The 280,194-nt window shown below is 41.2% G+C and overlaps 16 protein-coding genes across 31 annotated transcripts; 6 read left to right on the forward strand and 10 right to left on the reverse strand.

Annotated features, from left to right (window-relative positions):
• Positions 1 to 234: 234 nt before the first annotated feature.
• LOC129127461 (putative short-chain dehydrogenase/reductase family 42E member 2) lies at positions 235 to 15,324 on the reverse strand. Of its 2 annotated transcripts, none has more exons than XM_054644085.2 (13): positions 13,746 to 15,324; positions 12,426 to 12,600; positions 10,092 to 10,321; positions 7,958 to 8,053; positions 7,127 to 7,187; positions 5,255 to 5,373; positions 4,825 to 4,900; positions 4,336 to 4,418; positions 3,680 to 3,817; positions 2,551 to 2,616; positions 1,703 to 1,766; positions 1,308 to 1,381; positions 235 to 1,105 (listed from the first exon to the last, which is right to left on the reverse strand). In XM_054644085.2, the coding sequence occupies exons 3-13, from the start codon at positions 10,314 to 10,316 to the stop codon at positions 902 to 904; spliced, it is 1,206 nt and encodes a 401-aa protein (XP_054500060.2). In that variant the 5' UTR covers positions 10,317 to 10,321; positions 12,426 to 12,600; positions 13,746 to 15,324; the 3' UTR covers positions 235 to 901. The 2 variants fall into 2 exon arrangements, with proteins under 2 accessions (XP_054500060.2, XP_077043067.1); XM_077186952.1 differs by having other exon boundaries at positions 12,426 to 12,648.
• Positions 13,746 to 44,406, reverse strand: VWA3A (von Willebrand factor A domain containing 3A). Of its 9 annotated transcripts, XR_013184487.1 has the most exons (35): positions 43,832 to 44,404; positions 43,484 to 43,601; positions 42,762 to 42,863; positions 42,586 to 42,668; positions 41,633 to 41,687; positions 40,816 to 40,914; positions 39,659 to 39,765; positions 39,265 to 39,390; positions 37,892 to 38,000; positions 37,437 to 37,502; positions 36,849 to 36,974; positions 35,969 to 36,107; positions 35,776 to 35,879; positions 35,458 to 35,538; positions 34,345 to 34,439; positions 33,249 to 33,368; positions 32,312 to 32,386; positions 31,504 to 31,648; positions 30,337 to 30,535; positions 29,829 to 29,899; positions 28,700 to 28,840; positions 27,212 to 27,311; positions 26,113 to 26,223; positions 25,664 to 25,761; positions 25,363 to 25,515; positions 24,753 to 24,861; positions 23,934 to 24,078; positions 23,310 to 23,454; positions 22,137 to 22,288; positions 21,749 to 21,875; positions 21,078 to 21,175; positions 20,657 to 20,721; positions 16,778 to 17,073; positions 15,388 to 15,447; positions 13,746 to 13,798 (listed from the first exon to the last, which is right to left on the reverse strand). XR_013184487.1 is itself a non-coding variant. In XM_077186948.1 (33 exons), the coding sequence occupies exons 1-33, from the start codon at positions 43,894 to 43,896 to the stop codon at positions 17,045 to 17,047; spliced, it is 3,558 nt and encodes a 1,185-aa protein (XP_077043063.1). In that variant the 5' UTR covers positions 43,897 to 44,404; the 3' UTR covers positions 15,454 to 17,044. The 9 variants fall into 9 exon arrangements, 6 of the variants coding, with proteins under 6 accessions (XP_077043063.1, XP_054500057.2, XP_077043064.1 ...); XM_077186948.1 differs by lacking the exons at positions 13,746 to 13,798; positions 15,388 to 15,447 and having other exon boundaries at positions 15,454 to 17,073; XM_054644082.2 differs by lacking the exons at positions 13,746 to 13,798; positions 15,388 to 15,447; positions 16,778 to 17,073 and adding an exon at positions 18,369 to 18,841.
• Positions 44,407 to 45,022: 616 nt separating this feature from the next.
• MOSMO (modulator of smoothened) lies at positions 45,023 to 76,992 on the reverse strand. 2 transcript variants are annotated; one of them, XM_077186953.1, is made up of 5 exons: positions 76,651 to 76,992; positions 71,337 to 71,456; positions 69,020 to 69,089; positions 56,090 to 56,302; positions 45,023 to 49,352 (listed from the first exon to the last, which is right to left on the reverse strand). In XM_077186953.1, exons 2-5 carry the CDS (start codon positions 71,355 to 71,357, stop codon positions 49,168 to 49,170), a joined length of 489 nt encoding a protein of 162 aa, XP_077043068.1. In that variant the 5' UTR covers positions 71,358 to 71,456; positions 76,651 to 76,992; the 3' UTR covers positions 45,023 to 49,167. The 2 variants fall into 2 exon arrangements, with proteins under 2 accessions (XP_077043068.1, XP_054499693.1); XM_054643718.2 differs by lacking the exons at positions 69,020 to 69,089; positions 71,337 to 71,456 and having other exon boundaries at positions 76,651 to 76,986.
• Positions 76,993 to 82,472: 5,480 nt separating this feature from the next.
• Positions 82,473 to 94,054, reverse strand: UQCRC2 (ubiquinol-cytochrome c reductase core protein 2). Of its 2 annotated transcripts, none has more exons than XM_077187155.1 (14): positions 93,695 to 94,054; positions 91,833 to 91,925; positions 91,554 to 91,703; positions 91,018 to 91,082; positions 89,999 to 90,055; positions 89,531 to 89,655; positions 88,089 to 88,186; positions 87,616 to 87,673; positions 87,367 to 87,462; positions 86,256 to 86,455; positions 85,890 to 85,970; positions 85,244 to 85,320; positions 83,566 to 83,719; positions 82,473 to 82,722 (listed from the first exon to the last, which is right to left on the reverse strand). In XM_077187155.1, the coding sequence occupies exons 1-14, from the start codon at positions 93,797 to 93,799 to the stop codon at positions 82,639 to 82,641; spliced, it is 1,443 nt and encodes a 480-aa protein (XP_077043270.1). In that variant the 5' UTR covers positions 93,800 to 94,054; the 3' UTR covers positions 82,473 to 82,638. The 2 variants fall into 2 exon arrangements, with proteins under 2 accessions (XP_077043270.1, XP_054499537.2); XM_054643562.2 differs by lacking the exon at positions 93,695 to 94,054 and adding an exon at positions 93,474 to 93,630.
• Positions 94,055 to 94,132: 78 nt separating this feature from the next.
• CRYM (crystallin mu) lies at positions 94,133 to 104,885 on the forward strand. Its single transcript, XM_054643564.2, has 8 exons — positions 94,133 to 94,486; positions 94,675 to 94,825; positions 95,825 to 95,887; positions 97,939 to 98,040; positions 98,884 to 99,067; positions 100,956 to 101,077; positions 101,940 to 102,024; positions 102,696 to 104,885. Exons 1-8 carry the CDS (start codon positions 94,314 to 94,316, stop codon positions 102,758 to 102,760), a joined length of 945 nt encoding a protein of 314 aa, XP_054499539.1. The 5' UTR covers positions 94,133 to 94,313; the 3' UTR covers positions 102,761 to 104,885.
• A 1,215-nt stretch (positions 104,886 to 106,100) lies between these two features.
• ANKS4B (ankyrin repeat and sterile alpha motif domain containing 4B) lies at positions 106,101 to 111,784 on the reverse strand. The gene is made up of 2 exons (XM_054643986.2): positions 111,493 to 111,784; positions 106,101 to 107,782 (listed from the first exon to the last, which is right to left on the reverse strand). The coding sequence occupies exons 1-2, from the start codon at positions 111,654 to 111,656 to the stop codon at positions 106,708 to 106,710; spliced, it is 1,239 nt and encodes a 412-aa protein (XP_054499961.1). The 5' UTR covers positions 111,657 to 111,784; the 3' UTR covers positions 106,101 to 106,707.
• Positions 111,785 to 114,534: 2,750 nt separating this feature from the next.
• On the forward strand, positions 114,535 to 121,437 carry ZP2 (zona pellucida glycoprotein 2). The gene is made up of 17 exons (XM_077187042.1): positions 114,535 to 114,562; positions 115,800 to 115,883; positions 115,959 to 116,053; positions 116,846 to 117,004; positions 117,331 to 117,375; positions 117,615 to 117,779; positions 118,213 to 118,309; positions 118,392 to 118,573; positions 118,984 to 119,113; positions 119,251 to 119,432; positions 119,512 to 119,603; positions 119,687 to 119,811; positions 120,062 to 120,251; positions 120,488 to 120,623; positions 120,710 to 120,806; positions 120,893 to 120,979; positions 121,421 to 121,437. Exons 1-17 carry the CDS (start codon positions 114,535 to 114,537, stop codon positions 121,435 to 121,437), a joined length of 1,911 nt encoding a protein of 636 aa, XP_077043157.1.
• A 3,517-nt stretch (positions 121,438 to 124,954) lies between these two features.
• Positions 124,955 to 129,905, reverse strand: LDAF1 (lipid droplet assembly factor 1). 4 transcript variants are annotated; one of them, XM_077186888.1, is made up of 5 exons: positions 129,378 to 129,905; positions 128,006 to 128,135; positions 127,463 to 127,631; positions 126,930 to 127,068; positions 124,955 to 125,786 (listed from the first exon to the last, which is right to left on the reverse strand). In XM_077186888.1, exons 2-5 carry the CDS (start codon positions 128,075 to 128,077, stop codon positions 125,696 to 125,698), a joined length of 471 nt encoding a protein of 156 aa, XP_077043003.1. In that variant the 5' UTR covers positions 128,078 to 128,135; positions 129,378 to 129,905; the 3' UTR covers positions 124,955 to 125,695. The 4 variants fall into 4 exon arrangements, with proteins under 4 accessions (XP_077043003.1, XP_054499659.1, XP_054499661.1 ...); XM_054643684.2 differs by having other exon boundaries at positions 128,006 to 128,140; XM_054643686.2 differs by lacking the exon at positions 129,378 to 129,905 and adding an exon at positions 129,112 to 129,269 and having other exon boundaries at positions 128,006 to 128,140.
• A 1,851-nt stretch (positions 129,906 to 131,756) lies between these two features.
• On the forward strand, positions 131,757 to 186,967 carry DNAH3 (dynein axonemal heavy chain 3). Its single transcript, XM_054643469.2, has 62 exons — positions 131,757 to 131,835; positions 132,288 to 132,399; positions 133,923 to 134,036; positions 134,814 to 135,018; positions 135,279 to 135,312; positions 135,815 to 135,995; positions 136,494 to 136,683; positions 137,173 to 137,368; positions 138,278 to 138,403; positions 139,129 to 139,324; positions 140,585 to 140,764; positions 141,143 to 141,279; positions 141,440 to 141,545; positions 141,697 to 141,875; positions 142,165 to 142,349; positions 143,622 to 143,745; positions 144,200 to 144,356; positions 146,144 to 146,288; positions 146,562 to 146,773; positions 147,034 to 147,125; positions 147,552 to 147,666; positions 148,163 to 148,279; positions 148,464 to 148,643; positions 149,742 to 149,878; positions 150,519 to 150,720; positions 151,285 to 151,377; positions 151,684 to 151,794; positions 153,438 to 153,552; positions 153,935 to 154,133; positions 155,136 to 155,244; positions 155,588 to 155,701; positions 156,783 to 156,959; positions 157,994 to 158,085; positions 158,504 to 158,723; positions 159,518 to 159,652; positions 160,520 to 160,631; positions 161,171 to 161,412; positions 162,016 to 162,116; positions 162,195 to 162,300; positions 163,341 to 163,470; positions 163,954 to 164,190; positions 164,578 to 164,681; positions 165,734 to 166,028; positions 166,487 to 166,666; positions 167,702 to 167,825; positions 167,905 to 168,061; positions 168,505 to 168,648; positions 169,188 to 169,854; positions 169,960 to 170,125; positions 170,458 to 170,674; positions 171,206 to 171,388; positions 172,292 to 172,490; positions 173,425 to 175,566; positions 176,538 to 176,763; positions 177,132 to 177,376; positions 178,749 to 178,865; positions 179,657 to 179,811; positions 180,553 to 180,720; positions 181,521 to 181,663; positions 182,214 to 182,418; positions 183,653 to 183,790; positions 183,964 to 186,967. Exons 3-62 carry the CDS (start codon positions 133,938 to 133,940, stop codon positions 184,315 to 184,317), a joined length of 12,117 nt encoding a protein of 4,038 aa, XP_054499444.2. The 5' UTR covers positions 131,757 to 131,835; positions 132,288 to 132,399; positions 133,923 to 133,937; the 3' UTR covers positions 184,318 to 186,967.
• Positions 186,968 to 191,011: 4,044 nt separating this feature from the next.
• On the reverse strand, positions 191,012 to 201,359 carry LYRM1 (LYR motif containing 1). Its single transcript, XM_054644013.2, has 4 exons — positions 201,221 to 201,359; positions 194,039 to 194,197; positions 192,954 to 193,046; positions 191,012 to 191,345 (listed from the first exon to the last, which is right to left on the reverse strand). The coding sequence occupies exons 2-4, from the start codon at positions 194,195 to 194,197 to the stop codon at positions 191,229 to 191,231; spliced, it is 369 nt and encodes a 122-aa protein (XP_054499988.1). The 5' UTR covers positions 201,221 to 201,359; the 3' UTR covers positions 191,012 to 191,228.
• On the forward strand, positions 201,340 to 226,956 carry DCUN1D3 (defective in cullin neddylation 1 domain containing 3). Of its 2 annotated transcripts, none has more exons than XM_054644009.2 (4): positions 201,340 to 201,451; positions 211,859 to 211,934; positions 216,635 to 217,167; positions 219,120 to 226,956. In XM_054644009.2, exons 3-4 carry the CDS (start codon positions 216,737 to 216,739, stop codon positions 219,601 to 219,603), a joined length of 915 nt encoding a protein of 304 aa, XP_054499984.1. In that variant the 5' UTR covers positions 201,340 to 201,451; positions 211,859 to 211,934; positions 216,635 to 216,736; the 3' UTR covers positions 219,604 to 226,956. The 2 variants fall into 2 exon arrangements, with proteins under 2 accessions (XP_054499984.1, XP_054499985.1); XM_054644010.2 differs by lacking the exon at positions 201,340 to 201,451 and adding an exon at positions 211,055 to 211,078.
• Positions 226,957 to 228,356: 1,400 nt separating this feature from the next.
• On the reverse strand, positions 228,357 to 243,200 carry REXO5 (RNA exonuclease 5). The gene is made up of 19 exons (XM_054643987.2): positions 242,967 to 243,200; positions 241,194 to 241,315; positions 240,143 to 240,269; positions 239,193 to 239,277; positions 238,601 to 238,750; positions 238,372 to 238,460; positions 237,438 to 237,553; positions 236,541 to 236,679; positions 235,875 to 235,969; positions 234,448 to 234,550; positions 233,727 to 233,863; positions 233,304 to 233,412; positions 232,857 to 232,967; positions 232,594 to 232,731; positions 232,006 to 232,098; positions 231,288 to 231,507; positions 230,577 to 230,770; positions 229,990 to 230,099; positions 228,357 to 228,575 (listed from the first exon to the last, which is right to left on the reverse strand). Exons 1-19 carry the CDS (start codon positions 243,129 to 243,131, stop codon positions 228,506 to 228,508), a joined length of 2,373 nt encoding a protein of 790 aa, XP_054499962.2. The 5' UTR covers positions 243,132 to 243,200; the 3' UTR covers positions 228,357 to 228,505.
• Positions 243,201 to 244,275: 1,075 nt separating this feature from the next.
• Positions 244,276 to 249,120, forward strand: ERI2 (ERI1 exoribonuclease family member 2). The gene is made up of 6 exons (XM_054644024.2): positions 244,276 to 244,435; positions 244,576 to 244,732; positions 245,254 to 245,354; positions 246,213 to 246,294; positions 246,947 to 247,035; positions 247,246 to 249,120. Exons 1-6 carry the CDS (start codon positions 244,367 to 244,369, stop codon positions 248,587 to 248,589), a joined length of 1,842 nt encoding a protein of 613 aa, XP_054499999.2. The 5' UTR covers positions 244,276 to 244,366; the 3' UTR covers positions 248,590 to 249,120.
• A 917-nt stretch (positions 249,121 to 250,037) lies between these two features.
• On the forward strand, positions 250,038 to 253,698 carry THUMPD1 (THUMP domain 1 NAT10 acetyltransferase adaptor). Its single transcript, XM_054643517.2, has 4 exons — positions 250,038 to 250,301; positions 250,679 to 250,859; positions 251,195 to 251,443; positions 252,003 to 253,698. Exons 1-4 carry the CDS (start codon positions 250,086 to 250,088, stop codon positions 252,341 to 252,343), a joined length of 987 nt encoding a protein of 328 aa, XP_054499492.2. The 5' UTR covers positions 250,038 to 250,085; the 3' UTR covers positions 252,344 to 253,698.
• Positions 253,699 to 259,639: 5,941 nt separating this feature from the next.
• LOC129127187 (acyl-coenzyme A synthetase ACSM4, mitochondrial-like) lies at positions 259,640 to 267,684 on the reverse strand. The gene is made up of 13 exons (XM_054643647.2): positions 267,422 to 267,684; positions 266,757 to 266,967; positions 266,171 to 266,378; positions 265,912 to 266,055; positions 265,513 to 265,669; positions 264,824 to 264,903; positions 263,947 to 264,070; positions 263,353 to 263,433; positions 263,140 to 263,241; positions 262,657 to 262,784; positions 261,871 to 261,970; positions 260,914 to 261,033; positions 259,640 to 260,097 (listed from the first exon to the last, which is right to left on the reverse strand). Exons 1-13 carry the CDS (start codon positions 267,620 to 267,622, stop codon positions 260,011 to 260,013), a joined length of 1,743 nt encoding a protein of 580 aa, XP_054499622.2. The 5' UTR covers positions 267,623 to 267,684; the 3' UTR covers positions 259,640 to 260,010.
• A 2,764-nt stretch (positions 267,685 to 270,448) lies between these two features.
• Positions 270,449 to 277,614, reverse strand: LOC129127190 (acyl-coenzyme A synthetase ACSM3, mitochondrial-like). Its single transcript, XM_054643653.2, has 10 exons — positions 276,441 to 277,614; positions 275,449 to 275,659; positions 274,798 to 275,005; positions 274,248 to 274,391; positions 273,683 to 273,839; positions 273,147 to 273,226; positions 272,338 to 272,461; positions 271,536 to 271,616; positions 271,309 to 271,410; positions 270,449 to 270,460 (listed from the first exon to the last, which is right to left on the reverse strand). The coding sequence occupies exons 1-10, from the start codon at positions 276,639 to 276,641 to the stop codon at positions 270,449 to 270,451; spliced, it is 1,320 nt and encodes a 439-aa protein (XP_054499628.2). The 5' UTR covers positions 276,642 to 277,614.
• Between the last annotated feature and the right edge of the window lie 2,580 nt (positions 277,615 to 280,194).

The following is a 280,194-nucleotide window of genomic DNA, read 5'->3' on the forward strand; positions in this document are numbered from 1 at the left end:
TCCCCCAAGAAGCAACTGATGTGAGACTTAAGAAAGGGGAAAAGAGAGAGGTTGGAGTCTCACTCCTGCCTTGGTGCTTGGCTTCTCTGCTCACCCCAAAATGCAATTCCCTGAACACACAGTGTGTGCCAGCAGTGCTACAGGGTTGTGGAGAATGTGACTCCAGAGAGCAGTAACAGCTGGCTGAATTCCACCTTCCCACAAGCTCCTTAAAAATAGGAGGTTCAGTTATTTCGTTCAGTTATTATTTATTATTGCATTGAAAGGATATTATTTGATGTACAAACACACATAATGATATTTATTACATTTTTACAAAGCTTTAGAACAATACAACTATTTTACATAAATGTGATTTTTCACTCCTCTAATCACCTATTATTTATAAATATTTACTTTCCATATTTTTCCACTGTTTCCCAGGTATCTGTAATTCTTCAGGCTAACTGACAGTAGCTGTAGCTTCATCAGAAGAGTTGTTTAGTCACACTTTTCTTCACTGGAGCTACGGCATTTGTTACAGCACTGGTGTCCTGTTGTCCAGTTCCTCTTCTTCCACCTTCTCACCCTCCTGAATTATCATTTTTAGAAAATGCTTCCCAGCATGAAACATCACTTAATGAAGGTCCATTAAAACTATTCCTGCACCCATTTGTGGTGACCTCCTTTGCTGTAACACTGTGTTGCTCTTGGGGAACATTTCCTGATACATCCTATGTTTTCACTTTTCTAGTTGTTTTTTCTTTGGGTTTTTTTTTTCTTTTTTAATGAGGCCAGAGAAGTGTCATCATAGTAATATGAATAACAAAGTCCAGAGTGGCTGAGGAATGTACCATGGCCAGATAATTAATACTCAGAAACAAAATGAAGTTTTCTGGAACAGGTGAGTAGTCATTTGATTTTAGAAGAAAGAAAGAATGACAAAACTTAACAAAATGCCAAAAACAAACACCATTTTAAGGAATGTGTGATCTTCTTGGCAGGTAGGTCTTGTTTTTAGGTAATGATCCACAGAATCAGCGAATGAGAATTTCTTTGGTTTGTAACCGAGCTGATTTCGTGCCTTGTCTATTCGGAAAGTGTGAGTTACAGTGACATTCCACACCTAAAAGCCAAAAGGACATTTATGGCAGTGACTTTAATATCCAGTTTTCTAGAACTTGGGTGAAAATATGTCAACAATGATATTACTATGGGAACAGAACAGAAAACAGAGCTGCAATGCAGACAATCCAAGGGGTGTATCATGTCCTTAATGAGAATTGGAGTCAGAAATATAAAAACATGATCTTTTTTTATATATTTACCTCATTCCTCGTCAAGAAAGGTGTAAAGCTAAAAACTGGCTTTAGTATCAGGTGCAAATATTCCATCACAGTGGCTGTGAAACAGAAATTACTTAATGAGACATCTGGTTAACAATAAACTGAGACAATGCTGATTTTATATATCCTGTAATTCCTACTGCCAGAAGGCACTGTTTAATTTATAAAGTACATTTTGAGTTTATGAATAGCCTTTAAACTTTATCTGCTATAAATAGTACCACATGGCACAAGTGACTATTCTCAATTAAAATAATGTTAATTTAAATAATTCCTGCAATTTGGGCCTCTGTGTTTTATAAAACCACTATGTATCTTCATAGGAATAAAAAAAATCAAACGACCCACAATAATTAAGAATATATTTTATTTTTTACCTGCTATATGAGCCAGGAGAACAGGAATATGTATCCAGGGTTTCCTGTAGCCTAATTTTTCAAACTAAAAAGGGTATAAAAACAAATTACAGAGAACTTATACCAAAGTGAGGGTGTCAATGAGGCATGAAAAAAAAATAAAAGAATGTTGACAAAACTTGTATCTAAACTTTTTTTTCCAGCTAGTGTTCATGTCAATACAGGTAGTAAGAAATGTAATTGAAGCCCACTACTCATTCTTTGGTGCCCACCTTCCACCCTTCATCTGCAATTGGACAGTAAAGGAGAGTAAAAGGCCATTTCCAAGGGGGAAGTGACCCAGACTGGAATACTGAACTACAGTTAAATACAGGCCCAAGTTTCTGCTGCAGTCATTTTCTGTGCTGGCATTGCAGGATCAAAACTTTGGCATGCTCCTAGAATCCCAGCCTGATAGTTCTGAAAATACAGTGTTGTACCTTTTTTAGCTTCTAAGATAAGATTCTGAATGGGCTTCCCCTCTGTGCCACAGCTGATGCCAGGACAAAGGGATAAGCAATGGCTGTAGGAGTCCTGCCAGATGCCAGTGGCAGACCTTGGGTTGGCTTCATGAAATGCTGTCCTGCAGCAGGTTCTGGACCTCCCAGCTAAATCCTCTCAAAGCAATAAGGCCAAACTCCACAGTTACAGGTATCCCAAACTTCCCTTAACACCAGTGGAACTTTGGGATATGCAGGGAAAACATGACTGAGTTTAATGTTAAGTAATTCAGTAATTTCTGTGCACTGAATTCATTTAGTTGGTCTGGTGTGTCAGTCAGTGACAGGACTTGTGCCCATGTGGGAGCTGCAGGGCTCTGCAGTACTTACCAAAGGCACAATCCACTCAGAGAAGATGACATTTTCACCATCATGGATGTAATAAGCCTGGCCACTCTGGTAAAGGAGCAGAGAAAAACCAGTGACAAAACTGTTTAATTTTGATGGCATTTTCTGTCTGTCTCATACCTACCTACCTGTCATGATTTTGTGAGCAGCACATCAGCATGCATAAGGTGAATGTACAGAGATGAAGCTGCCTTCACTGGGCTTCACTGAGGTACCCCCAGTGGTGGTAGGGCTCCTGGTGATTAACCATTGTCTAGTGTAGACCAGAGCTCATTTTCCCCATGTAGTTGGAGCATTGTGTTCTTCATGCTGTGCCGGGCACAGAATGACCTTTGTGAGTCCAGTGGAAGGGGCAGCACTGATGGCATTTAACAAACCCAGCTCTGAGGCTGAGTTCCAGCTGTGCTCTGGGTGAGGAGTCTGCCCAGCTCTGAGCACCTGAGCACCCAGGCAAACCTGGGACTCTGGGCATGGCATCAATCCAAAACAGCTGTGTGGCTTCCAAGTGCTGAACTGATTGAGAACACATGGAGAGGTGTTCACCTGTGTCAGTGCCTGTTCCTACCAATCTAAATGAATCTGGGACCTTCAGGAACTGGGAATGAAGCAGCTGCTGCAATGATGTCAGTCCTGTAATGCTTCATGGTCCTCAGACTGGTGTTGCAATTGTGACCAGTAGAACAAAAAGAAAAACCTTTAAAAATTGTCCATTAATTTTGTACATCTGTTTTTGGAATTTTCAGCTCTGAAAATTCAACTGGAATGCCTCAGGATGGTTGCTCTAAATTTTATGCATCTAGATCAGAACCTATTTTCAAGAGAGTAACAGGATATATAGATTTGTGTAATGGTGAATGAATGGTATATTAAGCTAGTTAAAAATACAGTTTTCCCCAGTAACCCAGGAAATGATGTCTTTTCAAACCAAACAAAAACATCATCAAAATATGAGCAAAATGTATTTGCATTTGCACGGTCTATGTGCTTGTGGAGCTACACACCATTTTAGAGATTTTAGCATATGACTTTTTGGACACTCTTTGATCTCAAAACATCAAAACTTAAACCTGTTTGAGAACTCAGGCTAGTGGTGTATATATTGTTTACTTACAGCTACATAGCCCTTCTCAGAGGTGAGAGCCTCAGCAGCCAGTAAATGAGCTTGCACCAGATTTCCTATGTGAACCCAGTTCATCTGAACCTCGTGATTCCCAAACTTGAAGTTAAAAAGTCTCCGCTGGATGTTTATCTGTAGAAACAGAAAACATGAGATAACTACATTATTCCTTTATTATGCACTATAGTATGATTTTGTCTCAACCCAAATACTTGGAATTTGCTGTATTTGTGTACAATTACAGCACAAGAAACCTGTCACAAGAAAAAACCCAGCTAGTGGGTGGTTCTGGAAATCAAAGATGGTTGCACTGATAGGCAGTGGCAAAATATAGTGACATTATATTTTTTGGCAGAAACTAAAGTGCATATTTAAAAGACAATTTCCATTATATGATAGGGATGCAAACCTAGTTCTTTTACCATGGCATTTCAGCCCTCCACTTTTCCTTTTCACTGAGAAGCCCAGCTTGGTCCTGGCCTGCAGTGTTGGTTTCCTGCTATTTGTTACCCTGCACCACATCACCTTTCCCCAAGCTTTCACCACGTTCCTGCAGGAATGGTTAGGAACTGCAATCAAGGTACTACCACTTGTGTTATGGCCTTACAACTACTTGTGGTGTCCTCCAGAGTTGAGTACAAGACACATACGGCTACTCGAGGCAGGTGCCGCTGCTCTTCTGGTCCGTAGATGCCCGGCGGGCGAAGCACACACGTGTGGAGCTTGTCCCCTCCTTGGAGAGAGAGCACAGGTGACTGTCAGACAGCTGTGGGAGCAGCAAAGGGCTCACACATACTGGCTGAATTTTACACTGGCAAAATTAAGGCTCATTTTGACCATTCTGAGCGGTTCGGCTTCCCAGGAACTTGATTTCATTTCTGTGTGAAATTGAATTCAGTAGCTGTGACAGACCTGAGCTTAGCAGCTGGAAAACCTTCTTGGGATTCCAAGAAGAACCCATTGGACAGTGCTTACAAATTGGTATTATCAGAACAGCTAATTATCCACTGAAGAAAGGAATAGAAACAAATAAATCCTTATTTCAGTTAAAGTTTATTATTGATAAGTGAACAACCAAAGAAAGGAATGCCCATTAACACTCCTAAATGATAGAAAAGCCCCAAATGCTTTATATGTACCTTTGAGTAAAGTTCCATTAGCAGCAAGAACCATCTGGTCTGCAATTGCCTTGGTTCTGGAATAATGATTAAATTGCTATAAGGAAGCAGAGTAAGATAATTACTGAATCTGTAAAGGCAAACTTATTGTTTATGACTGACAACATTTCAATCTAGCCAGCTCACAGATATCAGCTGGGCAAAACAAAACTAGAAATAGTAAGATTTAGTAAATATATAGTTTGTTTATGACAATAAAAAGACTGACACTTTAGTGGCAAAAGTTTAGCTTCAGAGTGAATTTAAGTCCATTCGTATTTACTTAACTCACTTTTTGTGCTGAATGTACTGAGAACATCCACAGTGAAACAGCTTCTGCTATGAGAACAGCCTTTACACAATCTACCCTTTGGAGCACAGGAAATGCCACACCATCCCATGGACCAAATACCTTTTCCAGTGGAAAATATGGTACAGTTTCTTCATCTCCTTCTTCAATAGGATTCCCTCCAAACACCACATTCACTGTACTGGTATATATCAGTCTAGGGATATTTCTTTGTTTGCAGACTACAGTGATACACAAAATAAATTATTTTAAAACAAAAATAAAGAGTGAGAAATAGCTGAACTGGCAGATTTTATTTTTGAAAACAAACATTACAATTATAGAAAAAAAGGAAATGCTTTAATTTTAATGTTACCTTATCATTTAATATAATATTATCTTCTATTCAGCTGGAATTTTTCATTGAATATGTGAATATTACACATTGTAGTCACCAAATGTTTCATGATGAGGTACCTGTAACTATCACATTGCAGTCACTGGGTAGAGGAATTATCTTGGTGGAGGAAAAATTCCTCCTTGAGAAACCTCTCTTAAAATATATTCATTTTCCAAACTGAATACAAAGGAGATGAGTAAGAGCATTTTTGTTGTGGTCCAGCCCTTGGGGCAGCGTGGGGAGCAGCCACCCCAAGGCCGCTGGGTTACCCCTGTTCCATGAACTGCCTCTTGCACCCCACTTTGATGGAACATGAACTCACACAGGAGCACAGCCAGCTCTGCCCACAAGCCACAAAACTGCCTTTGTCTCAGTCTGTTCATCAGTGACAAATGGTGTGTTAACAGGAAAAAACACTCTGCTAGTGTATAATCAGTCCTGCCCTAAGTACAAAGGAAATTAATGTTATTTGCAAAACAAAGACTTAATTATGGATTCCAGTCCTGTGTAGCCAAGATATTGTAGCTAAATTCTGCTGCATATCTGTCAGTGCAAACTTGAATAATGTAAATTTCCTTTTCATATAACAATATTCCTAAAATTGAAGAGAATTAAAGTGCAAACTCAGGAGTTTTTAGGATCTACAGAGCAGTCTGTCCTGCTGGTTCATTGGCTCATTTTGAAAATAATGTATGTTGATTATTGTTGTAAATATTTGGGAAAAAATACAATAATAAGGTGTATTATTAAAATGTAGATGAGCAGATTCATGCTCCTCCCAGTGCCTTGGTTTGCTGGGAGCCTATGGAAATTTGACATGATGTGGGTTTGGAGCTTGGGCAAGGAAGAAGGCAACATGTGGCAACTCTTCCTTCTAACTTGTTTAGAGTTTTACTTGCCTGCTATTCAATTTCTGCATTTTTTCAGTAATAACAGACAGGCAGCATGAAAATGAGTCTGGATAAAAACTGATTTTGCCATTTTGCAGCCTTTTTTCCCCCCCACTTAGTTTTTGAGGGAAAAACAAAGAGAAGGCAACTTTGGTATTTGCAGTACACTTGGAAAATGTTCTTCTGGAATAGAATATACTGAAAGAGATCTACTGGCATCTTCCAGAGACAGTAGTTAAGAATCTGTGTGTAATAAAAAGGGATCACAGTAAGCAGAAAGAATGGAAGGTTTTCTGTATTAATGTGATGAAATAATAGCTAAATATACTTACACATCTGTGGTGCCTGTTACCAAATGTTTATGACACAACAAACAGTACAACAGCTCTCATGTTATTTCTATGAGGAAAGAGGATAACACTTCTCCATTACATAAAGGCAAAAATAACCAGTACATGGAGGAGAGCTTTAGTTGGCCTGCCAGGGAATGAAGTCCAGGTTGAAAACCTATCCCCAGTTCAAACCAGTGGCAAATCTATCTGCCAGCTTCAATGGGACCTGCACACTCAGGTTTACATCATACTCTGACAGGAGGCAGAGAAAAACCTCATTTTACTGCCTGATCTCCACAGGAAACATCCAGTTAGAAAGTTTGTAAATTCATGATTTGGATGAGATGCAGAGAAAGAAAATCTAGGTACGTACCATCAATTATTATTTTTGTGCCTCCAACATTTATGGATTCAATCTGATCTTTCTTTTGAAGCTAGAAATAGAATTTGCACAAGATTGAATTAATCAAACAAGTCACATTTACAATATGATGGTTACAACAGCCAGATCTAGAATAGCTGAGGGCTTTTTGTGATACATGGTACAGTTCTGTCTGACACACAGTGATTTCTGACAGTTCTCATTTTTGTTGTCTTGTTCAGTGTATGAGCAAAGAAAGCTGAAAAATGAAAGATAAAATGCATCTAAAAGGAAATAATAATACTTCAATATTTTGTCACACTCCAGACAATCCATGATATAGAAACAAGAATTACGGGCAGGGGTGATGCTCCCTGAAAGCTTTCACAAGTTCTTGTTCCATGGCAATCTGTCCTGTTCCTAGAAATAAATTAGTAGGTTCATGATTTTTTTGATAACACCTTCTGTGACTATCACTGTAATTCAGCATAACATATTGATTGTGGTCTGTTTCCTCATGACTGAGTTCACAAGAAGAAAATGCATCAGTTTTGGTTTTAGAGCAAGGCTGTCACTCTTCTTCAGATCAGAGAAAAAAGCTACACCTTCTTATCCAAGACCTTAAAACTATGATCTCCTTTTTCTAGAATATTTTGTAGTACATTACTTTCACACTTTGACTTTATTATTTAAGGAATACCTCCCTTATTTCCTGTATGGATGACTCAGTCTTTATAACAACTTCTGATGTAAATATTGTACAATGACATTCTTTGTTATGTGCAGACAGTGTTTTTCTTTCTCAAAAATAACCAAAGAAAACTTAAGGAAAATGGTACTTGCTTGTTCCAATCCTGACATCCCACATGCAGCTACATGGAAAACACAGTCAACCCCTTCACATGCTTTGAACACTGCTTCATAATCCCTCACATCACCCTGTAAAACAAGAAAAGAATGGATTTTTACAGGTAGAGATCCCTACATTCTCTATAGAACTCTATTAACCATGGCTAGTATGGAACATCTAAAAGTATTCTGGTCTGTTTTTCACAGACAAATAAAATATTATGAACAGGCAGAAAAAGCAATGACTAAGAATTTTGCCAGTATTTTGTTGCAAAACAAAGATGACTCTTGTTGGCTTCAATTATAATGCATATTTTCACACTTAGTCCTGCAGCCTCCAGGCTGGCCAAACTTGTTTGACTTGAATAGGAGCAGCAAGTGCTCGAGGGCTGGAGAATCCAGCCCCAGGGACAATAAATCACAGCAGGAAGGGCTCAGCTGTTTGCCTTGGAATCACCAAATATTTCAAAATATTAGGTATTATATTATTTCCTGCAATTAAATTGATAGAATAATGTAGAATAATTGATAGAATAATATTAAGAGCTAATCTAACCAGTCTTTAACTCTCAACTTTTTTCTCCTAAGGTTGCCAAAGTATTTCACAAATACAGCTGACTTACCCCTCCCACCCTCAATGCAATGTACAGGAGCTAACCAGTGTAAACAATATTAGCCATCTCCAAATCACTGCTCAAGGCTCAAACTCTGAAGTCACTTATTAATTCATTTTCTGGGACTCCATAGTTCCATTTTCCAGGTAACTCTCCTACACTTTGTAATATTTATCTTTCTAAATTGATTTATTTAAAAAACTCTGTTCTAGAAGATAATTTGTGAGATTTTGAGTCCCCTTTAGAAGATGTAAATTGCCATCAGTCCACAAACTTAAATCAAATTATGTAGACTTATAGCATTAACAGATCAAGCTTATGGTGTTTGAATGGTTCCTCAATAATACTTTATCACTCTTCCATATTCTGTAGAAGTTGTTTATGAAATTGAACATAAAAACATCCTGGGTCAGACAAGACCTGTGTGGCCTGGTATTCTGCTCTCCCCAGAATCATCCATGCCCCTCTGCCTCCCCTCCACCTGCCCCAGAGGGTGATGTGGCCCAGAGGAGGGAACCTGGCATCACAACATCAGCCTGCAGGACCAAGGTCCTGTCATCCCTTCCAGCTTTGCCATCAACTTCCCAGCAGCTCTAGCAGGGCTGGCAAATGCTCTTACAGTAAATGCTCAGGAAAGATCAGCTGAGCGATACCCTGGGTTTAGCCAGAATTTGTGTGACATGACAGGAGCACTCAGAAAGTGCCCCGAGAGCCCAAAGCTGAGCACCTGGAGCAGCTGTGAGGGGAACTGGGGAATGTGTCCTCCACACACAGCAGTGAGCTGTCAGGTCCTGGAGACCTCTTGTGTTCCCCCTTTTCTCAGACACAGTAATGCCTTGAATTGTTCAAAACCAAAAAAGAATCAGTGCTCATAAATGGGTGCTGCAGGAAGAGCGTGAACAGGGCAAGCAAATGTGGGGCTTTCCCCTGAGTGCTCTTGTACTCTTGAAGCATTTTCATTCAGAAAATTTCTTGAGCCTAATTTAATTTATCTATTCAGCAGTTTCCAATGGAGGTAAATTTTTCTTGAGGCTTTGTACATGCCTTGTACCCACTGATGGCCTTTCCTTCTTGTACTGGGACAGTGGATGATGCCACTCACAGCCTGTAGAGCTCTCCCACTCCTAAGTCACCTCTTTCCCAGCCTGGAAATCCCAGAAATCCCACCTTCCTCAATCATTCTCTGCATGGCAGTCGTTTGGCATTTGTGATCCCTGTTATTGCCCTGTCTTGGCTCTCACCTCTTTACTTGAAATGATTCCCCTGAGCAGGAACCTTTGTCCCTTCATTGTTCAGTTTCCCTGGTGCTGAATGGCACCTCCCAGCAGAGCATCACTGGTGACACTGGAGACACTGGGACCCTGTTTGCCATCCCTTAATCAGGTACTTATGCATGCAAGGACCTTTTAACACAGCTTCTTCTTGTCCTGAAAGGCTTTTCCATAAATGTTTTAATCAAAGGTCCTTAAGAGGAAGCCTTGGTAATGAGCATTAGACATGGAACTCCAACACACCTTGAAGAAATCCGCTCCGCGTGGGATTTCCCATTTGGGTTTGCGAAGATCAAAGAGCACAACAGCAATTCCTGAGCTGACAAGGGCACATCCCAGATTGTATCCCAGGTAGCCTCCACCTCCTGTCACCATTGTCCTGCCTCTCCTGGGAGCCAGCAGCCCAGCAGGCTCCGTCCCTTGGCTCTCACAGGCTGCGCTGAGCTCTTCCGTGGATCCCTCTGGCATCACGACTGCAACAGAGAAGGTCTCTTGAAAATTCCTGCATAATGCTTTGAGGTCTGGGTAATTTCAATGACTTTCACATTACAATGCTTCCATACTGGTTTTATTATCTTAGTATGTTTAAAATGTATAAATTCATCATTTTGGTGATGGGTTTTCTGTGCATAATGTTTAATGAGTCTGAATACTTTCATATTCCAAGACTGAGTCTTTTCCTCATATCTCTAAATTTCATTTATATAGAAATGAAATTACAGGATTTTAGAGCCATTATAATTACCTAACCTTTACAGCTATGATGGCATTTTTTAATACTTGGTTTAATCAAACATTTTATCCTTGAAAGCTCATTAACTTCTGATATATTAATATCAAATTTATGTTATCCTACTAGTCAGGAAAATAAACCAAGACTTTAGATGAGGAATATGAGAAAGGATTCATTCTAGTTTTAAAATCAACTTTATTTCACATTTGGGTCTTTAGCAATGATAAAAATTTGTTACTGTTTTAAGCTTTTCTGGTTATGCATTAAATATATTTAGTTTTCTGTCCAGTTCTCACTAACTTTTGACCATATTGTTCTCAGTAGGGCATTCATAGACAGCTAAACCAACAAGGGGCAGAAGAGATAAACCATCTGCCCTGTGGGTTCATCTAGCTGGGAAAACTGATTAGAATATCATTCTAGGATAACAACTGCATGGGAGTTACCCAGCTGTACACCTTGTTCTGTATTGCAAATTAGTTTATTCAACATTGATCACTTGTCCACAAAATTTAATTTTCCCACACAGAGAGCCCCTGTTGTCCTGATTCCATGCTTGGCCTTTGCCCACTGGGATCTAGACTCTTACAGCCCCAAACAAAAACCCAGAAGAAATCTGCAATCATTCATGTCACCATAAAGTGGGAGCCCAGCTGGGTGCCTGCAGCCTAGTACAGGAATAGGGACCCAATCTCTGCAGATGATTTTGGTTTTCTCATAGTTGGACAGCTCCTCAATGAGAGGAGCCTCACACTTGAGTACAGTTTGCTCTCAGCCATTTACACCAGGCTTCAGCAGAGCCCAGGCAGAAATGGGGCAGGGCTGGGAGCTGGAAGCTCTGTCACCCCAGGGTGACAAAAAAATTCTAGAAAAGTAACACAAAATTCAGCCACAGCACACAAAATTATGGATTATTTTAGCCATTGCTTACTCAGTATTTTATAATTTTGTTTGTGATATTCTCCTTATTTTATATGTTGGGTTTTAGATTTCAGACACAGAAAAGGACCATATTCTCCATGCTGTTACATGGTTTTAACACCAATGTCAGCTCACTCAATTCAGTAAACTGAGTGGCATAACAGTGCAAAACACAAGCTCCTTATGTTGAAAAACATCCTAACAATTCAAAAATGAAAAATAATCCATGTTTCCAAACAAAATTTAAATTACAACTAATGTAATAGAACTAAAACAAGTATGTTGTCCTGTTCAAGCAAGGAAATACAAATTTGTATCTCTAGAGTATGCTCTGCAGGAGTCTTAAGCAACATAAAATTCTTTTGCCTTCTCTTCCGAGAAAGAAACATCTTTTTATACACTGTGAGGAGAGGTAAAGTCAAGCTTATCACATATATTACAAAAAGACATTTGAGAAATGGTATATATTTGAGTACTTGTCATTAATGTGTATATATATATAAATATCAAGAGATATCTTAAGGATATCACCTTAAGGTTTTAGTAAGCTGGAGGTTGCATAAAAAAGTTTAAAGTTTTCTAGAAATCTCTTTCTTAAAAAGCACTAATAGCATTAGAATATTAATCTGCTTCATGGATTTAGAAAATTGCTTTCAAATTTTGAACATAAGCAATTTTGTTTTTGAAAATGCATCTTTTCAGAATCAGTAACTTTCTTTTTTCTTTAAATTTATAGGAGCTATTCTTATTTATTAATGTATTCTGCATGATGAGCATCGTCAATCTCATGCAGCACATGCAGTGTGAGTTGCTCTTAGCTCCCCTCCTGTCATTTCAAATATCAGAAATGTTCTAATTACTTCCCATAAAAAGTTAAAGTCAAACCCATCAGGTTTTAAAACAGCTGAAGAAGCAGTCAGTACCCTTGGTAGAATCCTGCTGTCAGTGTCTCCCAGGCCTTCCTGTCCAGGTAGGAGGGTGAGATGTCTGTGCTGGACAATTCGTGACTCAAGGGCATCAGGTGCTCTCAGGCTCTCAGAGCAGTTCAGGTGTGCTCAGGCCTTTTGCTGTTCCTGCTCCTTTGTAGCTGCTGCTTGGCTGGGAGCCAGAGAAGGGCAGGGCTTAATTGGTACATAATTTACGTTCCTTTTCAGGAAGAAAAATTAAAAATTCTCCACATCAGACCCTTCTTAACAGGATGGTAGCTCTCACTTACCTGGTAAAAGCACAAGACACTACACAACACAGATAAACCACTGGCACCATCATTCTGTAGATAAACTACTGGAGAAGGGACAAAAATCCTCTTTGGCAGTGCTACTCAGCACTTTCATCCTGACTTTTATATCTCCATCCCCAACCCAATTCTGTATTTGCAGAGAGGCTTAACTGTAGGCACATGGGTTGTTCTCTGGCTTCCAGGATGAATATGAAGGTAATAAACTACCTTGTGCATAACAGAACAGGAAAAGATGATGTATTGTTAAATAATGCATTTTAAATGAATGATGAATTAATGAAATTATTAATAATTATATATGTCCTCTGTCCTAAGATTTTTAAGCACTTTAAAAAGATTTGCTTTTGCGAGTTAAACAATGAGAAATCAAAGCCAACATTTTTAAATGGGTGTGTCTAAAATTAGATCTCAAAACAGTAGTTAAGATGCTAAAGAAACACTCCCACATCTAAATATAAATTACTACAATTTTCAATGTTTGCATGTTAGAAATTTCTCAAGTTCACAGGTAACCAGTTGCAATTTAAATGTAATTTAATTTAATGTTCATGTGCTGACAAGAACTCAAACTGACACAAAGGCAAATGTATTTTGACATACTGTGTATGCTCTGAAGTCCCTATTGTTGGCATTAGAACCAGAATATGGAACCTGTCAAATGAATCTGCACTTCTTGGATTGCTGAGTGAGTGACAAGCTCAGCTCACAGGAGAATCCCCAAGAACACCAAACTGTCTGTTTTGAGCTGTCCACAGTCCCAGCTTTGACCATTTAATGCAAGGAATAAAGTGTCCATTCTACCCCTGAACTATCCCAGAACTCCTTCACAAGTCAAAGCAGCTTGTCAGCTTATCCAAAGGATATCAATCCCTCACTCTTCAGTGAAATTTAACAAAGAACATTTTAACTTGGCCTTGGTTTCCATCTTGGCAAGAAGGGGACACCTCAGAGGAGTTCTCAGAACTGGTATTTTGTACCTGTCCTGTTATGTTTATTTTCTTACCTTCAGTAAAGAAGAATGGTCATATTTTATTCAATGCATCCTGCTAAGTATTTCTGCAAGAAACAGAAGCTAAAGTTACAAGGAGAAAAGCTGCTGCATTGAGATTGGAGCTTGCTTTTGGTCTTGAATCACAACTCTATCCTGCCTTTTTCTACTTTTTCTCCTATGATCATTCATAGTTCATGTAAGCACATAGAAGCAAACAAAGCATCCAGCACTTATAGCAGATGACTGTAAAATACAACAGGAAGGTGTCAGGGAGTTTGTCCATTTATTTACATGGAGGAGGTCCACATTTCTGAAATGTTGTTTGGTTATCAAAATGTTACTCACATCCAGACTGTAAAGTGATGTTGAAATGTAATTGCAGTGTTTCATAGAGGAACCCAGGGTGCTTACACAAGTTCATTTCAAGTCACATGCTGCCAGAGCCAAGGCTGAATTGAGTAAGGAGCATTTGGCATAAGACAGACAAGACAATCTCTGTCCCCAGCATGCAAAGCTGGTCCCTGTGCTGGCTCTGAGCACTGCTGGGTACTGGACCCCAGAAGGGTTCAAACCATGGCCCAGAATGCAGATTGTGAGACCAGGTCTGTGTCCTGGGCACTGTGAATTCACAGCTTTGCACTCCCAGCCCACAGAACAGGAGCTGTGCTCCAGCTGTGGGGTAAACTGAAGAATGGTTTTCAAGTGTGGAGGATCCTGTGCAGAAAGGAGCCTTTAACAGAGTAACCAGAGCATGAGGAGCTCAGCAGAGGCATGAGTGAAGATGACAGTGGATATTTGGTGTGAGTCACAGGCAGGATGGGATGTCCTGGAGTGCCCAAGGGCAGAGGAATAGCAGACAATCAGAAGAGACTAAGCTCTCTCTTAAACCTGCACAAGGACAGGGTTTTGCTGAAATCCCTGCCATACAAAAGATGCCCTCTCTTCAGCTGACTTACTAAAAATTTCTGCATCTGAGCCCTAAATGAGTAGAATTGTCCAAGCTTGCTGTGTTTGAGCTCCTGCTGGTGCAGTTGCTGACATGCAGATGCCCCTCAGAGGTGCTGCCCCAGCCTGTGACCTCAGAGTGCTGGGACTCGTCTGGACAGTGCTGAGTCCCTCTGAGCCCCAGAGAAGTCTGGGCAGAGCTCCTGAGGGTGTGAGTACTTTTGACTAAGGGAACTTATCTCTTTGTGACTACAAAAACAACCACCCTCATAACAAGGATGTCTAAAACAGCAGAGAGCTGAGAGAAGGGAAGTGACAACAGTAAGATCTTCACCCTTTATGTGAGAGAGAACAGAAAATGTTGAAAAGCATTTAAATCAGGTCTTGCAATGTTAATGGAAGAGAAAAAGACTAGAGCTCTCCTCTAATTATGTCTAGCTGTGCTTAGAATTTTTAGTCAAAAAGATTAATCATGGGATCTGAATTTGGGAAAGGAAACTTCAGAATATTTTTCATATAACCAAATGCTAAACATTGGTACATATCAAACATTTCTAAGGCATGAAGTCATCCTTAAGAAAGTTTACCAACACAATATTGGTACAACAACAACAAATGCAATCTAAGACCCAAACTGTTATGGTAACACAACATTCTTCACATTCCTTGCTTAGTTAGAGGAGTAAGACACAGAGGCAAAGCAACTCACCCATGCCATGCTCCAAGTCCAGGCCAGAAGGGAAAGGAAGATGCAGATCCTTATTCCTTGCTGCAAAGAGATCAGGTTCTTCTTAAATCCCTCCATTCTTCATTAACATACATAAATATTCTCACTCTATCCTTCCTTTTTCCTGTTTCTTTGTGTATTTGTGTTACAGTTCTGCATATTTCACTGTTTCCTCATGGAAGGAATAAAGCACACATAAATACAGCCTTGGAATGTGCCCCATAAAATGCTTTTCAAATGACTTTGCTCTCATTTCCTTTGCATTCGTGGTTACTTTGCATGTTACACAGATTGATTTACAGGTCAAATGAAATGATAACTCTGAGCCTGCATTGCCAAGGCAGGATGGAATTACAGGAAGAAACAAAGCAACATCTCACAGCAGCAACCAACATCCCTGCATCAGCCTTTGGGTCTTGGTAAAGAAGAGGACAGTTTATGCAGTATTTGAAGGGAAGGAATACAAATGCATCATAAATAAAAATACTGCACTATATTGTACTGAATAAAGGCACATTTCTATACAATTAGCTTGGCTTGCTACACATGGGAATCACAGAGACAACAAAAGTGTCACACAAACTATACAAATGCATGTTTGAAAGAAATTCTAACACCAATTCCAACAGGTTTGCTAGTTTTTACTCCATTTAGAAAAGCCTTGGTACCATATTAGGAGTGGCCACTGTGACAGAGCAGCCCATGTCACTGAAAGGAGATAAACTTGTGGCTTACAAGGTCTGCCTAAGCTACTTATCAAATTCTGGGTAGAATTTAAGATTCTAACTGATGAACTCTCACATGATATGAGTCAGAGATTATCAGACTCTTTATAAATTACTTCTGCCAGCACATTCACTATCTCAAACCTAAATTATCATTATTGTAATAGAGACAGGGAAGAAAAAGGTTATTTTCTGATGCTGGCAAATTTCTGGAATTGCATTTTCCCCTCTTCCTCTCTCTTCCTATTACTTATTTATTTATTTAATCAGCAAGCAAATATCTCCTAAGCATCTGTCTGAGATGGTTTCACAAAGGACCAAAGTTCAATGGAATGAAATATACATCTGATATACATCTGATTTAGATGCATTAAAGTGATTCCATGAAAATTCCAGTAACTTAGTTACATTAACACATTTGGGTGCCTAAGTTCTTGGAAGTTTGTAGTTACAAATCTAGATGAATGCTGACAGTAGCAACATGCTTATAAGGCACAGAGAAATTCTTACTGAACAGAATTCTGAAGGACACAACACACAGAGCCATTTCCTTCCTTTGAAGCATCATGAACTGCTGGGGGTGACTCAAATTCAGGCATATTTGGATGGAGGCATTTGTCACTGTGCCAGGCTGTCCCACTCCTCACCTGAAGCAGCTGTGGCTGAACCATGCACAAAGGAGTTCCTGAACTGCCAGTCCTTGCTCAGGGTTATGAGCATCTGCACCAGTCAGACCTGGCTCAGCAGCTGGAAACTGGAAATGTGGCAGCCCACGAGCTGCTCCACCCAGAAGTTCCCAACTCCTGCTGTGAAAGCAGCACTCTCCTGAAGGGGGCTGCACACACACTGGAGGTAGCAGCTGGTTCAGCCATTTGTCTTGAATTCATTGCTCACAAATCAGCATGTTCAGTGACTCACAGCAATGACATGACCTGCAAACTAGCTGGCAGGAAAATATGCATTTGGTCAATTATAAAAGTCCTCTTTTATTATGTCTTGAATACATCAGGCTGCATTCCAGCAAGCACAGAGCAGGAAAGCAAATGACACAGAGCTGACAGAGCCACACTGCGGTCACTGACTGTTACTCAGGTCAGCCCCAGTGAGGAATCTCCTGAAAATGCCCTCCTGGCTGAGCAGGCAGGATGGGAGTTTCCAGGCAGGTAGCAAGGAGATGGAATCTGTGTTTTAAAGGAAGGAGCTGCTCTGAGGAGGTAGCAGGGCTTGACCAGCCTGTGAGCCCACAAGGCTTTGGCTGCACAGGCTGAACACACAAAAGAAGAGGACTTGGATGGGGTGTGATGGCTCAGTTCTGTCATCCCTGGCTATTTTACAGCTTCTTTGCTTACACAGATTCTAACAACAACATTTGCTCCTTACTTTTCATTGCATTTTCTTGAACAGGAGGCTTAGAAGCCCTTGGCTCCCAGCCCCAGCAAGGAGAAGCTCCTGAGTTCCCAGCACGTGCTTGGAGTGTGAGCTCATGCTCAGCAGAAGCAGAGAAAGGAGCTGTGCTCTGCCCAGAACAAACAACCAGCCCAGCCAAGCCAAACAGCTCAGTGATGAGTATTAAAGGAGAATGCCCCAAACTGGGGTTACAGATCCACTGACAATCTGCCAGTGGAGACACAGTGTAAATGCAATTATTTGAGAGTAAAACCTCTCAACACCAAATATTGTATGGGGGGAAGGCTCTAAAGGAGAGCTTTGACAATTGCAGTCCAACACAACAGACAAATATTCTGATGCTTATCCACATTTGCAAAATCCAACATGTTCTTACTTTGCAAAGAGCCTCTGATACCATTTAGCACATCTGCAGAAGTGTGTTTCCTTTTAAGTTTTTTAAAGTACTTTTATAGGAATATAAGACTATGCTACAGAACTGTGACATTTCTTAAATCCTCCAAGAAACAAATAAGAAACCCTTTTTGGCAATAAAGAAAGCTCATCCTTTCTACCTGGATTTACTGTTTTAACATCTCTGTTAGTAGAAATCCTCATTTTATCAGTGATCATCATCTATACCCCAGACAGAAATGTAACCAATCCTATAATTTACAATTTACATTTTTCACATCAAATCATCTCAGCAGTTACACACATCCACAAATAAAATCACAGAAAGTGATGCACAGCACAAAGCATCAGTTGAACTGCAGCATTCTAGGAAAGGCTGGCACTAACATGGAAGGCAGGAGTCACCTGGTTCAGAGCATAAAACACTAAATAGATACATTTATGAGAGAAGAAACTTTTAATTCTTTATAGAGACAAAAGAGATAAAGGGACAGAAAAGACACAATCTCCCATATCACAGCATATCCAGTGACACACAAGAAAAGCAAATGACTCCTGAATAAATGCAGATCAAGTATCTTAATTCTGAAGTATGACTCCATTTTTATTATATTGCATATATGAAACAGCTGAGATGAATTTCTAACCCTCTGAAAGACAACATTGAACATCTACAAAATACTAGTGAGCTGTCACTACAGAAATCAGTAAAAAACAAGTATATTTCACAAATCAGCTGATACTGGCAAACATATTTTTAGTCTTTCTAGACAGGAAATAGATAAGAACAGAATTGCTCAAAAGATAGGCAGTGTCTGGTTAGGAAAACACAACCAGGCTACATCAGCAACAGGGAATGACTTTCTTCATGTCTCATCATTTCTGAATCATCAGCTCTAAATTCTTCTTTACTGCCAACACAAAAAGCAAAGAGTCAAAATAATTATTAGCAAAACTTCTCTGTGTAAAAACATGAATTACAAGTTTTGTTTTCTGCACTAAGGTTATTTCTTGGATTTTCTATGCAAAACTGGCATAAAGAATTCTCTTCCTGACATCACAGCCATCTGTCCCATCTGTTAGGGATAATAAGCACCAGAAAAAGAATTCTGAAACCAGCAGACAAAAAAGGCAATTTAGACATACCAGCAACTAATTGAAGAAATTATTGATACAACCCAGTAAAAGAGAACCAACAGTAGTGATCCTGTATCACTACTGATACATACACTTTAAAAATTTCTATTAGCTATATTGAAAACTATCCTCTACTTATATTTAAACTCAAGTTCAGGGCTTGATTTATTTTGAATCCTGCAAAATCTGCAGGAAGTGGAGTGAGTGCAGCTCTTATCTGCAACTTCTTGTCTTGCTGGCAGTTGTGACAACAAATTAAAAAAATCATCTTTCTTTGTGCTTGAAGCTGAAAGGTGTGAACACACTTTGAAAAGAAGCAGGTGAATGGTATCATTCCAAACCTCTTCAGGATCTTCTCTTCATCTAAAATTTAATCCTACAAGTGAAGCACATGAATACTTTTAAAAATACAACTCAAAATATATAAAATGCATGGGCTCCAGCTCACCATTGACAAAACAGTAATGGAAAACCAACACAACTGAAACTAAAAGTAATAAAGTTTCCTTACTTACAAGTTTTAGGGGGCTACAGTGCTATGCCCTTTCTGGGGAATTTTAAAAGCAACACCTTCCTACACACTTCACCAGCAATGCAGTTTTCCTCAGAATGCTGAGATACAGAGACAGTTGTGGAACACCAGCCTTATCTCTGTGTGCCTCTAACACCTTCCTTGCTGCTGCAGGATGGTTTTATATCTGCTCCCTCTCTCAGCATCTCTGGGGAGTGACCAGCCCTTAAATGCTGAGTTCTGCAGACCCTGACACACTCACAGACACCCACTCTTGCACACCAGGCTCCAGGTTCCACTCTCCATGAACCAGGCATTCTTAGCCAGCAGGTCAGACTGGATTTTTTTTATTCCTATTTGAATGACTGGGCAATGTTTTTGAACCAAAATACAAACTACAGGCATAGAAACAAAGATTTTAAAAAACCCCAGTCCTGCTCTGTATCTGCCTTACCCAAGCCCTTGATGAATATCTTGGCAGGCCAACATTCCCTGGTGCAACTCTGCAGTTGTCTGTGCTCATTGTTTTCCCTCAAACAGCTCTGTGACAAATGCTTCTGTCTTGTTTAATCCTGAAAAGTACTTCCAGCCACAATTTCTCTTTTCCTGTGGTTTTCACTTTGCCAGTTGAAAGCAGCAGGTTGGCTCTGGGAGAGGTTCAGTGTGCCCAGCTGCCTCCCTAGTGACAGTCCCACGTGTGCTGGGGATGTCTCTGTGTTAGTGGGGACCTTTTCCAGTCAGGCTTGTTCATTGAACAGATAAATCATGCAGCAATTGTTACTACAGCCACTACACCTGGCTCAGCTCTCTGATGTGCTTCACTGCTTGCTAGGCCATGAATAACTACAAATACACACCTGCCTTGCTCTTTTCACCCCCAACAGTTCTCTTTGAGCTCTTCTTTGGTTATATGGGGTTTTACTGTGGACTGGCTCAGCTAAGAACTAAAATCAATACAAATGTTTCCAATTTTGAAAAAAGTCACCGCTAGAAATGAATAAATTTAATAAAATATTACCCTCCTACTGAAATACACAAACTATACATAAACTATGATGTAAATGTGGTGTCTGTTTACCTGAACACTTTTTTTGGAAGCCAGAGTTGTCTTTTTGGTTTGTGTTCCATTTTTCAAGCAATAATCTGTTTGAAAGAAAAACAAACCCTAAAGAATGACAGCAGTTTGTCACAGAGGCATAGAACACCTTGGAGTCTCTGCCAGGCCCTGTCCTTGGGTGACTTTTCAGCTATAATGCATTTTAAACTTCTTTGCAGGAACTTTTGCCTACTATTCCCATTGAACTGGTGCTGTCTGGTTCTGGGTTGGCAATTAGGAAAGGTAACAATGAAGAAACATAAATCTTCAATTTAATTGTCCTTCACTCCTTTTCTAGAAAATTCTCCAGGTCTATTTTTTTATAAAACAGACATTGGGAGTCAGATATTCTTGTCTTCATCCCATGAAATAATAAATACAAAGGTTATTTATAAATACTCACCTCCAAGATTTTGCCTGCTTTAAGAAACTTCTAGCTTTTGCTACTTCTTGAGTAAGGTTCTTTAGATCATCTCCTTCAAAGTAAGGGAAAACTGGATTCTGAAAACACAGTTAAAATGTTTTATTTGCACCTGTTTATTATCTTCTGTTTCCACACCTGAATTAACTGATCCCAAGCTCTAAATTTCCCTACTTGCAGAGAAGCTCTCGGTACCACAAGGGGAGAGCAGAGCCAGCCTAGATTGAACCTGGCTCTGTTCAGGAACATTTTTCTGCTGTGGCAATGCCTGAGGTCTCAAGCTGGAGAATTAATGTGCTAAGCACTGCATAAGGATTTTACAGTTAAATGAAACACAAGATGGGAAGGATAAGAAGACAGTAAAAGCTGAAGTTAGCTTAAAAACCACATGCAGACACACAATGTATTTTGTACTTCTCTTTCAAAACCTGCATTGCACTCTGCATTCCTTTCATGGGCTTGGGGACCTCACCAAGGCTGTTAGCAGAAAGGTAAAAACAGACACTAAGATTTCTCCTTTTGGTTTTAATATGATATATCTTAGAAGTTTTGTATTATTTTTTCCTCACTGTTTTTCTTTTATAAATGAAGTTTCTCTACTGCTGAAGAACTAAGTTGCAAAGAAACAAACCAAACTGATTTATTTAACATACATCTTCATCATCCAGGCCCTCTGTCAATATTCTGTGTGCTGCTAATTGTCCATCTTCACCTCCAGAGCTGCAGTGGAAGCGCCCTCCTGTTTGGGAAGCAAGCTTCCTCAGGAATTCAACAGCCCCTCTGTCAGCACAAAGTAGAAAGCTACTTATGAAAATTGTTTTCTGAAAGCAACAGCAAAAGAATTTCTAAGAACTCCTCAAAAATATGACACCAAAACAAATAGACTGGAGGACATAATTATAAATTCCTGTATGAAATGCAGGCCATGGGGCAGAACCTGTGTCAGAACAATCTTCCCCATTACTATCTTGGTAGCACAGACAATAAATAAAGCAGTCATTTTAAGAGATTTTTGTTTTGTTCTTGCAAAGTATCATATACCTGTCTGCACAGCTAAAACAAATGGTGTGGATTTTAATATCTTGTTTCTTTATCAATCTTTCAATTTCTTTCAAAATCAGACTGCAACTGGTGTCTGGTTTTCCATCAGTCAATAGATACAGTGCCTCTACACCTTGGAAACTGAGAGCCTTCTGAAAAGGAGAAAATAAGCTTAAATAATTGGTACATTTATATGAAATGTTATACTTCAGAACAAAACCACCATTCCAGTAATTTAGATAATTTATATTTGCCAATATATTTATATTTGATCATTAATCAACTTAGTTTTGTCTTTTCATTTTTGCTTGTTCAGGAAGGAGATCAAGGATATAAATTTGAAAATTTAAGTAGATCATTTGTTGCATAAGACAACGTTTTTATAAGCAGGGCATTGCCAAAAATTGACTCATTGAAATAAGAAAGTTAACTGATTTTGGACAACTAAAGACAGAAGATGTTTATATCATATTTTATGGGAGTTAAAGTTGTTTAATGTCTGCAAATCAGGCCCACTAGGACTTAAATGATTATTATGAAAATTTGCTACAGTAATTGACTCAGTGAACATCTCTGTAATATACACATCTTGCAGCTCTACTGGACTTCATTCATGATGAATGCCATAACATTTATTTAGAGATTGTGCAAGGCTGTCTGGAAGAAGAATCGCTCATTAAAGGCAACATTTCTTTTTTGATTCCATTTTAAAATCTCATAAAATTGCAAGTTTTATTATTACTAGTTGATTTCTGCACTAAGTTTCTTCACCTGTTACTGAAGTTCAAGAATTGTACTCAAAACCCATGAGATTCCAACAAGTATTGCTTATTTAAAACCCTCTTTGGGTCAGAACAACATAGCACAGCCACAGTTGTACATAAACATCAGTTTGAGCAACTGGCTATTTCCCCTCTCCAGTATTCTTTGAACATAAATATTAAAAATACTATTGATATTTGACTTCTTTTTAAAACTTAGTATGAGCAATTACTTTGAGTATCTATCAGCCCTTGGGCCAGAACCAGTGACTTGATTTCTAAACTGTTCAGTGATTTGCATCTAAAGCTGTTGCACACTTTGACACCATCATTTCCCCAGGATGTCAGCAGTGAGGTGGAAGTGTTTCACCCCCACAGGCAGGCTGTGCTCCCCAGGCTGTGCCACACCAACCTGTAAAGCTGCAAGGATGCAGGAGCTCCCATGAGCATGGCATGAGGAAGCCCACTGCACAGCATCATGGCAGCTTTCATCAGTTGCCTCTACAAGATGCTCTCTCCAACTCTCTGTATTTTCTGCAAATCTCAGCAGGTTAAACCTGAGGAGAAAGGTGACCCACAACATTTAACCCTAACCAATGCAATGAGTCACTTTGGATAAGACAGTTTTGAAATAAGTAAATACATTAAATTAAAGAAATAAACAAACAAGCCCAAACCCAAGAGTAAAAAAACATGAAACCCAACTAAACCCCCTAACAAAGAGCCTAGTGTTGGTCTTCAGCCTTGCAAAAGTCAAAAAGCATATCTTACTTTGCATGACCAGCAAATCTATGGGAATGCTGAGCCTAAAAGGGTGAACAGCATCAGCCTACAGCACAGGCTCAGATCTTAGAGAGTTTACAACTTAAAACTGGCAAAAGCAACAGAAAAAGCAGTTCTTGTCACATGCACATGATGCTCTAACATACCATAATTACATGAATTGTGTTTCAGTGCTGTATCACTGTAATTATTAAGCAATCTGATTACATAATAATGAGTGCAGATTTCAGTCTTTATCAGTAATTCACCATACCTGACTTCATTTTTTCTCAGCTGTTCCCAGATAAGGGAGGTAAGTTCTTTTGTGACAGGTGGCAGATGTGGGCCCATGGAACCAGATGTATCAATCAAAACACAGACATTTGCTTCTAAAATGGTACCAAACCATCTTCGGCTTCCTGGGGCAGAGCATTCAAACTAATTAAGAGTTATTACATAGGCTTGTTTTATTGAGCAGAATGTAAATCTTCAGGCTTTAGGGGTAATTCTGGGCACATTTTTACATAATTAAGTCTAATCTATGAGGTAATTACATAGTTAAAAGGTTAACAATTGAAAAGTCTTTGGCCATTTCAGAACTAGCACTATCAAGCATTAATTACCAGCTAATTGTAGCAACTTGCATTAAATAATTTGTCCTTTACAATCCAGCAAAAAATTAAACTATTTCCCAAGAAAGATCTTTATGAGCAACAGAGAGATCAAAACAGTCTTCACCAGTAGTGATGCTGAATTTCTAAGCAGGGCACATTCTAAGCAAAACATGCAGAAAAGCTAATTTTGCCTGTATATGTTACTGTATATATTCTGTTGATAGAAAGCTTCTACTCTGTACTCACAAACACCAAAACCTAATTATTTGTCAGCAAGCAAGTTGTTTATCAGCTGCACAGATGCTGAATTTTCTTGTATTCACAAAAATAAGTTTTAAACTTTCAATGAAATGCAAACCAGAGAATCTCTATTCACTTTGGAGGTTCAGAGTTACATTCAGATCCATGCTAGCAGCACCAGCAGACAAGAAGGGTTTGTAGATATTTGTGCTTTCCAGGAAGCCAGGGGCACACTGTACCTGAGAGCAGCCACTGCACCCTCTGGATATAACGCTGCAGCACCTTCTCCAGCTGCTCTCTGTAGGTTTCCAGTTCTCTAGGCTGAAACTGCAGATGTTTCACAACCCCCTGGAAGAATTCAGTTTGTACAAGAGCAGCTTACTTCAGGAAATCTGAGCTGAGCTGCTATGTATGCAGGGCTGGCATTGGACATCAGGGAGATGTTTGTCTTTTTAGCAAATATGGTAAAAATTCTGTGACTGTTGCTAGCACTTAGCTTTCTATGCTTCTCTCCAGTCATTACACAAACTGAAACAATCAAGATCCAACATTTTCCCAGTTTCAACTCAAACATGATTTTGATAAGTTTGACTTAAATTTTAAAAATTATTTTTCATACTGTATGAACAGAAGAGATGCTATACATTCTAAAGAACAGGCAGTTTGGACTTCTAACATGCTCAGTGGTTTTTTGCAGTGAATAAAAGACCCTCTCTGGCTTGCTAGTGGAAGTATGATTTAGAAAGATCAGAGAAGAGTGGAGAGAAAAGTCAGGGACATCAATCAACACTCACTAAACAAATACAAAGCCTTTCAATCATGAGGTACCTGACATCTGCAAAAACCTACATTGATTTCTGCACTGGGGAAGATAGAACAGTATTTTGCTGATACTTTCTTGTGCAGAGACTCCACAGTTGTCTTCTGGTGGGTACAGCTTGGGCCAAACATCAGTCTGGGCAATTCCAGGTTAAGCTTTTTAATACTGTACTTGGTCAGCCACTTGTAAGACAAACAAATAGAGCAATTGGTTGTTGGAAATATCAGAACAGTTTAAGTAATAACACATTGTACAGAATCACAGTTAACATTTACATTAATTCAGATGGGTAGTTCCAAAATGGCAATTTATTAGTAAGGAGAAAAATACCTCTTTGCTTGAACAGATTTCCTCTTCCTCTGGCAATTTGACAGAGCAAACAGATTTTTTTACACACACTGCCTTGGGATACCTCTGATATATTGTACCTATTTCAGAAATGAACAAAGTACCTAAAAAATCACTTATTTTAAAAAAATTGTCACCTTCAAAAAGTTCCAAACCAAATCAACTAAACCACGTTCATAGGGCTTTTCCTTGGAGCACCTTCAACCAAAAGATCCCAAGGGACTTGACAAAAGAAACCCCCCCAAACCAGGAAAAAAGTGCCACCCACCTGCATCTAAAGTAAAAATCCTTAGCACTGTTTGGAAAGTGAAACTCTCTCCCACTCACTGTTCAAGGCACCCTGGTTATCAGGGACTTGCCATCCTGCCAGTTTTATAACAGAAGTGCTGATAAGAAAAGGGCTTCACCCATCCCATCCTGATAACACATACCCACATTTCTTCCTTCTTCAGTGTAAAATGCAGACACAGAAAGCTCTGGCTGCTTCCTGGGTTTGGTCTTTCCTTTATTCTCAGTCTGAGGCCATTCTTTTACTGTTTGTGCTACAAGTAAATAATAGATAAAAACCCCATTAATTTAGCTCAGCTGGATAAAACTCTTACATGGGCAGAACCCAACCCTGTTCTTCTCTTCATATATTCCTATTACCACAATTATAAATGCTTCATTTTCTTTGATACTGATTAAGAAAAACCATATTACAGCACTACTGCAGCAGCTTTCATAGAAATGAAACTTTTACAAATATGAAACTACCATCAGGAAGAATGTCACAGGAGTTAATTTGAAAAAAATTAGAGGTTTGGACAAACAAAATATTTATTGGAGAAACCAGTTAACTTTGTACAGAGAACCTCAGATGCAAATATGAATCTATATTTGTAAACACTGCTACATATCAACATCAGGAGATCTGAAGGCTCAAATTTAATGTAAAGAAAAATAAACTGCAAATGTTAGTGATGATACAAAGAAAAAACTCAGGGGAAAAAAAAAAGAAATGGAGGAAAAATGAATTGGCCTTTAAAGGACCAGCAATAACTGGAATCAGTTTAAGAGCTTTCATACCAGGAGCAGTTGGGAGAGTTAGCACTTCACACAACCTGACATTGCTGTTGTACCATTCCTTCATTACTAGATCATAAATAAATGAAGTGGAACAGCATAGTAATTAAAATGGGATCTAACAGATTTAGTTGCAATGTATACATTAAAGTAATAACATCATAAATGTCTGAAGTGCTGAGCCTTATGGCATTTCCTGATAAAGGTCAGGTATTCAATGCTAGGAGCTGGAAATCATTGCACAGCTGTGCAGAGTTCCTTCCTTGCACAGTGTAGAAGCAAATGAGGTAAATTACAGCTAAAACTCATCCCAAAGGAATTCCAAAACAAGGTTCCTATAAATCTGATTAAAAATTACAATTCCAGGTGTTTATAAAATCTTAATTTAAATCTCTAACTTAAATACTGTCTTTTAAGCAAAACCCAAAAGAAACTGAAGAGAAAAAGCCCCTAATCCATTCAGACCTGGTGGAATTCCTGCTTTGGCACTAGGAGGACGCCATGCCAGTGCTCTTACAGGAGTATTTCTCTCTGCACCATGGGTGTCTTTAACATCCTTAAGCACCTTTAATAACAACAACAACAAAAAAGTAAAAAGTGCTTCAGATAGATCATAACTGCATTATTCTAACCTGGAACTAAGCTTCTTTATTATTTAATTCCTGCTTTACTCTGGCCTTTACAAATCCACAGAGTGCCATGACAACACACTAATTTGCAGTTTCTTGCTGGGTTAAGTAACTCTAATGGCTCTGTTTTAATTTTCTTGCCAATATCATCTGCTACCATAAACCTGAAGACTAACTCCTACAGGGAGAGGAGTTTGGACCCTTTTTGCCACCTGAAGGAGCAGTCTAGTGAGGTAATGGCCTTGCTTTATAGAATACAGTATTTAGTATCTTCCTCAGCATTTTAGTGACTATTGAAAATCTACTGCTGACACCAGTAATTTCCCTTGGGTTTGGCTAATCCCTCTAGGGGTTGAGCAGCCTGCTAAACAGCACAAGCACTTGTTTAACCCTACTGTAGGATAAGACTTGCTGTGACACTGAGCCTTCAAGCAACTGCCATCTAATTTAACATACAGCTCTACTATAAATATCACAAACATCTGTGGACAACCCCGGACACGTTTTCTACAAGTTTAATCCCCACAAAACTATGCTCTCTTAACATCTCTGAGTAATTAGTTTCTCCTGCATTTGTGAAGAGGTGTTGAGAATATGTCACTTTTGATAAAACAGCCTGGAAGACCTACAAAGCCTTTGCAACATTCCCACACCTACATTCCCATTTCCTGCATTCCCACACCTACAATGCCATTCCCATTGCAAAGATAAGAACTGAAAGTTCCAGCAGACACTGGCCCTTTATGCATATTACAGATGTGCACACCTACTCAAAACACAGTCAAAATTAACAAACACTAGCAAAATCCCAGGGGATTCAGTAGTGCAGCTCCACAGAAATAAGCACAGCAGGCAGGAAACAAATCCTGAATCCTGTTCTTGTTTTATGCTGGCTCTCTCTGAGGTCACACACATGCTACTGAGCTGCAGCTGTCTCATCTGCAAATGAGCAGACCATCATAATATTCAGTACCCTCTAGAAGGACTTGCAAAATAGATGTAATTTGGTATAGCACATTTCTGCTTTGCCTTTATTTCCATTATAATTATTTTTAAGGTCAGAGGAAGGATTAGTTAGAGACCTTTTGACACTACAGTGTGGTTCCATTATAATTAATTACTTAGCATGATGCACTTTTTGTATATGGAGCATTTTGAATGCAAACAAAATCAAAGTACTATCTCAGTGCTGCTCTAATTTCTTCAAATTTTCAGCTGAGCCCTTCTCTCACGAAGAGGAACATCCAATAGCTGGGTAGGATCTTTAATTAACACACAGCATATTAAAAATGGGACCCCTTCAAACCATTCCAGGCAGACTCACAGCTGTGGGTTTAGGAGATGGCACCTTCTGTGGGTTTTTTTTCCCATTCCTCATAAGCACATTTGAGTCTCCTTCTGCTGTGAGGGGTTTCACAGACTGATTTCCTGAGCGCTGCTTTAAGGACTCCACCAGGAATGCACACTGAAATGGAAATCCACATTGCTTAGTAATTCAGATACAAAGAATTTAAGGAAATGACATTTCAAAGACAGGTATTTTGTATTTACTGCTATAATAATAATAAATAATATTCCTATCTGACAATGCTTAACACCTCTAACTGAACAGAAACCCCTTTGGCTGTGCTTGCTCAAACACACTGTGTGGAAACCCTTCCTGCTCTGGGCAAACAGACTAAACCAAAAGGCAGCAGTGTACACAAACCAAACTGGAACAAAGTGGAAGATGGTGAACCAAATAAATGCAACTGTAACATGATAACAAAGTATTTTTAGGTGTCATTGAATAGCCAGCAGCTCTTCTTTTAAAAAAATCCAACTTTTGTGACTCAGACTTGCATCCAACAGGGTTCTCAGCCCTCTGGGCAAGGTTCTTACTGCAGATCTCTTTCTACTCACACTTTTATAAGAAGAAGGTACCACACTGCCAGGCTGGCTATACTGCTGCAGTTATTCTGTTGGGTATCTTTGGAAAAAAGTCATGAACATGGAGTATGGTGAGATGCAGTCTGGTTCTGCACCCTCAGTACACCTGAGAAAACAACTGGTTTAGAACTGACAAAGCCATTGTGCTAAGGACAAGCCCTTCCTACAGTGGGACTTACAAGAATGTAGCGTTATTTATTTGCATATAACATTTATAACTTTATTATAATGAAGAATTAATTTATTTGAAAAGAATTCATCACAGGATTGGCAACACAAAGGAGAATCACTTGAACTGTAAACTTGTATTTGGTATGGAATCCTGGCTACTCCAACACCAGTCACTGCAGTGCTATGGTGAAACTGCTCTCTAGTCCATAGTTTATGGTCACTATTCTCACACTCTAGAACATTCCTGCTCATCATAAGGGTTTTGTCCAATCTCCTGAATTATCAGCTGAACAAGCACTGTTGATTTTTTTAAGGAAGAAATATGTAATTAAAAACTTCTATGTAATTCATACCTTTTGGGAGTAGTTCTTTGCCTTTTCCATTTCAGATATAATACTGGTAATATCATCACTTTCAAAAATACCTGATAATCAAATAGATGCTAATTATCATGGGTTTCTTAAAGTGTACAAAGTAAATATTTTTAAAAATGTACAACAATTTACACCACATGCTAAATACCAATGCAGAGAATCAAAAAACCTTTGTTTCCTGCAAGCCTGATCATCTGGACTTATCATATTAATAACCATATTTTAAAGCATCCTTAAAAAGGTGAACAGAAAATGGCGAATTCAAACAGAAAAAAAAAAACCCAAACAAATTCCTTCATTAAGGCTGCATTATAATATTCTGCAAAGTGGTTGAAAGTCTCAATAAAACTATAACCTGTGTTTATATCTCAGTGCTCTCAGCATATCTTAAAAAAGTAAACTACTTGATTTGGGGGTTAAAAAAGCATTAATGAATATTATTTCATTAATGAAAAAGAAGCCTGTGCTGACTTTCCTTTGCTCATACCTGCTTCTCCAAACCAGTGAAATCTCCCACTGGCTGCCTGTACAATTTCTTTAAAAGCACTGGCAGTTTCCCTGGGGGTGGCATAGCGGGCTGGAATAACCCCACTGGAGCCAGTGGCCTCTGTTACACTGAACAGACAGACATGGAGCTGGAAATCCAAACCTCCACAAGCCTCAGCCACATAAGCACTGATTGTGTGCTGCAAGACAGAGAGAAAGAAACATCAGGGGGGAGCCTCTACCTCAGACAAGCTCCATCTACTCCACTGGTTCCTGAGTGATGTACAGGGGCTCCCAGCTGGAGCAGCCCAGAACAGGAACGTGCCCTGAGTAGGGCAGTGCAGTCACAGAATTGTCACTATCGCTGCTTGCAGGGACAACAGCTCTGCTGTAGGCAAGGGGTGAGCTGGGGTGCACTTGGGAACCAAAGACTGAGATTGTGGACATCAGTGTAGCTGGGCACTGCAGCAAAGCAGGATGAAACTGTCCATTTGTCCCTCCTTTTCTTGGCAACCATATGGCTTTAATGATTTCTTAGGTCTGCCCAGAATCTCCAGAGGTTTGGTAACAAAAGGAGGAGACACCTTACTGCAAACATGTAGAAACTTGAGGCTGTGCACACAGCTTAATGGCCATGGAGCACAGTCAGTGCAAACATGGATCCAGGCAAGGGATTACTGGGATAAAAACAGCAGCTGTCTCTACAGAGTGTGCTATGGAGCTCCACTGGAAAATTATTTTTGAATAATTTTGTATTATTTGGATTGTATTGTATTTTTGAATAACTCTGTACATGAATTGTACAGAAATGGTAAATTACAAAAAATCAGATTGCCCCAACTTAGAAATTTGAAGCAAAATGATGCCCAGAGCTCAAATGGGAACGGAAACCTAAAAGCATGTCTTGAATTTTCTATAAATAATTAATAATTGCTTCCTCCATGACTAACAATTGCCTAACTAATATGACTAACATTGACTAACTAATAGAAATGGAAGTTTTGAGATCCTGACAGTTGTGCTGCCTTAGGTATGTAAAGGAGGAATATTCTGCCAATGAACTGTGATTGGCTATAAGGGCAAAAAGGCATGGTGAAAAAAGAGAAAAATAAAGTTGATATTAGTTTTGATAGGAACTTAGAGAAAAGTTGCCTATGATGACACTCACTGTTTCCTGATCAGGTATTCCAGTAGTCAGCAGGTAGAGTCCCTGTGATTTGTGTTTATCTTTGTCTTTGAAGTCAACTTCCACAGCTCTTCTGAGTGCACTCATGACATTTCTACTGCCCTTGCACTCCAAGCTCAACACCCACCTAAACCAAGATGTTTACAGTTCAAAGAATGAAGACAAAAGCTCTTGTTTCTGCTCAAAGCAATGAAGAGAAGTGTCTTAAATAACATTGCTTTGGAGTCTACAATTTTTGAAAATGACAGAGAGCAAAACCAGATTATGCAACAAATTATTTGCCCTGGTTGCCAGCATGGAAAATTAGTTTTTAAAGTAAGATACAAAGCATAAAGAGGAAAGAATTCTCTCCTAATTTTACATGGAAAAATATTAATGTAGTAGAACTTAGAGAAACAGAAATGAAACCAGAGGTATAATGAGAACACAGGAGATGTGACTCCACAAACAGAAACCTGGGATTGTTTTCCTAAGTCTGTGGGAAAAACCCCATTGTTTGGCTCTCACATCCCAACTGAACTTGAAGCAGTTTTCAATTCTTCATGTAACCTCTTCATTCCTTATACAGACACTTCTGTATCTGTGTACACATATATTATATATACATATGAAACAAAGTCACCCCAAGCTTATTAACTTTTACAATGCTATTTTCACTTGAAACCACTATAACAATCACTGTAGAATTTGGCAGCCTATTCTTGGAACATGATAAACTTATACAATTTTTAAGTTGTTTGCAATTTTTCTCTGTGAAATTCACATACATGGGATAATTATGTGATCCTACCTCCAAGCCTTTTCTAAGTTTTCTGGTTGGGAAGGACACAGTTCCTGCTGCCAAGGCACAATGTCACTCCCAAATCTTTCACAGAAAGATAAGAGCAATTAATTTTTATATTATAGTTTAGAACAAAGAAAAAGATAAAATAAATTCACAGACGAAGAAAAATCTCATTTAGGGTATTACAGATATAAAACTGCCTGATGCCAACTATTTTCTATTTCAAACCATTCAATTATCCACATTTATCCATCACCCCAGGTTTATTTGATTTTCTTTCCTGAATAGGATCCTGCATGAGCTGGAAAAGCTCAGAGGAAGGACTATGCAAGAGGAACTCCAACCCTCAGCTGCTGCCTGTACCTCTCTTGTGGGATAAGGGCTCTGTTCTCACACCATGTCCTATTGGAATATGATGGAACTGGGACAGCTGAACAGGATATTGCACACACTGCAACATTGTCAGGAACTCCATGAGCTGCTGGCCCTTACTTTTACCTGCCCAGCAGTTGTGCCTTCTGCCTGCCAGTGCTGAGTTCAGAATTTTACCACTATAATATATTAAACAGTATTGGAGTTACTGTAAAATTTAAAGGGTGCTCTCAGTTATGGTACCTGAGACATCAAAGTGCTCTTCTGGTGTCTTTCTGACAGGTGAATTAATACTGTTATGAACAATATAGCAGGATGAGTATTTGTTACAGGTATGATGCTATCAGTTCCAGTGACCCTCAGCCAAAAAAGTGATTTTTAATTACTAATCTGGTCTCCACACATCTGATTCATGCACTTGCCCAATAAGGACCAATCAGTGCTAGTCTTGCAAACACTTCACTAAAAACATTAAATACTAAAATATGCCTATTAGTAACTAATCTCTCAGCATACTTCTTTCATTGCAATGCATTACAGTTGTTTTAAAAGACTCCTAAAAATGACTTACGCTATAATATTGAAGCAATCCTTATTTGACATTTGTTCCTCAAGTAAAAGTCGCAAACAATGTTGGATATGAGAGATGTAGGTGGAGTTTGTCACTGATACATCAACAAGTACAACCACCCTGTAGAAGAAAAATGCTATTGATTAAAAAAAGAAAAAAGTATTATTTAATTATGTATTCTTATCTTTAGTGCACTGTAACTTGTCAGGGAAAGTATCTTCTACCTATGTATCAAAATGTATAAAGACTGAATTGGTATTTGGTAATTGGTATTGGTATCTTCTACCTATGTATCAAAATGTATAAAGACTGAATTGGTATTTTTAAAAAAATCTGCAAACAAAAAAATGTCACATTAGGTGACATTTAAAAAATAAAAATAGGAACAGTAATGGAAATTTCTGTCTTTCTTAAACTATGGAATAATCAGGGTACTTGTTAAGGAGCCATTAATGGCTCCTGAACCCCAAAATGCTTCTCCCCTTCTCTTCCTCCTGGAATGTGTGGATGTTTACCACATGGAGAGTTATTGGATACTTGACTCTCCTTTCCCAGCCAGCATTTCAGGAGCATGAATGGAACAGTAATATGAACAGTAATATGGAATATGACTCCAAAATGGTGAAGGTTTCTCTCAGCTCATCAGTGCCAGAGTGGCTGCTCAGGTTTGGACTGACTGATGCTATGAGCACATTCCTGTTTACAGGGAAGGGTTAATGAGGAGCTGCTCAGCACGGTCAGGTTTAAGTCCTGCTTGCAGAGACAATGCAAGATGGTCACAGTTAAGGGACACAGGATAATTTGGGAGCAGTAGTTTTGGAAAGACCCACAGGTGAGATGGACAGTCAGTGGTTCCCAGCACAACAGAGTGGCCAGATGGGCTAATTCAGTCTTTAATCAATGAGTAAGAAAATCTCTAGTGACAGGGGCCTCAGCTACCCTCCTTCTGTCTGAAACTCCATATTCAAGGCTTGCAAACAGGAAAAAGAGCAAATGTGCAACTGAGGTTGGGTAAGGCCTCAGACAAGATGTAAATAAACACCTTCCTCAAACACATTAAGACTCACAAAAAAACCTCCAAAATCAAATACAATACCTTCTTTCACAAACACTTCCCCATATTCTTCTGCTAGCAATAGATAGCCAGTCAATTCGTTTCTCATAGATTTTTACCATTTTAGCAAGGACCCTCTATGCATGAATAAAGAAAATTTATGTTAGAAATAGAAAGTTCAAGTCTTTTATTGCCAAATGCTTAGGAGAGAAATAACATAACAGCATAGTAATGAAAAAAAAATAAAATTCATTCATTTAGATAGCAACATTTCATTCTAAGTACAGATAAGAGAACACAGTCCATGAAAAAAACATACAGTGATAAAAAAGCAACAAAGAATTTAAAGGTCTGTATCTCCACTTCACTCTTCCACTTGCCACCATATTCCAAAACAGTGTTCAGGCATACCAAGAAAAGAAAAAAGGAGCTTTAACAATACAGTTTTTGCAAGCTTACCCCTTCTTCAATAGCATTTTAGGCAGTGTTCATAGCAAAACACATCATTTAACATAAACACAATATTCTCAAACACATGTAATTCTTTAACAGTATCCATTTGATATTAAGGTAATTTGTTCAACATGACCTTTCCAAGTCTATGTAGATGTTACATGAGGGCATATCAAGCTAGAAAAGGGCACTGAACTCACAAACAGAACTATAATTTAGCATGCACAAAACACAAGCATCTCCCAGTGAGCAAGAAGCCACAGAAGCTGCTTTTCATTTCAGCCACTTCACACCCTCCTTTTGGACTGGCTGTAGAGTTCCACAGACTTCACATCACTCCCACTTTAATGGATTATTTGCCCTGCCTGGAAACATTCCCATAGCCCTTTGTCAGGACTGCCAGTGAAGTGGGAAAGAAAAAGGACTAAGAAAAAGACCAATATATAGCAAACCCTGGTAGCAAACATGCCCAGACAGCTTCTCTTTCATTAAACTTGCCCCAGTCTCTGATGATCTGCATTCTGATCTAGGAGGAAATCCTCAGCAATCCCCCCTGCCTGTCAGAGATCCAGTGGCTGCAGACTGACATGGGCAGCTGTCTGCACACAAATCCCTGCAGTACTTAGCTAACAAGACAATTAATGAGGAATAATTAGATGGCAGTCTAGCCCTGACAAGGCCACATCATGTTAGACAACTCACCTGATAGTTGTACAATACTGGCAGGTCAACATGGATATTTTTGACAGTTCCATCATACCACTCAAACTGCATCATCACTTTCTAGAAGGACAGGGAGAGTTAACTGTTTACAGAACCCAACATAAGACAGACTAACATGGAATTTCTTCCTGGGTCATTCTTAAGAATGACATGAAGTATTTGAGTTGAATCTATGACTCAAATGTCAGCCTGTAGAATTTCAGCTAACTTATAAAGTACTGATTTAAATTAGAAAGATGTAGCAATAGAAAGAAAAAAACCCCACAAACCCAGGGAAAAAAGTTCCTCCTCACTTGCCTCATGTAGAGTTGATGATACTGTTTTTTTAAGAATAGGTACAAAATCTTCCACAGGAGAGAAAGCATTGGGAGCCAGAACTTGATAAAGGTCTAACTTTTTAGCTATAGGAAGAAAAAAATACATTAAATAAATCACACAGTCTGTCTTTTATTTATTTTTCATACCTGTTAAGCTTTTCTTTCTGTGCTACCTTTCAATCCATATGTCTTTAACCAGTCTGCTGAGCTTTTGGCCAGGATGCCTGGTGTTTGAATAACTAATGGTGCTTTGTGCTTTGGAGGCTTTGGGAAGAAGCTAGAAGCTGCTGGTTTTGCAAATGCTGTGGAAACCTAAAAGAGATTTCAAGAAAAGCTCTTGCAAGTTTTAACATAATTTATTTTTACCCTCAATTCAAAATATCCAGAATGGAATCCTGGTGAACATAATTAAAGTGCTGGGATTCCAACAAGCAAAACACTTTAAAAGTAGCTGTCAGGGGTCCTCCTAAAAATGGGCTTTTACTGGGGATACAGAACCTTCTAAGTCATTCCAGAGTGACTTCTGCTCCACAGGTAGTCTACACAGTCCTTAGTAACTATGAGGTTGGAAGAAAGAAAAAAATAATATGTACAGCATAGGAAGGATGAGGGGAAATATAATTAGAAATTTTATTCACAAAAAAATTCCTCCCAGGCTTGTATAACAGTGCTACCAAGACAAGCCCTTCTAAGTTTGCAATGGATTCAAATGTCCAACTAAATCACACAGGAGTAAATATCATTTCACCAATTGAAATGAGTGTTGGAACTTCATTTATATGGCTGTGCAGAGAGTTAGGCTAATGCTCCTGAGATCCCCATTCCAATCACAGGACAATGCTCTTTTCATGCATTGTGGAGAATACTGAGCAAAATGTCTCCTTTACTGATTTTGTTCTTAATTTGCTCTTAACAATGAATTTTCAATAGAGAATACTCAAAGTTCACATATCAAAATACCTGATCAATCATACAATTTTTTTCATATTGTGGACAGTTAAAATTTCTAACCCTAATTATTCAAAGTACACGTGAAAATAAAAATATGCATACATCTGCTCTTTTACTACCAAGCAAGCCACCAACTCTTCTTTGAAAACTCTGTTTGATGCTCTTGAGTAGGTCCTTAGCCTTCTGGGTTTCCTGAAGTAGCAGATGAAAATCACTGCTATCAAAATTCTGCAATTATCAAAACAAATTGGGAAAAATAAGTTAACTGTTGTTCAAACAGCAGCTGAAAGCAGCTTTCTTACTTTACTGTGCAAACATCAATACAAGACTGCCTGGCATGGCAAAATTGAGTGCAAATGTATCTAATGCTCTGCATATAAATTAGTAATAATTTATAAACAAGATATTACTTTATTGCTTTGAATCACTCTACAGTAAGCCACTGCTTTTAGCAGCCATAAGTCAGCAAACAAAACCTGCAGAATTTATTGCACTTTTAGGGAATGTTTTCAGTTGCAGAAAGAACTAACCACAGGTTTATTGAGCACATCCTCAGCATTTCTATGACAGAAACTTTCAGCACCAATTCTTACTATCAATTTCTACTCAGGTGATAATTATTTTACCTTCTCAAAGTGAAGAATCATCAGCAAGAAATAAAAATGCTTTGCCTCTGTCCCTGTCACCTACCTCTCCCTGGGAAGAGTAGCAATGATAACGGCCTCTTACAGCTTCTGCAAGGTTCTTTAGAAGTGCCTACATATAAAAATAGGAAGGGAAACAGTTACTTTGACTTGATATCAAAAGTTAGTCAAATCAAAGATAATGTGGCTTGTTGTTATTTAGTTCTCAGTAGAGACAGAAAAAGAATATTTGAGATACATGTAGTGAGAAAGCCAAAATAATTATGTTTCCATCATTTGCTTACCAGTCTTATTTTAATATGGCTGAAAAAGTAACTGAGTAAAGCAAGTTACAAGATGATGCTCCAAACCATTTTTTTTCATGTGTCCAAATATGCTCTGAAAAGGACACTAATTCAAGAACTCTGGCTTACCTTCCCCACAAGTTTATGGGAGAAGGCATTACAACTGAATAGGAAAACAATGCACTTCAGGAAGTTAAGTATTACCACAATGACTTACAAGGGAAGCAGGGTTGCTGCAATCATATGTAACAGTGTGAATCTGCACTTTTCTCCCCAGTGTACACTGCTGTGCATAATCACATAATATTTCAAAAGACTGATCAGGGCTGATTAAAAAAGAAAAGGAAAAATATATTAACAATGGCAGTAATCAAATGGGAAAAAAAAGGCCATACTGAAGAAGATATAGAAAAGAAAACTGGGAAAGAAATAATAAACCATGGGAATTATTTAGGTATTTAGCATTATCATGCTTTTGGAGGGATTTTCCCTCCCTCTTTCAACCATTACTGAGATGTCACTACTGGAGCTTGGTTCTGTCCTGAAAATCTGGATGATAACAAACCCACTAGGATTCTATTCCCATTCAGAACAGCTTGTGAATGAAATGTTCTCAAGTATTCCCTGCTAGCCCTGAAAGCTAAAGATCAGGAGTTGTGGCTTTGGCCACTGTGACAGAAAACCTTTCAGCTCTGGTATGCAAGGATATCCTGGTTCCAAAGGCACCCAAGAAAGTAAAACTTTGTTTTATGTTTAGAACTTAGTGTCCCACACAGCTATCACTTCCTGAGCTCTGATGGTTAGTAAAAACTTTTCCTTGCAGCTACACTTCTGCCAGGGACAGAAATTAAGGGATTTTTCACCCAGTATCAACTTCTGGTTTCTGTTCAGAGCAGATCTAAGCAAAACTTGGAACCTTGTAATCAACAGTGTGTGTTCAGTAAGTCATCTGAAATTTAAGTTCAATTACCCAAAGTATCAATCTTGCCAAGCTTACACCATCCCTTTTTGCACATTTAAAATAAAATACAATTAGTAAACTAGGAGAAAGGTAACACTCCTAGAATCCTTATTGTAGTCTTTTCCTTGTAAGCCCAACTCCAATATTGGAATTTTCAAATTATGACAGCAGAATTGCAGAATTTAAGTCCATAATTTATATAATCCCACCTGGTTTCATTTATTTAATCAGACATTTTAAGTTCTCCATCAGCACCACTAAGATCACAGAGAGAAGAATCTTTGAGTACCTAATGCTATTTTATAGCACAATCTATCTTATCCTTCCCAGAGGTGTGGACTCTCAGTGACACCTTTAATGACACTTAGTTGGTGTAAAACTAGAGCTAGCAGGCTCTCAATAGATTACTGTGATAAGTGATCTGCAAAGGAAACACACAGCTTCATAACAGAAATGAAAAGATTCATAAATAGTAAAAAGGGAAGAAATAAAGGAATTCAAAGGTATAAACTAAAAATACGTAATACACAGACCTTGAATTTTCTATTTGTTTTTGTATCAAGTTCAGTTTCTTGTACCAATCCTGTATCCAGGTTAAATGTGGTTGTTCAGACAGGAAATGAACTTACCAGTTTCCTACAATGAGAACCAAGGAATTCAGTTCTCTCATTGGAAGGACATGCCTCAAAGCCTTCAGCAAATTGCAGCCTTGACCAGGCTCCAGCTCCTGCACCCACTGTCTCACCTCATGGAGCCTGGGAGAGGGAACAGGAAAAAGAATATTTAGGTGCTAAATAAGATAGATCACAAAGATTACTGCAAACCACAGGAGCAGCTAAGATATTTTATGTGTGAAAACCACCTTGAAACCAATGATCACGTGTCAAATTCATTGCTTTTCTCCCCTCTTAAAATCACTGCAGGCACAAGATGAAAACCACTATTACCTACATGAGATTGCTCAAATTAAATGGAGACCTTGTCTGAAACAACTTGATTTTTCAGAGCAATTAACTTACTTACACATGAACATTGATGGTTTTTGGACTCTCCCACAGTGGTGAAATTTCTGTACTGAATGAGAGGCAGTACAATTCCTTCTTATAACAAAGCTGCTCATCTATTAAGCACTAATAAATAAAAAATTATGAATGCATTACTATCCATGCTGCTTCTGGCAGGGTTATTATGTAAAAGACTAAAAATAGTAATTTCCTATTTCCTAATAGTAATTTCCTAAAAAAAGTTACAGCAATATTTTCAGCTACCACTAAAAAAGCTTCCAAAAAAAACTCATAGAAATTCAAATATTCGGTAAGGATAGAGACAAAAATGCAAACTTAAGTAATTTCAAATTATTAGTTAATGGGGCACAAGGCAGGGATATTTGTTGTACTGGTACCAGTTTGTCTCTTCAGCTGATGACCACATGAAACAGCAGTGATCTAGAATGCACAGAGTCACACACCATCCAATTTCTAAAAAATGGTTACCTCATAATCATGGATAGGGCTAAACAATAGTTCACATATTCAAGCTAATAAACCAGACTGTGGAAACTGAGTTTTCTTGAAGGAGTTTTATTTGAAACACACAAATGAAAAATACAAATAATATAAATTGATGGTAAATAATTCCTGAATGTGGGAAATTGAATTGTACCAAGCATCAAATATAGACATTATCTCCTCCTTCCTTACTGCAAAAGTTTTCTAAAAACAAAGAGCACAATAAAGGACAAGTTTCTTCTGAGAAGACAGAAAATTATTAATTCACCAAGGTTCTGACAAAAGTTGTGAAGTGGGCTTTACTTTCTTAAAGGAAACTATATTTACTATAAATATCTCCATGTACAATTTGGGTTTATCTCTTACAGCTGCTTTTGTTAAGCAAGTTAATTCCACAGAGAATGTTGATAGAATTGAGAAACTTTAATAACACTTTCCTTAATAATATTTTGAAGTATACTGGATTTGTTTTGATTTGGATTTGTTTTGGACATTAACAAATACTACACTTCCAGAGACATTTGGAGCACACTTTTCTACAAAAGAAAATTTCTATTCTATTGTATATTAGGAATTTAAGCAGATTGTTTTCTATTTGGTTCCTGGCTTCTAGTTCCACAAAAGCTTGATTAGTATGTTAAAACAGGCAAGATTTGCTTTACTATTACTTACCAAAAGGTTCTTCTGAAAATCCAATAGTCTAGGTCCATAACTCAAATGAGACACATCAACCAAAAGTCCAACTTTAGTTCCTTTTATAACACCGAACACCTTAGAAAAGTCACTGTAAATATTAGCTCATCTACAGTTTAATAATTTTACTGTTTATTCTGTACAACACCATTTTTAGATCAAGCATTAGGTATTTATTTTAGTTTTAAACTTTTTAGCATAAAGATGACAAAGTCAAGGTGGAAAAGAAGAAGAAAAAAAGAGAGTCATGCTGGCTCCCAGTTAATCCTTACCAGGAATCATGTTACCTTCTTCCCAAGACAACTTATTCATTACTTGAGAGGATAAATAAAAAACAACTTTGTCCCCTTCAGGCTAAATCAAGCAACTTTGTGGAAACCAGATTTTGGAATGCTGCATCTTTCCCTATTCCCTTCAAGAGGGAGTCACATCTGAGCACGAGCACTGGCAGGCACAGTGTGATGGAGCAGCTGTGCAAGGGTGGCCACAATCAACTACAAGAAGCAGAGGTTAAGCTCAGCATTGTCTGCTCCCATTTAAATTGTGCTGAGAGGAGCTGATGACTAAGACTGCTAAGAGAAAGGAAAAGAGTAAATCTAGAAAGCAGAAAACTGCATACCACCAATGAAAGGTCAGGAAAAATAATCCACTGTCAACATCACTGCATATGACGTGGAACTTGTAGCAAATAAGGAAAATACAAGTATTTCCTATTTCACTAGTATTCAAAAGTCAATTTAGTCTTTAATGACACATAGAGTTTCATTCTAAAAATATACTGCAAAGCTCAAGTTACCTTTCTGCTGTCCTGCAACAGCCACTGAATTCGGTGCTGATAGAGTTCAATCACTCTGACAAAAGGCAGAGCACACATTTAGCTACAGTATTCCCTCACACTGGGTTTCAATGTAACAATCAACCACCTCTCTTCATCACATCCCTTTCTCACAGATGCAAAATCTGTGGCAACAGGTGTTTTAAAATATGTTAAATATGCCCTTATACAACTGGTGGTTGCAGGGCTCACCACTTAAATACTTCTTTCCCTAAAGCAGAACAACTTCCAACAGTCTAATATTAAAATAGTTATAACCTGGGGTAAAACAAAATGCTTCCTGCCCTCTAAAATTGTCTTACTTTAACCAATGGATTTTTAATTCCATGCACATAGTAGCTACAAGTTGGCAAACAGAAAGTTCAAGCCAACATTTTAAAGGGGCAAATCCATTTTCCTTTTTCAAAGCAGAAAAGCTGCTTCTGTTTTATAAAAGCCTGACACAATGAGGTATGCTGAAATGGCAGCACTCTTATCAGTTCGGTGAACTGATAAGTGAAGATTATTCTACAGATAATTGAATCTATAAATTAAATGACTTAAGTTTCTTGATTTTATACATTTAAAATTCACTTGGAATACTTTCAACTTCCACATCAAACTGCATCCATGGCTTGAAGCTAATCCAAGTTTCCCTGAGTATAGCCCCCAGCTACACAGTGTTACACATGGAAACCTGAGCAGGCACTGGCTGCCTTTCCAAAATGAGCAAACTGCTTCACATCAACACCTGGCTGATAAACATCTTCCTTAAAAAACCCCAGACCTCAGCTGCAGTGACACACAATTATCCCTTAATCTCAGCAGAAAGGATTTAATGCTGAGACAACAAATTAGGATTCAAGGTAGTGTCTACAGTAATGAAGATCCAGAATCAGTTACACATCAAAACAGTAAAGAAGAAGGATACTTACTCAGAAAGTCTGGATTCAAAATCAGAAACAGTTTCCTCTGTAAACTCCATCACTTCACCATCATTTCCTGAATTCCTGGAGCACTATGCATGGTTAACATCAGAGATGCACACAAGTTAAGACTAACTAGAGAAAAGGCAGTGTTGAACTTACAAAATAATATTGCCTTCATTTACCAGATACTCTAATGTTAACTGCAAAGATTCCAAACTGTAGTTTCTTATCCATTCTTCTGTTGTTTGCACCTTTTGAGACTGTGTTTTCTTCATTTGTTCTCTCTACAGATCAAGTGAGAAAAAATTACATGCAGTATGAGAAATTAAATGTTCTGTTTAAATGTGACAAAAATCTAAGTCCTCGGGAGAGCTGCTGCTAGGCAGTGCATGTCCAAGAACATAATTTTATGTACTGGAATACTCTTCTGAATGTGGGACACAAAGGAAAAGAAACTTTCACAACACCCCCAGACTGTGAGCTAAAGGAAGGGAAAAGACAGCTTAGTTTAGAGCAGACAGGAATGAAGACAAGAAATAGGAGAGCTCAAGAAAAGCATTAAAATAAATACCCCAGTGATTTACCAGAGAGGAATAAAAATAAGCATCTCCCAAACATGACACAGAGTTTGAACTTGGCTTCTGCCTTTTGGAGGAAAAATGCAGTATCAACAGCTGATCTCATTTATTGTTTTGCCCAATTTGTTGTCAGATTAATCTCTGCAGAGAAAGTACATGCAGTTTCTTGACATGAGTGATCACACCATCAAACTGTCTGTGTATATATGCAAATGTATGTAAGGAAGCATATTAGTTGTCTATCAGTTTATTTATTCCCCACTGTGAATTTATAATGGGTATGCATTACTGTACCAGCTGCTCCATTTTGTAGGAAACTCGCCTACCAGCACATCTTGTGTCTCGCTGCAATGTGTTCCCAGGAATGCATTATCTGGTCCTAGAGGAGGCACAGCAAAATCTTGCCCTGGTGGATGATCACCCTGTAGATGGAATTTTGTCAACCTACGAGATAATAATTTTATGAGAGCAATTCATTACCCATAATATTCCTGTATTGTCATGAAGTCATTTCAAGCTTTTTCTGTAGGAACTGTTCTATACTTTAACGGTTGTTTATGCATTAAGTTAAAACATGATGTTTTGAAGGAATATAGTATATACTCTACATGAATTATAATTTATTTTCTATCTACATATGAAGTCTCAACTAGATTTTGTAATGGTTTCCTCACCCAATTTTTTCCAAATATTGATCATTGTCCAACAAGCACGCCATTTTCCTGATGTGTGTATCCATTATATGAATAAACTTAGCCTTGTTAAAAATAAAAAGAAAGCATTAGAGCAAAAAAGTTAAAATTCTCAGGAATAAACACTATTAGTAATGTATTAATATTGTCAGCAACTTAAATGATAATTTATATTGTATGTGGGACAACAGCAAACTAAAAAATAAAGAGAAGTTACAATTATTCATTTATAGAAAACACATTTAGGAACTATTTTGCAGAGCTGCTTGTTAATGGATTTTATGCAGTTAATTATATGCGTGCACAGCTGCTGGGAAACCGGTTACAGAGCTCAACCAGAAAAAGAGATTAACCACAGCAAAGCCCAGCGCGGCAGCGGGAGCTGAGCCAGCCGGGCTGGCAGCGGGTGGGCGAGCTGCCCTCGGCTTTGGGCGCGGTACGAGTCAAGCAAAATCCATTAAATCCCGGTTTTCCCTTGGCTGGGCTCCACCGCCTCCCCCCGGCCCAGGCCACCCGCGCCCTGCGGCTCACAGCGGGTGTCAGCACAGCCCCTGCCGTCCCCGAGACCCCGCTCACCCCACGGGGGAAGAGCCCCGGGTCCCCGCGGTGTCCCGTGCCCGAGAGTCACCTCACCCCACCGGGGAGAGACCCCTCGGCCCCTCCAACCCCGCACCGCCCGGTCCCGTCCGCTGAGACTCACCTGACAGGGGAAAGGCTCTCCCGTGCCCTCCCTCCCTCCCTGGCACCGCGCCAGCGACACCCCGAACCCCTCAGCACCTCCCGGCACTGCCCCGACCCTTCCCTCGTGCGGCACCGGGAGCGGAGGGGCCCAGCCCGGCCCCCGCCCGCTGTTGCGGCGTTGCCGGTGGAGACGGAGCCGGCCCCGGTGCGCCGCTTCCCGCCGCCTGAGGGCGCCGGTGGGCGGGAGGCGAGAGGCCCCGCCGGGCGTGAGGGGACACACCTGAGGGGACACACACACCTGAGAGGGGACACAACTGAGGGGAGACACCTGAGAGGGGACACATCTGAGGGAGGACACCTGAGGGGACACACCTGAGGGGACACACCTGAGGGAGGACATCTGAGGGGAGACACCTGAGAGGGGACACACCTGAGAGTGGACACACCTGTGTGCGGGGCAGGGTTGGTTCCAGTCAGTGCAGCCGGAGCCAGTCGCTTTAGTAGACAATTTATTTTGATAAACTTGCTCAATAACAAAAATACAAGTGAAGAAAATTATGTTCATTTTATACAGTTTGTATTAACATTTGTTCGGAAATCATTAATTGAAAAAATGCTCTAACCAATAGAAAACAACGCTCAGTAAAGGCCGGGGGTGCAGGCGGCGGGCCCGGCCTCGAGCCCAGGCAGGACAGCCCGCCTGCAGACACCATTTCCTTCATTATGTTCATCCTTCACAAAGGTTTTAAAGGACAGCTTCCATTTTCCTGTGTGTGTGTGTGTGTGTGTGTCGGGGCAAACAGGAACCTACAGGTGTGTTCTGCAGTGGTTAAACAGGGTCTCGGGAACACAGGGACGGCAGGAGGGCCCGGCTCAGGCAGAGGCCGGGGCTCGGAGTGTGGCACCGCCCGTGCTTTTGGGGCACCGGCACGGCTCTGCAGCGGGGCTCGGAGTGTGGCAGAGCGGGGCTCGGAGTGTGGCACACCGCCCGTGCAGAGCGGGGCTCGGAGTGTGGCACCGCCCGTGCAGAGCGGGGCTCGGAGTGTGGCACCGCCCGTGCAGAGCGGGGCTCGGAGCGTGGCACTGCCCGTGCAGAGCGGGGCTCGGAGTGTGGCACTGCCCGTGCAGAGCGGGGCTCGGAGTGTGGCACCGCCCGTGCAGAGCGGGGCTCGGAGCGTGGCACTGCCCGTGCAGAGCGGGGCTCGGAGTGTGGCACTGCCCGTGCAGAGCGGGGCTCGGAGTGTGGCAGAGCGGGGTTCGGAGTGTGGCACTGCCCGTGCAGAGCGGGGTTCGGAGTGTGGCACTGCCCGTGCAGAACGGGGCTCGGAGCGCGGCACTGCCCGTGCAGAGCGGGGCTCGGAGCGTGGCACAGCGCCCGTCCCTTCGGAGACCGGCACCGCTCTGCAGCTGTACCAACAGCGCACAAACCCGTTAAATGATGAGGCTGGTGTGTTCTGGGAAGCACACCCTCCCCAAGTCTCAGCCAAACAGCTTTCCACGTGATTATTTCAGCTGAGCTCAATGATAATATTTATGCAAATTTACTCCTTTTTCCTTCTGATAGTATTTTCAGTTTCCAATCTTACATTTTGTTAGCCAAATAAATGACAAAGTGTGCACAAATTACATTATGATGGGTTGTCAAACCTTTGGGAGGATTTAGAAACAAAAGAATAAATGGAATTCTCTAGTGATGTATAAAATGAGCTGTCCTTCAAAAAGTTAAAAAATAATGGCTGGCAGAATCAGAAAAGTTTATGTAAACACTCAACACAAATATGGGATTACCTTTGGAGAAGATTCACATGGAAACATTTGCTTTTCATGAACTGAAAAAGTCTACAGATGTTTAGGCATGTTCAATACGAACTTCCTGTAGTTCAAAACAAAACCTTGTGCAAATAAAACCTATAAATAGTCTTCAGCAGATTTTACAGTGATGCTCTTAGGTATGAAAAGAATGCACACAACTTTAAAACAAAAGTAACAGACATAAGTTTGACAAATGATTGCACCATAAAACAGTGTTTTATATACAGTTTACAAGATATGATTTTCTGCTATAAATTAATACTGTACTATATAGTACTTAGTGACCTTATTAAAAGCAACTGTTGACAGCTGTCTCTTCAATTACTGGTTTGGATTTTCTAAAATGCATTTGGCTGCATCTATTTCTGGATTTGAAATGCTCAAATATTTAATAAATCTATTTACTAAACCTTTGCTAACATTTAATAATTCATAGCAATAGCACTGGCAGATCAGATCAATTTCCAGTCAGCCAGCCACAGTCTGGGTATGCTCCAAGATAAGTGTTTTTGTTTGGTTTTTAAAAAATTATTATTGTGATCCATTTAATCAAAGCCTAAATCCACATGATGTTACAATAACTGAAATAAGTAAGTTGGAGGGGTGGGAAGGGAAAGAAATTTTAGCAGCTTAGAAACTCTCCCCACCCCCCAGCTCTGTTCCAGTCACAAAAATCTCAAACTATTTACAAGTGTAACATTTCTGAAAACTTAATTTATAATCCAAGTTTTAGTGAATACTTTATCTTAGTAGTGATAACACCAACATTTTGAAAGATATCAAGCAGCTGAACCCTGCCTTTACCTCCACCACTATCACTAGAAGCCTCAGACTGCCCATGCAGATGAAGGCTTAAATTAGGAACCAAATTATGATTATTAAACCATGACTTCCAAGTAAGTGCTTGGCTGTATTTACAGATTAGTACACTTTGGAAAAATTTAGTGATCCATAAACACTCCATTCTGCCTGTGAATGAACTGACTGGAAAAAAGAATTACTTAGAAACCATTCCAGTGGCAAGTTTGGTCAAAAATTTCAAAAGAAAATATACATAAACAAATTACATTTTTGTACTAAAATACCTCGGGTGGGGAAGAGGGAAGAAATGGAGAAAGGCAGGGACCCACTATGGTCTGAATGGCACAGAGTTTAAAATAATTGTGCAAACTGTGTTATTTTTAAACACTCCAGCTTATCTGGTAAGTGATTGTTTTGGAAACTGCTGATTTTATTTTAACATAAATCTCATCCTAAAATGTCTGTTCATTAATGCAGTTCCTCCAGTAAGTTCTATGAAACAGTGCTCAAAACAGATTTTTTTTTTATGTTTTCAGAATGAATCTCAGGCAAACTGTGTATTAACAGGAAAACAAATACTGATAGTGCAGGCAGCTTCCCTGGAACGCCAACCTAGTAGGGAATTAAGATGTCTGTGGATTCAATGGTTTGTCCTTGAGTTGAAAAATAAAACTACTTTAGTGCAGAATATTTATTCCAAATTTTGGTGGCCATTAAATCTACATTTAAAATAACAACTTTAGTAAACAAGGCATACATTTTTAACAATTATATTGCTCATTTTTTTGGCAAAGATGAATTAATATTCAGCTGAAAATAAGTTCATCCATCTTTGCAGTGGGATAGTGTTTGCATTACTTTAAACATTGCATTTTATATGTGCTAAAAGGAATGCTTACCTATGGTAAAATGCTGTGCTTGAACATGTATGAATGCTAATGTAACAATGAAGTAGAAAAAAGAGATTTTTCTGTACAACAGTTGCTAATAATTTAAATAGTGTCAGTTTCCCAAAATTAGGATTTTAAGGTATGACATGATCTCACCTTCTACCCTCATATACAAATAAATTACCATAAAAAGAATTTTAGCTTAACTTAAAATTGCACCTAGAAAGGCATGGGATCGTTTGTACCTATTACAAAAAACTGTTAAAATCAAGGGCTGCTACAAAGAATGAGGTAAACTGAAGACTCTCAGCTATGTGGCCTTCAGAAAAATGGCTTTTTTCTATTGAGTTCTAGTTTTGCACACCACAGTGTTTTGCTAGCAAAGCATTCTGAGTTCTTTTCCAGGAATCATTTGTGTGTATATACATATATATATATATACATATGTGTATATACACACACACACATACACACACACACTGTATACTGCATCAGCAAAATATATATATATTTATATATATATATTTATATAAATATAAGGACGAAATCCCCCTCTACAACGTTCCTTAGTGTTTCCTAGAGCTTATGGGGGAGCAGGGGATGTATGTCTTTTTGCTGTTCCATACATTGAGAGAACATGTTTTGATCTATTGGCTTCTTGGTGCAGTAATGCGAGATTGATCCACAATGGTGCCAAAGGCTTTGCTCATCAGAAGGAAGATGTAAAACACTAATCTCCTAAACAGTGAGGCCAGCCTCACTTGAGTTCCTCCACAACCCTCTGGTCCACCACAAAGTTCATAAATACTTTGACTTCCAAATTGTTAGACGTTAAAAACAGGAGCAGTCCAGTAAGGTGGGGCGTTATGCTTGTCAGTGGAAAGCATTCTTCACCAGTTCCTATCACAGTGCAGACCTGACTGCATTGAAGTATGCTCAGGAGATTCATCAATGTGGGCTGTATTTGGTTATGGGAAAGGCTCTCCTTTTTTCATCCAAAGTGCATAGTGAGAACAAGTCAAAGCATTCCTCTTTTCAGTCAGTGTTTGATAGTCTGATTTAGGCATCCTCCTAAAAATGCAATTCTGATGTCTTGCTCTTTTCCAAAATAAAGTCCTGCAGTCCAGACATTCATCAGCCAGGTAAACAAACTTTGCCAGCAAATAGAAGTCCCACTATTGTAAAGAAAATGGATAAGACAAACAGTACATACGAAGACCCAACCACTGTGTTATTGGGTAATTTATAGGGCTGACCTCCAACTTCATTGATGTAAAATCCTATTGGAAATATTAGGGCTGCCATACAGAATAGAATCACTGCAAAGAAAAGAGAAAAGAAAAAAAACAGTCACTGCTGTGTTAAAGTGAAAATATTTACCTGTTCACAGAGCGCTCCAGAAAAACAAGTAAAATATCCTGACTGAACTGAAGAGCTGAGATCAGAGCTATCTGAGCTGATAACTTGCTTGAAATGACTGAGTAGGCTTTATGATGCTTTCAAAATATCCCTCATCTACTTCCAAGAAAGACTAAAAGTCCCCAGTTTTGACTGTAATTTCAGTTTGGCTCACTAGATCATGAACTCTTTCTACAGAATAAAAAATTGGTAGATACACTTCTATCACCATCTCAAAGTTCAGTCATTTATTCTGCAGTTATTTTTCAAGTCATTTTGCCCAGCCAAGATAAAGTAACATTCAACACTGAAGAAACTTTTTCTATTATCAGTTGTCTTTTTCCAACTGTAGTTGCCCTCTCCCATTCTTCACACGTTCATTTTCTGTAAAAGCTTTGCTAAAAATAGAAAACATTCAGATTGTCATTACAGTTTCTTTTAAGATTAAAAGATACCAATTTCCTAACATTATATGAATGTTTCCTTAGATAATGAAATATCCTTAGAATTTCTCATTGTAATACAATAAAATTAAAGTTTTCTGATTCACTTTAATTCAAGCTTCTTAGTGAAAAACTAAATTCAGACTCTGTGAACAAAAAGACCCATCAATGAGGGTTTTTATTTCACTTCAAACTCATATATATGTTTTGTTCTTGCAACTGACTCTGTGTGAAAGTACAAGAAATCCAGAACTCCTGTTAAAGAATGACATTACAGATTTCACAGGCCTTCAAGTATCAATAGTAACCAAGATTCCTCACAGCACATTTCAATACCAATCAATTAATCAAATCCAGGAGAGAACATCCATTGTTTCCATTGATGACAACTTTAGTGTTTCTGTAGCACACCTTTGGAAAAGTAACCCTGTTTAGTTTGGATGTAGCTGTGCAGGACTCTGCTGTCAACCCAGGCAATGACTTCTAAATATGGCTCCTCTGAGAGGCAAGATTTTCTTCACAATAAAAAGGATTAGCTTTTGAATTGGTTTGATTGTATATGCAAGAATATACAATTGGGGTTTTTTAATCAGTATTAGAATAAAACAAAATTTTATCTGATTCTACTTGTTCAGTCAAGTATTAGCACTTTACTCCTATTTCACTTCTATGTATTTCAGCCTTGCTTCAGACATTATTTACTGTGAATGGAACATGGCACCACAATACCTATTATTCAACCAAATCCAATTAGATCTGGGGGGAGAGAGGAGCTGAACCTGCTCTGTTGTCTCACCAACCCCACAAATCCACATACCAACATCTTCCAACAAAAAGCACAGCTCACACTGAAGCCTCTCCTAGTCCTCAAGCTCTGCCTATTACCTGGCCACACAGAAAAAAGAAAACTCAAGCCAAGTTACAGTGCTCCTGCCTGAGCACAGTGCATCTTCTGCTGAAGATGCTGACTTCTTCAGCTTTCTCCAGTTAACACAGGCTGCTGCTTTTAGTTTGCTAGTAAGGGACACAGGTGCTGTCATTGTCTCCTCTTTCCCTTCTCCATCACTGCAAGACAGAGGGATGCTGTTCCCTACTTGAGCCTCCTTAAAAGTCAAACAAGCAACATCAAAAACCACTGGCAACAGTAATAACCATCACCTTAATCACCAGCTCCTCTGCAAGAAGTGCTGCAGCTGCTTTTGTTTCCAAAGGTATGTAAAATAAAATCAGGAGCTTGCCTGTCCCCTTCAGCCTCACCAGAACAAAGTTTCTAGTTTAGTTTCTTTACAAATGAGGAAATGATTGGCTGGAGCAGCATGAATATTTTTAATGTAGCCTCACTAATGCTCTTCCTCACTAAATACAGATGCTCCAGTTTATTCAGCTACAATGCCCACACTAAACCCATTTTTAATGGACTCTGTGTATATCCAAGATGAACAGTTTACCACATGTTTTATATCTTAGTGCTTATGATTTCCATAGCACAGGTCTCAGCTTTGAAGGAAAACCACGAATATTCTAGAAGATACGGGGCATGATGGATCTGAATTCAGAGAGTGTCCAGGTAGGACCTGGGCATAAACAAAGAAGGATGCCTTCATAAACCATGATCCAGATCAGAACATCAGCTGTTCCTTGCCTTCCAAAAGACATAAAGCAGCTTTCACAACACCTTGAGCCAAGAGCAGGCAGCACCAGGATCATTCCTGGCTGCCCGTGCCGAGCAGGAAAACCCAGATGTTCCACTGGAGGGGGCTCGTGTCTCGCTCGCACCGTGCCCGCACCGCCGGGTGATTCTTCAAAGGGGAAGGGAAAGAGCACAATGAGAAAACATCTGGAACTGCACAGCTGCCACACTGCTGCTCAGTGCCACCTCGTTAGGCCATCTATTAGAACAGAACCAAAGACCCAGACACCAGATGTTGAACATCTAACAATGAAGAAAGTTTTAATCTACACGATTATTGGTCCATGTAATTCCACATTACACAATCTAATCCTTAAAAAATGTTTCCTTTCCTTAATTGTATCTCAAACATTTGAGTCCATCTGACAAAAGCATGGGTTTGTGTTTCTTGAGCAGACCTACATAAGCACAGAAGAGCTTTCTAGTCTGCATTTGAATCATGGCTGTCAAAAAACCCAATTAGTTCCTCTAATTCTTTAGCTTGAAATTGTTTTGAGCATCTAATGACAACTTCAAAAGAAATCTGTTCTTAAAGAAAGGTTTAGTCTTCAGAGGCTCACTGTAATATCTGCTTGCCTCTATAGAGACACGTAACATAGAAAGCAGCACCTGGTACAAATCTTTAATAACTCAAGAAGCACTTTATGCACTGGGGAACACCAGAGACAGACATTCACAGGATAGCTACTGTTAGTTAAGGATGTGATTATCCTGCCCCATTTTGCATTCCAAAAGCAGTCCATTAATGCTCATGAACTTTTAAATTCCCAGGAAAAAAAAAAACAAACAAAAACAAATCAATTCCAGACTCTCTAGTAATTGCTGGAAAATGGTAGAAAAATGATTTTTCTGTCTAGCATCTTCTCTCTTGATACATCTCAGAGAAGCACCTCATTCAGTAGTAGGAGACACAGAATTCATCCCCTTTCTAGTTGTAGCAGATGGTGAGAGACCTGATAATCTGTACAATGTAAACAGATCTTGAGGGAACTCTGTGAATTCCTGCAATAGCCAAAATTGCAATAACATACATGAGATCAGCTATGTGGCCTCCATGGGGAATAAGCTCTGGACATTTTTTCTATTTATGGAAATTGACAGTATCTGTCTGAAGGACCATGAAAATGACAGCATTTGAGATTTCCACATCTTCATCACATCCTATCTTATCAACTGGAAGATAGAAAACAAGCACCCTGAAAAGGCCAGAGATTTACAGAAATCTGAAGCAGAGGTAGCAACATAGAAGCAGTGTCAGAGACATGGAAAAATACCAAAGCCAGGTCACTTTTTGGCTACCAACTTGTGTCACTATGTCCCAGAGCATGATTAGTGATGAGATGGTACAGAAGCTGGGATGGCAAAAGGCAGTTCTGCTATACAACCAAAGGAACAGCTGATCAGAGCTTTGCCTGCTACCTGCACACCAAGCACAGCTGTGGGTTTGTAACACCCTGTTCATTGAAGAAGCACACAAAACCTGGGCAGGGCACAGATGAACACCAACAAGGAACCCCCTCTCCTTTACACTGTATGAACGTGGTACTACTGAAACACCAGTGACAGCTTTGATGGTGTCTATGCCCAGAGTGAGAATACTGATCATACCAGTAGGAACACTGATTCCTGAAAGACTCTACAAAAAATAAAGGAAAACCTTCCCATTTACCTGTACAAGACTTTTGTCACTCATGCAGTATGGCCTGGAGGACAGCAATAGCTCTCCTCTCCACAAAGCTGTTTGCAGAGTTGTCAAAAAGGATAAGTTTCTGTGCAGTAAACCCATCAACAACTGGAGAATGAGGCAAATGCTGTGCTTGTAAATACCCTCTGGGGTGTATCCCTTCAGAAGTGTATAGAAGAAAGAACTGTCAGGTTAAACTTCTGTCTTCATGTCTCTTAGCTAAACAAGATAAACAAGACCACGCTCACAAACAATTTGTATTTATAGGCATGCAGATGAAAAAAAATTAGCTATAGATATTTACTTGAAAATACCTTGAGTCCTTCCAAGATGAAAAGCAAAAATTCAATGAAAAATATAAGTTATACAACTATATATAAATTCCAGCATGAACTGGACAAAAGTGACCTCTTACCAGGCTTTCCCTGCTGCTCTCAGAGTAGTAAGGAAAAGGCTGAGCAAAAGGATTCCTTTGCCTCAGATATTGACTTCAGACCCCCCTGCATTTGAAGGAACGGAGCTGCCAGTCCCAGAGCTTCCCCTGGAAGCCCCAGCAGACTTCCCTGCCTGCCCAGGACAGCACGTCCTGCATTGTGCTCAGAAGCTCTGTGAGAAGATCTGCTAGCAGCCTGCACGAGGCCACTGAGTTTTGAAATCACTTGCAGATGAGATGGAATACAAATATGAAGTCTTCCCTACCCCCTGCTAATGAGTTACACATTTTCATCTAAACAGCACTGGCACTTCACAGGAAGGATCTGCTCAGGGTATTCCAAGTTGATTCCACATGGCTGCATAGTTCCTAATACTAACCTACAAATAGGTTACTAATTTGGGTTGCATCCAATGAACCACAGAAGTCACTCTCAACAACTTTTTGAAAAATGTAGAAATCTTCCTTCCTTCCACTCACTTCTATTTTTCAAAATTAATTTTCCTAACAAGTGAGTTCAGAGATAAAATTCCCCATCATCTTTGTTAACAGGAATGCAAAGGTCACAGAGTTGTATGTATTGGAGATGAATACCAAAGACATTGAATTTTATAATTTCAGCAACACAGAGATGGTATCTTAATAGAATTATGAATAATTCTGACTTGCAAAAGAACAAATTAGTGTGTTTCATTATTAAATATTTCATACCAAGAAGACAAGTGGTGAAATAAAAATGTCCTTCTATACTGAGACATCTAATAATGAACCTGTTGCAACCCTGAAGAAATCTCTAGAGAAAAAACTCAAATCAAAAAAGCCTTAGGGTACCACATTTTTTGGCTGAACTAATCATCACAGCTGTAGAAAACTAAAGCTGCAGGGATGTGATGATTTCAGATATTAAAGAAAAACACTGATATCTAGAACTCACACTCCCTCTTTACCCAAGAGTGTTTACTCCAGCTCCCTGTAAGCATTTTAACTTTATACAGCATTTTGACTTTAACCCCCCACCACATACATTAGATACAAATGAAATATGTATAGATAAACAGGATATATAGAATGTTTGTATTAGATACAAATGAAATATGTATAGATAAACAGGTGCACTGGAAAAGCTGGGATGGAATATTCAGTAATACTCAGGTCTGCTATTTTAATCATTCACCAGAAAATAAATGAAAGTCAATCACAATGGATACAGCATTTCAATAGCTCCATTGTCTGCAAGAGCAGCACTATTAATTTAATATGCTGTGTAGCAACGTTGTCAGAAAGATGGCTTTGATTGTACAAGTACCTCAGTGAAGCACCTCTGTTGAAGCCAAGCACTTTTCAGTACTATTCCCTTCCCCAAAACAAGGTTAAATCTAACTCATATTAGATATCATCAGGTGTCACAGTTCCATTAAACCTTATTTATGCCCGTGTAAACCACAAACTTGCATTTTCTAGTTAGTGTTCACACTACCTTTAGTGGTTTGTCATAATTCAAATCAATTTACAAGCCCTCAGGTTTTGAGTTTTTCATGCTGTCCTCCCCACCATAAAGGCACCATTTCAGAGCTGGGCTAAGCCAGTAACACACACCAAGAAAAGGAAGTTTGAAAGTTATTCCCCTTGCTCATTATAACTGTTTTTTTTGCACTGAAGTAGCCATAGGATATGCTTCCCTGTGTGCAAACACAGGGCTGCTGGAGCAGGCTCAGCTGTGAGGAGTTACCCTGGTGCTCATGCAGAGCACAATGAAGGAGGCAGAAAAGCACTGGTACTCCTCCCTCTGGCTAAAGCACGGCTGCAGGTCACTTCTGGAAGCAGAAGTCTTGGTGCTGTGAAGCACAGCAGATGCTCTGCAGTGGGCAATCCTCCTGCATCGCCAATTAGGATGCAGACATTCTGAATAGAGCAGCTGCTGTGAGCGTGAAGCAGAACTGAACCAGCCTCAACCCCGAGCGAGGTATTCACGAGACACCTGAGTAAGGACAGGTCACCTCAGATGAACCAACTGCCTCCTCTGCCTCAGAGAGGGGATTTTCAGTGATTGCAAGCTGCTAGGATTGTCCTGGATATATGGAAGTGGGGAAGTATGAATTACTATAACCACTCAAGTCAGAACTGACCTCTTCTATCCCTGCTCATTTTCTTAGGTCAATTAATGGTACTGCCCAAGGAAGGTAAAGGGGTCAGGCCTTCCTTTCTTTCACACCATTATTCCCTCTCAATTACAGTCACTTAAGACACAAACCCCTTTATTTCTGAAGACTTATTTTTCCCTCAGATGTGGTATTCAAAGAGAAGGAATGTTTTGCATAGCAGGAGCCCTAAGCAGTTGCTCCTTTGGTGTTATTTCAGACTCCAGCAGTTTATCCTGCATACAGGACCGTGCAGTTGAGGTCACTTACTTCCAGTGAAAGCTATCCAGCGGGCATATTTAGTAGCTTCTCTTCGCCAGTGGGAAGCCACCAGCAAACCACATGTGACAGTTAGTGAAATGATTCCCATTATGATGAAAAATAACGTAGTGACCCACTCGGGAGGCAGCCGTGGAGGAATACAGGTCCTGTCACGTCCATGGATGGTTTGACACTGTCGCACAAGGCCAACTGTGAGAGCACCTGAAAACACATAGCAGAGAGGCAAGTAAACTTTCAAAATCCTCTCTGAGGGGCGCTCCATTGCAAACCACAGCTCAGAATTGCCCCAAATAAGGGATTCTTTCTCTGATGAACCTTAGGAAGCCTTTCAAACACGGAGGATGGGGGGCATGCTATAAACATCTGTCTTCATGTTCCTTCAGCACACGCTTGCATGAGCTGAAGTGAGATGGCTGCAAGCTGTAGCTGGTTCCTGAGTGGCAATCAAGGTCTAATCAAGGGATAAAGCACTGCTAATAAAGCCTGCCAATATCTGCTAACGTGGTAGCTGACTTGCATAGAGGATCACTCCCTCATCTGTGCAGGATGAAGTACTTTTATAGTCCAACAAAATGAGTTGCAGCCTCCCTAAAATGCATTTAATTGTCTAATATCTTTTCCCCTCATTTGTAAATACAGCTTTAAGCCTCTGACTCTTGCAGCAGAAACTGCATTTGATTCATGTATGATTTTAAAAACATTAAAAAACTCCCACTTCTTGACGGTAACTCATTAAAAAGAGTCCCTCCATGCAAGACTGATCAATCCTTTTGATTGCTAACAAGTGTTACTACACACAGAAACTGGGATATCTACAGAAAAGATCTATCAAAAAGATCCTAGAAAAAGGATAAGATTGGTACAGGAACCATAAAGATTTAACCAAAATGATGTATTGTCTGTTAACTAATAATTTTTTTAAATCTTCTTTTAAATCCAAGTCAGTGCTTTTGAGACTCATAAAGAAGCTTTTCATGAGCTTTAATAATGAAGTTATCTTTCTAACCCAAATTTAACATGGAATATTAAGATCCATTTCTTCCAGTGTCTCTTAAACATTAGGTTCTAGATTTCTCAATTTTGTCTTTTTTTCTGAACTGTTGTCCTAAATAATCACAATTATCTTTTATCTACATTAGGAGCAAAACCTAAAAGTGGACAGCATTAGAGTCAACATCTTTCTCCACAAATTACTTCAAGTAGATATTGTTTCAGTTGACCTGTTTTAAATAAAAAGAGGACAACTTAGACACAATTACAGTAAGACTGAGAAGCTTAAGTTTAGCATGTCCTTTGGAGGGAGAAACATCTATCACACTTTCTGGCCTCTTTTTGGGGGAAGGAAACCATGTGAAACAAAGGAGAAAGCCAATAGTCAAAAGATTAACCAGTCCTAGCATGCACCTCCTGGCACCCTGGAGCCAATTTCTACAGATCCTCTCTGCTCACACCTGAGCAATGAGTACCAGCAGCATCAGCCTCTGAGCTTAGAATTGTTGGGTTAGGAGGCAGCATATAATGTTTTATTAGATGTTTAGAGTCTTATTAAATGTACTGCTTCATATCCCAAGGGATGAGAAGAACCAAAAGCGAAACCATTACTGAACCTGTTCTGTTGAAGTATTCTTACAACATTTGTTTAGACTACAAAATTTCAGTCTTAATCAAATATATCCTTTTAATTACACATCCATTGACTGAAAGATTCAGGGATGAATTTTCAGCCCAAACCTGAACAACTACAAAACCAATAACGCTGGCATTTTCTACTCCAGATTGACAGCAATCACAGCACTGCTGTCCACACAAACCTGAGCCAGGTTACACCAGCAATCCTGCCCAGCTCCACGCCTGCACAGCACAGTTTTACATGAACTGCTTCTCCTCCATAGCTTGCAATGTTTTCATTGCCCATCAGCTGCTGGGACAGAGGGGAGATGTGTCCTTAAATGTCAAGCTCCCTGGAACACACACACAAAACACTGAGCAGTTTCCTGTAGTTTGGGGATAAAGAGGCTATTCACTGCAGCATCATAGAACAGGAAATTAATCCCAATCACTGTGCAAGACCAGGATTTAACAACAATTTTGCTATCCTTACAGCAGAAGTCAGTTTTTTCTAAACTGCAATTCTAATCAAAGAATGACTTCATAAAAATGACATCATACACTCAATAGATGTTTTCTGAATTCAAAGACCTCTCCTGACTTCAGTGGCAATAATTTAGTGCATTTTTAACTTTGGAAAAAGCAGCAATGATAAGAGTCACTCTGCTGAACATGGTTCCATTTTGTGTCTTAATGGAAACTGAAAAACAGCTGTGTAGATGAGCATGCATAAGCAAGAGACAACTATTTCATTTTGTACATGCAATTTGCAGTTTATATGGAAGATATTTTTCAACTAGCAAGAGCACACTTAACATGTCAGACTCAGAGAGAACCAAAGCTAAGCCCACATCTAGAGGAAACAGAAGAGAACTCCATCTTGAACTATTATTTCTAATGCAATTTCTCTTACTATCAACATCTACTACTCCAAAAGGTGATTAAAAAAAAAAAACAAAACCAAAAACAACCACCCAAACAAAAAACCCCAGAAATAAAAATGAAGAAAATGAGAAAAAAAAATCTCTGAATTGTGAGTACCACAGTAGCATTCCTTCTTAATACACAAAGATAGTTGCAAGAAACCATTCAGGGAATGGCTTCCTAAACATCAATTCTGGTGCTCAACTGTATTATTTTACTCTGGTGAGATGGTTTTTTTTTTGTTTGTTTGGGGTTTTTTGTTTTTAATCAGAGTTTTAAAATGTCAGCAATTAAATTTCAGTATCTGACATTTTAGAGGAAATATACTGAGCTTTATGGTTAAGCTCTTTCTAGCACATACACAATATTTTTTCTTAACTCTGCATTATGGATTACAAATCTGAAGTCGATATACTCCATATTTAAGGTTTTGAACCTTGAGTTTGCAGCCTCTAGGGAGCCAAATGGAGGGCAAGAGGTCTGTGAACCATTTCTGAAGGTTTCACAAAGATAACTGGAAAATCAACCTCATTATGTGCTCATAAATTCAGTTAAAGTTCAAGTTGACTATATAGGAATACCTCACTTGTGTGCATAAACTGGGCACAAGGAAATGAAACCTCAGGGCTCATCCCATAGTGACAAATCTGATGAATTCAGACTTCAAAAGAAGTCTCTGGTGTGGAAAAACAGTATTCATTTGCCATGAAATTCAAAAGCAGAGTGTGTTTATATGGTATTTTATTCTGTTGTTTCCATTCTGAAGCAATCAAGCAAACAGTTGCCAGGGAGCTGCAAACAAACTTGTTACAGAAAATCTTGTTTCCCCTTATCTAGTCTATCATTGAAAAGAGGAAAGGAGATATAAAACTGCACAGAGTCCTTCTGCATGTAGTCAGAAAACAGCTCAACAGCCCATCTCAAATCAATCACCAGGTTCCACTGAGATGCATAAAGTAAAAGGTTTTTAAGTCATCCCCTCAGAACTACTTCAGCGTAATTGCTGAAAATGTAAGCACCTAACACAGGTGTGGAACAAACAGCACAGCTAATGCCAGTAGATTAGGCAGCAGAAAGATGGATCCAGCCCTGAACATTTGCAGTGGAGTAAACACAGCTGCCCACCCACCTCCCCCTGCCTGCACGGCTCAGCCCTCGGGAGCCACAGAGAGAAGCCCGAGGTGCAGGGGCTGCTCCCCTGCTCTCCCTGCCTCTCTCCCCAGAGCTTCTGGGACTGGCATTATTCAGGTCAGTACAGCCAGAGCAGGGGGTGATTGGGATAGATATGCTAATTACTAAAAATGAAATTCGACCTTTATCAAATCAGAGAATGCTGCACTGAGTAAATGTTACTGAAGTGGTCCTTATTCTTTTCCAGTAAATCTATTCCCTGAAGTGCCAAAGCATTTCTAACACATTAAAAAACCTCTCAGTAATGACAGTCTGTGTATAACCAGGGCTCCAGTTAATTTCAGAGAAAGATTTTGTGATCATCCAACTCCTCAAAACCACTGGTAATGCTTATTTTTCGACACTGCATATTTTTACTAGAATTAGTGATAAAAAGGCTCTTGAACAAATACACCATCACTGGGGAGCATCACCTACTTAACAATTAAATTTCACAAAACCATTGAGGAAAAGAGGCAGAAGGGCACCAAACCAAGGAAAGGCAAGCCCTCATTCTCCCCCTGGTGCAGATGTGCAGCTGCCAGGGAGCCGACCCCCAAGTCCCACTCCAGCCCCGCGGTGCTCTGCCATCCCTCTCTTGTTTCCCTGGTAACTACAGAGCCACCACGGAGGAATCACACTCTACAGAGAGAAACAAAGATTGCTGCAGCCCTTTAACTCCCCCTCCTCTACATCACTTCTGAATTATTAAAAGTGGCACAGCGATAGCACGGCTGGAAAGCAGCAGCATAATAACGGCCACTCAGATGTTCAGTGTTCATCTGCTACCTGAGTGCCAGGGCACACGAGATCAGGTGTGCCAGATGGACACAGGAGAGGTGCCACTGCCATGAGGAGCTCACCACAGCACAAGAAACAACTAATATGGTAAAAGCAAGATGCAGTGAATGAGGTGGGGCTCAAATGCTAGGATGTCCCAGAGCTCAGCAGCTATGCTGACACAGGAACCTCCAAGGCACAAACCCTCAGAACTGCTCTTGCTCAGCCTGGGGTACCTGCTCCTCCTCTGCGCTCCCCTACTGTCCCAACTTGAAAATTAGTTTAGTCTTTACCATCATTTTAGACAAAATGCTATTCCTTGGGTTTAAATGCATCTGCAACCCCTTATATTCGTTGACAACAGCTTCCTTATTTCTACCTCCCATACCACATCCTCAGCAAAATGCTCTATGCTAACACTTAATAAGCATTATGGCCAATATGCCTTGTGAGGAGGTTAAAACTGGAACTGCCCCCAGAAACTGCCCCCTGCTCTCCCTTCCTCACTGTCCTGATGAGATGGGGTGGTGCTGCTGGAAATGCCAGTTGTGACTGGCAGACAGTTCCTACCCAAAGGAGAGACTTCCCTTTAGTGTACTGTGGACTGTTAAATCATCTCTGCTAAGTGACAAGCACTGTTTAGAGGTTTCTTAATGAGGTGCTGGTGACATAAATCTTAGAGCACTGCCAGTGTGGCAAGGACACTGCTAAGTTTTATGTTTTAGTAATGAGCACAGTACATGGAGCTGTGTTATTTGGGCACACTAAAACATTCATGCTGCTGGTTAGGTAACAGTCACATGCCAGGGAATGACATATGTGAAGTTAAGGGCACCTCAGTTAAGCCATTCCCAGTAACTCTCACTGGGCCACAGACAAGGACAGCTTAGTTGTGGGATATTTCTAAGCTCAATTCAGCTGATAAACTTGAATGGGAAAAGGTGTAGGTCCAGCTAAGAGGAACAGGTTCCAGCAATGAGCAGAATTGTAGTTTGTTGCCCATCCAAGTGGAAACTTGAAAGGTCTAAAGAAAACACAGTGATTTGCTCATGGCAGACTAATTCTCCATTGTCAAGGATAACCATCAAATTGGCATTGGCCAGCTTGCCTTTAACATGTTTGCTGCTCCTTGCCTGCAAGCAAGCTCTCTGACAGAAGACTGTTTTCAATGTGAGTGAAGCATAGCTGAGGAATTTCTGAGAGAAGCAAACAACACAGCACAGACAGAACAGTTCCAATGCACCTACCCATATAGGAAACAAGGAGGAGGGACTTCCAAGAAGAAAATTTTCAAAGTCATCAAAGGAATTTGGCAGTTGAAGTGGGATGTTTCCCATTCTTACATATGGAATTTATTTTCCTGCAACAGGCACTTGAAGGGATGTTGCTGTACAAAGGGGGAAGAGAGAATGACTTCTTTAGGTTTATTTATATGTATTTTATTTTGGGCAAAATTTCTATGAATTCTATAGTCTAGGTAGTAGTTTCTTGGAAACAGAGGGCTCTCCCCCTTCTGCCTTTCCCAAAATCCAGGGAACTGACTACTGATCATTCCCTACCACAGTCTTGGAGGTACTCCATACAGTTAATTCTACTTTTTCTGTGCAAAACTGCAATAGAAATCAGGCCCTGTACCCTCTTATGAGATTAGCCATACTCAGAAAAATGCAGGGGTTAGGGGAAAAGTTATGCCTCTGTAGGATAGGCACCACCTCTGGTGTGAAGAGGAAAAAGATAAGAGCATGCTGCTGGTTTACAAAACCAAGGAGGAAAAAAGATTTAATAATGCTGGGTGAGACCACCAGATCCTGTCCAGCAAGGCCCATGTTGTGAGAGTCAGACAGAATGATGGGATCTCTGCAGGTCAGGTCCCACTGGATGAGGCCCACAGGCACAGCTCACAGAATTGCTCTGTACCTACAACTGTTCAGTTACAGCCTTGTAAATTATAGTCCTCATCTCAATTTTCAACCTTGACCCACTAAATCAATTTTTAAAAGTTTACAGCCTCAAATAGCATCATATCAGATCATTTTTAAAAACAGCACATACACATAAATAACCACAACTAAGTAACTATATGCAAGTTGAACACCTGGTCTTCCACACTTGTGTTTCAGTCACTGTAGGACAACACAGTAACTGAGTAATACCTGGAGAGGTATAAAGGGTATAAAGAAGAATCAAAATATAAGATAAGATATCAAGTGCCAGTCTCTAATCAAGTATGAGAATACAAGGTCTGGTACAATTCTTACAAAAATAATCACTTTTTTTGTGAGGAATGGAGGCAGTTTGAGTAGATGCTCTTTAGCACTTATGCTGCTAAAATAACTTGGAGGTTACCATGCAAGTACAGCATTCAGGATGCAGCAGAACAGATTGATTCTCTCACTGTGGATGTTCAGGACTTTGTTCAGGTAGCAGATTAACAGGAAACCAAGACCCACTAAAATAAGATTTATGAATGTTAAAGGATGATCTACAGGAAGGCTGAAAAGAATAACAGAGGATCAGCTGCAAAGACACAGAACACAAAACAGTTCAAAACAAACAGACTATAAATTATCTTTCCCCCCTTTTGTATGCCAAATCTTATGCTTTTGGCCTTCACTCCAATTTATCTCTCAAATCATCTAATAGGTATCATAACCCTGGGAAAACAGCTTTGGAGTTTCTCACCTTGAAGAAGACCAGATGCAAGATCAATTCATACACCCACTGGATTTATATTGGTATGAAGCAAACAGCTAAAAAATATTTATATGATGTTAAAAAGTCAGTTTTTAATAAAGACCTAGATTTACTTGTCAAGTTCTTGTTACATCTAGAGGGCCTCTTTTAAGAACCTTGATGTAAGAGTCCTTGTTGTAAGAGTCCTTGTTGTAAAATAATTTTATTTCTCTTCTACTCCATTTATCCCCTTTTCTCAAATCTGATGCTCTCTTCCTTCCAAAGCAACTTTGAAATGGATCATCCTTCTTGCTCTAGAGATGTAAGGATATTTACTTGCTTCAGGAACAAAATATTCTTAAAAATATTCATACAGGTGAGGTAATATCCCTGGCTTCAAACAAAGCTTATGTTAGCTATGAGGAACCTACCAATTTATCTATATTTAACAATCTAATTTCCAGAGAACTGAACTCATTAGATACCATTTTTGGTACTCCTTAGAATCTTACTGACTTCTAAAGAGAAGAATTCCAAATTTTAAAGTCTAAAGCCAATGTCCAAAGAGTTGTGGTATATTAGCAGAAAAGCCTGCCTTGCTGCTGAAGAACATCTGGTGCCAAGTTGCCTCAAAACTTTTCAATTCTGTGTTTGTATCATGCCTAATGCAAACCAAATCCCCCCTCCACAAAACCCACAGTCTTTGCCCTCCCTCTTCCTTTCCCAAGGAAAAAAATCAGGGGTCATCTATTGAGAAAGACTTACACATATTAGAAAAGTTTATTACTACAGATGACAATCATTATGATACATTAGTTCTAAGAGATGCCTAAATTGCAGACATTTGGACTAATAAAAAGTGAGTTTATTTCTGAATTCTAGTAACTCTCAATGCCCTGGTGCTTGTGCATTGAGTCTACTTAATGTTTTTTTAATTTTGCAAGCCCTCTCTTTTTTAGATTTTTTTTGTGATGGATCACCAGACTCTCTAAGAGCTACCCTCGGGCACTAATGCAGAACAACTCTCCTGACACAACAAAGGCTGTGTGTTCTCACATATCAGAGCCAAGAAATCTGCCTGTGCTGAAGGTATTCTTTCCTTCAGAAGAAGGTATTCATCCCTACTTCAGAAGACAGCATTAATTAAATGCTGGTTAAAAGGACCTCTAATAAGCTGCATCCTTCTGGTTGTTTATTTTCTAACATTATAAGCATTTTCACAATGGAACAGTTTCTTCAGTGACTAGAATCTTTACAGTTTCTGAAGTTGCAAGGGCCTGGGAAAAAAGAGAGAACTTTCCTAAAATAAGAAAGCAATGTTTTATTTAGTATAAAACACAAACAAAGAATCTAGTTATTTCCATTTTTCCTCCAACCAAAGTAGAGCTACTCAAAATTGACAAAACTCACTGACTAAAAAAAGAAAAGATCAAAGGCAGTGTCAATATTTAAAAGTGATTTTTTTGAGTCAGCCACACCATTTTATGCCATATGTTCAGCTGAAAGCCACAAGCTATGACACCCACAGCTGTTCTGCCATTTAACATCTGATGAGCTTGTGTTCTTTTTAACAGTTAGTTATGTTTGGCTTGAGACAGAGCTGTAAAATGATACCTCTTTATCCAGTCCACCACACCTCCTCAGAAGTGTTCTGCTCAGCACCTGCAGCTGTAAGGGTGATGTGCAACTCTCTGGGGCTGCAGCAGCAACAGCAGCCAGTGACATGAGGTGGCTGGGCTGGCACAGCAATGGCAGCACCAGGGGTTGCCATGTGGTACAACAAAACACGACCAGAACAACACAGGAATTCTGTGGATCACCTTCCACACAGGTGTTTTAGAAGATGGTCTGTTCACAGGCTGGCAACAAATGGACTTCAAAGCCCTCCATTTTTAACTCCTGCATATCCAAAAGCATAATTTCCCCAAGTTAGTTGAGTTATAAACTTATTAGATATATTCAAGCAAATCACAACAGATACACCAAAGTTCCCAAACCACACCAACTAAAGTGCCCTATTGCTGTCCCTCTTTTTTATTCATGGAGAGAAAATAACTCTCAACCTTCCTGGTTACAGCCTAAAGCAACTTCTCTAAGATAATGACAAAAGCAATCAACGTAGGGGGAAGATTCAGGCCCTGGCTCTGACTTCAAGATTGCTTGTGCATTTTAACAAATTAAATTCATGACGAGTAAAGATCATCTTCCCCTGTCAGACATAACTGTTGTGCTTTGCACTGATCTCAGCTTGCATCAGACATGCTCCAAGGACACCCACTGATCTGGCTCCTCCATGGCCTCATGAATCACCCAGTGGTGATGGTGAAAAGAGAAGTGCTGAAATGCATTTTGGCATTTATATGGTTAGAAACACATTTGCAATGTTTCAAACAGCCTAAATACACCTTATGTGCTTCAGTGTTTGCCTACACCTGAGCACAACCTTCTCTTGGTCCACTACTGACAGAATATTTTAGGCCCAGATTACCTGAAAGTACAACAGAGTATGCTAAATAAAGAACAGAACATTCAAACCCCAAACCAAATGTACTAACAATTGTGGCAGTTTCTTTACAGCACATAACTGATGGCAGGATTGTATTTATAGCAATGAGGACATGAGAAGGGAGGTTTGCAGGTAGAAGTAATCCTTCATTAAAACCACTAGAAAAATTGGAAAGATTAAGCACATTTCTGGTCTTGCAAGTCCTTCCTTGGACACACAGGGTACCAACACTGTACTCACTGGGGACATACAAGACCCTGTCTCTGTCTACTAGACTTGCTTTTTTCATAAGGCCCTTTTATCAACTGAAGAACAGCACCTATTTACCCAAAGAATGTATTTCATTGCTACTAGAACAGTACTTCAAGTAAAATAAAACTTAACCTTAGTTTTTATTCCTAAAGGCACTTTCTAACTGTTGCCAAATCTGTGTATGACATGCTTGTAACAACTGGGAATACAGGTTAAACTGCACTTCAAATAGGGATTAGGTACAGGGCCAAGATTTAATTGTGTACAAGTAACACTTCATGTGCTGAAACACAGACTGAGATATAGCTTAACTACATACAAGTTGTCCTTCAGGACTGCTGGCACACAGTTTCCTGGCTAATTAACATTTTAAGCCCGCACAAATACAAAAGGCAAACTGGAAAATAAAGCAAAACAAACTCCAACCTTCTTCTGCAGTAATAATTCTCAAATTTAGGCATTTACTTGCTGTTCACATCACAACAAAAATATTAAAAACAAAGAACAATAGGAATGCAGGAAGCATAATCAGGATTTATCCTGAAGTACGTATTTTCCTATTGCTTTTGCTAGGGCAAGTCCTTGTTTTAGAAGCCTGCATAATTTAAGCCTGAATTATTTAGGCAATTAACAGGTGCTGTCTGTGTGGTGATAACACTTTCTCCCTTATCACAAATTGGCATCTACAAAAATAGGCTGTTGGAGTCTGGAGAGTTCTCTTTTATTTTTTTTACTAGTATAAGAGAAGACACACCGTTCCTGAACAGTTAAATTTGCACTTCACTGAAGTAAAATACCATTTTATTAAAACAATGAGCAGGACTGTTCTTGAAAAGCAACCAAATGTTATATAGTGCTTCAAAGAATGTATCTGTTAACAGATGTTTATACAGTTGTTATATTGACGTTTTGAAACAGATTCATTCTAATTTTAGATTTTATATAAACAACCAAGAGATCCTCTGTTCTTATCACCAACTTCATCTTACTGAACATCTACTTACAGGGAACATTTACTTCAGCTTACATTGGGCATAAGTCAACAGACTTCTGTTTGTGAAACAGCAACTGCTACTTCTGGCCTTTACTCTCTTTATTTCATCATTTTTCATGGATTAAACTTCAGAATGCTTCTTGAAATTGGTGACTGACCCAGAAATATTTCACTGAAAGAATTTATGGGACCACATTAAAAATTCTGGGCCTTTCAATCTCTTCAGGTTTCCTGTACAATCTTGTTGCATAGTTTTTAAATTGAATTAAGTGTGGGTTTAAAAAGCAAAGTGAAACATGCTTCTTCCCACGAGTTTCTACGATGGAGAGCACATCATTAACGCACGAATTTAGGTGCACAGTTCGTTTCAGAATGCAATTCAACCTAAGGAAAATAAAAAAGTTCTTTCTTCACCCTTGTGACTTCTCTTCCCCCACAGCATGAAACGCCTACAATGCTCCTCACATCAACAGGCACAGAGGAAGCAGCAGTGCCTTTTCTCCTCTACAAGAAAGGAAATCAGATCCTTCCACTGTTGCAGTTCTGGAGCTGACACTTCCACTGACCGTGGGAATACTGTTGGATTACTGTCTATGATTGAGAAAAAATATCTCTTAATGCTCAATGTAGAGTATTTCTCTTTTGTATAGAGAAGATCAAATATATCAGAGCAAGTTTTCAAGTCAAACAAGTCACCCACTACACAGAAGTCATTCTTCTGGAAGCGTGAAGCCCATGACAACCCTTCATGAGTTTTCTTCACTTTACTTTGGAATAAAGACATTACAATGAGAGGTTGTTAATGTTTGATACATTAAGCTCACACTGATGAAGTCACTGACAAAATCATTCCCCCTTACTTGTATATTTGCCCTGCTTATCAACAAAGTCAGGATCCCTCTCATTTCTGTGTACACAAAGATTTTATTGCAGAACTTAGTATATATGCCACATATTTGAGAAAAGTATGAAGAATCTAGATTCAAAGCAGCCCTTCTGAAATATTCACAGCAAAGCAGTTCTGAGGTACACTGAATGATCATATGTTCTGATCCCTTAAAATACAACTAAATCATGTTGCTGCCAATAGCAGAAAGTAGTCACAGCAAGAGAAGTAGAAACCACTTCAGAACAACCTGGGTGAAAGAAAGCAAAGCCCAGGAATAAGAACTGCAGGAATACAAACTGGGAAGCTGGCTCCATGATGAGCACTACAGAAATAACCTACCTGACTTTACTGTCTATGAACACTGTCATTTGATTATTAAATTCTTGGATGAACCAAGCTCAGAGACAGCCCAGCCCTTTTAAAGCAGAGTGCAAACAATGGCACAGAGAATTGCTCACCACCAAGCAAGTTCAAGGCCAAATGTGAACTGTCTTCAACTGGACAAGTATTTAAACATCCAAGTGGGTTATTAATCACTACACCTTGAGAGACTGTCATCCTTAATGATCCCAAAGTGCTTTGTAATTTATGGCACAGAACTGCAGCTCCCATGAGGTTTTTGGGTAGCAGCCAACTGTTGCCTATTGCACTGGGCTGTGCTGGCTTTGAACACTGCAGTGAATCACTGGGAGGCTTTTGCTGTCCTCACAAGGGAGCATTTTAGATTATCCCAAGGACCCAGATGGAACAGACTGAGTATGTTTTACTCAAAGACAGGAACCAGGCCCTACACACACTCTGTGCATTTTGAACCTCAGCTCTTAGCAGCAAGCATTTCCTACTGGATTAGCCCATCCCACACACAAACCATCACAATCAGACATTTCCTAGCATACCCAAGAGACCAAACTCTTGCCATCAACTCTACTTACAAAATTTAAAATATGTACACAAGACAATACATCAGACAGGAAATAAAGTTATATCAGAGGAAGAGCTCAAAAGTTTCACACTGAGAAGGGATGTAACCTGTGACCATTGATTCCATATGGATCCCTACAGAATCAGGCCAGTGCTTTGCCAGCCTGGTTTGTTTCCCTTCTCCTTAAAATAGACACGTACCCTGCACAGATCCTCTTCTTGGCCATATCTCCAGTTTTTCAGATCTGTGTATATCTCCATCAGTCAGAGGCTTGGGGAAGAAAAGTGAAATTGAGCAAAGCAGCTGGAGCATACATAAGGGGATTGCTGCAAAATTATCAAAGAACTTTTTTCCTGCATATAGCCCTTACTAATAAAAAACTCTGTCAACTACTAAATTTGTAGGTGCTGTGAATTACAATAATAACTTACAACTTCCTAGGTAATAGGAAAATGATTTTTAAATTTAAAATTGTATGAACTAAAAATTTTAAATCCTTTTATAGTTTTCCCAAATAACTTTGTAGAAGAATAAAATAGCCTCCATATTGTATTTGTTCCACCATACAACAAACATAATGTTGTATCTGTTTCTAAAATAGATAGCAGCATTTATTCTCTGTGTGAAGTTCAAAATACTTCCTCATCCATGACTTCCTCCAGTTACATTCTTCTGAAATACAAAGGTCTCAACCACTGCTGGAAAAGAATTCAAGAACGAGGTGAAGAACTCCTGTCTAAGATGAAAATCCTACACACTGCACAGCATGAAAATAAATGGGGAAAAGTTGAGCTGTTGTGAACTACCTATGAAAAAAAAAGTAGGTCAAGTTTAAAAGTTTGACCTACTGATCTTCTTTGCTTTGGCAAAAGTACAAATGGAGTTTACATAATGCTGCTCACATGTAAGTGCTGGCTGGAAACTTAACAATACAAATGTTTTTAATAAGCCCCAGCCATTAACAGGATTTATTTTTTTTTATTATTTCAGACAATTTTACATCTTTGTTTTGCAGTACACACTATTGAATCCTTACTTTTAAGACTCATACATTTAAGTTACTCTTGTGTTGATTTCAGTGTAAGTTTGTGGCAACAAATGTAATACACACACCTCAAGTCAGGTCTAAGTTAATTTAAAAAACAGAGGAAAGGCAGGTTACTTCCTGAAGGCACAAAGGTGAAGTTTCAACAGGGCACTTTTCCCACAGACAAACCATCAGTGTATAAAGCAGCTTTACAGTTACATACGTCTTGAGTAAAGCACAGGATGGACAGAAAACAAATCTGTATCTGCACATAAAATAGAATTTAGTTCTGTAGGAGCTGTGAACACTGCTGGCAAGTAAATAAAAAGGTTATTCCAAATATCTGAAACTCAAATACCTTATGCAAAGCACCTACTATTAGAAAAGCCAAATGAAATGCCTGTTATTCTGTGATTGCTCCCCTTAGTTTGATAAACTAAAACTGTGATAGGAAACAAAAGTAAAAAACAAAATGAAATTAAAGCCTTGCTGCTAATGCTAATAGAAGTTACTGGGATAAAGATACCATCTCTGTTTTACAGAGGAAGAAACTGAGGTACTACCACAATAATTTACCAAAATCCAAAGTCAGCCATGCCAGATGCTGGATTTGAAAGTTATTGGCTCCCAGGTCTGTACAATATAATCAGGTATTTCTTACCTAACTGTAATTAGAGAGTGAGGAATTCAACAGGATTTGGTGGAAGGCAAACTAACAGTTTTGTACCTTTTTGTATGCTAAAGTGAAAACAAAACATGCACCTAACAGGAGCAGCATGAGTTTGTATTTGTTCAAAAGCAGATGTAAACCATCAGTTCCTCTATGGACACAAACAATTGGCTCTCTCATGTCTTCTCTGGCAGGCTCAAATAACCAGGCTGACACAGCTCTCTTTCATGAGATTCTTCCTACACATAAAATAGTTCCATATGTTTAAATGCTGAGTGGTTGAGTAAGCACAAAATTAATCCATTACAACAATGCCTTTCTATTGATTTTTCTTGTGCCTTAAGGCCTGGTCGATTACAGAACCCAAGCACAATTCAAACACTCTGCTTTGTCACATTTTTACATCCACTTGAAAGACATCTACAGACACAAAGTGGAATGGAAATGTTCCTTTTAAAGATGGCACTGACCCTCCCAGTCCAGGCAGACCCATTAACAGGCCACTCTTATTAGAATATTCAGATTATATGGGGTTCAGAATCATGTTCTTGTTTGGGTTTGGTATTGTTGTTTTTCAAGCAGTGGCAAATTCTCTGGAATGCAAGTGCTGCTGGCAGAGCCTGCATCTTAGGAGCAGGAAGTCCTCATCCCTCATGTGGGCATCAGCAACACATCACAACCCACCACCACCTCTCCCTCCTTCCTCACACACCTGGGAGCATCCATCAAAGAAATGTGTTTTTCTGAAAATTATGTCCTACAATCTAATTTTAACACTCTGATGTTCAGATGGCTTGGGAGATTGCTTTTCAGCACTCACCTCTAGGACCTGATGGTACATAAATCTTCATTCTCTGTATCATCCTCCTTTTATTTGTATTCTCAGCATGCAATCCAAACAGGTTCATGAAAGGGCAAATAACTTCTCCTGTCACAGTCACTATATGATAGCACAAAAAACATTAGGAAAAAGTAATTTTGTAGAATTGCTTCCTACCATGTCCCATCACTTTCTACTGAGAACAGCTGGGAGATGCATACTGTGTTTTTTTGAGTATATTGCAAGGTGCTTAACAAACGATCACCAGAACCCTTTTACAACCAGTTTTTGAAAAGCCAGCTATCCACACATCACAAAAACAACACTATCTCCTTCAGAGGACAGCACAATGGCTGCTCTATCCCATGACTTGTCCTCAGGGGAGCATTGTACATGAACAGTCTCTCAGCACAGGCCCTGAAGGGCAGAAGTCACTGGTAATGTGTCATATTGACTTCTACATATCACTACTTTTTGAGCAGACAACTTCATTTAGAACAATAATGCCAGCTGGAACTCAAGTGTACACCTCTTTAAGTTGTGGATACTTTACTTACTTTATCTGTTTTATTCTATTTAGAAGTACTGTTTCCTTTGAGCACCTTCATGTGGTCTTGGGTTTATGCCATGTATAGTCAGTGCTCCAATTAGAGAAAAATATTTCAGTGGTCTCAAGCTCTGCAGGAGCCAGGAATCACTGCTTGGTTGTACTACCTGTGATAGGTCATTCAGCTGATCCCAACAAAGCTACAGTTCCTGCTGGACCCGTGAAACAGAATTCCTCAGGAAGAGCTATGACATACAGAGGAATAACACTGGACATCAGTCATTTTCCACTAAGTGCTAGACAACCTATTGCACAGGAGCAGGGAGTTCACTGCCTCAGGAGGAATGGCCTGCTGCACAGAGCCTGCTCTTCTGTAAGACCACTGCATCTGAAATCATCCTTCACAAATAAAAAGTAACTGAGTATGCAAACCCCAAGAACTACACATAACACTTCAGAAGATACACAGAAAGGCAGTACTGGTAAACAGACAATTTAAACAAATGTTATATTCTAGATTTACAATTCAGTATCACTCTGTTACTGCACAGCAAGATACAGAAGGCAGTTTAAATGAAAAGTATAATTCCTAACACAAGTGGCCTTGATACTTTTGTCATAGATTCAGGATGAAATTGGAAGCTCTGCTGAACACAAATATGTTGGGCATGTGCTGAGTGCCCTGGCCATAGCATTGCACTGTGTGCTGCTCCCTGGTGACCTGTGGATCAGCACAGGAGGATGTGATATGTCCTTGCTTTAGGAGTTACCCATCAGTTCAGCACCCCTAAATCCTGACACCCATGTTAACTGAAGGACTGCTATAAAAAGGGTACAAGTTGTTCTGTAAATTGGAATCAAATGAACAATCATGCTACATAGGAAGGGATGACTAAGCCACATAAACAAACTGATAGCTTAGCTTTCTGAAGGGAGATTTTACTTGATTAAATTATTCCCTTGAATTACTTGACCTATCCTAAACCCCATAAAAGCAATTCAGATTGTCAATCCCCCCGCATGTACAGCTTTTAATGTCTCTAATTTCAACTGTGCATACTATTCATACCATTTTTCCTATAAAAGAGTTGAGAGCTGAAGCTAGAGCTGCTTCTATCCCCCTTCCTCCCCTACTGAAGACAAAATATCAAAATCATTAAAGACCCTCCCACACAAAAAAAAGGAACATATGGAGACAAAACTATCAGCTTATAAAGTTCTTTGCAGAAGTGTAGAGATACAGGAGCAAAATTCCTACCTACTGAAATCAGTGGCACTTTGGGCATTGGCTGAAATTAAAGCCAACTCTGTCCTTATTTCTCACACAGAGTGTCAGTTTGATAAGAAAAGGCAGTCAGTGCAAGAATACTGAGCAGCCACTGGTTTCCAGATTGGAGTTATCAGTGTTCTGTACTTGCACAGCAAGCATAACAAAACCTCACAGAGAACTCACTGTAAGAGAAATCCATTTAATTTTCATCTTTCTTTTACCATCTTAAAGATGTATGAAATATCTGAAACCAAGTTAATGAACAATTCTTACAAAACTACATCAAGAAAAAGTGTCCAATAGAGACTTGGACCCATGCTCACAAAGGTGTAGTTCCTCTGGCCTAAGGACAGATAAGCATCTGAGACCTTCAATAATCTCAGTTGCAATCCTTTGCTGATAATTGCTGGGGAGAAATTTCTATAGACAACATTTTTCAAAATACTATAAAACTTATCTTTAAGAGTAATTTTAGGAGACTAATCAGCCCTTCTATATTGATTTAAAAAAATTGAAAACTATCTCGATTTTTCAGAGAAGTAATAAAGCCAGTGATTTATTTTACTATCCAATTTAGCTGAAACTCATCACTATCTCTGGAGTAAGAGGTACATATTGTTTAGCATTCAAATCAGATATTTTTTCCCTGAAACATAAGCCCAGGTTCCCAACCTTAGTGGCTGCAAACAGCTCTGAATGAGCCAACGCAGCGCTGCCTTCCCAGGTTTGCCAAGACCTCTGCTCTCTGCCATGCTCAAACAGCTGCAGTATTGAGGAGACCAGGCTGTTCCACACTGCCTTTCAGAACCCCAGGACAGCAGCCAAGCAGACAAACACTCTTACTCCCCTTCCTCCTCACTACCAGGCTGACTTGTAGGGGCAGAATCTAGAATAATTCCCACAGGAGATGAACCTAAGAACACAGAGATAAAGGAAAGAAATATTTTCTTTTACCAAATAGTTCCTTTCACCAGCTGAGCGCAGGATGCTCCAGAAAACCCCTGCTTCTTAGTGGCACATATGGAAGCTGGATGCCTTGGATGTGCTCCAAGCACAGCCGTCTCTGAGAGCCCCTGAATGTCACCAGCAGCTGGGACAGGTTCCACCAGCAGGGCTGTGCCCTCCTGTGCCACAGCTCTGCCCAGCAGCCTCTGAGTAATGAATGGCACTCATGAAAGCATCCAGCTCATAATTCAATACTACAGGAAGTCCTTGGTTCAATGGGCATCTCCACACTTCCTTTATTTGCAGTTTGGGCAAATGGCTCGTTTTAGAAGGTCTGAGCACCAGAAATAAACATTTGTATTGCTTTTAAGCACAACTCTTATAATACTGCATTGAATCCTATATCAATAAAAATCTACAAAAGACTCATTAAGGATGGTAGCTCTCCCTTTATGGTTTTATCAAGACAACAATTTGTTTGGCTTCAAAATAGAGCAAAGGAAAAAAAAAGGTTTAGGTCTGTCGAAACATTCTTTGACTGCTGAAGTCCCTCAGAAAAATCCAGATTTCATGTTTGCCAGCCTAATTAAAACTGTTAGTTGCACCTCAGAAATGGCAGATGATTCTTAAGTAATCATCCACTAAGTAAAGAAATAATGATTGCTGCTTAAAATATTTTAGGACACAATTTTTGTATCACAAAGAGATAGAAAACATTTTTCTTTACAAAATAACATAATGGACTGTGCTTAGTTCCCAAAGGACTGTTTCTTCCATGAGCACTTTTTTCAGAATAGTTTTTGTTATCTCCTTTCTATACATGCAGAGAGAATCCAACAACTTACACATTGCACAAAATCTGCTAACATGAGGCAGGACTTCAGAAGGACATATTTAAATATTTGAAATTAATACCATTTTATTTGACTTTAAGCCCCTGAAGAAGGGCTCATTACCACAGCACTGCTGTTAGGTGGAATTATAAGAGAAAAGAAGCAGCTATTTTATCTAGCCATAGGCAGGAAAATCATCACAATTAGCTACAGGAGGAATGGTGAAGTCACCCAGGGAGTTCCTGAAGGCTGCACTTGGGGAAGGGACTCGTTCCTTCCCTCTGAACCATGCAGGAAAGTCTGGCTTCTAGACTAGGTAATTAGAAACAAATCAAATAAGCCATAAGTACAGTCTGGTCAGAGTACAGTCACCAATCCCAAATAGTTTTTAATACTCTACTTCATTAGAATAAAGGAAATAGGACACAACTTGAATCAGTTCAACTGTTCACATGCATTGAATACCAGGCATGGAAGATGCAAGCCAGATGAAGAAAATGCTTCAAGCCCTCTGCAAGAATTTATGACAAAAGTCTTTACAACCAGACAGTTTTCTCTGTACTAACCTGTGGAAGCATTTTTCCAAGCTTTTTTTTTTTTTTTTGCTAGGAAATCATAAGTTTAGGAAAAGTCACAGAATCACAAAATCTCCTGAGCTGAAAGGGACATCAAGTCCCATCAAGAGGGATCATCAAGTCCCAGTCCTGGTTCTGCACAGGACAGCCCCAAAAATCACACCATGTGCCTGAGAGCACTGTCCAAACACTTCCTGAACACACAGAGGTGATCGCTGTGATCACTGCCCTGGGGAGCCTGGTCAGTGCCTGAGCAGTCTCTGATCCCCAGCCCAAACCTCCCTGACCCAGCTGCATGCTGCTCCCTCGGCTCCTGTGGCCGGTCAAAGTGGTTAAGTTAGTTTTATATGCTGGCAGTAAGGATGGCTTCCTTTGGGTTCCTCTGGGACATGAGATCAAAGAGCTGCCCTCCTCCTGTTCTCTCTCCCTGCTCCACTGATCAGAACATGCAGGTCTTTATCAACGGACTGAAATAAATTGTTCATAAACAATCACATCATTAGTAAAAAGAAAGATGCTCAAATCCTTGTTCGTTTAAAGTAAACAATGCCACACTCTAAAATAAAAACCACATGGGATCCCGGCTTAAAGGCTGATAAAAATCAGCACGCAGGAAATATTCTGGGGGAAAAAAAAAGATGTAGGGAAGCAAGAACTTCCCTGCAACAAAGGGAACGTCAGTGTAGTACGAGAGACTCCAAACCTGCCGCAAAGTAAGCAGAGATAGATCTCAATTCCCTGTCCAAGGTGACGGCACCTGGGAGGCGCAGGCAGGGATGCTGCCCTGGCCCTCAGCTCCGGGCTGGGGGGCTCTGCAGGACCCCTCGGGAGACCGGGCTCGGCCGAGGCGGCGGGGAGGCACCGCCGGGGCTCTGCCGGGGCTGGGTCCCACCAACTCCCCCGGCTGCTTCAGTCGCCACCGCCCCGGGGGAGCGGCCCCGGGAGCCCCCGGGACCCGGCCCAGCCGCTCCTGGGCCCCGCGGCCGGCAGCCCCCAGGGCTGGGCTCCCTCCGGCCCCTCACGGCAGCCCCACCGCCGCCCGGTCCCGCGCCCCGCCCGCCCCGAGCCCCCCGAGCGCTGCCGGAGCCCTCTCCCGGCCACCTGCCGCACGCCGCAGGCGGGTCCCGCCGCCGGCCGCCCTCACCCGCGGACTCGCCGGTGTTGATCCAGTCCGGGTTCGCCAGGCTGGCGATGGCGAAGATGTCGGCAGCCAGGAAGAGGCATCCTGAGATGATGGTCAGTTTGTCCATCTCCTCCGGCTCCGGCGGCACCCGGCTCCGGCCTCCGCCCGGCTCCCGCAGCGGGCCCGGGCCGGGGGCGCCTCACGGCCGCGGCTCCATGGGCCCCGCGCCGCGCTCGGCGGCGGCGGCAGGAACGGACCCCGGACGGCGCCGGAAGCGAACCCGGCGGGCGGGGGGGCGGCGGCCGCTCCGGAAGGGGAACCCGCGGTCCCCGGCGCGCGCCCCGGGCGGGGCGGGGCTTCCCGCGGGGGGCGGGGCCGGTGCCGGGCGGGGCGGGGCAGCTCTGGGGCCGCGGCGGCTTTCCCTGGGCAGCGCGGGGCGGGGCCTGACTCTGATGGGCGGGGCCGACTGCTGGGAGAAGGGCGTGGCTTATGTGTGATAGGTGGAGTTTCGCTGGTGGGCGGGTCAAGGGCGGGGCTGGCCAGAAGGCGCGGAGCGGGCGGGGCGGGGCCAAGCGCCGCCGGTGGGTGTGGCCCGGTCATGGGCGGGGCACATGGCGAGGGTGGGGCGGGCGGTGCCCCGGGGCGGGGCTGTCGTGAGGGGTGGGAGGTGTTCACCCCAAAAAACTGCATTCTGTTTCTCGAGTCCCTGCTCTTTATTCCTTTGCGAGGCTGGGCATGAGCTGAAATTGCAGAAAAATTCTGAAATTTTGCTTCTGATGGGAACAGGGGACTGGAAGGACTGAGGTTTGGCGGCTATGGAGCCCCTCAGAAGCGCTACACAGCGTTGTGTCTGTGTCCTGTCTTTGGGAGGAAATCTAATTAATTGTGACTGGAAATCTCACCCAAATACAACCATTTTTGATGGCATGCTTTTCAATGGATTCAGCCATACAGAACTGTGAGAATCCGTAGCCAGAAAAGGAACAATGCACCAAATGTGGGAAACCAGCCCGGTTTGGCCACAATAGCTCTGTGCCTTCAATATTGGTATGGGAATGTTGAAGTAAATGAGCCAAACAGCCCCCACATCTACAGGTACTTGGAAAATATCTAATAGTTTCCATTTTTTTTCCTTCCAACAGTGAACACCCACCTGTTTTTTCCAGAGCAGCACAACTGGTCTATATGGAACATACCGGGAAGCCAAGTGGGCGATTGCCTGTGCTGTTTATTTTTATGTAAGTATTTTACGTAGATGACAGACTGTACAAACAAAATGGAGATATCAGTAATCTTAAAGTGTTCAACAGCAATCAGTAGGATTTGTTATTTGGAGGACAAGCCCTGTACTTAACTCCCATAGAAATCGCCTCTACTTGACAAATTTTCTTAAGGGTGGAGAAAATTGTAAGGCTTTTGATGAAAAATAGCTGAAATTATTCCCTCTAAACCAGAAAAAATTGGTGCATGGAAGAAATAGTGATTTGAAAAAATCCATTTGCTATAGGCATGCTGTATTTTCTTGAAGTCCTTAGTAGCTGGAAACTCCTCTGTTCTGTTATTTTGTGTCCTGTTCCCTACCTTCTCTGAATAAATTGCTGCTAGTAATGAATACTTAAGTAACAGCACTGTTGCTCCTTCTCTTGGCAAAATGTGTGACCTTTTAAGAAATAAATTTCTAAGTAAAAACTACTTTTAGTGTATTTATTTTCAGAAAGCAAGTTTATGTAGTCTTTTGGCAGCAACTCAGGACACAATGCCAGTCTTAGGAAGTAGGAACTAAGGATGAGAGGCGTAACTGTTTGGATACTCAAGAATGGGGACAGCACCTTCTCAAATGTCTCCTTAAACCTTTTATTGAAGAATGATATCACACTTTCAGCTAGTAAAGTTTTCCTCTCACTTTTCAAAGGGCTGTTGACAGCACTGGAAGACTTCTCTCAGCACACCCAGCTTGCAGCTTTGATGGCAGAGACTGGGAGGGATGAACAAGGATTAGCCCTCACAATGGTACAGGGTGGGCCATATCTCCAGATAACGAGCCTTGTTGAAAAAAGCTCTGCAGTTAATGATGGAAAGCTGAAACCAGGTAAAAAGAACCAATAGTGATATTAAAATTTAATTACATTGAAGATATCCTTGTTCTGCGTTTATGCTTTGAGCCTGTCTCTGATTTATTTACACTTACACAGATCAAAAGAAACTCAGTTCAAAATTACAGAGAAAAGAAACTAGCACAAACTGTATAAAGCTCAGTGCCAGCATTCCACTGTGATGAAATACCTGTGATCTTAAAATAGCTGCTATGGTGACTGTTCCATAATTAGATCAAGATTTAAGCCTATACATTGTTCTCCAGCAAAAACATATTTCCTATTCACCAGCAGATTTTTTCCAAAAAATATTTTGACTATTACCTTTGTATAGCAACTAGACTTGAATAATATAATTCTTTATTCAGTGCATTATTGTTCAAGTAATTTCATTCTACAAGTAACACAAATCCTCACAAGGCTTGAAATTAATTTGCCTTATTGTTTGCTTTTTATTTCTCTTTATTACACAGAGTAGTTACAAAGTGGCAATAGACTAATCTCTGTGCTTTAACAATCCACACAGGTGTTCATTTCCTAAATGTTTTAAACCTGAAATGAACTGTATCAGAGCTAGCAGACTATTACCAGTTATTAAAGGTTTCTTGTGGAACATCTGACACCTGTATTAAACTTGAAATAGAAAGCTCTGTAAATGTGAGTGCTTCACATGGGTCCCCAGCCCAATTACATTAAACTCATGAACTGCAGTTCAGGGATGATAGTGTGCTATGGTAATTCCCAGCATGAAATTGTCTCTTAACATTGAAATCTATGAAGCAAAGACTGGAGTGTAATGAAGTAATTTAGAAATTTACTGGCTGTACAGTGAAAATGCATATCTTTAAATTAGAACAATTTTCCTAGCAGTGCCTTTATAGTTTGGGCAGTCCTTTCTTCAGAATTGCAGGTACCAGGAAGAAATATCTACTTGCTTGATGAAATAAAAAGCATCAAGTGGAGTTCTTAGCCTTAGGAAAAAGGCTTTGCACTTTTGATCTGAGTATAAAAATGAGTGGAAAAATCTGGAGCATAAATTTGAACTAAATACTTTTTTATTATTATTTTCTTAGGATGTAATACCATTCATCCATTCCCTGAAAATACCCTTTGATATACAGAAGTATAAATATGATACTGATTTGGTTGTTGGTTTGTTTGGGTTTGATGGGTTTGTTTGGGTTTTTTTCTCCACCTATAATTAGAATACTAATGATTGAATATTAAGAATATGCATCAGTGAAAATAAGTAGTTTTATTTGCAACAATTTGAAGAAGGCAAGCTTCAAAAGCATTTTCAATAAAGGCTACAAGGAATCAAATTATTTACAGCATGTGATGTGTTTGATTTGCTGCAGCAAGTACTGAAGGGTGTAAAGTGGGTTGAGGACTTGTAACAAACATTGTTCCTTTGTAGCTGATCTTAGTTTTTGGAACCAAAAGAAACAAGTTGAGCATGCTTCCTGGAGCACCTGGATCTAACTCAGCACATGCCCCATGCAAAAAAAACCCCAACAAACAGCTGAATCTGTTCAATTCATGTTTAGGATGAACTTACTTTCATCCTAAACATGAACTGAACAGATTCACCCAACTTACTTACTTTGTTTAGGACTAAAGCTGTAAAATTTTGCAAAAAATCTAGCAATTTGTAGAAGCTCCATCTCTTACTGACAACACAAGCAGCACACTGATTTTGGCATTAATACCAATGCACAGAGTATGGGGCTTGAGAAAAGTAAGGTGCACAAATGCACTGTACTTAGAAGCTTTTCTTGCAGTGAATTAGATTTTATCTTTATGGACTTTTTTCCCTTGATCTGATTAAGATGAGTATAATCTGAAAAGTTTCAAACTGGAACCCAAAAGAACAGTTTTATTACTGCTTGTAGTGTGAACAAGCTGGTGCCACTCTGCTGACTTTAGGAGGAGGCAGGAATTAAGAGAGGTAGTGGGAGGTACTAATGTCTTAAAATCCTACAGTTACTCACCAAACTGGCACGGAGGCATGCATGTCCTATTCTCCATGCCAGCAAGAAGAGACAGGGCTGCACAATGTGTGTGTTTGCTCAAAATACCTTCAGTGGTGCAAGAGAGGTTTTTATCTCCATAAAAATCTTCAGTGTCTGCTTTCTGCTGGAATGCCTCAGCTCTTGCAGGCACCTCCTGCTTAACCTCTGGCTGCTCCTGACAATGTCTCTTAAGGTCCTTTCCTCCCTCCTCTGTGAGCATAAATTCTGGCTGGCAATAAAACCCCTGAAGTCAGAGGCCATGCCCATTTGTAATGGACATTAGTGTAAAAAACACATCAAGACACAATCAGGTGATGATACCAAGATGGAGCTCTTGCTACAATCCTGTACAAAGCTTATTTGTTTCTTAATCAATTGAACTCCCAACAGTGATTAAAAGATTTTTAAATTAAACAGGAAAAAAAAGCACTTTTCATGAGAGTCATGGCAGACAACTTTTAAGAAGATCTTGCTGTCAGTGATAAGGGTGGTCCATACAGGCAGCAGAATTAATCGAGATGGGTTACAAGGCAGTTCCAAGTTTTCCTGAGGCACAGAGTTTTAAGAGAAATAAACCTCAGAGGCAGGCAAAGGAACACAAGTATGAAAATGAGATAATTAGGCTAGAACAGCAGAGAGGAAGCTCACACAGCAAGGGGCTTTCCAGGAGATTAAACCTTTATGTTTAAATCAATCATTTACTATGCTGAAAGAGCAGAAAAAGAAGAGCTTGTTTTTCTGTGGACTGTGGAAAGGGAAAGACCAAAGGAAAGAGTATACAAGGGACAATGGACAACAGAATGTCTGATACTAGAGGAGCTTCAGAATTGAAGAACTTGTCTTTAGAACAAGCATTTGAAAAAAATTAAGATCCCATAAACAGCTAACTAAATGCCTATGGTAATTACTGCATGTTCAAGTAATAGCATGCAGTGTCTTTCCAGTATTAGTGAAAACACTGAGGATGAGGATGACTCTGGGTCCAGCAGTGATGATGATACAGACTTGGATGCTTTTCAGTATAAATCCTCACAGTTAGTGTGGTGAGCTCACTCATGTTACCAGCAATTTGCAAATAGCTGAAACAGGCCAGACACTTGAGCAGCACAGTGAGATGCTGCACTCCACAGTGATGCTGGTGTAATCCTGCATTCCAAGCCAGAGGTGTTTGACCTCCTCCATGCTGAGATCTCTTCCTGCTGCCCTTGTGGATCACATGCATCCTGTCTGTAAGACTTGGCTCAAAACTTGGCTTCTTCAAAGCCTCAATTTCTTATGATGTATTGTATCTGTTTTCTTTTAATATATGCCTAGAATTAAAAAAAAAATTATGTCCTATGAGATTTCAAATGATGTATTAGCTATACATGGCTAATCCCCTCAAAGGCTGCTTCCAGTGCTACTTGTGGAGAAGTCATGGAGAAACAGAATCTCTGCTAGTCCCAAACAAGCAGGAACTGCAAGCTTTGTTTGAAGGCAAGTCTCTTTTCTGAATTCATGTAAGGATGGCAGAGACAATCTATCAAGAACTTTTCCTGAATATGCAAGAATATATGGCTAACCAGTGGTAATTACTGCATTGCCTTCCTTGTGGTGATCATTTTTTACATATTTACCTTTTTTACATTGATCAAAACTCATCTTGTTTTTGCACTGTGGTTTTTACCTCCACTGTACAGAGCCAGATTTATCAGCCTTTTATATAACATTTTCAGTGAAAAAAAACTTCTACACAAAATGTATGAACTCAGCACTTTATTTGATGAGTGCAAGCCCACAATTACTCCAGATTAACCTTCTGAAAGAACTGAATTCATAAATAACAAGTTAGTAGTAATTCATTTAGAACATAAGTGACTTAGAGCTCAGGTCCATCTTGAATCAAATCCATCCCAGATTTGTTTTTACAACTCATCAAGAAAAGGAGTATTTCCCAAATCCCCAGAAGCTGCCATTGATTTCTTCCCACTGAGGAACTTCTTTGCAGCCTGAAAATAAATCAGAAAAGTGGATATGAGGAAATATTCACTACAACAGAGTTGATGCTACTCAACTCATCAGCTTCAAGTTACTAAAACAAAGAACAAATCCTGGCACTACTATAATACACCATCAGGTAAACAAGCCTCCTTTTGCTGTATAAATCTAATTGCTTCTAATGCAGCTGCTCATTACTTTATAATGTGAACAGAAATAGCAGATACAGTTGGATATAAAAGGCATGAACTCTAAAAATGGTTATTCCTAGAATAATTACACCATAAAATACAGTGTATCTCATTACTACTAAAGATATTGCTAATTGCTGCAATACAAATAAGCAATGACTGTGAAGAAACAATTTTTTTTATCTCAGAATTTCTCTTTATGATAGATTTTTAGAAATTAGCTTCACATATAAGCAACAAGATAATGTGCAGTAGCAACAAAGTTACATCTATTTATCACTGAAAGCTTAATTGTTTTATTAAACACACCCATTATTCTAGACTCAGGAATCCTAAAAACCTTGACACAGCATCACCTGCACTGGAACTAATATGAAGTTTTCCATGACCATTAGTTGGCAGTTTTGGTAAATTTAAGTGAAGAAGATGAGAATTTTACATAATTCCCAGCAATACTAGTTTTACAGTGTATTAAAGAGTCTTCTGTTAATAAAGTGAAGACATCAAAAGATACCCAGCTGGGATTTATAAATGAGCTGCCTTTTCTATTTTTAAAGACAGAATATGTGTGTGTTTATAAACACACAGAAATGAGCATCAGTTTTCCATAAAAAACCTGACCCAGTGATCAAGGAGCACCTGTGGCTGCTGACACATACTTACATTCACAACATCAGCAGTGGCTACAGAGTCGATTTTTTGAGCAGCAGCAGATGGGGATGTGTGTGTGCCAGAAACCAGGGACTCGGAGCCAATTTCATTCAGCAACCCTTTTGAGGTCTCCACTGACATCAAATAGTTGGCTTTCAGCTGATTTCTGCCATCAAGAAAGCATCAAGAATGAGCAAGCTTGGAAGCCCTGCTATTACCTTCCCTACCACCCCATAAATACAATGAGGTTTTGGTCCTTTTCAACTTCTCAAGATTCCATTTTGAAAGGTGTCCCTTGTCTAATAGGGAAGGATTCTGTGGTTAGGAAAGAGGCACCACAAACAGTCCAAGCATGAAAATGACAGGTACTTGAACACCTACTGTCCTCCCACACAGTCAGAGGATCTCTAGCTCAGGAATTTTTCTGTCTGAGGTAACCAGTGCAGTTAGACAAACTATCAGGAACAGCTGCATGCAGAGCAATTTTGTCCTAAGTGACAAAGAAGCAGTGAATGTAAATGCTCAGGCTACTCCTGTAATAGCTCCATGTTTTGTTAAAAGAGTTTATGTTTTTGGTGTTTCATGCAGAATCACTGCTACATATGAAAACCTTATTTTTCTAAGCCAGTCCTTCTATTCTGACAACAAAAAGATAGAAAATTATTTATTCCAATAGCTCATTATTAAGTAGCTTGGTATTTCTGATTGAATTGCCAGACTCTGCAAATAGAACTGACTGGGTTTGGGTTTGTTGTTTTTTTTTTTTTCAATAAAGGAAAAGGAGGAATATAGGAAATGTATAAAGCCATTCCAGAAAGGAAACTCCAGGAAAAAAAAAGAAAAAGAAAACCAGCCACAGCAGCACTACATGTAACTCCCTAATGCTAGGCAGCTTTGTTAAAAAAGAACAAAACAAAAACCCACAAAACCCACAACACACAAAACAAATAATGCCAGTATAAGAAGTCCAGACTCCACCTTTAGCCACAAGTGACTAAGGCAGAACCAATCATGTCTAGGCTATCATATTTTGGGTGACTATGCTTTACATGGAGTCTTGTATTTTATACCTGCAACACACAAGATTTTCATTTTGCTACTTGATTCTGTACTATGTTGTTGTTTTGCACAACTGCAGCTTTAAAAGCTCAGTGCAGTTTAGCACACTTGGAGACCCCGTCCCCCAATGTTCCTGGGGCAGCTATTTCCAGCACTGGTGTACCATCACAAATTCAGTGCTTTACACTTGCAAACCCTCATTACTCTTTTTCTTTGAAGATGGCACAGATTGCTTATTATAATTGTTTTGGGAATTGCTCAGTGTAACTGTAAAGGGAATTACCTAAATAATGCAATTTAGGATTCTAATTTAAACACATCTTAATACTACAGAGTATGATTAAAATGACAGCACCTGCTGACACTTGCTAATTTCTTACATTGAAACAGTCTTCAGAAAATATTAACACTTCTCTAATAAGTTTTTATTAGAAATAACACTACTGGAGAATCAGTACAGATTTCAAAAAAATATTAACAGGGGCTCAGTTTTAATGCAGGACTGTGAGTAGTTTCCCATGGAAATAATTACAGGATAAGCTCTGCTGTACAGAATAGTCTGTATGTTTCACAAGTAGCTGCATGTTAAGAAAATTCTCTTTACACACATGAGAGTTCTTTACAGACTTACTTTGCTATTGTGACATCAGCATCAGTGACACCACCCTGAGCAACTGCCTTCACCTGGTTCAAAGCAGCTTTAATGACCTGAGGAAAAGGAAATCATTTAAGATTTCTTCCCACATCAAATTTCAACATATTACTTCTATTATCTGGTATCTTGGAAACTTCAAGGGAAGAGCAGCTGACAATGTAAGGATTGTCTGCCTGAACACAATTCTGAGCAGTTTTATAACAAGACTAAAAACACTGTAAAGTATTCCCAAAAATGCACAAAAACCAGTGTGGATTTTAACTGCACCACAGCATTCATTTATATGGTCTCAACATCTTTCATGTAAGTGCTCAGTTCTGCCAGCTTTAAGAGACAGTTCTTCATTATATACTCTGGCTTACTAATGTATATCAGCAATTACAGTCAGCAATTCAAGGCATTTTATTAACTTCAGTTCATATTATGGATCTGTCCTTCCCACAAAGCAAGTCTCATTCCCAGCTAGCAGAGCTAAGTCATAACTGAATATGCAGCATTCTTATCCAGGAAATCATATGAATTTCCTTTTTTTTTTTTTTTAGATGAATCAGTCACAATCTCAAATCAAAACACTACTTTGAAGATTATATTGTTAATGCTTAAATTATAATCAGCAACTCACCTCCCTAGCATTTGGAGCCTGGGATATGGTATAAATCCCAAAGAGCCCAGAATCAGAGTAATTAACATTAAATGCAGAAACCTGAAAAACAAACATTATCATTAATTGAGTATCAGAGTAATTCAAGCATTGGAAAGTAATTACTATTAGGGTCTACAATACTGTAATTCAAGAAGCTAAACTCCATCTGTGCTGAGAAAAGATCAGACTGAAACCCTTGCCTGATACACTGTAATGTGTGCAAGAATGAATCAGTTAAGATTCTAGCTGAAGGTAGTTACCTCTCAAAGATAATATACATTTTACTTAAAAATCAGAATACAGTTCCAAAATCTAGATTATAGTTCCAAAATCCTTAGAACTTACATCAAATGGCTGGCTGGTTGCTTTAGCAACACCCTGGGCCAATTTGCTGGTAACACTGCTTCCCCTCTTGACAAGGGGCCCAGCACCCAGAACATACTGAAGGACACTGAAGGCATTTGCTTCTGGGCTCCCAACAACAGCTCCTTCTGCTACAATAGCAGCATGGACAAGGCTATCACCAGTCTGTTTCCTGATTTCTCCTAGAAATACAAGAGAAAAAAGGTAATAGAGTGTTCAATTAGAAACTACTGTACATTCACAGGCGTGGAAAGAAACATTTCCCTTCAACAAGAGAAGAGCAAGGCCTGAAGTTACTGCATGCCTCCTCAGGAAGGGAGCATGAGGCTGAAGGTAATTTTTAAAAAGTCTAACATTCAAAATTTTTTCTTGCTAGCACACAACCCAGTGCCTTGCTATGCCTTATTTGAACCTGACCCTGAACCACACACAGTGTGAGATGATAAAACTCAACAAATACCCAGAGTCTCCACATAACAAATATCCAGAAAATAGTGTACTTTCTGTTCATAATAATATTTATGCTGGCTTATAGAAACTGAAGTTATTCCAGTCAAATATTAGTATTAAATGTTGGAAACTTTCTTTCTCCCCTTCATATCTTTACAGAAACATCTAATACTGCAACTAAATAATAGCTGATGGTAATGGTCTGAGATGCTGCTCTGAAAGGGCTACACACTGCTTTGACTTACAACATTTAACACATCTTCCCTAAATAGAAATCCTGCCTCCATTTCCTGACAGCCATTCACCTACTCTTACAGGAATTTTAGCAAAACTGCCAAGAGAAACCATTTGGCAGCTTATTTTTCACTTTATAGAAAAAAATGATGTCCCAGGTAAAACTTTGTTGAAGAGCTGGGTTCAGTTTTATCCCAGAACTTTCCATGGTGGAATCTTCTGCTTATTTAAATGGGATATGCACCTGAACTGTCACTTCCAATGCCCAGATTTAGTGCAACTGTATAGTTTTCACTTGTAACTTTGATACTACCATTTATATATATATATATATACCATTTACTACTTTAATACTACCATTTATAAACAGAAACTCAGTCACTCAGAATAGATAAAGAAACATCCTTACCCCCTTTATAAACAGCCTTTGCACCAGGAGTACCAGATCCACTTCGGATATTTAGGAATTGCTCTGCAACTTGCTTTAAGGTGGAGTGATATATACCTGCAATACACCAAGCATTTGCAATGCCACTGAAAAGCTACAGCAGTTCAATAAAAGTGAAGCCTATGGTAACAGTTTACCTCTACAGAGAACTCCATTTTCTCCTGCAGTTTTCCCATAGGACCTGCAGCGTTCATTCAGGAACATACATACCTATTCCTACGAGAGCAATTCTTGAACTTGTGAAATTGTTCTGTACAAAATGGTGGAGCTGCAACAGTAAATTCAAATTTTAGGGTATTTTGTTTAAAGAACAAAAATCATGTGTGTTTCTGACATAGCCCCTTATACTTCTTAGAGCAAATTCCAAAGCTTCCAAAAGGAACTGTCTATAGAATGTAATTTTATTGCATTTCCCAGTGACAACTACAAAACCCTTTTATACAAGAAGACCTGCATTTCATTGACAGCCTTACTGTCAACAGTAAGCCACTGACATTAACCATTTAAAAAAAAAATATCAGTTCTGTACCCAGTATTAAAAGTTGCATGGAAATAAATTATTTCAACACCAGATTAATAAGGTAGTAAATACTGGCTGTATATATACTAAATTAATTTTCTCTCACCACCTATTCCTGACAAAAAACTGAAGCAGACATTTAGCACAATACAAAGAACCCTACCTGCTCAGAAGTAATTTTTCCAATTCTGTAGTCCGGGCAATACAAGGGGTTTGCCAGAGCATTTTTATAAGCTGCAGCATGCAAGTTTTCCAGCACTCCTGAGAGGAACAGTTTCAGATAATTAACACAAGATCCACATGTAATGAAGGTTATGAATGAAACTAAATGAAGAAGCTGTGCTCCACTTTAAGGACCATACAATTTTCAAAAGCAGGTCTGGAATAATCCAATTCATAGGGAAGTTTCCAAATCCTTGGGCTGGAGCAATCTGGCCTGAGGCCTTCTGTTCTTTAACTTACTAAACACAGTACCCAAAATAAACTTTTATATATATAGTAACATAGATGCTCAACACTTTTTGGCTTCAACAGCGAGCTATAAATGCAATCAGTGTTTAGAAGAAGGGGAGCAGCATCCTATTAATTATCATCTTCACTGTAGGCAGCCCTTGCTCTTGAGAAAGAACAGCTCTCTAGAATCCTGTTTGTAGCTTTGTGAGGTGTCTCATCTATCTCCCTGCTCAGATGAAGGATGTCAGTGTCTTCTCATCAGTTTTTTTACATTTCAATAGCATTCTAGTAATTCCTGTTTTGATATTCTCCTTATATTTGCTCACACTTTTTCCTCAAGAGAAAGATTCCTTTCTTTATAGTTCTGTTTCTGAACATAACTAACTGAAAATATTACATTACTATGAAAACCAACCTGCAGTTGATATAAGTTAAAAAAAATTACGACTAATTTTAAAAAATAGCAGCACTTCAGTATGAGCCACAGATTTTCTCCAACATTACACTGTCACCTTCAATGGGTTACAAAGGTAAACGTGCTTCAGAGTGGTACAAATTATTGTTTATTGAGTAGAACTACCTGGGTGATCTTGGAGTATGAGTTAATAACACAACATATACTGGAATAGGCTTGATCTGAGTGAGACTGTGTTGTGTTTCCTCTTTGTTTTCCCTTAAACACAGAAATCTAAATTTACAACCCTAAAGCTGGAACCCATTTTCAGTGTGATGAAAATACATACTGTTTTTATACCAAAATAACCATATAAATTCAAGAAGTCTGTAGGATACTATTTTCACACCTATGAGTAATACCTAAATATGGTTTTCAGAACACAAGCTTCTGCAAATACATTGTCAACAACACTTATGACTTGCACATTCTTTGGTTGTACTTGAGAAGAAATAAAAATGTAAAATGGAAGCTGTCAAGGAGACTGGTGTAAGATGTCTTCAGCATGTTACTTGCTAAATGCTACCACAGGCTGGAAAAAGCTGTGTATTAAGCAAAGTTCCATAACCCCAGAAAGAGCATACCTATCAATAAGCTGAAAAATTCAATGTTCATGTGACAGAGCAAAATGGAAACTGTTTTTTTATTTTGAAGGAACTCCTGCAGAGCCAATACAGTGGTTCAAAAAATCCACTTACCAACTTGAGTATTCTGACGTGCAATTGTTTTATCAACTTTTAATTGTGGCTGAAGAGCAGCTACTTCCCATGGTCTGAACTCTGGTGCTGTGGTAACATTCAGGAGATATTCCATCACTGTATCACTAGATAAAAAAAGGTACAAAGGCATTAAACACAACTAACATGTGCTTCTTCTGCAGTTGAAAGCAATTCAAATTAATCTGCAAGCAACATGTCAACAACAAAACACATCACTCAAGGCAGAGCAATTATCAGCACTGCTGTACAAAGTAGGAGAATTCCATTCTGTAGCATTTGTATGCTCAGTAACCTGACATAGAAGTTGAATATTAATATAGTAATTTACTGATTTATTACAAAAGCATGAGAACAGATATTCCTCCCACCCTGTAAAATGACAGCTCTTCACCACCAAGCAGTGTTAAGAAGGCAGTAATTCCCTTTCTAGCCCACCCAGATACCTACACATAGTCTCGCAGACACTCAACAGAGTAAGCCATCTTCTCCCTTGTTGCGTGCACACTGCATGAGAAAAAAACCAAAATCCATTGCAGCAAAAAACACAGAAGTGAATCCTCACACATACTCCCCATTGATCAAATTCATCAAGATACAGACTGCAGTAACTACTTAACCTTAAATCTGTCTGGGGTGACTGTTTAAACACATACAGAGCAGAAACAGATTTAATTAAAACTCACATCTTCAGTATTCAAGTAATAATATTCAAAGAATAACAAGTGAGTTGTGACCATCAGAATTTAAGATACCACAATAATTCAAGGTAAAACAGCAAATGAGGTTGAATAATAAAACATGGGAAAAGAAGTGCATATGTATTAAACAAAGCAATTTAGAAATTACTCTCTTTGGGCAGAAAATATGGTCGATCCTGCCCTTTTCCTTCAACATATTTGTTACTGACAGGACCAGAAAAAGGGTAGAGTCATAAAACTCTATTTTTAACCAAATTCTAGATAAGATGATCTTACTGGATGATTTCAAGATACACTGAAAGAAAGCAGGTACAGTGAAATCCCTCTTTTATTCCTCTTAGTCTTGTTTTCTAGGCTTAAAACCCCCAATTCACAACAGCTAACTACTGCCTGTACTGCTCCCAAGGTTGCAATCTAATCACAAAAGATGGAGGAAGAAAAAGCAATCTACTGACTTTGAGAATAACTTTCCTAAAGTCTGCAAAAGCAGAAAGAAAATTAGGCTCCAAGACAAATTATATTTCTTCCATGGGCACAATATTTATATTCTGTTTACTGAAAGGTGTTTCTAAGATACAAATCATGAGCTCATCCTTGAAGCTTAACAGAACAAAAAGTACAAGATCTTCCTTGGCAACATTCACTATTCAAGTACCCCGCTGAGCTTATCCACCTACACATTTTGTGTTTATTGTCTTATGTTTCCTTCAGTCCTAGAGCTCCTGTGCATCTCAGCAACACAAATTATCTTTCTGGGTGGGTACAAACCTCAGGCTGCCCCCAACAGCTTCAATGCCACGAGTGATCCGGAAGGAGGAAGCTCCTTTAGTAGTCTATTAAACAGACAAAAAAAGGGCAACTTACAATTCTAGCTGTTTAAAACACAGATACTGAGTTGATGGCAGCATTCAGAGAAACTACTCAGAATTATTCCACAATGCACAAAATTGAGTTTGTATCAACCACCTGAACTAATTATTACTGCAGCTTAAATAGAATTAGTTATGTGTATATTTGAATACAAATATACTATATATATATATATCTATATATATATATATATCTATATATGTAGTTTAAGACACCAGAGGAAAGCACAATTATAAATGAGTATTACTTCCCATCTTCCAGGACACACTATCATTTCTCCTGCACTGAACCACATAACCAAGTACCACTGTACATTGCTCTCCAATTCCTAAGATCTCTTACATTAAATTTTACCATACCATTTATTTTTGCAATAATAAACTTTGACCATTTCACCTACTGTCAACATAATAACAAAGGCAATAAACACCTACCAAATTAGATGCAAGACGAAGCAGGTGAGTAGTTCCCAGGTTACTGGTGGTTTCATATCTGCTGCCTGCTTTAATAAACACACCAATTCTTGAAACAGGAGAAAAGTTTTCCAGAGATGCAATAACTAAGCCATTTGGTAATTTTGTGATCTGTATTAAAAAGAAAAACACCTTTGTTTTCATTCAGTGGAAGTACTATCACAGCTCTGCTTTGACCGAGTTTTAAAAAATAAATTTAAAAGAGAGGGGGAAAAAAACAACTTGTATTTTTATACTGACCTCAAGATCCTGAGACGCTGGAGATAATTTCACCTTTGCTGCAGTTGGTGAAGATGAAACTTTAGGAGCTACTTTCAGTGAGTAAAATCTCTTCTAAAGGAGAAAGCATAAGAGATGGATTCCCTTAATTAGTTCATCAAATTTCCTTAAATACTGAAAAAGAATCTGACTTTAAAGTAGAAATACAATGAAGGACTTCGAACACTGGAGTAAAAACAGTGACATGGAGGCAAGTCCCCAAACTGCAGTCTGGGCCTCTTAAAATCAGTCCAGAGGAGCCCATGAAGATGATCAAAGGACTGGAGCACCTCTGCTACACAGACAGGCTGAGAGAGCTGGGGGGCCCAGCCTAGACAAGGTTCCAGGGAGACCCCACTCCAGCCTTGCAGTACCTTCAAGGGCTCTTGAAAGAGATAAAAGGGACTTTTTACACAGGCACATAGTGACAGGACAAGGGGAAATAATTTTAAACTGTCAGAGAGTTATATTAGATTTTAGGAAGAAATTCTTCCCTGTGAGGTGGTGAGGCACTGGAACATGTTGTCCAGAGAATTTCTGCACGCTTCATCCCTTGAAGTCTTCAAGGCCAGGTTGGACAGAGCCTGGAACAACCTGGTCTAGTGTAAGATGTCCCTACCCATGGCAGGGGGCTGGAGTCTCTAAGGTCCCTTCCAACTCAAATCATTCCCTGATGCTAGGATTTTAATAACCAGAAGCAGTCCTTCACAGGAAGAGGTGAGTACCACAAGAGCCCTGCATTCAGCAGCTGGCAACAGAAATGACAGAAATGACAAGACTGCTGATTTCAAATCTGAAATGCTATTACTTTCCACTAACTTTAAAAGTTCCTTATACTAGTAAATTTACATATTACTCTCATTAAAAAATAACTTCATTCTCATGCATCTCAAGGTGAAAACGGAGTGACAGAAACACCACTGCACTGGGCTGTACCGATGTCAGCGATGTAATTCCCATTGCTTCACCAGAGACTGTTCATTGTATGAATCTAGGAAAAACTCCTTTGCTCCCTCACCAAGGGTTTGGTAAGACACCTAGTCTTAAACTCTACTTATTTATGAACCACTACCGCATATCTAAAACTGACTCACACGCTGTCACTCAGAGGTCATTCTCCATCCCGCTGGAGCGCATTTCCAGCGCGCATCCAGCACAGGTCCTACCCAGCTGTCCGCCAGCTCCGCGAGAGCCTTTGGGCAGGAGAAGCCCTCTGCCCCCCGCCCGCCCCCAGGACGCGGCAATGCCAAGGGCACCGCCTCATCTCAGGCAGCTGGAGCTCCTGCAGCGCGGCGGGATCCCCTCGCCTCCCTTCTCTCCGTGCCCCGTGCGCCGCTGCCGGGGCGGCTCTGCCAAAGCCCGGGGCCTGTCTGACCTTCAGCCGCCGTCCCGCCGCGCCGCCCGCCCACCGGCCCGGCCCCGACCCCGGAACCCACACGGACCCCGCGGGCAGCCCGGCAGCCACGACCGCCGCCCACCGCCCGGCTCACCGCCCCGGGCTGGCCGGGGTCAGGCTCACCCGCAGCCCCCGGGCCCAAACAGCGGCTGTCACCGCCAGCTGCGGCTGTCACCGCCAGCTGCGCCTCTCCCGCACCGCGCATGACGCGCCCGGATCCCGCTCACCGAGAGGGAGCGCGCGGCCACCGGGAACCCCTTCATTGTCCCGCGCCCCTCGGCTCGGCCCCGGCCAGGACAAGATGGCTGCCCCGGAGGAAGACCCCGCCTTCCCGGCACGCCCCGCGCCGCGCTGACCTTCCAGCGAGCGCACCGCGAACTCGACTGCTCCGGCGGGCGGCGCGCCGGGCGGCAACAGCGCCACCGAGCGGGCACCGGGGGCTGCGCACCTGCGGGAGTGTCGCCCCCTCCCGGGCACTGCGGGCCGTGACACCCTGCGGCGGGCGGGGTCCCAGTGCCACGGTCCCTCGGGAATGTGCCCCGGGAATGTGCATGAGCCCCAGGAACGTGCCCTGGGAATGGCCCTCCGGAATAGCCCTCGGGGCGCGGGGTGCTGCTGGCGGCTGTCGTACGGGCTGTCCCTCAGGACGCGGATCCCAGGTTGGCTGTGCCCAACCTATGTCAGGGCCATTCCGTGGAGTTCGCAGCCACCTTCCCCCCGAGCACTGCCTGGGTGAGGCGGGACAGCGGCGGTGCCCGCGGGTACGGCAATGCCCGGGGCACCGGAGCCGCTTTCAGTGCGGACATCGCGATGTCCGCCGCGCCCGTGAGGGGCGTGGGGTGCGGAGGCGGAGCCAGGAGCGGTTCCGCGGGGCGGTTCCGCGGGGCGGTTCCGCGGGGCGGTTCCGCGGCGGGGCCGGCGGCAGCGGGGCCGCCCCGGCGAGTTCTTAGCGGCGGTGCGGGCGGTGCTCTGTGTCGCACTCTCGGAGTCCCGTCAACCCGTCCCGTCCTATCCTACCGTATTCTATTCTACCCCATCCTGTCCTGTCCCGTCCCCCGGCTCTCGCCATGGGCTCGACTCCTCCCGTGTTCATCGGCGCCGAGGAGGTGGAGAAGCACCTGCACCGCGCCAGCCTCCTGCTGCCGGCGCTGGAGGCCGCCTTGGCCAACTTCTCCGGGGGCGCGGCGGGCGGGGTGGTGCAGCCCGTGCGCACCGTGCTGCCCGTGCCCCGCCACGGCGGGTGAGGGCGCGGCGGGGCTGCCCGAGGGACGGCGGGGGCAGGGGCCGGGCGGGCGGGCGGGTTTGGGGCATCAGAAAAGGCCCTCGGTACCGAGTTGCCGATTGAGCGGCCGGTAGCGGTGTGACGGTCGCTGGCTGTGAGCTGCCGTGATAGCGGTGCGCGAGTAACGCAGGAAATTCTCCCCCGAGGTACCTCGGAGTCATGCCCGCGTACAGTGCTGCGGACGATGCGCTGACAACCAAGTTGGTGACTTTCTATGAGCACCTGAAGGACTCCTCTGTGCCTTCCCACCAGGCGACTGTGCTCCTGTTTGACCCCAGCAATGGCACTTTGAAAGCTGTAAGTCTCGTGTGTCCTGCGTTCTTCTCTGCTCATGCTGTCAGGTCTCACTTCTGCTTCTTGAAAGCTGAAGCTGGTGTAAATTGGCCTGAGCTTACCAACAGGATTTGGCTTAAAGCTGCCTGCATTTCGTTTCTGTTAAACTGTACTCTCCGTGCTGTTTACTGCTGCCTGTGATTTGAATCTGATAGCTCAGAGTGGAACTGGAAGAGAGAAATGATTAGGAGAAGTTTATCTTGCGTTTGAAAGCAAAAATGCCCCCCATATTGCTATGTAAAAATGGATCTTGACCCATCTTAAGTCTCAAGTTGAAAGAGATTTACAATTTGCATTGCAGGGACTAGTATTCAGAGTCTGATTATTTAAAGAATTTAAGATGTTTTTCCTTAAGAATAGTGATGATTTGCATTGCAATTTAACAATAATGATTTATTAAAGGGACAAACCTGATCAAGAAAACTATCTTGGGTTCTTCTACCAAACCCCTTGAGGTTTTTGCCCCATAATTAATATGTATGCAGTAGCCAATGGTCATTGAAGCAGGAGTGTCCCATGTGTGATACATTTTTGAGAAATTCCATGGTTCCCTGTCACCCCTCTGTACAGACCAGGACAGTGCAGAGTGGGGAGCCACTGCCAGCTTGCACTGCTCCCTGCTCCTCCTGGAGCACAGAGTATTGGAATCATGTGTGTTCCCTGTGCCTGAGAGCCAGGGAAGTGCAGTGCATCAGGAGCTGGGTGAGGTAGAGGTGGCTCTTCTATGATCATTTTCACTCCTTTTGTGCTGATGGAATGATGTGGAAGAACTGGAATAAACAGAGGAGCTGCCCATTTAAACGTGACTTTGTATGGTTTGTGGTTGCTATGATAATGATTGCTGACTTCTACACGTGTATATCTTTTATATCTGTAACATCACATCATTACAAATTGGATGAGAATGTTTGGTATCTATTAATTTTTCAGTGTTCGCTTCAGTCTGTTTGAATTTTTTTAAAGGTCCTGGATGGCAGTGTCATCACAGCAAAACGAACAGCTGCAGTTTCTGCCATTGCTACCAAGGTGTGTCTTCTGTTCTCTAAGTGGGGCTTGGAGTTATAAAATAACTAGAGCAAATGATGCAAATGCCATTTCATCCAATACAGCTTCAAATTAGATTTGTCATAACATATGCACTTTCAGGGAAAACTTAAACTCACTGTTTTGAGTCAGTCATGTCTGGCTTTTACACTTTGTGTGTGATTGGAGAAGGAATCTGAGCTATATTTTTGTGGCTTCTATTGCACCCTCTTCTAGGAATTTACTGTCTTTCACTGTATTTTCTTTCCTGTGTGTTTGTGTTAACATGCCCCTTTATGGCTTTGGATGATGTAGTTGTGGTGATACATTGAATTTTATTTAGATAGATGCCAACTGCTGTCGGTACAGGACAGGTGGGTGGCACTGGACCTGTAAAAAGAGGGGAAAAGCACATTTCCATTTCTTTTAAGATAGATGATGCCCAGTATAGATGGATAACTTGTTCAGAGGTGTCTGTCTGTCTGCCAGTGTCTCTGTTGTCACTGGAGGGTGTCCAGATGACTGTCCCTGAGCATAGCCATAAATTTCAGTGACAGGTGAGGTGTATCTGGCTGTGCATTGTTTTATATCACTGAAATTTTAGTTGGAAATTGTTGTGTTGGGTTTCTTTTTTAAATGCTATTTTTGGCTGGGCTGCTAATATCAGGAAGAGAGCAAGTGGCCATGCATTGCACAGCAGGGTTTGAGCCTTCACCTCAAAGGCTGAGGCAATAAGAAGAGGGCCAGAGCTGAAAAATAGTGTTGTTTGTCACTCCTCAGCTTTGCATCAGAATGAAGGCTGATCTCACCATTTTGTGAGGGGCAGTTCATGCCAGGGTGACTCTATCCATGGCAATGGAGCTACACTGGCATAAAACTGAGTGAAGGACCTGTCCCCAGGAGCTTCTCCTGAACCAAAGGACAGAGTGATTTACAATGAACTCCTTGGACAGGAGGTTACAGGACCTCATTCATTTGGGCCATTCTGTGTTTGGTCAGTTCTATGGTTTTCATGCAGTCCATGCTGGCTTCAAAGGAGCTTGGCTGCTGAAGGTACTTCAGGATCAGATCCTTCATTGTCATCTGTTCTTTTGGAAATTTTCAGGAGTGTTTGAGTTTAGCTCATATTTGTCATCTTGTTTTTATGGCATTTGCTTTTCAAAGACCCCTCTTACGCAAAGGACCTTTGAAATCAGGGCCTCACAGCCTTTAAAAGGCACATTAAAACAAATTCTTACTACTGAGAAATGGGATCAATGAGATTTTTCTCCATTTGTTAGCAGCAGAATAAACCTTGAGAGCCCAGACAATTCTAAAGCTTTTTAGGCAGGAGTGAGTGGCCACAGCAAATGCATAAACAAGACACAAGGAGAGCTGGGGCTGGGTTCCAGCAGCTCTGTCTTCCCCTTTGCCAAGTGCTGGTGAATCACAGACGAGAACTAAACCAGAAAGCCAAAAACAATTGTGGAACTGAATTTTATTATTTGTTCCTCAGAACCATCCCTACTTTTACAATGTCTGTGCATTATGGCTCTTGCAGTGCCAGGATATGCTTGTGGTGTGATTTATGGCTTCAGTGAATGCCAAGAGGTGGGTTAGTGTGGGGCTGCCAGGACCAGTTTACCTGTGCAGCTGCCACTCTCAGTCCTGATGGTTTTTGGGGTTCTGAGCCCGGCTCTCAGCCAGTGCAGAACACCAGCACTGTGATTTTACACTTGATCAGCCACATGGGTGTGCAAATATTGGAGTGTGCTGAGGCCCCAGAACTTGCTGTTCATGCTGTTGCATCTTAAATCTGAATTTCAAGTCAGACAATTCAACACTGGAATTAAACCAAGATGTGCTTTGGTGCTACTGATGCTTGCTTGTGCATTAAAAAAAAGGCCCAATATATATAGTGATTGTTGAATACTTGTTTATGTACTATTTTGTTGTTTAAAAGGACTAACAATACTACTTTCTTTTGTAGTATTTTGATATATATTTGTAATGCCTGTTAATATATTGTCCTTACAAATTCTCTTTTGATTTTTTTTATTCCTGGTACTGTTCAGTTGTTAATGCCACCTTTTGCAGAAGTGCTGTGCATTTTGGGAGCTGGTGTTCAAGCATACAGCCATTATGATATCTTCACAGAACTGTTCACATTTAAAGAGGTAACAGGCACATCTTAACAAGATACATTTATTTTTCTCTAGCATGTTGCAGGATTCATTGTAAAAAAAAAAGTACAGCCAGTGAAGTTGTATCAGGTGAGGCTGGGATGGAGCTCCTGTTCCCAGAGCTGCCCTCACAGTGCTGTGCACTGGCAGCTCCAGGGCTCTGATAGCACCCCAGTGTTTTGGCTGCCTCTGAGCAGTGCTCACACAGCATCAAGGCTGTCTCTCCAACATTTGTTTCTGTTTTATTTAACTGCCTTTATCTTGACCCACTTATATTTCCATCTTGTTTTCTTTTCTCTTCCCTCTCCCTGTGCTGCTGGGGAGAGGAGTGATGAAAGAGTTTTGTGGGCACCAGGTATCCAGCCATGGTCATTCCACCATAAAAGTTAAGATTAATCATATTTTGGTTCTGTTTCTACAGAACTCAAGAGTAGTCAGAGCAGCAAGAACTTCTTGCTCAAATGTTGGTATTTAAGAAAAGTTTGGAATCAAAGTTGTTTCAAATAGCTTTTTGTTTGAGAAGATCCTACTGTATATGCCATACTTGGATAAGTTTTTTGTGACTTTTCTTTAAATGTAATTTTCAGAAATATTTGCATTTTATAAGAATAATCTCCTCTACAAGGAGATGTTATTCTAGCATCACAAAACAGGCATTCAAATGTAGCTGAACACTCTTGAAATTAACTTGTATGATAACATTGAAGGGGAAAAAAAACCCCAGCCTTTAGGAGATGTTTAACTATTTACTAAAAACTTAAATGAAACGTTCTGTTTCAGCAAGGAGAAACTCTCCAGGTTGACGTGTCTTTGCTTTGTTGTGTTTTTCCCCCGGAGGTGAGGATATGGAATCGCACCAAGGAGAGGGCGGTGCAGTTTGCCAGCGCTGCCGGCGGCCCCGTGCGGGTCTGCTCCTCCGCCCGGGAGGCGGTGACAGGGGCGGATGTGATCGTGACAGTCACCATGGCAACGGCTCCCATCCTCTTCGGGGACTGGGTGAAGCCAGGTGCCCACATCAATGGTAGGTTCTTGTGTACAGCAGGTGTTTATTAGCGCTTTGTTTAGCATCACCATCTGTTGATGCAGTTCTCTGTGCTCCATAGAATCAATATTCTTTACATTTTGACTTCTCCTCTTTACTGAGGACCCCTTTTCCCAGCCCTGTCCTCCTGGAGTCAGAATGCCTGCATAATCCAGCAGGAGATTTTTGCTAGAGCATGGGATTTGCTCTTTCCCCATGTGCTCTTTTCTGTTAGTGGTGCATCATTGTGGCATTTTCGGGGTTCGCCAGATGGAGGAGGAAATGATGAATCTAACTCCATGTTCTTAGAAGGCTAATTAATTATTTTGTGATCTATATTATATAAAAGAATACTATACTAAAGAGTACTAAACTATACTAAAGAATAGAGAAAGGATACTTACAGAAGGCTAAAAGATACAAATGAAAAACTTGTGACTCTCTCCTCAGAGTCCGACACGGCTGGCTGTGATTGGCCATTGAGTTAAAACCATTCACATGAAACCAATCAAACATGCACCTGTTGGTAAACAGTGTCCAAACCACATTCCAAAGCAGCAGAACACAGAGAAGCAAATGAGATAATATTGTTTTCCTTTTTCTCTGAGGCTTCTCAGCTTCCTAGGAGAAGACTCCTGGGCAAGGGGATTTTCCCAGAAAATATGATGGTGACACATCATCTTTGCCCTCATGTTGTCATTATTCTCACCTTGATCTCCATTTAAATAACCCACACAAATGTTCTTATTTCTAAGTAGTTACTGCTCATTGTTACATTGCCCTGGTGGTGTCATCTTCTCTTCCACCAATTTTGTAATCTCCTCTATTTGTTTCTTTTGGGGCTGATCACACCAATTTACTTTTTTACTTGAGTTATGAAGATGCAATAACTGAGTTAAGAACATCATAATTTAACCTCTAATTATAGTGAGGTTTGGAGGGGTGCTTTTTTTGTTGCCTGCCTTGTAATGATGTTGCCACACTATTGTTTGGAATCTCTGGATGTGCCTCTGTTTGTTTATTTTCATGAATTGTGGGCCTTTTTCAGATGACCTTGTGCACTTTCCAGATAGCCTGGTAATAAGACAAAAGCAAGTTCTGAAAGGGAGCAATTTAAAGAAAGGTCCCACATTCCAGCAGCTTCCTACCAATTTTTCAAACTCAATTTAGTCCTTTGTCATTGAAAGTCGTTGTCTGTGTTGTGTCATGGCAAGGAAGTCAGAAATACAACAAAATCAATTAAGGTCCACAGTCACTGAGGCAACACAGACACAAAGACCTCTCTCCTTTCCTTGCCATTTTTTACCCTTCATTGAGGCATTTGTACTGTTTGTTTGAAGAGGCATTTGAGCAACAAATGCAAATGTGGCAAATGCAAATTTATTGCTCCTTAACAGCTGGGCATGTAAAAAATATCTGAATACAATATAACTGGGTAGTCCTTTTAGTTTCTGTTGGGTTTTTTGTTTGCTTGTTTTTTAAGCCCAAAACAAGTTGAAAATGATCTTGGTGCTGTGTATAAAAAATTAAGCTCCATGATTTGTTTTCAGTTTCTCTGGGTAAGTGATAATCTAATAAAGGTGTGTAAAATTAATTTGGTAATGATCTGATGAAAACAAGGGTATAAGAGGTAACAGACAAAGGGATAGGATTTTCTTTTGCCTCAGCTACTTAGACTTGTCTGATAAGGATGTCTTACTGACATAACAAATCTTGAATGCTTTTCTGTCCTATCAATCAGTATTTCTCCAAGGCTAACACTGGATTTTTTTGTACATTACATTTCCGTAATAGTGTTGATTGTTACTTCACACGTGTCTTTTGAACAAAATGTGGTTGGAATTTGTTTTAAACATTGCCCCCAAGTTCATCAGTTTTGTTGCTTTAGCTGTTGGAGCAAGCAGACCAGACTGGAGAGAACTGGATGATGAGCTGATGAAGAATTCTGTTCTGTTTGTGGATTCCAGAGATGCTGCTCTTACAGAATCAGGAGATGTTATTTTATCAGGGGTAAGGCTTTCTGAAACTATGAGCTTTATTTTTGTGGCAATTGGCTTGCATTTGAAATGAGTTGGTATTGATGATGACCTGCACTGAAACCTTTAGGGCATCAAATGTAGTTTTTGACACTCTCCAGGCAGGGTTGAAGGATGAAGTGGTTTCAAACTGCAATTGCTCTGTCTGTGACCAAGCCATGCAACCTCTCTATCTACCATTATATGACACTATATTACAGTAGCATGTTTTCAGCACTGGCTTTTGATGATAACAATGTATTGCTGTTGAAAGACTTACATTTCCTGCAGTGTTTGTTCATCATAAATATTCTTCAAATCTATTTAGTAAGACCTGTAACTTTCTTCCCCTGAGACTTCAGTGTGATTGACACTGAATGGACCAGCCCAAAGAATGGACCACACAAGCCAAGCAGACAATGGTCTGCACAGATTTGCCAGCAGGGACTCTTTGAGGTTCAATGGAGTTTTCTTTTTCTCTTTTAATGTGTCTGCAGAATAAATATGATTTACACTTTTGAGGTTTAACATAAGAGCTCCAGATATGGTAATGTGTGTGGAATCCCATGTGTTTTGTTGGACAAGTAACAAGCTATCCTCTGTAAAAAAACTTACTGTCTGAGGAAAGTCTGCCAGCTGTTTTTCTTTGAAAACCATTCTGTTCCTCTGATTTCAGTCCAGTTTCTATATAATTTGTCTGAATGTTGATCTGCTTCACCATGGAAAGTAATCAGTTTTGGATGCAGCACTGGAGGAGTTCTTTCTTTTGAAGTCATTCAGAAGAAAAGGGTTTTTTTTTCCTCTTAATGTATGTGTGGGTATTATGTTTTTGTATAAATATGTATCTTTTTTCACAGGCGGAGATTTTTGCTGAGCTGGGGGAGGTTTTGAAGGGTACAAAACCAGCCCTGCCTGAGAAAACAACAGTGTTTAAATCATTGGGTAAGAACAGCCCCTCCTGTGTCCAAGGCTGACAGAAAACAATGCCTTGTTCTTCATTAGGTCCCCCATGCGTGGGAAAGCTGCTGATCATCTTCAGAACCGCTGTGGCAATGCACTGTCCACAAGAAAGTAGACTGTGATTTGCATTTTCCCTTTTTATTTCCCTTCTTGTTTATCTAGCAGGATTGATGTAATGAAAAGTGATAGGAAAGCAGGCAAACAATAGAAGTCCATTTTCCATTTCACAGTTGTTCAAGACATGAGTGCAGCATTTATTAATAGAGCAGCACAGCCCGACTGCCCCGCTGTTCCACCCGTGGGGTCTGTCTGACCTGGGACAATGTGACACTGTCCTGTGGGGCTGGCCTTGGGGACAGGGTGCCACTGGGCATGAATTGCCATGCTCTGAGCTACATGACATCTCCAAAAGGACCCAGTTGTGATATGAACACTGAAAATTAGATTCCTGCTGTTACATTAACTTCATACAGCACACCCAACAATGCACGATGGCTATGGACTTTGAATGTAACACTGTAGGTGTTTGGGATGGGAAATAATTCCTGTTCCTGTCCAGTTAGATAATCTCCTGAGTCTTCCTGTTCCCTTCTGAAGCAAAATTATTTGTACAGCTGAATAACTGTTTGAAGGTAACTTCCATTCTTTTTCAGGGATGGCAGTTGAAGACACAGTAGCAGCAAAATTTGTTTATGATGCGTGGTCAGCTGGTAACTAAAGAGAGAAGACTACAATGCCAGTGAGGCCAAGAAAATCGTTTGCACTTAGTTTCCCTGAATCCTGTGCTAACAAGAAAGGCACCAATCATATTTACATGTGGCCCTTCTAGAACATTCAAGAAGGAAAAGTAAAATTTCAGCAATAGACTAATTTCTAAAGTCTTCTAATTTCAAGTATTAGATACTTGCAGTATTGTTAATAAATGTCTCTCTTTTGTAACAGCAAGTATTAGATGTTTGCAGTGATGCTAACAAGGGTATCTTTCCATATTTTGGCATCATTCTGGAATCAATGCCTTTCCTCTCTAATTATTTATGTAGCAAAAGCCTGTGTGTAGATTTCGTGGTTTTTAGAGGGATAATTCATTCTGGTGTTAAATAGATCAGTTTGTAGAATGGACTCTGGCATCATATTTACCTGTGATGGTACTTTAAATGCAGCTGTGGGTTTCAGTGCTCCAGTGACAGGGACCTTGTCTTCAGCCTCCAAGGCACACAGCCCAACTCTAGCTCCAGGACACACCTTCCCTTCCAGCTCACTGGAAGTCACCACTTTTTTTACCCCTTGCAATCCACCTTCCTCTGCCCTCAGACTCGGTGGTTTTTCACTAAGGGCACAGTTCTGAGTGGGGGTTTATGTAATAACCATATTTCCATCCAGCTGGGTTTCTGCTCAGTACCTCCCTTAGTACATGCCTGACTGGGATATTGCCATTTTCATATTGCAAGGAGTCACACAGAATGTGAGGACTAATATGTGTTTTGATTCAACTTTTATCTCAATTCTGTAGGGATATTTTGCTGGTAATCTGTGGTGCCTCTGAGTTTTTCTAAGCTTTTAGAAGGCTGGAACCACACAAACTGATTTCAAGTATACAGGCAAATATTTTCAATTTGGCTGTACCATGCTTCAATTGCTAATTGTTCTATTATCACAGATATTAGCTGGGGCAGGAATTTTCATGATCCTCTCCTGGCAGAGGAGCCCAGTCACATAAGGAAAAGTTCCAGTTTTGTGCTGTTATGCAACTGCCTTGCAAAAGAGTGAGCATCTGCTGAAAAACAGCTATTGCCCTGGAAACAAATTCCTGTCTCAGGCTCACAAGTTGTGCCTTGTGAAATTTTATTTCCATTTGCATATTATTTCATGCAGGCTATTAAGTGTTTCTTCCTGCTGTGGAAGAGTAGGATGACATTTTGTAACATGCCAGTAGAATAGAGCAGAGCAGCAGGAAGGAGGGTCAGGAGGAGCTGGCATTAAAGCCCTGGAGGGTTCATAGGTAGGTGTAGAAGAGGTAAATGAGTACAGTGCAGGTGTGATATAAATAATACTCCCAGTTGTAAGCCTGGTGTAAGCTAGTTGGAAAATGTACTGAGTGGTAGAGGTAGCATAGAAAGGTACCAGACCACTGATAGGCCTGAAGGATGTTTGGTGTGGATCCAAACTGAACTCCACTGATCCTGTTTATTCCATCAGAAAAAGAACAACAGAAATTTCTCTGTGAGCCTTTGTGTTTTAATTGCAGCAAAATTACCCTTCTGTTTTTACATGTCTTGTTTCTTCTCTGTCATTTCTGAAGTGTCCAGAAGTTTGTGTTGACTTAGTTTGTTGGTTCATTCATTCAGAACTACACTAACCTGAGGTAAACATGAAAGCAAATGATGGTCCATTATTCAATGACTCCATGGAAACTTGCAATTCATAATTATGACAGTATTATCCCAGTTCTGGGCCAGTGTTATCCCAGATTTGAAATTTGAAGTGAGATTTAGTGTTTGAGAAGAAGACAAGTCCAGTTTATTTTCACATGTACTCCCCTACAGACTATGCACTTTAAAAAGTAAATGGAGCCAGTCCAAAGACCTGGTTCTGAAAACCCACATTGTTCTCAGCTTCATTGGCAGTGGGAGATTTTGGGAGCCTGGCTTCAGTGTTGTTCCTCTGATGTCATGAAGTTCAGCTACAATGGGAATTGCTTGGATGCCACCTTTTAGATTTTCTGAGGGGAAATAATAGCATCAATTTCTGTGTTTCCTTCTCTTACAAACTAATGGATCATGAAATTGTGTAACTTGCATTTATATTAAAATTAAATAGATACTGCTGTTTGTCTTTGACACTCATTTTGTTGTCCATTCCTTTTCTGGTTTGTGGTTGATTTATTTGATGACAAGAAAAAAAGTATTCAAGTTGTTGCAGTGACAACACTCTCAATAAATGTGATCACTGAATGTAAATGGAAGACATAGGCAGTTCTCTGTCCCTCTGTGCTACTCAGTTTTTCAGTTGTCCCACTCCACATTTTCTTAATATCTTTTCAGTGCAGAGTATTAAATCCTTAAGGAAGGAGAGCCTTGTACTTGGCAGGGCTGTGCCTGGGTGTATGGTTTGGGTTTGGGTTCTGCTCTAGGATTGCACATGTGGTACATAAAGTCTCCAACTGAACTGAAAGGAGTCACAGCTGGGGTTCCAGTGCTTCCAGACCCTAAAGGAAACAAAGGGGTTGATAAAATCTGAAAACAGCAAAGCACATGAGTAGAAACAGCAATCATGGAAGGTTGCACAGGACAGGACTTTGATGTAATTGCTTAATATAAGAACATATGAACCTTCTGTGTGCAGGAATCCAAGCAGGGAAGAATGCAGTATAAAGTCCATCCAAGAAAAGATATTATAATATACAAATCACAGTCACAAGATTACATGGAAAGAAGAAACATGAAAAACCAGATCATTAACCAGGATAAGCATCCACAAATGCAGCATAGCCCTAAGGAAAAAGTCATAGCTGGCTAATGGAAAGATATAAAAAGAGCTTTAAAGCTAAATGTTCTGCTAATGAATGTGCATGCAAAATCTGTGATCTTAGCCAGAGCATGGCTGCTAAAAGCACTTGATTAGATTCACAAAGCTCAACAGGAGTGATTAATTTAAATCTGATAGTGCTGGCTTCCCAGGGGAACTGGGGAACCCTGCTGTGAGTGCCTCCAGATAGAGTGGGAAGAGCAGGAGCTTCCACAGCAGCACAGCTCATTTTCTTTTTTTATTTTTATGAGCTGTGTGTGTCATACACAGCTCTCAGGCTAAGGCTGACAACAACCCACAGAAAATGGTGTGGGATATGAATCCTCATTTCTGAAACTTTGCATGGAAAATGCAGCCTATAGGAACAAGCTGGGGCTATACCAAAATAGATCCAAAATTTTGAAAATGAAACCTCAGCTTCTTGCATTTAAAAGTTTTGCAGCCTTGATGACATTTAGGACATGATGGGTGCTGGCAATTGGATCCAGTCTAATGAGACAAGAAAGGAATATCCAACTCACACTGAACATCTCCTGGGAAGATACTTCATGTATTTTTAAATTATTGTCAATACAGAAGTAAAAACTTTACTGACAAATATATGAAACTTGCTGTAAATTAGTCTTATTTACATTAATTCAGAGGTGATTAGAGTCAACAAACCAGAGCTAAAATCAAGATTCAGATTCCTTTTCTATATACCACCAGAACTAGGGAGATTGTTTTTACTGATCCTTCAGAAGCAAATGGAGAATACTCAAAGCTCTCAGGCTCTGAGAATGCTCTTTGCATTGTGGTTTTGGAGAAGAAAGGAAGGGCTTTATTAAGGAATGCAGCAGGCCTGGTCTTCACTGATATTTGAAATTATCTGGACCAAAAGAAATCCAATCCACATAAACAGTTCATGGAGAAAAAGCTTTTTGGTTTTTAACTTCACATTCTTGCTTTTTGGCAGAATATACTTAATATGCTGTTCACCAGAACTACTCATCCAGAGAGGAAAATTGTTATCCCTGCTGTACTTCCCGAAGCAATTGGTAACCTCTCTGCCTTTTGCTTTAGCAGACTGCTGAAAAGAGTTGAACACTGGAAAAAGGGAAAGCTCATGAATCAGTAGGTAACAACAACAGATAGGATAATTCATAAGCAAGTATCTACAGTTTTTCCAGGGTTCTCGAGTGCCTGTTTTCTTTTATTCACAGCATTCAGGACTTTCTTTCTCGGCCCAAGCTCCATCTGAATGCTCTGTAGATCTTCATCAGAACATAGCATCAGGGCATCTAAATCAATTTTTTCCCTCATGAAGACTGGAAGAAACTCATCCAGCATCTGTGATGCCAGAAATACCTCAAGGGGTGTATTCTCTGTTTCCTCATCATCCCAAACGACTTCTTCCTCATTCCAAGGGACATCTGCACTGTTTTCAGCATCATCTTCCCTGCCATTCTCAGTGTTTTCATACTGAAAGAGCTCACTGGCTATTCTATCTCTTATACCTTCTTTCTCAGAAGACACAGTTTCAGGATTTACCTCTGCAGCCAAATTCCTTCCAAACACAATCTTGCCAAGACCCGGCCGCTGAAAAATGGAGAGCTGACTGTCACTACCACCAAGGTTTTTCTCTCCAAGGTCATTCAGTAATTCATCCTCCTCTTTCTCATCAAACAAATGCATCACACTTTTCCTACCCATATCATCCTCTTGGTCATTTCTTTGTGTTTCCTGCCTTCTTGTGCTGTCAGTTGTCTTTTTTGTCTTGAGTTTCAAGGTATCTTTCAGGTTTTTGGTTAAAGTACTTGTGGTATTTGAAGCAAATAACCCGGGCAACTTCACCCTGGAGTGCGTTCCTTTGGAAGAATTCACTGTGCCAACCTTTTCTTTAATATAATTCCGGTTCATTTCCTGCTGGTGTTTCTCCTGGCGCTTCTCACACTCCTTGATTTGTCTCTCCACATTCCTCTGGGCCTGTGCCTTTTGTTTGGAGACCTTCTTTGGGTTCAGCAGGTTCTGCTCGGTGGCAGCTTTGTCCAGGATCTGGACGCACTCCCTGCGGTCCCTGCTGGCAGCTGCCTCCAGGGGGGTGCGCAGGTCGTTGTCCAGAGCAAAGATGTTGGCCCCGAAGTTCACCAGAAAGGAGACACAGTGGATGTGGCCATTGCAGGCAGCGTGGTGCAGGGGCGTGTTCCCCCAGATGTCACACTTGTCTGGGTCACCCCTGCCAGGGAAAACAGCACACAGTGAGCTGGGTACCCACCCTGAGCTCTGACACCAAACGTGTCCCTGTGCACTGCTCTGAGGAGAACAGCCCAGGGACAATGGCTCAGCTTGGCTCCAGCTGCTAGAACAGGGCTGCACCCCCTGGCACAAGCCCTGAGTGTGGCTGTGTGTGCCATGAGCTCTAATCCTGCCCTGAGTGTGGCTCTGTGTGTGGCATGAGCTCTAATCCTGCCCTGAGTGTGGCATGAGCTCTAATCCTGCCCTGAGTGTGGCTGTGTGTGCCATGAGCTCTCACCCCTACCCTGAGTGTGGCTCTGTGTGTGTGCCATGAGCTCTAATCCTGCCCTGAGTGTCTCTGTGTGTGTGCCATGAGCTCTCATTCTGCCCTGTGTGTGGCTCTGTGTGTGCCATGAGCTCTCATTCCTGCCCTGAGTGTGGCTGTGTGTGCCATGAGCTCTAATCCTGCCCTGAGTGTGCCATGAGCTCTAATCCTGCCCTGAGTGTGGCTGTGTGTGTGTGCCATGAGCTCTAATCCTGCCCTGAGTGTCTCTGTGTGTGTGCCATGAGCTCTAATCCTGCCCTGAGTGTGGCTATGTGTGCCATGAGCTCTCATTCCTGCCCTGAGTGTGCCATGAGCTCTAATCCTGCCCTGAGTGTCTCTGTGTGTGTGCCATGAGCTCTCACCCCTACCCTGGGAGTTCCACAAGCTCACAGGGCTGACTGTGACTGCATCTCCCCATAAGGGAGCCAGGGCATTTCCTTTGTCATCCCAGGGTCTGGCAACCAAAAGTGGGCTCAGGCTTTGACTTATTCTCCTCGGAATTACTGGCAAAATTGTTTCAAGAACATTTCCATGGAATATTTTAAAGTGCTCTTGGTGATTTGTTCTTTTTGCATGTCAAATAGAGGGCAATATTAGAAGGTTTCCTCACTGGCCACAGTGATAGACACTTAATGAGCTCCTGCAGTAACTTTTTAGGTAGATATTAGGTAAATGATCCAGAGTAAAGCCCTGATTACCCATTTGTCTCCATTGTTATTAGTTTAAGCCCAGAGAGATGCCATTGTTTGTCAACTCTTTTGTTCTCTGTAAGCTGCTTTTACTCAGGATGGTTTGAAAAGCAGAAGTTCATTTGAAAATAAAATGCCACATTTTTCAATTGAATTTAAAGCCAGTGAAAAGTATTGCTTGATTTTAAACTCTTGCACTGACTTCACACTGAACTACTCTCTGCAGACAATTTGAATATTTGGATGCACATTTGGCAAGGTCAGCCTTGGCAATGCTCAGAACAAAGCTTGTGTCCTCTTGTGACCAAACAACAGGGTGGCCACAGAAGCCCAAAATCTTTATTGACTTCAGAGCCAGGGACCAAATTCCCAAGGAGAATTTCTGCTCTTGGGAGTTCAAGCATTTCCATGACTCTCAGAGCTGTACTGTGGAAGACATGCTACACCCTGTCACAAAATGTCCCCCAGGCACCATCTCTGCCTTTGGGGCTCTGCAGAAAAGCACTGCCAGGTTTGTTGGGGGTCAGATCTGAGCACAGCCTTCAGCCTGAGCTGCCCCAGGCAGGGCTGAGCTCAGGGGTCCAGCAGAGCCAGCTTTGCTCAGGCTTTGCCACAAGGAGGGGGCAGCTGAGGATCAAAGTTTCTCCTCTCAGACATGTGGCAGCCATGTGCACATATTTCTGCTTTTTGGGGAGCTGCCTGGCTGCGGCTGGGCGTGCTGGGCTCCTGAATTCCCACATTTGTGATCTGGCTGGGCACCATGAGCTGGGGAGGGCCGGGTCATCCCTTCCCCTTCAGAGCTGGTTGTGGTCTCTGCTGCCCCTGGAACCTGCCAGCCTTTGAGTCTCAAACAATTGACAAACTCCAGGGGCTGCTCCCAGCTCAGTGGGACTTTGCACAAGGTTTGACATCTCTGGCTTCTCATACTCCCTGCTTTCCCAAGGAAAAGGCTCACACAAAAGAGAGCAGATTCTGCTATTTGGTCTTGCCTTTATTCATGTACCTGCAAGGCAAGCAGAGAAAATGTCTCCTGATGCCTGGGAAGACAAATTATTTCAAGATGAAAAGGGTTTATTGTAAATTTCCAAGGGCTAAAGCTTGAGAGTCCTGAGATCTGCAACCACTCTAAAGAAAATTGCCCTGTACCTCAGAGCCTCTTTCAGGAAACCTCTTCAAGGAAAGAACAAATTTGTTAAAAATAATTAAAATATTTTCTCACAAGAAAACATTAACTGACTGGAGAACAGCTCAAATATCTTCTAAAACTCAGCTTCTCCCCAAAAACACAATGAGAATGCAGCCATACCTCTGACAGACACATTTTCCTGATGATGTCAAGAAATCTTAGATTAAAATAGAGGTAAACACATATGTTTGAAGATTTTGAGGTGACACTGTCCCAAAGCTGTCCTCTACCAAGAAAAAGACTTAGAAATACACGAAATAACAAATATACAGAAATTTCGATCTTTGTGTTATCTGCTGTGATTTCTTTCAGTTTATGTGGGAGGAGATATATTGTTCACTCAAATTTTGAAAAAAAAAAAAATTATTCTTCTATTTGTTCCTTATCTAGTTGTTCTGGCTTGCAGGTGTTCAGGGACAAACATTATTGACAGGTATTTCCTGGGAGCTGCCTTAATTGTCAATCTATTTTTGCCTTTCCCGAGGACACAGCAACAACCACGCAGTCCAAAGGTCTTTTTCATTGTGATACCACAGCCACACCTGAGCCCAATGAGCTATAAAGCAAATCTATGAAATTTTTTTTAACTCAATTTTTAATAAAATAAAACTCAGATACATCCAAATAGTTATTCAGCTGTTCCCTACAATCTGTTCACTCTTCTGCAAAAGAACATTTTATTAACTCTATCTCTACACAAGAGCAGATTTTCTTTAATTAGATGTTATTACAGAGCCACAGCTTAAAAGGTAGGCTCTGAGCAATAGAGTACTGATGGTGGAGATGTAATTACCACTTCAGTAAGACATTCTAACCTTGTAAGACATTTAAATGATTCAGACATTTTATTACTAGAAAATAAACCTGTAGAAAACCTTCCTTTCATTTTTATCTTTTTTCTTTTTTTTTTTTTTTTTTATGGTTTACAAGGGTCCTATCACAGCTTCTGAATCAGTACTCTCCATTTTAGCCTGATGGTGGTTGTTAAAAAAGCACAGAAATAACCATTTTAGATGTTACTGGCTCAAGGCTGTCTGTTGTGACTCACCTCTGGACAGCATTAAATCTTCACAAGTGCCTACTAACTGCACTTTGGAAGCAAATGGGAGATATTTCTTGTAAAACTGTTTCAAATTTAGGGATTTCTCTATGAAACCTGTCTCAAGATACCCTCAGAGGCTGTTGGCAGCCTTCTGCAGTGAGGAAGGAAAGGTGCCAGGGCCCCGCTCCCCTGGGCGCTCTCGGCAGGACCCGCTGTGCTCCTGTGGATGCTGATGTGCTCCCACTGACAGACACCTGCAGAGCTCCTCACCCCCTGTCTGAGGAACAGCAGAGATCCCCCTGCAGGCTTTGGACCTAAACCACAGCCACTAAAGAAACAGTTCTTGGCAGTGCCTTAAAGGAATTGCTGTGATTTTCAGCCTTTGGGCCGGAGGTCATCGGGGCTTTACAAACATGAGGCAGGAGCTGTAGTTTGGAGGCTGTGAGCAGTGGAGGCTGGCTGAACTTACCCCCTCCTGCAAATGACTTCCAGAGCTTCCAGATACCCGTGGTAGGCTGCCAGAAGGGTGGGAGTCATCCCATCTTCATCTGAAGTGTTGAGGTCTTTCTTGGTGGCCTCTTTCAGCAGGTCCACGTTGCCGTCGGCCGCTGCTTTGTGGTACCTGCTCAGCATTTTCAGCAGCTCCTGGCTCCCCCAAGCAGCTCTGAGTGATATCCAGGCTGCACAGTCACTCTTCCATCACAGGAGAGCTCATTAATGATTACAAGCTGAGACATCCCCGTGAGGAGGGGAATGGGGAGGCAAAGTTCATCCTTGCAGGCTCTTTGTCTGGAGTTCTGCACGGGGAATGAGGCTGTGGGTGGGGAATGCTTTCATTTCCTGGAAGGTGGCTCTGCCATCTCGTTTGTTGCATAATTGACTACTTAGAGAGGGAATCCAGTCATCTACTCTGAGTCTTTACCTGACTGTTCTGTGGGAATTGCAAAAGGACTTCCAAAAAAACTTTCTGAAGGCCATGAATATCAGTGTGACCAGGTTTCACCCCAAGGAATAAAGTATCTCTGAGTCTGATGGGAGGAAAGCAGGAGCAGTTACCTTTACTGGTGAAGCCATTTGTACCCATCTTTTACTGGGATGCTGTATTTGAAAAAAAGTCACTCCCCTGCCAAAGCAGGCACTTCCATGGAACCATTTTGTGTACACAGACTGGAAATTATGCACAGGGTGATGTTTGGATAAAACCCCCAACAGGTCTGCAAGTCATAGCTGGCAAAATCACAGCTGTGTAAGTTGCATTTCATCAGGAAATCTTCTGGAAATTGGCAAATATAAAACTCTTCTGACAGTATTGTAATCTCTGTTTAGACACAGAAAAATGTGCAGGATTTCCTCAGGATACCACAGGGAATTCCAGAAAAGGAAACATGATGGGCTTGCACCCACTGCCCCAGCTGGGCACTGTGGTCCTTGCCTGGGAACAGATGGGTCCATTCCCCTTCATAAATAATGATTTCTTGATTTAGAAGTTATTTCCCCTGGGTTCGGTGGCATTAAGGGCTACCTCTACAACCAGAAACTTATTGAATTAGACTAATTCTAACGTAAAGTTCAAAAGAATTACTAAGAGCAAGCCATATAAAAAGCCAGTTTTCAAACAGCAGCTGAGAAGCTGGTAAGAGGCTACTGCAGCTTCCTGCAGTGCTGTGAGCTCAGGGTTCTCCTGGCCACATTCACAAGAGCTGCCACATAAACATCACTTTTTGCCAAGCTGTTTTCTGTGACTCGCTGAATTAACCTGGATCTCAGACACTCTACCCTCAGCAATTAGCAGTGGGGTTTTGTTGCTTGTTGTGCCCCCATTAGAGAATCACAAACCAACTCCTTGCTCAGAGTTGGTGCAATCCCCAAATGGAATTCTGCCACCTCATTTACATCCCATAATTCTGCCCCTGTGACACACCAGAGACCTCTCAAAATGGGCTTTCTCTCTTCATTATTTTCTCAGACAGGCATTGAAGAGCTCTTCAGGAATGAACTTGTACCAACCTTTTACTTCCCATGAGGACAGGGAGAGCCAGTGACAGGTTTGGAGCTTTGAATAAAGAGCTCCAGGTCAGGGTAAAGCAAAGCTCTGGTTGTCCCTCGTGGTTTGGACCTTTGAATAAAGAGCTCAGGTCAGGGTAAAGCAAAGCCCTGGTTGTCCCTCACGTCACCCAGACTGTCCCTGGTGTCCCTGGTGCTGTCCTGCCCTCCCAGGGCAGTCAGGATGGGCTGTGCCCACCCAGGCCAGCGTCCATCCCCACTTTAGAAGACAGTTTTACACTCAGGTCCCTGCACTGCATTAAAACTTTTCTAATAAAAATGCAGCCATTTATTCTGTTTTCTATTTAACCAGGCTCAGCACAGAGCTAAATTTACAGCTACAAGAAAAACTAGCTGTTGCAGAACAAAGATAGGTAATACATGTGTGTATATATATATATATATATATATATATATATATATATATATATATATGATCAGCTGTTTATTAATGCCATTGAATTTTATGTCTTTTACTAGGCCTTTTTTCAGGGGTAAAATGATCACCATTCACATACTGCATATACCACCAGTGCCTAGCAGGAGAGAGGAAACATGATACACTCATGAAAAGTGATTTGGTGGCAGAAGGGTCCTTTTAATTTTCAAGATCCTTAGTTTTTACTACAGAAGTACCTTAATATGCTTTTCTCTTAATTAATGCAGCGCACAAAGTGTTGATCTCAGAGTGATTTTTTGCCATTAACATCTGAAAATATTGATTTTAAACCTACCCAGTACAATGCTAAGTGGGAAACTGTTGCTCCAAGTTTTAATTAGAGGTGAAGCAAAACCCATGTCAGTTGGGGAGAAGCTTCAGGACTTTGCCAGCTTTATTATTATTTCTGTCATAAAAGTGGGCATCACAAAAAAAAGAAGAAAAAAGAAAAGACCAAACAAAATCTTCATCTGTTTCTAAACTCCTGGTACATTTTCATTGTTGTCCCATCCAAAAACCTCAACTTGAAATGGAATAAATGATTCAACATCAAATGAGGTAAATTTCCCAGCCTGAATGGAGATCATTCTTTTGAGACTAAAGCTCAAAATTGTGAACTTTTAAAACTCCCTGGATAGTTAGAATGAAGCTTTTCTTCTGTGTGTGAAAAGAACTTCAGAACCATTCCACTTCCAATTGAAATGTCTTACCAGGCCCATGAGAAACTCTGCTGTGATGCTACATGGTGTTGTAAACTAATGAATTATTATTTAACCAGCAGTTTTGATTTGTTATTGGATTTCACTGTATATATGGGTATACTCTATTTATTTGAGAACTGTCTCAAATAAAATATTGCCAGTTAAACAAACTATTTAGATTGAAAGGCTGCAGCACCACCAGTTAGGATGCTGTAGATAACTTGGAGCATAACCCTGCACAGTGGTGTTGTTGTGCCATCTGTTTTGCCTGAGGTGTTTCCCAGCACAACATTTCCTCCTTTCAGCTTTTAAAAGCACCAAATGTGGTATGGTAAAGGCCATGCAAGGGGAGGCAAGTAAGGCTCTGCTGGCCTAATGAGATCTCTGGAACTAATGGGCTCAGAGAAGAATGAAATTAGTCACACTGGGTAATCGTGGCTACACAATTCAGAGAGGATGACAACATTTAAAACAAAAATAAGAGTTTATTTCTTCACTTCTTAGGGAGGCAAAACTTCTGTGCCCCAGGACACAGTGCTGCTGGATGTCCTCTTGAGCAGCCAGTTCCCAGAGCCAGGCTGAGCCTGCCCCACACCAGGCTGAGGGTCACCCACGCCAGGCTCAGTGTGACACCCAGCTGATGTGATCGCTGCTCTGCTCTGGGTCCAGGGGCATCCCTTGCAGAGCCTGCACACAGCAGGGCTGGGAGCAGTGACATTGGCTGTTGTATCACAGGGACTTTTTCAGTTTTTGCTGTGAGTGCTCAAAAATAGAAGTCCTGGCCTGGCATTCAGGCTCTTTGCTTTGTTAAAATACTTTCCTTAGTTTCAGGGATTTCTTCCCCATGATATCTTCACCAGTGCTTCAAACACTCACGAGGAAAGGCACATTGAGCTCATTGGTGTCTCAAATGTTGTCACACTGGCATAGAAAACTCCATTTAAAAAATAACTGCCAGAACAGACATGCATTTTCCATGAAATATCCAACATGGGAATAAAGGGAATACATTATCAGAGCAAGAAAAGGATGCCTTCAAAATAGAGCAACCCCTGTTAAAGGCTTAGTATTACTTTAAGGTCTCCAGTGGGCTGCCCCACTCAAGGAGCAGCAGGTGCAAGTGCTCTGTTCCCTGGGCAGCAGAGAGGTGGCACCTGAGTGAGCCAGACCCAGGGCCTATAAAACCCTCCCTGGGCAGCCACAGGCCAAGCTTGTGGTGCCCTGAAGAGATGGGGTTTGAGCAGCAGTGCTGGAGCACCTCAAGGATGTGGTGAGTGTGGTTTGGGGTACAAGGGGAGCTGGCTCCTTTCCTTGCTGCTCTCTCATTTGAGTCTCTTTTCCTTGCAGGTTGCTGCTCCTGTTTGGATTTTTGCTGTGCTTAGCCCCTTGTGCTGATGGCCTGGGGGACCAGGATCTCTTGGGTAATGTCCCCTCTCTGGGCTGGCTGTGGTGGGGATGTGGGTTTGGGCTTGTTTGGGGCTGCTTCCCCTCTGCCTTGGCGTGGAAGGGCTCTGAATGGTGCCTGGCTGGGGCTTGCAGGGTGTGTGCCTCCAGGAGGGTTTGCTGGAGCTCATGGTGGCCTTTGTTCTGCAGAGAACGTGACCTGCCATCGGCATGGGATGGAAGTTGAGTTTTCCAGAGAGCTTAGCAACTACTCCTGGCATGTGTGTGTAGTGGGTATGTATTGCTGCTGCCCTGGCCCTTCTGCTGACACCTGCCTGCTGCAGGGCTAATCTTCCACATCCCTCCTAGATGTGAGTGGGGAGGAGATCGTGTCCTGTGAGCACACTGTGGATTATGAGAGGCTGATACTCAGTGTCCTGTTTGTCAACTGCACCAGCCTGCAGGTAAAGGGGTCTTCATCCTGGGAAGCTGCTTTGATGGAGTTGGGAGATGTTTATTTTTTTTCCCTGGACAGGACTGAGTTTAATAGGGTTTCTATTTCTAACTTTGCTTGAGACTGAGGATACTTATACTTCTGATAATCTAAAACTTTTATAGAAGAACACTTCATGCCAAAAATTGAAAGAGAAAACCAACCCCAAAGCTACTGAAATTCTTATTCTTTCAATTATCTATTAAATGCCTCAGCCTGACATAAATGTTATGTTCTCCTGCAGAGGACTTGAATTACTTGACAGGTTTTCTTGTAGGGAGATGGACCAGGCTCAAGAGTTTCAGAGCACCAATCTATTTAAATATGCATTGACAGACAATTAACACCATATGCTGATCAGAGCTGTTGAGGTAGTGTAGTCAGTGGGAGGCCAGAACCAGATGCTTTACTGGTATCTGTTACTTTTAAGTATTTGAAATACTGCAGGACTCTGTTCTGCTGTTTATTAGCTTAGTTTTTTTGGACAGCTGACTCTCTGGCACCAAATTCTGCTACTCCTTGGAGTTTTCTTGACTTCTGCAGTTATCTTTGTATCTTCTGCTCTTCAACCTAACCCTGTGCCCCCTGCTTTCCTAAAGAGGGCATCCTTTTCCTTTGGGCTTTTCAAACAAGAAGTCTCCTTGGGCTGGTACAGACACCTAAACCAGCTCTGGAGTTAGAGTTCAGGCCTGATGGCTTTCAGGTGCCCTCATGCTGCAGTGAGTACTGCAGCCTCTTTCTAATGAATGTCTCTTGTCTGTAGCATGGTCAGCACCAGCTCTGGCTGAAGCTGATGGTGAATGACACGATGGGAGAGGAGACAAATATCACCTACAGCACTCACTGTGACAGCATTCCTGTAGATGAAGTCACTGCTCCTGTGTTTGCTGGTGCTACAAACTGCACCAAAGACTTCATGGCAGTAAGTAGAGGGGTGGGAGTGCTCTGGTTCCTGCTCTGAGGCTTGCAAAGCAGGGTGGCTGTCTCCTGGAGTTGTGTCTGTGATCTGGGGAAAGCTCCAATGAGCTGCAAGGAGCTCTCTTGGCTGCAGGTTCCCTTTGCCTTGGCTGCTGGCTCTTTGGAGAGCTGGTTTGCAAATGGTCATTGATGATGCACCCAGTCTGGCTCCAGCCCTGTTGCAGGGGAAGCTGATGCTGGCAGTTTACTTTGGGAAGCTGTAGTGAAGATTTTGCTGTGTGGTTGATACCCTGCAAGTTCCTGCAGTCTAATTTTCATGATGTGTTTCAGGTTACCTTCCCAGGACTCATTTCAAGTCTCAGTGATGAGCATAAGGTTTGTTCCTTCCACCTTGTGGAGAGAGCTGGGGGGGAGTGCTTGGGGTTTTGGGATAAGCTGAGCCTGATAGCTTCAAGTTTGGGCAGGGACCTCCCTGATGGACTTGCATCTTGTTGGGAAGCCCAGTTCTGGCCTGTCAATATAGGCTTGAGTGTACCGTCTGGGAGGTGGCAGCCCTGCAGAGTGAAAACCTAATGCCTTGATGCTTCTGTGCCTTTTGATTTCCTGCTTTGCAGCTTCCAGCAACTCCAATGTCCTGGAATCTGTCAGTTGATGATGGAACCAAAACACATCAGCTAAGCCTGGGGCAAGCAATGCAGCAAGGCTATAACTTTCTAGTTGATGGCCACAACCTGATCTTTCAGGTGGCCTTTGCTGCCACTGGAGTTGTGTCCTACAAGGTATGTGAATGGAAGATCAGCACTGAGGAGTTACTCAGCCCCTGTTTGGGCAGCAGTCTCCCTCCTGTAGACCCAGGGAAGCATTTTCAGGCCAGGGCCAGACCTGATGTCACTGATGTGCTGCTGGGCTGAGCTGGTGTGGGCAAAGCTGTCACTGAACTGCCTGGCACAAGGGTCTGGGAAGGCACAGTGTGCCCCTCAGACAGCAGCACAGTGAGTGGGAATCTCCAGAAACAGAATTCCAGTTGTAGCCAGTCCTGGGAACATCTGACTGGCAGTCTCATGATCAGCAGCTGTTTTTAGAAAGGGTGAGGTGGGAAGAAGCTGCTGCTGCTGCAGACCTGAACCTGATGCAGTATGTGGCCCTCTGGGGATGGTCCTGTGATGGATCAGAGCTGAGCACTGTCTAACAGAGCTCCATCTTCTTTGTCAGCTCAATGATAAGGTGCTCCACACTGTGGCACTCAAGCTCATGTATGGCCCTCCTGAGCGTAGACTGACCGTGGAGTCAAGAATGCTTTGTGCTCCAGGTAATGCATGGAAAAAGCCAGAACTTAACCCCCTTTTTCTCCAGGGAAAGTGATCTTATATTTATCCAAGGTGTTGTTGCAGGTCCAGCAATCTGTAATGCAACACACATGACTATTGCCATCCCAGCCTTTCCAGGGATCCTTATGGATGTGGATGTAGAGAATAAGACCATCCCCATGGATCAGCTTCAGGAACATGGAATCACTCTGGACACACAGAGAGGGATCAGGCTGTATATTAGCAGGGGAATCCTGAAGTCCAGGGTGAGTCCTGATCCTTGAGTCACAGGTGTGGGTGTGATCACACCTCCTTGGTGTTTTGAGACTCAGAGGCACAGAAGCTTTGACCTTGGCTAAGCATCTGTTGAGTCAGTCATGCCCTGTGGCTGGCTGAGGGCAGGTGTGACTAAGATGAATGCAAACTGACTCTGTAATAGATAAGCATCATGCAAGGTAACTTGGGTTTCCTGGAGTCTTTTGGCAAAAACAGATGGAGGTGAAAATATTCCTCTTGGAGGGGGTGGGTATTTGGCATGCCTGGAGCAATGCAAATGAGCTTCCCCTGTGGCCAGAGTGCTCTTCAGGCTTGGCTTATTTGTTAATCAGCTCCAACAGGTGCATGAGTTTAAAAAGAGCTCTTGTCACACTCTAAGAGAATATCTCTTGTCCTTCAGATACGTGGGGAGAGCTGCTCAGGACTTCAGTACTACATGTCCTCTTTGAAACTGGCTTTTCACTTCCACGGGGAGACTGTGGCAATGGTGATGCAGCCTGAGTGCCCCTGTGAGAAGCACACACCAATAGGTAGGAGACTGACTCCTGCAGCTCCCTCAGCATGGCTCATTGTTACACTTTGTGTTGGATTAGTTCACCTCACCAACACCTCCTGGCAGACAGAGCTGTCAGACTCACATGGCAACTTATGTGAACCTCTGTTACAGCTGCTGTGTGCACCCAGGATGGTTACATGGATTTTGAAATCCTGGCTGAGAGTACCACGCCACTGCTGGATTTGGATACACTCAGGCTCAGGGATCCTGTGTGCAGGCCAGCCTACAGGTCACCTTTGAATGACAGGGTTCGGTTTCATGTCCCCCTGAACGGGTGTGGGACCAGACACTGGGTGAGTGTGTGGCCAGGGCTGGTGGGGATGGGATTCAGGCACTGGCAATGCCCTTGTTAATGCTGTCATTTACCTGCAGTTTGATGGGGAGCAGATTCATTATGAGAATGAGGTGAGGTCATCATGGACAGACCTTCCCCTGGGCAGGATCTCAAGGGACAGTGAACTCAGGTGTGTCTGGAAACATCTTTAGCCCATCCAGCACTGTATTACCCACACAACAATATGACTTACCTGCTCCTTCCCTGTTACAGGTTAACAGTTGTGTGCTCCTTCAGCAATGGTGATGCCTCCCTGACTGTAAAAGTAGACAACCTTTCTCCTCCACCTTCTTCAGTGAATCAAGGCTCCCTCTCCTTAGTTCTTCTAAGCTACCCAGGTAAAGCTGGCTCTGGGCTCAGTTGGCTGGGAGGTATCTGGAGCTTGTGGAGGGGAGATGAGTGAACTCTTCTGGTACGTGGACTTCTTCTGTCCTGGTGTGCTTCCTTCCTTCCTGCTCATCCATGCTGCCTGAAGCAGATACCCCGAATCTGTGGCCCTTGGACAGAGTTGTTCAACCAGCTGCAGTTGAACAGCTTGAGACCCTCTTTGCACCCTGAGTTAAAGATAAATGACTTTGGCTCTTGCAGAGGACTCGTACAGGCAGCCCTACCGTGAGGATCAGTATCCCATAGTGAGGTACCTGCGCCAGCCCATCTTCCTGGAAGTTCAGGTCCTGAACCGCAATGACCCCAACCTGCACCTGGTGCTGGATGACTGCTGGGCAACGGCCTCCCAAGAGCCAAGATCACTGCCCCAGTGGGACATTGTTGTAGATGGGTGAGTGCCCCACCACACAAATGAAAGTACCAATTGCAGTGGGTGTGAGGAGTCTCTAATTCTCCCCTACTCACTCTTTAGTATGAGAGTCTAAGTGCTGCCCTGGGATGCTGGAATTTGTAGGAAGAAGGTAGCACCTCAGCCTTGAACTTAATTCTGCTGCTTAAAGGAGTCAACACCAATAACCCAAATCTTCTCTACCCTGATGTTCTAACTTGGTTTTTATTTATTGGCAGCTGTGAGTATGACCTAGACAGCTACAGGACTGTGTTCCACCCTGTGGGACGTGGTGTCAGCTATGCTAACTATCGCCAAAGGCTGGAAGTGAAGACTTTTGCTTTTGTTTCTGGTGATAAAGCCCTTTCTGGCCTGGTAGGTGACATTGGTCTTGGAGCAGTAGTAGGAGCAGTTGCTGTTTCAAAATGAAGAGGTGTCTCACTGTTCTCATTCTGTCCCAGGTGTACTTCCACTGCAGTGTCCTGATCTGCCACCGTTTTCACCCAGACTCCCCGTTGTGCATCCCAAGATGCCCAAGGCCATCCAGAAGCAAGAGAGGTAATGTCTGGGTGGATTTTAGGTTGCACTGATGCAAGATAACCCACTGCACTGTGGGGTTCAACTGTGCTGTGTTTCTGTTGTAGAAAGCGGGATGGCAGCTGTGAACTCTGCTGTGGTGAGCCTGGGGGGCCCCGTCCTCCTCGTGCCAGAAGAGTGGTCTGCAGCTCAAGGTACTGAGCTGGGGGGTGCTGGGGGGTGTTGCTTGGGCTTATTGAGACTCTGTCTCCACAAACAAACTGCCTTTCCCCTTGCTTTGCAGGGAGCACTCTCCTGAGCAAGGAGGCGTGGGCTGGCATTGCAGTGATTGCTGTTGGTGTCCTCTCTCTGGCCACAATGCTGCTATTTTTGGCTTTTCTTAAATGCCTAAAGAGAAGAGCATACATGGTAAATGTGGTACATTAGTGTGCATTTCCAAATAAACTTGGAGTAGTCACTTGGTGAATTGTGTCTGTCATGTATTCCCTCTCCTGCATCTAGTTATGCAATCAACACTGCTCATCCTCTGAATATCTCCTTATTTGTCCTTAACAATTGCTATAATACTTAATTTCCTGAGCATCTTTGTTCTGTAACAGACTGCTGCTATGTTAAATTCCTGTTGAACTTTGCAGCCAATTTCCTTTCTTGAATTGCTTATCATTTTTCACAATTGTGATTTCATTTAATTGGGGTTTTAAAATTCCATGTTGTGCTAGTATCTGCAGGATGAGTAGCTTCTCCAGCTGCTCTTGTAAACATGAGCCCTGCACTGTACCTGGAAAGTAAAACCTAGCTTTATTGAAATTATTTAGCAACACCCAGAACTTGTGTTAAAACTTTACTGTTAAAAAAAAACCCAAAACAAACCTCTTTGTCCTTATGGGAATCAGATCATCACAGAAGGTCTTTGAAGGAGATAGACAAGGGAGGCTTTACTGTATACAGCAGCCCAGAAGGACACTAGGAAAAACTAAAGTGGAACAGACTTCCTGCTGCCAGAGCTGGTCTTCTGATGGCTGAAAGTTCCTTTGGCCACTTAATAGGGGCACCAGGAGAATGTAATTTGGGGTGACGAAATTTCTTCCCTCAGACTGGGGGAGGAAAAGTGTGAGTACAGCTAAAGCTGTCTTGTCTGCAATACTGACAGCTCTGTCTGTAGCTGTAACACTGCCCACCTGAGGTTGAGGCAGTTTTTCATGTGGCTTTTATTTTGTATTTTGTACATGTTGCCTTGCATAGTCAAGGAAATGAGGCATAAAATATAATTGCATGTGACAGAGTGAAAGTGCTTTGCTGTAGTAGGAGTGTAACAGCCTTAGGTTAAACATTGTCTGGCAATTCTGTGTGAGCAGGGAGAGTGATCATCACAAGTCCAGCTCTGTGCTCTGAGTGTGCCGGGTTTCAGATCAAGTCAGTGGCCAGACCCTGACACTTGTCCAGCACGCTGTGCATAAACAGCACAGGCTGTGGGCTTGTTTGCCACAGCCCCTACTTCACTTAGGCATTATTAGTGGACTACTATTAATGCAATAGACTTCAGGCTGCATTTTCTAAGTATTAATGTGTATCTCATTCAAAGAGAGCATGGAGTAGAGACCATGATGAATGTGATCATTAGACATTGTTAGTATTTAATCAAAATTATAATGATATAAAAACAATGGAACTATGAATCTCACATTGGAGCCACTTAATTAAAAGTCAGTTTCTGTCATTGGCCTGATAGAAGTTAGGGTTGAAAGGATTACTTAAGCTACTGTCCAGCAAACAACCTGCTATACTTAAGTCTTGTTGACTTAGCACTTGGCTGGAATATGAAGTATTTCTGCAAAAGCCAGGTAAGTGGTCCTTGATAAAGAGGGTTTATGTACTTAACTGTATGCTGTACTTCACTGTATGGGCTTTTAGCTCTTCTGACCCTAATAGGGCAGATCTTAATATTCCCTCTCTCCATCCTTCTTGTTCTGAAGTGTGGGGAAAAGATCTTTGTGTGTGTTCAGGTAGAGAAGTTTCCTTGTTTCTCATTGATGGAGTTTGAACCTTTGCTCTAGGGTGGTTGGAGTTTACTAAATGTTACAGTGACATGTAAATATGTTAGTTAACATCCCAATAAGTGAAAATATTTTTTCCATATCTTACACATGTAAATCTGCAGACTTGCACTAGTTGAAGGTATTTAAAATAACTCAGCTACCTTCTGAATGGGAAGCAGCATGAGCTTAACTTTTGCTCTTTGACTTCTGTATTTTGTGCTATTTTTACTGCCTGAGGAGGTGAGACAAAGAGCCTGCACATGGTGACAGCCATGTAGGTCAAAGAGAAGGTTGTCCTTGCCTGGTTTCTGCCCCTGGCTGATATTGTTTGCCTAGGGTAAGACTTCAGATGTGGCATGTGAGAGGAGACCCCTCCCTGGTTTCTGGGAGGGTTAACTATAGCTCTCTCAGGGTGGCTCATTTAATGCTCTTTAGGGACATTGCAGGGGTGCTTTGGATGAAGAATCTTAATTTAAATCAAGGAAAACACAGGATTGTGTTCCTTATTTTGTACATAATTTACCCTAGAGCCCAGCCACATGCCTTCTTTCCCTCTTCCTCTGTGTGTGCTGCTACCTCTCTGTTCCCTGTTGAAGTGTGTTATCTGGAAAGTTTAAACTCATCTTACAAGTAAAGAAATTATTCCTTTCCTGCATTCAGGCAGAGATCCCTCTCTTCCAACACAGGGCAGGGTGAGGTGGGGATGATGGTGCTGCATGAGAAGGCAGAGGAATTACTCAAGGAACCTGCTGCAGGTGGAGGCAGCATTGACTCTGCAGCCTGAGCTCAAGCAGCTGCTTCAGGAGCCATACCACAGTTGGTTGCCCCAAATTTCCTTAGATGTGGGGTATTTGGGGTCCCCCAGGCTGTAGGGCCATGGGAGTGGCTGCCTCTTAAGGCATGTGTATGCCTAAAGTAAGGGGCAGGGAACCAGATCTGTGAGAGCTGAGTAGGCTGAGGAGCTGCTTGGGAATGGGGCCATGGGGTGGGAGTCTCCTGCCAGATTCTTGTGGGGTTGGTGTTCTGCAGAAAGCTGAGAGCAACTGAGAAAAAGGGGACTTGGCAGGATCCTGTCTTGCTAAGGACTTCTTATCTCTACTGCGGTCTTTAATAATTCAAAGAAAACAACCCCTGCCCTCCTTTTAAGGGATGTCTTACTGTCTCCAGTAAAACACCTACTCTATGCTGACCTAGTTTCTTCTTCAGCATCTCTCAATTGAAATCCTTACTCTGGTGATGGCACTGCAGAAAAAGCAGCTCTTAGTGCAAGGACACAGCGAGAAGCCTTGAAATGACAGGCTGATAAGCATGCAAAGGTCAGGGCAGCAGGAGCAGAACTGTTCCAAGTGTACCTGCAGCTAACTGAGAATTCACAGTTTTAGTTCCTGCTAAGTGCTGAGGACAGAAGGAATTATATAAAGCAAAATACATTTAAAATGCAGAGGGAAATGGTTCATGTTGGGTCAGACTCTGAGTGGGACTGGATTAAGTTATTTTAGTGTCTGCTGATTTTATTAAGTAATGTCTCTTCCCTTCAGAAGATGAGGACATAAAGGAAAGTGAGGGGAAAGGATGCAGCTGTGTATTCGTGTATGAGCTGTGCTATAAAGATTTTGTGTTGTAACTTCAGGCAGGTGTAAGGGCTTTATTGCTCTGTCTTTGGAGGTGCCTCCTGGAAGCTCTTGCAGGCAGCCTTGCCTGAGGGCAGGCTGGCTCTGTGGCTTTGTGCTGTTTGCTGAATTAATGTGCCTTTAAAAGAAAGGGCTCCTAGAAATCTTCTGGGAATTATTTCACTCCACAGCTGATGTGTGGGGCCAGCTTAGCCTAAAAGCTGAAACTATTAGCACCACTACTTTGTGAAGCACAGTATGGCTCAGGTAGGCTCTGTGTCCATGTTTTAGTCAAGCAGCAGGTTGTTTCATGCAGAACTAAATAAAACTAATTTAGACCTTAGACATCTGCATTTCCTTTACAGGCATGAGAAGGGGAGTAATCTGCAGTTTGTGGCTTAGCAATGTTGGCCATATAATATACTTTATTCAAGGAGAAAACCTTAGCTCCAACTGTAGCCTTCTTAAAACAAGTTGTGAAAAAATTGCTTTTACTATAGAATAAACTAGACTAATAAGACAATCTGGATAAACAAACAGCACTTTATTAAACTAAAATAGTTAATACTTTATGCTTAAAAATATAATAACATTTGCAAAAATGAAAAAGTTTAAATAACATACAAAAAGTTACAACTGAGAAGCAAACCAGGCAATTTAAATACCTAAACAAGACCTAAGCATACCCCTGATATGATGAGGCAATAAGTAAAATATCCCTTTGGAATAACAGAACATCTAAAGGGAGAAAAAAGCTTAGACCATGACATATGACAAACCCACTTTTCCCTTTATAATGAACATAAAGCATTGGTGTACTCATTCTATTTTAACAAAGGTTGTTAAGGCTTACAAATATTTTTCCACATTCAAAATGCATTTCTACTGTTCTGAACTGTGATACTTTTGTATCAAAATGACCACTGCTATGTACTAAAGGGAGTACATTCAGAATTCCAGTATCTGAGAAACCAAATATCTCTCTCCCCTTTCTGTTCACCTTGCCATTGACTTAACAGTACCAACTATTATTACATCCCTTTACCAAACTCTGTGGAACACTCCATCATGCACATACTCTTACCACTGCACTGCTGCTTCTTAATTATTCTTAAGATCCCTTTTACAGTGCCAGTGTAAGATGTATATTGATTTTTCTCAGTTTCCAGGAGTACACAATGATTGAATGCTTAATGAGTAAACAATTACATAGCAAATGCTGGGATTGTACAGCTAAGTGCCTATGAAGTGGGGAGAAATCTACCTATTCACTCTTTGCAGTATTGGCAGAAAGATCCAAGCCAGGCTGCTTCTGGGGTAAACTTCCATTAGCATCTTGCTTCCTCATCTGAGCCCTGTGGACATGAGAAAAGAATGGTTTTATTGTCTGTTCCTCCCCAAGATTATCTTTTAATTTTTTGCTCAAAAAAGCAGAGCTTTTTGAAATGTCCCAGACAGGTTTATATCTGCTGCTGGTCTAAGCTTCTCTCAAAAGACAGAGGAACAAAAAAATAGATGGTGTTATCTGTTTTAACATCAAAGCTGTAGTTAAATGGGGCTGGTGTGTAGGATGGATTGAGCATTTGGATATGCTATGGAAAACAGAAGTCTTCTGGAGCTGGTGGGCAGTGTTGTGGATGTGGCAGCATGCCCTGAACTGGGCTTTGCACCATGCTTTTGTCACTCTGCTGCCACCTCAGGCAGCTTTGTGTGTCTTCAAGAGCTGTGCAAACACAGCTGTGCTGAAGGAGCTAACTGAGGAAGCCTACAAGAGAGCAGCTGTGCTTTTTCTTCTTGCTCTTCCCTCTGGCACAGTGATCACCGTGGCTCCTGGCCTGGCAGGTATTTCAGGGGGCCACAGGTGGCACTCTAGCACAGCCTGCTGCCTCCTGCTCTCAGCAGTGCTGACTGAAACAGGCCTCCAAAGTCCTGACAGGCACAACTGGCAACTTACACAGTGCAGGATCCTACAAAACCTGTTCTTTTTATTTTGACCACACTGTCCTTTTTAAGTACTCCTCTGCCTATCCCCAATCTACAATGCATTTTGTTCCTTTACTTTACAAATGCAGGTAGCAGAGATAGCTGGGTCTTCCTGCAGGAAAAACTGCAAAAGTTCATTTCCTACACAAAATTCAACTTGATAGTAGGTTTTAGTGATGTTTAAAGCAACACATTAGAGTGAGATAAAGATGTATTTTACTGCCTGCTGTCATGTTGTGTTAGCATGTTCACATTTAAAGACCAATTGTGTTTCCTCTGTCCCAAAAAGGAAAAAGGGCATGAATTAAAGCTCATTTGAATACCTATCAATGACCAGACAGCTGCATTTTAAGCCATGAGGGTAGCCCAAGATTCAAAGCATTCAAGAAACATTAGTAGACTAAGCAACAGTGGCTCATTTAGGGAAAAAAAAAAAACAAAAACAAACAAACAATGAATGCAATAGCCCAGTTACAGTTTGAAATCCAAGCATGGATCAAGCCATCCATACTCACCTTGATGCACACCAGTAGTTGACCAGAGTTGAAAGTGCAACGTAAGAAACACTCAGCACTCCAGAAACTCCCAGGGACAGGGCTCCCAGGCCACACAGCACACACAGGAGGGCTATGCCCCCTATGGCAATCACAACACCTAACAAAACAGCACTCTGTTACTTAAACAAGTCTATGTACAAATAGAAGAGCTGACGTTCTACCATAACCCCAATTTTAAACAATTTGGGAAAACCATCTTCCTCACTCATCTGGGTAGCCTCCTTAAAAGCTGTGCATGCTCAAGGTAACTGGCTTAGGCATATCCTGGTGGCTGGGATTAGAAAGGAAAATAGGATTTCCCCTGTATAGACTACACTTAATTAGATTACTATTCTTGTATTAAAGAGTTTTACTACTGCTGAGATTTGAGGACTACACACAGAAATCCTCAAGTGCCAGGACTCAGGCTTCCAGAAGGAAAAATTAAAAAGGAAAAAGATAACATGCATTAAGAGGGAATAGGTAAGTACATCCATGAATGCATACAGTACCTTCCATGACTATTACACCAATACAGGCCATTACAGCTGTTGTAACAACAAAAACCAGGAAAAATCCAACAGGAATAGCTGACACTGCAATAAACATCAGGAGTGATAAGGCAACAAAAGGATGGTCATCTAAATATTGGCCAACACGAGAATTCATAAAGGCAACAACCTGCAGATGAAAGAAAAATGTTTTAGATGTTTTTTAATCTCTTGTCACAGATACCTTTCACAGATTACTGCTGCTGTACTGAACCACAGGTAGGACAGATCTTTTGTCAGTCTGCAGCTGGAATAAGGAGCACTTCTTGCCTCTGTTTCAAAAGTATGCTCTACTATCTCAAAGGGTTATGCCAATAAAACACAAAAATGCAAAACAGGCTTCCCTCTTTCTTGACTGAAGGTGTGGGAGGACAGGCCCTTGCATAGGCCTTACAGTGTTCACTTAAAAAATAGGGAGTGCATTTAAATAAACCAGGGTGTGATATGCTGATAGTTACAAAAGGAAGAGCTTTATAAACATATAAAATTACAGTCCAGACCCACATTTGCGTTGCTGTGGATGGTCTGCATCACGGAGTGCCATTGCTTCTGTAGTTCCTGCATTTCTTTGGACATATTATTAATCCTCAGCCACGACCTCTTCTGAACAGCCAGTTCTCACTCTGCCATCCAACTTCCCTTAAAGTTAAGGCACAATTAGTAACAGGCTCATAGAGATGCTTTTTGAAAATGTTTCCTTTGTATAAAGAGAGAATGTAGGTTTCAGCTGAAGTGATACACAGTCTAACTCATTACTTTTACAAGAGCACATCTAATGTAGAGGGCTTGTCCCTGCAAGCTCTTCTGAAACTCCCACAGCCAAGTAGCAAGATACAGGTGACTCTTCTCCCTTTATAACATTAACCCCGTGCTTACCCATCAGGGTATTCACTTACCAGTAAAAACATCACTTCTAACCACCTGCACGGACAATTTGTTGCTATGGGTTCTGGAAACCAGTAACACACTAATTGACACTTATTTCTGTGAGTGTCCTTGTGCTCAGCATCGAGAGCATACCCCACACAGCTTCAAAACTCGGCGTATTAAGGCAAAATGCTTCAGGATGCTCTGCACATACTGAATTGTGTCAATTTCAGGGAAACCTCAGCTCAGTAATCTCCCTGCAAATTTCCAGCTGTTGTTGCCGGGGGACCCTTACAAGGGGCAGCTTAGAGGATGCATTTTGCTGTTTGCTACCCCGAGCAGCCAGGGTGTCGGTGTCCCTGCCGTGCCCCCCGCACCCACACGGGCCCTCCCGGGCACACTGTCACACACAGCGGGTGAGCCCCGGCAGCGCGGGGCAGGAGCTGCCCGCGGGGCGCGCCCGAGCCCGGGCGTTACCTCGGCCACCGCCCGCGGCCTGCACCGGCACCCAGCACCGCGGCCGGGGCACAGCGATCACCCCCCGGTCACCGCCACAGCCACCCCCACGAACCAGCGCCCCGGGGCCGACAGCGGCTCCCCAGCCTGTGTCCCCCGCAGGTAATGGGGGACACGGCCCCGCTCCCGCGGCGCTGCCGGGCCGCGGCCCTCCCGCCCAGCCGGGCAGTGCCGGAGCCCGGGCTGGTGGGGCGGGGCGGCGCCGGCCCCGGCAATGTCCCCCTCACCTGCGGCTGCACCCGCCGGGCCCGGCCCCGCTCGGCCGCTCGTCCCCGGCTGCCGGGCCTGCCGGGCTGGGGGAGCGCCGCTCTCCCGCCGCTGTCTCCTCCCCGCGGGGGCCGGGCAGGGCCCGCCTGTGGCGGCGCAGCGCGGCCGTGGGCGTGCGGCTCCCGGGCCGGGCTGCAAAGGCCGCTGGTGCTTGCGGCGGTGCCTGATGCCCCTCGGGTGTCCTATCGCATACCCCTTGCTGTCCTGCCCTTCACCCCGGCCCTACCTCAGCCGCTCATTCCGGGCACCCTCATGAGTGTCCGTCCTAGGGGTTTGTGTTGGTTTAGGACATGCAGCCTGGAGCTTTTTGGAATGGAGGATGGAAAATGAGGGTATCTGCTGTCTTCGTGCCGCTGTGGAGGCGTGCAGAGGCTGCTCGGCCTCGGTGCCAGCAGTCGCTCCGTGGGTGTCCCCAGTGCCACCGTCCCAGGCTGGCGGGCAGCTCGCCGGGAGCTGGGAGGGCTCGGTCCCGTCGTGAGGGGCGCTGGAGCAGCCGCTGTGGGACGCCTCACCTGGCTCCAGCACCTTCCCCCGTCCCGGTGGCTGTTCCCACACGTTCCCACCTTGTCTGCTGCCTCCGGGTGTTTTGGTGCCCACGTGGCAAACCTGTTCGGGGAGATGTGCCATGTGAGGAGTAATTGCGTTAGGAATTCAGCCGGGTTTTCAGCAAAAGCAATGCGGCTGCAGTGCCCCAGCCTTTGGCCGGGACTGTTGTCGGCAGCGATGCTCGCTGAGGTGTGCCGCACGATGATGGTTGGGCCTGGCTGTTCTCCGGAGCCATCATGAGGGTGTGAACAGGCAAGCCTGAGGTTCAGTCAATTCCCAGCTTCTGCTACGCTGATTTTTTCATGCTGTAAATTGCAATCAGAAATGAGTTAAATATTCATGTTTCTCATGCCTGTTTTAATAATTTAATTGGTGCCACCTATGAGAGTACTTGAGAGTATTACAAAAATGCATGTTAACGGTTTCATGATTATTTTTTTTAAGGCAGCAAAATAAGTAGCATGTTTCATTTGGAAATTATTGCAAAAAGAAGTTTTATGAACTATGTGGGTTAGACTTATCAGACTGTTGGAGCTGTGTGTCTTTGAGGTGCTCATTTCAATGATCTCTGCAGATACCAGGATTTGTGTAGACAAAGGGAATAGGATTTGCATTATATTAACACATATTCGGACTGTGGAGTCTAAAAGCCTAGCACAAGATACCTGCAAGAAGACAATGGTCAAGGCAAGTGTATTTTGCTTAAGCTCTTACTGTGTTAATCACTCATATTATTAAAGTGCATAGTGGATTGATATTCCTGGTATACTTAGGTATATAATAATAAATTTGTTGGTTTGTATACTTTTTAAAAAGTGAACATAGGGAAAACTTACTGGCAGAATTGCAGTGTGACATAACTCAGTGATAATGGCACTATAAAGTTTAATGGAGCTGAGTCTAAAGTATACTGGAGATTTAAAATTTCTGGCTGTTTTCAAGCATGCCATAGCTGCAGTTTTGAAGATAGTCTCATACTTCTTAGTAAATTATTTTCTTGCTATGCATAATTATCTCTTCTGCTAAAAATTCATATATAATCTTCCTCTATACAAAACAACTGGTTTTAATGTTTTTCAAGCAGCAGAGATAAGTTATTCAACTTAGAAGGGCATGCATTTATGAGCATCCGAGTTGATGTGCACAGAGAACAGTAGTTACTCTTAACTGCTGCTTAATTGAGCTTGTCTTCATGCCAGTGTCAGCTCCAATTAGCAGGAAAATACTCATGTTGCAAACCAGCACTGCAGTATTTGGAGACTTACAGCACACATTAGCCAAGCAATTACCAGCAGCAGCATTACTGATTTTGTACCCTGCACTTCTGTTTAAAGAACAGTGGCCAACAACAATGTTCCACTTGTAGGTGGTGTAAGGGCAAGACATAAGGAAAACTGTGCTGTTAACTCAGGGATATCAGCCATTCTCACAGCTCACAGAAAACTGGATGAAAAATAGCAAAGATGATGGGAAAAGGTTTAAACTTGAACTCTTGTTGTGTTGGCAGAAGATGTATAAGGCCCTCTTGAGGGTAGCTATTAAGAGATTATGCTAGATTTCATGTTGGATGGTTGTAATTCCCATTTGTGGAAGAATGTGATGGAAGACTCCTTCAGGACATGGTGATGAATGTGAGTGGGAGGCAAATGTAGACAGGCTTAGAGAAATTGAGACTATCCCACCTGCTGTGTTCAGATCTTCAGGGAGTTTGATTCTGAATGGTGGAAAAGTGGTAAAGGTGTTTGGATTCAAGATTTTGACTCTTGAATATTTTTTTCCAATGTTCTTAAGAAAATTTGGGTTTATAGAGGCTTTACTGCTCTGGGAGCTCTGTGTAGTGCTTTCATGCAAAAGTTAGAATATCTCAGGGATCTCAGGACTACATTTTTTCATAACTTTCAGAGGTAAAAGGAGCCTGTACAGGTCCTCATTGATTCCACAACTGAATCTCCCTGACCACAGCTTGGCACAACACTGAAAGGGGCTGTTTCCTCTCTGCTGGGGGAGGAGGGAATTCTGTCTCCAAGCACCAGCTATGCTGTAACTGGGGCAACCAAGCTGAGGACTGAAAGGCAGAGTGTCAGAGCAGTTCACCAGGCTGTGACAGGCAGAGGGACTGGTAACAAGGGCACCTGCAGGTAGTTCCTGCCCTTACCCTGCTCACCTCTGCATCCTGTGGATGGGTGAGGCATGCAGGGTGTCTCTCTCTTTCTATTTCCCATTCCTTTTGACTTGGGCTTGTTCTTCTTGGCAATTAATGTGTGGTTCTGCTGTAAAACACAGCTGGGGGGCCCAGAGTTCCTGGGACATTAGAAGAGAGCAAGGAGGAAACTGGTGTTGGAGAAAGTGGGAAGGGCAGGGTTTAAAAAAGTCTTGCTTGAAGGATATCTGGGGGGAGTTAGGAAGATTGAGGTGAAAAGTGAGCTTGAGAAGAATGGTGAAAAAAAGAGCGTGGAGTTTTGGAGGAAGAGAGAAGTTATTGTTGTAAACAAGGAATGTGAGAGCTGATTTTTCTTCTTCCTGGCAACTGGGATAGAAGCTGATTGACACCTTGTGTAGTACCTGAAATGAGTCTCTCATTCTTTTCCAGTGCATGTAACAAGAAGGATGTTCACACTGAGGGAGAGGACCAAAAAATCCTAGGCAAACGGAAAAGCCAAAGCAAAATAAAGCCAAAAACAGAGAGCCCAAGTCTCCTGAGGGTAAGATCCTTCTATGACTGTGAAAGATCAATAACTTTGTCAAAACTTCAGATGCAATTGGCCAGTACTGGTGATTAGTGGTTTGATATTGGAAGAAGGCTTATTGAAAGACACATGTTCTTGTTAAATATTATTTGGACTTAATCCTTTATAACATACTTTTTATTAAGGATTTCTTTGTTCAAATATTAGATGTTTGAAAGGTTACTTGGCATATAAGTCATGAGTTGTTTTAGGATGAAGGATGGCTTTTTTAATGACTCTTATACCTTTAAGAATGAATGAATGGGTATCCTAATGAACTGCATAATTTATTCATTTTTAAAGTACTCTAAGGCCCATCCTTTAGTCATTAATCAAGAGGAATTCGTGCTCTCTTTAATGAGTTATGTCTGGCAGTGATAATGTCTTTATTTCTCTGTGTGTGCAGGCATGCTGAGGAATACCAAGGAGGTAAATCAAATCAGTCCTTTCTCAAATTTTATTTCTAAATGGGCTCTTCTTTGATATTGAGGAGGACACAATTTTGTCTGCTAGATACTAGGTTCCAACAGCCTCGTTTTTCAGTGATACGTCAGAAAGCAATAACCATGGGCTGAAAGTGTGTTAAAATTACGTAAAAAAATGATATCCTATTCAAACATAATTGTATTGGGTAATAACTTCCTCTTCCATGGTGATTTAACTCACTGATGTTCAGATACAGCACACTTCCACCTCCTTTTTCTCAGTGTCACTGTGTGTTCAGGAAATCGTTCTTTGTGAATCTCCTAAACAAGTTTGATTTAGGAAACTCAGAACAGACTGTGGGTGAGGCTTTGGCCTATGCTAAAGAAGGTTGCCATCTAAAAGCATCTTAAACACTGTGAGGTTTAGTAATTTTGTGAATATATCCTGACAGAACTTTGTATGGCATCCTGGAGGCCATGTCAAAGTATTGTCACCTTAAAGAGGTGAAACATAATCCTAAAACGTGTCAGATATCCTGACATTTGTAGTTCAACACTTTGCAGAGTACTTGTGAGCAATTTTTTCTCCCAGCAGCATCCTGGTAATAGCTTCTTCTATAATTAGCTCCTTGTAGACATTAAACAAATCTAGAGGGGTTTTTTTCCCCTCCCCAGTAATACAGTTCACACAGCTTGGACTGTTTCACTGTCAATTTGTCAGTCAGGTAGGATTTAATATTCTAATGTCCAGAGTTTATACCATTACAAACTCCATGTGGAGTTTTTAGTATAATTTAAAGTATTAAACTAATTTTAAGTAGTTTTCAGAGATATAAAAATAAGATTTTTTTTTAAACTGGCATTTACTGGTGTTTAGAAGTTTTATAAAATGACTGCAAAAACCATGTTTTGATGAGGAGCCCACCACAAAGAATGGCTGTTTCCTTAAAATTCGAAAAGTTGCCATATGTAACTTTCGATGAAAACTGAAGGACTCTGTTCCTTCTTCATGAATCTTTTTTGAAACAGAGTATTTCATAAACATCTTTGAAGTTACTTTTAATTTCTGTCTAGTCAGGAAACAATTCCATGTGCAGTATGAGTCGTCGAAAGCAGTCAGTGAAATTATCGTTCCAGCGCACGCCTACACCTGCTTCTGCTTCAGATGCACCTTCAGACTTGTATGAGGTATGTGCTCTCTCCCCTGCTGCCAGGGAATGCACACATTCCATCTGCTGGCAAATTCCCATTCTTTGCAGTGGGGTTTGGGGGGTATGGTGGTACTGGCTCAAAGGTTGAACTTGGTGGCCTTGGAGGTCTTTTCCTGCCTTAATCAACCAATGATTCAAATTATATTCATGGTTGTATCTCTTGTACTTTTATCTCTGAGGGTATTTTGAGACATACATCTCATGTGCCTGTGAGGTATCTTGGTAAAGTTCAGACATCAGGACTGATGAAAAGTCCATCAATAAGTCACCTCAGAAAACATGGAATGAACAGACAAAAGAAGTCTAAAAATCCTTACTCTGATGTGAAAGACAAGAGCTGAATTTGTTAACTTGTATTTTATTCTTCAGCTATTACAAGGACTGAGTGTTCAGAGTAGATAGGTAATTAACAAAGGCCTAAGGAATAGCAATTTTCTAAATCTAAGCAAATATAAGAAGAAAAGAAGCAAGATAGAGATGTGGGGGGAGTAGAAAGAGCTAGATAATGTACCGTCTTCTCTTATTTATTAAAAAATACCTTGATTATGCAAAAAAAAACCCTGAGTACGACTGAAGTGTTCTGTAAAATTATCCTTATTCATGTGGAGAGCACAGTGATCTAAAAATGGATGGATGTCAAATGCCTGTCTGACCTATTTATTTGCTTTTTGTACTACTTGATGTTCTAGCCCTAAGAAGGCTTTTTAAATTGCCGTGCTTTGTAAAACTTTTCCTTTTGTTTTTCCAATTTCAGCTTGTTCTTCAGAAAACCCGTTATCCTCCTTTGATGCAGGAGACATCATGGACTTTGGCAGCTCCCTTTAAAGAACAGCAGCACTACCGAAGCCCCAGTGACTCCATAGCCAACAACTACACTCCTACTGCACGGGATTTAAAATTAAAAAATATTAAAAAAATGAAGTCCTTTTCAATGATAGAGATATCACAGCCTTCACTGTGTATCCATATTTGAATGTGTTTATATGTTCAGAGTCAGTATAGACAAATTTGCCAATACATGCATAACTTAAATAAATGTTTCACATTTACTAGTTAGGTTCATCCCTCCAAATAATCACATACAGTGCTTCTCTGTGACATTGTATTTTTTTCTTATTTCATTATGTGATTAATTATCTTAGCTCTGTTTTTCACCAATATGAAATATCTTATTTGAAAAAGATATCTGTCTGTGATTTTTCTTAACTGAGATTTAAAGCTGCAGGGAAAAAGAGGCGATGGAGTTCTGACAGGTAATGTACTGTAATGGTTTAAAAATACAGATTATTACAGTAAATCTGGTTTCATTTGTGATTTAGTATTTCTTTTTACTGAATGCTGTGTTAAGCATCCAAGCATGAGGAGGTAAGGCCCTACAAAAAATGTACCTGCATCAAGACTGGCTTTTGAGTCACAAGATTTTAATAAGATAATCACATGAAAATACATTATGATATTGGGCAATGTAAATAACTGTCCTAGTAGGTTTGACTCTGATAGAACTGCTCATAAAATGCTGCCTGTCTCAGTGATCCTGGGCAGTTGTAAGGTTTGCATACTGGCATCCTTTATGTTAAAGTAGTATATTGTATTATGCAATTTTAGTGAGAGTTTTTAATTGAATAATTGAAATACTTCCATAGATCATACTTGTCCTCAGTGTAGCACAAGTGGCTTATATAATCTGTGTCATATTGTCATAATGTGTCATTACTGCTTCTTTATTCACTAAACTTGTATTCTTTCTTTCAAAAGTACTTTGTTAAAGACTGTGAGTCGCATTTCACTGAGTGTACCTGCTCATACACCAGAGCTGCATGTCATAAATTATACAAACAACCAGCCACTGACCCCAGAAGAACAATTTGCTCTCATGGATTTACATGAGAAGGAGATAAGTAAGCGAGAAAAGATACCTTCAAGTGATGATTTAGAGGTATTTATATAATTTCTTTTTGAGATGAAAGTAGCAGCAGTAATCATCTGAAATATATCTAGAAACTGTTTACTAAAAGGAAGCTGAGAAAAGCAGGCAGTACATGAGGATTAGGAGATGTAAATACTCAGTATAGTAAACTGCTGTTAAATATTGTCAACTCTTTCATTTGTTTGTAGCTACTCTGATTTTTGTTGTAAAGGCTTTGCAAGTTAAGTATCTTCCCAAATTCTTAACCTCTCATGTTGTTCTCTAGTACTTTTTTGATCTGTAATTTAATATGCTGAACTGAGTTCTAGTGGTCTATGTGCTTGCATCAACACCATTGTAAAAGATGTCAGTGCTTTAAAAGGAGCATAGATAGATACCCAAAATCCATTCTATTCAAACACCTTTCAGTTACAGAAAACTGATAGAAAAAGCTAAAAATACTTTGTAGTAATTAATTATCTGTCACAAAATTCATACAATAAGTGTAATCTTTTAAACATTTTTTAGCGGTACTGTCACTACATACATAATGGAGTGCGAGAAGACATGCTGGCACCTCAGGATAAGCAAGTGGTGAATAAAATTTTAAAACATTTTCCAACTCACATTCTTCCTGGCCCAGAGCCGGAGAAATTCCTGGCACTTTTAAAAGGAGAGATTAGGAAAGATTATCGTATCAGCATCATGAAAGCCATTGGTAAGACTCACAATCTCTGAGCAGTTCTAACTGTGTAGACATTTACTGTGCTTTGAAAACAAATCTCCTTCTGTTCTTAGCATTCCATGGGGAATTCCTTTGGGGTCAGTAGAACTACAGTAGATCTCTGAGAGAAAATAACCTGTGATCATGCTATATAGCATTCAACAATTTCAACAAATATCTATTTATGAAACCTTACATCCCATTTAGTGGAGAGATGGAATGAAAAATCGTTTCTCCTGTCTCCTGTTTTTAGAATCAGGACTAATTATCTTTTTTTCCCCCCCTTTAATAATTTTAGAATTAAATTTGTGATTTGTTTATTGTGCTGTAATTTATACTAAAAACATACAAATGCCTATATGACTATGTTAGTTTTAAATGTGCAGAATTCTACTTCTTCCTGAACTATGAAGATACAGTGGTTTTGAATGTAGGTTTTGGCTATATATGCAGTCTAACCATGATATATATGATTTGTTCTAGTTGATTATATCTTGTTGGATCCAGCTGAGAGGAAGAGACTTTCTATTCAAAGCACCCCACGGCCTTTTCCCCGGAGAATTGTCTGTGCACCAGTCCCATGGCACAGCTCTTACAAAGAATCAAAAAGTTGGAATGAAAGCAATCTGTTCATAGTGAATTCAATGATGCCCACTTTGCAAGAGCTCTGGCTTTCTCAGTAAGATGGCTTGTTCATAGGACCTTAATGAAATGTAGCATGTTTTTATTTAATGATTTGCTTAGAGTGCATCTGCTGACTTCTCTACAGACAGTCCTGGGGGAGCCACTAGGTAGAAAGTGGTAAAAGATGTCTGTTTTCTAAATAATTCTGGTTTTTTGAGCCTCTTAAGAATTTCAGCATAAAATGATTGTTTCCTGCAATCACTGAATGAACATGTGTTACATGATGTGAGAAGATCATCCCCTTTGTTAAAAGGTGCTATGCCTAAATTAAGATCCAGTGCTCAAGTAAATGGTGATTTGGAATTCTCATCCTGGTTGCTGTTATGAACAAAATTAATTCTTAAAACTGAGTATCTTTCAAATGTTTGTAGTTGAATTTGCCCTGGGGACACTTGAAAATTGAGATGTGTTATCTTAGGAAGATAATATCGTTATTAGTAATTCTTAGAGCTTGTTTTTGCACTTAAGAAACATTTGCAGGAATTTAAGCTTGTGTGTTATAGGCTGTGATATATTCCATGCTGCTGAAATTTCGTTTCTTTCCCCATAGAGTAGTCAGGATAGCTACTTAATAATACAGAATAGAAGCAGTAGGTTTAATTCTGTATGTTCTTTAATGACTGGATAAACTAATGAATCTAGGAAAAGGAGAAGGCAATTTTAGCAAAGAATTAAGAGTTTTAAATACAGCAAGTACAACTAAAATTTATGAAACCCTTTCTGGGTTAGAAAAACCCAATCAGAAATGCACTTGTTGGACAGCTTGGCGATGGAGCGATACTTATAAATGAAATTACATTTTTAGTGTTTGTAATACACTTGAGGCCTTCCTGCCTATATTTCATGGATGCTTTTTGTTTAAACAGCATTCCCTGAGGCTCTCCCCTGTGTTCCCCTCCCCTAGGTACAGCCACCTGCGCTTTGTTCGCACTGCAGAGGTGCTCTGTGGCCGCCTGCCCCTGCTGCCCGCGGAGTTTGAGGCCATCGTTCGGAGGCACTGCCTGGAAGCTCGGGACATCCTTCAGCACAAGTCAGTGCCAGCTCTGGTAGCTGTAGATGAATAGAATATCTCAGGGTCTGACCTACATCAAGGCCTGTTTTTAAAACAGATCTTAGACAGAGATGACAGCAGTCCCAGCCACAAGGCTGCCAAAGCAAAGGGGGGAATAGCCCTCAGAGGAAAAAACACTGGGACACTGCCAGAGCCTTTGGAACTGCAAGAGTTCTTGTGCAAGAATAAATAGTAATAAACTATGAATAAATGGAGACTGGAATTCAGAAGGTTTCTGACCATGAGAGGAGTGGAGTCTGTATCTGTAAAAATGGTGATGGAAAATCTTTTTTTTTTTTTAATTACAGAAATCAGTCAATTTAAGAAAGAGAATATATGAGACACATGATGGAAAGTGTTTGTATTCTGCTGCCTGAGATATGTTACAAACTTTTTTCTCATTTAATGCTAATAATTGAATATTTTTTCATAATGAATAAAACAATATAATTTACTATTGTTTTGTCTATTACTATTAATTTAAACTAATCATAGTGGTCCATTATAACAAGCATCTTTAGCTTTAAAACTCATGTTTCCTCTAAGTCCTGGAAGGTATAGTTTTGTTTGATATCTAATTATCAATTCTCTTCTAGCCCTTTGGATTTTACTCATTCTTTGGGTAATTTCTGAGTTTAGATTTCGTTGCAAGGAGCAAAGTAAGACTAACAAGCCTTTAAAAACTTTGTATTATTTCATTGTAGGTGGATTCCAACTTGTGCATCTATTTTTATTGATAAGAGACACATGTGGCTTCATTTTGCTCCTCAAAGGGACTCTGATTCCTCTAAGAAAGTTGAAAGCTATTTTAGCTCTGTGGCAGCTCTGATGTCATTACAATTGCGTGAGATGGTTATTAACTCTTTAGAAGATCTTCTTGCATTTTTTATGATCCACAAGGTACGTGCTTTTAGGTATATGTATAGTTTTCTGTCTTACATGGAGATAATTCATATAGCCATAACATCTAGTGCTCTTTGTAGGCTAAAATGTCCCAAATGGCTCTTGCCTCCATAAAAAAATGGCTGTATCCTACAAAGGCTGGTCTATACTCAGTGGATTTTTTGCATGGTCAAGAACCACTGACTTGAATGATCACTTGGCAGGTCTAGGGTTACAAGTAAGAGTTGGTAGCAGATTTCAGTTCAGCCTGGAGTGAGTGTGCATTGAGCTTAGTTTAGTTTAGTTTTTTTTTTTTTTTTTTTTTAATTTTCTTGGTCTTAACCAGTTACAGTATTTCTCTGAAAGCACAGAAACAATTCCCTTTGAAGACAGAAGTGTGCACAGTCATGTGTGTAATCCTTTGCAGAGGTGATTTATGGGTGTGGTGTCCCTGTCTATACCCAGTGAGTGCCCTATATTATTTCAAGTAATGCACAGAATTATAACAATAATCATTACACCATGGGAGTTCATACCAACTTTATGGCTACCATAAAGTTGCTTCTTTGATGAAATGAATTTTTAAAATATAGGATCACCCAGGACCTACCTTGATAAGACAAAATGAATAAATATGATGGGTTAAATGCTGCATTGCAGGGGATCCATTGAATCACTCGCTTGATGCAATTTACTGTCAGACCTTGCACTAAGCTTTGCATCTGGATGATGATTGTGTGGCTGATGTGGGGTTTTAAATTTTTTTTTTTAGTTCCATCTGGTGGGTTGGTTTGGGTGGGCTCTTCTATTTGTTTTGTTTTGTTATTTTTTAACTTATTATAACACCTACATTAAGAATCTAGCCATGGATTAGGACTCCATTATTATAAAGGCAATTTGGGGGTCGTGCACTTCTTACTGACCATACAATTAAAGGCAATTAAAACTAGATTCTGCAATTTATTTCTGATAGATATTATAGATTACTTTTTTTTTTTTAATAAATTTTGTCTGTATGATAATAGTGATGGACTTCTGTTAGTTAAGAGAAAAGGCAGTAGGCTTAAATCCAGTTTCTTAGTTCTAGCTTTTATAGATTCATTTAGGAGTCAGCACCATAGGATCTTGTTTGAAACACCAGGTTTTGTATAAATATCAGGGAAGATAATCCCATTGTTATTGTGTAGTAAGGCTATTTGGGGAATTTGAACAGTTTAAAAATTTTTATTCCTATAGCTCACTTCCTTGTTCTGTAAATTTTTCCTTCTTTTCCCTAAGGATGGCAATGACTTTAAAGAACCATATCAAGGAATGCAGTTCTTCCTATCTCAGATACTCATAGTCAAGCTCCGTGTGAAAGAGCCTGATATTGTCTTTGAGCCACCTTTGGGAGCATGTTGGGATTTAATCAGCCATTGCTTCCAGAAGATCCTGCAGAGTGCTGAGGAACTCCCAAAGGTGCTGGATAAGTTATAGCTGCACACAAAATACAATATTAATAACAATTATCTATAATATAAAAAGTTATGAATGAGGCTGAAGACTGACAAATAGAAGATAAAGATGAGGATTGTGAATCATGAACTGTGCAAGCTCTTTGATTATAGAAGCTATTTTTCAAATTCAAGTTATATTGAAGCACTGGTTTGATTTTCATATAGTTTTCACTCTATGAGTAACCAAGTGTTAATTTTGGATCAGAGCATTTTTACATTGCACTATTTTTACCAAATAGTGATTCTTTTAATGTGGTAGGGGAATGGGTAGTAGAATACTTTTTAAAATTTATTTTGCTATTCTGTGTCTTGTTACAGTATTTGTAATGATTTCCTTTAGGTAGAGAAAATTCTATTTCCGGAATTACGAAGAGGTGATCTCACTCTTAATACAGTCAAGCCACAAGAGTCATTATTTTTAGAATATATAAACAAACTTGAAAAGATCTTTGAAAGCAACATAGTTGGTCCACAGAAGTAAGTTTTGGCTGGTAACTCCATTGCCCTTCCAAACCCTCAATTTCATAGCACTGTCTATTTGACTAAATAGAAAGTTTGAGTGTATTTTATGTTTCTTTCTATAGAGAAACTTTGCATCAGAAACTTATGTTTGTTTTTGTGGTCTTCTGTGTTTAAGGTATTTAAATGTGTACAAGAAGTACAGCAATCTTCTGAACAACAAATCACGGCAAGATGTCTCAAAATTTTTGGAAAAAGTTCCTTCTTTAGATGCTTTAACTGAGGTAATGTGTTCCTGACAAGTGCAGCATGTCCATACAGCTGCTAAAACATCACACACGACTTCCTAACTTATTGCCTCAAGAACAAATGATCCAGATTTTTCAGCTATAGACTTCCAGGAAAAATAACAGATTTATTATATTCTGTTCTTAGAAGATTGACAGCTTCACAAAACTGAAAGGAGAGATTGCTTCTATGGATATCACTGTTCCTCTGGCCATGTTCTGTCTGGATGCTCTACAGCTGAATCAGGAACTCTGCAATCGGACCCAGAATCTCAAAGACACATTGATTGAATTTGAAGTGATGGAAAACAGGCAGTTAAATCAAAGGTACCTGTTTGCATGGATGGTTCTTGGTGTCTGCCTGCATTGCTGCTGTATAGCTGTGGATGAGATACCTTTACTCATCTGCTGAGGTTTTTAGTGCTGACCAGACAAGTGCAAGATGGGCAGCCTGGCTAAACAGGGAACTTTGGATAGAACTCACAGGGAAAAAAAAAAGTTCAATGTATGAAGAAATCTAATTTTTTTTTTTCAAAGACAAAATCATTTTACTAGATCTTGCCTCTCTCTTCATTTACAATCCCAGTGATATGTCTGTTCTCTTTTTTTGTTGAAGGATTTGTGATGACTTTAACTTTATTGCAAAGAGAATGAGTGAGGTGCCTCAGAGCACTGAACAGCTAGTGGAATATGAAGCATTCTTAAAGAAATCCAGTGATGTTACTGTTGTTAAACTGAAAAAGGATCTCGAAAAAGCAGCACAAAGGCTGCAAATCCTCATGGACTATGCTGATCTCTCTGGTATGTCTAACTACAGAATATAAAATTTCCATATGAGAATATTTCTATATAAATAATGGACTTTGCATGCATGCCTAAATATTCCATCTTCTAGGGTGCTAATGGAAAGTTCCAAAAGAGATAGAAAGGAAATAAAAAGAATTCAGTAGAGGCCAAAATGTTCCAGTGCAGGTAGAGGAATGGCACACAGCACAGACAGAGCTTTTTAATGGCCAAATGATGTTACACCTCTGTGTTATTAAATAAAAATTCTCCACATAAAAGCCATCCATAAAGCCATGTGCCAAAGGATCTATGACAGCATGTAGAAAGTGTGAGAACTTGCATCCCTGCAGCTGAGGATTAGATCAGATCAGGCCTTCAGTTGTTTTGCTGTCATGGTTTGCTGTCTTTAGTTAATATGAAGGCTGTTCTCTAAGTCTGAAGATACATCTGGAGAAGTTACTTTTAGTTTGTGCTTTTATCCAAAGCAAAAATGTAATTCACAGATGCAGTTTGTTATTTGCTGCACCTAAAAAGGGAGAGTAGTTAAATGAATGCAAACCTATTTTACTGTCAGGACAATACTGTTTCCTTAAGCAGAATACACTCTTGGATCAGACAATGATAGAAATAACAAGGATATTTCATGTTTATTAGACTTCATTTGTGATGAAGATTAGGATGCCTATGGAAGCCAGGATAATTTTCCGTTACATTTTTGGACTGGAGTGTTTGCAATTCAGTATTTCATAATTACATTTTCTCTGTAGCTGGGTTTATAAACATGTGTCCTACATTGGTTATAATGACCTAAGTGCACTGAGCAAACAGACAAATATGAAGATGGAGATGTGTGCTCATCTTGTAGTTGTGATGCTCTAGCTTTTGTGAATAATTCAGCATTTACAGATCGAGGACTAGAAATGGTTTAAACATTTATTCAACTTACATAGGTATAATATACATTTAGTTAGGAGTGGTCTCTCTGTGGGTAGTTGAATGGAATTGATGTTCTGGAATAGCTGGTCCTACTAATTGTCTCTGCCTAGCTAACATCTTATTTAGGTAATTTCACATTCTTAACTTCATTTTACAGTTTTTCTGTCAATCAGCCTTGTTTTAGGGAAGAGTTTCTTTGCAGTAAAGATCCAGCCACTAGTTTCTTTGCTTATTCCTAAACATAGTTTAACTATTCTGCTTGTTAGTAGCCATTCTATTATATAATAACCATTCTATTAAATCATTGGTTAAAAGGTATTTTCTTAAAGGTGACTATATTTTTTATTTTAGATGAGGACATAAACCTGAACAGCACAGTTTTCCTTTGGCTTGATGACATAAAGAAAATATTTGAAAACAGTAAAAATATGTTGACTGACAAGAGGATTGAGGTGGAGAGGGCATTGTTTGAAAGGTATGGTGCTAAGTAATTTTTTTTCACTGGGTATTTTTAAAGAAAAGAAAAATCTCAGTATGAGTAGAAGGGAGATAATTTCAAAGAAGGAAAACTTAGAAGGAACCAGATTGGTCCAGAATATTCATAATTTTATGTTGTTATAATGATTAGTACAGCAGTACACATAGTTTTGTTACATTGTTTTCACTCTTCCTTTATTTTCTCCAGGTAGTAGAGGTGGCAAATGTAAGTAAAGCAAATCAATTGTGAGGGTTGAAAATGAGCCTTGAATTCTAATCCCGTGAACTGCATAGTATTGATATAAGTGATTAGTGAGCTTTCACTGGCATCTGTGTTTTCACTGTCTTGAATCAGATTTCATGTGACAGTGCCTGTTGTAATTAATAAAATAAATGGAGCCTGAAAAGGAATGAAACACAACATCATATTACCTTAGCTATCTTTATCTTAGGTGTTCTCGGTTTAAGGAAACTCTTGAAGTTTACAATAAAGAATTAGAAAGCTTCAAAAAGCGGGGAGATATCGTGACTGCAGAAGAATTGAGGAAGAATACTGAGAAGTTGAAAAAGTTAAATAAGAATATAGCTGATGCTCTAGCAGAATTTGAGGTTAGTGTTTATTAATCGAGTATGGAGTGGGTTACAATGTGCTGCATGAGCAAAAGTTTTGTTCCTGCCCTGATTTTTTTTTTTTTCAGTGTTCTGGCCATGTATTGTTAAGATGGCTTTAAAATTTCCAAATTCACCAAGATGTGGCAAATATCTTTATGTGCCTATATGCTGGTTTGTCCCAACCACTGAGTTGAAGAGCAAATTTTGGGAAAAAAATATTTCAGGGATTTTTAAAAATTGAAATAATGAATTTCAGTGTTTCCAAGCAGTCAGTAGTACCAAGATGCTATCCAGAGAAAACAGTTCTTCTGGCAGTGTTGGCAGAGACAGAATGTAAGGGAGCTGGCATTTTTCCTGAATCATGGTTTGTGCACTGGAGCTGTGTTTTCAGTCCCTCTGCTTGTTCTCTAATTAAACTCAAATGTATTTCAACTGTTTGTATAATTTCCATTTAATGCTGATAGGCAATAAATATACATTTTAACACATAAGATGAATTTCAAATGCCAAAAAACAAACTGAAGACCAAGATTTCTAGATTTTATTCAGGGCTCTCTATCCAATTTACTGTATCATCCTGAGTTGAACAGTTTGTCTCAGCTGTGACTCTACTGGGAAATTAGAAGGGTTGTCTTTGAGAGATCTCACAGGCATTGTGAGGCTTAATTAATCTTCTAAATCACTGTGAGAGAATGAAATTTCTCCATATATGGAGCCATAAGGGTCAAAATTTTAATTAAGTCACACTCAAAAGAAAAAAATGGAACCAATTAATTGAGTTTAGAATTTAAATAAACTGGTAGTCCTACACATCAACACTATTAATCTGATTTAAATGCATCTAGTATATCTAATTAGTGTGAGCTTACAGCATGGATATGCTGTTATAGGTAGATCAGAACAACTGATTAAGCCCAAGTTTCTTAATACATGATTGCAATGAGAGGTGTATCCACACAGTTTAAATGACATGACAATTAGCTCAGTCAATATATGAATTTAAATACTATCTTGGAATATGAATCTTTATGTTTTTTCTGCCTGCAGCTCATATTGAATGATTACAAGTTTTATGAAAGGCCTGTTAGCATTATAAAAGCACAGACTCTGCACTCAATCTGAATTCAGTGTCTACATTTCAGACAGCATTTCTCTGTGCTTCACCTTCCTTTTTAAAATACCTAATACTTTTACCTAAAATACCTAATACCTTCACCTAATACTTTTTAAAAATCTAAATATTTGCACATTGATTTTTACTGTAAAATCTTTTGGATGAAGACAATGTCTTACATGAATAAATACAGCAATTAACACCTGTTTTGGTGGAAGCTCTGAGATAATTCTGTAAAAGAAAAAAACCTAATCACAAGTTTTAAAAAAATCCTAAAAGCCTCTCTAGCTGAGGGGCTTACATTTCGATTTCACTGTTGATTGGAAACTTGTGAGCTTTGTTTTGTTTTTACTGAATTCCATGGTACGTTATCTTATTCTAAAATGGATTTGGATTTTAAAATTTATTTGAGTTGTAAAAGATACCCTCAAATACTGAGTGAACTATTTGACTTGATCCTAGAAGGGTTTAGATTGGAAAATACCTCTATGATTCTGTGAAAGGACCAGGGGAATTTTCAAGAGCACTGTTACTTTACGCACCTAAAATCCACAGGCCTATACCAACAGATCTGTGATATGTCAAATAATTGTGTATTGTCTGTGCAGAAGTTTAAACAACAATAGGAATTTCTGATGGGAATAATACACTTTTCTTTTTCCCCCTAAAGGGTATTAATTATGAAGAAGATTTGCTTGGGCAGGAGAAGAGTCAATTTCCTCTCTTGCAATCTATAATTACAACCAAAGAACCTTTTGAGCAGCTTTGGGTAACAGCATATGCTTTCCATATCAAATCTGAGGAATGGATGAATGGTAAGGCTTTGATGTTCATTTGAAGAAACATGTTATTTGCAGTTAGTTAAGTAGAAGCTGAGAGGGTTAATTAGAAAATAATTTTAAGGAATAAATGCTGTTAAGCAGTGTGAAATAGAGTTACTGACTTGGATTTTGCATTAAGATAATTTTTTGTAACACAGATGATTTCCAGTTAGAGGACAATGATGAAAAATAGCTGTAATTAAACCACCCTGGGAATCTCCTTGTGCTGAAGTGCCTGCTGTGCTTTTTTTATGCTGCTGTATTCAGGACCTCTTCTGCAATTGAATGCTGATGAAGTTACTGAAGAGGTTGGAAATATGTGGAGGACCATGTACAAGCTCTGTAAGAGCTTCCCAGATGTGCCTGTGCCCAGGCGCATGGCGGAATCCATGAAATTCAAGCTTGATAAATTTAAACAGCATCTTCCTGTCCTGTCCATTGTCTGCAATCGTGGAATGAAGGAGAGACACTGGGAGCAGGTACTTTAAACTCTGCTTTAGCAGTGGAAATATTCTTCCATAGAAACTGTCAGTCCAATATCTTTGATCCTGTGACATGACAGATCCAGTTTTGAAATTTGTAACGTCACAGACAGAAGCTTCTTTAAATTAATAATTTATGCTAGAAAAGCAAATTAGGGTGTTGGACTAATACTTGGTTGGAATTTTTTGCTTGCTGTTTAAAAGTATTTCACAAAAAGGCATCTTGATAATAGAGTTATTTCTTACTTTATTTTCAGATTGGTAAAATTGTAGGATGTGAGATCAAACCGGATGAAAACACTAACCTTAAATACATGTTGGACTGTGGACTCTCAAAATTTATTGAAGAGTAAGAAGTTTAATCTAGTCTCATTTTTTAGACATTGTATTTCATAGCTCAGATACCAAATATTAGTTCTTTTGGAGTTCTGTGTGCTGTTAGAACATGCTGTAAAATCAGCTGTATTTACCAAGGTGTGAACTGTCAGTTGTTCCTGTAGCACAGAGCATTAAAAATCCAGTCGTATTCCTAAATCACTTAATTTGCTCATTCAGAATTTTCTGTCTGTATTTGTCTTACAATTAATGTTAATACCTCTAGCTTGGTGAAGCTGAAAGTGGAAAAATATTTCTTGACGAAAGAGTCTATGATATTATTAAGAAATTATTATGAAAGGTAGTCTGATATGCAGCTCTACCTACAACTGCTTTTTTTTTTTTTGCTCTTCAGCTATGTTACAAAAGCATTTCAAATGTATGTTTCATTTCAATTTAGAATAGAACCTGTTGGAGCAGCTGCCAGTAAGGAGTATTCCTTAGAGAAATCAATAGAGAAAATGAAATCAGAGTGGGTCAACGTGCACTTTGGTTTGGCCAAGTACAGGGATACTGTAAGTAAACACTAAATCAATATAGATATCTGAAAATAATCACTTTGATTCTGAATACCTATTGAGAAATATTAGAGGGATGTTGCTGCTGATTCATTGTGGCCCAATGGAAAGTTGTATCTTAGCCCACAGCTGAGCAAATGTCTCCATTGTTATAACTCCTTTTATGTGGACTTAAGTATCTGAAGAGTTTGTGATCTCACATGTTCATTCTAATAAATCTGTGAGCCTGAGGACTTCCCCAGTATTGTATGGAAAGCTGGACAGTAACAAAATTTTAAATTGCCCAGAGGAAAGAAGAGTCACAGTGCTTAAATGATTAAGTCAGAAGGCACCAGCTTCCTATCACAAAACAATCTCTGTCTGGACCCTTGAAACAGAGGTGTACAGAAGAGATTCCATTTGATATCTTCACATGACAGAGTAGGGGGAAGCAGAATGAGTGGTGAAATACAGTGACTGCCATCTGACTTGCCAAAATGTGATGTGTTCACAGGACACCAACATCCTGTCAGCAGTGGATGACATCCAGCTTTTGTTGGATGATCACATTGTCAAGACTCAGACAGTGTGTGGCTCCCCCTTCATCAAACCAATAGAAGCTGAATGTCTGGTAAGGAAAAGCCAGTTTGACTGAGCTTGCATGTTTCATAAGAAGTTTCCTCAAGTGCTTCAGGGTATTTTGACATGATAAAAGACATTTGACAGTTGTTAACTAAGAACACATATTCATATTTTTTGATTTTGATTTTTTTCTTGTCGTAATTTTGCTTAACTACTAAATGTTTTCGTTGCAGGCTTGGAAAGATAAGCTGTGTTTGATGCAAGATATTATAGATAGCTGGTTAAAATGTCAGGCAACATGGTTGTATTTGGAACCAATTTTTAGTTCAGAAGACATTATAGCTCAAATGCCTGAAGAGGGCAGAAAGTTTAAGATTGTGGATTCATACTGGAAAAACATTATGACAGAAGTGGTAAGTGCTAGCATTTCATGAATTGTGCATTTTTTATGGTAACATCATTATTAATATCATGTGCATACACTGTTCTTTTCTGCAGTTGGGTATTTGTATTGATGGAGTGAAAAATCCTTTACTAAAGTCCAACCATTTCTAGTCTTGCAGTAAAATTGTAGATTACATCATTATTGCATTGAGATTTCTGTAAAGGCTGGGTGTTGAAGAGTGAATCATAGTTCAAGGAAAATGAATTCTAAATGTTTTAGCTTTCTTATGGCTAAATGGTCAGAATTAGGTAGAAAGATGAATGGTTTGTGCTTTCAGGATCTGGTTATGGCTTCACTGACAAGGTACAAAGCTTTGTCTGGATACAGTGAGAGTTTGCATTAGACTTACAGGGTGTACACACTTTTGGAGCAACTAAATGGATTTTTTTGCATGTGATTGTTCTCTAATATATGACAGCATGGTTATTAAAAAATTTAGTGAATATGGACTGTCACAGTAATGTGTCAGGTTAAGATAATGGGAATAGGAAGTGCAATTTGGTAGCCTGTTCAATTCCTGTAAATAAGAAGTTGAGTAAGAGGCCAGACAGTGGTGGTGTAAGCTGAGATGTTTCTCAAAAACTCTGGGAGTGTGTGGTTGTATGGTAAAGGTGTTGAAATAATCAGTGTAGCTAAGTAGGAGTTGAGACCTGTCCAACAGCTCAGACTCTCAGAATGATGAGGTTGTACTGAAATAGAGCCCCCTGAAGAGGAGTGTTACCAGAAAGAGAGGACAGGAAATAATTGTCATGTGCTGTGTCTCTGATAAAACTTAGTTGTGAGTGGAAAACAATGTAGCAAGCTCAAGACACAGGAGCAAGAGCCAAAGATCTTATTTGTTGATATTTCCTTCATTAATGTCTATGAATTTCAAGTTGGTAAAATTGACAGTCTGAAAAGCAAAACTATCCAATAATGCAAATGTATTTAATACCATGGAAGCACACTATAGAGAAGAATTACAGCATTTTAGCCTCCTGCAGTATATGTGATTGATGCTGACAATTTTAATGTAAAACTTATTGCAATTTTTAGCAGTTTCTGCTGTGTGTTTGTTTTTATAAAGGTGAAAGACACAAAGGTACTTGTAGCAACTGAACAACCCAAGATGTTAGACAGACTTCAGGAAGCAAATACTCTCTTAGAGGACATTCAAAAGGGGCTGAATACTTACCTGGAGTCGAAAAGATTATTTTTCCCAAGGTAAATTAATGAAACAGGCCCAAGTTAGAAACGAGAAGCTGTAAGCTCTTTCAAACCATTTCTACTGAACTTAAAAGTCTCATTTTATAAACATATGTGGGACACAGTCACATGCAGCAAAAAATGAAAAGCTGTTCTCATCTCTAGACATAACTCATTTTCCTCAGTTGAGAAATGCCAGAACAGGTGGGGATGGGGAGGCACAATCTGTCTATCACAATGTAAACTTGGATTAGAAAGGCATTATTACCTACAGGGTATTTTTGAAGATGCCTTCCCATGGCTGATATGCAATTATGTCCCTGCCCCACCCTCTTTAGAGGTGTGTGATGTGTGGGAGTTGTTCATGATCACGAGGAGCAGGATTCAGGGTTTTAACAGGGTACTTAATGGCTGGCTGGAGCTATCTGGTCTTCCCTCCCTGAGTTTGAGAACCCTTATTCTACCTTTGCATTGAAATTCTGAAAAAAACAGATGTGTGATGAGTTTTATAATGTTAAAAATTGCTTAAGGAAAGGGATTTGAGATAATAATTTCCTCTCTGATACACTAGTATCTTAAGCATCAATAAAACCCATTGTATGAATAGATTATTAATGGAAATTTTCATGATTGGAAAGTAATTGTATTTTTCTGGCAGATTCTTTTTCCTGTCTAATGATGAGCTGCTTGAAATACTGTCTGAGACAAAGGATCCACTTCGAGTACAGCCACATCTAAAGAAGTGTTTTGAAGGAATTGCTAAACTGGAGTTCACAGAAGATCTGGAGATCATAGGCATGATCAGTTCAGAGAAAGAAATAGTTCCTTTCATAGATAAAATCTATCCAGTGAGAGCAAATGTAAATGGTTTTTTTAATTTTACTATATGAAATTAGATTAATACATAATACATTGCATAAAGTGCATGTTTTTGAGGGAATTAGGTTTAAACCATTTGGGATCACATCATGAAAGGAGTTTAGGAAGTGAGAGTGCAGACTGGTATAAAAGGATTTCCTACAAAAAGGAGTAAGACATACCAGTTTTGCAGTAAATTCCTCTGAAAGGTGGGGCATGTTGTGAGTTACAGACACTCTTTTCCCTTAATCCTGTAGGAACAAAGCTTGCCCTGGCTTAAAATGAGCAGGCTTAGCTGGTGGTGCAATCTGTGGTTTTTGTTTAAGCTTATATAAAACATATCCAGCTGTTTCTTTACTGGGTTGTCTTTATTTACCTGCCTTGAGGCTGTAAACTACAGTATTGCCAGTCGTATTTTGCGTAATTTCAGCCTTTATTTCTTTTATATACAACACCCAGATCTGAAAAAAGCATATTTACCCTAACACATTTCAAATAATTTGTCATTGAAGAAGAATACAGTCAGGAAATGTGTATTAAATCTTAACTGTTTTTCTTTCTTGAAGGGCATGGTAGAAAAATGGCTTTTGCAAGTAGAAGAAATGATGTTGGCCAGTGTCAGACAAGTTCTTCAAGATGGCATAAAAGGATATAGCCAGGTAATTGTTCCTAAACTATGGTATGATTTAGATTTCACAAACAAATACACATTAATAGATTGCTCAAATTCTTAACCAAGGAAGCATGTTTGAAGCTAAGTGGAATCCAGCTCTTCCTGTTCAATTGTACCAATTTGAAGTTTTAGTCCTGTAGTTTCAGGAAAAAAAGTATTAAAGCTTAAGATGCTGCTCTCATTTATTTACAGCATGAGACAAAAGACATTTGAGGAAAGTAATTTTTCTCAGTGCCATAATCTAATGTGTTTATATGACTTCTTGTGTCTGAAATTGATTTTTTGGTTTAAGGTTCCTCGGAAAGAGTGGGTACTTCAGTGGCCTGGACAGGCAGTTATTTGTGTTTCATCCATTTACTGGACAGAAGAAGTGTCTGAGGCTATAAGGAAAAAAGCTTTACAAGTAAGATTTTCTTCTAACTTTCTATTTCTAGGCACTGAACTCTGATTAATTAATTAAGAGCTCCTTCTAGCAAAGAAGTTCCTCAACAAATATTGCAATTTACTCATGCAGTGCTTTATTTTGTTTTTCCTTTTGCATTGGGTCTTAGCAGAGGTTTTTTCCCATTTACTTTGGTGTGTATCAGGAGAAATCCTACTGAAGGAAATTGTATTACTTCATTTATGAGTGATACTGGTGTTAATTAAAGTACCAAACAAAAAGTGACAGGCCATTGTTAAACACTATGTATTTTTATTTCTAATTCCTGTCTGTACATGGGAAGCCTCAGAGAAACAGGCAGGCAGAAATCTCTCTTTACAACTGGGTGCAGTTATTTCAGAGAATCCCAGAATCAGTGAGGTTGGAAAAGACCTCTGAGCCCATTGAGTCCAACCCATGACCCAACACCACCTTGTCAACCAGATCCTGGCACTGATTCCATGTCCAGTCTCCTTAAACACCTCCTGGGACAGTGACTCCATCACCTCCCTGGGCAGCCCCTTCCAAGGTCTAATCACTCCTTCTGTGCAGAAATTCTTCCTAATATTCAATCTAAACTTCCCCTGGCACAGCTTAAGACTATGTGCCCTTGTCCTGTCACTTGTTACCTGGGAGCCCAGCCCTCCCCTGGCTCCAGCCTCCTTTCAGGGAGTTGTAGGAAGGGATAAGCTCACCACTGATTTCTCTGGTTATTGCTTGACTCTCCTGGTGAGGAAGGTGCAGCAGCCAAATTTTTTTTATTTCATGCAAGAAACTTTTCTTACGTGTTCATAGTGGCTCTGTCACTACAGCAGTTTTAACTATCACTTCACTGGGGCTTTACTCAAACACATGCTCAAGCAGTGGAACTAATTTCTGTTTAATTCAATGGGCTTTTCTGTGATCCTGTTTAAGCTGGGTGGATAAGGATTTATTTGGAGATTAAGTCTGTCAGCAGAATGTTTGGGCTGCTTTTTAAATGTTGAAATAGAAAAGGATTAATAAACTTTATATCAAGTACTACATTTTAATAATGCCTTTTTATTTTTGTATCCTTACTGAATAGCTTAGCTTTAACTTGCCTGCATTGTTTAACACCAGTTGAAGATCTTATTCAATATATCCAGACAGAACTAAAATGTTTATTACTTTCAGAGAAAATATCCTGAATAATCCATAGCTGAAGAAAAATGAGAAGGAAATACAGAACAGTGAATCACAGAATATAAGGGACCTCTGGACATTGTGTAGTCCAACACCAGTTTAAAGTAGAGCCAACTAAACCCTGTTGCTAATGGACTTGGTCCCATATGCCCATCCTTTCTTGTGTGGGGGAAGCTAAACAGAGAATATCTGCTCCTATCCTGTAGAGTTTTGTCACTTTCATTGGGAAGAAAGATAAGCCTTCTGCTTATAAGCTTTCTTTCAGGCCATAAATATTTTTGAAGTGTTCATATTAAAATAAAATTCCAGTATACCAAAGAGAATTCAAAGTGTTTGTGTGGTGCCCAGACTACCATTAATATGTTTTGTCAGAGGGGCTGTCTCCAATGATTGTACCCACAGGAGCTTAGGAACTGCTGGCTCCAGCATCCCATAAATGGCTGTGTTTGTTTCTGTGGCAGGATTTCTTGGAGAAGAGCAATGTCCAGATCAAGGACATCGTTGAGTTGGTGAGAGGAAAGCTGTCCAGCGGAGCCCGGCTGACCCTGGGGGCTCTCATTGTCATTGATGTGCATGGTAATGTGCAGCTGCTCTCCCCTGGGGCAGCTGGGCCAGTGCTGCTGGCAGTACCTGGGTGGACTGCTGGAGAGAGGCACATAAAATGCTTTCTCTAACTTGAATCAGCCTTTACAGAGTTATTGCTAAGCTCTTTGTGCAAATGAGGATTGTTCAGTACTGCACAAGGGTCTCCCATCTACTTAGAACAGACACTGGAATTTAGTTACAATTAAACTGATTCCCTATGCAAAACAATTGCAAATTCCTCTCTAACATGAAAACCAGCCTCTAAATGTTGAATTACTCTTACATAGCTCTAAGTAAATGTTACTTTACTTATAAGTTAAGTAAACTACTCAGCAGAAGAGTCTAGATTTTTTAAACAATCTGTACTCTGCAGCTCGTGATGTGGTCTCAAAATTGGTTGAAGACAAAGTCACAGATCTGAATGACTTCCAGTGGATTTCTCAGCTGAGATACTACTGGACAGAGAATGATGTGACAGTGAGAATGATCACAACAGAGATGAAATATGGTTATGAGTACCTGGGGAATTCACAACGCCTGGTTATAACCCCACTGACAGATCGATGTTACAGGTGAGGACATACTGTCTGTGAATAATGCTTTCTCTTTCTGGATTGATCTGTGTTTACTTTCATTTGTTCTAGTTAATAATAGGAGGAACCTCAGCAGCTAACATTTTCTTGTAGATTTTGCCCTAATATGGTGAAAATATTTACAATGTATAGCCTTCTACACCAGTAGAGTAATAGATTCTAGGGTATCCAAGAAGGTGCTTCTGAAAAGAGGTGGGAGCACATGGTATTGGAACTGCAAAGAATTCTACAGTAGCACTGGTCAATTAATTTATCTGAAGTAAGGCACACAGTTTGGGTATGCCTGCCAGTAAGATAAATGAGGTAATTAAAAAGCCCTTCACAGATACTCGAATGCAGTTAGCTTCCTGTTCCTCCACTGGCTTGCAAGAGGTTGTAATGGAAATACTTCAGTCCTCAAGGTTAAAATATTCAAAGGGATTTCATATTTCACTTCTGGTGAGCCCTCAAGACATGAGTCAAAGCCCTTGAATGAGGGTTTTGTAAAATAATCAGGTCTCTCCAGTATTAACAGAGATCTTATTTTAGTAGGATGTTCACTTGAAAAGCAATGTGATTCCCAGGTTTTTATAACAACCTTTATGCTTTCTCATCCATTTCTAAAGATTGGCTGAATTTATAAAGCCAGCTTCAAGCTCTTGCCAGTTCAAGTGCCACTTGAGGGAAATGTGTGCTTTTGCAGACTCTACCATTTTGCTCATGGCACTGTTCATTTGCTTGTGTAATTGAGGGTATACAAGGAGGATGCATGTAATAAAAGCCTTGACATTCCTTTTAGGCCAAGTGGCCAAATGTGGCTTTCCACAATTAGGAATCACTTATAAGACAATACTGGGTTTTTAGTGCAAGCTGTGGAGTCTGTAGAGAAACAAGTGAATTGTTTTCAGGAGAGCCTGTATAGGAAAGTACATGTCAGTCCATTCAGAAATAATCTGATATTAAAGATTGCTATTTCTAATGCCTGTGTTCTTATTAATGTAGGACATTAATGGGTGCCTTGAAATTAAGTCTTGGTGGTGCTCCAGAAGGGCCTGCTGGGACTGGCAAAACAGAAACAACAAAAGATCTAGCAAAAGCTATAGCTAAGCAGGTACCAAAACTCCCTTTTTTTTACTTTCCACTGTTTCCCTTTGGATATGTAGATATTAAAATGCCATTCTTAAGCAAGTGCTGCTTATTTTGTAGCTATTCGTTTACAGTTGGACTCAAAAATCTTAAAGGTTCTTCCCAGCCTAATGATTCTGTGATTCTGTTCTTTATTCATGGGAATAGTTGGTAACAAACTCACATTTAGGACTGTGTCTATTTGGCATCCTGGTTTTCTAATCCAAAATTAGCAACAATAATCCCTTCCCATTTTAGATGCTAAGAATTTTATGGAGGTGATACTTTTGTGGTAATACTGAGAAATGTTATTTGTGTTTTTGTTGTAGTGTGTTGTCTTTAACTGCTCCGATGGCCTCGATTACAAGGCAATGGGCAAGTTCTTTAAGGGGCTGGCACAAGCTGGAGCATGGGCCTGCTTTGATGAGTTCAATAGAATTGAGGTAATGTTTTAACTCAAATAAAATGAGAAAGCTTCAATTTAAGACACAAGAAGTTTTAGATTTAGACATGACAGCATGATTGCCAATTTTCTGCTTTTACTTGTGGTGAGGCCTCTCTGTTTTGGTAATTAGTGACAGAGAAATAGGCACTCTGCTGCCTGCTCTAGAAGCACATGCCTACCTGTTGTGTTCTGGGTCAATTTAGCTGAAAAAAAACCAAGTTCCTTTACAGTTTTTTCTTTTGTATGTGCCACTCCTTTGTTGGGAAAGAAATGTTCTTGTCCTCTCCTTGAGAAATCAAGCTACAGGTGTGGAGTTGCATTTGTCTATGTTCAGCACAGGACAGACAAATTCCAGTGGAGGGATTCCTGTAATGACCAGAGCTGAGTGTCACTAACTGAGTGACCTGATTATCAAGCTGTGTAAACTGACACATCTAATTCTCCCCTTGATCTTACTCTGGTCTTTTTGGTTTTGTTTAATTTGGTCACTGATGACTGTGAGGATAAGTTTTTATCATTACTTTGATGAAATTCCATTTAAGTACATACTAGTAAATGTGGACATTTTATCGAATTCTATTTTGTATGTATTAGTATCTTTAACTCTTTAATTTTTCTGGTTTTCAGCTGCAGCTTGTTTTCTAGTGAATTCAAGCATTAGCATTTCTTTTCCAATATTCTGTTACCTTGATACTTTAAAACAATCAGCAAGCCTTACTATTATTTACCCTCAATTTTGGGCATTGAGTGAATCAGTTTTTCTGGCCTAAGCTGAAGGGAAAGTGCTTTTAGAGGCCTCCAGAGGGAGTTCCTGTCCAACTAACTTAGATGTCTACATTCAGGCTCATGGTATTTCCCTGAGGAGGCTTTTAGAAGCCTCTGTTGATCAGTCTCTGTTAGTCAAGTAGAGAATAGTGGCACTAACTTTCAGAGGATCCCTTCCATGGACAGCTAATACACAGACTCAGGGTGATTTTTCCCTGGAGAAATGCGAATAAAGACATCAAAATATGTAAAAAAATATTTTATATTGGTTCTCCAAGTGTCTTATGTTTTCTAATCTGTTCTGTCTGTATTAGGTTGAAGTATTATCTGTAGTTGCCCAGCAGATACTTAGCATCCAGCAAGCTATAATTCGCAAACTCAAAAAATTCATCTTTGAAGGGACAGAGATCTCTCTTAACCCCACTTGTGCTGTCTTTATTACCATGAATCCTGGCTATGCTGGACGGGCAGAGTTACCTGATAATCTGAAGGTAATCTGAAATCCTGATTTCTTGTAGAAATTAAACTGAATTTGTGACTTCTTGTCTATAATAATAATAATAATAATAAAAAGTCATCAATTGAATAATAAACTGATGTCTAATGGTTGCTTAGCTTAAGGAAGGAAAATGCCATCACTCTGAACATCCCCTCCCTTGCTACTTCTGCTGACCATGACCCCATGAGCTCTGGAATATCCCTTGGCTCAGCTGTCCTGGCTGTGTCCCCTCCCAGCTCCTCGTGCACCCCCATTCTCCTGGCTGGTGTGGGGTGAGGAGCAGGAAAGGCATTTTCTCTGGGTGAGCTCTGCTCTGCAATAACAAAAACATCCCTGAATTATCAACACTGTTTCCAGCACAAATCCAAAACACAGCCTCAGGCCAGCTACTGTGAAACAATTTAACTCTACCCCAGCCAAAACTAGCACAACTGATAACCCCTTCAAGTGTATCCTGCTGTGCTTTTCACCAAGCTTTAGTAAACAGTTAGGGTTGTACAAAATGCACAGAAGAAAGGTCTCAGACTAATCATATTGATAGCAGTTTACTGTGCTCTCTCTAATTGGAAATTCTCTGGGTTTACAATGGTCTGGTGATCGAAATCCCAATTTAAATTTATTTTAACTTTGTGAGTTGCTGAGACACTATGGAGAGACTGGTATGGTCCTGGTTCTTTTTCTGGCATTGCCACAATTCTTTGCATGATCTTTTACAAAGCATTAACCACACCATGTGCTGGATTGTCTGTTAGGAAAGTGAGATGAATGTCACCTCCCTTTTCCTCTATTTAGTTCTTTAGAATTGACTCTTTCTAAGCATTTGTTACTGCAGTGCTTAGCACAGACCTCTTGAACCTCTTGATAAGATCAGAATAGAATAGAACTCTGAAGCAGTCTCAGATTTCAGATGATTCATGAATTCTTTGCATTCATGAATTTATGGAGAGATGCTATTCTTACTAAACAGGCACAATTTATTACAGTATTCCCCAGTCAAAAGTTAGTATCTTACCTTTTTCCTTGCAGGCACTGTTCCGAACAGTTGCCATGATGGTCCCAGATTATGCCTTGATTGGGGAAATTTCACTTTATTCAATGGGATTTCTGGACTCTAAGAGGTAAGACATGCTGAATTTTCTACCTAGTTGAGTCTGATATACCTCATTCCTCTATAAGGCATATACGTGTGTTTGAGGCATATATGGAAGGCTGTCCATGTTTTATTTCTCTAGAAAGGACTTTTTAATCTCCTGCTTTCTTGTCAATTCTCATTTTCCACCTCATTCTGCCAGATGTGCACTTCTGCACAGAATCATTTCGAAAATGTATCAAAATATCATACACAATTCCTAGATGATGCACACATCCAGTAGCATGGCATTTTTCCACAGTCTTGCTTCCCAGGTGCCTTGGGCCATCTTGTCCGCTGCTGTGTCTTAGAATCACTGCAGATACTTTGTGTGTAAAGGAAGGTGAATTCTTTTCCTTGCATGGTGAGATATTTTTACCCTACATGTTATATTTTATTATCCACAGTCTTGCCCAGAAAATTGTTGCCACTTACCGTTTGTGCTCGGAGCAGTTGTCATCTCAGCACCACTATGATTATGGGATGCGTGCAGTGAAATCTGTCCTGACAGCAGCTGGGAACCTAAAACTGAAGTACCCAACTGAAAATGAAAGTGTGCTGTTGCTTCGGGCTCTGATGGATGTTAATTTGGCCAAGTTCTTGTCCCAGGATGTGCCATTGTTTCAGGTAAGGTATCAGGCCAGTGTGTTTTGGGTTTTATGATGATGAGATCTGTTATAAGAACTCAGAGAAACAGGTCATTATCTTAGTTTGGAACAGTTTGATCTAGATGATGCCATATCAGTACAGAGTTATTTCAGTCCACTGATCTAGAGGAACTCTTTGGTTTTGTTAGGATTATTTTGAAAAGCAAGCTTTCAATGGTGCCTTTAAAGTTAGTCTATAAAATGTTAATATGATATCTTGTTAAAAATAATCTTGTGCTGTTTCATTCACAAAAAAAAACATTTTTTGAAGTTTGTTTTCTGACTTTGTGCTCCAAAAGAGATATGGATAATTAAGTTAAGGTCATTTAGAAATTTGAGTTCAGAATGAAAATGATGTTTCTCTTTGCATGCTGCTTTAATAGCAAATAAATTAAGATGCAAAGCACCCAATATTGAGGACTAAAAGCTAGGGTAGAAGCACGGCCAGAGTCACTGCTCTGAAGTTTTGGAACACATACCATTCTATTTAATTACTGAAATTCTTTCAACTACTTCCACATCATTTTGTGCGATCCTGATGGGGGCAAATTTGCAAAGCAATAGCAAGGTATTTATGAAAACTGCAGGCATAGGTTTCTCTTTCATGTGTACAGAATACTTCCATGGCTACAGTTTGCCTAGAAGTTAGTTTTGTCTAGCTGAGGACATTTGGTTTTAAGCTCCTGTTATCTGTATGAATATTGTTTTACTTGGGAATTTTCTCTTTCTGTAACCTGTGTTTAAATAGTGTTCTATGTTGTCTCTCCTTAACAGGGTATCATATCTGACCTGTTTCCTGGAGTGGTTCTTCCTACACCAGACTATGACGTATTTATCAAGGCACTAACTGAAAATATTGAAAAATTGAATCTTCAACCAGTGCCATGGTTCATTGGAAAAATTATTCAGGTTTATTTTCACATACTTCTGGGGAAGAAAAGCATGAGAGCAGAAACATTCTTCATTCACTGTCTGTGTCATGGAATACACATACACTGTCTGTGTCATGAATAGCTAATAGTTTCCTTTCCAATTAATGGAATTTTCAAATGGGGTATTTTTACAGAGTACAAATCATGGAATAAAAACACACTTTGATCATAGTGATTTTGTAATTCAGTCTGTGAAGGAGCTAACGTGCAGCCACATTGAAGGGCTTGTGCTTCAGGATAGAAAATTAAACTGAATCTGTTACTAACAGAGGCAGTGTAGCCTAGTGAGCAGAATGCTGGACTGGGAGTCAGGCTCTAGTTCTAGTTCTAGTTCCTAGTTCTTTACAGTCTCCTTGAGAAGTCTTGAAAGAGGTGACCTTGCTTATGCTTCACTTCCAGCCCTATGTTCCCACTGCCTCCCATTTATTAGTACTGGGGACCTTTTAAACAATACTTAACCTTTTTTCTTGTGCAGCCTGGTGACAGGGTAATGCCAAGGGTAAAAATGTGTGGCCTGTGCCAGGGTCATCAGTGGTCTCTCCAACAGCAGTTCAGACTTCACACCTCACACCCTGTACAGTGCTGCTGGTGCAGCTGAGGGATGACATTTAGCAAGGAGAAAGGGAGGATGCCTGGGGAAAACAGCTTCTTAAATTGTTTCAGTGAGAATTGCCATAAAAGCATGACTGCCCTCTGGTTTGGATTAAGGCTTTGGTCAGCCAGCAGAGTGCAGAGATCTGGTTGTGCCACATCTGAATGCAGGAGGGAGACCTCTATTTTCATTCACATACCACATAACACTTCTTTATTGCCATCTAAGGAGAGGCTCTCCTGTCCCTGGCAGGTGTATGAAATGATGCTGGTGCGCCATGGTTTCATGATTGTTGGAGATCCTATGAGTGGGAAAACCAGTTCATACAAAGTGCTGGCTGGAGCCCTGGCTGATCTGTGTGCAGGTAACGTTGCCCAGCCACAAGCTTCTCATTCAGTGAAGTCAATTCTATGACTGTTATTTTTGCTTTGCTGAGATATGCTGAGCTTGTTAATTGTCCTATACTCTCCTTTCTTGACTGCAGAATTTCTATTAATTGAACTATTTTTGTCTGGTATATTTGTCTGATAGTATTTTTCTCTACATCTACTGGAACAGTAAGCCATACTAATATGTTTATCTTTTTCTGCATTTTTAGGCATTTTATTTGAGCATAATACTCTTGAAAAAATTAGCTCTGATAGGATATTGTAAGTAGCTCCCATAAATATATGAAATCTGTGCTGCTCTGCTTTTTCTTTTTTTCATGTGTTTTTTTTTACAGCAGACTTCTTGCTTACCTTGTACAAGTAAGGGAATTTCTTATTTACTGCTACCTAGGTGCTACATATCTGAGTTCTTTGCTTTGAGATGGAGTAGGATCCTCATGAATCATCTTGTTCAGCTATTGAATCAAACTAACCTATCACATTCTCAAGCTCACGTATTTGCCTTTTTACACAGCGAACGCCATGGATGAGTTTGCTGTTGAGTACAAAGTTATTAATCCCAAAGCCATTACTATGGGGCAGTTGTATGGCAGTTTTGATCCTGTAAGTCACGAGTGGTCAGATGGAATTCTTGCCAAGGCCTTCAGGGAACAAGCATCTTCTACCACAGAAGATCGCAAGTGGATTATTTTTGATGGCCCTGTGGATGCAGTTTGGATAGAGAACATGAACACTGTGCTGGATGATAATAAAAAGGTAGCCTAATTTTTGCCCTTACCCTCATCCTTGAATAAACATATTTTAGTAGTAGCAATATTGCTACTGCATTAGTCAAAGGAGGTGTGAAATTCAGGAAAGGCTGATGTGCCTAAAAGCACTGCTTTATTTCCCCAGTTGTGTGAGTGGCTTTAGATGGTGTTAGATAATATTAATCCATTACTTCTCCCTAGAAGCCTTATCTTCCTCTTTCTTTATTGAAATGAGGCTGATCATTGAGGCTTTTTTATTGACCCTTTTAGGAAACTGAAATACATGGACTCAGTTCTGTGACTGAAAACTGAACTTGCTTAAATTACCTCGAAAATAAGTGAATTATTTAAAAGCTGCAGGTCATAACTGCCTTTTCTTGCAGAGTTATTTAAAGTTAGAGCATTGTTCTCTGTGCCTCTGCAAGCCTTACAGTAAGACATGGAAACGTTGAGGCAAGGTCATAAAATATCATGTATTGTAAGGATACAAATGAATGAATGAGGAGTGACACTAAGTGGAATGTTCAGTGATTTTATGACAAACATTGCTTTGACTGTATGATCAGCACTAACAAGACTAGACCATGTTTATGTGATGCTCTTCTTCCAGTTATGCTTAATGAGTGGTGAAATAATTCAGATGAGCTCAAAAATGAGTTTAATCTTTGAGCCAGCAGACTTGGAGCAGGCATCTCCAGCAACTGTCAGCAGGTAATGTGAGAGCACTCAAGGTTCAACTGTCCCACCTTGCACATGCATTCTTCTACCACAGGTGTTTGTTCTTCCCAGGTGTGGTATGATCTATATGGACCCACAACAGTTGGGTTGGAAGCCACTGAAGGATTCCTACATGAAAACTCTGCCTCCAAACCTGCAGGAAGAACACCGACAGCTGGTGCGAGACTTCATTTTTTGCACAGGTCTAATTAGAAGATGAACTATAAGGTGACATTCACAGTTTGCCCACTTGAAGGCAGGCATGCAGAATCAAACCTTTTTTGTTATTACCATTAACAGTTTAGTCTTCAAAACCTTTTTCACCTCATTGCTTTTATGAAGGAGAGCTCTTTGTGCTGTGTATTGTGCAATGTTTTCTGTAGATGCAAATAAAAATAGGTGTTGGTGAGAATCAGCTTTTAATGAAAATTTAAAATCCCTATTACTGGGCATTAAAATCTAGTAAAATAATTGGAATAATATTAGGATTGGAGCTGTAGAAAACTTATTTATATGATTTGAGAAGACTCCCTTTGAGTTTTTGCAGGAAATTAGAATCGAAATCCAAAGAAGTACCAAGACTAGAAGAGTACTTTATTTATAGTTTTCTTAGTTCATCAGAGTAAAGTAATTATTCCTTAAGCAACAGGTAGCCTGACCCTTTAGTGCATCTCCCTGAGTACTAGTCCCTGGGAAAAGGTTAGGTCCTGATTTCTGTCCTGTTTTCCAGTTTGAGTTCACAGAGCAGATACCACCATGGTCAGTATTTACCCTCATGCTGTGGCACTCCTGCAGGCCCCAGTCAGCCCCAGCATGCTGGAATTTCTGCTTTGGCACAGTATCTGTGCTGGGTACTCTCTAGGGGGCCTCTCTTTAAGGGAGGATGAAACCCTTGCCTTGGTTTCTGTTGGAATAATTTGTTGTTGCCTAAACAAAACAGGAGTCTCTCTAGGCTGAGCTTCTGCTCTGCTGTCTGGATTAGTAACTGGGTAACAGAATTCCTGCTGGAAACTTCTCTGTGTTACAAGCATCTTGTTTTCACCATCAGACAGTGATGGTGTGATGTTGTGAACATTTCAGTACTGCCTCACATGGGCCCTTTCCTGATCTCTCTGCCAATTTCTGATGCCTTATTTTTGACTGAGGGTGAATTGAGGGGCAGTGGGGAATGTGGCAAGTTCTGCATTGTCACACAGCTGTTTCCTTTTCTCCTGGTAGGTCGATGACTTGTTTATGTGGCTAGTTGAGCCTTGTTTAGATTTTATTGACCATCATTGCAAATTCATGGTAAAAACGTCCTCTCTTCACCTGAGTAACAGCTTGATGAAACTCTATTCTTCTCTCCTTGGTAAGTACCCTAAGCTGCCTGGGTTTTATTTCAATTTTTCTTTTTTTTTCCTGCCATGTCCCAGGACAAAATGCAGCTGATAAGATGCAAGGAAATACCAAAGGAACTCCTTACTCTTGAGTTCATATAACACAGTCAGTGATCTCACTGATCAGTATTATTAACAGTTCTTTACGTACACAGCTTTCACATTTGGAAACTGGTGTCATTACAAAACTAAACATGATCTTGCAAGTGTGTTCTATGCTTTGGTTGATGTTTGCTACCATCTGAAGAAAAGAGTTAGGACTATTTTTCTTCTAATTTAATTTTTATTTGTAAACAGTATCTTACACAGACAAGATCCTCCATTTGTAGATTGGCTTCATTCCACTGCAGACAGTGCTCCACTATTGTCTCAGGATACTTTTGCAAAAATACATTTTGAATTGGGATTTATGGTTATTACTGGCTTTTAACTAAAATTCAAAATATGTGTTTTAGATGAAATTAAGGAATGTGATGAAGAGGACAGTGAAACCATGTCTGCTCAGCAGATCACCTCATGGCTGCAGGGCCTTTTCCTTTTTGCTTTGGTGTGGACAATTGGAGGGATCATCGATGCAGACAGCAGAAGAAAATTTGATTCGTTTTACCGCAACTTGCTCAACGGAATGAACGAGCAAAACCCACGCCCTAAAAATGTGAAGATTAACAAAAGCAATATCTTCCCAGAAAAAGGTGTTTCTTCATAACTGTGCTCACCTGGCCTTTTATAAAGCAGTAAGAAAGCTTGGCACTTGGTGTGCCTGGCAGATGTTAAGTCTGCAGCAGAGCCACCATCTGCCAGGCCTTGGGCTGCACAGTTGGGTGCCCTTCCCTGGCTCTTTTAACCTGGAGTAGCATATGCCTCCAGTTATACTCAAACACTGTGGCTGAATCTGACCTAAAATCATTTGGTGATGATAATGGCACTGGGGGGGTAAGACTGGGGGGGTGGGGGTGTATCTTGTGTACTAGAAAGCTTCCATTACCTCACAGTCTTGGAAATCTCACACTAAAATTAATGAAGTTTATTTTTATAATTTAATCAGTGGGTTTTCCTATGTTGTGTTTTTCAATTAACAGGGAGTGTTTATGACTTCTATTTTAACAAGCGTGGCCATGGGCAGTGGACCATGTGGACAGACTACATCACAAAGGAAGAGCAAGTTATCGCCCCGGGGGCTAAGGTGCACATTGCTATCTTTATTATGCAAAATAATTATTTGACTAAATAATTTAGAGGTATGAATAATTATATTAAGTTGTTTGATGATTACTTTGCAACATTTCATTAGTCTCTGTGAGCTCCCTTTCATGCTTTTGTCTCAATTCTGGTACCACTAACACTGGAAGTTCAGCACTGCAGGTGCACATGGAGCCCTGAGGTTGCCTGGTGGTTAAAATTTGGGTTCTGCTTTGTTCTCTGACAGCATTTGATATTGGGGAAACCATGGTGGGAAAAAGCCAAATCCTGAATTTCCATTCCTTAATTTCTGTTTTCAGTGGTTGATCTCATGATATTGTACTATGAATTATTCAGAGAAAGCAAGCAAAGAGACTGGGATGTGGGGAACAGTACTGAGAGTCCTGGATCCCCTCCATTTCCAAATAGGGGCACTCAGATTTTGATGACAGCTGTGAACTGAATGGAAGGGAAGCACAGCAGAGATCTGCAGATCAAATTTCAAGATAACTTAAGCTTATTCAACTTTTCATTCCACTGTAGTTACCATTGTCTTGTCTATTAAGTACTTGAGAGATGTACTTAATAAGATGGCATTTCATTCTGCTGCCAAAAATCTTTTCTTGATATCAAAGCCACAGCTGCTAATTTTAAGTAAAAAATGATGAAGAGAAAAGAATTTCCATACCAGTGTTCCTTTCCCTTTGCACAATAGGGGAACTGAACTAGGCCAAACTTAACTCAGTAGTTCTCCAGGCTTTATATATTGTCTGTGAACCATGATATAGGTAATACTGGTTGTGCTATTGACTGTAGAAGCCCTGAACAAGAAGTGGGGCCATGGTATTTACTAGAACCTTGTTATAGCTTAGGTTTTCAGACAATAGAACTTTTTAAAATGCATAACTTTTAAAATGCAGAACTTTTTTAATAGAACTTTTTAAAATAGAACTTTTTATGTGCTACAGGGTTCCTGCAGTTGCTTGTAAAGAGTCATGTTGATTAAGGTATTAGATGTTTGATTTTCATGTTTTATTTTACTTTCCTGTGTAACAGGTATCTGAGCTGATTATTCCAACAATGGAAACTGCCAGACAAATGTTTTTTCTTCAAACATATGTGGATCATAATGTCCCTTTGCTTTTTGTGGGTCCCACTGGCACTGGAAAAACAGCTATAACAAACAACTTTCTACTGAAACTTCCAAAGGAAAAATACATCCCGAGTTTCATCAACTTCTCTGCCAGAACATCTGCTAACCAAACCCAGGATATTATTATGTCTAAGCTGGACAGGAGAAGAAAAGGATTATTTGGACCTCCAACAGGGAAAGAAGCTATAATTTTTGTGGGTAAGACATATTTATTTCATTTTAAAAAATAATTCTTGCTCTGGTTTTAGGCAAAGGAAGTGGTTCACCAAGACTAGTAAATCTGGATTACCTTAGTGCTTTTTTCAGGCATCCAGAGAATTCTGGAATCTCCTGAGCTGGAAGGGACCCAGAGGGATCACCATAGGATTAGCACTGGCCTTGCTGAGAGGTTTAAGTGATGGTTGTCTTCAGAATAGTTCTTAGAGTTGCAGTGGGACATGACATGAAATAAAACCAAATCACCAGCCACACTTAGTTAAGCCATCACCTTAATTATGCCTGTGAGGTGTAATGGTATTTGATTTTGGTTAGTTCAGTGGGCAGCAGGAATAACAACACACAGCCTTTTTCTACCTCTAGCACAGTTATTTTTCCTTAGAAGAAAACTGAATTCCCAAACACTGAGGTTTTTTACTCAATGTCTGTGTTCTCCATAGATGACCTAAACATGCCTGAAAAGGAAGTGTATGGAGCCCAGCCAGCTATTGAGCTTCTCAGGCAATGGATTGATCACGGGCACTGGTACGACAGGAAGGATTCATCCCACCTCAGTATCATAGATGTCCTGCTTGTCACAGCTATGGGTCCCCCTGGGGGAGGCAGGAATGACATTACAGGTAGGAAATACATTACTATGGCAGGTGGTTGTCTAGCAGACTGAAATTAAGGAGTGGGTTCAGGTTTGCTGATGGCAAAATCAACATTTATCTACAACTGATGGATCTACTGGTGCATTCACTGAGTGGGTCATTCCAACTACAGGTCTGTTATGTTCAAGTTCTAATCTGTACCTCTACCAGAGGGAGATTAATCACCATTAGAAACAGTTTTTAGAGTTGATTAAACTGTGAATGACAGAAGTTATTCTAAAATTAGTGATGGAGATTATTTCTGGTTTCTGTTATTTGGAAAAGGGAGGGAATACATCTGCTTGCCATGTCTCTGGCAGGTCTCTTCTGAAATTTTATCTCCTGCTATTAAGGTAGGCTGCTAGGCTGCCTGCATTTATTTACAGGAATGTTACCTGCAAGTCCATGATTCCTGTCACAGCACCATAAGGGAGGTTATATTTTCTAATGAAAAAATTATGTAAATAAAAGCCCTAATGTACCTGCAGCTTCATTATTATAGGTTATATATAGCTGCATTGTTATAAGGCACTTCATGCTACTTGGCTTCTTATAAACACTGTGATACAGGTATAACTGTGTGTGTTCTGAGGAGGCTTTATGAAAATAAGTCTTCTGATACAGCTAAATTTCTAAAATTTACTCATGTGTAGACTGATTCTTTTTAGGTGAAAGCCAATAACAAAATGCTTGACTTTGTAAAGGTTTTACTGTGTCATATCACAATCAAAAGGCTGATGTGAGCTGAAATTTTAAATTGGGTAATAGCCTTGCAATGATGATTCATGTTTTACATATTCAAAACAGTTGTTTTAAGTTAAATACTTATAAAAAATGTAGTCCAGTTTATATTTCTTTTGCTTCACTGCTAGGGCAAATATTTGCCAGAAACAGAATCATGAAGCTGGTGCCAGATTCAAAGGTTTTTTAATGACAGGCAAACCTAGAAGAAGAAAGCTGAAAGGTAGAAAAATATTTGACCATTTAAATAAATCTCTCTGCATCCTTCTGTGTGTGTTCCAGGACGCTTCACACGGCACTTGAATATTGTCTCTATCTGTGCTTTCAATGATGACATTTTAACCAAGATTTTTACTGCAGTTACTGACTGGCACTTCAGCAATGGCTTTGATGCTTCATTTCTAAGGTAATGGGATCAATTTACTTTGTCTTTTCCCTGTAATTTATCTGCAGAAGTTAAAATTGTATTTCTTTTCCTTCTTAAGGCTGGGTAAGATGATGGTCCAGGCGACGTCGGTGCTGTATAAATTGGCAGTTGATAATTTTCTCCCAACACCTTCAAAATCCCACTATGTCTTTAATCTACGGGATTTTTCCAGGGTTATTAAAGGAGTTCTGCTCTGTCCACACACTCATTTGCAAGTAAGTTGTAGTTTCATTATACTGATGTAGGAGAGAGCAGTGAAAAAAGTTTATTTTTATAATACATGAACACCGATTTCAATAGATTTACAGAGTTTAAGATTAGAATAGTCCCTGAATTCCTTGTTATGTATTTTCTGTCTGTCTCTGAGGGAGAGAGCTGTCATTTTGTTAATACTATTTAATTTGATTCAGTAGAGAAAAAATGCTTTGACATGAGAGTCCCAGTTTGTGTTGGCAGGAAGGACAAGATGGTAACTAGGTGAGGAATCCAGTTAAGTTAGCAGATGCTGGGCCATGTGCTGAATGGCTTGGGATTGAAAGATTCCCACTGAGTTTAGTGCAAGGTGTAGCAAGGTCCAGATGGACATTTCTAACCTTTTCTCTTTGAACAAATCCTGCCTGAGCTATATTTACCCATTCTTTTATATTTTCATTTTCAGGATGGAGATAAACTGATCAGACTTTGGGTTCATGAGGTTTACAGAGTTTTTTATGATCGCTTGGTTGATGACGATGACAAGAATGTTTTCTTTCAGATGGTACAAGAGACAACATTAAATAGCTTCAAGCAGAACTTTAATAAGGTATTTTTGGGTAATGTGCTGGGAGCAAGATGATACTGATGCATTTTCAGAAATACTTAAACATTGAGATTAAATCAGTATTGGAGGCATTTTGCAACATTTTGATCAGTGAATTTAAAAAGTATGGACCATCTTCTATTCAGCATTGAGTATTCATATCAGAATGATTCATAACTTCTGAGGGATTCTGTGTTAGTAGAGAGGACCACCTGGAATGGAATGAATATCTTGGACAGCATTTATCTGTGCTTTTACCCAAGATAATTACTTGGATGATCCAATGGGTGTAGTGGGTACCTTTCTGAGAAGCCTTTTTAGAACTATCCTATATTTGACAGCAGTATTCTCTGTGAGGTATGCATATATGGAAACCTGCATGTCAACCTACAGTATTATTTTCCAGACGAAGGTTGTAACTAAAACATGAAAAGCATTGCTTTCTGCAATATTAATGCTATGTAGATAAGGATTATTACAACTTTAAGGAAAATAATTCTCTAACAGCTAGAATTATCTGTTGATTCTTGTCTTTTTGCTAGGTACTGAGTCATCTCTCACCTACTGGAAAAGTCACTGATGATAATATTCGTGCTCTGTTCTTTGGAGACTATTTAAAGCCGAGCAGTTCTGTCAGAATTTATGATGAAATCACAGACCTAAAGCAGCTGACAAGCGTGATGGAATACTACCTTGAGGAATACAACAATATCAGCAAGGCCCCCATGTCCCTGGTCATGTTCCAGTTTGCCATTGAGCACATCTCCAGGATATGCAGGGTACTGAAACAGGACAATGGACACCTGCTCTTGGTGGGCGTTGGCGGGAGCGGCCGGCAGAGCGCGACCAAGCTCGCCACCTTCATGAACTCCTTTGAGCTCTTCCAGATAGAAATCACCAAGTCCTATGGCATCAGTGAATGGAAAGATGATATTAAACAAGTCATGCTGAAAGCAGGTGTTGGTAACAACAATGTGTCCTTTTTGTTCTGCGATAATCAAATAAAGGATGAATCGTTCGTAGAAGATATCAACATGCTTTTAAATACTGGGGATGTGCCTAATATCTTTCCAGCGGATGAGAAAGCTGAAATTGTTGAGAAAATGCAAGGTGCAGCAAGGATGGAGAACAGGAAAATTGAAGCCACACCTCTTGCTATGTACAATTTCTTTATTGAGAGGGTGAAGAAAAATTTGCATATTGTCTTAGGTCTGTATATAACGTTTCTTAGAATGTTTTTATTTAGGTTTATTTGTTTTTCTGCTTCCTAGCTGCTAAGAAACTTAGGTAATGATCATGTTTTTATTTTTGCAGCCATGAGTCCTATTGGTGATGCATTTCGGAATCGATTACGGATGTTCCCTTCACTGATAAACTGCTGCACCATTGATTGGTTCCAAACCTGGCCTACAGATGCTTTGGAAATGGTTGCTAACAAGTTTTTAGAGGATATTGAGCTCAAAGATGACATTAGAAAAGAGTATGAGTTTATTTCTCAAGAAACATGTGAAGCAAAAGTTTGTTCCCCTGCCCCTTGTGCCCCCAATGTATTTGATCTGTCCTTATAAATGGACAAAGCTAAGCCAACTCTGGGATTTCAGTGCAAGTCAAAGATACTGAGACATATGCATCTCATGTTTTTGAAAACCACATCACTCTTTGAGAAGAGCCCATAATATTTCTAATAATGGGGAAAATACATTTCTGCCTTCCCTAACACTAATATGACTTCATAAGCTTAGAGTAACTTTTTGAGAATTGACCTAAAGACCGACTGTATTTTCAAAGTAATGTGGTAAAATTTCCCCCTAGGGTTGTGTCAGTGTGCAAATATTTCCAAGAAAGTGTGAGAGACCTTTCTGTTGGCTACTACGCGACACTGCGCAGACACAACTACGTGACACCAACTTCCTACGTGGAGCTGATTCTCACCTTCAAGTCCTTGCTGAACAGAAAAAGGGAGGAAGTTGACATGATGAGGACTCGTTATCTAATGGGACTTGAAAAGCTTGAATTTGCATCTTCACAAGTAAGTTTCAGATGAAGATGCTGAATATGTGCCATAGGCATACTTCAGTGTGGAGTCTGTGTGGTTGAAACTTACAAAAATAAAATTTATTAATTTGTTCTTCACTATATTCATGATTCTATTGATAGCTTTCTGTAGAAAGCCTGCAGGGAAAGTTAGATTTCTGCTTAGTAAGTTGAAGAAACTGTGATTTCTACATTTGGATTATAGCTCTTAATAGAAAACAAAATTAAAATGAAGGTACTCATTAAATGTTGAAGGAATAAATATTGTAAATTTAATTATTTTCTTAAAATCTTAAAAAAGAAAGTGTATTGCATAGATGATGATAAATATACCTTTTAAAATCTAATCAATTAAATGAAACAGCTTATAGCAAAAATAAACTAGAGAACTAATTCTTTGGATCAAATGTCCTTTTTAGATTGTATTACTATAGGGGTTTCCTATCTTTATTCCTAAGACATCAAGATACGAAATGCATGCAATGTTTGCACAGATTTCTTCTTGATTTCTTGTTGTATTCATCAGGTTGCAGACATGCAGAAAGAACTGACTGACCTTCAGCCTGAACTGATTAAAACATCTGCAGAAACAGATAAAATGATGGTGAAGATTGAAAAGGAAACAGTTGAAGTAGATGCAAAAAAGGCAATAGTGTCAGCAGATGAAAAAGAGGCCAATGATGCAGCTGCTGTTGCCCAGGGTATTAAGGTAGAGCACAAGGGCTTGAGCCTGGAGCAGGATGGGTTCCAAGTAAATGGGAGCTGTGATGATGTGATGATGTGTTAATGGGGTGAGCCGAGCTCTTAAAGTAACAAAATTGCAGATGATGAATGACACTCCTAATAGAAACACAGTAAATTCAGGCTGTTTGGAGTCTGACTGCATCTCACAGTCCTGCATAGCTTCCCTTTCTAGTTCACGTTCCAAAAGCTCTATAGCTCTTATTTCTCTACTAATATATTCTCATTTTCAGCAGATTGAATAATGAGTTTAACTGTTTCCAGACCCAAAGACAGTTAATTTAGAGTTAGCTGAGTTAATTTGGCATATGCTGCATGTAGTCCTATCAGGAATAACTTTGGAGGTAATGCCACAGCCAGATGTCTGTAACACAGAATTTCCTGTGGGAAGCCTCAAGATTCCTCAATATTTTTTCTGTAACTAGTTGGAAATGTCAGTGATATTTAATATGGATTATTGCTGAGATCAGAGTATATGATAAAGAATTTAAGCTACACAGTATCCATTTTTCACCTGATCAGCACTGTAAATTTTAAATAAGAACAACTGTATCTACTGTATCTAGTATTTATTCTAATTCTCATTGCTAAACCAGAGAGACTTTGATCTTGAAAGCTTGTCTGACTTTTTCAACTATCAGTTCAGTTTATGGAAGTTACTAATTTATCTACAAACCTTCCCTCTTTAAACTGTGCAGTCAAATTGTGCAAGCAGTTTTCTCTCCTAGAAACACAATGTTGTGAAGAGTCTGGTGAATGGGTATTGAAGAAGAGAGAAGGTTCTGCGGGGCTGTGCTCTAGTGGGGTGATCAGGCTGCAGGCCTGGTACTGGCTGAAGGTTTTTACAGCTTTCTGCCCAATGTCTTCGCAGGACGAATGTGAAGCAGACCTTGCAGAGGCTATGCCAGCTCTGGAGGCAGCAGAGGCAGCTCTAAACACCCTGAATCCTTCTGACATCACTCTTGTGAAATCCATGCAGAATCCACCTGGTCCTGTCAAGCTTGTCATGGAGAGTATCTGTGTCATGAGGGCAGTTAAAGCAGAGAGGAAACCCGACCCCAGTGGCAGCGGTAATGACACAGCTTTTGTTATTCCTGCCCCAGGAATGGGTGGGTGTTGCTGTGGTGTGCTGGTGAGGTTCTTCTGGCATGAATGCAGCTGTGTGCACTGGAGGTGCATTTTGCTGGCAGTGACAAGTACACTGAGTAGTGGAGAGCTGCTTTTGGCATGCTAGCATACTGCCCTTGCCTGACACTGTTGTACAATCTTTGTAAGTATGATCCCAGACACCAGCACAAAGTCATCTCTTCAACCTGCTTTGACCCAGCCTTGAGATTTGCATTGCCTTGAGGAACTCTGGGTGCTGGAGGTGTGCTGTGCACCATCTGCCCATGTTTCCCCTTGTAATCCCTGCTTCCAAACTATCTGTTGTGCTGGGAGAGGGAATTCTAGTTATACCTCTGCCATAGGTGATTATTCTAACAAGATTTTTCTGTGTGGTTTAATGTTGCTATTGTGGGATTGCACAGGATTTGCAAGGTAGAAAAGAGTCCCTTTTCTTTCCTCTACCTTATACCTATACAGTTCAACCCTTCTTCTACCTATACCTATACAGTTCAACCCTTCCTAATTAAAAATAAGAATTATACAAATGCCTTTCATCCAAAATTATTTTATCTAGATGAAGAAGGAATAGTTCTACAGTTACTGATTTATCTAATAGATGATGCTAAGAAAGACTGTATAGTAATTTGTTTCCCTTAATGTGCGTGGTTGATTTAGAATTAATATGCAGTTAATAAATATGACATTGGTTAGTGATGCTGAAGGTCTTGTATTAATTCCTTTAGGTATTGATTTTCCCAAACTATTTAATAGTCTTTGCATAGTAAAACTCCATTGCCATATCATTGATGTTAATTCTTCATACTATGTTTCAAAGTATTTTTTTTCAGTTTGAACATGCCTGTATTGAGCCTGATTTTAGTCTTATTTGCAATATAGGTAAAATGATTGAAGACTTCTGGGGGCCAGCCAAGAAACTTCTTTCAGATATTAAGTTCCTTGACAGACTAAAGACATACGACAAGGATAACATTCCTCCTCCTATAATGAAGAAAATCAGAGAAAAGTTTATGAATCACCCAGATTTTCAGCCAGAGGTTGTAAAAAATGTCTCATCTGCCTGTGAAGGCCTCTGCAAGTGGGTGCGAGCCATGGAGGTCTATGACCGTGTGCAGAAAGTGGTGGCCCCAAAGCGCGTGCGCCTGCAAGAGGCCGAAGCCATCCTGGACGTTCAAATGCAGAAGCTGCAGGTGAAACAAGCAGAACTCAAGGAGGTTGTTGATCGCCTCCAAGCTTTGCAAGATGAGTTTGATGAAATGAATAACAAAAAGATAGAGTTAGAGAATAATATTGAACGTTGTTCACTAAAGCTTGTGAGAGCTGAGCAGCTGATCAGTGGTCTGGGTGGAGAGAAGGACAGGTGGACAGAAGCTGCACGGTTGTTAGGAATTCAGTACATAGACCTAGTAGGGGATGTGCTGTTGTCATCAGGAACTGTGGCTTATTTGGGAGCCTTTACTGTTGATTATCGCCTACAATGTCAAAAGCAGTGGCAGGACCTGTGCATTGAAAAGAACATTCCGTGCTCCAGTGATTTCAGCTTAAGTAATACATTAGGGGATCCAGTCAAAATCCGTGCGTGGCAGATTGCTGGACTGCCAGTTGATTCTTTTTCCATTGACAATGGTGTAATTGTTTCTAACTCAAGAAGATGGGCTTTAATGATAGATCCTCAAAGGCAAGCTAACAAGTGGATAAAAAATATGGAGAAAACTAACAAGCTGTCAGTTATCAAATTCTCTGACACACATTATGTGAGGACATTAGAAACTGCTCTTCAGCTTGGGACACCAGTCTTGCTAGAAAATATTGGTGAAGAATTAGATGCTTTCTTAGAACCTATTTTATTAAAGCAAACATTCAAACAACAAGGAGTAGAATACATGAAATTAGGGGAAAATATCATTGAATATTCAAGAGACTTCAGGTTTTACATGACAACCCACTTAAGAAATCCTCATTATTATCCTGAAGTGGCTGTGAAAGTTTGTCTACTTAATTTCATGATTACACCTTTGGGTCTTCAGGACCAGCTTCTTGGAATTGTAGCTGCAAAGGAAAAGCCTGAACTAGAGGAAAAGAAAAACCAACTCATTCTAGAAAGTGCAGCCAATAAGAAACAACTAAAGGAATTAGAAGATAAAATTCTGGAGGTCCTTTCCCATTCAGAAGGAAACATCTTAGAGGATGAAACAGCAATTAATATTTTGTCTTCATCCAAGGAGTTATCTGCAGAAATCTCTGAAAAGCAACAAATTGCCTCTGTAACTGAGAAGGAAATAGATTCTACTCGAATGGGATATAAGCCAGTTGCTGTTCATTCAGCTGTTGTCTTCTTTTGCATCTCTGATCTGGCTAACATTGAACCTATGTACCAGTATTCATTGATTTGGTTCATTAACTTGTATGTTCAATCTATTGCTAAGAGCCTTAAGAGTGGACGTTTACAGGAGAGAATTAAAAACATAACTGACCATTTCACAGTGAGCATCTACAACAATGTCTGTCGTTCACTGTTTGAAAAGGACAAGCTATTGTTCTCCTTCCTTCTAACAGTAGGCATTATGAAGGGAAAAGGCCAGATAGATGATGCAGTTTGGCGTTTCCTCCTGACAGGAGGTGTTGCTCTCGATAATCCTCACCCCAATCCAGCTCCAGACTGGCTGTCTAACAAATCATGGGCTGAGCTCGTTCGTGCATCTTGCCTGACCAATCTACAGGGACTAATGGAACATGTCAGAGACAATTCTTCCAAGTGGAAGCCCATCTATGACTCTGTCAGGCCCCATGAGGAAGCCTTCCCAGATGACTGGAACTCACTGACGGGGTTAGATCGCATGGCTATTCTCAGGTGTTTGCGACCTGACAAAATTGTCCCGGCAGTGCAGACCTTCATCGTGGAAAACATGGGAAGAACATTCATTGAACCACCTACATTTGATCTTGGAAGAAGTTACAGTGACTCAAATTGTTGTGCCCCTTTGATTTTTATATTATCACCTGGTGCTGATCCTATGGCAGGTGAGATTGGTACTAAAAAAATCCTTTTTTGTCTGGTTAAATGTCACTGAGTCTGACTAAACAGTTAATAGTGTAAGCCCCCTCATTTGATCTTTAAATGTCTTTAAAGTACAATACAGCAGTGATGGAATATCAAACACTGGCATCTGCCCATATATAAACAACAGTAGTAAAATTGTTAGGGGGTGGAGTGAAAGTAGTGGTGATGAAATGTCTCGGTCTCTGAGCAGCAATTTGGGGATCTAACAGATTGAAGCATTCAGACCAGTTTATAATTTCTACCTGCATTACAGTTCTTTCAGTGGGTGTTGGAGGTTTGCCCCAGTCTTTATTGCAACCCCTCCTGCAGTAAGTTTCCTCCCTCTCAGTTACTAATTAAATGCTGTATAGGCCACACTTAAAAACACATTTGTTGGATGTCCTTTAAAGTATTACCACCCAGATTATTTTTAAATCTGGTTTTCTGCCAACAGAATTGTAATATGGAGCCATACCATAAGGATGTATTTCCAGAAAGTACTGATTTTGATAGCAAAGCTGAAGGTCTATTTTTAGCCAGATGTAAAGATCCAGTTTGCAGCTCAACCCCCAAAACAATTGTACCCATCCAAGGGAGAGAGTTGAGGGCTGTTGTGCAGCCTGGAACTGAACATGTGGGGCCAAAGAAGAGGTCAGCCATTTAACCTGGCTAGTTTTTGGGTTGTTTTGTTTGTTTTTTTTTTTTAATTAATACCTTATACCCCTAAATTTTAGTATATATGTCTCAGAGACACAGTGACTGATACAGCACATGATACTACTTCTGGGTTGTTGAGGTGGGGTTTTTTTGGTGTTTTCTTTTTTTTTAATTGAGTAAAATATTTGTTGATTTTTCTCCCTTTAATTACATTACAAAAACGATGAACATATCATATTCTACTTTCTAATAAACTGTGTATTTTTTTTTGCATGTATAAAACTTGCCATCACAGGTTTGCTAAAATTTGCTGATGATGTTAGTATGGGAAGCTCAAGCGTTCAAACGGTTTCACTGGGCCAGGGCCAGGGCCCAATAGCAGAAAAAATGATTTACCAGGCTATTACTGATGGAACCTGGGTAGTGTTACAAAACTGCCATCTTGCAACCAGCTGGATGCCTGCCTTGGAAAAAATCTGTGAGGAAGTTATAGTGCCTGAGAATACCAATGATAAATTCAGGTAGGAGTGCTAGTATTTTGCACTTTTTAATGTGAGCATTTTCTGTTTGCTGAAGACACTACTAAAAAGAAATTAAAATACTTCTGTAAGAATGCCTGAGGATGATATTCATATAATTTACGTGCAGTGGTAAAATAAAGATCCATAATTAAGAGGTCATCTTTTCTACCTGTCCAATATAATCTACTTTATGCCTGCATTTTAGACCAAATTTAGATGTTATCTTTATAGTTAAGCAAGTAGTAAAACTTATTCTCTTTAAAGAACAAGATACAGGATTATATTATTGATTTTAAAATTATTATTATTACTACTACTCTTACTGTTATATGATTTTTTAATAATGTGCTTGTCAAACTTCTTTTTAGGTTGTGGTTAACTAGTTATCCATCAGAAAAGTTTCCTGTTAGTATCCTCCAGAATGGCATCAAAATGACAAATGAGCCTCCAAAAGGTGTCAGAGTGAACCTCCTTCGCTCATACCTGAACGATCCCATCTCCGACCCTGTGTTTTTTAAAAGCTGCCAAAAGCCAAAAATGTGGCAAAAACTGCTTTTTGGTCTTTGCTTTTTTCATGCTGTTGTGCAGGAAAGGAGAAACTTTGGCCCACTGGGTAAGTTTTAGATTATTTTGCACTTAATTTCAAAGAAAAAATTTGTGCTTTTGAAATGCATTGCTGGAGTCTCTCTGTAAAAAGGCAGTACTGTTAATTGTAATGCTGTTAACACCATTACAAGAGTGCAATCTGCATTGCACAGAGCATCATAAAGTCTATAAGCTGTTATTTGCAGGGATTCTTATTCAGCCAAAGCTACTTTTGAAGCTATTAAAAGTATTACCCTGGGGAAGACTAGAAACTACTATTTTTCCAAATTAATATATTATACAGTAGTTACATGAAATTATAGCTTACTAAATTATTAAATTATTACTGTGGTTCTTAGTAACAATCAAATTCAGATCTGTTTTAAATTTTTATAATTAAAACTATGCCTTCTATTCTGCTTTTGTTACTTACATGCATACTTTATTTTATCAAACCTAGTGCATGTATTTACTTGGTGTGACACAAATCTATGTAGCTGCAGTGTGTTGTTTATAACACAGCAATGAAAAGATATGTATTCATAAGATTTGTACTTCAGCTTTTTCTGTAATCTTCAAATATGTAGGAAACTATAGAATTTCTGTATAGCATAGAAATGTATGGACTTAGAGAATCCATTTTTATAACTATATAAAATTTATGCTCTGCCCTTGTGTAAATGAAGTTCTCAGTCTTCTGTTCAACTGAGTCTCTCTTCCTCGTAACAGGTTGCTGTTAGGAAATACTAAATTTTGACTGAAAGCCACTGTCATTATTTCAATAGTCAGCTGTTTTAAACAGCACTAAACTTCCAGTATGAAGACACTGATTTATTGCTTTAGAGTAAAACTGAATTTTCTAGAGGCCATTTTCTAATGTAACATCTACTGCTAATGTGACCAACTATCTGGGTGAAGAGGGATAGTTGCATCAATAGCCCTATTTTTGGTTTGCACTAAGGATTTAGGTTTTCTGAAGGATTCTTTCATCTGGAGTATGTTCCTGTTTGTTTGTCTGCTTTCTTGCTTGTTTTGTTGTACTGTTACTGTGAATCTGCAAACAGTACTACTGTTACTGTCATCTGCAAACAGTATTAATAGATGGCCAGATTAAAAATTGAAATCAATAAATGAATTAAAAACTCCTGTTCTCATTGTGTCCAGATAGAAACAGATTAGCTTAAAGTACCAAGCAGGTAAAATACAATTTTCAGGATATTGTGATGCCAAATTAGCTTATGCTTAATAAACAGCCTGGTATATTCCAGGCTGCTTCTAGACTATCTGGCAGTTGTATCTCCAGCTCTGTAGGAGCCATGCAGTACCAACACCAGCATTTCCTGGGCCCAGCTGTCAGTACATTGCACCACTGCCCTGTGTATCTCTTCTGAATTGAACAGGTTGGAATATTCCATATGAATTCAACGAGTCTGACCTCAGGATCAGCATGCAACAGATCCAGATGTTCCTGAATGAATATGAAGAAATTCCATTTGAAGCTCTGACATATCTAACAGGTACAGACATTACATCCTCTCACATGCGTTTGTTGACTTTGCTGTGCACTTTGAGCTGATACACTGATAAACTGGTGAGTTCTCAACAAATTGAGTGGTTTTACTGGCCTTCCACAAACAATGTGGTTGTCATTGGATGGATGTTGGAGTTGGACTGCAACTGGAGTTGGATCCCAAACCCTCAGATGTCACTGTTGTTTTGACTTGTATATGGCTACAATTACTGATGGCCCTGCAAACCTCCTGGTCTTTGCTTCATGCTCATCAAGTAAAACCATAAAACCATGAGCCTCTGGTTCACCTTTGCTGATCAGTGTGAGACTGACACAGGAAGCCTTGGGGCTTCACCAGAGGATGTGGTAACACTCAGGGGTTTAAAGCAGGAGGTGTTGATGTGTGTAAATAACTCAGCTGCTGTGGCTATTCTGTTCTCTCTCTCCAGGGAGACAAGCTGCTTTTTGGCACCTGCTTTGTCACCCTTGTCATTCTTGATTTTTGTTAATATTATGATTAGCTTTATGAAAAAAGAATTTTGGGACATTTTCATAGCAGTTTCTCAGACTAACTGATAGTGTTCCTTAAACCTTTCATCATCAAGACACATAAATTTGGCTCATAGATATTCAAGTGTCTAATTTCCATTGAATCAATTGAAGTATAAAACCTAAAGACTTTGGAAGATCTGGAGCTTTGAAGCTTCAACTTACTAGAGTTTCACATTGTTGCAAAACATTTTTTATTTGTTCATTAATTTCAGTTTTTTTGTCCTGGTTTTCTTTGTCTTTTTCCAGGGGAGTGTAACTATGGAGGCAGAGTGACAGATGATAAAGACAGGCGTCTTCTCCTGTCCCTTCTTTCCACAGTCTACAACAAGGACATAGAGCAGGAGAAGTACATGCTCTCAGCTGGGGGTGACTACTACATACCACCACATGGCCCCTATGAGGTGAGGGACAACAAGTGTGAATTCTCTGAATTATTGGGGAGGAACTTACCTACCCTGTGCTTGGATAATGCTGAATATGACAAATAGAAAATACACCCCATAATATCATAAAGCCATGCCAGAATGTATCTTGTGTATGAAATATGAATCTGGTACTTAATATCCGCAGTGCCCCAATGGGGATGTAGAGATCATCCAGTACTCTGGCATTTGTTGATGAAGAGAGAAGCCACCCCTGTGCAGGTTTCCAATACAGTTCTAGAAGGCCAACAGGAGTCAGGCTGCAGGAATTCACATGGTACTTCTGCACTTTCTTGCAACCAGTCTGACCCTGAAAGCAGCAATCAGGAGGAAGAGGTGGAATGGCATGTGTGTACTCAATTTCCATTCTCTTTTTGCCTTCTAACAGCTGCACAGAGATAATGAATGTGCTCAGATCCCACAGTTGTAGAGATGACACATCCAGCATCCTTCTGTGACTCCTACCAGCACTCCTTGGATATTTCTAATGTGCTTTCCTTTCTCTTGCCACTTACATGAGGGTGGTAATAACAACTCCTCCGTGAGTTTTTGAATCACTCAGAACTTTTATATTTATCTCTGTGGAGAGTCAGTCAATTCCTGTATGTGTTTAACAGGGAACTACCATCTTTAGTTGTAAATGGGAAGGTTCTGTCCCAGTTGGATCATTTATGACTATCACATTATATGATGTCTGGTATCTGAACGTTTGTTTTACAGTCCTACATTGAGTACATACGAAGTTTGCCAATTACAACACACCCTGAAGTGTTTGGGCTTCATGAAAATGCAGACATCACCAAGGATAACCAGGAGACCAACCAGCTTTTCCATGCAGTGCTCCTGACTTTGCCTAGAGAAGCAGGAGGAGCTGGCAAGTCCCCTCAGGTAAGTGGGGAAGGAAGATCAATTTGCACTCTGGAAAGGCCCTTTCCTGGCATGTCCTAGGCCTCAGAGTAATCCAACACCTCTCATCTCATGTCTGTAGCTCTGGGAGTAGATGTGAATGTCCCTGTAGAGAAGCAGATGGATTTGGCATAGCACCTTTAAAGATGGAAGATACCTTCATGACTTTGCACTCAAATAGATTAATACCACAAGTCCTGGCAGCTCAGTTTACTCAGGCCCAATCCATGCCCCTTTGGGATATGGATAAATAACCTTTCAAGCCTCTCAGATTTGACATCCTATATTTTATACACAAGTGGATTCTTAAAAAGTGGAATTGATGGAGCCTCATTTCCTGCAGAGTTGTCTAGTGATCATATTCTCTGATGTCTAATATTCTGTAAGTAAAGCTTCTCTTGTGGCTGGGTTATTCATGGGGTCTTCCCCTTATTTTGCTCATGCTGCATGCTTTGTCTTGTCCTTCACTGTGTCAGAAATAGGATTGTGCTTGTCTGCTCTCCTGCCTGTCTCCTTAGAAAACCTTGTTGCAAATTAAAAATTACTAACAAATTTAAAACTATTGAGAAGGAAGGAGCAAGCAGGCACATGCAGAGACAGACAGGATGATGCTCAAAGTGAGTAAGAGCATAAAAGCACTGTATCTTTAGGAAAATGGACTAAAATACCTATGTGATTATACAGAAAAAAAATAAAATCTATAGTGGTTTATGGAATTTATTCAATAAAAATAGGAGGGAAAAAAGGAATATTTGTTATTCACTGCAAACTTGTGACTTCAGGAAGTTGTTGAAGATTTGGCACAGGACATCCTATCCAAACTACCAACTAGCTTTGATATGGAAGAAGTGATGAAGGCATACCCAGTACTTTATGAAGAGTCCATGAACACAGTTCTTAGGCAAGAACTAATTCGATTTAACAGGTATGGCTCAGTGTTTTGTGAAGTACTTCTTAAACTGAAATATGCTTGTTTTCATTGGTGCCTTTTATAATACATTTTTCTTAACATGTTAGATTCTGCTTTGGATGAATCTTTTAAAAAGACTTGAAAGCTGCAGCTGACTACTGAATATAGCAATAGTACTTGTATTCTTGGAGTATGAACTTAAATCACATTTGGGTTTGTTGTGCTGAGGAGAGCAGCCTACTTTAGTCTTTGTGATACCCAGGCCCCAATATTCACAGCACACTATGACAGTGAGTGCTTCAAGCTTTAAAGCTCTTGTCACTTGATTTCCCTTGTCTAGAATGAAAGTTTTCACTGTCTTTTATTTGGAGTTGGAGTTTATTTGTATGTGTGTCTCTCAGTTGTTTGATTTTCTAAAGTAAGAATTTTGATAACTACAGGTGAGATAAGGAATTTGTGACAGGATATTTACCACCTCTATCAACCCTTCATTCAAGGTGGACTGAGGGGTTTTTGGCCAAGTAATAAGAAGTAAATAATGACAATTCCTTTGTTTTCTCTCAAGGCTTACTGAAGTTGTTCGGAGCAGCCTCATTAATATAGGCAAAGCCATTAAAGGCCAAGTGTTGATGTCTTCTGAGCTTGAAGATGTTTTCAACAGCATGCTAATGGGAAAAGTGCCATCCATGTGGGCTGCCAAATCCTATCCATCCCTGAAGCCTCTGGGGAGTTACGTGTCCGATCTCCTCTGTCGCTTGGAGTTCTTCCAGGTCTGCTCAACTGACCCTGAGGGGTCTGGGGAGTTGTAGTTGGGAGCTGGATGGGGAGAGGGTGTCAGTGCAGTCCTTGCCCAGCAGCCCCTGGGTAGCTCCAGGCTGTGAGCTGCTCACACACACTCCTGCCCAAATACACTCTGCATTAGCAGCTCTGCAGTCAGCTGGGCTATTGCTCAGGGTGAGCTGGGAGTGTGATCCCTTGGTGCTAATCCAGTGCTGCTTTTGGTGCTTTCTATCCATGTATTTCTAGGAGGTTCATTTTAGTTTGAATTGGTGTCTTAATGACTTCCTTGCTGAAAGGACACTGAGCTGGGTGTGAGAATGCTTTAGAACCACTGCATAACAGGCACTATGAAATTTCATATACATGTCTGTAAATATCTTTCAAGTTTCATAAAATGTGACACCACTTTCACACACATTTTGAACAGGTAATTTTATTTTTAACTTGCCATTTCATTATTTCCCTTGCACTCTTAAAACTACTTAAAATTTTGGGTGTACCTTAAATAGTGAGCTACTGAGATGTAGTGAAACCTCATAGAAGTCAGGAGAGGAGAAAGCTAGGAAGAAGTGTCTGAGATTTATAGAAATGGCAGAGTTTCCTGTTTGCTGGATCAGAGCATTTTGACTCCAAATAACCTACAGTAGTGTGAAGACATTTTGCCCTTGTTTTGCTTTTTCCTACTGCATTATGTGGACAATGTGTGACAGCTTTGTACAGGAATGATTTCCTCTGCTAAGATCTGATGTGTAGGCTGTAGTGAGGGCCCTCACAGTGATCAGTGAAGAGATATTGATCAGTGAAGAATGGAAAAGAATTTGGCCTCTTTTTCATGTTAGGAGATTGGTGTTTACAAGACTGAAAAAGAAAGTATTTTGATGAAAGTGTCCAAATTCAATCACTTTTATTGTTTTTAGAGGTCACTGTCTAGACTAAACAAAACATGCTTATGCTACTTTCTGAAATTTTTCTCAGTAGCACTGAGTTCTGGTTGTTTCAGAATGAGTGATTATTTTTGTTGCCATCCTAAAGAATTGACTTCAATGATTTGTTGTCTCTGAAAAACAAAATTGATGGAAAGATGCAGAGGGTCCCATCAAGGCTTAGATCTCATTGTGCTGTTTGAGGGAATCTGAAAAGACATCCTTTTCTGGTGAATTGGCACACTGAAGCCACAAATATATTGGATTTTTTCTTACATTTGTTTTTTCTCTCCTTATTCAGGATTGGGTTGACAAGGGGCCACCCACAGTCTTTTGGCTCTCAGGATTCTTCTTCACTCAGTCTTTTTTGACTGGTGTTTTACAAAACTTTGCCAGAAAATACACCATCCCAATTGACCACATTGGATTTGAGTTTGAGGTAAGAAAAATGCAGAAGAATTTTGTTTTTCTTGAACAGCTTGAAACATGTCCTAGGGCAGCAAGAAATACAGTTTTCAGATGAAAAGGTATTTTATTTAAAGGAGCAATTTCAGACTGTCACAGGGTTTAGTATACTCCAGATAAAATCAAGCAATGGTTTAATCATTCCAGGTGATGAAACAGGAGCACACAATGGAGAAAATGCCAGAAGATGGGGCTTTTGTGAGAGGCCTTTTTTTGGAAGGTGCACGATGGGATAGAGAGTCCTTGGTAATTGGAGAATCACTACCAAAAATCCTCTATGATCCTTTGCCCATAATATGGCTGAAACCTGGAGAAAGTTCCAAGTTTCTTCATGAGAACATCTATTCATGCCCTGTGTACAAGACAAGTGAAAGAAGAGGTGTCTTATCCACCACTGGGCACTCAACCAACTATGTCCTGTCCATTGAACTCCCTTCTGACAAGCCCCAGAAACACTGGATAAATAGAGGTGTGGCAGCCCTGTGCCAGCTGGATGACTGAGGGGGTGCAATATTGGGATTGTAAAGATCTGCTTTACTCCTCAATGGCTGCATGGCTGGTTTGTTTTTTTTTAAATGAAATTGGGCCTAAAGAGTTTTGATGCTGATTTTACTGGGAATCTACTTTACAACTCTTGCAAAAAGCTTTTGGATTTGCCTACCACTTCTGTGTCTCAGGAGTATGTAGGACAAGGAGGGGGAGAGATGAGAATATTCTGTTGTCAACATATGAAGCCAATCCTCCTATCCTCAGACAGAATGAACTCCCCAAGCTGTATTATAAAACTGTAGTCATTCCTTGATGATGTGTCAGAATTTCCATGGAAAAGTTCTCCACAGCACGTGTATTGGGAGCTGCCATTTCTCAGAATCGTATGCTTGTACCATATAACTTTTTTTTTTTTCAGAATTATTTACCTACACATTCCAGGTACCTGATGCATGGAGCTTTTTTCTTTCTCCCATAGTCTCACTTCCTGCCAGCAGCCCAGCCCCACACAGCCCCCACTATCTCATGGGGTTAGATAAAGACAGTTTAATAGGGAAAGCAAAAGCCATGCACACAAACAAGGCAAAACAATTAATTCCCTGCTTCCCACAGGCAGGCAGGTGTTCAGCCATTCCCAGGAGAGCAGGGGCCCATCAAATGTAATGGTGACTTGGGAGGCCATCACTCCAAATGTCCCCCTCTTCTCCCCCACTTTACACACTGATCATGATGTCACACGGTCTGCAATGTCCCTTTGCTCATTTGGGGTCACCTGTCCTGGCTGTGTCTCCTCCCACCCTCCCAGGCACCCCCAAATTCCTCCCCAGCCTGGCAGTATGAAAAGCAGAAAAGGCCTTGGCTCTGTGCAATCCCTGCTCAGCAATAACAAAAACATCTCTGTGTTATCAACCCTGTGTTCAGCACAATCCAAAACACAGCCCATACCAGCCTGAGTGAGGAAAACTGACTCTACCCCAACTTCCTCATCTTGCTCTCTTGCATGTTGGACTGATAACTGCCTGAAATTTTGTACTTGTTTAAGCCCTTTCATCAGAGTAGCTCAAAGTAGCTTGCAAACATTAATTAAAAATAAAATAGCCCGAACATCTTCAAAGAGCTGTGCAGTCATTAACTAATCCCCACAGCATGCCAAGAAGGTACTAAAGATGCATCATTAGACTTGTTGTGTACACAGGACAAGAGAAGCACAAAGATCAAGGCAAACATTTAAAAAAACATGCACTAAACAGACATCCACTAATTTGGGGTCTTGTATTTTTTTTTCATTGCCCAAATTGCAGCATTTTAATGACTTGCTGGAGGCCTCACACAGTCAGAGATTCAGCCATCTTTTGGCAATTCCTGCTCCAAGCATTGAGTGATGCTGCTACAACTCCTTAAAAGACACAATTCTTGTCATAGGAATTTCCCCGTTGTGTTGTCCTTAGGTGAAAACAGTTCATTATTGTTTTATTACCACTGGTTTGTTTTGTACAGATATTCACAAAATAGTAACTGTTAAGAATGGTACTGCAAGGTCAGGCAGAAGTGTTGGGGGTGTGCTGGGCAGTGCTGCTCTGCAGGAAGGTGCACAGGTAAACAGCAGCTCCATGCACCACACCTGACACCTCATTAACAGTCCAGCAGCAGGCATTGGTATGTGGGAGTAGAGCAAAGATGTCAGGCCAGGACACTTAAAGGATATTTGTTTTAGTAAAAGGGACAGAGATGTGCAGGTGTTTCAAATTACTGAGAGGAAGAAACTACTCCTAACAAATTAGACTAAATGATATTTGGCACCTATACCAAAATTAAACTTGTTTATGAATGTTACAGCACACTCATCCAAACAGACTACAGTTTTTAAGAAGAGAATCATGTTTCAGTAGATCTATAAATAAACTAATTAAAATTGGTCCTTGACAAAAATTATTTTCTTAGACTTCATGAGAGATACTTTGTAGTTTTCATATAACTTAAATTAACAGAAATGTATTGCACACTTTAAAAAGCATGATTACTGTATTCTTGAGTGTGCATCTAATTGTTGTAATTGCATCAACAGTTCAGATCACTAATTAGGTGACTGTGGTGTCAGAGATCACAAACCATCAGGAGCCTCCTCGTGCCTCCTCTGTGTGCAGGCCACAGGGGCAGGACCTGGCTGTTAAATCCTTCCCTATGGATTGATCAGCTCAGTCCCTGCTCTCAGAAGGATCTTTCTGCTCAGGCTGGTGACACCTCACCTGCTGAAAGGGAGGCTGAGCCAACAACAATTAACTCTAAAATGAAGGTTTGTCAATCCTCTTATAGATAATACCAGTCTTGCAAACAGTCCTCTAAATTAAACCATTTTTAAAAAGTCAGATTCACTAACTAAATTATATTTTATGGAGATCAATTACTTTTAAACTTAAAAATCTGTGTACCAGATTACCATATGGGTTGCTTGTTAACCCCTTTTTGTGAACAAACAGTAATTGATAGTTTATTAAATGACATAGTTGTGGTTCTTGTGAATATACAGTGACTTTGCTATGACATGTATGCAATGTCCTTATTACTGTGTTGATTTTCTAAATGCTGCCTGTGTGCTGATGTTTAGATTTGACATGAAGGCATCTCTTGGAATGTCATTAAAGATGTATTTTAATCTTTTGCAGACAGGATAAAAATGACATAGATAAGAGAGGAGTCTGTGAGAGAGGGCTTGTGCATCCCCTTCCCAGGGATCAGGCATGGCTGAGCTGCTTTAGCTGATGATTACAGCACTACATGATTTCCTAGGCTGCCCTCCCTAGTACAGAAAAAGTAATGGAATTTACTGTCAAGGGATATCTGTCTTAAGAGATCATTTTCTGTGCTTCTTTGAAATGAGCTTCCCAACCTTATTTCCTTAGCATTGTCTAGACCTTCCTGGAGAATGATAAACTGGCTAAACATTAGAATTCACAGCCTTTCTTGGCTGAGATGCATTTAGAAAAAAGAAAAAGGCAACTCAGCTGCTAGTTGGACATGATAGAAATGTGAAAAATTTTTGGACAAGTAAGTACCTTGTAATAGTAGTATTAGAATCCTTGGATTGGCAGGTTTAGAATTTTCATTTCTTAATTAGAAGCACTCATTAAATAAGCCACAAACCCCACTTGTAATTAATTCAAACTGCAGATTTACAGCCTTGTTAATAACTCAAGGCAGATGGAAAAAATGCATTACAGAGCAAGAGGTATTTTTCCCTTAGCAGAGACAGATTTCCAGCTAGGCATGCTGTAAAACAGACAGGGTTTGTACATTTTTTTAGGAGACTGAAACCTTCCTCTTATCTATACAAAAATTCTTTTTAGAAAGTACTACCCCTGTGGATTTTAACACTGCTGGGCTGTTAAATGAAAAAGCAGAAGACAATAAAAGACTCCAAATTCTTCCACTTATAGCTAGAATATTGTGACTTATAGGATTAGAGTTACTAGTGAAGGTTGCAGGTCTCTGCTCTAATTATCATTCTTGGAAATGAATGTATAGGTGTGATCAAGTAAGTGACCTTTCTGTCTGTGGATAAAAGAGGGAAGTTACTGCTACCATTTCTGATGGATGCACAGAAGGGCCCAGGAGAGTGAGATCCAGCTTGCCTTATTTTCTTCTTCCACCATCTGAAAGGTACTACCAGAAGCAGCTGGTATTAGTGGGAAGGTGGATCAGGTAACCTTCCCTGTTCTGGTGCTGTGATGCTGCCCTGGGGAGCTGCTGCAGCAAAATGAGCATTTCCTCACCCCAGACCACATGGAGAGGGATATTCAGTGAGGAGGTGCCACATCCATCTTAAAAGATTGTGTGCTTGCTAATGTTAGTTGTAAGTGCACAGCTTCATAAATGCCAGCCTTAGTAATGATGGATTTAGGGACAGAACTTGCAGAAAGGAGGTGTTATTTAGGTGTTCAAGGCCAGATGCTGTGTCAACAAATTATCACTGCCTTGCCTACCAGTGGGCTTGCAGGAGAGTTCATGCAACTGACTCAGGACTTTTATTTCTGAAGAATATAAAGTTAATGTCATCATTTTCTTGTAAATTATTCTAAAGCATCTCCTAGGGTGATGACTAGGGTGATAAATTGGAAAATGACAGTATTTACTGGAAGGGGAGTAAGAGAAGGTTCAGCAAGTACAGGACAGAGTGTACACTGTGACTGGTGAATCCAGTGCATCACAAATTCTGCAGAAAGCAGAGGCATTTTAGGACAACCTGTTTTTGCAAGTAAAATTAATGTGCAGGAATGAAATATTGTGCAATCATTGGGAAACTTCTTGACAGAAGTTTAAGGGCCTTGGCTCCTAATACAAGAGTACCAGCTGAGATGTCTCCCTACCTGCTGGACTGAGTTGCAGATGAATTTTTTTATGAAACTCCCTCAAAATCGTAATTGGTCAGTTTGACCTCCAAAATCAAAGGACTCTATTTAGATTCTCCTTTCCATACTGACTAACTTAGGCTATGAAAGAAAGGGTTTGCTCTCTAGACTTGAAAAAAGAGCTGATCTAATCCTTCCTTCAGCTGAACAGCCTGAAGTGTTAACAAATTTCAGTTTTTGCCTTCTGGTGATGGAGAGTAATGAGGATGAAGCACCAGTTAATAATTTTTCAAACCCTTTGAATAATTATTAGGCTGTCTAGCATTTTAAGGCACCTCAAATAATGTGATGCTGCTACTTGCTGGTTTCTCAGTTAAGAAAGTGGATACTCATTTGAGTTACTTGAGGGTATTTTAACCTTTTAAAAATTGCTTCTTTGCATTTTCCTTCAGAAGTAAACTCAAACTCCTGTTGTTATTTCAATTTGGTGTAAATCTTCTGTAATTTTAGGGCTGTTCTTTGGAAATAATCTACATCTTACAGTATGTGCTTAGGAAAGAGTTGTGACTGTAACACAGACAGTAAATTGAGACTGCTCATTTCCATGGCTGTTTATTCACCTGATGTGTCAGAGCATCAGTACCTTCATTAGTCACATCAACTTCAGCAATTCAAAAGATTCAAATGATAGTTTAATGACAAAGAGTGAGCTTAAGCTTCCATTCAAACCCCTTGCCTCTGCACATTTTGGCTGGGCTCAGTTGATGCATCCCTGTGTATCACAATCAGGATATCAGATTAGTCTGTATTTAGACTTCTTTCAATGAAGAATTAAGCAGTGTGTGCAATCATGTTAATATTTTTTTCTTTTTTTAATGCAATTCCCTTTTTCCTGGGCTAAAGGAGTTTTGTTTTGTGTCTTCCTGGCAGCAGTAAATTTGCAAATATTCCACTGACAGAACAATGGCATTTTACCTGTTACTCCCCACATGAGGCATTCCCAGGAAATAATTATATGGGAATAGAGACCTTTGTGGACTGGAGCCATAGAGGGTAGTGAGAAATTGGGCTAGCCAGTGCCTGTCATGCTGATTCACTCTTCTCATTGTTTTCTTATACTTTCTCATCTGCTTGTACTTTTTTCCCTCTTAGAAGTGCATTCTTTGGGGAGGGGCTGTCAGTCTGTTCTGCACAGGACCAGTTCTAACTTACTTTTCAGGTAGACAGCAATATTTCTTTGTCATTGTCATTGTTTATTAGAGCTTGGAGAGTTTTGAATGACTTGGTGAGCTCAGAAATGAGATTTCATTGATTTCTCCCACTTCAAAAGGAAATCATACACACATGCACATGTCAAATTTGCTTTTTTATTTTTTTTAAGCCACTATTAAAGTCAGGCTGGAATAGGTTGTCCTTTCAGTGTTCTGGACTGTGCCTAGGTAGTGTCCAGGACAGTGTGGCTCTTGTCCAAGCTTGGTCTCACTGGTATTTCAAGCCTGAAGGATGGAAGACTCCCCCAACTTCCCTGAAGAGAACATGTCAACAGCCTGGTAAAGTCAGAGGACTGCAAAGGAGCCAAAACAACTGGTAGGCCATGAAAAGAAAATTAATTTCATTTTACTTGTATTCATGAGGCACCTGGCAAACAGAAATACCCCTCAAATTTAGGAGACTTGTAGATACTTTGTTTTACTAAAGCTGGGGTTCAATCCATAACGTAAGAGTTCAAAACTAACACTAAAATTAAAATAATTGAGCCAGTGTGCTGATTATGCTGAAAAGCTGACCATGTGAAAACACACAGTGAGGACACCACAGCATCCTAAGCTTGTTCCCATAGTGATACCCTGAAGGCAGAGTTTTCAGCCAGTCCATACATGGGAACCTGAGGAACCCAACACTGGAATGTTTCACTCAGAGTTGTGTAATAGCATTCCAAACTTTGCATTTCACATCCACACCCTCTCCAAAGGAAGAGAGAAAAAAGCTGACATAGAGAGTCTAGACCACTCCTCTGCAGTTTGCAAAGGAGTAGTGGCACTTCTGCTGTGTCTTTTCTACTGCCCAGAAACAAAACTTCCCCATAAGGGAAGTGTGAAACTGGAGCTCTCCTCCAGGGACAGCAGGCAGGAAGGAGAGCAGGTGCATGGTGCAGTGACTGCACTCCCACTGGCATTCAGAAGCTCTGGAGGAACTGTGCCTTCTTGACTGTCCCAGACTTCCTTGATTTTGGCTGACCTTACACAAGGCACAATCCTGAGTCACAACTGAGCACAGAGACCCCTGTTACAGATAAACAGAGTTTGAAATCCTACTGCAGTTTGTCCTGATGTCAAAAGAATCTTTGTATCACAGCTCACTCCTTAAAAAGTGTTACTTTTATTGACAAGTCAGTGGTTGAAATGTAATAAATACTAAACCAACCTTATCCATCATACACAATGGATCAATTGGATTTTTGGCTTCAGGAAATGTGTGAGCAAGTGACCACACTATTCACAGTTGTGCACACAAATCACCTGGATTGCAGTTCACAGTTTAAAGGATGTGATTACACACCACAGCTTAAATGGTGGCTTATGAAACTTCATCATGGGATTTCAGATATATTGGCTTAGAAATCTTCCTTAACTTTTCCTGGTGTCGCAATGTACGGCCTTGTTTGTGGGCAAGGCCCATGGGAGGCAGATGGATCTGGAAAAGAAAATCCCACCAGTTAGGTGCATATTGGGAAGAAAAATACAGACTAAGTTTCACTGAGTTTTAAATAATTTCTTCACACTTTGGAGAGGGTAACTCTATTTTCTCAAGCCAGGTTATTAGATTTCTAGGAGGAGCACTCTCTGAGGAGTGATTAGTGGTGTAATTTTCAGAACTAATTGGTGGTGTAACTATAACAGAACTAATTGTTCTGCTTATTAAAATGCCATATATTTTAGGCCTTAATAAAATTCTATCTATGTAAGACCTTAGTAACTTTGTTTTGCAGTTTGGTATCACACAGCAATGATATCTGATGAAATAGGATTGCTGACAATGTTCCAGAACAGTAAGAACTAGAAACCCTAAAAATTCTTGAGTAATGTCTTGAATCACTGTGTGATTTATTCATACCTACTTAACAAGTTACAAAATAACCCCAAACTGTATGTACTGAGAGGCTGCCTTTTTACTGTCATGATTATATATATATGGCACATTAAAATGTACAATCAATGTCATTGACTCCATAAGCAGAAGGAGCAATAGGTGACAGACTCTTCCTTTGATTGACAAAGTCTTTATGTTTCATAAGACTGTTAGTGGGAATCATGCAGCTGTAACCCTGAAATGACTGAAAAATGTAGGTGGTAGCAGTCAGGTGTTACTGTGGCTGAGGCTGTCATCCTGGAAGATGGGTGTTTAGGTGCAAATAGTAGTAAAAGCACTGACTAAAGCAGCAGTAGAGATTTCTAGAATCTGAAAAATAATAATCATCCAGTTTGTCTGAGAGAGCAGATCCTTTGGGATTTTGAAATTACTGCAGAGGACACATTTTAGGCCCCTTTCTAGGAACACTTTTTGCCAGCTGTGCATTGCTATTCTGTATACTGAAACAGATGGTAACAGTGACCATAGTCTAAGCAAGCATCTGCTAAAGATACAATTTAATTTTGACCATGACTGCCTCAATAAGGGAACTGTAGATGTGAACAGTTCCCTTCCTCATCAACAGGAGCAGAGAGGATGCCTCTATGGGAGGCAGCATAAAGTATTACTGACAGAGGTGACCTGGCAGGGAGGAAACTGTATTGAATGGTGCAGTAGAAAACTTTGCTGCAAATTCCAGCATTTCAGTATATTTGGACATGTTCTTCTGTAGGAAGAGGAGAAAAGAAGCAGCAACACAGAGAGGTAAGGCCTGATTTGTGACCAGGAGAACAGTTAACAGCAATGTAGGCTGTAAAAATTATTGTACCTATGGCAGATGTAATGAGGTATTTTTATTCTCTCATTCTCTTCTATTATTTGATTCCATTACCATGTTTCTCTATATTCATTGGTTGGCTAAATACTCAGAGGCCTTGGGAATTTAGTTCATGCAACTCCATTTAGACTTTGACTCCTTATTTTGAGAAGAAATTCCCCAATTTACAGTGAAAGATAGAGAACATCTCAATGTACATTTGGCTCTGCTTTAGCATACATTTAAATGCCAGCTCATTTAAAAATGCAGTGCAGTGAGAGTGATGGAAACTGATGGTTTTGTGGTGCAGGGAAAGCTCAGCAGGTATCAGTGAAGAGTTTGTGATTTATACTCACAGGTCTTGGGTAGGGGATGTTATAGTGAAGTCCAATTTCTATTCTTGCCTCACATTCTTCTATGCACTGCTTAATCAGCTTTGGATCTGTTACCTGGGATGATCAGACAAACAAGTGTTTTATGGGAGTACAGTAATTAGCAATTGGAAGCCCAAGTGTAAATGATGCCCAGCAAGTGGCTTTCCTTAGCTTCTTTTGGCAAACTCAAGGATACAATGAATTGTATTTTCACACCCATAAAAGGTATCATTGGTATTTTCCTGGACTCAGCAGTTCTGGGCTTGATGGTGCTGAATGTTAACGCCCAGAGGCTGTCAGGACTGAGGCTACAGGAGGAGTTTTTTACCCAAACATGGTATTTTCTCTGTAAAAAGACAAAACACGTGTAAACTACCACTACATCTATGAAAAAACCACGCTCATCTGTTTGTCACTCTGCAAGGTCACCATTGGAGAAAGGAAAGACACTGCTTGGTGTACATTCTGTTATCATCCTATCCAGAAACTCTCTTTGAAGTGAGAAATGTGGTATGAATTATGACTTAAATTCATTTTTTTGATTTTGCATTACTTCAATTTAATCCCAGACCAATATGGGATATAAATAAGTGTTGTGATCTTGAATTACAAGAAGGGCCTTTGATTACCAGGGTTTGAAATTTCTTCCTTAAGAAAAAAATTAAAGTGCTTCTTTTAAAAGAAGTGCCAATAATTGCTGCTTTGAAAAGAAAAAAAGAAGCTGCTGAGTTCTGTTTGCCATTGCATGGGTAATGATACACTTAGCTAACTTTGTAAAGATCAAAAGCTGCTTCAATTACACAAGCAGTATCTTTGGAATTTAATTTTTTCTTGGCACTTTTTTACTGAAAAAAGACCTTTTAGACTTCTACAGTAGTTAATGAAGAGCTGAAATGGTTTGAGTTTTCTCAGGGATGATATTTAAACTGTAACCCAAATACACCAGCATTTAAGGTGAACGAAATTTTGGGAACTCAACCCTTACATTCCTATCTTAGCATCCAACCACAGAGTGCAAACAGCAGGACAAGAGTAGTTAGGAAATTCAGCACCAGGAGGACACTCACGTTTCTGTTTTTTCGGAATAATGTTCTGGCTTCATTTCTGATGTACTCCTTCTCCCTCATGGTTTGCTCTGTCTGTCCTGATGCCGACTGCCAGGTTCTGGCTATTCGCAAAACCTTGCGGTAAAGGCCGAGGACTTCTTGTCGAGTTGCTGGTGTCATCTAAAAGGACAAGACAAGACAAATCCCCCAACATATGCATGAACATTTGAGTTGCCAAAAGGCCAGTGTCCTGGTTTGAAAAGGAAGTGAGTTTTTTTGGAGTTTGTGGTCAAACCAATCAGTGCTGAAATTTGAGTATTTGGACATTTGTTCACACCATTAAATTGGTTTAAAAATATTTCCGCTGTCCAAAGATACGCTGAGCTACATGAAAAAACCCTGAAATAGCTGTAGACAATAATTAGCTGTTGAAAGTTGAAAACTCAGTCCAGCAAAGTATTTATGTAGATACTTAAATCTATCTGCATTCAAACAGCTTGAGCTCTTGCTCAGAGTTAAGCACTTGGTTTAGTGCTTTGCTGAATCAAGCCTGGTACAAGAATGCCTGGGTTCTGTTTCACTGATGTTTTGCAACAGACATTGGGCAAGTCACCGAAACTCTACATATCCCCCTTCCCCAGACATTGTTGTACCAGTGCTGACCCTATCTTTGCAAATCTGTGAATGAAATACATGACAAAACCACCACAATATTGCTGAAAACTTGTATAGGCTCCAGGGGCTGAGAGGTTTATTTGTGATACCATGGCAGTAATGATTCAGCTGGAGTTTGAGGTGATGAAAAGGTGATGAAAGCTATTTTATCTAAGCACTCAGGAGAGGCAGACTAACTGTGGATTTAGGAAACTCCTGAATGTCTTGATTTTCAGAGAGCTGTGAACCTGCTGAGCCCACTGAATCAGCCTCCAGGTGTGAGAAGACTATTTGTCAGAAGAAAGAATGAAATCTTAGTCTTGTTTTATGTAAATGACTATTTTATCATGTAACTGGTTACACTATTTCACGACAGACCCCAAATATCCCTTAGACAAATCCACTTCTGGATGACAAAATTTCAGTCATGAATTAAATTAACAGGAGCAATGACTTCTGCTCAAGGGGCAGTGAGAGGTACCTCACTGTGCCCAAGGAAGGTGCAGCAGCACTGCCAAGTGAGTGCATGGATGCAATGAGGAACAAGTGTCAGGAACAGGCCATTATCTGACTATCAGGATTCATTTGCCAACCTGGAGCTCTAATTACTGGGGGTGAATCTACCCTGCAATCAGACCTGTGTGCTGGGAATGGACAGCTTGGAGCAGAGTAACTCAGCCTGACCTTCCCCCTGGAGGGAGCACCTTGGTCATGAGGAAAAGCTGCTTCCTAATGCAGCAGCCAACATTTGGCAGTGTGCTGTGGCTCAAATCCCTGCAGTCTGTGGCAATGCTGGGTTGTAAAAGAGGGGCTAAAGCCAAAGGCCTCTCAGGCTGTCCTGTTCTTTAGCTGCTGCCTCCAGCACAGTGGCTGACCAGAACCAGCCTCCTGTGGCTCCTGACCCTCTTTCCCTCACCAAAGGTGGAATTACAGATGCTAACCTGACACAGGATTTGACTCATGGTTCTTTTTCATAAAAAATCCTGAACTGTAAATTCCTAGCCCTATCTTAACTGTTGCTGTCATCTAAAGACCTTTCATGGTTTCAAGAACTATTTTTCTCGGATTCTTAAGAGCAAACATTTTTGTTTTGTATTTTAACATGTTTAACGAATCATATATTTTTCCCCCAGATAGAAAATTATTCTTCCTACACAGCAGAAAGTCCTTCTAGTAAATGTTTATAGTATTTCTAGGAAATGAATTCCACAATAATATAACTAGGTAGTCCCAGCTCATCAAACAGTTTGGAGAAAGTGCTTCAATTTATCCACTCTAGAGTTCCATTTCAGGCAGTGAAATCAGTCAGACACGAAGGCACAGATGTACCAGTATCTGAAAAATCACTGCTTCCCCCTGCTAGGTGCATATTTTGTACAGAAAAGAAACAGCTCAGTTACAAGGGTTATCCTAGCACAAGCAGAGTCCCAAATCTGCCTCACCTAGAGCCTCTCCTGACTTCCCTCCTCTGCTTTTATCTGAAGGTGTCACCTCTGAGAAGGTGATAACAGGTTAGGTTTTCATGTAATCCATAGAGAAAATAAAAGGAACAATGTTGGGGGTAAAAATGTTTAAGATACAGGTTTCAATTGTGATCTATGCATCAGACAATTTCCAAAGTGACAGCCTGGGACAGCGCATGCCCTTTGTTCAGAGCTGACTACACCTGCTGCCCTTGGGTTTTCGACATACCAAGAATCTGTTTAGAAAGATTTTATTGAAAAGTCTAGAACCAACAATTATTTTCCCCACCAGTTGCTCCCCCTCCCCCACCTACAACTTACTCTTTTGTCCTTTACTCCTCTGTGCTGGCATCACTACAGAACTGTGTAGCCCCTCATCTAGGTAGGCATGGGCTGCCCTTCTGCATTCCTGCTCTCCTTCCCACATAGGCTGGATGATGTAAAAGACATTAAGCAGCTATTCATCTCTACTCAGCAACCAGCTGCTCCCAGGGCTCATTTAGTGAACAGTTCTTATCATTACAGACCTGCTCATAAGGCATTTCTGCAAAGATACATAAATGAAGGTATGAGCAGCCCTTTGCAGGTTGAGGATTTCTGTCTATGATAGGAGAGGATGAGAGCAAATAAGACAAAATTCAAAGCCTGGGTCAGATTCTGATCTGAGTGGGAGTATAAATAGGGAGTAATTCCACTGAGAGCAAAATTACTTCAAACTTAAAATGTTGTAAATGAGATTGGAATTTTTCCTTTGGTATAAACAGTGCCCACACTGACAGAAATGTAAGTGATGGTACAAGTCATGTATCAGGTGCAATTTCATCAAGTGACACCACTTGTATTAGTTTTGTGGGTGTGCAAAATGATTCTGAGTGGGATAGAAAGGAAGATAAGGGAGGCTTTCATGTCCTTGCACTTACTCATCTTTCAACTTACATCTTTGGCATTTAAATCATAATTATATTTCACATCTCTGGAATGCTAAGTGGATGTTACACCACTTTCCCACTAACACCCATCTTGTGGTAGTCACACCCATTGTTTAACTTCTACCACCCTTCATTTTACTGCAGCGTGCAGCCCACAGAGGTTAACCACAGGCGTTTCTGTCAGAAAGTACAGGGCCATTGTATCAGCTGAGCAAATTTCGGGTGTTCACTGCCACAGAGCAAACCAGGAGAGGTCAGAGGGGAAGAGAGGAGGTCGCAGTTGGGGCCCAGTGCTGGAATCCGGGCTTTGGAGGGAGCCAAGCGCTGCCTCCCAGAGGAGCCCTGCTGGCTGCTGGGCAGAGCCGGTCCCACACACCCCCCTCTTATCAATCATCACCTGAAACACCCCATTGTACCCAAACTCCTAAGGAGATCTGAGCACTCAATGACTTACTGCATGGTGAACGTGCAAACTTCTTTCACTGTTAATTAAAATAGTCCCTTAGACTATAAAATGCAGTAGGTTTTTCTTTCAGGAACAAACAGACATTCCTCTGGACTGTTAGATGGTTGTTCAATATCTGAATAATCAATGAAACACCGGTCTTATTTTGATGTTTGGGTTGTCTAGAATTTAAACTTGGCTAGGCTTGTCTAGAATTTAAACTAAAAGTTTATATAAAAATAATAAAAGGAATCTGCCAACTGCACTGTGCAATGAGCCCAAGAGTGCAGTGTCAAAGCACAGCTAGGACAGCAGACAGGCTGCACCAGGACTGACTGCAGATCCAGGAGCAGCTAAACCTCAGCTGCTTCCCAGCAGGGGATGCTTGCCTGGGAACACATGTCCAGCATCCTCCTCCTCTGCACAGCTCCTTTGGTGAAGTTGTAAGTCTATTTTATTTCATCCTTTCTTCTCAAATCAAGCATTAGCTACTCACTTTAAGCATAAAATCTGCCAGCAGTGAGTACATAGAGGATTTTAGAAAATAAAGGTTGAAAGGAAGAGCCCATGGGGGAAAAAGGGTATTTTAAAACAATTGATCTCTTCTTTCACACCCCAGCTAAGTGGGGCACATGTTAGTAAAACACACCTAGGGCTGGTGCTGAAACTGGGTTTGCTCTGGGGAGGTGGGGAACAAAACCCTGCATGAAATAATTTGAAAAGGCAGCTTTGAGCTTCTCAGATGTAAAATGTTTTATTTAGCAGCAACACAACTTCTATTTGACAGCTGGTTTGCTACTGGCAAGGAGTCTAAAGACACAGTGACAAAGTGCTGGGCTGACTGCCTTCCAAATGAAGCTGTGCTCACATCCCTGCTACTGAAGTAAATGATGTCATTCCAGACCACGGTGTATCAACACTGGAGTAGGGAACAGCACCATGTTCATACTATGTGCCCATAAGACAATCCAGCCTGTATGCCAATCTACAGCTCCTATTTTAAAATGCCCTCTCTGGATAATGTTTATTTAAAGATATCCAGAAAAATTCACATATCTGGGGTTTTTTTAGGGAGTTAAATGATGCCACTTAGCTAAAAAGTGACCTGCAGTGTCTCTCCTGCTGCTAATGCAGCAGATAATCAATCATTCCTTTCAGAGCTCTCCACAGCACAGAGGTCAGTAATCCATATTCATCTTTCATGCAAGTCTGCCACAATGAGTCTGTGGTTCCTAAGGCAGCAGTGGATTTGGGCTGTCATTTCCTTGAGGGACAACAACTGAGACAATGAGTTCCTGTGGCACAGGGGGCAGGGAAGGGGTCACAGATTCCTGTGATAGCTGGATAGGTCACATGCCTTCCAGCAATATTAAGTTTCAAAATCTAGTTTCCACAAAAGTAATTTTGTCTTCTTTTCCTCAAATCAATGACTCAGTAGCCTGTGACAGTACCCTGCAAACGCTGACCACGCGTGGCTGCAGTATGTACTGGCAAAATGAAAATTTCATTTGATTTTCATTCTTGATTGAACATTCATAACTTTTTTTTAAAGATTCAGACAAAACCAAATCCTAGCAAAACCTCAATCACAGCTAAAGTATTCCATCTCCACGTGGTGAAAAATTATTAGAATGAAAGATCATGTTCTTCCATGATGGTGTTACATCCTCATTTCTACCAGTGACACAAGCCTGTAAATTTCCAGACATTCCCATCAATTTGACTCAAAGATTTATTTCTCACTCTTTCCATCTACAAGCTGCAATCATAAATATATGCAGATTTGATGAAAAAGAATGAAGTTACTGAACCAAGATATTCAGTAATGGTATCTAAAAGCACGGAGACTTTCACAGGGTTTAGGATTTTCTCATGCCAGTGTCCTTCTGCTGGCAAACTGAAGTGATCTGAAACCCTGATCAACACCTCTGAACCAGACTCCCTAAGTCATTGTACTCACATTGTTCATCAACTGGGATGGGAACTCTGCTGTTCTATCTGTGCCTCAGATTTCTGACTGAACTTGGATCTCTTTTAAGCTTGCTTTTGCATATGGAGCAGTCTTTTGATCAGAAAAAGCAAACTGCATGCAAAGAGAATATAATTAAATAGTAAAAGCAAGGACATGGATTTTATCACTGTTTCCTATGTCAGTTCAAATAAGCCAATTTGCACAAAATTAAGGTTCTACAATTTTTTTTTCACTTGAATAAATGAAGGTGGAAACCCTTAACTAGTTGCTTTTGATCACTGGGTTTTCATTCTCTTAGTGTGAGGTGGTCAAGGCATTGTCTGGTTTTAGCAGGACATACAGACTTGCCCTGGGAGTGCCTCCGTGCTGCAGGAGCTTCAAGAAGAACAGAAATCCTGACTTAGACTGTGGGAAGGGGGAAGGGAAATGAAAAAAGTTGCTTTACTTATTTCTTAGCTTTCTCATGGAAAGCACACAGTGTCCAGGTAAACTCTAAAGCAATATGAACGTGTCTCCAGTCCTGTCCAACTCTGTTGTTCATGCTTTCATACCATTTTCTTCTCCTGTGTGTTTAGTTCTCTATTACTTACAAGCAGAGAAAGATTTTAATGCAGAATGAGAAATTTAGTAGAGAAAATGAATTCTCAGCTATCCTTGGATGGCCTTGCTTATATAATATAGAAGCATACAGAAATATAACAACATAGACACAAGCTCCAGTATAGATTTATGCACCTTATTCATACCTTGGCTTCCAGCCAAATGCAACTGAATGCCTGAATAGAAATATTTCCCAGCATTGGAAACGCTCCCAAGCTTGAGAACAGGTATAAATATTAATGCTAGCAGAGACAAAATCCTCCCTGACCCTTTTCGTGCTTAATTCTGAGGGTCACTCAATGAAACTCATTGATAGACACGATTTTTAGTTGCTATTTGAGAACCACAGCATGGCTGTGGGCATGGAGGGCTGTGAATCAGGAGAGTTAGAAAAGACCTCTGAGCCCACCAAGTCCAGTGTGTGATCAAACACCACCCTGTCAACCAGAGCATGTCCAGGCTTTCCTTAACACCTCCAGGGACGGTGACTCCAGCACCAAACTGGGCAGTCCATTCCCACCTCTAATCACACTTTCTGTGATGTTCTTCCTCGTGTCCAACCTAAACCATTGGCGCAGCTTAAGACGCTCCTTCTCCTCCTGTGGGGCACTGAGCCCTGTGGGCACTGAGCACTGTGGGTCAGTGAGCACTGTGGGTCAGTGAGCACTGTGGGCACTGAGCGCTGTGGGCACTGAGCGCTGTGGGCGGATGAAGGCTGAGGGCACCAAGGCCTGTGGACATTGAGCACCGTGGGCACTGGGGACTTAAGAGTGCTGTGGGTCACAGAGCGCTGTGGGTCACATCACAGACTGCTGTGGGTCAGTGAGCCCTGTGGGTCACAGAGCGCTGTGGGTCACTGAGCGCTGCCCACCAGGCGCCCCCACAGCCGCTGCCACTGTCAAGATGGCGCTGCCGCCCCCACGGCCTGGAACCGCGCGGCCACAGGGGGGCGCTGCGGGTGTGCAGGGCGTCCTTGCGCCCCCTGGCGGCCGGGGCGGCCTTGCCCCCGCAGCCGGGCGGAACCAACTCGCAAAGCAGAGGGGGGGGGGGAGGATCGGCCCACCGCACGCGCCTCCGGCCTCTCCCCTCCCTCCGCCCTCCTCGCGTGTACGCCCGCCTTCCCCCCCCTCCCCGCTTTACCTTGGCGCAGTCGTGCCGCGGCCCCGCCCCGCCGGGTGCCCCCGCTCCGGTGGGCGCGGGAGGCGCGAGCCGCCGCCTTCCCTGCCCTGTCCTCACCGCGCGTGCGGCGCCGCGCGCCCCGCCCCTCGCGCGTCACGTCACGGCACGTCACGGCACGTCACGGCGCGTCCGCCAGCTGAGCGCTCGCCCGGAAGTGATGCGGTGGAGGCAGAGCCGCTGGGCGCCGCGGAGGTGAGTGAATTGGACCGGAGCTCTTCCCGTCCGCCCGGGCTGCGGGGGAGCGCCGGGGGCGGCGCGGGGCTCGGCCGGGCTCGGCACGGCCCGGGAGACGCCGCGGGCGGCGGGACTAGTCCGTGCCCGCCAGCGCCGGTTGTGCTCGGGGGGCCCCGCGCCGCCGCCCCCTCACGGCAGGGCCCCCCGAGGCGCAGCCCCGCAGCGCCGGGACAGCCCGCTGGGAGCGGCCGGACGGGCGCTGCCCCGGTGCCGCGGGCGGGGCGGTCCCGGCGGGCGCTGCTCCGGGCGGTGCCGGTGGGTCCGGTGCCCCGGGCCGATCCCCCCGCGCTCATCGCCGTGCCCCGAGCGGCGCTGCCGCCTCGCCCCGGGCTTGAGGTCTGCGGGGTTTTTCCGTTCCGGTGGGCGCCGTCTGCGGGCTCCCAGAACGTCCCTGCAATGGTCGGTGCGGGCGGCCCCGCAGCCCCCGGGCCGGGCAGAGCCGCTGCTTTGTTCGGGTGCGCTCCTGCCCAGCCTTCTCACGTGCCACGCTAGAACGTGAATGTTCGACGTGTTTTCAGGAGAAAGACAGAGAAATAAACTGTAAAGTGATTTATTTCCTAGGTAGTTCTCGCCATCTGAACGTGCCCCCTTTGCACAGCCACTTCTTTTTCCTGCTTCAGCTCTTCCTCCCTCCCCTGAGCGTGTTTACCCTTCCTGTGCAAGCTGCAATCTGCATTAATCACTCTCTGGGGCTGTGGTGGTACTAATAAGCTACTCATAACAACTTAAATTATAACTTGCATAATCAGTGTTTTGAGCAAATATTGGTTGGAGGAATATGCCTGTCCTATCAGTGCTGTGGTTGCTGGAAAGAATCATTGATTATCTTTTAAATAGTTAACACTGCTGATATGCTGCCCTTCAAAATGTTACATTGATAACTGAGCAGGCTGATGCCAAGTGTCAGAACACAGCATTGATCCAGAGGTGGTAACTTTTTTGAATGACAGTGTCTGTCACATAATTTAAAGTGCTAATGAATTAAGTGCTCTGAAAAGAAAAGGGGCATAGCTGTACGAAGGAAAAGCACAGAGCTGCCCTACCTTTTTGAAAATTCCAGGCCTCACTGGCATGGTCTGTATGTTTTTGAGAGAACAGTTGAGCAAAAGACGTTATCTAAACAAATTCTTATGTGTTTAAAAACCTCTTTGTTAAACAGTTTGTGTGTAGCTACCGTACTAGTGCTTTATTTGGGCTACAGCAATAGGAAGAGCGAGTGTCTGAGTACTTGTTTCCCTTGCCTGCATCTGAACACTGCTGCATGTTTCCCTGGTGAAAGATAATCCTCAGAACAGGAAACACAGTCCCTTAGTTAGGATTGCATGTGAAAGTAAAGAGATCTCACCCCATGTTCTTGTCAGTTCTGTAGTCTGTCCTCAGAGTCTCCCCCGCGCAGGTGTGTCGTGGTGGTTGTGGAAAACATTCACTTTTACATGACAGGCAGCTCACAGTCTAAAGCAAAGCTTTTCTGCACATCAGCAGAAAAAGGAGAGCTTGTGATCTGTGCTGAATTAGTTCAGATTAGCAAAGTGCAACTGGCTTTACAAACTTACTGCAAATACCGGCTCTTGTAATGTTTTTTAAAACTGATTATTTCCTAATAGCAAGTTGTATGTAGGCATGAATACTGTAATTCTGTAAAAAAAAAAAAGTAACACAAGTAATAACAGGGGAATTGCAGCTTTGGTACTACTTGGCTGCTTTCTTTGTGAGACTGACAGCCTCCAATAGGAGCTGCAATCAGCTCATATAATCAGGATCTTCAAGGTGCCTTTTCTGTCCAGATTCTTGCTTTATTTTGAGGTTGAATGTTGTTGTGTTCATAGCAAATTCTCAATGATTTGTGTCAGCAGTTCTGATAATTTGTTGATCTTGGAAATTTGTTAATAATTACATTTTGCTTCCATTTAGCATGAATTGTGTTGAAAAAAGACAATCAGATAAAGGAGTGGCTTTGAGAGAAAACTGAGAACAGCTCTTTTGGAAGACCCTTATTGAAATTAATTGAAGAAATATATATTGAGCAAGAAGGGCTGCCAGACAGCTTAACAGATTTCTAAAATGTGTTCTGAGAAATTTGTGTGTGGATAAGGAAGAGGCTTGGTTCTGCTGCTTGCTTTGGTTCAGCTTAAGGAACAGGAAGAAATCCTCAGTGTTGGGTATGTGTATGGGGGCAGTGGGGCACAAAGTAGATGGAAAGGGGTGGAAGAAGAGGGAACAGACATGGCTTCTACTCTTGCATTTCCTCATGGCACAAGGGAATGCACAGAGAGTGTGGATACAGAGATGCACAGCTGCAGGTCAGGAGGAGTAAGAGTGCCCCAGCACTGCTCAGATCTGTCCCACACTGAAGCACTTGATTTTCTTTACTGGTGCCAGGGAAATGTTGGTAAATTTAATTTAGAGCCTTGGAGCACTATAAAATCCATCATGATGGGGTTTTGGCAGTTTGTAAGAACTTGCAAATTGCAGAAACAATGTTATTGTTCCATTAGGCACTTGGGTCTGTACGTGAATGTAACAGGAAAACTCTGCTCTGAGTAAGAAGCGACTATAAAAATAGAAGCATGTGATACTAGAAAAACAGTCCATTCTTTCATCTTCAAAACTGCAGAAGGAGCTGAATATTGGTAGCCAGAATTCTTGGAAGGCTGAGAGAACAATCTGTAAACACTCCAGGGACTTGGTAGTCACAGGAAGATAAGGGGGAACCCCCTTAACAGTTTCATCAGAATTCCCTGCCTGGGCTCCTTCTCTTTGGCTGCTTCTCCCTAGGGGTCTGCATCTTATCTCACTGGCTTCCTTTCCTCTATTTGCCTCTGACTAATGGGCTTTGTCTGCTGGTTACTGGAAGTCTAATAAGTTCTTTTGTCTCTTAACCCTTCCTCCTTTTCAGAAATACTAGATTAATGGCTGTAATGTTTTGCAGACTATCTGCCTTGGTGACATGGATTAATTGTGTGCTTGACTCTTAAGTTACCCAGCAGTAATGACATAGTAACTTGACTTGAAACAATGGTAATTTCATGGCAAATGTTCAAGGCAAATGTTGCCTTCTGGTAAAGTGCCAGCTGCAATTTACCCCCTGTAAACATGTGACACAAGTAAACTGGCTGTGCAGATTTTCTCAGTGTCTTCTGTACAGTAAGTTGTCTTTTGAAACAGTCAGAGATCTCTCTTGTCTCCTCCCTCCCTTTCTTTTGACTCTCGCTTGAGTCAGGTAATTACAGATCTGGGCTGAAACCTTCCCAGGGAGGGATCAGGAAAGCCAGGACTTGCAGAGCTGCTCCATTGCTCACTGGCACCTTGGCTCCCCCTTCCCTGAGAGGGTTTGTGGGTGCACTGGGCTCTGGGTGGGTGAACTGGAGAGCCCCAGGCAGGTGGGGTTGGCAGAGCCAGGGGAGCTCTGATTGCCCCTGCACAAGTGCCAGTGTTCTTTGTGGTGACAGGAGGAGATTCTGCTTGGCACGTGTGGCTTTGGTGTGATAGTGTGGTGATCTTTGTATATTCTGATCTCAGTGCTGACCATAACAGAGCAAATAAGGTATCAAAGCCTCTTGCCTAAAAGGTACTCTCAGAACTGACCCATTTAGGTCTCCATTTTATCCATGTGTCTTGGAGGGCAGCTCTCTGCTCCAATGATCTGCATCTAAAGGAAGCAGAAAATCTGGATTTTAGTTAAAGGTTATTTCATTGCAATATTTTGCTGCTAGAAGAATGACAGTTAGGGGACTACTTAGATGTAAGTATTAAAGAACTCTTTCACAGAAGCAGGAATACTGTAGAGGAACCAGCAAAAGCATGGGTGGTGAGACAGGATTCCAGTAAAGAGAGTAAGCTAGTGTAATCTTGTAGTGTCTCAGAAAGAATAGTTATAAATGCTGTTCTGTCTACAGCATCTGTTTTGTGAAAGACAAAACTTACTTTGCAAAATGTGAGAATGCTGTTCCTGACCTCCTGTCACAGTTTGTTATTCCCACAAAGTCAGGCTGCCAGAGACAGTATGACAGTCATAGTTGTTTGTTGTCTCACTTTTCCTGTTTAGTGAACAGAAGTGGGTTTTTTTTGAACCAAAAGGATTATGTGCTCCTGAAATACACCAGTCTTATTTTTGCATCCCTGTAGTAGCAGAAAGTGACGGTTTTTAGTTTTTTTCTTTGAGTTTTTTTTTTGTGTGATGCTTTTGCTCCTGCAACTTTGCAACTTGTAATGCAGTCAGTCCTTTTGTCTTAAAATTGAAAGGGAGGGAGAAAATCATCTTAGCACCTATGATTATGGGAGGCACATGTAGCTTAGTAATAGACTCACAAACACAAATGTCCTAGCTCTTGGTTTTGGTCATGTGCTGACTGTTCAATATTTTCATTGCCAATGAATCTGTACAGAGAGCCTTGAGTATTCTGGATCAGCTATAAACGGGTGGCTGGAGTGCCAGAGGTCTGATGTATTTATTCCAGCTTCCAGCAGTTACCTGTGCTTGGAGTCAGTGATTATGTCTCATGAAACACAGCATAGATACCTACACTCCTGGTCTCTTGTGGGCACAGGATGTCAAGAGAAATCAAGTAGATGTGAAAACCTATGAAAAAAAGGTGTGTGTTGGTTGAAGCTGCCCCCAGATTTCTCAAGGACAGGTGAGAGTCTTTGTTGCAACTGATGACCAAGTTTGAGTGCTCAAAGGAGCTCCTTTGAAGCTGCTGCTACAGTTAGCATCAAAATGCTGCAGCATCCTTTGTACAGTGGGAAAGGTTGGTGTTGTTCACTGAAATAGGGAAGTTGCAAATCAAATCAGGAGAGAGAATTAGGCCTTCTGCAGGTGGCTGTGTGTATTTTCTGCTTTAGAAACTGCAGTTTAAAAATCCAAGCATCTGCTCTTAAGGCACTTTCATATGTCAGTGCTTTCACTTAGAACAATTTGTTGTACATAACTTAGATATGATTCCAGTATTTATGTGGTCAGCTGGTGCTGAAGTTCCTACACAACTGTGTGCAGTGAGTGATTCTTTTGGCTGGCAGCCTGTAAACTGTGTTACACTCCCTGAGACGCCAGTGGGCCTTCTGTAAATTCCTTATGAGCATCTGCTGCCAGCAGGGATCTTATGAGGTGGTCTGGCTCTTGTCTTTAGACTTGTCCCTTCAGTGTTAGGTGCTGTGTGGGTTACTGTTCTCACAGCTGCTTTCTGCTGGAGAAGGGAGACTGATAGCCAGAGCTGCTGGAAGGGCTTCCTTTTTTGTGTGACTGCTGTCTTGTTCTTCATTGTTGAGAACAGCAAGAAATATGAAGTTATTCACTTACTACAATTAGTTTAAAGCATATCCTATTATTACAGGAGTCACTTATATATATCTGAATTATATTTAGCTGAATGTAATTGGTGAAGGCACCTCAGACACTTCAAGGTGAAATCTGATAGCTGAACTCAGTGTAGAAGAAAATCTGTGCACACTTAGCTCAGTTTAAAAGTAAATGTTTTTCTTTCCATAGCCAAGTAGATTGCAGACTGAGGTGGTTTTTCAAAGTTATTCTGGTTTGGCTGCAGAGTTGCAGTTTTCTGTAGGTTAATTTGCAAAATGGATTGAGCCAGGGAAAGGTAAATATTTGTAGCACAACTACTTTCAGATGCTTTCAGTGGGATGCATCTCTGTCAAATACCCAGGGGCTGTGGTTTCTTTTGGTGCCATAATCTGCAGTTTTGCTGTAGAGATGTGAGCTGGTTGTGTCAGCACAGAGTAGCTCTTCCCCTGGTATGAGCTGCTTTAATTATTCATAATACATACTGAGGTGTTAAAGGTCTGTCATGCTGTGCAAAAGTTACAGTGTACCCTGGAAAAATACTGAAGGATTATTCTTTTACAACCCTTTCCATATGAAAAGGGAAGAAACACACAAACTCTCATTGGAAGATTATTTGCTTTTTTTGTACGTGCTGGACCTTTTATGGCCTTTGACAAGGATCTTGAGGGAGAAGGGGAATATTGGTAGCTTTTAAATGGATGGAGATAAATTGCTCAGTGACTGAACCTTTGTTTTTTGAAGGTGGTTGAATTATGTGCAGTGAAATAAATGAGTTTGTTCATGTCTGAGTATGTATGAGGTAGGGAATTGAATGGAATCTGATTTGGGTTCTGGTTTCAGCTTTACTTAAAACTGATGGCATGATCTTGAACAGCTCTGTTATTTGGCTGTCTTGATTTCCCCTCTGCCCATTGTCTTGTTCATAGCTTAAATAGACTTCTCAAACCAAGTACTGCTGCTGCTTGAATTAGTTCATTAATTTATTTACATTACAAAAGCACCTGAAGGCACCCTTCTAAAATTATATTCTGTTTAGCTAACTGGACTTGAGTTTGTTCTTTGAAAATACAATAATCCTAACAAATCATTCCACCCACCTAATAAAGTAAGATGAAGCACATAATAGGAAACAACTGAAAACTTTTTAATGGGGCCAAATGGAAAAACAATGAGAAGTAATCAGTAAGTAAGGTATTGTGAGGTTAGAGAATGTAAAGGGAAGGGAGGGATTCAAGGATGATGCATTTGTGTCTGCTGAAAAAGCTACTTAAGGAATGTATCTTCATAAGAAAAAGTAGTAAGGTGCTTAAGTCTTTCTCTGCCTATCATTTTTCACATTTTTATTTATTTTTCCTTAAGCTAGCCTCACACAATTGGCTGCACACAGTGAACTACAGATCTGAAGCATCTGTTCCATTTTTTCTTGAGACTACTTGTTGAACTTTGAACATGAAATGTGGTGTCGTGCTCTGTGAGTGCCTGCAGAGTCAGGTGCTCTTCAAGAGTGCAGGAAGCAGGTTTCTTCTGCCCAGTCTTGAATGGAAAAATCTCCTTTGATGAGTAAGCTCTGGACTTGGAGTGACATCATACCAGGTCAAGGCTCAGCTGTTGTGAAGAGACTTTTGCCTGCATCCTGGTGGCTGGGGGGGTTCCTCTAGGAGGAGATTTGCTGATAGCTCTGATTTGTGGCCCTGAGACCTGGCCCAGCATGAGGGACTGTAAATATGGTGAAGTTGTTTCTGATTCTCTTTTTGTGTATTTGTACTGGCCTTCCCTTCCAAGGTAGTTCAGCCTTTCCAGTATGCCCTTTCTCAGAGAAGTCCATTTCTTATTTGAGAGAGTATCCAGGCCCCCAACATCGCTGTTGCCTGCCTTGGTTTCCCCTAGGCTGCCACTCAGCCTTCTGCCAGGTGGCAGCTGGAGCTCTGCATGCTTCCTTTTCAGGTGTCTGTACCACTGGCTTCTACTCTTTGCAGGCATGTTCTGTAGAGACAAATTTTACCCAGTTTGATCACGTTTCTAAAGCTGTTTTGTTTCCAAAGCTCAGACTGAGGTTAATCAGAAATAGTTTTGTTATCTTGTTTTGGAACAGATTGGTAAAGTTCTCATGTATCTGCCCACAAAACCATTACTGTCTGCAATTCATTGAAAGGTTCTTCAACTGCAGGAAGCCTCACAAACTAATAATTCAATTTAACTAATTGCAGCAGGACTTTCCTGCTTTTAGACTTCCTCTTGAGTAACTTTGCATAAAAGTATCTGTGGAGCAGTGGTGTGGAGCAGCTCAGTGTGACACAGGGGCTAGTGCAGCGCTTGGCTGGGGATGTGGTGAGGTGTGCTCTGGGCTCCTGAGGGCCCATAATGTGCCATTGTGCTGCACTCAGAGGGCTTCTGCTGAGAAAGTGTCATTGCAGGTTCAGACTTGAAAGAAGCAGTTTCTGTAATGTGCTGGCTTTGACTGAAGTTTGGCTTATGCTGTAACACTGGTGCTCCAAGTGCTTGGTGCTGTGGTGTAGAGCTCTGAACTGCACAGTGAAACCTTCCACACAGAGCTGATCCTTTTAATTTCTGCCTGCTGAAGAGGGAAACAGTACCAATGATGCTTCACTGATTCCCCACAGGGGAGCAAAGAAATTTGCCTTTGGTGAGAAGGCTGCCTGCTCTTACCTCTGGGAAAGCTGCTGGGAGTGTGGAGGGCCTGCACTGATCCTCCTGCCCAGTGCTCAGGAGAGCCAAATCCCAGGGGTTAGACACAGGTGTGAAAAGAGCCAGGTGAGCAAAACAGAGGCCTCCATCGTCCCACGGGCCCACACTATTTACTCACTGGGCTGCTGAGGGGTGCTAATGAGCAGTGCAGGCTGTTGTGTGAGTTACTGTGCTGTGATGGGGCTGCTCCTCAGCAGCACAGGGAGAGACAGGGGTGTTGGTGACCACAGCCACACCTTGCAGCTCTGGCCCAGGGGCTGAACCAAAACCTGTGCCACCAAAAGGCTGATGCCTCTCTCCCTGCTGCACTCACTGTACACAATTTAGGATGAAGTCAGTGCATTGCTGGCCTATGACAGCCTTTAAATACAGCCTTGAAGAGCTTGATTTTATAACTCCTAACTCATACTAACTTTTTGTTCCATAGCCCATGATTGTGTTGTCAAAGTTTACACATTCTACTACATTAAAAATTTTGAAAAGGTTAAACGGACAACTCAGAAGAATAGAAATATAAGGAAAGGGGAAGAATTGTAGCTGGAGGTTTTAACATATTAAAATTTCTGGCTCCAGTCAGTGTGCGTGTGTGTATGGGTCAGCCAACATGGAAATTACTTCAAACAACCTGAAAAAGTTTGGCTTTTGCTGGGTGAGGCTGATCTCCATTAGATTCAGCTTCTTTTGAACTTGAAATAAGTGTTTGCTTCCAGTACGTGCAGTAAGTCAATTGGAAATGGAGATTTGGTGGATCATGGGATCATAGATCTCTTCCAAAGAAATACAGATATGTTTGAAAAGTAGTTCATTGCAAAAAGTTGCCATGACAATGATTTTTCAAAATGTGAACTGTAAAATGTTTAAACAGGTTCCTGGGGAATGAGGTTGCACAGCGCCCTGTGTTCCTCCCTGGTGATTTATAAAAGGAATTATTTAGATGCAGGAGGCCAAAAGAAATTAACTTGGATGTGCCAGATGCTACATTTTCTTAAATTCTTGAAATTCATGGGATGCTGTGGTCAAATAAGAAGAAATTCAAGCTGGTACTTCTACCCTGAGAGAGGCAGACACTCCTCTGCTCCCCTGCATGTTAAGCTGCCTGGTGGCTGTGCACCCACTGGAGTGTCTGCTGAAAGAGCTGTGAAGCCATGGAGGAGGGAAAAAGGGTGGTTGGTTGTGTGGAAGATGAGGTTTGGGAGCAGACTGTATAAACCCAGTGTGAAGTAGACTTTTTGGTCTCCATCTCAACAGTAAATGCCTAAAAATCATTCTGTGAGGATGTTTTTGCTCTGTGTGTGTATATGAGTGAAAGTACCACTCCAGAGCTTCCAGGCATTTTGAAATGTTTGAGGCTTTTAAGTTCTATCAACAGCTTTGGTCTGAACTAGGTTTTATGTGTCAGTCAAGTTTTCCTAATCCACATATAGGATTCAGGTTTGGGGAAAACTCACATGGAGATTGGCATGTGTGACAAGATATAGTTTCATGGTTGTCTTTCTATATTCACCTCCCTCTTTCTGCTGAAGGAAGCTCTGAACAAGCTAATGTTTCTACTTGTTTCCTAAGAAGTAAATCTCCTGTAAAAGGTAAGTATGCAGCAAGGCAGCTTTTGATCACCTGTCTGCTCCCTAGATGTACTAAGAGCTGTAAAAACGAGATGTTTTAGTGTTTATGTTAGCATGGTAGAGCAGGGGAGCTTTGCCAGAGATTTCTTGTTTGTTGTGTTCTTCTACTAGATCAGATACAGAGGTGTTGACTGGGGGCTGCAGCTCTTGCTACTCAAACCAGACATAGCTTTGTCTGTCCTCTTCAGAGGTTCCTCCTTATACAGCAGAGCTGTGCATTTAAGAGAAGTGAAGTGGAGCCAGCTTGACTGAACATGGGAAAACAAACATGGAAAAGAATGTGCTAGAGAATGAAAAAAGAGAATTACTCTCCAGACCCAAATTATGCTTTGCTAGGTAGCAGCTGTCTGGCATTCACAGATTAAACAGTGCTCAGCTAACATGCAGTGACAGTGATAGCATGTCCTCTGCTTTGCTTTGAGTGCATGAAATGAGGAATTACCTCTCCTATGCTGAAAGCCATGAAAGTATCTGGAAGTGTGTATTTACTGCAAACAAACATTTGAATTTGTCTGTTGTTTTCAGTACCTGTTCTATGGTTTATATGACAATGCAGAGTTAATGCTACTTTGTAAGTCAAAAAAGTGAATTAATTTTTCCTAAAATGACTCTTTGAACAAATGGAGTTTGGCTCTGAAGGGTTTTATTAAATACACAGTTGGTTCTCAGTGATTTGGTGCATTTCATGGTTTTCATAGCCTCTTCTAAAGGTAAAGATTTGTGTGGTCTTTTGTCTTCCAGCATTCTATGTGGAAGCCAGGGAGCCTGAAGGAAGCTGTGAAGCAAGTGGAATGATTCCCTGTGTAGCTGAAACTATGTAAGTACGAGATGTTTGCTTACAAGATCACTTGTCCAGCACAATTGTTAGAGCAGCAATTGCTTCTGCTTCAGCAGTGGCAGTGATCCTCTCCTGCCTCCCCAGTGGGAAGCTCTGTATCTGTTCAGGGCTGCAAACAGGCAGGGCATCCATGATACTGTTCCCTACTCTCAGCTGTTTTTAAAGTCATGTGTCCCTAGCCATTAAAAGGTAGATAATGCATAGTGGAGTTCTGTAAAAGTCTTAGACTGTCCTCAAGTGTTTGTGAAAAGCTGAGGCTGGGTTGAAGCTTAGTTAAGCTCTAGTTATGTTGTCTTTGCCTTAGCTGGTGAAATGCTACTTGGAAAGGGATTTAATGGTTGGCTGAGCTGTTTCCCCTTTTGTTATGAGATTTCCTAAATTTGTCTTTGAGGTCTTCTTAAATGTATGGAAAGCTTTTTCCTCTACTCTCTTGATACTTTTGATACTTGTAATGAGTTTTGAAACTCATTATAAATACCTTCTGATGCAACACTTTATTAAACAGCATAATGCTTGTTTTGCTTGTTATTCTCTGGACATATCCAATAATTTCCATTACTACAATGACATCAGTCATCATAGAAAAATACTGGGTTACTTAAATATCTCCTTTGCATCTTCTCTCCTCCTGCCAGCTCCCCCCCACACTTCATTAGTGCTGTTTTCAATTGTGCCACGGTGTGCTTGTATGATTGAGAGTTATTACTGAGTCACTTTGTTTTGCTCCCTTCAAATTTTGGGTTATGTGTGATCTGGTCACTTGAAAATGGAGGAGAAATGCTGCAAATTCCTTACAGGACTTGAAAAAAAGTCCCACACAAAACCCCCACCAAATCAAAAAGCCCCCCAGGCATTAAGCAAGGCCTTTGTAATCTTCTCTAGGTTTTCATTTAATGTGTGGGGCCATATGGCTCTGCACATCCTTTGTTCTTAGAGGGTGACCTGGCTTTAGCTGGCTGTATTCACCAGCACTCATCTTCCTGTGTTCCCAGCTGCTGACTCCTTTCTGGAAAGGTGCAGAGGAGGTCATTGTGGATCTCTGCTTTGCAAGAGGAGGATGGCCTCATGGGCATCTTGGTGATTCATATGTACTGGAGATTATTGCTCAATACTTTTCTGAGTAATAGACTTCTTTGGGAGCACTGCATCCTGTAGCACTGAGCACATTCCAACCTTAGCCCTGAATCTTGATCCTTTTTAGTAGAATAGCAAAAGCAGTGGTCACTGCTGCCTTTTATGTCTTGCTTTTATGCTGTACAAGCCTCTTAGTAATTTTGCTCTTGGGAACTGATCCTTTTGGGAATTGATGCTTTGCCACCAATCCAGCCTAACCTTTGGGTACACAATAATACTTGCAGTTCCTGATCCAGCTGGGAAATCTCTCTGCAGGTCCTTGTGCTGTGTGACAGTCACTTTGCTCTGCAGTGAACACACAGCTCTGTTCACCTTCCTGAGGGTGCTCTCTCCCACTCCTTGAGCTCTGCCTTCCCTGCAGCTCCTGATGCTGCAATTAGATCCTCTCTCCAGCCTTCCATAACAAAAGGGCCGGCTTCTCCCACTTGTTTCTGTCTCCTTCCAAGGCTCTTGTTCCTTTCATGCCTTGAAACCTGAGTCACGTAGGAAGCGGAGGTGACTCGTTAGTGAAGAGGATCCAGCTCACGAAGGCGATTTACAAAGGGTAACTGATGGAGTGCCAAAAGACTTTTCTCTTACAGAACCAGATACATGCACGAGCTGCCAGCGGATGCAGTCTGGATTTTTTTTCCAAGCTGGTTTTGCTATTTTTGGGGTAGAATGCTTCTATGTATCTGGCACATGGCATCAAGTTTCTTGTAGAAGAAAAGTGAGGAATTGCAGCAACTGTACATCAGTATCTTCTAGTGTTTGTTCATAAGGAGTAGGATGGTGCTCTGAAAACTTCCTTGGTGGGGAGGAGGAAGGAAGAACTCTGTTACTGCAGGGAAGAGCAGTGCTGGTGTGCTCATGCAGTGGCTGTTCAGGAGCAGCATTCAGCTCTTTGGAAGGCAAGTAGGAGCACAGAAAATGTGTTTGTTAGAGGGGTACAATGTGAGGGAGGTGGATAACTTGCATCTAGGGGTTAATGCTACTGGGACTGCCTGGTTTTGGAAACTGCCAGTGAGGCACCGCCTTACATACAGGTGTCTAATAATGCTGGCAGATCTTCCCCCTGTCAATTGTAGTGCTCTTTTTGTGACAGCAAATGACTTGAAAACCCATCAGTTTCATCACATTGGTGATGTCACTTTGGAAACCTGAACATTAGATTGTTATCATCAATAATACAAGCTGTTGCTTAGGAAGCATGACAGCATGAGTCACTTTTATTAGGAAAATTGTGGACACAGGATGTCAGTCTTGCAAACTGCCTTTAAAAAAATTCAAATTGGGATTCCTCAAGTGAATTGGATTCATCTGTCAATTACAATGTGTGTGATTTGACTACTTTAGAGGAAAGTACTGTTCACTAATAGGCAGCTGTTCCTTAACTTTCCCCTTCCTCCATAGGGAAAAGCTGTTCCAAATCACCAATAGCTAATAACTGCTGTTAAATCTTTGAGCAGAAAGTTTTCTATGCTACCTAAGCTCTGCTTTAAACTCTAATGCTAGTTTGTACTTGGGATTTTTTATTCTGTTCTTTTAGCTGCATACTTCTTTCTAAAGAAAAATTTGTCCAGTGTGGTGCTAGCTGCCTCTGAGAAACTGATGGAAGAACAAGAATTAGTGTAGATTGAGCATTTGAATTTGGATGAATTTAAAGATTGAGGAGGGGAAAGCTGGTATGTGGGAGTTAATCACTAAGCAGTTTTTACACTGCCTACTAATATCCTGTTTGTTTTGGTGTAATGAAATAATGACTGGTGTAGACTGGAGAGGACGATGTTGCTCAGGCACCTGGCAGCACAGAAATCAGTGCCAGGCTGTGCTTCACAACTCACAGAGCTGTCAAGTACCAAGGACCAGTGAAATTGTCCTATGGATTATTTATATTGACATGCATATTTTTATATATCCTTTCAAATAAAAATTATTGCAAATTTCTTGAATACATTCAATCAAACTTTGCTTGCCTATAAAAATGATGCTGCAAAGTTACTCTTTAAAGCATTGTGATGAAAGAATATATAATACCTTTGTTCCTTTGGCTGCTTAAAAAATAGGTATTTGCTAGTTTTGTGTGTGGGTTATGTGCTTAAGAAAAGGGACTGGGGAGGGAAAGGGAAGCCAGGTAGTCAAAACCAGCATCTTGACTGCTGTAGTTCCACTGGCAACATTTTTTTGCTCATGAAGCTGCACATGTGCTGTTTTGTCAAAACAGGTATAATGGCTGAGAGATTTATTTTTGTAATCCTGATATCTGAGAATTCATCTGTACTTGTTGCTGCTGTTGGTTTACAGTTTTAAAGAGGACTTCAGTCTCAGTAAAGGTTTACCCAAGAAAGAATACAGTAAAACTGACATGTATTTCTATTGTATTTCTTAATTTTTAAATTTTTATCTCTCTTCTTTCTTGTTCTAATTCTAAACTGGAAGCTATACACAAAGTCACAGCAAACCAAATTTTTATGTTTGAAGCTTTTGCCTAACTGACAGCAGAGGTGAAATGCAAATTAGTGGGTAAAGGAGGACTGTGATAAGCAATTGCTTTCTTGGAGCTGACATTTCTGAGAAACAGACTGTCCTTGGTGTGGCTGCTCACTGATAGGGCAGTGTCAGTGTTAGTTTGGTTTTAACAGGGAAAATTGGAGAACCCTTTTCTCTGGGCAAAATATCTTTTCCAAATATGCAGGGCTTTGTGATTTATAAAGAGTATGATGAAATCATTCTGGCATTTTAATTTTTGTTTTAAAAAAAACCCCTCTGAACTGGAATTACTACTTCTTATCTGCATGTGTGTCTGTCTGAAGAAGTTTCATTAAGAAGGCCCCCTCCCCTGTCTGTCTCCTTACCTGAAGGGAGGAGCCCACTTGAAACAATGAACAATTTCTGAATACCCTCTTGCATAAGAAGTGTTGCCTCCTTTCTGCAGGCACACTCTGTGTGTGTTTTAAGTACAAACACTAGATTCCAAACTCTGTTAAAAACAAACACACAACTTTCACTCTCTCTCCTCCTCCCCAAAACCAGCCAACAGCCAGCCCCTTCCTCCCCCCTCCCTGAGAAGTCCCTTTTGCTGATTTGCTGGAGGTACAGTCTAGATCCAATGCTTAGGTCTCTGCCAGGTTGTCCCATCAGTGTCCCTGTCCTCCTTTCCTTGCTTTGTTTCAGTGTTTTATATTCTAGATATAAAATGTGGGTATACTTTTAAAAACCATTTCCTTTAAAGTATTTCTGGGTTAGAGTGGTCTGTTGTGATGAAGCCTGTACATGAATCAACCTCTTTGTAACCTATGCTGCAGTAAGAATTTTAGGAATTTCCTTTATTAGGACCCGTTAGTATAGTGTAGCCACTGAGTGAGCTGCATTGATTTCTAGGTAAAACAGCCTGAAATTGCCCAAAATTTATGGCATATTCCAGCCTTGTGTACACTGCTCCTTTTCAGTATGCAAAGCTTAAATATCCTGAAGTTGACTGCTTAATGGCAAGTGTTATCCTACATTTAATCCTTGAACCATTCTCCACAGAGAGGCAGCAGTTTGACTGTGACACTGTTTTTCAGGTTAGCTGAGCGCTGCTGATGGCAAGGTGAGATGTGTTGAAGAGCAGCTGCGAGGGTGTCCAAGGGCAGGGGGACCGTGCTAGGAGCTGGGCTTGCACCATCATGGGCCAGTGTGTCACCAAGTGCAAGAACCCTTCTTCTACCCTTGGCAGCAAAAATGGGGAGAGGGAATCTGGCAGCAAGTCCCACAGCAAGAGAAGTGCAGTCCACAAAGACGACCACGGCTCAGCTTGCGGGAAGGCTTCAGGAGACATTCTTGTGAACGGGACAAAGAAAACAGATGCTGCTGTAGAGTCCAGTCAGCCTCCAACGTTTTCTGGAGATACAAAGAAAGACTCTGTTTGCAGTGCAGAGGAATCTTCTCTTCAGAGGATTGGGGAGTTATTCAGGAGGTACAAGGACGAGCGGGAAGATGCCATACTGGAAGAAGGAATGGAACGATTTTGCAATGACCTCTGTGTTGATCCCACTGAATTTAAAGTACTAGTTTTGGCTTGGAAATTCCAGGCTGCTACCATGTGCAAATTTACAAGGTTAGTTCTTGTAGAACTTGTAATTATTTTCATATGTTAAAGTATATCCTGTCAGCAGTATGTTGGAGAGACAGCCTCATTAGCTTCACTTACTTATTTCTTCTAACACTTGCATTTTGATCAAATTAATTCCTACCACTGCAGAAGGTAAGCTTTGTATTGTCTTCTTTTCCCCTTCCCCTCACACTGGATTTTAGAAAATGTGGTTTTGGCCATTATGCTGCTAGTGACGAACAGTGTAGTGAGATTCTGTAGACATGAATTTATTCTTGATTTACCAGAAGCAATTTACTGTATCCAGCATTATCTTGGTGGTAAGATTGGACACTGAAATTAATTTCTCCTTTACAGTAATGTGAGATTCTTTAGTAATTGCTACTAACTCTGTTAACAGTCTGTGAAAGAATGACAGAATTGTTCCTGTCCAAGCAGTGTAACACTTAATGTCTTTTTCCAAGAGTAATCTTGTTAAAGCATGGAGAGGGAAGGAAATGTGAGGGTTTTGACACTTGTAGCTGTTTCATACTAGCTGACAAATGATTGCTGTTCAAAGTGCTGTGTGCCCTTCTGGACAAGGGGCTCAGTCAGCAGGCTGACAGCATGTGTGATGCTACAGGAAACAAAGGAATGGCTAAAACTTCCCCCACTAAGCAAGAGGCAAACCCAAACTGCAGCAGAGTCCCCCAGCTTGATTAGCAATATCCAGGTAAGAGCAAGGGAAGAGTGCCTACAAGGACTGGCAGGGAGAGAAGGAATTTTTTTATTTTGCCCTATGTAGATTGGTTTGAGTAATGCTGCTTATTTTTACTGAGCTTATTACTTTGGTGTTCAGAGCCTTGACCCAAGCCTGTGCTGTGCACTGGACAGCATCTTCAGAGTCTTTGTGGCTGAGGGTGTGTGTCAAAGGGATGAGTTACTCTGGAATGCAAATGTGGATTTACTGGAGGCTGATGACACAGGTATTTGCTAAGATGGTAAAGGAATTGTAAATAGTGTCTGTGATTCTGCACAGCTACCATGAGTGTTATTAACATGGTTTTAATTTCCTTGGAGAGGACAAATCTAGTTGTGAGAGGTTATATTTGTTGAAGGGCACACCCTCTGGTACAGGTGCTGATGGATTCTGCGTCAAGGAAAGTGCTGTGGTCTGTTCTCCTGAGTGCTGCTCCATCTCTTGCCTTCCCTCCAGCCTGTCCTGTGTCAGCCTGCTGGCTCTCCTGGTTGGCTGTTACACCTGGTTGGCTGTTACACCTGGTTGTGACATCTGCTCACAAGCATCAGAGAGACTGGAACTAAACATGTCCCACTTGGCTTCAAGCAGGGTCCGTGCACTGCGCTGTAGCCCCTGTGATGCTGTGCTCCCTTCCATGCTCTCAGCAGATGCCTTGCTGACTGACACCAGTGGCTCCCCTTTGGTGTTTCAGGCTGAAAGAGAACCAAAAACCACAGCAAAAGTAGAAGTCAACTGCTCTGTCCCTTGCAAACAGCTCACCCAGAGCATGGGCATTTACACATCAGCAGTATTGAATCAAGTTGGGGTAAATGTGTTAGTTTCAAACACTTAGAATTTCTTCTGTGGCAAATTGGATTAACTTTTTTAATGTGAAAGGCACTCCAGGATGTGGAAATGTCCAGAAAAGTCAGAGAGCAGAATCTTTCAAATGTTAACAGTGTCCCAGCAGACCTGGGGGTTGTGTGTGGTTCCCCATGCCTTACGGAGTGCCTTGGACCTGTCTGTCTTTCCAGTGGCTCCTGTGCCAAAATCCGTGTGCCACTGGGGCTGAGGGTACAGCTTGTCTGGGGCTGAGGGTACAGCTTGTCTGGGGCTGAGGGTACAGCTTGTCTTGTCCAGGTGATCCTCTTTTAGATTTGGTGTAGCTGAACGGGGACAGGACGTGTTCGTGAGGTCGGTGGGAAGGGCTCTCTCTAACTTCTCTTCTCTTGCTTAACAGGAAGGAGTTTTTTGAAGGCTGCAAAGCAATAAATGCAGACAGCATTGATGGCATTTGTGCAAGGTTCCCCAGCCTCCTAAACGAAGCCAAGCAGGAGGATAAATTCAAGGATCTCTATCGTTTCACTTTCCAGTTTGGCCTGGACTCTGAAGAAGGACAGAGGTCGCTACATCGGGAAATAGCCATTGCCCTTTGGAAATTAGTCTTCACCCAAAACAAGCCCCCTATTTTGGACCAGTGGTTACACTTCCTAATCAAGAACCCCTCAGGAATCAAGGGAATCTCCCGGGACACGTGGAACATGTTTCTAAATTTTACTCAGGTGATTGGACCGGACCTTAGCAACTACAGCGAGGACGAGGCCTGGCCGAGTCTGTTTGACACCTTTGTGGAGTGGGAAATGGAGCGGAGGAAAAAGGAGGAGGAAACCAAAAGCGTTCTGTCCTCGGACACAGAGGGGCCCTGTGCGGACGGACAGACCTAGCGGCGGCTGAGCGGCAGCGACCAGAGCGACTCCTTGCCCTTCACGAAATGTAAACTCTGGATGTTTCTGGAAATTACCGAGGCTCCAGATTTTTCTACTTTACACCTTTTTCTGCCTTGTCTTTGAAAGGGCTCTAAAATGCTGTATCATGTTTTAGGCACTTTCTTAATTTTGGTTATTCCTTTTACTCTTGCCCTGAAATATTTGACCCTGGCTACAAGTTAAGCATTTTTTTTATTTTATTTTATTTTTAAGACTTCAGATTAGTATAAGTAAGTCTGATACTTCTTGCACAATGTAGATCTTTTTAGTTAGGTTAAATTAACATTGCTAAATTATACAGTGCCAGATTAAGTTTTTTCATACTACATCTGTCAGGGCAGGTCTGTACTGTGTGTAGTGCTGTTTACATTGTTGAAATTTTAGGCTGTAATAATTTTAAGGTTTTATACCGAGACGAACAGCAGTGTTAACTATAAATGCATTAATCCTGGGTAATAAGGCTCTAAAAACCAACATAAGCAACAGCTTTTTGTAATATGGCTAATTCCCATTTTGAGCTAACTCCTAGTGAATGAGTCCAGATCATTCCTTTTTTTGGACTTTCAAACTAAATGTTGGGATTGTTTTATAAAATTACTGTACCTGTCAGTCAACTGAGTGGTAGATGACGATTTATATCTAAATCTCTTTACACATTCACATAATAAAAGAGCAGTACTACCTCAGTTTTATTGAAAGTGGACTTGTTGATGGACTTCCATTTTCTCTGGAAGTTGTATTTTTGTGGTTACATGAGAATATTTTTACTTGACTAAAAGAACCAAAGGTTCTGCTTCTTAAGTTTGCTAAACATTGAGAGAAGCAACACACAAATCCTAAGTCTTCAAGGAAAACTGTGGTATAATTCTGCTTTAATTTGTTTGATTTATACCTAAAGTATTACCTTACTTGTCTGGCAAGCACAGTACTTCTATCTAAGGAACTATCTTTTGCATTAATATTGACAAACCAATTTTTTAAAGCATATGTTTAATTGCTAAATTGCAGTTAATACTCCACACTTTCTGGAGCAACAATATCGGCATCTGATGACAAAGTGAATTCTTAATGTGTTCTTAATGACAGCAGTGTAGATGAGTCATTTTTAGACTGATTTGATAATATTTGGATAGGAGTCAATTTATTATTTTACAATGCCTGTATTGGGACTATTTGCCTGTTGAAATTGTTGTGACTTAAAGGGAGTTTTATTAACACTGGTTGAAACTTTTTTGGTTATTGATGCTACCTTTTTTAATTTTAGTATGTCAACTTTTTTACACCTTTTGGTAAAAGGATTGATTGCCAAGGCTTTCTGTATAGCCAAGTGCTGGCTTAATGAATTTGATACACTTCTGTTACACACCTTTTATTTTCAGAGCTGCATTTCAGGATCATAAACCAACTTCAGCTGAAACAAAACAAAACAAAACAAAGCCTAGACAGTCATCCATAGCATCTAATGGCTTTTGTGATATAAGGGTTTTAAAACTAAAGGGAAACAGGTTTTAAGTGGTGAGCTTGTCACAGGTCCAGGGTGTTGTGCTTTGCACATCTATTGTGCCCCACAGGGGTTAGCAGAGAGAGGAGTGGAATCTACCCAAATTCTGGGTCTGGCTTTGCTGGTATGCAGCCCTGCAATGGCTTGGCTTGGAGGTCATAAATCACTAACAAAGTGTGGGTAATGCAAACTGTTTAAAAACAAACCCACAAGCCACAGATAGCATCTCTTTCATCTAATAAAAGGAGAGTTTGGTCCGTGATGCTCTTGCTGGGAGACGAGCTGTGGAAAGCAAATGTGGCTGTTTTAGATACAGCTGAATCTGTCCCTTTGCAGGAGAGCCCTGAAGTTGCTGTTTTATGGGTAAATACACCCAAAGCTTTGTCCTTGCTTCTCTAACTTTCTGTGGCACTAAAGTGTTTGGCAGCAAAACCTTATTGTGATTTGGTGAGCAAAGCAGGCCAAAGCACTCGTGCTGGAATCGTTGAATTTATGGTGAGACTTTTGCTGGTGCTGTTATTTTTAAAAGACTAAAATAAATTTCCCAACAGAGGCTGCTTTGTTAGGAAAAGTTCCAAATGGAGACTGATTTGATAGTAAATGAAGACTGTATTTGTAAGTTTGAGACTCTTCATTCATTCAGCTATTAAATGCTTTGTTTGTCACTTATTTTTTTCCCCCTAAAGGAAATTTAAAATGTCCAGAGTGTGAAGAGTAACTATTCAAATGGGTAGCTCACCAGATGGCAGCTTCTGATTTACACCCTAGCATGCAGCAGCCCTAAAGGATGAGGGATAGAGCTCTTTAAGGAAGGTGTTTATCTTGTGGTTGGAATGTGGACAGCAGTGAGGAAATCAATCTGTAGCGCATCAGGCTCAGCCATTTTAAGGTATCAGAGGTAACACAGCTGCTTTTTAAAGGCAGAGGTGAACACACAGGAAGGGAAAATCTGGTTTCCTGTTGGGGAAAGGACATACCATTACCCACGAGTTCAGTGTGGGGGACAGCCCTGCTCCTGTTCTGCTGCTTCAGCCAGGCAGGAGCAGCTCCACCCACTGGGCAGGGTACCTGCAAAAATAGCCAAATGATCTATCTGGGGAAGTATCACTTATCTTTAGCCTAATTTTAGTCCTTTCATTACCATTGACAGAATGCAAACCAGACCTGTGTCAGTTTTAAACTCCTGAAGCAGGAGCTGAAGGTGCAGCTCTCGGGCAGTGCTGGCAGTGAGTGGGGCTGTCAGACCTCTTGGATTGCCTGGTGATTTTGTGATCCCAAACCAGACTGCCCAGACTCTGTAATGCTGGGGTGAGGGAATGGGGTTTGTGTGTGTGTCTCCGAGAAGTCTTTAATAATATTGGAGCCTCTGAAAATATGCTTGTTTAATGGTTAAACTGTGAATATCTGTGGAACAGGCCAAATGCATTCACTCTTCATTTTTATATAATTTAATTCTTCATCGTGTAGGGCACAGGACTGTAAGTGAGCAGTGATGCTGATGAAATCCTTGAAACCATTGCAACAGTTTAATTTTTTTAAAAGTTAGGTTATGCATTAGGAAACTTTATGCATGTAGTGAATCTGCTGCAACTTGGGATAAATAACTATAGATAACTATATAGATAGTTGGAGTAATATACTGGAAAACTGGTCTGATATCCACAATCTGTGGCATTTTACTGCCTTCTCTTATATGCAAAGAAATACAACTCCTGTAAACTTTAGCCCCTAGTAATAAAACACTGACCACCTACACCATATTATAGCTTGCAACACCTGTAAAATTTGGCTTCCAGATCAACTGGAGGCTTAATCGTGCTAATTTTCCCTTGTGTGGGTGCATTTCTGAGGTCAAAGACTCTCTATTGATTCAAGTAAGGGTTTGAAAGATCCTGCCCATAGCTGGCCATAAAACATGACTGAGGCAATGAGTTGGAATTGAACCCCAAATTGTGAGTTTATTTGCTGCTGGTGCTATTCTACATGGAGAATTACAGCTTTTTAGTACTGTGCAGTCCTGGTGAAAGGACCACAGGAGAAGGACCACAGGTCTGGCAGGTGGCACAGACACAGCTGGGGCTGTGAGAGCTGCCTCCCCAGGCTGGCCCAGCTCTGAACCAGGGCAGGTCTCAGCCAGGCGCAGTTCAGAGCATGGAATGAGCTCTGGCTGCTCTGCTGGGTCTGAGTTGCTCAGGTTGGTGCAGAGGGTGCAGCCCCTGCTCCTGTGGCAGTGCTGGGGCAGCAGCAGCTCTGCTGGGTGACTTTATTTCAGTCTGTGTGTCCATCAGAGCCTGAAGAAGCCATGGATCCAGGGCTAGCCTGTCACCCGTGGTTCCCAGGCTGTGCACTGACCAGTGACCTTAGACTTTGTGTGACACTGTCAGCATGAGCCTTGTTTCCAAAAAAGCCCAACAAAGTTCAAGAAACACCATGTACTTAATAGGCACCTCAGTTGTGGTGCAGTTTGTTGGCTGAGGTTACATCATTCCCATTCTTTGGTAAATAAGAGTCATTGTGAGTTTCTGGGTCTCGCAGCCTTGCGTTCTGCAGTGTGATGCTTTTCTAGGAGGTCCTCAGTAAATTGGGCACCCAGTTCTTCCCCTGAGCCCACTCTGCTCAAAGTATGTGCATGTGAATTTAGCCTTTCATATTAAAAAGGAAGATGCTTAACCTGAAATTTAAAATTCTTCAGGGTAGTCCTTCAATATGGAGAAAAACATATTTTTTCAAATAAGTATTAAAGCAAAGTGTCTGCTTAAATTTTGTTGTGTGCAAACAAACCCACCAGTGTTAACATTTTCTCTCTGGTCTGTTGAAGATCGAACCTTTGGTTTTATGGTGTGAACTGAAGTGAAATTCATGAGATTGTAAGATAGAAAGAAGGCTGTAACTCCTTCACCATGAAGTACGTAGGTATCTCTACCTCTTGTTCTTAGACTTGAATAGTTTAAGGCTACCATCCTTTCGTCCCAGGATTTTATGCCTGGATGAATAATCTATTTTTTTTTAATTGACCCAAGTTAAGTATTATCTATTTGCCATAGTTTTTGGTATCCTGTGTTTAACCTGTATGCAAAGGACCCTTTGGAAGGGGGCCGGGTCAAGCTGCAAACCAGAGTTGGTCCTCCCGGGTGCTACTTTTGGAGTGCAATAGAGCAGCTGAGCAGAGCTGTGGCTGTGGCTGTGGCTCAGGGGTTCTGTCACCACACGTCCTCTTCCCTGGTCAGGCTGCCTGTGCTGACAGTGAATTGAAGATGGAGCAGCTGCTCCCCAAGAGGGAGCCATCAGCCTTTTCATTTGCCCTTGAAAAGCTTTAGGAACCCACCTGATGCAGTGCCATGAGTGTATTTTTCTTTTAATCAAAAATACTGTGTTTTGTTCCATGTTGGACTGGACTTGTAACCACCCAGCAAAGATGGGAGCTGCAAAAGTGCAAAGGCTACACGCATCCTTTTTCTCCCTGAGGTCAGAATCCTGCTCAGGATGAAACCCTTGTGCTTGAGTAAAGCTGGAGTGTTCTCAAGAGAACTGGAGATGCCAGAGTGGCTTTGGTGCTCAGCTGTGTTCATTAATGCATTGGGGGTGTTCTTCTCCATGCAACACATCTGTGCCCTTCCTTTCCTTCCCCAAAGGAACTGCAGCACAGGTCCTGTCACAGCAAATCCCCCATTGTGCGGTGCTGAGGCAGCTGCTGCTGCAGGACCCCTCCAGTGTGAGAGCTGCTTTTGGGGGGGACCTCTTGCACTATCAGGAGGGGCATCTATTTCAAGAGAACAGGGGGGGACATGTGAGCCAGCAGGTGAAAAGAGCATGTGTGTTCTTGTCCTAACAGCTTGCCTTAAATCACTGACATTGCAGCGGTTCCTTGCTACTATTGCAATCCTCAGTCTTTGAAAATTCGACAGGTTCTGTAGGTAATACTGTTTTTTGTTTAATTTTTAAAAAGTTTCTATCTTTGCATAATTGCACTCTTCAGATTAGCCCTTTTTGGATAACGTGTCATTTCACACACAGGAAAAAAAGTCCATCTCCAGTGTTTGTGCTGTAAAGTGTTTCTTTTTATGCCCTGTAAGTTATATCTGGACTAAAGGTTGCCTACTGTTGAAGCAGTGTGTTTACTTGAATGTTGCCATTTTATGCAGTTACAGCTGCTGACTCTTGCTCTTCTCTGGGCCTGTGAGAGTGGAGATTGTGTGACCAGAGCTGGCAAACCTGCACAGGGGATCAGTGGAGCTGAAGGCTGGCAGCTGCTCCCATGAGTGTTACACCTTAGAGGACTTCACAGATCAGTGCTCCATATTTGGAACTTGTGACTTCTTAAGTCATGCTAAACAGAGTTATTTGAAAATACACTTATGTAAGTTTGAAATAGTCTTTGAAAAGGAGATGGGCTGGCAGGAGGGTTGGAGGGCCTGGTGCTGTAAGTTGTTGAGTAACTCAAGTTCCAGGAGCCATGGATGGCACTGGCAGGGCTCTGTCCTGAGCCAGCACTGCTGGGGTTTGCACTGCCTGGTCTTGAGGGCATGAAGCAACCACAAGGCCTTGATGGGCTCTGTGGAGAAGGGTCAGCCTGGGAGCACTGGCTGGTGCAGCCTTGTTCTTTCTTGTGGATCCTGAGGCCCCAGTTCAGCCTCAAGTCCCTCTCTGTGGAAGGAATGTGTGTTGGTAGTGTTTGCTCCCAGAGAGGTAACTCAGTGTGACTGGGGAAGTACTGGGAGCAGGCTTGGTGTGGCTGTGTGTCCCTGCTGGGCCTCTGGGCTCCTCAGCAATCCAGCCAGGGTGGGCAGGGGCACATCTGCTGCTCTTTGTGGGTGTTTTGCCTTTTCAGACTTACCCAGGAGATAACCCTGTATGAGCCAGATTCCTCACTCTGGGAAATGATGAATGTGTTGCATGTCACAGAGCAGCCCCGTGGTTCCTCTTTGGGACAGCAGTATCAGAAGTGCTGTGTAAATGTAATGCTTGAAAACAGCTGGAGTAAATTCTGTTTCATGTAGGATCTTTATTTCAAGGGGATGCAGCCAAATTTGAAACCTGATCTAGAGGAAAACTGGGAGAATTCCAGGGCAATGCATCTGCTGAATCCCAATCTACTGAATTGGTTTGTAGTTTTACAGTTACCTTTCTTACATCGAATTTTCTCACCGTTGGTGTCTGGAACAGAATGGAAACAGCATCTTATGGAATGTGCAATCTAAGGCACAATGCAAATAGGGTGTGATAAGAAGGTTGTCTTTACTTGATAGCAATCCTGAGTGCAATGTTTTTGTTGTGTCCCTTTTGGAAGAAGAGCATTAAGTACAGTCTGAAGTTTTTCTTTTCTTACAAGCAAAGCATTGGTTTGTCCATTACTGACTTCTTGTGAAATTTGTGCCAGATGTATATTAAATATTTTGGTGCTTTTTCTAATCCAAGCTGCCATTCATTTACCTGTGAGATTATTGTACTTCTGTATATTTAAATGACCAACCCCTTAAAGAAAAAAAAAAAAAAACACAAAAAAAATCCTTTAGTCACAATGTATCTTGACTACTGTAGCCTGTAAATGTTCCAAAGCTTCTGGGTTTCCTGTATTGCAGTAAGGTCTGAGGGGAGGGGAACAGCTACAGCAATCTCACCCACTGGGAAGGGAACTCGCACTGTTGTGTGCGTTACTGAACAAACGAGTAACATTTGTGGTGTTTACACAATGACACATTGGTGTTCACTTTTTTGTGCTCAAGCTTTGTACAAAATGTCTTATTTAAAGCTGAAGTCCTTTTTACATTTTTCAATTAAAAAGGGACAAATTACTTATTTTTTCATGCCTATGAGTAGGACTCTGCTAGTTTTATTTGTCATGTCAGTCTCTCCAGCAGGATCCTGGATGCTCGCTAAGTCCTGGTAGAGAGGCGACCACAACATTTTTAAGTGTGTGGAAGGAAAACTGGCTGGTTAAACTGGCTGGTTTTTTTTCAACTTTGCAGTGCAAGTGTCTGCAACAAGGAGATGCTGGATGTGAACAGCTTGAACAGGAGTGAGTCCTTAGAGAGGGATGAGTGCTGGGGTCAGTCTGCCTGAGCTCCTGCTGCACTGGCTCCCTCTCACATTCTGTAGTAGCACTGATCTTATTGTTTATGCCAGTTTGCAATAGCTGCAGCCAAAGGAATGCCAGGCTCACCTGAACTGGCCAAAGTACCTTTGTGTGAGAAAAAATTGGATGCATTCATCTTGCTGAATAATAGATTTAATTTTCAGGTGGCTTTAAATTTAGTTATCAATGACACTGACATGAGCATCTTCTGCTTGCTCACTGCTGCTTCTGGGCTTTCTCCTGCTTTCCTGTATTTGTGCCTCCTCCTCCACGCAGCAACTCCCAACTTCCAAATCCCAAGATAAGGAGAGAGCCCAGTGAACTTAGGGTTGGAAACTAGGATGGTATAAATATTCCATCAGCTGTATTTAATAACTTCTGGAATGGTAACTATTTCAGCTTTATCTTGGCCTATTCCAATTCACATGAAAAAATCCCTCATGGTCAAACCTTTTAGCAAACATTTCCTTTAATTTTTCAATTTTTTTTTTTTCGGAGTGCCTAAAGCTCTCCTAAGCATCTTTGTGCTTGGAAATTCTGTTTGCTAACAAGAGATGCTCAAGCAGCCTCTATTTCAAGTGGCAATGGTTGCAAAGGATAGGCTGCAAATCACCTCATCCTGCTTCCAGCTCCCTGTGGAAAGCGAGGCTGAGCAAAGTCCACACATCCATGTGCTTTCCTTAAACATCCCTTGCCCCTCCCACAGCCACAAGGAAACTTCTTTCTTTTTTCTTTTTTTTTTTGGTGTGTGACAGGAGGGTGGGGGTGGTCAGGGAGGGAGGAGAAAGTGGAGATTGTCCAAGTATGAATCACTGATTCCTCCTTTCCATGGACTGAGTGCAGCACTTTCCCAGAAAGGAGGCAGTGGCTCCAGGAGCTGGCACTGAGTGCAGAAATCCAGGCAGTTCCTGGGCTGGCTGTTAACTGCTGAGCAGCTGCTGCAGCCTCTGCCCTGCCTTGCCTGGCTCATGGCCTGGATGTTCCAGGGGAGAGCCCCAGCTGCTGCCTTGGTGTCCAGCAGGGAATGGCATCCACGGGCCAGTCCTGCCCAGCTCCTGCTCCAGCTGGCCCCAGCACCTGCCTGGCCTGAGCTTCCCACAGCAGGAAGGGTTAATGGAAAAGGGTTTGTGCTTTAAGACACTTTGAATGGCTTTTATTTTTAGATATTTTAGAAGATATAGAGTGAAAGCCTATTGTTCTTATGGTAAGAGATCTTTACAAAGACATCAATATTTAAAGTTATTAAAAATATCTTAACAAAAGACTTTGCTTAAAAACTTGGCAGTTTAACAAGCACTCCTCCCTTCATCATCTTTTATTCCCATCAGACCAAGGCCGGGTTGTGATCCATGTGTGCTGCAACAGAAACAAGAGTTGTGTTAGTTCTGCTCAGTTCAGCCTTCATGCACATAACTCTGCTGGGCTGGCAGTGAGAGGCCTGCAACCCCCCCAGGTCAGCACATTGAAAAATTAATTCTTTTACCACCCCACAATTATTTGGCATCCTTTTTAATCAAGAAGCCTCCCCTGAACTGTTGGTCCTCAGGGAAACACTGATATAGGAACCTCACACTTGGCAAGAAATTTCTTCCCAGCCTGAGCTGGAGCTCCCTTCCAACCCACTCAGCAGCCTGAGAGTGTGAGCCAAGCCCTGTGGGCTTCCACAGCCTCCCTGTGGATGCAGATTCCTGAATCCACCTGTTCTGCTGGTGGGATTCCTACCCCTTGTGATGGAAGATCGTGCTAAGCAAGAATAGCTGGAAATGGCCCTTGAAAAGTGAATTGGGACGTGCTGAGCCCAGTGACTCTGCAAAGGACACGTGGTGTGGACTGAACTCACAGCCATCCCTGCCTCAAACCTTCCTGTGGGGTGACAGGTGAGTGGGCAGGGTACCTGAGGTGATACAGGGTGTAGAGAGGCAAATGATTGCTCAGAAATGCACAAACAGATGCAGTTTTAGCCCAAAGAAGGCAGCAGAAGGGGAGGTGTGACCTTTATTAGGCTCACCAGTGACAGTGAGAGCACAGAAGGCTGTTAAAGTGAGCATGTCCTCAGTAACCAGGGCTTTGCTTAGGAAAGATTGAACCTTTCTGGTTAATAATTAACAGTGAGACTGTGGCAGTTCAGGCCCAGGGGCTGAAATGCAAGAAGCCCACTCCAGAGAAGGATCCCTGATACCTGCAGTGCTGCAGCCCAACTCAAATTCACAACTTGCTCCTTCCTATAAAAGCTGAAGGACTCTGAACAAATCTGGGTTTTCTCATTTTTGTCCATCACATGAGGACAAGGGCATGAAGCACCTCCCTGATCAGCTGTGGCTGAAGCACAGTGTGGGGAACCACAACACAACAATTGGCAGGTGAGGCTTTGGCTGCAGTAATTTGGTGGATTTAGAAACCAAACACCTCAAAAACTCCTGCCTGCTGTGGAAACTGCTTGATTCTCTCACAGCCACATAGAACTTATCTCACTGTCAATGGGGATGAAACATTCTCTGGGGGAGGTGAGGGAGCTGATAAGATCTGTACAATTAATCAACACTCTGGACCCTCAGATGCATCAGCTGTGACTCAGGCCTGCTTTGTGGGCAGAACTTAGGGCTGAGGATTTATTGGCCCAACATGAAAGTCAGATTAAGTACAACAGCTTCCTCAGCCTTTCTCTTGGGCTTTCTCTTCCTTGTGCCTGGCTTTAATTTTTAATAGATTAAGATAAAAATATTCAGCTCTGTATTTTCCTTGGTTCTTTGCAAAATAGGTAGCAAGTTACCTGTTCACTCCAGGAAAGAGAACAACGCACAAGGTGTTATTCTGCAGGCTCCTATAAAGCTTTTTGATATGCTGGTCTAACTTCTTCACCTTTTTCCTTAGATCCTGCTCCTGCATAAGAGAATAGAACCATTAAAGTGGGATGGCACAGGTGAGGGCAGCAGTGATGCTGCTCCTGCCTGGCACTTGGCAGTGCAGTGGCCCAGCTGCAGGGAGAGCCACAGGCCCTGCTCAAATGGGAGCTGCAGCTCCAGAGCTCTCTAGAGCTCTTCTTTCCTGTGCCCCTTGTGCCCTGTCAGCTCTCCAGTGCCAGCTTTCAGTTCCTGGGCAGCACCACCCCCTGCCTGTTCAGCTATGCTGGTTTCACTGTGATGCAGTGCCCTGCACACATCACGTTATCTCCTGTGGTGTTATCTCTCAAGCTGCTCTGTGGGAACTGATCCTTGGCAGCTCCTTTGCTCCAGCACAAGGAAACCCTTCTGTCCCAAGCAGCTCTGCACCTCAGTCAGCTCAAAGTGACCTCTGCAGGTTCCCAGGGCAGTCCCTCCTCACTAACTGCAACAAACAGCAGCAGGGCCTCACACTCACAGAGTCAGACAGCTGCTCCATTTTCTCATAGAAGATGTGTTTTCCTTGCTTCTCATTGCTGTGATTCATTTGCCAAATCCATCTCCAGAGGTGACCTGGAGCAAGGGCATTCCTACTTCTTAGCTGGCTACCCTTCATGGTCCATCCATTTATGGCTTCAAGGGCATCCAGAGCACTCTGGGTTTTCTGGAATTCTGGAATACAAAGAGAAGGGAACATGCTTTGGCAATGCTGTTGCTGCCCTCCTTGGCACCTGCAAGGCAGGGCTAAAGGTGTGGAGCAGGAGGGAGATGAGAAACAAATCACTGCAGCAAGCAGATCCTCATCTTGCTCCAGATAAACATCAGACTAGAAATGCCAGCTGGCTGCAGCAGCACCCACTGAGCTGTTCTCACCTTCCAGAGGTGATGCCTGGCCTGTGTGAAACTGCACAGCAGCCACCCCTCACATGGAAGTACTGGAGCCCCATTAGTTACCCTGGAATTTTTCTAAGTAAATGTCTGGGGTTTTTTTAAGCAGGTGGTTTTTCCTCTTAAATATTTAGCTGTAAAGTGCTCCTCCAAACAATATGTGCTTTCACTGGAGCATTTTAAATACCATCCCTTTGAGCCTACCTGGCTTTCAGTAGCTCTTGCTGTGTCTGTGCAAAGTCCCAAGGGCTGCTGATTATTATTTGAAGGAAATATGCAGGCTGTGTGTGGAGCTACTTACTGAGGAAACAGCAGTTCCTGTGCTTTCCACTCTGAGGATCCTTTGGCAGGAACAGTGCTTCCAGGTCTTTCAACTGGCTGAATTCTTCTTGCAAGTCTGTCTCTGTTAATGACTTCTTTAGACCAGCCACATAAATCACACCTTCATTTTCTACATCCAGTTCTAATTCCTTAATCAGAACATTGCAGTCCAGCATTGCTGCAGTGACTGGTCTCTGGACCTGGGGTGGATGCAGCAGGAATAAAAAGCATGTCAGCCCACACTGCTCTGTGTTCTGAGCTCCTATTTTGAAGTATTTTTCTCCCATTATCAAAAGTAGACAGGTTCTTTTTCATCACTTGAAATAAATATGACTAATGAAGGCCAACTTAATTAGTCATAATAAAGGGAGATCACAGTTGTAATGCAGAAAAACTATAAAACTAAAATGCCAAAAAACTATAAAACTAAAAGGCCATGCTCTGTATAGCCCTGTTACTTGGATGTGCCTTTTCAAGCTGCAGCTGGAGGTCAGAACTCTTTCTCACTCCCTTCTGCTGACAGGCAAAAAGGAAAAACAAGAGGGATCCAGCCACTTGCTTTCTGCCAGCAGCCCTGAATTGTGCAGGGACAGGGGATTGTAACAGCACAAGCATTTGCCCAGCCACACTGCTGTGGTGTTTCAGATGTATTGGAAGCTGTGCCTGGGCTAAACAGAACTTTTGCTCTTTGCCTTTACCTTAATGCAGGATCCTGCTACCTCAGCTCCATTCAGGCACTCCACAGCAAGCTGGGCAGCTTCCAGCACTTCGTATTGGATACAGACATAGGGCTGGAAAGAGCAGAGTAAAATACTTCAGGTTTAGCAGTGAGACACATTAGCCCTCCCTTGTAAAAAGTCAGGTCTCAATAAAGTTCTGCTTTCTTTTAAAACTAGAATAATATAAAAAAGTTTGAGGGTAAAATATGTAATACTCCATATACTCCAGCTGTTTAAAACCCCCTTCAATTAACTCTTCAATTAACACTACCCTTTTTTTCCCCTTTGGCTATTAAAGGCCTTAACACATCAGTTCTCTTTAGAAGGACAAAAATCACCTCAGCTTCCCCAGCACTCAAAGTCCTCTGAGCAGCACATGAGCTGCACTGTTCTTGTCCTTGTGTGGAGCAGATTTTAGGTGCCCTGAATGTTTGTAGTTGATGACTAAACTACCACAAAAAACCCCTCCAAACAGAATAACTGGTATTCCTCTGGTTCTAATCTGTATCTTTCCAAGAGTTTACTCAGACCTCCCAGGCCTGACTGCAACCTTTGAGTGCTCCTCACCTGGAATGTTTCAGTTACCACTGTAAGGGACTGGATTGGTCCACACCTCCCAAATTCTTTCTTCACAGACTTCATGCAGAAGTTTTCTTCAAAAGGACCTGCGTAAATTGTCAGCATGTCAGTCAGCTTGCTTCTCACCTGTTGGAACACAGATTAGAGAAGGCACTTCACAAAGCAAAGGAACTAACTACTCAGTGCCTCCTGACAAATCACAGCTCTCTACAAACTCAGCACAAAGATTATTCTCAAAGAAAAAATGATACCTTTTCAGGAAGTCCAGCATGAAGGTGAGATGCAAGGTACTCTGGACCCAAACTGAACTGAATGATGCTGAATTTGGACAGGGGAACATCTTCCAAGGCTCTCTGAAGGATCTGGAGGGACAAGAGCAAATGGCTCAAAGAGGTACAGGACAATTGTACTGCAGAGGATCAAAAACAAGGCTATTGAATTTAACTCCCAACTTTAATTTTCATTATTATCCAAGAAAGTCCTCAGGCAGAAATTCTCCCTTGGTGAGTCATGAGAGGATGCAGAGGATCAAAGCTCATTTCCGAAGTGCTCAAATGGATTTAGCTAACCTGGCATTAACACTATTGCTAACAGCACTGACAGTCAGCTTTTAAAATAGGACTCATCTGCCCACTCCAGAACAAGAACAACTTTGAACTATTTTGATGCTTAGACCAACCCACTCTAAGTCCATTCACCTGTTTGTTTGAAGTGCTCAGGTTACTCTGACACAGGCCAGAAGAGTCTGATCCCTGTCTGCCCAAAAGGAGGGGTTTTTGGCCAGTCACCTGCAGACAATCTAAAAAACTAGCAGAGACAAGTACACTGTGAATCACAATACTTTTCAATATGGGGAACAAAAACTTTCAAGAAATGCTTGTTAGAGAATCACAATGCAGTTAAGAAATTTGAAAGAATATTCTTGTCCACAACATCAAAAGAAGCCTAGAAAATATTCTGTGAAATTTGAGATGAAACTGCCTAAAGTTTTTCAGCACTGTGCTGCAATTATATGTGTCTGTCTGAAGATCCTGATTGCTTCTGAAAAATGTAAGGCACTTGTTTGATTTTACTGAGGATTCAACTGAAGGAAAAACATACATATTTGAGAATCTTATTACCATGGTTTGGATAATGGTGGAGGCTCATTCAGCTGTTCCTGGAACCCACATCCTTGTGGCTGTAGCACAGCTTTGTTCTGTGAGACCTCAGCCAGTTTTTCAGCTGTCAGAAGCATCTCCAAGTTTAGTTCTGCTACCTAGAGGAAGGAAGAAGATTATTAGCTGGCTTTCATCTCATCAGCTAATTGTAGCTGACAAAAAGCCTGTGCTTTCCCTGTGAGTCATGTAGGCACACTCCAGCAGTGAAGAAACATGGACATTAATTTCTTGCCTTATTATTTTCTGTTGTCATTTTGGAGCATGCAGCACTCACAGCATCTCCAAAAAAGTTCTCAGAAATCAACAGCACAAGGGACTCATAAATCCAGCTGAATCACTACCACAACACACAAGGTCCCTCTCTTTGATCTAGAAAAATGACAGGCATTCCTGCAGCCTGGAAATGTCTCAGTCCTTCTTCACCCAGGGCCCCTCTTCAGGATCAGCAGCAATGCTGGCTGATGTCAGTGAGCACTGAGCACTGACAGTGCCCAGGTTATTCAGGTACCTGGACAGAGGCTGGAAGTAACAAGCTCTCAAAACTGGGCCCTCTATCACAGCTCCATTCTCTCTTTTAAATCAACAGGAGGATGGGCAGGAGTGGAGGTTTTTTTTCTTCAAAAGCACAACAACATTATGTTCTGTAGTTTAGGACATTTATATCTTAATTAGGTATAATTACTTTTGTTGGTCCTTGCTCAATGAAAAATTGAGCTAACTCCAGTGCAGCTCTAGCATCTTCTGTAGGATCATGCCCAAGCTTCTGTTCACACTGAATCTCCTTCCTAGGGCATCAAAATTAGGTGTACAGGCAGGTTATCTGTTTTTCCACACTGACCAATATCCTGTCTTTTCTAAACCGGGTCCTTTTCAGGCAAAAGAGCTTTCCCCTCTCCAAAAAGGATTTCAGTTCTGTGCAGCAGCATTCTTGTGAAATATTCCCAAAAGTTACTGCAAGAAATGTTTTTGCAATCTTGAGCAAAATGGTTTCTGGAATTTACAGAATCACTAGGTTGGAAGAGATCTTCAAGATCATCAAGTCCAACCCAGCCCTAGCACCTCAACTAAACCCTGGCACCCAGTGCCACATCCAGGCTTTGTTAAACACATGCAGAGATGGTGACTCCACCACCTCCCCAGGCAGGCCATTCCAGTACTTTATCACCCTTTCTGTAAAAAACTTTTTCCTAATATCCAACCTGTATTTCCCTTGGTGCAGCTAAAGACTGTCTCCTCTGGTTCTGTCAGTGCTGCCTGGAGAAAGAGCCCAGTCCCAGCTGAGCACAGGCACCTTTCAGGAGCTGCAGAGAGTGATGAGGGCAGCCCTGAGTCTCCTTTTCTCCAGGCTGAGCACCCCCAGCTCCCTCAGGGGTTCCTCTCAGGGTTTGTGTTCCCAGCCCCTCTCCAGCCTCGTTGTCCCCTCTGGACATTCTTGAGCGTCCCAAGGTCCTTCCCAAGCTGAGGGCCCAGAGCTGGACACAGCACTCCAGGTGTGCCCTCACCAGTGCCAAGCACAGGGGAAACCTGACAGAAGCAGTGCTAATATTTGCTACTCTGATGCATGACTATTTTTACATTTTACTTCTTCCTTGACCAATGACCCAACTGACAATTTGCACACAGCAGCCTCCATTTCAGTGAAGCTTGGCACAGCAGAGCATCACCATTCACTGTGAGCAGGGGCAGAACTGTCTCACTAAGATACCAGCCACTGACAGCTGACACTGAGAAATAGGATTGAAGTCAGTAAATCAGACTTTCATGTGTTAACCTTTCTTTGTTGCCAACTGAAGCAGCTCTCAGCTGTGTGAGCAGGAGTGCTTCTGTTGTTCTACAATCCAATACAGCTCTCCAGCCCTGCAGGAAGGTGAGTTTTGCTGGGACCTAGATCTGGTTGGGTCACAGCATTCCTGCTTGCTCAAAGACAAGCCCATTTATTATGCTGCCAGTAAATTCCTTTTTACCATGTCTTACTTGCACAACCTGCTCCTTTCTTTTGAATCTTAGTAACAAAATGATAATTCTGATACTATTAGCAGCAGAGTAAGACCCTATGACCCACCATGACAGTTTCTAATCTTTCCCATGATAGTACAGTAATAATCTTACCCTAAAACAGCTTTGGCTAGAAATTTTAGCTTAAATCTTCGACCTTCACTTCTGGCAAAAAGCAGTGAAGTATCAATAACGCTGGGGTGGATCATCTGGAGGAGAAAAATCATCACCACTTTAGTTTAAGAACAGCACACATACAGAACAGGACAGTAGCTCCACCATTTTCTGTGCCTCTGCCTTTTAGTTTCAGTTGCCAGTTTCTCCCTGACAGATACCTCATTCACAAGAGAGCAAAAGGAGCAATGAAACAAGTCCAACTCTCCTTTCTACTTCCCACTCTAGTGAGAAGATCTAGATTGGCTTACAAAGACTAACTATGATTCAAGCATTTTAGATTGGTTAAATTACCCACAGAAAGGACTTTAGTTTTCCCAGTGACAGAGCTATCAGAAGCATCTAGCTGAAGCAGAGGGGTAAAGCTGCTCTTGCAACAATATCTGTGTCTGGACAGACTTCTCTCTTTTGGGTTCTGAAAGGCCCCTTGCAAATTTTATAGCTGTAAGGAAAGTTCTTGACTTTTAAACCTTACAAACATAGGGCTATTCATAATAAGAAACAATTAACAAGTGTTCACTAATAAAAAGAGCAATTGTTAAAAAGTTTTCAGGTGTTAAACGAGTAACACAGGGTTGGGAAAAACAGTCTTAAAAACATACTCACTTCCAAAGCCTGAAGATCAGAATTTAAAGAATGGCCCACCAATACTGCATCATGGGGAAGCATTTTTTTTAGCCTGGTTTGGATGTCTGACAGTCTTGTCTTCACTGGAAGAAGCATTTTCCTTGTGATTCCTGAGAATCTTCAAAACAAAAGTTGGGTGAGTTAAAAGCAATATATTAGCAACAGTGTATGCTGGAAAAGATTACAAGCAGGTCCTGTGATATGAATATGAAATATGAACTCAGTGTAGCTAATCACAGAATGCTATTTACTGTTTTCTGTTCCAACACCAGAGGATATACTGCAGCTAAACTGCTAAGAGTGCTACCACAGCTGTTTCAAAAGTTTATTTCTCCCAGGTATTCTTAAGTAATGCAGTTGGCATCAGACAGCACAGGTAAGGAAATATTGCAAGTCTGATGGTGGAAGGAGATGCTTCCAAGTAACTGAGGGGACTGGGACATCACCTCCTGGATAAAGCCAGGTGAAGTTTTGAAGAAGACAAGCCTTGAGTTTTGCCTGCTTTTGTGATAATCCTGAGCCCCACCCTAAAGGTGTGTACAAGCTCTATGCATTTTTTACATATGAGCAAATTTAGCTATGGACTCCATCTTATTTTGTAACCATGAGTGAAGAGTAACTTGTACTGTGTATCATTAATTTGTAACAGAACTTTCCATGGACACTGCAGAATGGCAGTGGTTCTGCCTGGTAGCCCCACATTGTACACAGAATTTTGGGCACTTTAGTCACACAGCAAGAACTGTATTCCTAACACTGAGGGAAATGCAGGGATCTGTGCAAACCCAGGGGTTTCTGAAAAGTCCTGTGGAACAGCTGAATGTGAAAGGGCTGAATGTGAAAGCCAGAGAGATGAGGAAGGTTTGTGCCAGTGACCTGGTGCGGTAGTTGACCACTGTGCGCTCAGGTTTGACCAGCTCATTGAGGAGGCACTGGCCCCGTGCATCCACCAAGGACACACGCGTCACTTCGTTCCCTTTTGCAGTCAGGCACTGTCAGGAAGAAGCAGAGGCAGTTGTTGAATCAGCACGACACTGCCACTCCAAAACCTTCACTAACACCTGCTTTGGCTGCAGCAGCACCACTGTGAAGAGTTCCTTGACTTAGAGTAGAGATCCACCACTCACAGCTGGTGGGTTTGTACTGTACTGTGCTTCATTCTAATTGTTACATGTGCACTGTGAGCACAGCAAACACACAGGCAAGCACAGCACAGGAAAACGTTGTAAAGAAGTGCTGACTTCACAGAATCAGTCTGTGCTCTCTGCAGTGCACAAATGCCACTGGCAGCACCAGCCCCAGAGACACTGAGCAATTTAAAGGCAGAGCCCAGGTTGTATCAATGCTGATGCCAACATCAGCCAGGCACCTCTGCAAGGCTAAAACTGCACTAAAGGAGGACTCTTCACCAAGCAGCTGCCAAAGGAACTGTGATGGCTAAAGGAAAGATGTGTGACAGGGAAGTATCTGTCCTTTCCCAAACCTTGGAGAGAGCTGAGGAGGAATTCCATAGCAATCTCATGGGTTATTGCAGCATTGCTGACAGGCCTGGCAGATCCAGCTGCTGCTCTGGGAGCCAACAGAACTGAGCTCTACTCAGGATATTATTTTTGTCTCACAGCCAGAACCACTGCTGGGGCCTCTCCATGGCTGCATTAGCACTGGTACCATCAAGGAAGGGACTGGCAGCAGATATTAAGATATCAGAAGTGGTTTAACAAATACACAGAGTGCTTGGCTTACTTGGGAAGAGCTGATAAGAGCTGGGTGCCTGATTCTATTTTGTAAGGCCACACACCCTGATTTTTACCATTTCACAATCCAGACCAAAGAGGGGGCTGCTGTCTGTCCTCTGCTGATCACACTCTGTGGAGATGTAGCCCTTGCATCCAGGGGAACCTGGAGGGAAAACACACCTGGGAATAAGAAGAAGATCTTTCTTCTACAACTCATATGACAAAACGTATCACTAAACTGTCAAAACTAAAAACAACCCTCAACACAACAAAACAATAAACAGCCCTCACCCAAAAACTGACCTTCTATGGGATAATCATTTTTTTTCTGCTCTTCTAAAGTTAGAGTATAGCTGGTAAGGCCTTGTTTTTTTTCTCCATATCTCTGAATGATGGGATCACATTGCAAGTCTGAGCTTTTAGTAATGCACTCACTGCTGGTGGAAGTCAAGCCTGTAAAATACAGAAGCATCTGTCAAGCTCAGTTTCTGCATCAGATGAACACTTAAAAGCTGCACCATTCCAAATCACTACCTGGAACAACAGACTGGAGAGAGGGTCAGAGAAAAGGACAGAGTCTTCTTACCTCAAACCTAGTTTACATCTCTGTCTCTTTGATTAGATACATCTTAGAATGGGTGGTAAAGCAGCAGGGATTGGGATTAAATATGTTAAGAACTTTCTCTCATTTTTCATTCACTTTGACAACCAGCCCAACATGAGTTACTGAACTAGTCAAGGTAAGGAGTCTCATGGTTTAAGCCACTGTATGTGTTCCTTTCTAAACCAGTTTACCATGGCAGCACACTGGGATTGCAGAGGATGCAAAGTCATGAATCTCTGTTCAAAGTGAGTCACTGTCTTGAAAGAGACAATGCAAACCCAAACAAAATACCTTGTGGAGTGTTTTGAGGTTTCAGGTTTGTTCCTTCTCCATACAGGCTGACTGGGAAGTTAGCAGAAGGTGCTAATGTGAATCTCTGAAAAATGAAAATGTGAAAACATATTAGTGACTTTGAAAGACAGGCAGAGATAAGAAGAAAATTAGGGGTTCATTGATCCCCAAGCCAGCCAAATTCAGAGGAGGATGAAAAAAAAATAGTGGAAATACATTTGGTGTTTTAGCAAGTAGACAAACCCAACACAAATCAAACCTGTTCCAATGAGGGATGATAGAGGATTCTTTGTACTACAGGACAGATCTGCCTTGCCTGATATGATCAAGAAGGCAAATCTCAAGACCTTCTTTGATAGAAGCTAAAGCTAGTTCCAGTCTTTCCAGTTAAGTTGTGATTTACATTTGCTGTAGTTCAGGAAGAACTCTATAGAAGCTTAAATTCAAGTCCTTCTTTCTATCTTCTTTCAAAAATGTTGCTTGTAAGTCAGAAAATTAATTATTTTCATAATCTTTCTGGGAAATGGGAGAAACTTGACATAAAGTGCAAATAATAAAAGTGATATTTTTCAACCAGTGAGACTAGCATAACTCTATAGAGAGTCTCCTCACTCACAGTAAATTCCAAATTGCTGAAATTATTCCAAGATATTTATAATCTAATTGGAATCCTGTAGATGCAGGATATGTAACAGTCAGAGGACTGAAACATCAATAAATATTTCACCTGGTAAGGCTTCAAAGATGTGAGTGTTGAAATCCTGTTCCTAATATCAAAGCCCTGTCCATTGTTCTGAGCTGACAACTGCAGCAAACAGATCCTCTCACTTGCTGTCAGGGATGGCCACACCCTGGGCAAAGGCAGTGATTCCACTGCAGCCATTATCCCTGGGATGTGGCTTCAGGACGGGCAGAAGTTGAGAGGACGAGGCTGCAGGCTGGGGACTTACATGGCGGAACGCTCTCCTGAGGTGTCTGAACTGTAAATAGAATCTGTAGAAATGGAGTTGGCTCATTCCATGTAGAACAACAACCACAACCCCAGCCAGGTGGCTTTGGTGATAAATACGGCACCAGCTGCAGTTAAAAAAGAGGAATAATTAAAAATATATATATATATATAAAAATCAAAGCAAAACAATTATCAAGCACTCTTAAAAAAAAAAGTTGGAACCAGCCCAGCTTTTAAGTCAGTAAATGGCAAAGTGCCAAATGACTTCAATAAGAAGAGGCTTTATAGCTTATCTCCAACAGCCACATATTCCTGGAAGCAACAGAGTAGTACAGGAGACAGAGAAAGAAGAGTTATTGCAAATTTCTGCTGCATACCATCTCAAGACATGTATACCTCATTCATATGCATCAGAATGTGAATATACCAGCAACTTCAACTGTAGGCATGCAGTCTGGTGAATTAATCAATCAAAGTAAGTTTCACAAAATAATTCTCTATTCACTATCAAAATCTAAAGTGTGGCATTTTCCGCTTTGAGTTTCATTTGAAGATTAGTTTAATTTCATTTTTGCCATTCAAGGTTATAAGCCCTCCTCAGCCTTTCCCTTCCAGTCCTGAGAAGTCCCTTTTCCTTCACTTCTGAGAAGTGGCCCAGAGAAAAGGAGAAGTGACTGAAATGTGTTTGTTTTTTCTAAAATGCTTTAGAACACTCTGTTTCAATTACATCTAACGTGAAATGCATTAATATTTGTGTTAATATTTTAACAGGGTATTTTGTTTCTCAGTGTGTGGAGCTTCTTCAGTTCCACAGCAGTCATTCAGTTTTTCAAAACTGCATGAAACAAAACTGTGGAATGGTAGGATTTTTGCCAGAAGAGGAATTCTGCTTCCTGGCCAAATCTAACAACAATATCTGCACAATCCAGGCTGCCATTATGGCAACTCCACAGTGAGAGCTCCAAGCCCAGCATGGCCAATATTCCTGCAGGAATGCTTTCACACCAGGCCAGAACAGGAGACCAGGCTGACTGCAGCTGTGGCTGTACCTGGGCTGGGCTGCGTTGTGGCATTTCCCCAGAGCTGCGTATTTCAGCAGCTCATACAGCTGCTCCTGGCTGATTTCAGAGTCCTCACCCAGCAGAGCTGCTGACAAATGACAGGACTTTACCTGTGGAAAGGGAAATGCTGGTAAGAGAGGTTTCATGTAATTACACCAGTACACGAAAAAAGAAGGAAAAAGAAACTACCTGGATACAACCAGCTCCATTTAAGCTAACTCCTCTACCCTTTATGGGCAGCAGTTTCCTTTCAGATCCCACTTTAATATTACATTTACTCAAGATTTCAGTAACCTTCGAAGGTACTCTAACTTTGAAGATTCATTTAACAAAGATTAACATAAGCAGAAGTATGCAGTAAGGAGACAACTGATATGCAAACACAATATTCTGGTCTCTCAACCCTTTCCCCCACTGGCTGCTGTAGAGCTTTAAACATTTGTACAAGTGTTACATTAGTAACTCACTCTATGTGAGGTTTTCTCTATCTAGAGTGTGGGATCTGCTCTGCCACAAGGGTTTGCTGACCCCTGCAGGGAAAAACGCTTCAGTAAAATCCAAGGAATATGCAGAAAGAAAGCACGGAGTAGATGAGGTGGGGACTGTGCCACATATTCCTACACAGCAGTTCTTTAAGCCTAAATACACAAATTATTCTAAAGGCTAATGTGGCATTTTGGTGACCTCCGCTGAGCAGATTGCTTCTTCCAAAGAATTCTTCTAAAAATTTTAAAGATATTCTTATTATGGGTGATGAAAAGACATCAAGGGGAAAAAACACCACACAACACTAGACAATGTAAAACCTCACAGCATGAACACCCACTGGAAGTCCTTTTCCCCCCACACTAACAAGCCACGTGCTCAGGAATTTGGACAGAGCCTGCCCACATGGGACTGAGCTGCTGTGCTCTTCAGGACATTTGTCACTGGGTAGGGAAGTTAAAGAGAGGTGACAACGTTCGTGGTTCCAGTGGTCAAGAATCATCCAGCAATAACAGCACAGGCTGGTGTAATTGCTAGTGCCTCATCTCTCAAGCTGAGACAAGTAATGACACCGTTGTTTTCGATACAGCCTAATTAAAGCTTTGCAAAAAAAAACCCACACAAAGAGCAGAGGTTTTGATTCACCAAGGAGAGGGTACTGCCAAGCACAGGAATTTGTCTCTAAGCGGGTACAAAGAGGGCTGATCTCACAGGCTGGAGACACCAACTCCTGTTCCACGGGCAGTGACTCAGTGTGCCCTGGGTGAGGTGTCCCCGTGGGGCTGCTCTGCATCCCTCAGCGGTGCATGTGCTGAGCACGCACAACGCTCCTTTCAAGATCTGCTTTGTTTACGAGAAGATTATATTGGAGAATGTATCTATTTTTAAACAAAATTCCTTAAATGCAATGCTGAGCACTCCAAATGAGTTATTTCCCACACCTCTTGGAGCAGAATCCAAGCCACTACCAGGCTCCCCAGGGCAGCGGTCACGGCCCCAAACGTGCCAAGGGTCGAGAAGCGTTCGGACAATGCTCTGAGGCACATGGCGGGATTGGACTGGCCACAACTCCAGGGCCAGGAGCTGGACTCGATGAGCCCTGCGAACAACTCAGGACATTCTGTGCTGTTATCAGCAGGCACCGGCTGTACCCGACCCTCCCGGTACGCTGCCGCTGTACACGGCTTTGGGGACTCCCAGTGCCCCCGAGAAGCGGCCGTAAGGGACACAGGGCCCGCACCGCGCTCCGCACAGCGCCGGGCGCTCGGCTCTCACCTCGGGGCCCAGGCCCGGGCCGCCGCCATCCGCCTTCCGCCTCTTCCGCGCCGCCCGCGGCCCCTCCGCGCCTTCGCCGAGCCGCTTGCGCCCGTTGAGGCACAGCCCCTTCGCCATGGCCCGCACGGGAGCGGCGGGAGCAGGCGGCCGCTCACGGCCGGGCATGGCCCCGCGCTCCCGGGGGCTCTCGGACGGCGCTGGGCGGCGCCAGGGCCGCGGCCGGAGCAGCCGAGCGCCGAGAGCGCGATGGGGGCGGGCCCGCGGGAGCTTTGAAACGGCGGCAGCGCGCTCAGGCGGCGGAGCCGGCCATGGCCACCAAACGCCTGGCCAGGTACGGGGCCGGGGCGCGGTGTCTGAGCTCGAAGGGGCCGCGGCGGTGGCGGTGTCCGGGCGCGGAGGGGCTGCGGTGGCGGCGGTGGCGGTGGCGGTGTCCGGGCGCGGAGGGGCGGTGGCGGTGGCGGTGGCGGGCGGCCCCTGAGCTCGGTCGGTGTCCGCAGGCGGCTGGGGCTGGCGCGGAGCAGCGCACGGACGCGGAGCGGGGCGCGGGCGGGCGCGGGGCAGCGCTTCGCCTTCCTGATCGTCCTGGACTTCGAGGCCACGTGCTGGGGGGACCGCGATCGGCGCGGGCCCGAGATCAGTGAGTGCCCCGAGCTGGCTCTGAACCGGTGTCGTCTTTATGGGCCCTCCTTGTATTGGGTTCCTTTAACCCCTGGCGTTTCAGCCCCAGTGTAGTGGGATAATAGATATACAAATAATATAAGTGTGTGTATATATATTGTGTATATATATATATATCACAGAATATTCTGAACTGAAAGAGACCAACAGGGATTATCAACTCCAGCTCTTAAGCGAGTGATCTATACAGGGATCAAACCCACAACCTTGGCTTTATCAGCATCATGCTTGAACTCTATGTTTATACATACATATAAAAATAAATATATATAGATATAAATTCTACATAAATTTTATAATATAAAATTTTATATATAAAAATTTTATATAATAAATTTTAGATATATAGAAAGTTTTTATATAGCATATATATAAAATTATAAATATAAAGTTTTAGAAATTTATTTTAATTAAATTATAATTTTATATCTAAAATTTTATTTATATGAAATTATATAAATATAAATTATAGATATAAAAATTATTCCATTATATAATATATATACATAAATATATATAATGGAATAGAATCATGGAATATGTTGAGTTGGCAGAGACCCATATAAAAATGGTCTCATTCCTGTGAACAGTTTTAACCTTTCTGGCCTTGTGTTTTGGTTCTGTTTTGTTTGTTTTGTTTCTTCTTCTCCGTGATTGTTGCAGTTGAATTTCCAGCAGTCCTGTTAAACACCTCAACAGGAGCCATTGAATCTGAATTCCATATGTATGTTCAGCCCCAGGAGCATCCTATTCTCTCTGAATTCTGTACAGAACTAACTGGCATAACACAGGTATAATTATGACTTAACATTGTTTTATAATTGTATAATTGCTGTTTACTGTTTTATTTAAAGAGGCTATAAAGAAATAAACCTCAAATGAATTTCAGTGAATTCTAACACATACATGCTTCTTGTTCTGTTCCTTGAAGAATCAAGTTGACCAAGGGGTGCCTCTTAACATCTGCTTATCACAGTTTATGAAATGGATTCGAAAGATACAAAAGGAGAAGAAAATTATGTTCAGTACAGATAGTCAGAGTAATTCTACTTCAGAAGCAAAAGTGTGTGCCTTTGTTACATGGACAGGTAAATAACATTTTCATTTGCTTTTTCTGCACAGTAATAACATTAGGTGGCACTAGTGAGATTGTGTCTTCACTTCTATACAGCCCAAATCCTATTATTAGGTATAAAATATGGAATATTGGGATAAGACTGAAAAGATGAAATCCACGGAATCCTGACATGTTCGCTGCATCTTTGACTCCAGGGTCTGATACTGTTACATTTTTCTGCTTTAGTGAATCGTATGATCATTTTTAGTGTATCTAAATGAATTAGAGATCTTTGAGATCTCTATCTGAAGTTAATTACTAGCAGGGGTTTGCTTCTTCTGGTGTCCCATTGCAGCAACCCCAGTGTCTCCCTTGGACAACCACTTCACAGCCTGTGCCTCCTGCCTCCAGCAGCACAGGATGCTGACAGTGTGTTGCTGTTGTGTCCCTTTATGCAGATTTTTAGGCCACATGAAGGGACACACAGGCCACATTATGTGGATTTTAGGCCAGTTCTGCAGTGCTGGATTGACTGTGGTTCTCCCTGCACAGACTGGGACCTGGGTGTGTGTTTGCACTACGAGTGTAGGAGGAAGCAGCTGCGCAAACCCGACATTCTGAATGCCTGGATTGATCTCAAAGCGACCTACAGGGTGAGAGGATGGACAGACTGAAACATTTCTACCCACACTCACCTCAAAGGCTGACTGTACCTGGGCTTACAAGGCAATGCTCTATGTCCCAGGGACCAGTGTAACCTGGTTTTATTTTGTGTTGTTACTGCTCAATAACCAACTGCCCTAGAACTCTGAACTTGAATGGAAATCTTAATGCTAGGAAAGGATTGTTGTTTGATGAAAGAATGATAATTATGAGAGTTTATGAGCTGCTCTTCCTTTCCTGACACGTTTTGCTGTCCTTGCTTCCTATCTTTTTTTGTTTTGTGTGCTCTCATTGCTGCCTTGTATTGCTGTGTAGGGAGTTGTCATTATAGTCTGTTTAGAGGTACCTTACAGGTAGGCAGCAGAATTAGGTCTCTAAAGACAAACAGTGTGAACATTCCCTCTTTGTATTGATCAAATCAGATACTCATATTAGGAGCAAATAGTAATACTCACTTTTTTCACTTACAAAAAATCCATACCTATGCCAAATATATAATGCCCATGCCTTTGATTGCATCTTAAGGTATTATTTATAGTTGTATTCTTCAATGCTGGTCTGTTAAGACTTTCATCAGTGTAAGTAAGCCATAGAGTGCAGACAAATAATTCCAGAGCTCAGACAGAATGGATTTGCTTAAGACTGAGAGAAGGAATTCATGTTTCTTTCCATTCTGATTTCTAACAGGGTAAGTAACTTATGGTTTTATCCTAAAATGCAGATACCCAACTTGCTTAGTTGCTTTGTGAGATTTATTATTCGTAAGGGGATATTTCTGAAATGGCTTTGCTTCACTAGGGAAAGGTTTTTAAATGCTTCATGTTAAGCACCTGCATTTCTTTCCTTAGGCCTTCTATAACAGAAAGCCTAAGGGGCTAAATGGAGCTTTGCAGGATTTGGGGATAGCTTTTGAAGGACGGGAACATTCTGGTAAGCATGATGATCCTCATTTTAATATATATATAAATATATGTAGCTTATAAAGCTAAATAGAAATATCTAGCTCTAGTTAACCTAAAGCAGCTAGTCATTACTCTGAGCAGTTACTACTGCTTCAGGTTATGCCATGTTCTGTCCAACAGACCATCAAAACAAGAAAGGCAAAGTGCTCTGAGATCAGTTTGTTATTTCTAACCTCATACTTCATTTCTGAAATCTCTTCTACTGCTATTGAATGTATGTTCATAAGATTAATTTATGAATTGCTAGGATGCAAAAGAGGTTGAGAGAAGATAAAGAAACTTGATTTTACCTGATAGCTCTGGATATCCTGATAATGTGAGAGAAGAGAGAATTCCAGCACAATATGTTTTTTTTTTACTTGACTAATAAAAAGAGCAAGGATATTTAAAATTGTGAATAGATATTCAGCTCTATGGATAATCCTTCAGATGTTTCAGCACAGAGAATTATCTGGAATTTTCTACTTCCATTCCCTTTTTTGAACTAGATGACTTAGTGTCACAGTTCTCTGACTCCTTGTCATTCCTGTAAGGCTTACATAGATTACATTTTTCCAGTAATAAGAACTATTCCCAGTAGCAGTTAAAAAGAAGCCATTAATATACCCATACTTTTGAAGGGTTGGATGATTCCCGGAATACTGCTCGTCTTGCTTGGAGGCTGATTTGTGATGGATGTGTGCTCAAAGTTACTAAATCTTTGGATAAGGTTAGTCACTACTTTGTATCTTCCTGTCTACTTGCTTTGTAGCCTGGAATACAGATGAAAGGTGAGCTATTCAAATAACAAACCCAGCATCCTGACTGTGATTTGGAAAGAACAACCTTAGGCTGATATGCTTATTAATTTTGTGCATTTATTCCCAAAATGTCTGGGTATTCACTTTCCAAAATCTGCTTTTGTTTATGGACTCCCTAGGCACATCAGAAGAGTAATTTAATTTCCAGAACACTGACTGTAAATGTCACTGACAAGACTCCGCTGGGAAGTAAGAGCAGACCTGAAACATCTAGAGATGGAACTTGTGAAACAAAACCTCTGGCTGAGAACAAACACAAGGGTATTGCTGGAAACAAGATAAATTCTAATGTACAGGCTGGGGAGCAGCAGATCACTTGCACTGATCCCTCTGCAGATGTGTGTGTTGTACCCAGCAGCAGCTCAAGGACTGAACTCCATGCTCAAAGCCAAAGCTCTTCAGCAGCATCTCCTGACAGATTTCCTCTTCCCCTGGGTCTGGCACAGCCATGTCCCAGTCCTGCATCAGCAGGCATCCAGCGGGGACTGAGCACTGGGCAGCCTCTGAGAACAGCCAGGCCCAGCCTCCCAGTGCAGGGATCAGGGCTGGTGCTGGTCTCCACCACCATCCCCTCAGTTACTGTCTCCAGTGGGGACATCAGCACCAGCTCTGAGTGCCTGTCTCTGCTGACAGACTGGGAAGATGCTGCTTTGATACCAGAATCTCAATACGAACAAAATTCAGACTCTGTTCAGCTCGAGGATGACTCAAGTACAGATAATCTAACAGTGTCTGAAGAAGAAACTATTTCAAAACAATTGGCTGTGACGAGTTCAGATAATCAGGGTTTGGAGGAAAGTGTAGCACCCATGGAACATCTGAGGTCTGTTGTTTACAAAAGTCCTGATACTACAATCTATAATATAGGGACAGTACAAAGGCAGACTTCAAAATTTTCAGCTTTCAAGTTACCATCTGCAAAGGGAAATGCTGTTTCAGCACAATCAGCATTAACTGGAAATTACTCTACTCCTTTAGAGGCTCCTAAAAGAAAGCCAACTAGTCCAAAAACAGGCCCACCAGCAAAAAAGCAGTCTTTTCATATATATCAAGAGAAGACTTCCTCTTTTGATCACTCCTTAGCTTTGAGAAGTTCAAATTTGCCCAGAGTATTTCCTGCAGTGCTGAACTCCACAGTCAATATGAATGAGTCTGTAAGAGCTGTGAGAAATGGAAAATCAACTCCCCCTCTGTGTAACTGCGGCCGAAGAGCCAAAAAACTCTCTGTGTCAAATGCTGGCCCAAATCATGGCAGAGCATTTTATTGTTGTCCTGTTGGCAAGCAAGGAGGAAACAAGAAAAGTTGTAGATACTTCAAGTGGGAATGTGCACTTCTGAAAGAGAAATCTTGTGGTCTCACCTTTAATGCAGATGCTTTGACCTCTCTTGGAACTGTTCCTAGTAATTCAGAGAATTCTTCCAACAAAAAATATTGGTGTCTTAGACCCTCTATGAGAACTTGAAAATGGATACAATTTTTTGTCTGAATCCTAAACTCTCTAAGTTTCATGCTTAATGGAATCAGGACAGTCAAATGATGTCAGATATATACTCTCAGAATGGGATGAAAAGGACAGTTCTTGGTTAATATAAATAGAAAGGAAAGTTGCTCAAACACACAAAAATATCAGCAGATCATAAAGTAACTCCTTAATAAAGTGTGAGAGAACAGATAAAACTATAAGTGCTAAAATTAGAGTATGAGCAGCTGTTGCTACAATTCCTGAATTTCTGTTTTATCATATATTTTAAATACTTTACTAGTCCAGTCCTTAAGATTTATTTGCCCCTTTTTTCCTAAATATACTTGTAATGCCTACAACTTTTAATTTTTGAAACTTTTGAAAGATTTTAAAATCTTTTTATAAGATGTTGCACATCAAAAGTGATTCTTGAAGGCATAGTATTCTCTTAAACTCTTACAGAGTTTTTTATTATGTAAGTAACAATAAAGGTAAGATACTGATATTTCATTAAATATTTTATTTAACGCACATTACTGTTGTGCTTTTTCCTCTCTGGGTTTCCCATTTCATTTCTATCAGTGTCTGCTTTAGCTTGTAGTGTAGCCCCTGGGACAGACAGAATCAGGTAAGAAGGTATTCAAACCTAAACTAAGGATATAGTGTAATGTCTTACTTTACATTACTGTGTAAATCTGCAATGTCTTTCTTTGTAAAAAATCCTGCAAAAAAGCAGAAAGTACTTTAATTTTTTCTCCACTTCTAGTCCAGTTTGCTTCCAGTGGTGGTTTTCTTATATTGAATTTGGATCAACTGCCTTGGTCAGTTTTTTCCACAAATCAGAACCTGTAACAATTCTTACCCCTTAATTGTCCAAGAAGCTTGAAAGTTACAGCAGGGAAAGGCGGCTCTTACAGACCGGGATGCACACAGACGCCTTCCTTTAGGAACTACGCTACGGGCCACGACTGTTCTGTTAGCACATGTTCACTGTTTTTCCAAGCCTCCATTTACCTGTTCAAAGTTTCTGGTTTAGCTGGTCCCTCTACGCCGTGACACCTTCGGGACTCAGACAGGCAGGGAAGCGGCCGAAGCATCTCCGTCCGTGGAGCGCACGGGTCGCTGTCGGACGCGGCGTTGCAGAGCCGGACCGAGGGCTGCTCGCTCCCCTCGGCTCCGGAATTACTAACACAGGTTTAAACTCTGGAACCGGAGCTCGGGGGAAGCGAAGGCATCAAGGGCTACGAATTTGGCCGCGGCTGAACGCGCCACTAGAGTGCTCGCCACCCTGGCTCCGCCACCCGCGCTCCGGAGGCTCGCTCCCGGCAGGTCGGTCCTGGCAAGTCTCTCCCGGCAAGTCTCACCGGCGGTTCAGTGCCGAGGTTCGCTCGCCGGGGCCCGCGGCCGCCGCTCCAGGCGCGGCGCTGTGCCGGGCGGGCGGGCGCGGGGCGGGCGCGGCGCTGACGCCATCGCGGCGGTGCTGGCGGAGCTGCCCGATGGCCGCGGCCGAGCCGGCGGCGCGGAAGCGGCGGCCCAAGGGGCACTTCGCGGCGGGGGCCGGCCGGGCCAAGCGGCCCCGCGGCTCCGGGCGGCAGCTGGAGGCCGGCATGCGCGGCATCCTCATCACCTGCAACATGAACGAGCGCAAGTGCGTGGGGGAGGCCTACAGCCTGCTGGGCGAGTACGGGGACCTGCTCTACGGGCCCGAGCAGGTGCGTGCGGCCCGGCCGGCGGCGCTCGGGGCGAGCTGGCGGGGCGGGGAGCGGCGCCCCGAGGCATCAGCTCCCGCTGTGTGTGGGGAGGGAGCCGCGTGTGTGTGGGGAAGGAGCCGCGTGTGTGTGGGGAAGGAGCCGCGTGTATAGAAGGAGCCGCGTGTGCGTGGAAGTGGCCGCGTGTGTGTGTGTGGAAGGAGCCGCGTGTATAGAAGGAGCCGCGTGTGTGCACCACGCCCCCGAATGCCCCAGGTTCTGGGCGAGCCCCCTCGCAGCCCCGCTGCGGCCCGGGCCGTGCCCTGTGCGGCGGGCCCATTGCGGGCTGTGAGCTGGGCACTGCTGCTCGGTGCTCACCAACAAATGGTGCCTGTGTGAAGTTTTCAGATCACGAGGAGAGGCTGTCTGGAAGCGACAGGGAGGAGGATGAGGATGATGTCGAGGCTGCTGTGAAGAAGGAGGTTGGCCAGATCCGTGCCTCGACGGAGCAGAAGCTGCGGCGGTTCCAGTCGGTGGAGAGCGGTGCCAACAACGTGGTCTTCATCAGAACCCAGGGCATAGGTGGGACTTCTGATGCTGAGTAATGCTCTCAAACTGTTAGTAAAAGGCCACAGAGTGTGGCTTCCAAGTAACACGTGTACATCAAACAAATACCCTTCCCTTTGGCCGTGCCACTGAATTTTGTTATGAGTGAAGCAGCTAAACGTAGAGGAAACTGCTTTGACAAACAATCTTGACAAACAATGATTTAGTTTTGATATAGTAAAACAGCTGTTTACATAAAAGGATTTGGGGCTGACAGCAGTGCAGCCAAGTTCTTAGCTTATTATATAGAAGGGGAAGAGGAGAGATAATGCCTTCTATTTGTTGCTCATACCCAATTGTTTTTCTTGTAGAACCTGAGAACCTGGTGCACCATATACTAAAGGATATGCACACCACTAAAAAGAAGAAAACAAGAGTCATTCTGCGCATGCTGCCCATTTCTGGAACTTGCAAAGCTTTTATGGAAGATATGAAAAAATACACAGAAACGTTCTTTGAGCCTTGGTTTAAAGCCCCTAACAAGGGTACTTTTCAGATTGTTTACAAAGCTCGTAATAACAGCCATATGAGTAGGGAAGAAGTAATTAAGGAACTGGCAGGTATGTATGTTTTCAGACAGAACAAGATTGCATGCACAACATGGGTCAGACTATTAAAAGAGGTCATAATGGACATACACATTTTTTGTTGAATTCTAAAAGCTCCTCTAACACTTAAAAAAAAGCTTGACATCAGTATTCCTTGTTGGTGTTGATGTCTTAAGAGACTATAAACAGAAGAGAGAACAATGTTGATTCTAATTTGCAGCATCAGTTATATGTGCTTTGAAATGCCATTTGGTTTTCTCTCTGGATGCTGTATTGAAATAATAATATTACTATTTTGGTTCAGTATTTGACTCATATAATAGCTCCACCTTGCTCAAGTGTTTTATTGAATGGATAAAAATGTAGAGAGAGGAGGCAAGATCCCCCTCAGTTATAGCAAATTAGTTTTGTAATTGCTTAATGGTTGGAACAGAGCAGGACTCTCAGAATGTACCACCAGTAGGACTGAAGAAACTGAAAAATTTTCTCACTGCAATTACTGAGAAACAAGACTTGCTTATGCTCTTAAACTGTTTTCCCAGCATCTTTTAAATTGCATCTTCTTTTACAGGAATTGTGGGCAGCCTCAATCCAGAAAACAAGGTTGATCTTAATAATCCACAATACACAATTGTGGTGGAAATAATAAAAACCGTCTGTTGCTTAAGTGTGGTGAGGGACTATGTTCTGTTCAGGAAATACAATCTGCAGGAGGTGGTGAAGAGCAACAAAGAAGATGCACAACAAAACCCATCAAGTGTGACAGAAGAACAGAATTCAGAGGTAGCTAAAGCAGAAACTGAGGAGCAAAAGAAGAGCTCTAAAGAAGTAAAAGAAGAAAACAAGAATCAAAGTGAAATAGAATCTGAGCCCAAGGGGAATGCTGCTCTGATAGTAGAAAATGTGATATAAGGGAAAGGTAAATGTAATCCAAACATATAAAAAAAAGTTGCCCATGAGTCCTGAAAGGGTTTTGGAATGAAGAGAGGGGTTTTGTTTTGAAGTCCTGGTTTTAAAATCCACAAGTGTAAGAATTTTAATGCTCGTTGCAGGTGGAACTGACATTTCAGCAGATGTAAGGGTGCTCAAGAGTGCATCACCCTTCTGATGAAGCTTGCTGTGCTCCTGCAGCTTTGTTCTGCATTTCCTGTACCTGGCACACAAAGCAGAGGTCTGTGCATGTACTTGTAGATGTGGCCACCCTGACATGCATGGACTCTCCTTTGTTATATCTGGAGGCTACAGAAGCCAAAAAGCAGCACAGAGGCTGCTCTGAGCAATTATTGTCAGAGAGAGATCTGGAAAAGAGTTGGTTGCAGAGGATTTTGGGAAGGAAGTGAGCTGACAGCTGCAGAACTTGGTAACATTTTCTGTGTGAACAACAGAATGAGGTAAATCTAATAATTTGATGGAGGGATTTATATTTATATATATACACAGATATGCTGTCTTGACTTGAATGGAAAGAACTGTTACATATATAAATACTTGAATATTATGAGATGATTTAGATTGGACTGTTTTAGAACAATAGAAGTACAGTGCAGGCATTGCAGATGGTTTTATCAAAAACTACATGTGTGTTTACATTAGCTGTGTATGCAGCACTTACTGGTTTATAGTAAATGCTGTAATCACTGAATGGAATCCTTTTGAGTAATTTCCTGCAGATAGCCTTTTGCTGCTCTTTCCAAAGACTCAATCCTTGAGGGATTTTATAAAGTGTTTCTTGTTTTATTTTTTTTTCTTAAGTCTCAAAAGTTTGAATTTAAATACTGATTGGAAGCTTCTTATGAAAGAAGCTCTCCATTATACCATACTAGATAAGGGGAATTAAATTTTAATTTTTGGTACAGTTTTAACTTTTTGTATCAATTTTGTTTCAGATTGAGGGTAATGCTAGTGAGTCTTTCTGTTGTCTTATTGTTGCAGTGGACTGTCCCTGTGACCCCTAAAAACCACCCAAAACCAGTGCAGCTATAACTTGCTTTCCAACAGGGTTTTGAGTATGCCTCCTGTAGAACTTTCTAGCTTTAGTATTTCATTTCTAGCATAAAAGCCTGTGTGTTGCTAATGGGAAAATACTTATCTTGAAGAACACAATTTGTTACTTCTCTTGGTTTAATGAAAAGGACATGTTCAAGACTTTCATAATTTATATTTTCTTCTTCTGTCAAAATTGTTTCAGAAGTTGGAAAATGAAGAGGACTTTTATTTCCCTAGTCCTGTCTCCATTGCAGCCCATTTATTAAAACTCTGCTTTCTTATGTCCTGTGGTGTTTTCCTTAAATTTTTGAAGAGTTTTTGTGTGTGGATTAAAACCATCAGTGTCTTGAGTCATACAAAGGAAAGAACCATCTGAGACCAGACACAAAAGCCAACTGTGAATGTGTGTTGGTGGCTGATGTTGGTCATCATGATTCATGACAGCCTGCTTAACTTCTAAGGACAAAACTCAGGGTAATTACTGGGAGTTTTTGTTTTCTTTCCTCCTCTCTCTCACTGACCTGTCTGCCTACAGGACTTAGAGTTTACTTCTGATTTTTCACAGTTGACTCTTACTGAACATTTTAGACATTAATTCCCTGCCTTTTCTGCTGTGCCATCACTTTTGCGCTCCGTGGTTCCCCCATGCTCAAATGGTGCTTCAGTATTTCAAATTCAAACCTTCATGGACAAGCCATAAAACATTATTATGATCTCCCTTACACAATAAACCAAATAATTGCTGTCACTGCCAGTGCTGAGGAAAGATGCTACCTGCCCAAACATCAGCTGAAGAGGTAATACATTGATGGTGGAATGTGGTGTACTAAATTTGTCCTGATGCTGACTTGAAACTCAAGGATGGTATGAAACCCTGGCCCTGAGATTTACTCTTCCTCTTGTGCTAGATTGAAACTCAGATTGGCTTGAGAAACTTGAAGATAATTTAAGAACAAGCCAATCTCACAGCCTCAGTGTTTTCCAGTACTGATTTGCCTTTCTTGAGGGTCAAAACTGTGAAATTAAAATAAGAATTTAATTGTAATTCAGTTCATTTATCATTTCAGTAGTGAAATATAGTAGGGGAGAGCTTTAAGTAACATCAGTAACTCCTACTGATTGGAAGCAGCTGGTAATATCCTGTGCCCAAAAGAATCATGCTGCAAAATCCTTCCTGTATTATATTCCTATTCAAAGAGCAATCACCCTGTGGTTATGCCATCTTAAAACAGCTAATCCTGTAAACCTAAGAGGCTTAGTTTTGTGACCTGCCTGGAAAACAACATGAAATATGAGTAACTGTTCATTGTGGGCATGGTGTTCTTACATTTAAGACGGCTCTTGGATCAAACTGTGGTGTGCAGGTACAAAAATGGATGAAAAAGGCTCTGCCAGGACTGCTGTTAGTTGGCCTGGCATGCAAGCCCTGCTCACTCCTGCAAGGCTGTGTGTGGGCAGTGCCTCCCCAGCCCAGCTGTGTCCTGGGGCTGGCTGGTGGCTCCTGCTGCCCAGGAGCTCCACTGCAGAGCCCCAGAGCACTCAGCTGAGGCAGCCAAGGACACGGGCAGCAGGGAGCTCAGGGCAGTTATCCTGCCAGGCAGACTGCCAGTGATCTGTCTAGAGGATTCCTAAGGGCATTAAGTTCATTTTACAGTTCCCTTTTTAGCCTTTCATGGTGAAAAGCCATTCACAGTAGCCTTATTATCATCAGGTTTTAGGAATATGGAATAATTTGTATAGAATATTTGTCTTTTAGAGAGTAAATATACCACAGCTGTCAATAGAAGTCATTCCTGCCTGCTTTTCTGTGTTTTATGGTCTTACATAACAAATCTAGACATCATAAGGCTACTTACTTTATAATTAGCAGTTTGCCTATTCCTTAATATTGCTTCTGTATATAAAAAAGGGACTGAGTTGCCTCTTCTCCCACCCCCTTAGAGGTATCTCATTCATTAATAAGATACAAGTGTTCAAACATGAGGACATTTCCACTGGAGATAACTCTAACAGGGTTTAGGTAGAAGGCACTTACTTGAGCAAATGGCTGAAGTTCAGCACTCAGCCCTGCTGAGACACAATCAGCTTTGTTTTCAGAGACTGGCACTGGATGCACCTGAGTCCACCCCAGGAGCAGGAGCCTGGATTACAATAACACACCTGGCCTTCAAGCCAGCCATCGATGGCAGATGGCAGGTGCTGTCAGTTGTGTTGTCCCTGGGATGATGATAACACCTGAAAGTGCAATAAAATTGGAAATGTATTAGGTGTTTTTCCCTTTCAGTCCTGATCACAGCTTTTCCTGATTTGTTGTTGGCTACCAGCACCATTCAATCCAGAAATGAGAAGGTGGTAAAACAAGTCTCACACATCTGAGCTTGAATAGAGATGTGCAGACTTGAAGTACAGGATAGCTCCTTTGCTGCAGGCACAGAATGCAAAACTTTGAGGCAGAAAACACTGGCAGCTTTGAGTCTGTCACGGTTAAACTGATTTAACCCAAGCCACAGAAAGTGAAAGAAAAATGATGAAGGTAATTACATCAGTTGTTAGTGACTACCCCAGTCCCCCCTTTGATTGTCAGATGTTCAAGCAAGGAAGTCAAATCAGAAATATAATTGTTAAATGGATTAACTTCTGGCATAGAAGGTAATAAACAATCTACAGACCACTAGGAATTACACAATTCACCTGTTTGAATACAAGCCATGCTCAGCTGCCACCACTGACATTTGAGCTCCATTTAATTTCATCTCCCTTTCTGTTTCTGCTCCTAAAGAAATAAAGTCTCAACTATCCTCTGGTTTCAGTAGTGCAAGCTCAGATCCATTAAGATTAATGTCATGGACACAGCATTTTGTGCATTTGTTTTCTATTTTTGACCTCAGACAATAATGAGTTTGGTAGCTGGAAAGCAAAGAAATATCCATGTCAGAGCTTGAGGGTGTGAAGGAGGCAAGATCCACGTGCAGAACCCTCCTGGCACAAGCCTGGGACTTCTGTTTATCAGCCAGTTGATGACAATTAGTTGTCCTGAAAGGTCACATGAACAGTTTTACAGTTTTGCTCCTGCTACCAGCAGATATGTTTATGGATATTCATAGTGGGTTTGCAGCAGAACCAGGAACATCTGAGATAAGTAACACTGTGCTTCTTCTTTTTCTGTTTTTTTTTCTGGTTCACAGGTGTTTTTATGCTCAATACAGCCTTTACCATAGAGTTCAGCTACTGCTTATATCTTCTGAATCAAGTGCTGTAGCAGCATGGTGTGAAGTGCAAGGGCTACAGAGAGGTAACAAGAAATGTGAGATGTGACCTAGCAGGGATGATCTAAACCTCTGCTCTTCCCATAACCTTGGAACAGCTTGAAATATGGAAATATTATGTTATGGAAATATCTCACAGTCTGAACTGATACCTCAGCCCAGGAAATCCTTGATTATATTTAATCCTGAAACTCTATGCAACCCAGTACTGGCTAGACCTGGAAGTCTGATCACCAACAATATTAAAAAACATTCTCACAAAATAATATTTGGCACAGAGTTACATATATTGTGGCTCTCAGTAAAAGCACTGCAGATACAAAAAATAAGGACTAGTCCATTTTTCCTTCTATCACTATTTTCAAAAACCTTTTCTCCCATGTACATTTAAAGTTATAGAGAATATATTGCTTTAGAAATGTTTCAAAGCAGCAGAACAGCAATGTGTATCTTCCACCCTTATTCAGAAGGCTGTTGTCTTAACACTGACAGGAATCAGGATGGAATACACAAAATGGAATACACTAAAGTCCAGGATGAGCATGTTCTGGTGAGGAGCTCAGCAGCAAAGAGTACCACGCTGTGTTTCTCAGTTTCTTCCTCTGAATGTTCCCAGAGATCATCTTTGATAGTTATTGAACAAACCCCAACTTGTCTGCACAGAGAAAAAACAATATGAGTTAGCAGTTTCATTACAAACTGTTCTCCTTTTCTGTGGCAAGCCTGCAAATTTAAAAGTTTCAGGCTCTTTTTAGGATTTAGCTGGCAGACAGCACATCACTCCCAGTGCCCAACAAAAAGAGTAAGTTCTGGTTTAGAGAAACAAGGAATATCAATTGGTTGACTCAGTAATTCCTCAAGTCAGTAGTGCAGGACAAACACACCCCCCTGAAACTGAGCACAGCCTTGGCACCACTGAGGGGTTCTGTGTGTTTGCTTGAACACCTGGGCAGTGTGACTGAGCAAAGGCTCCTGCCCACACATCCAACAGAAATGCTTTGATTCACCAGTGGGTTTCTTCCTTTTTTCCTGGTGAGGTTGAGGTTATCATTGCAGAACTGCAAGAACATGTTGGAAAGTCTGTCTGAGCCAATGTGCCTGCTCTGTCTGAGCAGGCTATGCTGCAGCAGAGAAGAAACCTGAACAAGCCCTTCCCTGCTGGAATGAACAATTTGTGCCACTACCAGGGCTCAGGGAAAAGTCTAGCCAGGTCTGTTTAAAGCCCAGCACAGACCAATACCAAAAACCTAGAAACATGTTGCAGGATTATACTTTTAAAATTGCTTTATAATCAATTACTTTCAAAGTTCGTAGTTAGATTATATTTAAAAATTTATTACTTACATGGAACAAATGTATTACTTTTAATATCTGATCACTTCAAAGTGGATTACTTTTCCAAAAAGTACTCACATTTGAAATCTGAATGCCCTTAAAAAGAATCAGATGCTGAAATTGTGAGCAGATCATATTTTTCAACGTTTTTTCGATTGCAGTTAAAGATCTAATCCAATTTCCTGTTATTCTGTCCAAAAATTGATTACATTTAAAATACAACATTACATTTAAAATATCCAACGTGTTTTTCTTCTGTTCTGACTGACTGAAGGAGAGAAAAATTAATCTCTCAGAACAAAGCTGTAATTCAGGTAAAGGGAAGGGAAGTTTAAAACCCTGCTACAGCCATGTTAGAGCACAAGCTTATTTTGTTCACTTTTCTGCTGGTAGAATCACATTAAACAAATTACTTGCTCCCATGGGGGATTTAATTTTCTACACTCACTAGAAGCCTGTGAGGTTGTGTTTGAGGATAACTTTATTTTGGATTTTAAGGACTGTCAAGGAACCCATTAACAAATTAGCAGCTGCTGAGCTCTGTTGCTCTGCCACAGCTGATGGAAGCTCAGACAGTGATGGTGAGTTCTGAATCTTAAATCTAACACTTGAGTGTGATGGTCAAACTTGGCAAATTACATTTTCTCTTACTGATCTTTTCAATAACAAACCCTTTTCAAACAGATAAGCTTATGTACATTTCATTTATAACTTGTGTTCATTTTTTATTCTTACAGGATGACTGTTTAGACCTAGATCAAGTATTAGCAGAAAAGTTGGATTTATAGCAACAATCTGAAATCCTTTTAAATAATTAAACTTATCTAAAGGCTGTTCTGTTTCTCATTAAAGCTTAATTCCAAGTTTTGGTATTGTGGGAAAGGAGGTGAAGTTGTAGATCACTTATAAAATGCTCCTGCTCAATAGACTGGCTAAATTAACTCATGCAAAGTCACAAAAATCACAATGCAGAAAATCCGAAGGACCAAGTTCCAAACCCATTCTGGAAATGCATTAAGCATTTCAAGACATAAAACTAAATATTAACTTTCTTACTAATGCCAGCATAGCAGTTTTATGCACCAAATGCATACAAAACCCATATATTTATATATACTGTACATAGGTACATGTGCAACATTTAAGCACATACTGTGAATTTCTACAACTAACTAATTTCTCATTATGCATAACAGCATCATCTATTAATTCTCACATACTGAACATAATCTCAATTCCAATTTCATTTACCTCAGGGGGGTTTTTAAAACAAAAGATGGGATCTTATGTTCATATCTGTTTCAGAATACTTCCAGCCTTGCATTGAGAAGTTCACTCCTGGCTAGTGCTTGGAAGAGACAAGACACTTCCAAAAGAAAAGATACCTACACATGGTTCTCATCCTACCACCAAAAATGTGGATTTTGAACCTATCCAATAAAGCTGCTAATCCCCCATCTGTAACAATGCATTTTTAGGACTTTTATGTCCACTATCCAGTGGTACCAGAAAAGATGTTCTTTTCCAACCTCTTCATAATGTTGCATTTTTGTAACCCATATAGTGACGATACCAGCCATCATGTCCTTTCCATAAGCTTTGGATGTCAGGGTAAACTCTCAGGAAATAGTGAATCAAAATATATTTGATGTAAAATATCTTTTCAAATGTGGGCATTATATTTTTTATTGTCTCTCAAGAATAACACCAAATAGAAGCTGGGCTGCAAGAGGGATGGTGAGGAAGTCTCAAAGGGAAAGGCTATTGAAGTTGTCTATTGAAAATTTTATTTTTCACCCAGAATAATACAATTCAGTCAGGTACTGACATTGGAAACTCTGCAAGCAGGCACAAATATCACATCTTGATTTTACCTGTAGTTTTTTGTGCTCAGGCACTTAACAAAAAGAGATCAGAATGATGGCAGCTATAGCAGTGAAATGTATATAGTGCTAATGGAATGGAAGAAGTTCTGTTGAATTCCAAACAATGCTATATCCGTCCCCACTCTTTATCTCTTAATTCATTCCTCTTGATCTTCCCAGTGACTGTCTTTGGCAGCTCTTTGACAAATTCCACCTAGATAAAATAAAGAGAGAAGGCAATGCAGCATGTTCTACAGAGCTGGTTTTCCAAGACTCTCCAAGCATATGTGGAAAACTGAGAGGGCTCCCATCAGTAAGAGCTGCCTGCCTCAAATCCAAGCCAAACCAAAAAGCACATTGTGCCACTTGTGAAACCATCTCTGTGGCTGCTTAGATGGCCAAACATCTGTACAGCTGCCTCTCAGCTGGCCAAACTGAGTACAGTAACTCATAGCAGAAGGGCAAATGCCTGAATGATATCAGAGGTCAGAGATGAATGACAAAAAGAAGAAAGAAAGGATGCTCAAGCCCCAGGGTCTTTAATGGTTCTTAGTTCTGTGAGTTCTGCTCAATTTATCTAAGGCATTGAAGTAGATCTTTTCCTGTGGTGCTGGGATTACTAAGAAACACCAAGTGTATCCTCTTGGGCTTGTGTCAGTTTATTACTTGTAATGATCAGTGGATAAAAACTTGTTTAGATTCAGTCATATGCTACCTTAAAGGCATGGGAAGTGCTTGTTTGAAGGTTAAACACAAAATGGAGAATTATGATTGTGAGTCTGACTTAGAACATGGAGATCTGACTGGGATATACAAAACCTAGAAACTTTTGAGAAGTTTGAATAAGTACTTTTCACAAATTCATGAAAAACAGTCTAAACTAATGTTATTTAGGAAAGGTCTTCTGGAGCCAGTGAAATGAATCTTTATTGCTGTCTCTTTCAAGTGAATAATGAAAATCTAAATGGTAATTCTCCTGAGATTTAGGGAAGGATGCCCTGTTTTAAAGTTTCCCCTCAGAAATATTTACCTTTCTAGGGTATTTATATGGAGCAGTAGTTTTCTTAACATGGTCCTGCAAGTCACGAGTTAAGCTTGTCAGGTCAGTGGATGAAAAGGTTGGGGACAGAACCACAAAGGCTTTCACAACCTGTAAGGTAAAATTAACAAGAGATATCTGACACCATCTTTATTTAAGGGCTGATGTGCAGTTACCAGAGAGCAGCACTGCTCAGAGTCACAACAGTCACAAGGAACAGAGAAACCAGCACAGGATAAGAAATGATTGTGCCCAGCTTCTGCATGTGTATGTGCAGAAGGGAAAGTCTAAAGGACAGCTTTTGTGCCCTCATTACAAATAAGACCCTTTTCCCTTCTCAGCAGCAGCCAAGAGGAAGGGGCAATAAAATGTGTCTCTGTGGAGTTCTCTCTGAAGCTAAGGGACATTTTGTTTCTCTCTGAAGTTCACCCTGAGGACAGTAAGCACTGTTATCCTAGCACAGGATTGTGCATTTACCACACCTGCAGCCCATGTCTAATTCTCAGGCAAGTGCAGTAGAACTTTGGCTACATCAAGAGTCATAAATCACAATTTAAGTGTATAGACAAATGCTTAAGAACAAAGGCAAAGTAAACATCACAGTAGTGTTCTCCACAGAGAAGACTTTTCTGTTTCTCCACAGAAAAGAAACTCAGAAGAACAAAGGCATGTAAATGGGAAGGGATTTTGCTTGTCAGCCCCACTAGGATTATCCATGATGGAAGTAGGTGTGGTGCTCAGGGACATGGTGTATTTGTGGATCTGACAGTGCTGGGTTCATGGTTGGACTCAATGATCTCAGAGGTATTTTCCAAGCTAAACAATTCCATGATTCTAAGATGGCTTTATTGCCTTAGAGCGTAAGTTTTTCAGTAAAGTAGAACTTCCTTGATATCATTATATATTTGGAAAAATGTATTGCTTTCCCCCTCCATTCAGCATCCTTACCTCTCCTCTGAGGGGGTCTGGGCTGCTGACAACAGCTGTTTCTACCACAGCTGGGTGTTCTATCAAGGCACTCTCTACTTCAAATGGCCCAATGCGATACCTAGGTCAGGAAAAAGAAAAATGAGGTTTGGCTCTTGCTTTTTGTCTGGAAAAAACAGTACCAAAAGTTTTTAAATTTTCATGTTGAGAAAAAAAATCCAAAACCAAATCAATAACCAGCTATAGAAGTTTTAGGCAAAATGGGACAGCTGTCTGGGTTAGAAGTAGGAGCATTTCATAGTGGTCTTTGTGGCAGAGGACTGCTGGGGCTGTGGATACCTCTCCATCTGTCCCCTCTCCTTGGGGCCCTTAGGTTGGAGCTCCATCCCACCCTGTAGCTGGGGTCTGCAGCAGCAGCCTGTGCCACATCATGGAATCACATCATACAATATCAAGGTCTTTCCTTTCAACATGTCAAAAATAAATTGTTTCAAAAGCTCTTGGAATCCAACAGCGGTTCCTTCAATTTTAGTAAAAAAAATTAATTAGATAAACATCCCTCCTTTGCCAACTGAAGTCTTCATTCTTTGTTGAAACACACGAGATGTTGCAGGGGAAATGGATCCATCACAGAGATGATACTGCAGGTCTGTGAAAAGCTAATAATAACAGCAAGTATTCCAAAATCAAGAGGTCAATACATTCCAGTCACAGGATTACGATGCCAGAAGCTCACGTGTAAGAATATCCAACACAACATGTGAGGATATACAATGGCAGGTTTAGAATGGGTGTGTGCAGACTAACCCTGAAGAAATGATGATGTCATCGTCTCTGCCAATAAACTGGAAATATCCCTCTTCATCCATAGTCCCTCTGTCTCCAGTGACATAAAAATCCCCACGTTCACTTTCTGCAGTTTTCTTAGGGTTATCCTTAAAGTGGTTTACAAGCAGTAGTTTAGATTTTTAGCAAGCATTTGCTATACATTATGTTATAACACAAATAACATCAAATGCACTGGAACTTAATTTTTCAGTCAAGGATGTACTGATATTGCTATAAGATACAATAAAATACGTTTAAAATAATTTCTATTCTTTAAGAAAAAAATAACTTGATCCTAAATTATTTTCTTTCCTTTTCTAACACCCACTAATTCAAATAAACAAATTACTCTGGTAATAAATAATAAAATAGTGAAAAATGTCCAGCCTTTAGGACCACTATGCAATTGGAGAGCTTTTGGGGAGATTGGTAGTGGTGGCAAGAATAAAATAAAGTTCTTACTAAATATTCAGAGAAAAAACCAAGTGGCCTTATAGGTTTGCTTCTGATGGCAATTTCCCCCTGCTGTCCTGGAGGCAGGATATTGGCATTTTTGTCTACGATCTAGAATGAAAAACAGTTCTTATTTTAGTCCAATGGAAAAACAAACTCCAAACACAAATCCAACCAAACAAAAAATCCCCCATGACAGAATCTAAAGAGCAGTCAACAAACCTGAACATCATAAAGGGGAGCTGCTTTCCCCATTGATCCAGGTTTAATCTTCATTCCTTTAGAAACAGAGCAGATTATTCCCTGTAAAAAATCAAAATCAAACCAAAGCTTTTCAAAAGAAAATTGCTACATTCACACTTAATTCATTAAATGTAGTTTCTAGACTAATTCTAAAGTAAGGAATTAAGATTCATAGGATCCTATATGTCAGTGCTGTATGGTATGGATAAGCAAAATCATGAAACTCCCTGAAATAATCCTGTTCCATTCTCTGTGAAAAATTCATGTCCTCTGCTACCCAGTCTTCTTCCCTTAGACTCAAACTCTGCCCTCTTGACTGACACTGTTACTTGGAATTAGCTTAAGGACATTTGTGGAAATATTACAGCACATTCCCTCCCAAACCCTCATGTTCCTGGCAGGTTCTGTGAGGAGAGCCATGAGAGGGAGTTCTTTCAGAGGTTACCAGGGAAAGGAATTACTGAAATATTCACAGAAATGTGAAGGAGGAAACACACTGTGTTCTTACAAAACAAACCTTACAGCAAAAAGAAATTCCAGAGGTTTAATAGGCCACTGTCCCTACAGAAGTACCATTTCAGTCTGGCCATACACTTCATGGATGTCCAGCCCAGTGTAGCTCTTCCACTGCTCCATGACTTCTGGGTTGAGTGGTTCCCCTCCACTCATGCAGTACTTCAGGCTCTTGAATTTGTATCTTCACAGGGAGTTAAAAACAAGAAAGGCAACACTTAAATCTAGAGGGGGAGACCAGGAGCAGGCAAGGGTGAGCACCATGGGAGAGCTGTTTACTGGGAGAGTTAGTGCCACAAAGTGGGGGAATCAGAGAGGCCCTGATCCTTCTGCTCCCAATACAACAAGGATATAGCTCTGTGCTCAACACTCTCCATAAGCAGCAGTCAGAGTTAAACATGTGAAAAATAAAATTGTTGCTGAAGTCAGCTGGGATTATAAATAAACCTATACTGATCTGCTGAGCCAGGGCCCTGATTGCTGACCCTCTGCAACGGGCCAAGGGAGAAAGTTCAAGAGGGAAGGAAGGAACAATGACAGGCAGTGAGAACTGGAACAGGAGGTGAGGTACAACTGCCACAACAAATAATTCCCTCACAGTTATGCTGACATGCACTTTCTAGGATGAAGTCCTTCCCAAAGTCTGGACAATCAATGTGGTAGACAAAAATTATGACAAAGTATTTAACAGACTCTCAGTTTCATACACAGTTTCACAAGTGCAGTAGCATAAGTCTCAAATTTCTGAGGGAAAACATCAAGTTTCTCTGATCAAAAACCTCAGCAAAACTTAAATTTTGCATGATGGTCAAGGATTTCTTGTCAAGGATATTTTAAACTAAATTATTACCCTATTTTGGGTCAAGCAGTTAGATATAGGAGATGAGTAAGTTTAGTTAGGGTAAATTAAACATTACTAAATAATTTTTTTACATACTTGGACAGATCATTTTGCACCAGCATGCGGAACAATGTCGGAGCACCGACCAGGGCATCAATTGGGAATCTGCAGAGAGTCTAGAGGGTTAAACAATAAGAAGGACATGTGAAGCTCAGCCAAAAAACTGCCTTTGGAATGTACAGTAAACAGGTGACACAGAAAGGAGAAGTACATTTGCCCCCTATGTAAAAGCACCACACTCTCTGTTGGGTGAGGAACCCTCCTGCAGTTGGTGCAATATGCAGAGATTGTAGATTTGATTACAAAAAGCCCACGGTAACACATCTACTGACAACAGGACTGCACAGCTTGGGGCATGGCCAGAGTATCTCCTCTGTCTACATCACAGGGAGGTGTTCACTTTCATCTTGGCTGGTGTGAGCACAGAAACATTTCATCTCTGCATTAATACCCTCTGATACTATTTCCACAGTCACTAAAGTGAATGGCAGTCATTTATTGCTGCTTTTGGATGATTTTTGTTCACGTGCTCACTGGCTATGAGCAAAATGTATGAATGGATTTCATGTTTGTTCCCTTCTGTATACAATAAAAATGAAAACAGGGCTTTACACAACAAATACAGTATCTCAAACACAACCCCCATGAAATCTATGGATGCTATCAAGAATTGGTTTTGGCATGCTTTCTGCAGATGAATACATTTCCATGAGTTTTTCCCTTACATTTAGGATAACTTCTGAGTCAGTCTGCGGTAGGTTATGTATAAAGATACATGACCCAAAAACCCAAGGATCAAAAAAAGATGCTATTGAAGTTAGTATCCATCCTGTGTCTGCAGTGTTCCATATCATTTGAGAGGAAGTCAAATCCAACCAGTACCTGATAGAGGAAAAAAAAACGATAATAAAATATACCCAGAAAGAGGGTAAAAGATATTAATTGGAAGATTGAGACAGTGGGGTGACCCTAGTCCCTAGCAATTTGATGGAGTTTTTACTCTGATTTCAAAGGGAGAAAGGCTGGGGATGTACATTGGTATTTCTTATTCAGTAATTTTTTACAATAGCTCTACTATGCAGCTTCAATTGTCTTATGTTCAACCAGACTTAACTCTTTCATACCTTTCACTTAAAAGGGGTCTGAAACCAAGACTGCCCTGGGAATGTAGAGTCATCTTTGGAGAACCTGTAGTTCCACTGGTAAAGAAGATCATTATTGGGTCTTGAATCCTTGTTTTGACACAGGAATGGTCAGCAGATTGATTTCTGCAAAAAGGAGAATGTAATTATAACTTCAATGGTTGCAGTTAATGTAAATGAGTGCTTGTGGGAACAGGTCTACTCTGTCCTCATGACTGCAGTGGCACTCAGTCATACTTACTGGTACAGCTCAGTGAAGTTCAGCCATCCCTCCCTGCTGCCTTTGGACACCATTAGCTTGGTTTTCAGGAGCTGGCACTGGGATGCCACCGAGTCCACTGCAGGAGCCAGTCTGTCAGTGGTAACGATGCACGCAGCCTTTGATGCCTGGAGTCGGTACAGTATGTCTTTAGCTGATAATTGGGATGTTCCTGGGATTATGACAATTCCTGGAAGACAGATAAAGTTAGTTTGTGTTGGCATTTCTTCTGTATCTGACTATTTTCTAAGAATCCAAGCTATTAAATATTCCCAAACTGATCTCTGATATCATTTGCCCTGGTGTTCCCCAGCCAAACAGTTAGATTAGATTAATGCAGATGCCTGTGCTCTCCTGTCAGCAATTAAATGTGGATCTGTCTGGTGACTTCCATGGTTCTTCCCTGCCTTCTGGCATTTTCTTGCCCACTGCAAGAGCTGGTGCAAACCCTTCAGGACTGCCTGGCAGCCAGTCCGCCCACTGGACTATTCCACTATTTTTCCTTGATAAACCATATCCATTCTTGATCCTCTCAACAGATTTGCAATGATCATTTGACCTCACTGACCTGCTCTCATACAAGCCACCTTGACCAGCCACCATTCTGGAATTCGTGGTAGGATCAGGATAAGCCTGTCTCCCTTCTGCAGTCCACATTCTTTAGTCAGTACATTGGCCACTTTCTGAGACAGGAACCCCAGCTCCTCAAAGCTCCACTTCACTTCTTCTCCTTCGCCATTTACCCACCAGAAAGCAGGGTTTGATGGTCTCTTTCCAGCCTATGAAACATAGGAATTTAAACATAAAAGATTTTCTTCTGAAAGACCATGAAATAATGCACAGATATCTGTAAATTATGGAAGATCTGAGTATTTGACATAGCTGGCATATAAGCTATTTTTTTTTCTTGTCCTTAAAGGATCAAGATTTGCTATTCATCAAGCTCAGTTATTCCCAATAGATTCTCTTTTTCTGAACTTGAAATGTTTACCAGCCTAATTGTCTCCAGATCCAAGTCCTAGTCTGGATCTTATTTCAGTTTAAGCCTTTTACTGTGCATTAATGGTCCTACAAAATAACAATAAATAAAGCAAGAAACAATGAACTTTTGTATAATTTTCAATGCAAATTTCATTTGGCAACTGATTGCTTTTATAAAGAAGAAATCCCAGCTTATTTCAAAAGAAATTTAAAATTAAAAGTATCTCATTGGCACAACAGAAGATCACCTACCTTTTCAATCTCAGACCATCTGTCCAGTACATCACTTGCAAAGTTAAAATACTTTGGTATTTCCTGTTTGCCCTGTCTGATGGACTCATACTGGGAATGCACATCAGAGGAAAGCAGCCTGGGGTGCCCATGGAAAGTCCTATTAGGAGGTTTCAGAATCCACAAGAGTTTTAGATTCTGTAACTTCAACAGCAGCTTCATGGCAGAAGACTGTGTGTCTAGATGCTGTACACTATATAAGAAAATTGGAGAATTCTTGCTATGAATCCTGCAACAACAAACAAACAAAAAGCAAACCAACAAAAAAAGAGAAATAATATTGAGATTATCCAAAGGTAATCCAGTTCTTCATTAAAGTCACTTAGGCTAGTCAGAGCCAGACTGATTTGAACATGCTAATTAAATGTTAAGTTCCTGCTTTCACATATTTTTAGTTTTTAAATGAATAGCCCACAACTCTCCATAGTAAAACACATCAGATATTATTCTTTACATTACAAGAATGTTCCTGCTTCATACATTCAGTATCTGATTCTCAATTCCTTTTTCTTTTCTGCTTGTTTCCAAACTAGTTCCATCAAGAATCTCACTGCTTTAGCCTCAGCAGTTGCTGACTGATTGACCCATTCACATCACCAATCCCAAGAGCCTTCACTTTGTTATGTAGCCACTGAGTTTGATAAAGACTTTTCTACTCATTTTCCTGGCCTGTCTGCTGTGGACAGGAGAGATCAGGAGCTGCTGGGGGAGATCCTCTTCATTCATTCCACTCACCTGTTAGGACATGTTTCCCATATGAGGCACTGTAAGGATCAGCTGTTCCCTGGAGATGTGAAACCTGGAAACTCCTTCATAAAGGTTTTGGAGTGAAACTCTTCTGACTTTATTGCTCACCTCTTCTGGAGTAACGAGAACAGAATGTGGCACAAAACAGACCAAGCAGCAAATTCTTCCTGTGGAGTAACTTTTTTCTTGTAATCATTTACACCATTGTTAATTGTGCGTCATTTGCACCTTAACCTAAAGCACTTTGGGTCTTCTTTTGCCTCAACTTTAACCATTTAAGTACATCACAAATTGATCATGATGAAGAGAAGCATTCAAAAGAAATTTTTTTTCTTTCCACTCTGAAAGAATTTGAGAATGGTGCAATGGTAGTTATTGACAAGAATATATCAATGTGCTGCTGATACCCACCACAGGACAAAGATTATTTTTATTAACTTCTCTTTTATTTGTATGTCTCTAAGAGTTGTAGTTACACTTTGAGTGTTTTCTACTTTTTCTTCCACAGTTCGTTTTTCGCAATATTTCCATGTGTTCTGGGTCATAAACATGTGCCATGTTTGATGTGTTATCGTTGGTACAGGTAATAGAATATTTCTCTCCTTGTTTTCCACATCACTCTTGCTCTTTTTATACTTTTGCCCACTCTTTGCCCCTTAGAACATTTCTCTGGATTTTCCCAGTAACTGTCTTTGGCAGCTCCTTAACAAACTCCACCTGAAAGGCAAAAATACATCGTGTTTAAATTCCCAGCTGCAGGAAAGACACATTTTCATTATGGCTGGGGATAAAAGGATGGGAAGCTGCAGAGCCAGGGCTGGGATGATGAAATGCTGACTGAATGCCTTGCCCATTCGAGCTGCTGTGAAAACTCCAGCATTCCATGAAAGAAAGACTGGGCCCTCATGAAGTAAAATTTCACGACCATTGCCTCCCCCTGGGTCCATTCTAGCACACACAGCCAACCCAAGGCTGCAGCTGCAAACAGACCCTATCATCTCCTTTTATTTTATCTAACTCTGGTTGGAGTGTTTGTCAGAAAGGGGTTGAAAAAGAGCTGAGGTGGGACAAAAAATGCACAACTTCAGGTACAATGAGAGAACCTGTCTTTTTGGGCTGTACTTACCTTCCTTGGATACTTGTATGGTGCAGTCACCTTCTTGACATGTTGTTGAAGTTCAAGAGCTAATTTTTTTTGATCATGTGATTCATAGAGAGGAGCTAAAACAACGAAAGCTTTGACCACCTGTGCCACAAAAATGAAGGGGTTCCATTAACTTCCAGAGGTGGCAATAAGGGAATACATTTGTTTTGAAAAGCGAATCTCAAAATTCAGAATGCCAAAATTTGATCTTTTTCTTTATTTTCCCTTTTCATGAGCTGTTTATTAGAGAATGCTGTGCTATGAAGGACCCATTCTGGAGCAGGGGATTTTTTTCCATATTACGATCTTCTTTTTTCCTTAATGTTATATCCTAATACAGCTGAAAATCTTGACTCTGTTGTTCAAAGAAATGTTGCGAAGTTGAAAATATAAGACAAAAATGAAACACTCTGGATGTCACTGCTACACTGCACTAAGTGACAAAACAGGAAATAATCAAAATTTCATTGCTTAGACAAAAACATGTCTTAATTAGTCTGAAAAGCTAAAATATTTTTCCCCACATAAAAACGGCAAGGAAAGAAATAATTCTGATATTGTAAGATCGATTAAGATATGGATTTTAAAAAAATTAGCCTATTTTAAAAATATTCAACATATTGAATTCCAAGGAAGCCTGGTACATATAAGGAAGTTGATACTTAGTAGAAAGGGTATTTATTTTACATTTTTCCCTATTTTGCTTTACCTCCCCTCGCACTGGGTCGGGACTGCTGACAACGGCCGCCTCCACCACTGCTGGGTGCTCTATCAATGCACTCTCCACTTCAAAGGGGCCAATGCGGTACCTGGGGAGCACAGAGACAGCTCAGCCCAGCAGCAGGGACCAGTCCTTGGGCTTTCCAGGCTGCATTTCATCAGGCAAATCTGAAAGGAAATGCCTTACCCAGCAGAGTTAATGATATCATCAGCTCTTCCAACAAACCAGATATATCCCTCTTCATCCATAAAGCCTCTGTCTCCAGTGAGATAAAAATCTCCACACAGAGTGGCAGCAGTTTTCTCTGGATTATCCTGGCAACAATCAAATATTTCAGAAAAGGTATCTGATTATTAGTGAAACATAATGCATTTCCTTAGCAGTGATGCTAAAAAATGAACAAAAATAATTTTTTCAGTTGTTCTCAAAATAAGTGTGATCAGTACGGTTTCATATTTTCAACTAAAAAGCCATGTTAATTAGCAGTTTGATGCCTGAAGTATATGGCAGGTGGAAAAGAGCACTACCCACTAAAAAATGTATGTAGAGATTTCTGTACTAGAGAGAAAAGGTTGTGCTCTATCAAAATGCCCATCCATCACAGCAAATGTGTGACCCACAAAAATGTGTAACCCACTCTGTTCAGGGAAATGATTTATCATTGCAGGTGGTTGCCACAATAACCTTCAGTCAAAAGAAACTTTTTACCCTTAACTGACAGGATCAAAATTCCAATGAGGTCACCTGCAGGAAAAACTTCATTATTTGCATTGACCTACAGGACCTCTACATCCAGTGTAACCTCTTGGTTACACAAGATAACACTTTGACAACAGAAGACAGAGTGAAAACCAGAAGCTATAGTATTGAACTTGTAGAAGTTTCTTATCCCTTAATGAGCAATTACATTTTATAAGTTGTTGCCTGAGTATGCTACAAATATCCAAATATTATGGGGGTTCAGAAAAGGATTAAAAACACAGCTAGGTCCCCCAAAGCTTATTCATTAGGATAGTTCAGTTGCAGGGGAGAATAACTTCAAGTTTGCCTGGGTCTACTGTTTTCTTAAGAATGTCCTGCCCCTCAGCATCACCACACACTGATGAGGCTCAAAGTCCTCAAGTAACCCAGTGAGACCTTCTGAGGATCCTGCATGGAATTCTGCTCCTGGCAGCCCTTTGCCCTGGGTCTCTCCTGAGTCCCTCAGCAGACACAGCCACAGCGAGTCAGGCTCACCAAGTACTCGGAGAACAGACAGAAGGGCCGGGTGGGTTTCACTCGGACAGCAATGGTGCCCTCTTCTCCTTGAGGCACAACAGCCCCCTGCTCATCTACGATCTGCAGAAAGGACAGACACAGCAGGGCTGCTTTGATCAGCTCAGAGGAACATCTGCTGCAGCCCAGTGCAGGGCACAGAAGGGACACAGCACTGCCTTACTCTTCTACCCACAACTGCCACATACCTGCACATCATAAGGGGGAACAGGTTTTCCCAAAGAGCCAGGTTTAATTTTCATTCCTTTCAGATTGGCACAGATTGCCACCTGCAGAATAGATTTTTAAAATGTTTTTTTAAATTGTTGCAATATCTTGTAAATTTTATTATTGTTTGCATTAGGCATCTTTCCATGACTTTGTTGTGACAAGGGCTGAAAGGGACCAAAGCACTGTGTTTTTTTTGAGAACATCAGAGGGGTTGAGAGGCATTTCAGGTCAGACCTGTGAGAGCTTTGTTTTGTTGAGTCTGAGCCAGTGGATTGTCCTGCAAATACTTGACTTTTATTTGCAGGACAGCAGATTATTATTACAGATCTTATTTCAATACTGGGACAATTAATTTGGGACCATTTCAAGGGCAAAATGAGAGAAACCCTGAGATCTGGCTCTTAATAATTTTGTTAATGTTCACTTACAGAGAAGTCTGGGATGTGAGCTGGTTTAATATTTGCCATTAAAAACTCAGATAGGCCAAATTGATAGCTGGAGCAAATTATGCTTTCAGGGGTTTTTGGAAGAAAAGATGACAAAGGGACCTCCTACAGCTTATTTGATCTGAAGTATCTCTGGCATGGTTTTTTCAGGTGTCTAAACCATTAGAATATGCAGCTTGCTGACTCTGTAACTGTATAATCGTAATTATACAAAGTCTTTTTTTTCTTAATCACAGAAATGATTCTAACATTTTCCATTGATTTATCAAGGATGTCATGCCTCTGGCAGTCTTACCTTTGAATGGGAATACTACAAGAATTAATGCAAACGTACTGTTTCGGTCTGGCCATATCCTTCATGGATATCCACCCCTGTCTGGGTTTTCCACTGGGAAAACACTTCAGGATTGAGTGCTTCCCCTCCAGTTACACAGTGCTTCAGACTCGGGAACTTGTACCTTGAGAGGAAGAGCAAATGAAATAATTCTCTTAACTCCTAAAATGAGCAGTGAGCAACCTTAGCTAAACAGACTTCCTCAGCTTTCTAAGTACACCTAAGACTGAAGGAAAGGCTGAATAGGATGACAGAGCCTGAGCTCTCTGCTAAAACCTGGATTGGCTTTTGGCAGGATGAAAGACCTATGTGACAAGAATGAGTACCTTACCAAGATGTGAAAACTCCTTGCAAACCACTTCTCACAAGCTGGGTATTTTACAGAGTAACAAGACAGGAAGAACAGCTGCCAAATAACTCTCAGCATGTGGAACTCCTCTAACTGCTCCTTTCATTCTCAAGCATGTGAGAACAACTTCATGGTGCACCAGTAACTCCCTGATCCAATGCTGCTTAAAACATTGACTTAAATTGAACTGTGAAGCCTAAGTTCAGAGGAAGTGACAGCTTAAAAAAAATCTCCTTTGTTTCCTCAGTGCTGTCTGTTCAAAGACCCAGCCCTGAAGCCCATTAGCCCATGGTGTGGCTAATTCTTCTCACATTTGAAAATGGAGAGTGGTCTTTACTGAGAGCAAGCTTTGCTAATTAGGTTTCCTTGAACTGAAAAAGAGAATTGAGGAACCTCAGGAACTAAGCATGCAGAGCTGTCCCAGCATTATACCCCAGCCTCCCTCCCCTCCCTGCTGTACCTGCTCATGTCATGTTGGACCAGCATGCGGAACCCGGTGGGAGCTGTGCAGAAGGTGGTGATGGGATATTTTGAGAGAGTCTAGAAAAATAGGAAATTATTGTGCTGAAAAGAAAGTGTGATACTGCGTATGACCTTGTGAATGTGCAGGTAATTAACACAATTTACATGCTCAAACGTCTGCAAGATGAAAACCCTAAAAATGCTGTACCAGGCAGTCCAACTCCTGCATAATATGGAACTTTCTGTCCAACAGAAGTCTCTCATGTAAATGAAGGACCAGTGAGAGCAGTAGTTCCAGTTAAGGGTTTTTGGGTGGTTTTCCAAGGTGTCTGTGTCCCAAGCTCAAGCCTAATTGATGATAGGGAACTATACCACAACTTTTCCAGTATTATTCTTGGGAAAGTCAAGGTTTCCGCCCCACACAAGAGGCCAATGTTGAGGAGAATCATCCAGCTGAGTGGTTTTGAAAAGAGCTGGGAAGAGGAATAGGCATTCTGGTACCTTTGGATTGCTTGGGATGCAGGGATTACTCACCTCTCCAATAACTTCTGGTTGAAACAGTGGCAAATTGTGTATAAAGACACAGGCTCCACAGATCCATGGTGAAAAAACACTGCCATAGGCTGATTTTGCCCAGCCAGTATCAGATGTATTCCACATTACATCTGAAGGAGTCAAGTCCAGCCAACGCCTGATGAAACAGCAGAGATGAAAAAAACCTTCAGGGAAAGCAAATCAGTACCAAGCCACAGATTTAACTTTTAAGGTATAATGAAATGGCCCAAGGTTGCTTTGGCTTTCAGGGAAGGTTGACCCAACATTAAAGCACTTGACTTCCTCTGGTGTGGTTGTAGGGACACTTTATTACTCCTCTGCTTTCAGCCCTGCAAATGACACAACTCTGCACATAATGAGCTCAACTGGGCCTTCAAGAAGGTTTTAATAACAAGGGTTTTACCATGAGAGAGGAAAGATGAAGAAGCTGCAAATCCTACAGTCATGAAATGCCTACATTTACTGAAATGTTATGGTCTCGTGTTCAGTTTAGTGCTGATCACAGCAATTAATCAGGACCCTGGGGGGAACAACAAGGTAATACCTGCCAGTGGTTGCAAATCCAATGCCGTAACTGCTGTAGGAATGCAGCACCATTTTTGGGAAGCCTGTAGTTCCACTGGTAAAATACACAAGCATTGGGTCGTGACTCCTCGTCTTGATACATATATGGTCAGCAGATGCAACCCTACAGAAGAAATTATGTATTCTGGTCACTGCATGCAGTTTTCCACTAAGGAAGCAGTATTTTTAATGTTCAGGAGATCAACAGGAAAGCTGCCCCAAATTATATGATCTTACCAAATCCATTATATATAACAGGGAAAAGTTAGAGAATACATTTTGCCTGTCACGTACACTCTGAATCACAAGGTTGAGGAGCAAGAACAAGCTGAAGGACCTGAATTTCGGTCCCAAAACCAAAATGGGTTGCATGAATATGTACTTAATGCAGTGTAATCACAGTGCTGCAAGTTGACAGAAATATAACTCATTCACATTTTGAAAATTACTCCCACAACTCAGCAATGTCTCCTGAATGATACAGCTCCCTCCACCTCAAAGAACTGGAAAGAAAAGAGCTGGATACTCACGCAAGGAGTTCTTTGAAGTTCAGCCACCCATCCCTGCTCCCTTGACCTACAATGAGTTTACTTTTCAGGAACTGGCTGCCAGACAGGACAGATTCCACTGCAGGTGCCAGCGTGTCATTGGTAACAATGCACTTGGCCTTTGAAGCCTGGAGTCGGTATAAGATGTCTTTGGCTGTTAGTTGGGATGTTCCTGGAAAAAAGACAATTCCTGGAAAAAAGCAAGAGGCAATTGAGAAAACTCAGCATTTCTCAAAACTACTTGATTATGTCTCTCTGTTGATGCTGATTGTATTCATCATGGATGTTTCTCAGTTTAAAAGCTGAGTAAAATAGATCTATTGAATTATTAATGACACTAATTCTATAAGTTCTTCCATTATAAATTCAGCTCCCTTCCAATGTATGTGGTCAAGTGTGGCCTTTGGTTGCAGCCATTCAGCCCTCGCTGGCTGAATTGACTGATTTTGACTGACCATGTCTGGCCCTATGCTTCCTGTGTGGGTTCTGCCAATTCTCCTTCTAGGCAAAAGAGCAGCTGTAGAGGCCCCAAGAGAATATTCCTGTTTGCATTTTCTTCACCCTAATCTAACAGATGGCTTGTGGGCTCTGTTTGCTTTCTGTCTGCACCCACCGAGTCCGTGAGTCACTCACCTGCTCGCATGCAGGCCACATTCAGGAGCCACCACTCAGGAACACGAGGCAGAATTGCTACAATTCTGTCTCCTCTCTGCAAACCACAGGCCTCAGAAAGGACATTGGCTGTCTTCTTGGACAGAGAGCCCAACTCCTCAAAGCTCCACTTCACCTCCTCTCCCTTATCACTGACCCACCAAAAAGCTGGATTTGCTGGTTTTCTTCCATCCTACAACATGCGAGCAAATATTAAAATAAGACAAACCTTAAAAGGTTCCACTTCAATACAAAATAACTCTAAACTAAGCAAATCATCCCTGGCAATCACTCTCTTAGGGTGACACCTGTATTTCTGATAACAAAATAACACAGTGCTTTCCATTCTGCAGCCAGTACTGCCCAGTACCCATAAGTAAAATGGATTTGTATCGTCTGAGATTCTTTCCACTTTCTCCTCATTTAGTCTGCAATAGAGTCAATTTTCTTACTATGTCCTGGTAAAGTGGTGTGGTTTATGAATTTAGGATCATTGTAGTGTTGATAACACACTCATGTTTTAGTTGTTGCTAAGCAGTGCTTACTGTAAGTCAAGGACTTTCCAGTTTCCCACACTCTGCCAACAAAGAGGCGCACAAGAAGCTGGGAGAGGTCATAGACAGGACAGCTGACCTGAACTGCCTGAAGGGATATTCCACATCACAGGAGGTCATGCTTAGTTTATAACCTGGAGGAAGTTTATTGGGAGGTGTTTGGGGATGAGCTGGGCATCAACCAGTGGACAGTGAGCTCCTACTGCTACTAATATGATGATTATTATTATTATATTTCAATTCTTAAATGGTTCTTTCCTCAACTCATGGGTTTTACCTTTTTTTCCTCCTGATTCTCCTCCCCATCCCATTGGATGTGTGTGTATGTGTGTGTGTGAGATCCAGGGGCTCTGTGGTTCTCAGTTGACAGCTGGGGTTAAACTACAATTCAATATCTATAAAATAAAAGACAAATACTACCTTTTCCAGTTGTGTCCACTTATCTAAGACATCACTTGCAAAGTTGAAATATTCTGGCACTTCCTTTTCACCCTGGTTTATAGATTCATAATGGGAAACTATCTGAGATGTAAGAAGCCGGTTGTTTCCATGGAATGTTCTGGAAGGTGACCTGAGAATCCACAAACACTGAGGAATCCAGGATTTAAGAAATGTTCTCATGATAAATGATGTTTTATCAGATGGTGAGGGGAAGGAATCAGGTGTACATCTAAGGAATCAGTCACCTGGAATGAAAGAAAAGACATTTAAACCAAACAGTTATTGGATGCTGTCCCATGTATGATGTTGGATAAATGAATGCAAACCAGCTTGAATAAATAGGTTGCTTACACACATCCTCATTTCATGTCATGTTAACCTGTATTTTTGTGATGTGAACATTTAACATTATAGTATATAGAAGGAATAAGCACAGTCACCTTGAGGTTAATAAAATTAGCAGAGTTGTTGCTATGAATCCTGCAACAAAAACAACAACTGTGGAATCTTGTCCAGCTGGAATAAATGGGGGTTTAACCTCAGTAGCATATGCAGAAGGCATCAGCCTGAGGCCATGGTAAACAGGATACTGAGAAAAGGACACCTAGCCAGGTCGTGATGAGAAGAGTGGGGTCATGGGAGCCAATATGTTAATAGAACTATCCTCTATTTGATCAGGTTTCTGGTTCTTGTTCTCACTTGGTTCAGTACCTTTTAAAAATAAGGTCATGTTCTGAGTTTGCATTCCTGATTGGACCCTTGCCCTCAGAAGATTCCTATACCTTGTAATATTTTCCATGCCCCCTCCTCCCCATCTTTGGATCATGCCCCCAGACTCTGTGACTTCTACGTTTGTTATTTTGCTATTAAAGTTTTGGTGGGGTTTTTTTTGGGGTTTTTTTTTTTTTTGGGCAAGACCATCATTCCCATCCCTTTTTTTGCCAGTCCCCCCAGCCAAGTCAAACTAGGGGTCGCAGCGAGTGAAACTACAATGACTGGCACCCGAACAGTCAATCAATCTTCTTCTGTTTGATTTCACTGGGTTTTACCAGTCATAAGTGCCTATTTTTTTCTCTGCTGTGGATTAAATCAGCAGGCCTGACATGGTTACAAGCAACCCTTGGAGTCAGATCTTTTGGGTGCCAGCCAGAAAAAGCAGGTAAGCGGAGAGAAGAGACACTTATTCCTGCTGCTCCTACCCCAGCCCAGGTGGGCATACCCTACCTAATCCCGATTATTATGGGAATAAGACTGTCAAGACTAGACAGGGACATAAATTTTTCTTAGCAGTCCACAGAAGGCCCAAAATCACGAGTTAAACCCCCCCAAAATGATTGTTTCGGAACTTTCTGGTGACTGTAGCCAGTAGCGCCGTGCCAGGCTCAGCCGCAGCCAGGGCCCTGCCCTCACCCACCCACCGGGCACGGCCCAGCCCGGCCGCTTGTGCCTCAGCAGCTGCAGCCCCGGCTCGGCCCTGCACAGTGCTGCAGAACACGGCACGGACTGTGGAGTCTTCTCTGTGGGATTTTGGAATTTTGTGGGTGTCACGCTTTATGACCTAGCTACCAGAGGACTCTCTGGTCATGTGTCTGCTGCCTGCTTTCTGTATGATTCTGAAAACGCTCAAAGCCAAAGAGCACCGACTGCCGGCGCTCAGCCCCTCCCTGGCCTTGCGGGTGTGGCAGGAATCCGGGGGGTCCAGGGCCACTTCACTGTGCAGGATCCCTTCCCAAACCGAGACTGCCTTTAACCCCTCTCACCCTGGGGATGGAACGCGAGGGTGGAACCTGTCCCAGACACAGGAAGCAGCGCAAACCCCTGCCCCTTCGTGTTCCTTGCCCTGTCCTCCCGCAGACTGCCCCACAATGGAACTTGACACAAGTTACTCACATACCCTGTTATCCCCTTCTGCCTCCTCTGCTCAGGATCCCTCTCAGATCCCCCCCACCTTCCCTGCTCCTTCACCACCCCAGCCTCTCTCCCGTCCATCTGAATATCCTGTTGTACTACCTGCTAACCACCCTGCTAACGTCTATGCCACCAGAGGCACCATGATGCCTCAACGTTCCCCCTTCAACTCCACTCCACCACTCCTGACTACAACTCCCAGCATGCCTCAGGCCACGCCCCCAGGGAGACAGAGCCACGCCCACCATGGTCCCGGAAGCGCTGCTCTCCAACATGGCCGTGCTCCTTCCCCATGGCTGTGCCCAGACCAGAGCACCAGCTCTGCCTTTACCCTTCCAGCAATAACAACACTGTGCTTGCATCCTCACCCCTCCTCAGAAGAAAACCTAATCCCTTCTAGAGCCAGTGATTCCATTGATCCGTGGCAGAAGAGCCAGATGAGTATGGTAAAGAACAGAAGGGGAAAGGCTGGTCTTACATGGGAACCTCGAGCCTACAGGGAAATACAAAGACTATGTAAGGCTGCCAAAAACTATGGACAGGCTTCTCCTTTCTTCAGCAGTCTAATGCAAGCTGCTTTCACTGCATATCTTTTAACCCCTCATGACTTAAAGCATGTGATGACTGTGCTGCTGTCTCCAGCTGAATTCACCCTGTGGGAAATGGGGTGGAGGAGGCTGTTAAATCAATTGTTGCTTATTAAATCAATTGTTGCTTCACTATGCTGAAGACCAGGCAGGCACAGGCAGTGCTAACACAGAACACTCAGCTGGGGAGGGATCACATACCCAGCCCCATGATTAGGCTACAAACCTCCCAAAGCCAGCGCTTGATGATATTAAAAATGCAGCAAGGAAAGCACTCATGCAAATGCCTGATGGTAACACACCTGCTCCAGACTTTGTAGATATAAAGTGAAAGCCTAGTAAACCATGAATAAAGCTAAAGTTTTGGCTCCCCTTCACCAGAATCATCCACAAGAAATCGTTTATCATTATATGGATAATATACTTACTGCAGCTGAAAATGATCCATCTTTACATTCAACTTTGAAAGCCACCATCACAGCCACCCAACAAGCTGGACTGACCATTGCAGAGGAAAAGATACAGCAAACATCACCCTAGAAATATTTGGGACTTAAAATTCTCTCTCAGACTGTTACAAACCATTAATTGAATTAAGCATTTGCTAAAGATCATTAATAAAGATTTAGTCCTGTTGTTTGTTTTGTTACATGCCTTTTTAATTTGGTAACTGATTCTGCTTATTTTACAGGTGTCATTGAGATAGCTGAAAATTCATTCCGAGAGTTACTAATGATCAGTTATACTCCTTGCCGAAAACTTTAATTTTTATTCCTTCTCAGAAACAGCATCCCTGGTTTGTCATGTATGTATGTTCTCATTCTTCTTTGCCAAGATTCTAACAGAAGGTGATAAACAAGCTACACCCCTGCACTAACACATGTTGTCACTACATGCCCTGACTGCCAGAAATATTCTCTGCTGTCTATTGGGGCAGGAGTAAATCCTTGAGGGCTTCACAGTTTGCAGATTTGGGAAAGCAGTGTGACCCATTATGTGTCTTTTGGTTGCTTTAAATGTATACATGTTTCCATAGAAGATTCTCAGGAGCAATCTTTGCCTCTGCTCACAAAGGTGAAACACCAAAAGATGTTATTAAACATTTCCTACAAGCATTTTCAATTCTAGGCATCCCACAAGAAATAAAAACAGATCATGGGCCTGCCTATGTCTTTTACCCCTTGTCTCATGTCTTCAGTTGTAGCTGTTTATTCTCACATCTTTGATGCACAGATTTC

This window comes from Agelaius phoeniceus, chromosome 16, assembly GCF_051311805.1.
Source record: "Agelaius phoeniceus isolate bAgePho1 chromosome 16, bAgePho1.hap1, whole genome shotgun sequence".
Taxonomy (NCBI): Eukaryota; Metazoa; Chordata; class Aves; order Passeriformes; family Icteridae; genus Agelaius; species Agelaius phoeniceus.

Coding starts and splice junctions, on each gene's coding strand:
- MOSMO (XM_054643718.2), bottom strand. CDS start 76,756: ATGGACAAACTGACCATCATCTCAGGATGCCTCTTCCTGGCTGCCGAC. Junction 56,303..76,650: donor CAACACCGGCGAGTCCGCGG/GTGAGGGCGGCC, acceptor ATGTGTTTTCAG/GTGCTCTCACAGTTGGCCTT. Junction 49,353..56,089: donor CTGGATAGCTTTCACTGGAA/GTAAGTGACCTC, acceptor TTTTCTTTGCAG/TGATTCTATTCTGTATGGCA.
- VWA3A (XM_077186947.1), bottom strand. CDS start 43,896: ATGGATACACACATCAGGAAAATGGCGTGCTTGTTGGACAATGATCAA. Junction 39,766..40,815: donor ATTTTCAGAAGAACCTTTTG/GTAAGTAATAGT, acceptor TTTATTTATTAG/TGCTTAATAGATGAGCAGCT. Junction 27,312..28,699: donor CATCTCCTAAACCCACAGCT/GTGAGTCTGCCT, acceptor TTGTTATTAAAG/GTGCTTAAGGATGTTAAAGA.
- LDAF1 (XM_077186888.1), bottom strand. CDS start 128,077: ATGTCCAAAGAAATGCAGGAACTACAGAAGCAATGGCACTCCGTGATG. Junction 127,632..128,005: donor CCATCCACAGCAACGCAAAT/GTGGGTCTGGAC, acceptor TTTCATCTGCAG/GTTGTTGCCTTTATGAATTC. Junction 127,069..127,462: donor TGGTGTAATAGTCATGGAAG/GTACTGTATGCA, acceptor CTGTTTTGTTAG/GTGTTGTGATTGCCATAGGG.
- THUMPD1 (XM_054643517.2), top strand. CDS start 250,086: ATGGCCGCGGCCGAGCCGGCGGCGCGGAAGCGGCGGCCCAAGGGGCAC. Junction 250,302..250,678: donor TGCTCTACGGGCCCGAGCAG/GTGCGTGCGGCC, acceptor GCCTGTGTGAAG/TTTTCAGATCACGAGGAGAG. Junction 251,444..252,002: donor AGTAATTAAGGAACTGGCAG/GTATGTATGTTT, acceptor CTTCTTTTACAG/GAATTGTGGGCAGCCTCAAT.
- UQCRC2 (XM_077187155.1), bottom strand. CDS start 93,799: ATGCACATTCCCGGGGCACATTCCCGAGGGACCGTGGCACTGGGACCC. Junction 87,674..88,088: donor GAAAAATTACTTCTGAGCAG/GTAGGGTTCTTT, acceptor TTACTGTTGCAG/CTCCACCATTTTGTACAGAA. Junction 86,456..87,366: donor AAAGGCTGTTTATAAAGGGG/GTAAGGATGTTT, acceptor TTGTATTTCTAG/GAGAAATCAGGAAACAGACT.
- ANKS4B (XM_054643986.2), bottom strand. CDS start 111,656: ATGCTGAGCAGGTACCACAAAGCAGCGGCCGACGGCAACGTGGACCTG. Junction 107,783..111,492: donor GAAGTCATTTGCAGGAGGGG/GTAAGTTCAGCC, acceptor TTTCCCTGGCAG/GGGTGACCCAGACAAGTGTG.
- LOC129127190 (XM_054643653.2), bottom strand. CDS start 276,641: ATGAGAACATTTCTTAAATCCTGGATTCCTCAGTGTTTGTGGATTCTC. Junction 271,617..272,337: donor GATATGGCCAGACCGAAACA/GTACGTTTGCAT, acceptor TCTATTCTGCAG/GTGGCAATCTGTGCCAATCT. Junction 271,411..271,535: donor TTCCCCCTTATGATGTGCAG/GTATGTGGCAGT, acceptor TCCTTTCTGCAG/ATCGTAGATGAGCAGGGGGC.
- LOC129127187 (XM_054643647.2), bottom strand. CDS start 267,622: ATGAAGCTGCTGTTGAAGTTACAGAATCTAAAACTCTTGTGGATTCTG. Junction 266,379..266,756: donor GGTGGCTTGTATGAGAGCAG/GTCAGTGAGGTC, acceptor TCTGTCTTCCAG/GAATTGTCATAATCCCAGGA. Junction 266,056..266,170: donor AACTTCACTGAGCTGTACCA/GTAAGTATGACT, acceptor TCCTTTTTGCAG/AAATCAATCTGCTGACCATT.
- LYRM1 (XM_054644013.2), bottom strand. CDS start 194,197: ATGACACCAGCAACTCGACAAGAAGTCCTCGGCCTTTACCGCAAGGTT. Junction 193,047..194,038: donor TATTCCGAAAAAACAGAAAC/GTGAGTGTCCTC, acceptor TGATCATCCCAG/GTAACAGATCCAAAGCTGAT. Junction 191,346..192,953: donor ACATCCCCTACCCAAGACCT/GTGAGTATAAAT, acceptor TTTCTTTTCCAG/ATCCATCTGCCTCCCATGGG.
- ERI2 (XM_054644024.2), top strand. CDS start 244,367: ATGTATGTTCAGCCCCAGGAGCATCCTATTCTCTCTGAATTCTGTACA. Junction 244,436..244,575: donor AACTAACTGGCATAACACAG/GTATAATTATGA, acceptor TGTTCCTTGAAG/AATCAAGTTGACCAAGGGGT. Junction 244,733..245,253: donor TGCCTTTGTTACATGGACAG/GTAAATAACATT, acceptor CTCCCTGCACAG/ACTGGGACCTGGGTGTGTGT.
- REXO5 (XM_054643987.2), bottom strand. CDS start 243,131: ATGCCCGGCCGTGAGCGGCCGCCTGCTCCCGCCGCTCCCGTGCGGGCC. Junction 236,680..237,437: donor GTGGTCAACTACCGCACCAG/GTCACTGGCACA, acceptor TTTGTTTTGAAG/ATTCTCAGGAATCACAAGGA. Junction 234,551..235,874: donor CTAGCCAAAGCTGTTTTAGG/GTAAGATTATTA, acceptor TTGATGCCCTAG/GAAGGAGATTCAGTGTGAAC.
- LOC129127461 (XM_054644085.2), bottom strand. CDS start 10,316: ATGCCAGAGGGATCCACGGAAGAGCTCAGCGCAGCCTGTGAGAGCCAA. Junction 8,054..10,091: donor GCGGAGCGGATTTCTTCAAG/GTGTGTTGGAGT, acceptor CTTGTTTTACAG/GGTGATGTGAGGGATTATGA. Junction 2,617..3,679: donor CTGAGAAGGGCTATGTAGCT/GTAAGTAAACAA, acceptor CTCCTTTACCAG/AGTGGCCAGGCTTATTACAT.
- CRYM (XM_054643564.2), top strand. CDS start 94,314: ATGGGCTCGACTCCTCCCGTGTTCATCGGCGCCGAGGAGGTGGAGAAG. Junction 95,888..97,938: donor TTTCTGCCATTGCTACCAAG/GTGTGTCTTCTG, acceptor GGTACTGTTCAG/TTGTTAATGCCACCTTTTGC. Junction 99,068..100,955: donor GCCAGGTGCCCACATCAATG/GTAGGTTCTTGT, acceptor TTGTTGCTTTAG/CTGTTGGAGCAAGCAGACCA.
- DNAH3 (XM_054643469.2), top strand. CDS start 133,938: ATGTGCAGTATGAGTCGTCGAAAGCAGTCAGTGAAATTATCGTTCCAG. Junction 142,350..143,621: donor GGACTATGCTGATCTCTCTG/GTATGTCTAACT, acceptor TTTTTATTTTAG/ATGAGGACATAAACCTGAAC. Junction 164,682..165,733: donor TTATCGCCCCGGGGGCTAAG/GTGCACATTGCT, acceptor CCTGTGTAACAG/GTATCTGAGCTGATTATTCC.
- ZP2 (XM_077187042.1), top strand. CDS start 114,535: ATGGTAAAGGCCATGCAAGGGGAGGCAA. Junction 120,624..120,709: donor ATAAAGCCCTTTCTGGCCTG/GTAGGTGACATT, acceptor ATTCTGTCCCAG/GTGTACTTCCACTGCAGTGT. Junction 120,807..120,892: donor GCCATCCAGAAGCAAGAGAG/GTAATGTCTGGG, acceptor TTTCTGTTGTAG/AAAGCGGGATGGCAGCTGTG.
- DCUN1D3 (XM_054644009.2), top strand. CDS start 216,737: ATGGGCCAGTGTGTCACCAAGTGCAAGAACCCTTCTTCTACCCTTGGC. Junction 217,168..219,119: donor ACCATGTGCAAATTTACAAG/GTTAGTTCTTGT, acceptor CTTGCTTAACAG/GAAGGAGTTTTTTGAAGGCT.